We start from the raw sequence: 253,715 nt of genomic DNA on the forward strand, positions 1-253,715 counted from the left end.
CCCACTTTACAGATGAGGAAACTGAGGTTTAATAAATTTAAATAACTTGCCTAAAGTCACACAGCTAGTCAGTGACGGTTCAACCCAGGCAGTCCAACTGCTTGTTATCAACTTGATAATTTTTTAAAGCGTAATTGTTTTAACTTTTTAAAATATTTACTGAGTGACCATTTCCCTCCATATACATACTGGCCATTGCATTTCTTCTTTTTAAGGAGGATATTTTGTACCTTTTCTCTTAGGTGGTCAGCTTTTCCCTATTGCTTTGTAGAAGATATTAACCTTTGGTAAAAAGATATTAACCTTTGGTAAAAAAAAAAAAAAGATTTAAATATTTCCTTAATTGATCCTATGCCCGTTTTGATGCAAAGATATTTGAATTTTTTACATAGAACTACTGGTTTGTTTTTTTTTTTTAAAGGAAACTATACTGATTTTGCTTGAATGAAACTGAAGTAATGAGTTTTCTCACTGTCACCACCATGAATCTCAGGGATGCAGGCTTTAGGGGACACGGTTCTCTCCTTCTGCATATGCTGTATAGTGTCAGTTACTCTAAACAAAGACAGGATCCAGGCTGGGGAACTATTGGTTTGGGACTTGACTTAGGGGAGCATACAGCCTTATGCACTGCAGAGGAAAGGGTGCCTTAGAGGGAGAAAAAGAACAGAGTGTGTGTTGAGAGGTTCATTTCTCTGGGAGGAGGAAATAGAGCTGGGCCCCCTCTACCTGTCAGGGCAGGTGAGATTCAGATGAGAAATAAAAACTGGGCTCCTCTCTCTGGTGGCAGACACTGGCCATGTGGTGGACAGTTATTGGGACCCGGAGTACAGGGTCCTTGTCTCACAGCCCAGTCCTTGAGCAGGTCAAATATGACCCTCAACATCCAAGGTTAGGAGTCCATTAACAATGAAAGAGATCATCTCCCCACATGGTCAGGCAGGTGGCCTTGACAGGAGGCAGTACACCTGGGCGAGGATCTGGGCTTCCCCGACTAGAGGCTGGATTCCAAGTCCTGGTTCCAAAGTCACACGGCACAATTCAAGCCTCTATATTCAAAGTTAAATTTTAGTTTGATTTAGCACCTATCGTCTGGAGAGAGAGGATATAGACCAAACTTGCTTTGACAGCTGGCAACGGACAAGCACTCTTCCTCCAGTATCCAGTCTTCGTATTCATTGTGTGGGAGGATGGCTCAGTCTCTAGCTTTACTGCTCACCAGCTGTGTGACCTCAGCAAATCTCTTCCCTCTCTGGGTTTCAGTTTTCTGGCCTATGTCATGTCAGGGTTGGGCCCAGAGTCTCTACCAACTTCTATGATTCCTAGAGCTTTGGGAAAAATTCTTGCACATGGTGCTTTTCCCTCTATGATGCTAGCCAAGTGCTCCAGTGTTGCTCTGGCCCTGTCTCTGCCACCTCTAACTTGTCTCAGAGTCGGCTGTGCTACTCAGCGCTGGGTCATCTTCAGGGGACACCAGGCACCCTGAACCCGCTGTCCTCACACAGGAACCAGGGGAAATGTCTTCCTCAGAGTCTCCCATTCTTGATTCCTGGGCCCCAAGTTCCGCTTCCTTGAGGCGGATAGAGGTGGACAGTGGATACACATGCATATAATGTGTATTTGTGTGTCACCAAAGTTTGGCTTTGACCTTGCTATTCAGCCCAAAATCTGTGGATTGGCCTTTAGCCTCAGCTTTTGGAAGTTCAACTGTAACAGGGGCGGAGTGCACGCCCGTTAGGGTGAGACGTTAACGCAGTAGTTAGAGGTCCGGCTCCGCCAGCGGTCAGCCTCGCAGGGCTCTCGCGGCAGAGGGTGCAGTGAGAGGTGGATCCCGGCCTTCTCCCTGGGGCCCTCCAGGGCCCCTGGCCTCGGGGCCGGTGGGTGAGCTGGGGTTCCGGGGACAGGCTGAGGGCTGTGTCCCGCAGAGCTCCAGAGCGCTCGCCACGGCCGACCACTGGCCGGGCCCAGGACCCAGCTCTGCGACCTAATGGGGCCGTAGTCCATGGAGGCCTCAGCAACTGGAGTATATGGACACTGCCATTAAGGTAACAGCTTCAACCAGCTTCAGTCTCTCCATTCAAGTTTCAAAAATTGGTACAGCCAAGACCGGTTGTCTACCCCTAGGAGGCGGCCAGAGGTCAGGGTTAGGCTGCAAGGACGTCGCACGTTGTTACTTCAGGTCCGCCTCTGTGGTGGGCTGTTCTCAAAGAAGGGCGACTGTGAGCTGGGAATTCGCCTGATTGGCGAATTCGACACAACATGTACTCCTGATCCTACACAAATGAGTCTCTCCAGTGTAAATGAAAAGCCTGAGGGCCAGCTGGGCCTGGCGGGTGTCCTCAGTGGTGACAGCTGGGCAGGGTCTGGGGACCTGGCCCTGAGGGCGCCACCAGCTGAGATCTGCCTCGTGGGCCGGGCCTGGGCACTGGCGGGTGGACCCAGCCTGGGTGCTGGATGAATGCTCCCAGGGAGGGTAGCCAGCCCCCGCAGGGACCCCCTCCTCTTAGCCAGGACCTGGACCTCGGAGGGTGAAGGTTGAGCCTTGGGACCTTGCCCTTTCTCCTCAGAACAGAGAATAACATTTGTTTTGGTGGAGGTTTACAGGAACATTGTGACCTGACCGTGACCTGACCTCAAGAACAAAGGATATGACACCAAGAAGTTTGCAACAACTAACCACGCCCCTCCCTCACCTTTCCTATAAAAGGGCTTTGCTGAAAGCTTTTGTGGAGTTCTGGATTTTTAAGGCATGAGTCACCGATCTCCTTGCATGGCCCTGCCATAAACCTTTATCTGCTCCAAACTCCAACATTTTGGTGTTGTTTGCCCTCACTGTGCATCAGGCACACAGACTTGCGTTCGGTAACATAAATAGCTGAATGTGTACTTCATCATTTAGAGCACCCTTGAGCTTGTACCTGAGCTACAGCCATGGTTACATAGGTTACTGGTATTTCAATCAGCTCATCAACTCTGGTGACATGCACAGGGCATGCCATTTAGATTTATTGTTAATAGATAACACTCACTATAAATGTCTAGATGAATCTTGAAGTGAAAATCTCTTTATGCTTCATATGTTAAAATTCGATTAGTCAGTTGAACTATATATGCATATTTAGTACTGTAAGAGTAAAATGCCCCAATAATAAACAATGATTGTGAAAGCTGATAATTTTATGTTCAAACACAATTAAGCCCTTTAAAATAGCAAATAAATAGGAAACAAGACTCAGAGTTAAAAAGAATATTGAGAGAGAACGTTAGCTAGATAACTTTAGGAAAACATTACAGTCTTTGTGAGCTAATAAATGTTAATTTAAAATAATACAGGGCAGGGACTTCCCTGGTGGTCCAGTGGTTAAGAACCTGCCTTCCAATGCACAGGACGCGGGTTCGAGCCCTGGTCGGGGAACTAAGATCCCACGTGCTGCGGGGCAACTAAGCCCGCGCTCTGCAACTACTGAGCCTGAGAGCCACTGCAACTAGAGAAGCCCACTCACTGCAACGAAGAGCCCGTGCGCCCCAAGGAAGACCCAGCACAGCCAAAAATTAAAAAAAAAAAAAATACAGGGCACAATAATAGAGATTTGATTAAATCATAATTCTAGTATTTGCCAACTGGCTTGGTGTCTGTCATTCATTATGTTAAACAAAATAACCTTTAACCATTATGTTTAATTTTGGTATTTAATTCCATTTAGGTTATGAGTCTCTCAAGAATAAATTCTATTTGGGAATTCACATCTTATGAAAATGGATTTCTAGAAAAGAATGTCAGTTTTTCTACTTCAACATTTCGTAGGCAGAAAAAATTACCAAATCATGTATAATTTCCATGATAAATCACCTTTAATCTAGACATAATAAAGAACATAAAAGGAATGGAGAAAAGAAAAAAGTCCAGGAAAATGTAGTATCCAAAAAAATGTCTGGCGTCTCTACTGTTCTCAGTGAAGTGAGCATCTACTCAGCACCACAAAACTGCAGCTGACTACGCCAAGCAATTACTTTTCCTGTACTGTAACGTCGTTTAAAATTTAAATATGTAATATTAATTATTTGATTTCATTAATATTAATATAATTTTAATAGCAAAATTATAAGAATATTTACATTCTTTGGGATGAGATTTCAGATTAATTCCTGAATCCCAGATGTTTTGTTCTGAGATGGTGATATCTGGCTTTGGCCTCAGTTTTAACCCAATATTGATCTTAGCATTTGCCCCAGTGTGCATTCCAGGCAACATACAAGGCCATGGGCACACACTGCTCAGCACCAGCCTATCCATTTGCCCATCTTCCTGCAGAGTGCTTTGTGGCTGTCTTCTTTTCCTAAAACTTAAACCACCATTTATTTAACCCAACCCCTAATGATAGACTTTGAGGGTATTTTCAGTCTTTTGTTACAAACAGTGTTGCAAAGACTATCCTTGTATATGTACAACTATAATGGCAGAATGAATTCCTAAAAACAGAATTACTCAATGAGTATACACATTTAAAATTTGATAGATTATCCAACTTATTGCACCTCACTTAACACCTTCTGGTTTTATCTGTCTCTCTGTTTTAGAGGTAGTTCTCCAGTTTTAGTGGTTGGGCTCAATCTGGGGGAAAGAGAATCAATCAAGGTGATTTCATTGTGCCTCCATCTCCAAGGCACTCTCTTCCTTCCTCCCCACCATGGTCCTGGTCCCCCAGGTACCTGGTCAGACCCCTATGAGGGCCCCACCACACCTGTTCTTTTTTTGCCATCAAACCTTGTCTGCTCAATGTCATAGGTTTCCTGGGTCCCTGTTCTCTTAACTGGATAAGCAGAATCCAGCTTCGGTGTGATTGGTTGACACTGCATTATAATTAAGGCTTTCAAGGCCTAACCTCAAAGAAGTAAATGAGGCTGGGACTTTGAGGAACTCTACCTGGCAGGTGAGACAGAGATTTTGGGCAGAGGGATCCCCAAAACCCTCTGCATCAAAGCTGCCTGGGACACCATGACCCTCCTTTCTTCTACCCCTTTCCTTATTTCAGGCGCTGGGAAAAGGTCTGATGCTCCTGGAATTTCTCCGTGGCTCCCACCTGACCCTCCACTGGGCAAGGAGCAGGGTCCCTCCTGCTGCTTAGGGCACCTTTTCCAATTTAGAAAGTTCCTTTGTTCTCTTAATCTTCATTTTAATGTCTGTATAGGACCATGGTCCCTGGGCCATGATTTTTACTTGATTTGTGGGAGGGGCTTGGGACAAGCAAGCATGGGGAAGCCAAGATTTCCATCTCAACCACAGAGAAAGACACTCAAATAAATGAGTCCTGTCGAGTCCATTACTCCCGAATCTCTGAAACAGCCCCACACCCACACCAGCCTTCCTCCCATCAGACGAGCAACGTTAGGCTGGTTTTTACAGGAGGATGGCCACTGATTGGTTGCACCTGCCATAGGGTGGCCTGGCAGGAAGGACTCTGCCTAAAGCCCAGAGGGAAATCGGCTAAACCAATCAGGTTGGCTTCTGTGGGATTTGGGCTGGAGAATGAAAAGATTGGCAGGTAGCAATAGAAGAAAGGAGCAGACAGAGATGGGCAGGCGGAGGCGGGGTGGGGCGAGGATTGCTGCCCCTCCTCTTGGCTCCAGATGGCTGAGGTAACTAGGATTCTCGTAACTGGAGGAGCGCGCTGCCTGGTGGGCCTCGTGGGTGTGGCTCGGAACTTTCTCTCCTGGCCCGTTGTTCTCCTCCACCTCCTGCCTTCTCCCAAGTACCCTGCTGAGGAGATTCTCCAACCACAGGGTGTAAGACTGACTTGATCTACAGCCTTTACCTTTAAATTCCCTTTTAGAGAAAAGAGGAGTTTGAGACATTCATGTCTGACGCCTGGGCCCCATCCAGGAACAGTCTATGTGCCGAGGTAAACGCACTTCCGGAGCGTGGCATCTCCCTGCTCCCAGGAGCACGCCCAGCACTCAGTCAGCACCCGGCATCCACCGCTAGTTCTTTTATGTGAGGTAGAGCGGTGACTATTAGTAGTAGTAGTATTACCTTTTTCTTTTTAAACTACATACTTTCTGAAAGATTTTTGAAAAATTTAGTTACACCCTTACAATTTTTTTTTAAAATTTTATTTATTTATTTATTTATTTATGGCTTCTGTTGAGTCTTCGTTTCTGGGCGAGGGCTCTCTCCAGTTGCGGCAAGCGGGGGCCACTCTTCATCGCGGAGAGCGGGCCTCTCACTATCGCGGCCTCTCTTGTTGCAGAGCACAGGCTCCAGACGCGCAGGCTCAGTAGTTGTGGTTCACGGGCCTAGTCGCTCCGCGGCATGTGGGATCTTCCCAGACCAGGGCTCGAACCCGTGTCCCCTGCATTGGCAGGCAGATTCTCAACCACTGCGCCACCAGGGAAGCCCCACCCTTACAATTTTTACGTTGATATCTAGAATTTTTCATCATAGCTTGAAGAGCTGCAAAGGATGTAATTTCTGGCATATTGCAAATACTGACATTTAAAAATAAAACTGTTCTTTTAAATGTAACTAATAGCATCTAACAAACAGAGCATTTTAAAAAAATATAGGAAGAGCTCTACTTTCACAACTGGAAAATTTACATTGTTCCTTTTTCCCTTCGAATGTGTATATTATATGTTCCCACAGAATTTCATCCTAATGTAATATATTTTTAAGCTTGAAAGTCTTTTATTGTTTGCACTATCATACTTCTCTGCAACTAAAATATATATGTGAATTGAAATGTTAATTTTAAAAAATTTTTATAAGTTAAAAAATTATTTGGGATCAAGATATCATGATTATTATTAACATCAAACATAGAGATACTTGAATTTTGACAATTATTAAATGTAAAGTTATATTTTAGAGAGCAGCAGTTTAGAATAAATGTGATTTATCACTAGAATGAGAAAGATTAACAGCAGAGAGACAGAGAGAGTGAGAGTATTAGGACTTAACAAAGCATGCGTCAATGATTAGTGTCAAGTGCGTTATTTACAGAAGAATCCACAATATATTCCTGGTAGAGTGTGGACATTGAAATCTATGGTAGGAATTTAAAACGATAGAGAAGCTGGCAGTGATAACAAGGAAGCTTGTACCCAAGTAAAGGATGAGTGTGGTTTTATGGTATTTGGTAATCTTTTGACAAAATTTAATAAAAACAATAAAACTTTTCTAAGAAAGAATAGGAGAAAATCTTCATGAGCTTGGGGTAGGCAAGGATTTTATATGACACCCAAAGCACAATCTATAAAAGAAAATATTGATAAATCATACTTCATCAAAATAAAAACTTCTCTTTGAAAGACCCTGTTAAAAGAGTTAAAATATAATTCATTGGGCTGGAAATTCCCTGGTGGTCCAGTGGTTAGGATGCCATGCTTTCACTGCCAAAGGCCCGAGTTCGATCCCTGGTCGAGAAACTAAGACCCACAGCTGTGTGGTGCAGCCAAACGAAAAAAAAGGTAGGTAATCCACTGGTGAGGAGAAAATACTGGCGAATCCAGATATATGAAGAACTATAAAGATGCAGTAATAAGAAAACAGAGAACTCAACATAAGTGGGCAAAAGGTTTGAAGAGACCCTTCACCAGGGAAGATTTATGAATGCCAGATAAACATGTGGAAAGATGCCATTTGCCATTAGAAAAACATGAATTAAAACCACAATGAGGTACCATAACACACTATTAAAATGGCTAAAACTGAAAACGCTGATCATATCAAGTGTGATGAAGATGTGGAATAAGTGGAACTCTCCTACACGCTGATAGAATGTAAAGTGGAACAACCACTTTGAAAAATAGTTTGGCAGCTTCTTAAATAAACATACATTTACTATATAATCCAGTCATTCCACTCATAAGTATTTGCCCAAGAGAAAAGAAAGTATACGTCCACACAAGAGCTAAGACACAAATGTTCACAGCACTTTTATTTGTAAGGGCCCAAAACGGGACACAGTCTAAATATCCATCACCAGGTGAATGGTAAACAAATTGTGGTGTATTCATACAATGGATATACTCAGCAATAAGAAGGAGCAAAATATTGATGCATGGAGCAACATGAATGAGTATCAAAATAATTATGCCAACTATGCCGAGTGAAAGGAGCCAGACAAAAAGAAAGAATATCTACTGTATTGTTCCATTTATATACAATTCTAGAAAACGAAAACTCATCTATAATGGCAGAAGGCAGATCAGTGATTGCCGAGGGATGGGGTATGGTGACGGGGAGGTGGAGGGAGGGATGCTAAAGGGGTGATAAGTTCACTTATCTTGATGGTGGTTGTGGTTTCATGGGTATGTACATGCGTCACAAAGCTTATATTGTATACTTTAAATACCTGAGGCTAACTGCATGTCAATTCTACCTCAATAAAGTTGTTTAAAAGCGTGAATAAATGCCTAAGAAAATATAAAATATTAGCTTAGCTCTTACAATGTTTCCTTTACTTGAAGGTGTACTATTCAGCTGTCTGAAGTACATAGGGAAATCCCTTCCTCCCCCAATTTGAAATGCTCTCGATTTTGCCCACATGGAGGGCTGGGTGAAAAACAAACACTCTCAAAGCTCTTCCTCCAGCTGAGAGTGGGGAAGAGGCAGAGAGGATGAGCTTCCAAAGCAGCGTGCTTCACTGCAATCTTGAACATTCTAAGACAGATACAGTTAGATAAGGCTGCAGTCGTGACTTGCACAGGTCACATGGGAGAAATAGGGTCCTGACACCTTTACCGTCTCTCACTGTTGTTCAGCCTGCTTTGCTTTCTTGGAACTCTCCCTCCGAAGTTTGGAGATCTCTGACAGAAGTTGGGGGATGGAAAAGGTGAGGTTATTAAACAACAATTGTCATCCTTCCTGCTCTCCTGTTCTATACTACATCTGAATTCTATGCATCTCAACATGAGTCAAAGCACCCCACTTGAATGCCACATTGTCTGTAACAGAAATATGTGTAAGAAAGTGACAGATGTGAAGCCCTACCCTAGGTTCATGATAACTCGTCACAGGAGGTGTTGCAGACACATATATTTTTTTCTTCCATTTTTATTGAGATATGACTGACATACAGCACATCAAAATTTAAGGTGTACAGCATAATGACTGAATTATATCATGAAATAATTATCACGATAAGTTTAGTGACCATCCATCATCTCTTATGGTTACAACATTAAAGAAATAGAAAAAATTTTTTTCTTGCAATGAGAACTCAGGATTTACTCTCTTAACTTTCCTATATGACATGCAGCCGTATTAATTATACTGACCATGTTGTACATCACATCCCTAGTACTGATTTATCTTATAACTGGAAGTTTGTACCTTTTGACCACCTTCATCCAGTTCCTCCTCCTCCCTGCCCCCCACCTCTGGTAGCCACAAATCTGATCTCTTTTTCTATGAGTTTGTTTGCTTTTGAAGCATAATTGACCTTCAACACCATGTTGTTCCTGATGCACAACATAGTGATTCGATCTTTCTACACATAACAAAATGATCACCCTGATAAGTCTAGTTACCATCTGTCACCATACAAAGATATTATTACATATTTATTGACTATATATTCCCCACACTGTACACTTCATACCTGTGACATTTATTTTGCAATTGGAAGTTTGTACCTCTTAGTCTCCCTCACCTATTTCTCTCCTCTGCTCACCCCTCCCCTCTGGCAAACACCTTTTTGTTCTCTCTCTGACTCTGTTTCTGTGTGGTATAATACCCTCTAGGTCCATCCATGTTGTTGCAAATGGCAAGATTTCATTCTTTTTTCATGGCTGAATAATATTCCGTTATAATATATATATGTTGGACACATGTATTTTTAATTATCCTTCCTCCTCCCCCCCTTTTCTGGCAGTGGGAAGGCTTTTACACCCCAGGACCTCCATAGTAGTGTTGCTAATTGTGAGAGATACACCTTTTATTTGTAAAGTGAGAAAAGGACAACTATGAAAGGGGAAGTGGGACAGCAGAACCCAGCCCTGACCTCGAGTCAGAAGCAGCTGTCTCAGATGGTTTGAGGAAAGGCAGTACTTGGTTTCCTTAAATCTATCATGCTGTGAACCTCTTGTACTCACATGCCCTGGTCTGAAGGCTCCTGATACAGAGGGATTGTCACTAACCTGGTCCCTTACACTCTTTCTTTAATTAATAGAAATTGGTAAGGGGCCAGATGAGAATTCCATGCAAGGCTTTATTGGGGCTGAAGCTGCAGCACGAAGCAGCAAAAACAAGTAACAGGTGCCCTTGCTCCCTGGGAGAGGAGCTGCTTGGGTCCTTAATGGGGGTAACAACAAGGGTGGGTCTGTGGGCTGGGCAGGAAGCATAGCTTAGGTGGCCCGCCCACCCTCTTGGTGGTGCTGTGTGCAGGGATCATGCACAGGGTACCCTGCTTTTGCTCTAGGCACCTCAGAAATGGTAGTTAGTTTGTGGCCTTTTTGTATCTTGTTCATAATTGCCCCAGCTGCTGCATGAGTGCAGTTATTTTTAGTCCCTTCTAGTTTCTTTGTATTCCATTGCTCGAGGAGATGTTTGTCCAGGTGCAAGCGCTCCCGTAAAGTGTCCCAGGTCCCAGCCTATCCATGACGATCGTGGACTTTTGACTTCTAGACCCACCATTTACCAGCTCTGTGATATGTGAGATGGGAGCAGTGACACTTACCTTGCAGGACTGTTGTGAAGAGTAAAATGATTCTAGAACAGGGCCTTGTACAAAGCCCGGCAGTGCAAATACACTGCCCTTGGGAAAGCTCCTTCACTTGTGTGTTTGTGTGTGTGTGTGTGTGTGTGTGTGTGAGAGACACAGCTTTATCCAGGACCTGCTGCCTCCTGGTGGGGGCCCAGAGCTCTGAAGCCACAGCCTGGGCTCAAATACAACCCCTGGCTCACCACCAATTTGACCTTGGGCAGTTTGTTCTTCTTATGCAAAATGGAGCTAATAATAGAACCTACTCTGGGTTTGCTGTGAGGGCTGAAGCACGGAAACTGCTTGCAACAGTATCAGGCACTTAGCAAGCACCCAAAATTGTTACCATTGTTACTGAGCTAAGCATGGGGGTTAGGTTTGTCTCTGCAATCTGAGTCACTGGGATGTCAAAGTAAATATGTGTGGACTGAAAAAAATGCACAACCTAAAAGTTGAGAATTATGGTTTATTTGGCGAAATTTCCGGAGACTTAACCTGGAAGACGGCCTCTCAGATAGCTCTGAGGGACTGCTCCAAAGAAGTAAGAGAGGAGCCAGGATATATAGTTTTGCAACAAAAACCAGACAGTCGGGGCTTCCCTGGTGGCGCAGTGGTTGAGAGTCTGCCTGCCAATGCGGGGGACACGGGTTCGAGCCCTGGTCTGGGAGGATCCCACATGCCGCGGAGCAACTAAGCTCGTGAGCCACAACTACTGAGCCTGCGCGTCGGAGCCTGTGCTCCGCAACGGGAGAGGCCGCAACAGTGAGAGGCCCGCTCTCCGCGATGAAGAGTGGCCCCCGCTTGCCGCAACTGGAGAAAGCCCTCGCACAGAAACGATGACCCAATACAGCCAAAAATAAATAAATAAATAAATTTATAAAAAACCAGACAGTCGGAACATTAAAGATTACCATTAATTAAAGAAAACCAGACATCTCAAGTTAATGAATTTTGCGCTTTTCTATGTATGAGAAGATGCAAGAGTCTGGGCTCACTGAAATCATTCCTTTGATATGCACCTTAACTATCTAGGGCCAGTATTCCGTTTTTCTCCATCATGAATTCCCTCAAGGTGCACAGTCTGGGGCAGCTGTAGTGGCTGCTTGATGCCCACAACATCCTTTGTTTACTGATATGGCAGGCGAATATGGAAATGTGGAAAACATGGGCTTGAGCTTCATAAAAATTGTTTTGTTGACAAAATTCCAAAATACGCCCTAGCTTCCTTTGGGGAACAAATGATACCAGTCCAGTAAATTATGCATGAAACAGCTCTGAAAGACACCACTTGTGAAAGAAAACAAAGTCTCCCATATAGGGCCTTTCCATCTCCATTTATCTGAACTTGAGAATTTCCCTCCTTCCCTCCATCCCTTCTGTACGATCAGGACACCCAAGATGGCTGTTCTCTTGCTCTCCGTACATCCCCTGCTCGACCAACGCCTACTTCGCCTACACCCTACTCACATGACTGACCTTCCTACATACTTGCCCCCCTGGGCCCAGCTAATGGCTGCTCTAATCTTTAGATCAGAACATCTCCACCTGATAGCTTATCAAAGGGGCAGTGAGGGGGCATGGTCCTCTGCTGGTTTCCCAGGTAACCAATGAGCCCACCTGACATCAATTCACCTTCAACTAGTAATCTCCCACTGCCCTGGGAAAAAAGCCTGCCTCCAGGTCCTGCCTGCTGTCTGCCACACACCGTGGGGTGTTGCTCCAGGACCTTGCTTCAGACATGTAAGCTCCCCCATCCATTAAACCACTAATGTCTCTGTTGCTGACTCTGGGCTCTTTCTTTGGTCTTGAAGCTGGGCAAGTACAGCTTGGGTTTGTAGGCCTGCGGGGTGCAGCCCATCTTCCTGCATTGCCTCCTTTCTGCCTCTTACTTGCTGGAATTCAGAATTGATCAGGCTTTTAAAGATCATCGGGTCCAGTGTTTGTTTTTTTTTTTTAATTAATTTATTGGCTGCATTGGGTCTTTGTTGCTGCACACAGGCTTTTCCTAGTTGAGGCGAGCGGGGGCTACTCTTTGTTGCGGTGCGCGGGCTTCTCATGGCGGTGGCTTCTTTTGTTGCGGAGCACGGGCTCTAGGCGCGCGGGCTTCAGTAGTTGTGGCTCACAGGCTCCAGAGTACAGGCTCAGTAGCTGTGGTGCATGGGCTTAGTTGCTCCGCAGCATGTGGGATCTTCCCGGACCAGGGCTCAAACCCATGTCCCCTGCATTGGCAGGCGGATTCTTAAACACTGTGCCACCAGGGAAGCCAGGTCCAGTGTTTTAATGGAAGAAAGAACTAATAGGTTGTATCAGGGCCCATGCCAAGGTGTGTGGTTTATGAGAAGTGAAGAACAGGAAGGAGGAGCGGCCAGTATGATTCGCCCTCCTGTCACCTCTCCTTGTTATTTTTTCCACCTGAGCAGAATCTCTTAAATTATGAATAACTCATTTGCTGGTGGAACCTAATGGAACTTGTGACACAATGAGAAATAGACTTTTGGTCTCTGCCCCCACTTCCTGGCACACAGGTCCCAAAACCCTTGGGATCTCTGAAGGACATGTCTTCTGTATGGTAATGATGGCCAGGGGCTGGGGGCTCTTGGATAGCCTCTGGATGGGGGCTGGTTGCCAGGGGAACCAACCAGGTGATTAGAGGGTTGGCACTTCAGCCTCAACCTCCAAGCTCCTGGGAGGGTAGAGGGACTGGAGTTTGAGTTAATCACTAAGGGGTAATGATATAATCGATTGTGCCTGTAGTGAAGCCTCCATAAACAACTCTAACTGAAGGGCTTCTTGAGGAGCCAAGCTTCCGGGTTGGTGGACACATGGAGGTGTTGGGAGGATGGCGTGCCTGGAGAGGTCATGGAAGTTCTATGCCCCTTCCCCCATACCCTGGCCCATTCATCTCTTCCACTGGCTGTTCCTGAGTTGTATCCTTTTATAACAAAGTAGTAATCTAGTATAGAAACTGTTTTCCTGAGTTCTGTGAGCCGTTCTAGCAAATTATCAACCTCAAGGAGGGCATCATGGGAACCCCTCATTTTCTTTTTTTATTGAACTATAGTTGATTTACAATATTGTGTTAGTTTCAGGTGTACAGCAAAGTGATTCAGTTTTATTTATATATATATTATATATAATATTTTATATCTATATATATATAATCTTTTTCAGATTATTTTCCATTATAGGTTATTACAAGATATTGAATATAGTTCCTTGTGCTATACAGGAAATCCTTGTTGTTTAGCTATTTTATAGATAGTGGTGTGTATCTGTCAATCCGAAACTCCTAATTTATCCCTGCCCCCCCCTTCCCCTTTGGTAACCAGTTTGTTTTTTACGTCTGTGAGTCTGTTTCTGTTTTGTAAATAAGTTTATTGTATTATTTTTTAGATTCCACATATAAGTGTTATCATATAATATTTATCTTTCTCTGATTACTTCACTTAGGATGATAATCTTTAGGTCCATCCACATTGCTGCAAATGGCAATATTTCATTCTTTTTTATGGCTCAATAATATTGCATTATGTATGTGCATGTGTACACACACACACACACCTCGCATCTTAAACCAATCATTTGTTGATGGACATTAAGGTTGTTTCCATGTCTTGGTTACTGTAAATAGTGCTGCTATGAACATTGGGGGGGTAAGTATCTTTTCAAATAAGAGTTTTAATCTTTTCCAGATATATGCCCAGGAGTGGGATTGCTGAATCTTATGGTAACTCTATTTTTAGTTTTTTTAAAGAAAACTCCATACTGTTTTCCATAGTGGCTGCACTGATTTCTACCAACAGTGTAGGAGGGTTCCCATATCTCTACATCTTTTCCAGCATTTATCATTTGTAGACTTTTTTTTTTAATAATGTGTTTTTTTTTTTTAATTTTTATTTATTTATTTATTTATTTATTTTTGGCTGCGCTGGGTCTTCGCTTCTGCGTGAGGGCTTTCTCCAGTTGCGGCAAGCGGGGGCCACTCCTCATCGCAGCGCACGGGCCTCCCACCGCTGCAGCCTCTCTTGTTGCAGAGCACAGGCTCCAGACGCGCAGGCTCAGCAGCTGTGGCCCATGGGCCCAGCCGCTCCGCGGCATGTGGGATCCTCCCAGACCAAGGGCGCGAACCCGTGTCCCCTGCATTGGCAGGCAGACTCCCAACCACTGCGCCACCAAGGAAGCCCCCATTTGTAGACTTTTTGATGATGGCCATTCTGACCGGTGTGAGTTGATACCTCATGGTAGTTTTGATTTGCGTTTCTCTAATAATTAGTGATATTGAGCATCTTTTCATGTGCCTGTTGGCCATCTGTATGTCTTCTTTGGAGAAATGTCTATTTAGGTCTTCTGCCCATTTTTTGATTAGGGAACCGTGATTTATAGCCTTTCACTGGTCAGAAGCAGAGATGACAACTTGGACTTGCAATTGGAGTCTAAAGAGGAGGGAGGAGAGGGGTACTCCTGTGGGACTGAGCCCTTAACCTGTGGGGTCTACCCTGTTCCAAGCAGTTAGTATCAGTGGTGAGTTCAACTGTTGGTGTCTGCTGAGAATTGGAGAATTGCTTGGTGTGGAGAAACCCACATATTTGGGGTCAGAAGTGAGTACTGAGTGTAGAGAAGAAACAGGTTTTTCCATTGAGGCTGGATAAATAATTAAATTAATATGGGGATACTTGTTAGGAGCTAAAAGTCTTCATACCTGAGCCAAGTAATTCTCCTTCTAGGTATCTTTTCTAAGAAAATAATCAGAGAGTAGAAGGAGGAGAAATATACAACAATGTATTCCGCAGAAACAGCCTTAATGTCCAACAATAAAATTAAATACTTCAAATTATAAAAGTTTCCCTTGTCATGGGAAAATGTCCGTGATATGTTAAGGATATAAAACAAAAATACAGTTTTGATCTGTTCTATACTAAAAACATTTATAGCAAGATGTAAAGAAAGCATTATAGTTTTCTGTATTTCAAAAATGAAGACTTTGGAAACTTCAAGAAGAGAACAGGACTATTTGATAACTAGTCCAGGAAGGTTAAGAAAAACTTTCCTCCAAAAGGTTAACGGATGTTCATGATTCCAAGTTTTTCCAAGAACGGGCTCCCCACTACTTAACCTGGGATGTGCCTGCTTTGAAACTACAAAAATGAGTGTTTTCACATTTTTGTGATGACTCTGGACCTACCTTCAGAGCTTTTGCTCCTTGTTCTTTTGTTTTAAATGCCACAAAGGCAAATCCCTTTGGATCGCCAGTAGACTTATAATGTGGTGTGCTTATACAAACATTGCCACGTTTCCCAAATACTGTCTCAATCCAGCTGTGATCAACATTTTTGGGAATTAACTTCTATGATAAATTAGAAACAGTTATTAATCCTTACATAGTTAATACTATCACCTTACTCAGAAGGTCAATATGTTTTTAAATTGAATATTAATTTTTTTTTTAAATGAAGACTTTGGGAGGGACGTAAGAGGGAAGAAAAGGAAGAAGGCCAATAACACTTATCAGACGACCAAAACGTGCCACGTCTGTCAGGTTCATCACTTTATCCCATCATCACAAAATGTATAAGTATCCCCCTCCTTTATTTTAGCTCTATTTTTTAATGGATGAGAACACAGGATCTCCAGAAGTGCTGAAAGAATTCCCAAGTCTCAGGGCTTGTCGGTGGAGGAGCAGGATTTGGCCCAGCCTGTCCTGCTCCCAAACTCATGTTTTTCTTCCCACCACATCTCGCTGCCCAAATGCTCAAGGAGCTTTGGCTCCACTCCTACTGCCATTTGCAGTTTGATTAGAAACAAAACGCGGACCACGTCATCACAAGTGCTTTCAATACACATTTATTGCAAAACCACAGCACAGTAACTATAATGTCAACATAACCATATTTCCAAGCTGAGCAGGAAATCACCATTCTCATGTGCACCCTCCCAAGAAGCGGGGGCTGACACGGAGGCGCCGTACTGTGAGTAATGACTAGAAGCCCCATTCTGAACTAGGAGTTCTAAACCATTAAACATTTCATTACCACTTTGGCAAAGCAATGCACATTTACCATTTCTAAAATGTAACAGCACAGAGATTTTAAATGCATCTTTATTTTTCAGAATCTTCAGTATTCACAATGTGTAAAATGAAGCAGAGTTTTAAATAAAATGCTATGCCAAAACACATTTCCTTAAAAAGACCCGATGGAAAGGAAGGAAAGCCACATATGAATAATATTTATCAGTGCTTACAGTTGACATTAACTATAGTTTGAAAAGAATAAAAATACTCAAGACTTCAACATTTCCTTACAAAAGTATACTTGGCCATAAAATAAAAATCTATAAAACCCCAAATATTACAAAAGTAAAATGCAAAAAAAAATCTTTTTATTAAAATGTAATATAATATTTACATGGTAAGAATTTTTTAAAAATGCACAGAACACTCAGAAGTTGTGATGAGCGTCGGAGGGGAATTTATCACACACACTCATGTTTTGACAGTTGCATAGACCCACCAGGTCACAGAGCTGGGCCAGCAGATATGCACATCCCCTGGCATCAAGGCTCAGCGTGGGCAGATTTTAAGCCCCCTCCCTGCACCTGTCTATTTTTGCACCATGTCTCCTGCTGGGAGAAGAATGTCTGCCCAGGTACATGGGGTGTCACGGGAGGAGGAGCACCTGCTGTCAGGGAGCCTGTATGTCACCTGGATCTTAGTGTTGCTATTTAAAAGTCAGGTTCTGGAGCTGGGAGGAATCTCAAGAGATCATCTGGTCTATCCTTAGTCCTCTGGGACGGTCCTGGACCCTTCTCTTATTTACAGCCCCAGAGGCAGGGAATCTGCTGCAGCCTGCTGGAGTACTCTTTCACTCTGGCAGTCAGAACTTCTTGTGCTCAACTGCAGCAGTTTCAGCTAAAAACCATCCCCAGAGTGGACCAGATCCCAACAGGCAGGGACTCTGTTCTTCCGCAGACTGAAAAGGAGTCAGGGGCTTCAGTGTAGCCTGGGACTGGGAGGAGGGCACAGGGAGGGCATGAATTGCAGTGAGACTCACCGCCAAGGGGAGGCCCAAGGCTGAGGGAAAGGCCACCTCCAGGAAACCCAGGGAATGGGGTTGCGAGAGCCTGTACGGCACACTAGGACCCCAGCGTGGATCACGGCGGCCATGGGACTATTGCAGGCTCCCGCGTCAGCAGCTGTCTCTGCTCTGCTTCTGCAGCCATCCTGCCTCTACTTCCTTCCACCTGATCCCCCGGCCTCTGCTTGCTTTCCTGCTCTGTCATGTGGTGCAGAGCCATGAAAGCCAGAGAACTATAAATGGAGTAAAATCAGACCAATACACTGTGGCTTGAGAACAGAGGGAGAACAAGAAAGCTCTTGGGCTTTCAGATAGTGATTTTGGTTGCAAGGACTTTCCGGTTTGCTTCTAGGGGTGTGACTGAGAGGGTGAAGGCAGATGGAAAAGTCTGAATGGAGTAAGACATGGTGACTTTACTTGGCTCTAAAATCCACTTGGACTACCCAAGATTTCTTTGCATCCAAGAATTGGTATGAAAAGAAATGACTCGGGCAGAGTGTATGAAATGCAATAGGGTACTGAAGGCATAAGAGGCGGCGGATGTCTAGATTCCCACTGCTTTTGTGGAGCAGAACGGGAACCTCCGCTCCGCCAGACAGGGCTTCCGCGAGGGCGGTTCCCAGATGGCTGGCTCCCCTTCTAGTGTCCCCACCTGCCCTGGGGTGTGAGGTCCCCGTCTCCAAGCAGAGACGGTCCCCATCTCCAAGCTCCATGACAGTTCCTCTGCCCTGATTTGCTGTCTCCCCATTTTTGGACCACCTCTCTCCTGCCTCCATTCTTTAAAAGCAAGAACTTCTAAGTGCAGAGCGGGGTGGCTCTGGAACAGATGACAGGGTAGGTTGTAGAATCTCCATCCCTCGAGAGCTGAAAAAGCAGTTGGCCAGAGACAGCACAGGCAGGATGTGCTTGGAGGCGGGAGGCTGGGCCAGATGACTCTGAGAACAAGCCAGTTTTGGGGTTCTGTTTTCCAGACTCTGCTTCCACCACAACTCCCTGCCTCCAAACCTCCTTCTCCACTTTCACTCAGCAGACATATCAACAAACGCCTGTAGCCTGGCTTCTATCTCGCTAACTCCTTCAGTGGGGTCTCCATGCTTACATGGCCCCAGCTCCCTCTTGCTAGAAGGCTTTTCCCTCTGCCTAATCCCATGTCTGAACACTAGCAGATCTGAACTCTTTGGAAGCTTGTTAGCTTTCCCTAAAACTTTTCCACTTCTTTTCAAGCCATCAAAACAGATTTCTCTGCCTGACACTTCAAAAGCTGTCCAGATGCATTTTTTTTTTACTCTATGAAGGTTACACGTAACTATAAAAACTGATTAGGGGGCTTCCCTGGTGGCGCAGTGGTTAAGAATCCGCCTGCCAATGCAGGGGACACGGGTTCGAGCCCTGGTCTGGGAAGATCCCACATGCCGCGGAGCAGCTGGGCCCGTGAGCCACAATTGCTGAGCCTGCGCGTCTGGAGCCTGTGCTCCGCAACAAGAGAGGCCGCGATAGTGAGAGGCCCGCGCACTGTGATGAAGAGTGGCCCCCGCTTGCCACAACTAGAGAAAGCCCTCGCATAGAAACGAAGACACAACACAGCCATAAAAAAAAAAAAAAAAAAGAATATACATGTCTTGGCCTCAAATTCTTAAAAAAAACAAAAACAAAAACAAAACTGATTAGGGACAAGCATGGATTTCTAATGGCCCAAGAAAGCAGGATTTAGAGCGTATTTTTCCAAACAGAGTACGATCCCATAGACAGTCATAGAAATAAGCTACAAAGCTTCCAACGGTTTTTGGGGGTGTTGCTAGGTTTGAATTACAGTTGTTATGAATGGACTCATCAGAATATGAATCTCTCTGAGGGCCAGGATGCTGTCTTATTTGTTTCTGCATCTTCAGAGCCTAGCCCTGTGCTCAGCATGCAGCAGGAGCCCGAAATATACTGGTTGAATTATGAGATCCAGCTTCCTCCATCCCAGCTCTCCTCTCTTTTTAAAAAAATATGATCTGCCTCTCCCAGCATTTAATAGTGGTTAGGATGAAATCCCTGCCTGGCTTTATTTTATAATGTTCTATTATATTCGAATTGTATTATAAAGTACTCAGAAGCAAAAAGATCACAGTCTGCTATAAGATAAAAGAAGCAATTTTGTAAGAAAAAATTAAAATTTAAAAAAACATGAAATAAATTTTAGGACCTAGATAACAAAGAATTTACTGGTAAAGGAATACTGATAAAAGAGTGAATAGGTAAGGGAATCAGTAGCTGGTTCATTAGAGTAGCCTTTCGCCCAATTAGATGGAAGGACAATCATAGGCAACAGAATGCAGCATGGAGTTGCCAGTGCCTGGGGATCTATATTAACCTTGAGTAAAAAAGACAACAAACGTGAAGGGGCTTCTGTGTTCTGAGATAAAAGAGGGTGAAATGTCAGGGCTAAGCTCTCAATCAATGTCTTTTTCCCTGAAAAGGACAAGGGTAACTGCGTTTCTGTGGGACACGGAACAAGGATTCTGGGGCGCAGACTGAAAGGACAGTGGGGTCATGGAGGGGGACGGCTCCACTGGCGACATTTACATCATTTACTGATTTTCTCAGCAATAAGTTATTGATCAGGAAGAGCAGTGCAATGTGAATTAGTGAGTTCAGGGAAGGACTGAGAGGAAAAGGACCACCCCAGCACAGCCCTCATTTTAGCAGGATTCCAGTGGGCAGCCCTGTTCTGCCTATAGCAGGAGGGGTGGGATCAGACACCTGCCCTGACTTCTTCTAGGCCGCTTCTCCGAGTCACAGACCTTCCTTGAGCTTATATGCATGTAAGTCAAGGAAGTGATTTTGTTTGGGACTTGTAGATGCAATCTAGTAGGATGGGGGCAGAATTTTCCTAATACTTGATTTTCATAAGCCTCCAAAAGATTTACTTCTGGTAAAGAGGGAAGTAAATTTGGAGGTGGGGACACTGGCAGTAAATAAACCCATCTGCAGAACTAAAACCTGCCCTTTTGAGCATCTTTGGGTTTCTGCAAGGGCTTAGAAGGCCAGGACTGCAATAGCGATGCCTCAAGTGTGGCTTAGATTTACAGGTGGACACAGCTGAAGGGCTCCCATAGAGTCTCCTGCCCCCAAAGCAGCCCTTCTCTCTCTGATGAGTTGATGTCCCAAGTTCTATCACTAGAAACCCTTTCTTTTGGTGTTTAGTCTTTGTTCTCTGTTAAAATTCAAATTCCTTTTAGAAAGGAAACGCACAAGGCCTTATGTGTATCTTGGTGTGTTTGTATTTAAGTCTTGTCTTCAGAGGAAGCTGGAGGTGCCAACAATCTTCCCAACTTCCTAAAGGAATAGTAACCCACTCCCCAGCCATGGGATGATGGGAAGGCTTGGGATTCCTCACGTGAAAATTGATTCAGTGATCCCAGACAGATACAGGTTCTGCCTATGGTGGAAATTCCAATGGAACAGAATACCTTCCCTTGAAATCAGTTATGGTTAATGATGGTACAAGAAAAAAAATTTGGGTTCCTGCTATGCATAATTATTTGGGAAACTCTCATTATTCCTTTTTATTGCTAGTTCAGGAGAGTATTTGTTTTTTAAAAAATCTGTCTAAAATGTCCTGAAGGGTAGAAACATCTTTTGTTTTTCTGATTCTCCTTCACAGGCACACACTGCACACATGTAATTACTCTGTATGTAGAATGAATAAAAGCGTGAATGAAGGAATAGTGGATATGTCGATGGCCTGAGAGTTTCCATAACTGCCTGGCACCTATAATGCATGACTAAGGGGGCCTTCCTTGTAGAAGCTCCTTGCTTGTTTGAAAAGATAATGTGTAACTGGAAGGACCGGTGGCAAGGTATTGCACTTGTGTTGTTTTCTACTTTCTGTCTGGTCTGTGTGTGACCAAATAAGTGTATATCAGATGCTATAAAACTCTTCAGCAAAAAGGAACATCCACTTGACCCTTCTATTTTAGAGGAAGCCAGGGTCCAGAGAGAGCAGGTGACTTTTCCAAAGCCCCAAGGTGCTCAGCAGCTGCCCTGGAGAGAGAGACTGAAACCCAGGCCTCCTGACTCTCAGGCTGGACTTTTGGTTCATTTCTCTGACAGCTTTTGTGCCCATGTTACAATTTCAGTGAAGCCTTGTTTCCTAACACCTGGGTACAGATCAGACATGACCTACTAAACCTCTGTTCTCATTCTATAAAAGATATATGCACAGCTCTACTGGCAGAATCTGGCCATTAGAGACGACATTGTTGTAGCGCAACTTACAATTCTTCGGTGCTGTAACTCTAGAAATATCAGTTCGGTGCTGTAACTCTAGAAATATCAGTTCAAGGATCAGCTTTACCATCTGATCCAACAGTTTGATTTCTACAGGTGCCAAGTCACTGCTGACTCACAATGAATCAAACCAAACCAAAGGATGGGTTTCTGGTTTGTCCTGATTCCAGTAAGCAAATGCAGTACTCTGACCTGGCTCCCAGGATGTTATCTCAACAGCAGATGACAGATTTTCTCGTATCACATTTGATAAATTTAATAAACGCTGCATTTCATATATAAGGTCCTTTGGGGAAATAAACAGTACCTATAGCTTATCTTCTAGCACAGGCAATGAAGAAGCCATTTCTTCTTGTTGCTGAATGTGTGTGTGGTGGAAGAGTCTGTGTGTTTACGTGTAGGGACTCACAGGAGGAGGGTTACTGCACAAACAGGTGCATGTACGTCAGTCATTTCCTAATATTTAAAAAGAATGGACCTGAATTTCTGAACTGGAAGAGACCTTAGGGAACATCTTTGTTCACTCCTTCATTTTAGAATTGTGGGTAAATGAGGAATGAAGGGACTTGCTCAGGGTTAAACAGCTGAAGACACCAGGCCTGGCCACGAGCTGGGCCCTGGGGCTCTAGGCTAGGGCTTTTTTCTGTCCTCTCTAGTCTAGTTCATGAAGAAATTGGCCAGCTCTCTTCAATAATATGGGCAACTCAGACAATGTGGGTTTCACACAGCTTGCTTCCAAGCATAGTCAGAAATAAACAGGAAGATACAACCAGAAAGGGGAAAGCCTGATGGGAAAGATGACAGGAAAGAAAGAAGCGACCAAACAAAGCTAAGTTCTTGTCCTACTACAGTTCATCAATTTTACTGGTAGCTTGAAAGTTAGAACAGCTAAGGAAGGTGACCAGGAAAATAGTTAAGGATTACCAGAATCTTCATTAGCTATTATTTTTTTAAAAAATGGGATGGCATAAGCTGTCTTCTCGACTTTCTGCTTTCTACAGTATGGCGTGCCTCTGCTGAAATGGACAGCCAAGAAAACCCTGTCAAGAAAATCCGCTTGGATTTTGGGGGTGGATCATTCATTTTCTTCTCTCATGGGGCATGGACCTTAGTTGGCAGCATTAAAAACTGACTATATTTCCAATAAGAAAACCAATATTGCATATTGAAGTTCACCTTTAAACTTCAGAATATGATAGAGCTTGATGGCACATAACCAGGTCTGTAAAATGTCTCCATTAACCACTGCTACGTTTGATACAGATTTGTCTTGGAGAAAAATAAGGAGCTCAGAAACTCCTGCCCAAGTGTTAATGCCAACATGGTCTTAAGAAATAGTTCCTGAGATGAGTTGATTTTAAATCCTCTCTAAGTTTTTATACTTGGTGTAGGTAAATGCATAGAAAATTTTCTGAAAGGACTCATAGGGATCATCTCTGAAAAGGAGAATGGATCAACCAGCATGTTTGGAGGTAGACTACACTTTATATTTCTGTACTGGTATTTTATAATGGGTATACACTCACGTGTTTTAATTTTCAAAAATTTGAAAGAAATTTTACTTAAATTATTTCTGGTTAACACACTGATCACTTATGGAAGGAATGCTGGTGTAGGAGTCGAGTGATCTGCTAAAACTGAGCTGTCATTTAACCTGAAAGCTTCTCTATTTACTTATTTGTAAAATGGGGTGTTGGATTAAATCCTCGTCTCTGATTCTACGATTCTTCCAGGTAAATGGGAAGTAAGCCAATCTGAACTAGAGGAAGTCTAAATTAAATTGTAGTTTAAAAAAGTATCATTTTCTAACATTAAGGTAAATCAAAAGTGCCTCCAAGTCATTCTTGCCATTTTGATCAAGACTGTAGAAGCCTCGCTTGTAAACTAGAAGAACCTGGGGGAACCCCAAGAGCGCTGTGCTGTAGGGCTGATCTTCTGGCATCCCTTCTGGAGCCCCAAGCCTCGCAATGTACCAAATGTAGCATGTTTAGAGCTAAAATGGTTTGATGTGTTTTTATCATTTTTCCAAGGTTGCTGAAATGAATTTCATGGTTTGTTTCATTTTTTAGCTGTTTTTAAAAAATTAATTCTCCGTTGTTGAATGAACAGAGCAGCTAGGGTGGGGCGGCTTTTTGCTCTCTTTTTGAGTGTTGGCTGAGATGGAAGGCTATTGTCTGAGGCCTACCAGGTTCCAAGACACAAGAGAAAGACTACACAAGGCAAGTTAGTCCACATTTTAAAAGTACAACAGATAGGGACTTCCCTGGTGGTCCAGTGGTTAAGATTCCGCACTTCCAATGTGCAGGGGGCGTAGGTTCGATCCCTGGTCGGGGAACTAAGATCCCGCATGCCGCCTGGCCAAAAAATAAATAAATAAATAAATAAACAAACAAAAGGCATTAAAAAAATAAAAAATAAAAGTATAAGAAATAATAACACGAGAAACTTGTTAGAGACTTTTGTAATTCCCTTCCCATTTCAGGGGAATATTCTAACTTATACGACTTGGCTGTGAGAATAACTGTTAAATCTTTCTGGAGTGCCTGGATTTGTTTATGTTCTGCTCATGCTAGCATCCTGTTCATGAGAGGGCAGCCTGGGTGTATGGTTTTACTACTAGGCGGGAAGGAGACTGTGTTTTCGGCCCTGGAGCTTAGGGAGGGGTTGAGGGTAAAGAAGCCTATGCCAGGAAGTCAGCTCAAGGAAGCGGAGACCAGGATGGAACAGAGGGCAGATTCATGCAGGTGTTCAGAAAGCTGAGGCACAGGGCAGTGAGGACAAGCAAAGAGCCTCAGGAAACTGTCAGGTGAAACAAGGGGCTGATGTTTCAGTCCTGACCAAGAGCAAACTAAAATTATTTATAAAAAGAGAAGTGGTTCAGGGGAGAGATTTAGGGCATGTCATTGCCTGCGCTCTCTACCCACAGCCTCTATCGTTCCCATCCCCTGGCCAGAGGTGACACCCTCAAGAGTCGCTTAAGGGCCTTGGTATTAGTTCCTAGAGGTCATCTCCTATGTTTGAGGTTCCAACTGAACCGGGAGGACACCTGAAAGGAAACGAGTGCTCAGGATGGCCAAGATGTCTGCCTACTGAGCAGACACTCACCACTATTGAGCACTAACTACCCAATGGATGCTGTTAAAAGAGCACCTAAAACTTTCCCTGTCAAGTTTCGTTCTTCTGGGATGGTCCAACACTCTCCCCCCTCAGTACTGTTTCTATTTCCCAACAGATTAGCAAACTGTTGACAGTATGGAAATAAGCTTTATCTCGTTCTTTTCTATATGATTATAATCATACAAATTAAAGTGGAATTCTATTTTTCCTACATTTATGAAATAGGTCTGATGAAATTTCCTCATAGTTTTCTATATATTGCTTTTTTAATAGGACACTTTCTTCATGTCACAGCTTTTGCACTTGCTTGATAATATGGTATAATCACAGTAATTCCTGTACTTATTGTTTCTGGGACAAATGTGGAATTAATGTGATTTTTAACATTAATTTAAAACAAATCTACTAAGCACTTGCATTTGATCTTGAGTTTAAAGTGAAGCTTGTACTTATGCAAACAGCAAGATGAATGCCTAGATTTTAGTAAAAATAGTAAAAAAAAAAAAAAAAAGGAATTAAAAGATGGGTAGATGAGAATTTAATCTCAATTTAAAATCTCTTCGCTTGAATCCCTCATTAGAAAGGCAAGCTGTAAACATTCTCAATAATTAAACATGAATGTATGATCTATGATAAAACGTGGCCCTTAGGCCATATATGCTTAAATATACAAAATGGTGCTTGACTCCCTCTTGTTATTTTATTAGCTCTACCCTCCAGTGAAATGCATTTGTGTATGTAATTATCTGTTCTATATCTCCACCAGGGACCATACTAAAAAATGCTTCTTCCCATAAACTGTGAAATATTCACTGATAAGCCACAGGGAACTTACACTATAACATGTCCTTACCAATTAATAATGCTGTTGACTTGGTTTATGAGGATTGAATTATTCATCAGAAACTTTTCAGATCGCGTCACTCACTGCAAGCTAAGACTTAGAGATGTTAGAGCACCAACAGGATAGCGATGAAGAAAAAAGATGGGTTTTACTTAGAAATCAAGCAATCACCTAATTTTAACAGTATTTTACTCTTAAGCCCCATCGTTTTTGAACATGAGAAGAGTACTCACGAACACCCCAAAATGTCCAAATTAAGCTGCAATTCTCTGAGGCAGAGAAAAGAAGACTGCTTTGGGAGTCAGAAGATGTGGGTTTTAGTTAGCTTTACTTTTGTCATTAACTAGGATTGTGACCTTTGGCAAGATCCTTTACCTCTCTGGGGCTGTTCCTATAAATTCTAAAATGAGTGCTTGGATTAGTAGAGGGTTAAGATTTTTTTCAATTATAAAATTCATCAGGACTCTTTAATGTTTGTTTATAAAGTGCAAAGATTATGGCTGGTCTTTTGATGCGTGTGAGAAATACAAAAGTAAAAAAAAAAATTATGAAATATACAGTAAGTAAATAATGTGTAATCCTCCCCCCCACCCCTAGAAGATTTTGGTTCTCTATCAGGTTTGGTATATGAAATCTTGATCATTTAAAACAGCTGCAGCTTGTGATTAGAACAATTATCTGCTGGAGGAGTTAAGCAGATGTAAATGAGACAGGGACACCTCTCATCTCATCTCATCTCACGTATGCTAAAAACAGTGGTTGGTGCCTGGTACAATGCAAGAATTTAAAATCACTACCCATTTGGTCTGTCTTTGAACTAATCAGTCATTTAGGTAATATTTTTTAATGTTATTTTTCACTTTGTGTTAAAAGTAGAACTAACCATAATTAAAATGCTCTGTATGAGAAGTCTTATAGCAAAATTTTATATAGGAGTGTCCTAAAACACAACAGTTCTGACTAAAACCAAATGCATCATAACTCTTCCCTCATCTTTCTAGATTCATTCTAAACAGGAAGGGGTGGTGGTTGTTTTAGCACCTGGGTCATGGACTATTGACACCTGGACTGGCTGGCTTTCAATTACCCTTAAGAATTCTGCTTTGCTTTCCTTTTATTTTTATTTAAGAAGAATGACAGCGTTAACAGGAACTAAGCCTAGCTTTCACAGGTTTTCTTCTTCTCTTTAGCAAGTTCCTCAGTTCCTTCAGTTCTGGCTGCTAAGTTATTAGCAGGGTGGTTATAAAGGGGGATGGTCTAAAGGTGACTGAAGACAGATGTTAAATTTGAGGGTTTTCTTACTTTCCAGGTTGCACAATTTCGGATCTTACAAGGCCTGACGGTAACAGCATCCTCCTCTAGGACCGAGGTTAGTAAAAGCATAGCCTTCGACTTACCAAGGGGGAAAGGAGGGGTATCTGGGACTGTGTGTGATGGTGTGTGTGAATGTGTGGAGATGAGTCAATTAAGTGCTGACCAGGTTCCCTTAACCATACTTCACCACCTTGGCTAATAGAAGGAGCTGCCTTACACTCTGCTGTCCAGAAGAAGACAAATAAAATAATATATATTTAGCTGACAATGAAGATACAATTTCAAGTGAGTAAAAAAGGAGAGGGGGTTGGAGGAAGCTGAGAACAATGAAGATAAAACATCATTCTTGACTTTTTGACAAAGTGTTTGATTTTCCAGCCTGAGGGGAATTATGTAAATCTGAATAGTGGTAATATCATAACCCCACCAGAGCATATTTTATGTCATAGTGAAATACACGTCTGAGAGCTGTCCAGTGGGTATTATTTTTGAAAAAGCTGTCATCCACAGAAGGAAGGCAGGTACTGGCAAAATACTGCCCTCTCAAATATACTGACTCTATATAGAACTGAATATTTTATAACCTGAATTGAGATACAAGAAAGTAATTCAGAAATCACTCAACAGATCTGAAAGTTTCAATGCTATAAATTGTTATTTTCAAACAAGGGTCATTTAAAAAAATGCAACCCTGGTAAATAACAGCTGGAGCTGGCTTTTCCATCCCATGCCACCACATATATATCTGCCCGAAGACACAGGATGTTCTATGGGATTTGTCATTTCACTTTTAACAAAGTGCTAAATCGGAATGAAATTACATTTTTCATACAGCATTTAATGGGACTGTATTAAACATTTAGTCACATTTAATTTAATCATTTAAGAGCCTAGCAGATGAAATTGTATTTCACAGAAACAAGGATAAGTTAAGATTGAGACACAAAGTATGTGCTCTGCAGTCACTGGAAAGCACTTGATCACCATAATTAAGGTGGCCAAAGGTTTCCGATCTAATTAAAAATAAGGAGTCATATAAGAAATGGCTTTATTAGAAAAAAATGTAGTGTACAGGTGGCTAATATCTATCATTGATACACCTCTTGGCTATTTTATAATTAAAATCTGATATAGGGTTTAAACTTCTTTAGAAGTTAGTGGCATTTCTTCCTATTCTGATATGTGGCTTAGGGAAGGAGTTATCTTCATGTAATAGACACCCTTTATTTCTTTTCATAGTTACAATTAATCAGTAGTTTAGCACTGGCACAAAACATAGAGGGAATTATCTAGGTAGTGCTTTCTGTGTAAGACATCACACTTCTAACCCCAGACTCAGGCACACGTACGCCATTGATACAGTTTTTAAACCCACTATTATCACTCAAGTTCCACATTATTATTACCTAGCAGTAATTAAATTAATGTGATCATCTGTAACCTAACAAAACCTCTGAATGAAGTTTCTCTCTTCTCTTTTTCTTTTTCCTGTTAGATGTGCAATTCCAAGCAAATGTGCAGTATGCAGTATTGATTTCCAGTCTCTTTTTAAAAACTCCTTCAAGTCTGTGCTATTAAACTGAGACAACCACATCAAGATAGAGTCTGTCATAGGATTCCCTGAAGCACAGAATAAGGAGGAGACTGAGCAAACACGACCCGGGAAGGCACCAGTTGAACCAAGACAACTCTGTAAGACAAAAACATGCAGTTGTAAGCATTCATGTGTCACCAGCAGAACACCACCTGTATGCTGGGAGCAACCTGCTTTGCATTCAAGACGGGAATAAAGACACAGACCTACTAGAGAATGGACTTGAGGATATGGGGAGGGGGTGGGGTGAGAGGTGACAGGGTAAGAGAGTGTCATGGACATATATACACTACCAAATGTAAAATAGATAGCTAGTGGGAAGCAGCCGCATAGCACAGGGAGATCAGCTCGGTGCTTTGTGACCACCTAGAGGGGTGGGATGGGGAGGGTGGGAGGGAGGGAGATGCAAGAGGGAAGAGAAATGGGAACATATTGTATATGTATAACTGATTCACTTTGTTATAAAGCAGATGCTAACACACTATTGTAAGGCAATTATACTTCAATAAAGATGTTTGAAAAAAAAAATCTATAGAATAAAAAAAAAAAAAACAAAAAAAAACAAAAGCACTTATAATAAATGCGCCCTGGGAGGCCTGAAAACCGGCTTTCAATAAACAGTGACAAATGCGGAGTCTAAGCGATGCATGTAATATGTTACAGGGCTTTCCTGTGGAATATTTTTAATCAGTATTGTTAATGACTTTTCATCAATTTAACCCAACTTGACTTTGGTGACCAAAAAAAAAAAAAATCTATTATTACTTCAAAGAAAGAAAAATCAATCACCTTTAAATGTTAGTTTAATTGTTTTTAAAGTGCCCCCTTATCACCATCACTCTTGTCCTTGTTTAGAAATATCTGATGGATTAGAAAGACAAACAAGAAAATCACCTGAATTTTGAGATAACACTTTTAAATTTTTTTGGAAAGAAGTATCTAATTCTCAGCAAAAAAATCAAGTAGTAATCACTGTAAAACAAAGTAGAAAATACATATATATATATATATATATATATATATATAAAATAAGTAAAATGTAAAAAATGAATCCTAAATTCTACTCTCAGAGAAACTACTGTGAATACTTTGGTTTCTTTCTAGTCTTTTTTTCCTACTAACATAATGGTTATGTATGATGCCAATTACCAGAAGATTTACAGGAATCATCTAAACAGGCAATTCAAATAATGTTTTTCGATTTAATGGAATTGAGAACGTGCTTCTTCGAAAATGCTCATTCACGAGTTCAGGACTCCCCAACAGGCCAATCCTGGGCCTCTTGCTACCAAAACACACATGCTTGCCCCGCCGACTGTGCTGTCTGTAGCTGCTTCCTCTGGCTCCGGGGGCCTTGGAGCCGGGCATCTGTTCAGCTTCCTTCTATCCCAGCCCACTCTGTCAGTCAGGCTTGAGGCTTTCGTGCAGAAGCGAGCAGCTTCTTGGCATAAAGGGGCTGGCGGGGTGGACAACTTCTCTAGTTTAATATCCATTTAGCAATTTCAATGAAAACATAAAAACACAACCAAAAATGAAGGAAACACATTCCCTGGTACATTTTTTCCTTTGGGCACTGCTATAAGTTTATATTTTCCCTCTGTGCTTCTACAGAATGCTAATACTGCCTTAATCTTCAAAAATCATCCTAAAGATTTCTATGCTGCTGCTTTAGATTAATCCATAATTCATACGTCTAAAAGAGCAATTTATGCTCAGGAATGGACATCAGAAAACCAACCAGTAAGAAAAGGTGCTGAAGTACCTTTTTTTCCTATAATATGATGTTCACAAAAGCAGCCTCCCTAACCTCTCAATTTCTACATTTTAAAAGTCAGACATGCTATTCTATAGCATGGAACAAAGATGTATATTTCAATGGTATTTTCATGCAAAGTTGTTTTCTGTCCTTTACTTGGATTGACTAGAATCTAAATACTCAGAAACGCTGTGATCTCTGGGATCTTGTCTTTATTCTAATATTCCCTGAAATGACGCACCAAGCATTTTCTGCTTTTATATTAACCATATAGCTTCTGGATTTCTGATGATAATTTTAACAAGCAAAAAGAAGCAGTGAAAAAATACAAAAAGAAAAAGTAGTAAAATAGAGGTAATAGCATACTGTTTATACTAAAAGTGAGCGTGTTTTACTTTAAGGTCGCATTTTAAGCAATAGCTAAAAGAAAGTATGGCACTTGAAGTCTACAACAAAGATGTTTCCTAAACTTTAGAGACTATTTCACAGGGACCTAGAGCAACACACATGCAGCAACAATCAACTTGTCCTAGCTCTCCTTAAACCTAGAAATTAGTCAAATATTGCCAAAGCAGACCTTTATTTCATCAGAATTGTAAAACGATTCCTTCTACCTGGGTTCAGATGAAATCTCTAAAAATAACTCAAAATTGCTCTTTAGTGTCATGGTTTGTGGGTTGGTTGGTTTTCACTATTGTGCCTCTCTCTGAGAAGTCAAATCCACCCTTCACTAAGTTCACCTGGCTTAACCAACTACCAGTGTTCTTTGAAATTTTTGCCTTTTTAGAGAGGAAAAAGGTCAGGGATGGAAACCTCTGCATGTCCCCACTGAAAACCATTCCCATAAACCACATCTAAGGGGCTCTAATGTGCAGGAAATGGCTTGCTTAAAAGTTCAGTCTGACTTGGCAGAGCAAAGTTGGCTGTGGTCCTTTGGAGCCCAGTGCCATGACGTAATTAACCCAACAGAGTCCTTACCCATCGAAATTTTCTTTTGTATCTTTTAAAGTGAGCACAGTTTTCCAACATTCCTTCCCTTTGCCTTTCACTAGGGAAACTATAAATCCATACTGCAAGCCCCCATGACTTGCCTCTACATTTCTGCTGGCTCTCTGTCATCTCCTGTGCTGCAGCCTGAGGACTCTGCCAATTTACAGTGAGGCAGGTGCTATAGTTTACTCAGAGCTCTGCACCAAATGGTGAGGCTCTGCTGGGGCTGAACTAATTAGGATGAAGTACCATTCTACTTTTCACCTCATCTTTCCCTGCAATGATGCCACACTTTTGGCTTCAAGTACTTGTCTGGTTCCAGACACTATCTTCCAGAACCAGCCTTCTAGTTTCTTTGGTGATTTAACCAAAATTATGGTAATTTAACAAAATTGTCTCCATTCTCTCTCAAGAGAAGCCAGCTGACACCACAGTCTCACAGTGTGATGCCCTGCTCCCTTCACTCCACGTTAATTATCCGATAGCTTGGACCAGCACATTGCATTATTTTACTTCTTAGATATAAAATTACTTCTCACTAGTCCACATCAGTTGAACCCGTTCTCCTGGTAACCACTAGACAATACCTCCCTCCTCAGTACACAATGCAGCCTCAAATTCATGGTTGGCTACTTCATAATGAAAGGACTGAGGTAAAACCTTTAATGTTTTTAGCCAAAACTTGCTGCAAACCTTCTAGAACAACAACAAAAAAAACAGACAATACAAACTACAAAACAAGCTACAAACTATAAAATAGAACATTAGAATACATTTCAGAGCATATAAAGCATACAACGGCATTTCCAAATTGATTTTGTATGTGAAGTTATTAGAATAAAACATCACTGTGCTGTCTGAAATACTCGCTGAGATTCGCAAAGCAAACATTATAGGAAGCAACTCAGTTTTGCAAATATGCTTATATTAAGGAGCAAGTAACTTTTTTTGAAAGTGACCTTAAAAAACCCAAGTCAGGGCTTCCCTGGTGGCGCAGTGGTTGAGAATCTGCCTGCTAATGCAGGGGACACGGGTTCGAGCCCTGGTCTGGGAAGATTCCACATGCCGCGGAGCGGCTGGGCCCGTGAGCCACAGCTGCTGAGCCTGCGCGTCTGGAGCCTGTGCCCCGCAACGGGAGGGGCCGCGATAGTGAAAGGCCCGCGCACCGCGATGAAGAGTGGCCCCCACTTGCCGCAACTGGAGAAAGCCCTCGCACGAACCGAAGACCCAGCACAGCCAAAAATAAAATAAATAAGTAAATAAATAAATAAATAAAAATTAAAAAAAAAAAAAAAAAAACCCAAGTCAGAAAAACTCCAAGAAATCTTTGACATGGTCCAGGTTCCCAAAGCAGAGTCAACACAGGACATGGGAAACTCTGTGACCCAGGGCTCTAAATAGGCCAGTGGCGTTGGTATAGAAGCCTGTGTGACATTCGCCATCAATGATGGCAATGGCCATAATCAACAAGCAAATCACCAGTGGAGCCTATCTTGCCAGGCAAGGCACTCTAATGTGGTCATTTTGGGGTTAGTACGTACAGCCCTGAAAAGCCATATCTGATGTAGTCATCTACCAGATAGCACATGGTGGGAAACCAAAAACTCTAGTCAGGAAGTTTAGTACTTCCTTGAGAAGTGACCTAAAAAACTGCCGATCTTTATGATTATTAAAAATCAAGCCCTCCAGGGCTTCCCTGGTGGCGCAGTGGTTAAGAATCTGCCTGCCAATGCAGGGGACACGGGTTCGAGCCCTGGTCTGGGAAGATCCCACATGCCACGGAGCAACTAAGCCCGTGAGCCACAACTACTGAGCCTGCGCGTCTGGAGCTTGCGCTCCGCAACGGGAGAGGCCGCGACAGTGAGAGGCCCGCGCACCGCGATGAAGAGTGGCCCCCGCTTGCCGCAACTAGAGAAAGCCCTCACACAGAAACGAAGACCCAACACAGCCAAAAATAAATAAATAAATTAAAAAAAAAAAAATTACAAAAAAAAAAAAAAAAAAAAATCAAGCCCTCCAATCATGTAACTAATAGTTGAATTCTGACATATAATTAACTTCTGGGTGAGTTTTTCAAGTTTAAAATGACTGAATTATGACATTCAAACACTGGCTCTAATGGAAGAAATTCATTATATAAAATGTTTAGCATACCGGGCTGCATAACTAAAAATTTAGGAAATAATATTATACAGTTTTCAGATTTGTAATTTATGTATCATCATACCTCAGCTATAAGGCATGTGGACTTTTGCTGTGGGACTTTTGGGGCGAGATCAACTAATGATAAGTGAAAGAATCTCAACAGAGTTTTCATAGTTCTAGGAACTTTTTAGCCTTAGAGAGTTGTGGGGTATGTTTGTGTGTATTCATTATACGAACTGACAAATAAGCACATAAAAGCATTTCTTTAAAATAGAAGCTTAGATGTTTAAATTCCTATCATCACCAGCTAATTATCCAGAAGGAAACAAAACATTTGGTGAGTGCCAGCTGTACCCTGGTCTAAGCTCTTTCACATTCATCTTCTCATTAACTCTAAAATGTCAAAACATACTGAGTTTTTTTTTTGTCCTGAAAACCATCCTGTTCGATTAAGATTAATTTTTATTTAAAGTTTTATTTTTCACAATACTCACGGAGTTTAGGCAGGAACCTTTAACATCTACATAGATATGTATAAGAACATATGATCAGAAACCAACCCAGAAGAGGGAAGCTTTTTCCCCCCAGCTAGATAAATCCTTGATTGTATCAGTGAGATAGAAATTAGCAGAAATGGTGTTAAGTGTTTCTTCCACTGCCTGTGCCAAAGAACCAAAAATGTCTGCTCGTATCTGGTCACTACAAATCTGCAAAATGAGGAGTGAGCACTGACTGATGTACAGACACCAGTCTCTGTTGAACAAATTGGAAGCTGCACATTCAAGACCCAGGAGAGTGATAGAGACACTCTGCTTGCCAAGCACAATGGTAGGCGTGCACTGGGCTTCTCCACAGTCAGACAGCACAGGGGTAGCTCCTGCTTTAAACTGACCAATAGATACATGTTTGTTATATTCTATAGACCACGTGCAAGAGGTCTATTAGGGGATAACGTGATCTGGCGTCTACTGTTGTTGTTTTTAAATGCTGGGAAGACAAAACAATTTCCATCCAACAGGAGAAACCATGCTCAGCCGGGCTGCAAGGACCATTCAGCCCACCTGTGTCCATGAGCTGGAAAACCATTTCTACCACTCTAAGGGCAACAGCCATCTCTGATACTTTACCAGGCAAAAAAAGAGAGGCACTGAGCCTCCTAGTTTCAACTATGACACAGCTGAAGTGGGTTAAAGCTGATAATGTAATGACTGTTAGGGGATTCTGTTTAGAAAACTAATTGAAGGCAAAGACCCTATACCTGGCGATGGCATTTTCCCTAGTGGAAACACGTTTCCAGGAGGACAGTGAAGAGTGGTCTGACTTTATTAATATCACTTGCCTTCGAAAATATCACTCTCTTTCATAGGATAAACCAAATGTATATCAGGTTTAGCAAACTTGAAACCATCTTTACCTGTATTAGTGATCGACAGAAATGATCTAGTTTGTTGTTAATTATATTAAGAAATTAATATATCCTTTGGATGGTCCTTGCTGTTAGGTGAAAGTGCTATGTCAAAAGCTGTCCAAAACCCAGGGAGATTCTGCTTCATCAGCTTTGAACGTTTCAAAAATTTGTTTTCCAGTCAAGGAGATTCTCATGGCTATTATTTCAATTATAAGCCTGTCAGAATTCCTAGAAACAATTAGGTCTCTTGGCGTGTCACATTTTAGAGCATTTCTTACATTTAAGTCTTATAAATTAGATTCTTCCATGTACAAATTATCCAGATTTACTGTATTTGATGAGTAGTTAAGAAAACAGCAACCAGAAAAAAAAGTAGTAATATTCAATTATTTAAGACAAGGAAATAAAATGGAATATAAACCTAGTAGAAATTAATAAAAGATTTCTATGTAAGACTCACAAGTATAAAATTTAAAAAGTCTAGATGTATAAAATAAGTATAAATCCTTATTTTAACATGCAAAATAGAAGTCTAGATAATTGTGCCCCAATTTTCTAAAATAGCGAGACAGAATTTGGACCACGGAAAAGAAAATATCAGAGAAAACCAAACAACTGCAAAACAGAGCCACTACAAACCCGTGGACCTCAACACCAGTGGGGCCTGCCTTCAATATGCCCAGCAAGCTTTCCAGCTGTCCCTGCAGCATCTCCTCCCACCCCCTCAAAAGCTATTTTAAAGTTTCATTCTCTCCTTAAGCCCCTTCTCCACTACCTTCCCACCAACTCATCATAGATGAACTGGCTTCTAAGCCGAAAGTTGGTGCCATCAAGGAGCTCCCTCAACAACGTGCTCAGCACAGGCCTCTGCTTCTGTGCCACACACGCTGCCTTCTCTCCACCTCCTTTCCTCCAAGGCTAACTCCTCTACTTGGGTTCAGGAACCCAGCCCTTCTTCCTTTGTAAGGACGTCCCCCTTCTTTAAAGGTGTACCCCTGGGTTCTAACTGCAACCTTCTTTTCACTCTATACCTGCACTGACCAATATGGTAGCCACATGTAGCAATTTAAATGTAAACAAATTAATCAAAATGAAATAAAATGAAAAATCCAGTTCCCTAGCTGCATTAGCTTCGTGGGCTAGTGGCTACTGCGCTGGACAGCACAGATAAAGAGCACCTCTGTTATCATAAAATGTTCCATTGGACAGAGCTGTCCTATACAGGCGATCCACTCTTTGGGTGATCTCTCATTCATCTGCAAAGCTTTAAACTACGTATATACCCCTGACCTTAATTTCTACCTTATGTTAAGACAGTAGAGTTGAAGTATTTTTTTAAAAAGCAAGATATCAGTGGTTCTCAATGAGAACCAGCATATTAGAATCAGCTGGTGGGCTTTTAAAAGTAGAAATGCTGCCCCCCCGCCCCCCCAACATCCAAGTTAATTAAATCAGAAACTTTGGTGGGGGGGGCAGTGAGGATGCATTCCATCAGGCTGGGATGCCCTTCAAGAAAAGCAACAGAAGATATTTTCTTCGCATGTGAAAGCTCAAATAAAGTAATTTGCCTTAGTGGGAATTCTCCATATAAATTCCCTGTACATCAGTGCCACAAAACTCTCTCGTAACACATTTAGATAGTAAATAAAAAGTCAGATTTCTTACCTGTGTGATAAAATGTGAGAAAAAACAAAAGTACTCCCATGAACATATTACTTAAAAAAGTGACAACTCCACAAGTAATTCCTTCTGGAACTGGGTAGACAGTTTCCACGAAAAGCTCAAAAAATATAGGTATACTGCTATTCAGGAACACTCCCAGGAGAATACAGGAGGCATACAATGTCACTAAAATAAAAACACAAACATTTTAGTTTCATAAGAGCAGCAGTGAGTCACATCAGATGGATATTCTGGGTGTTCTCCTTCATGAGTATCAACTCTGGAATTTCATCTCTTCTCAGTGGTAGTTGATGAACTTCAGCAAAGCTTCACACATCTGTCAGCTCTTCACACAGGTTTTGTGGAGTAGATAGGAAAAGGTTCTCTTGCTGGATGATTGCCAGTTTATTTGCTTTATCTTTTTGGTGGATTACTCCAAAGCACAGAAACAATTTTTACCATTATAATTTAAAAGATTCTTTCCCCTGAGTCACACTCCTGGCATATTGAGGGATAGGTAAAATACAGCAAATTAATACAAAATCTAGACTCATTCTATAATTTTAAAGAGAAGTTAAAATCTAAGGAAAAAATGTAAGAAACATTAAGTGTAACTAAAAATTACATATTTTAAGACTGGTTAATAACAGCCCTCAAGCATAAAATAAAAGTTATCTGCTATGTAATTCCTGGAGAAACACTTAAAATAGAAATAGTCCTCAATTTTAGAATGAGTTTCATGTCAAGAGTTTTTTTAAAAAAATACATGACTTTTTTGGAACATAGAAAAAAATTTCACCTAGAAATGTATAATTAATAGTGGCTAGGATCCCAGATTAGCCAATAAATAGCCTATTAACACAATCTATAGTGAAATCTTTGAATAAGGACACTATTCTTATTCTTAGAAGAATGTTTAGAGAAATGCACCCCACTCCAAATAATTTTATTAATGCTGTCTGCATACAAACCTTCAATAATTTTAATTTGAAGGTGAAAACAGAATCAATGAGGAAAAAATGATATCCTATTTAGAAACCTAAAACATCTCCCCTTAGACTAATAAGTATATCATGCCCACTGATGATAATGAGTAGCAATTATTCTAACCTTAAAGTTACCAGGAAAGTATTTTTAATAAAAATATTTGTTAAGTAAAAAAATTTCTGTACAGGAACTGCAGAAAGTGAGGGAATTACCCTAAATCTGTTATGTATTATTCATAGAACATATCAAATTACCAGAATTTACCACACCCAATTGCAATCATTAACAATCCCTAACATTGTTGAAGAGGTAAAAACAAAAACTGTATCTACTGTTTTCTAATAGCATTTCTCTAATTAATCTCAACTCACACTTCCTCCTCCAATTACACTAGCCTTTCAGGATTACAAAATATTTAACACATTCTAGTACCACAAATAGCTGGTGATTACTTTGAGTTTCTTTGATTAGAAGACACATGGAAATAGAGAACAAAAGGATGATGGTGAATAAAGAACGCATTGCTGGCTAAAGCAGTGACCAGGCTAGTCACAGGATTAAATGAGAAGCATCTGATGGATATAAACACATGTAAAACATGAAGCACTTTTCAAGAGTTTCTTAAAAACAAAACAAAACCCCACACCTCATGCTCACTGTATATTTGCTGGACATAGATCATGCAAATCAATCAACACTTCTTACACATGACTCATTAGTGGTACATTAAGAAATCTAGGGATGGAATATCACTGGTAGCTTTATAGAGTATTCTATCTACAAAACACTTTATACTAATTTATGGTCAGTCATGGTAATCAGAGCAGAGACCACTACTGACTCCAAAACAGATGAGCCTAGAAATTGAAGATGATAAAACACTGAATATAGCACAGAGAACAATATTCAGTATCCTATGATAAACCATAATGGAAAAGAAGATTAAAAAAAAGAATATATATATGTGTAACTGAATCACTTTGCTGTACAGCAGAAATTAACACAATGTAAATCAACAATACTCCAATTAAAATTATTAATTAATTATTAATTATTAATAAAGGTTATTAATTTTAAGAAGAACTTATTAGTCATTATACGCCCAGCATTTATCCCAAAATACAAAACACACTAGGTTTTTAATGCCAATAAAATAAAGAGAAACACTTTAAAACAAAAGATATGTAAGTGAAAAAGGTACAAAAAAGTGTGTTAAGGGATACACACACACACACACACACACACACACACACACACACATATACACCTGTTTGTAAATGTATAGAATTCTCTGGGAAAACTCAAGAAACTGACATTCAAGGTTGCCTCTAGAGAGGGAAATTGGGGGCCATAGGATGGTAGACATTTTTCATTGTATACCCTTTTCTACTTTTTGAATTTAGTTTTTACTATGTGCATATCTTACCTATTTAACAAAATAAAAAAAGAGAAATGTCATTGTAAACTAATGAACTGGCAGCTAATCCAACTCTACTTCATGCAGGTTTGTTAGCTCCCTGACTCAGAAATGGTTATCATTGGGTGAGCTGCCCCACACACCAGATATCTACACCCAGAAGCCATATAACCCAGCCTTGGTCCAGGATCCTCGACATAAATATTCCCACCTCATTTATTAGAATTCCTATTATATGTAGGATAAGTGGGCTGAGACTGCTGATATAACTTCAGAGGCCAGAAATTAAAAAAACAAGCATCTTCATTCAATTCTCTCATTCTCAGTGTTTGTTTCTTATATTACTATAAAAATGATGACCACAAGGTTGTTTTACACTGGCTGGATATATATGCTGAAATCACTTGTTACTGTAGAAACTAAAGAACCAAAATAATTTACACATAGGGGATTGGTTCAAGATGGTGGAGTAGAAGAACGTGCTCTCACTCCCTCTTGTGAGAACACCAGAATCACAACTAACTGCTGCACAGTCATCAACAGGAAGACACTGAAACTCACCAAAAAAGATACCCCACATCCAAAGACAAAGGAGAAGCCACAATGAAACAGTAGGAGGGGCGCAATCACAATAAAATCAAATCCCATAACTGCTGGGTGGGTGACTCACAAACTGGAGAACACTTATACCACAGAAGTCCACCCACTGGAGTGAAGGTTCTGAGCCCCACATCAGGTTTCCAAACTTGGGGGTCCAGCAACGGGAGAAGGAATTCCTGGAGAATCAGACTTTGAAGGCTAGCGGGATTTGATTGCAGGACTTTGACAGGACTGGGGGAAACAGAGACTCCACTCTTGGAGGGCACACACAAAGTGGTGTGTGCATCAGGACCCAGGGGAAGGAGCAGTGACCCCAGGGGAGACTGAACCAGACCTACCTGCTAGTGTTGGGGGTCTCCTGCTGAGGCAGGGAATGGCTCTGTCTCACTGTGAGGACAAGGACACTGGCAGCAGAAGTTCTGGGAAGTACTCCTTGGCGTGAGCCCTCCCAGAGTCCTCCATTGGCCCCACCAAAGAGCCCAGGTAGGCTCCAGTGTTGGGTCGCCTCAGGCCAAACAAACAACAGGGAGGGAACCCAGCCCCACCCATCAGCAGTCAAGTGGATTAAAGTTTTACTGAGCTCTGCCCACCAGAGCAACAGCCAGCTCTACCCACCAATAGTCCCTCCCATCAGGAAACCTGCACAAGCCTCTTAGATAGCCTCATACACCAGACGGCAGACAGCAGAAGCAAGAAGAACTACAATCCTGCAGCCTGTGGAACAAAAACCACATTCACAGATAGACAGACAAGATGAAAAGGCAAAGGGCTATGTACCAGATGAAGGAACAAGATAAAACCCCAGAAAAACAACTAAATGAAGTGGAGATAGGCAACCTTCCAGAAAAAGAATTCAGAATAATGATAGTGAAGATGTCCAGGACCTCTGAAAAAGAATGGAGGCAAAGATCGAGAAGATGCAAGAAATGTTTAACAAAGACCTAGAAGAATTAAACAACAAACAAACAGAGATGAACAATACAATAACTGAAATGAAAATTACACTAGAAGGAATCAACAGAATAACTGAGGCAGAAGAACGGAAAAGTGACCTGGAAGACAGAATGGTGGAATTCACTGCTGCGGAACAGAATAAAGAAAAAAGAATGAAAAGGAATGAAGACAGACTAAGAGACCTCTGGGACAACATTAAACACAACAACGTTCGCATTATAGGGGTCCCAGAAGGAGAAGAGAGAGAGAAAGGACCAGAGAAAATATTTGAAGAGATTATAGTCGAAAACTTCCCTAACATGGGAAAGGAAATAGCCACCCAAGTCCAGGAAGCGCAGAGAGTCCCATACAGGATAAACCCAAGGAGAAACATGCTGAGACACATAGTAATCAAACTGGCAAAAGTTAAAGACAAAGAAAAATTATTGAAAGCAGCCAGGGAAAAATGACAAATAATATACAAGGAAACTCCCATAAGGTTAACAGCTGATTTCTCAGCAGAAACTCTAAAAGCCAGAAGGGGGTGGCATGATATACTTAAAGTGATGAAAGGGAAGACCGTACAACCAAGATTACTCTACCCGGCAAGTATGTCATTCAGATTCGATGGAGAAATCAAAAGTTTTACAGACAAGCAAAAGCTAAGAGAATTCAGCACCACCAAACCAGCTCTACAACAAATGCTAAAGGAACTTCTCTAAGTGGGAAACACAAGAGAAGAAAAGGACCTACTAAAACAAACCCAAAACAATTAAGAAAATGGTAATAGGAACATACATATCAATAATTACCTTAAACATGAATGGATTAAATGCTCCAACCAAAAGACACAGGCTTGCTGAATGGATACAAAAACAAGACCCATATATATGCTGTCTACAAGAGACCCACTTCAGACCTAGGGACACATACAGACTGAAAGTGAGGGGATGGAAAAAGATATTCCACGCAAATGGAAATCAAAAGAAAGCTGGAGTAGCAATACTCATATCAGATAAAATAGACTTTAAAATAAAGAATGTTACAAAAGATAAGGAAGGACACTCCATAATGATCATGGGATCAATCCAAGAAGATATAACTATTATAAATATATATGCACCCAATATAGGAGCACCTCAATACATAAGACAACTGTTAACAGCTATAAAAGAGGAAGTTGACAGTAACACAATAATAGTGGGGGACTTTAACACCTCACTTACACCAATGGACAGATCATGATAAGGAAACATGAGCTTTAAATGACACAATAGACCACATAGATTTAATTGATATTTATAGGACATTCCATCCAAAAAGAGCAGATTACACTTTCTTCTCAAGTGCGCATGGAACATTCTCCAGGATAGATCACATCTTGGGTCACAAATCAAGCCTCAGTAAATATAAGAAAATTGAAATCATATCAAGCATCTTTTCTGACCACAACGCTATGATATTAGAAATGAATTACAGGGAAAAAACCGTAAAAAACACAAACATAAGGAGGCTAAACAATACGTTACTAAATAACCAAGAGATCACTGAAGAAATCAAGAGGAAATCAAAAAATACCTAGAGACAAATGACAATGAAAACACGATGATCCAAAACCTATGGGATGCAGCAAAAGCAGTTCTAAGAGGGAAGTTTATAGCTATACTCAAGAAACAAGAAACAAGAAAAATCTCAAAAAAACAATCTAACCTTACACATAAAGGAACTAGAGAAAGAAGAACAAACAAAACCCAAAGTTAGCAGAAGGAAAGAAATCATAAAGACCAGAGCAGAAATAAATGAAATAGAAACAAAGAAAACAATAGCAAAGATCAATAAAACTAAAAGCCGGTTCTTTGAGAAGATAAACAAAATTGATAAAGCATTAGCAAGACTCATCAAGAAAAAGAGGGAGAGGACTAAAATCAGTAAAATTTGAAATGAAAAAGGAGAAGTTACAACAGACACCGCAAAAATACAAAGCATCCTAAGAGACTACTACAAGCAACTCTATGCCAATAAAATGGACAACCTGGAAGAAATGGACAAATTCTTAGAAGGTACAACCTTCCAAGACTGAACCAGGAAGAAACAGAAAATATGAACAGATCAATCACAAGTAATGAAATTGAAACTGTGATTAAAAATCTTCCAACAAACAAAAGTCCAGGACCAGATGGCTTCACAGGTGAATTCTATCAAACATTTAGAGAAGAGCTAACACTCATCCTTCTCAAACTCTTCCAAAAAATTGCAGAGGAAGGACCACTCCCAAACTCATTCTATGAGGCCACCATCACCCTGATACCAAAACCAGACAAAGATACTACCAAAAAAGAAAACTACAGACCAATATCACTGATGAATATAGATGCAAAAATCCTCAACAAAATACTAGCAAACAGAATTCAACAACACATTAAAAGGATCATACACCATGATCAAGTCGGATTTATCCCAGGGATGCAAGGATTCTTCAATATATGCAAATCAATCAATGTGATACACCATATTAACAAATTGAAGAATAAAAACCATATGAAAATCTCAATACATGCAGAAAAAGCTTTTGACAAAATTCAACACCCATTTATCATAAAAACTCTCCAGAAAGTGGGCATAGAGGGAACCTACCTCAACATAATAAAGGCCATATACAATAAGCCCACAGCAAACATCATTCTCAATGGTGAAAAACTGAAAGCATTTCCTCTAAGATCAGGAACAAGACAAGGATGTCCACTCTCACCACTATTATTCAACATAGTTTTGGAAGTCCTAGCCATGGCAATCAGAGAAGAAAAAGAAATACAAATTGGAAAAGAAGAAGTCAAACTGTCACTATTTGCAGATGACATGATACTATACACAGAGAATCCTAAAGATGCCACCAGAAAACTACTAGAGCTAATCAATGAATTTGGTAAAGTTGCAGGATACAAAATTAATGCACAGAATTCTCTTGCATTCCTATACACTAATGATGAAAAATCTGAAAGAGAAATTAAGGAAACACTCCCATTTACCACTACAACAAAAAGAATAAAATACCTAGGGATAAACCTACCTAGGGAGACAAAAGACCTGTATGCAGAAAACTATAAGACACTGATGAAAGAAATGAAAGATGATACCAACAGATGGAGATATATACCATGTTCTTGGATTGGAAGAATCAATATTGTAAAAATGACTATACTACCCAAAGCAATCTACAGATTCAATACAACCCCTATCAAATTACCAATGGCAGTTTTTACAGAACTACAACAACAACTCTTAAAATTTGTATGGAGACACAAAAGACCCCAAATAGCCTAAACAGTCTTGAGGGAAATAAGTGGAGCTGGAGGAATCAGACTCCCTGACTTCAGACTATACTACAAAGCTACAGTAATCAAGACAATATGGTACTGGCACAAAAACAGAAATATAGATCAATGGAACAGGATAGAAAGCCCAGAGATAAACCCACACACCTATGGTCACCTAATCTATGACAAAGGAGGCAAGGATATACAGTGGAGAAAAGACAGTCTCTTCAATAAGTGGTGCTGGGAAAACTGGACAGCTACAAGCAAAAGAACGAAATTAGAACACTCCCTAACACCATACACAAAAATAAACTAAAAATGGATTAGAGACCTAAATTTAAGACCCGAAACTATAAAACTCTTAGAGGAAAACATAGGAAGAACACTCTTTGACATAAATCACAGCAAGATCTTTTTTGACCCACCTCCTAGAGTAATGGAAAGAAAAACAAAAATAAACAAATGGGACCTAATGAAACTTAAAAGCTTTTGCATAGCAAAGGAAGCCATAAAAAAGACGAAAAGACAACCCTCAGAATGGGAGAAAATATTTGCAAATGAATAAACGGACAAAGGATTAATCTCCAAAATTTATAAACAGCCCATGCAGCTCAATATTAAAAAAACAAACAACCCAATCCAAAAATGGGCAGAAAACCTAAATAGACATTTCTCCAAAGAAGACATACAGATGGCCAAGAAGCACATGAAAAGCTGCTCAACATCACTAATTATTAGAGAAATGCAAATCAAAACTACAATGAGGTATCACCTCACACCAGTTAAAATGGGCATCATCAGAGAATCTACAAACAACAAATGCTGGAGAGAATGTGGAGAAAAGGGAACCCTCTTGCACTGTGGTGGAAATGTAAATTGATACAGCCACTATGGAGAACAGTATGGAGGTTCCTTAAAAAACTAAAAATAGAATTACCATATATCCCAGCAATCCCACTACTGGGCATATACCCAAAGAAAACCATAATTCAAAAAGACACATGCACCCCAATGTTCATTGCAGCACTAGTTACAATAGCCAGGTCATGGAAGCAACCTAAATGCCCATCGACAGATGAATGGATAAAGAAGATGTGGTACATATATACAATGGAATATTAGTCAGCCATAAAAAGGGACGAAATTGGGTCATTTGTGGAGACGTGGATGGATCTAGAGACTGTCATACAGAGTGAAATAAGCCAGAAAAAGAAAAACAAATATCGTATATTAACGCATATATGTGGAACCTAGAAAAATGGTACAGATGAACCGGTTTGCAGGGCAGAAGTAGAGACACAGATGTAGAGAACAAATGTATGGGCACCAAGGGAGGAAAGCGGCTGGGGGTGGGGGTGGTGGTGGGATGAATTGGGAGATTGGGATTGACATGTACACACTGATGTGTATAAAATGGGTGACTAATAAGAACCTGCTGTATAAAAAAATAAATAAAATAAAATTCAAAAAAAATTTACACAGGAAAGGGTTAAATTAAGATCTTCATAATCAGAATGGGGGAAAGGTAGCTGTGTCATGATTGATTTAATATTTTCCCCAGTGTTGTGGGACATGCATAAAGTAAAAGCTGATTATTATGAGTCTGAATTTGACTTTCATTTGAATTTTCAGTTAAGAGTCTGATACAGTATCTTTACACACTGGTTTGGCAGATCCAGTGGGTGAATGTCATCTATTAAAAGTCAGGCAGACAAGATAATTTCCTGCTCATCAGAGAAGGTTCAATACATGATCATTAAATATTTCCATGACTTTCTATAGTACTGATACTAAAATTAAAATAAACTGCCTTTCAATTAAAAAGTCAAGGTAATTTAGCAGAACAAACACAATGCTGACACAGATTTCTTTTTTCAAAGAAGCTGATAAAATTTCATAGGCTCATAATTTGAATTGCAAAAAACAAAGTCCTCTGTACCACAAAATACACTAACAAAGGCTGTATTTCAAGAATATGACTTGGATCATAACCCTGAAAGAATTCTTCTCTCCACCCCTGCTTCCAGTGACAAACCAAATTACTAAACTTTAGGGAAGTAAAACTATGTATGAATACATTTTTATTAATCAAATCACTCAAACCTTAGGTGATCAGTAGTTATAAAACAAATCACAAAATTTCAGTGAAGATGTATTTCCACTCAGCACTGAATGAGATTCTCAAGATATCAAAAACAATCACAACTTCAAATCTTAGATTTATATAATTTTTTAAACAATTTTTAAAACTGCTTTTAAAAATATTATCGTATTTAACTATCGTATCAACTCTTTGAGGCAGGTAAAGTAAGATGAAGTGCCTGAAATTCTGAAAGTCAAAATGACTTCTATAGAAACAATGTAAATTACCAGTGCTAATAACAATAGTATAATTAAGGCCTACAGAATCTAGCGTGCTTTCCACCAAGCCACTGTATCAGATTGAAAAAAAGCTCTTCTTTTATAATATTTCTTTTATTCAGTGGTATTGACACAAAAGGAATGCTTCTCAAATCTGTATTCCACACAGAAGCTGGAAGTGACTGCTCATAAGACAGATGACAGAATAAAAAACAGAGCACCAAAAGGTTACAGACAAAAAAGATGAAATTTAATCATGATAAATGTAAAATGGGTCCAAAAATGATTGCTTAGGTATATAATAGGGAAGTTAGCTTAAGCCTTTCTTCAAAACCATTAAAAATAAATAAAAAAACATTTATCAAGTGCCTCTTATACAAAAGCAGCTACGCTGGAACAGTAAATAGGACACTATCCTCAAATCATTCCTAATCTAAAGGAATATGATGGACACCTATGGGCTCAGCAGCCATTTATATGCACAGTGTTAACATAATTATACTTCATTCTCTTTAAAAGAAACTAAAAAAAGCTATGAGAAGCCACAGCCTCCTAGCATTAGGTGCCAAGTGCAGCAGGGAAAGTGTGCTAAATTCTAGTAATACTGTTTAAGGAGGAACCTGACAAGCTATGGTAGGTTTAGAAGACAGTGACTATGCTTGTCAGTGGTGTGGAATCTATGTCTGATGAGGAAACGTTATGAAAATTGGGGGATGTTTAGATTAATGGCTAAGTCCAGACATGACTGACATGTTCAAATGTTCTGAGGGCTGTCAACAGAAGAGAGAGGTGGCCGACTTGCTCTGTGGGAGTTGTGCTGCTCCAAATAAGTAATAGCTTGATAGGAGGAAGAATTTCCCAGGACCCAGAGCTGATTAACAAGGGAGGTTTTCATTCAAGTTGTGGTCATATGAACATACATCTGGATTGTAATGGAAGAGACTCATTTATTGAGTAAGTTATATCAGATGATGACTAAGGTTCATTTAAGTAGATCAATAACAAATTTAGATACATGTAAGTAAAGAGCTTAACTAGGATAATAAAAAAAAATCTAAAAGGTGCTTCTTAGGGGGTAAGAATAATAGAAAATTTTTTTACAGTTTTATTAAGAAGCATTATAAATATGAAATAAGGATTAATAAAATAACTACATTTTATCATAAATTATTTTAATGATTAGAATCAAGAAATTTCCCTAAATAGTAGGTTTATAATATTAATACACTTTATTAGATAAATTTTTATTATTGTGCACACTGACTGAATTTTTATTTCATGATAAAAGTTAGGAAAGTTAACTGGGAATTATTAGATTAGACATTTATTTAAAATATTTATAAAAACTAAATTAAACTTGATATTGCAAGTGAAAATACTCCTTTTGGAAATAAAGACATACACATAAAGGCAAATGGTAAACATTCAAAAGTTTGCCAACTACAGAGTTTTTCATACGTTTTGGGCATGTTGAATATATAGAATACATATGTATGTATATACACATACACTGATATACATTTCTATATCACTGAGCTGTGCCTTTCTTCTCAGACTCACATTTTCTTCCTAAAAATGATTACTGTGGCCTTCATGGTCTATCACTAATTAAAATACACAGTACAGGACTTCCCTGATGGTCCAGTGGTGAAGAGTCTGCCTTCCAATGCAGGGGACGCGGGTTTGATCCCTGACTGGGGAACTGGGATCCCACATGCTGCGGATAAACTAATCCCGCGCGCCACAACTACTGAGCTCGCGTTCCTCAACTAGAGAAGAGAAAACCCGCACGCCGCAACTGGAGAGAAGTCTACATACCGCAATGAAAGATCCCGCGTGCCACAACTAAGACCTGACGCAACCATAAAAAAAATAAATAGGGCTTCCCTGGTGGCGCAGTGGTTGAGAGTCTGCCTGCCAATGCAGGGGACACGGGTTCGAGCCCTGGTCTGGGAGGATCCCACATGCTGCGGAGTGACTAGTCCTGTGGGCCACAATTGCTGAGCCTGCGCATCTGGAGCCTGTGCTCCACAACAAGAGAGGCCGCGATAGTGAGAAGGCCCGCGCACCGCGATGAAGAGTGGCCCCCACTTGCCGCAACTAGAGAAAGCCGTCACACAGAAATGAAGACCCAAGACAGCCATAAATAAATAAATAAATAAAATTTAAATAAATAAATAAATAAATAAAATAAAATAAAATAAAAAGTAAAATAAAATATGCAGTAATGAAACTGGGGTTCCAAAAGAGGAGGGGGCATATTTTGCTGCAATATTCATTAATGGTGATGGGTTTTTTTCCACGTGTTATTACTTTGTGGGTGTCCCTTGTTTAGCCCCTTTGGTGGCAAAGTTTAGTCCTATAAAGACAGACAGTTATGTTTAGAGTCCCTTATGGCTGGAAGGCACAGTTACTATCTTGCAGAAATGAAGCACAACTAATAATTCTTTGAAACAGTGGGCTCAGAGTAGAGATTGGTTGGGAAATCAGATATCCTAAGTAGTATAGGTTTATCAGTAACTTTTAAGCTCCCAAAGAATGACATATGGTTCTGCAGAAGGCAATGTACTATTAAATCATGGAACACTGACTGATCACCTGGTCAAACCCTCTACCTTCAAGAAACACAAATTCTATTTGAAGACTTTTTTCTCTTCTTGAAAATCTCCATGGATAAACATTACATGACCTCAGTAAGAAGCGTTTCTCTGAGCATTTCACAAATCCATTCTTGTCTTTTAATCCATGTTCTACTTCTGCTTCTTAATCAGTCATGAACACAAGTAATCACTTTTAGTTCATAAAACTGAAAATAATAATTCACTCCTTAGCCTTCTTTCTTTAAAGCTTAAAATCCCTAATTTCCTTAATAATGTGCATTTCTTTAGTCATGATCATCCTTTTCTGAATTTTCTCATTTCTCCCCATTTTTGGGCAAGCGTATGTTTTTATTTCTTTGCATGCTATTAAAATGGGACATAATTATCTTAACAAAGGTAAAATGCATGAAAATATATTAAGAGGATTACTCTCTAACCTATACATGTCACATGCCTTTCAATACAACCAAATATATTTCCTTTCTTCAATTATCACTTAAAGCCAGCTTGTAGTCGGCTATCACCCTCAAGGGGCTTCTACCTAGCTAATCACCTTCTCTTATTCTCACCACCCATTATCTGTTTCCAACATCACCATCATGGCATCTTAGTAACTTGCATTCGATGAAGAACCTCTCCCAAAGCATCTTCTGTTCAACAGTCAAATTACACTGTTTCAGCAAACTCAACACCAAAGTGCTAACATTTTTCAAAATGCCATTTTCAAAGTATTCATCTATTCGGTGAAAAATGACATATGAATTGTGGCTAGCATGGCTAGACATCTAGTTCTCAGATAAAGTACATAATGTATTTCCATAATTTTGTTTACAGCATAAGCTTCAAGATTTTGAAACTCCTATTATCTAGTCATGAGTTTATTTATTGCCCTATTATAGCTAATTCAATTAATGAAGATATAATACAATATTAAATATTGAGTTTCCCTAAAGAAATAATAAAAGCACACCACTGAGAGCCTCCAAGAGGATGTATATAAGCAAGTACATATACCAAAATAGTACATCTTGAGATAGAATGGAATGATCCAGTTTTTCTTCTATAGAGATGGCAACAGTAATATCAAGATCAGTGGACTACAGAAAGATTGCATTAGAAGGTTCTAGCAGTAGTAGCACTTATAACACAAGGGTTGAACAAAATTAATAGCTTTTAATTTATTATGTCAACAGTTATAATTAATGTGTATATTTTCAAACACTTCATGTAAATTCTTCTGATTTATAAAAAGTAATAATAGAAACACTAAGTTTGATAGAAACTGGAAAAAGACTAGACATTTTCCTGATTAAAAAAAGAATGGGGGGAGGGGCAAGATGGCGGAAGAGTAAGATGCGGAGATCACCTTCCTTCCCACAGATACAGTAGAAACACATCTACACGTGGAACTGCTCCTACAGAACACCTACTGAACACTGGCAGAAGACGTCAGATCTCCCAAAAGGCAAGAAAATCCCCACGTACTAGGGAAGGGCAAAAGAAAAAAGAAATAACAGAGACAAAAGAATAGGGACGGGACCTGCGCCAGTGAGAGGGAGCCGTGAAGGAGGAAAGGTTTCCACACACTAGGAAGCCCCTTTGTGGGCAGAGACTGCAGGTGGCAGAGGGGGGAAGCTTCGGAGCCACGGAGGAGAGCGCAGCCACAGGGGTGCGGAGGGCAAAGCGGAGAGGTTCCCGCACGGAGGATCGGTGCTGAAGCACGGAGGATCGGTGCTGAGTAGCACTCACCAGCCCAAGAGGCTTGTCTGCTCAGCCGCCGGGGCGGGCGGGGCTGGGAGCTGAGGCTCGGGCTTCGGTGCTAGCCGGGAGGGAGTCCGGGAAAAAGCCTGCAGCTGCTGAAGAGGCAAGAGACTTTTTCTTGCCTCTTTGTTTCGCGGTGCACAAGGAGAGGGGATTCAGAACGCCGCCTTAATGAACTCCAGAGACGGGCGCAAGCCGCGGCTATCAGCGCGGATCCCACAGCAACAGGGGCGCAGAGGGAAAAACTGAGAGATTCCCGCACAGAGGCTTGGCGCCGAGCAGCACTCACCAGCCCGAGAGGCTTGTCTGCTCACCCGCTGGGGCGGGCGGGGGCTGGGAGCCGAGGCTCGGGCTTCAGTGGGATCGCAGGGAGAGGACTGGGGCTGGCGGCGTGACACAGCCTGAGGGGGGCTAGTGCGTCACAGCTAGCCGGGAGGGAGCCCAAGAAAAAGTCTGCAGCCGCCGAAGAGGCAAGAGACTTTTTCTTGCCTCTTTGTTTCGCGGCGCGCAAGGAGAGGGGATTCAGAGCGCCGCCTAAACAAACTCCAGAGACTGGCACGAGCCGCCGCTATCAGCGCGGACCCAGAGGCGGGCGCGAGCCGTGGTTATCAGCATGGACCCCAGAGACGGGCAGGAGACGCTAGGGCTGCTGCTGCCGCCATCAAGAAGCCTGTGTGCGAGCACAGGTCATTCTCCACACTGCCCCTCCCAGGAGCCGGTGCAGCTCGCTGCTGCCGGGCTCCCGTGGTCTGGGGACAACTTCCCCGCACGGCGCGCCTCAGGCTGCTGCAACGTCACGCCGGCCTCTGCAGCCGCAGGCTCGCCCCGCCTCCTCCGTACCCCTCCCTCCCCCCGGCCTGAGTGAGCCAGAGCCCCCGAAGCAGCTGCTCCTTTAACCCCGTTCTGTCTGGGCGGGGAACAGACGCCCTCAGGCGACCTACATGCAGAGGCGGGTCCAAATCCAAAGCTGAACCCCGGGAACTGTACGAACAAAGAAGAGAAAGGGAAGTCTCTCCCAGCAGCCTCAGAAGCCCTGGATTAAAGCTCCACAAACAACTTGATGTGCCCTGCATCTGTTGAATACCTGAATAGACAACGAATCATCCCAAATTCAAGAGGTGGACTTTGGGAGCAGGATATATTAATTTTTCCCCTTTTCCTTTTTTTTGAGTGGATATGTGTATGCTTCTCTGTGAGATTTTGTCTGTATAGCTTTGCTTTCACCATTAGTCCTAGGGCTAGGTCCGTCCGTTTTTTTGTTTTTTTTGTGTTTTTTTTTGTTTTCTTTCCTAATAAATGTTTTCTTAATAATTTTTTCCTTATTTTCTATTTTTAGAAATTAAAAAAAAATTTTAATAAGTTTTTTCATATTTATTTTAAAAAAATTAAAAAATTTTTTTCTTAATACATTTTTTCTTAGTAATTTTTTCTTATTATTAATTATAAAAAATTAATAAGTCTATCTTTAAAAATTAAAAAAAAAATTTTTCTGAATACATTTATTCTTAATAATTTTTTTCTTATTTTTTATGATAATAGCTTTATTTTATTTTATTTTATCCTCTTTCTTTCTTTCTTTCTATTTTTTTCTCCCTTATACTCTGAGCTGTGTGGATGAAAGGCTCTTGGTGCTCCAGCCAGGCATCAGGGCTGTGCCTCTGAGGTGGGAGAGCCAACTTCAGGACACTGGTCCACAAGAGACCTCCCAGCTCCATGTAATACCAAACGGCGAAAATCTCTCAGAGATCTCCATCTCAACATCTAGACCCAGCTTCACTCAACGACCAGCAAGCTACAGTGCTGGACACCTTATGCCAAACAACTAGCAAGACAGGAACATAGCCCCATCCATTAGCAGAGAGGCTGCCTAAAATCATAATAAGGCCACAGACACCCCAAAACACACCACCAGACGTGGACGTGCCCACCAGAAAGACAAGATCCAGTCTCATCCAACAGAACACAGGCACTAGTCCCCTCCACCAGGAAGCCTACACAACCCGCTGAACCAACCTTAGCCACTGGGGACAGATACCAAAAACAACGGGAACTACGAACCTGCAGCCTGTGAAAAGGAGACCCCAAACACAGTACGATAAGCAAAATGAGAAGACAAAAAACCACACAGCAGGTGAAGGAGCAGGGTCAAAACACACCAGACCTAACAAATGAAGAGGAAATAGGCAATCTACCTGAAAAAGAATTCAGAATAATGATAGTAAAGATGATCCAAAATCTTGGAAATAGAATAGACAAAATGCAAGAAACATTTAACAAGGATGTAGAAGAACTAAAGAGGAACCAAGCAATGATGAAAAACACAATAAATGAAATTAAAAATACTCTAGACGGGATCAATAGCAGAATAATTGAGGCAGAAGAACGGATAAGTGACCTGGAAGATAAAATAGTGGAAATAACTACTGCAGAGCAGAATAAAGAAAAAAGAATGAAAAGAACTGAGGACAGTCTCAGAGACCTCTGGGACAACATTAAACGCACCAACATTCGAATTATAGGGGTCCCAGAAGAAGAAGAGAAAAAGAAAGGGACTGAGAAAATATTTGAAGAGATTATAGTTGAAAACTTCCCTAATATGGGAAAGGAAATAGTTAATCAAGTCCTGGAAGCACAGAGAGTCCCATACAGGATAAATCCAAGGAGAAACACGCCAAGACACATATTAATCAAACTATCAAAAATTAAATATAAAGAAAACATATTAACAGCAGCAAGGGAAAAACAACAAATAACACACAAGGGAATCCCCATAAGGTTAACAGCTGACCTTTCAGCAGAAACTCTGCAAGCCAGAAGGGAGTGGCAGGATATACTTAAAGTCATGAAGGAGAAAAACCTACAACCAAGGTTACTCTACCCAGCAAGGATCTCATTCAGATTTGATGGAGAAATTAAAAGCTTTACAGACAAGCAAAAGCTGAGAGAGTTCAGCACCACCAAATCAGCTTTACAACAAATGCTAAAGAAACTTCTCTAGGCAAGAAACACAAGAGAAGGAAAACACCTACAACAACAAACCCAAAACATTTAAGAAAATGGGAATAGGAACATACATATCAATAATTACCTTAAATGTAAATGGATTAAATGCTCCCACCAAAAGACACAGACTGGCTGAATGGATACAAAAACAAGACCCATATATATGCTGTCTACAAGAGACCCACTTCAGACCTAGAGACACATACAGACTGAAAGTGAGGGGATGGAAAAAGATATTCCATACAAATGGAAATCAAAAGAAACCTGGAGTAGCAATTCTCATATCAGACAAAATAGACTTTAAAATAAAGACTATTACAAGAGACAAAGAAGGACACTATATAATGATCAAGGGATCGATCCAAGAGGAAGATATAACAATTGTAAATATTTATGTGCCCAACATAGGAGCACCTCAATACATAAGGCAAATACTAACAGCCATAAAAGGGGAAATCGACAGTAACACAATCATAGCAGGGGACTTTAACACCCCACTTTCACCAATGGACAGATCATCCAAAATGAAAATAAATAAGGAAACACAAGCTTTAAATGATACATTAAACAAGATGGACTTAATTGATATTTATAGGACATTCCACGCAAAAACAACAGAATACACATTTTTCTCAAGTGCTCATGGAACATTCTCCAGGATAGATCATATCTTGGGTCACAAATCAAGCCTTGGTAAATTTAAGAAAATTGAAATCGTATCAAGTATCTTTTCCGACCACAACGCTATGAGACTAGATATCAATTACAGGAAAAGATCTGTAAAAAATACAAACACATGGAGGCTACACAATACACTACTTAATAACGAAGTGATCATTGAAGAAATCAAAGGGGAAATCAAAAAATACCTAGAAACAAATGACAATGGAGACACGACGACCCAAAACCTATGGGATGCAGCAAAAGCAGTTCTAAGAGGGAAGTTTATAGCAATACAAGCCTACATCAAGAAACAGGAAACATCTCGAATAAACAACCTAACCTTGCACCTAAAGCAATTAGAGAAAGAAGAGCAAAAAAACCCCAAAGCTAGCAGAAGGAAAGAAATCATAAAGATCAGATCAGAAATAAATGAAAAAGAAATGAAGGAAACAATAGCAAAAATCAATGAAACTAAAAGCTGGTTCTTTGAGAAGATAAACAAAATTGACAAACCATTAGCCAGACTCATCAAGAGAAAAAGGGAGAAGACTCAAATGAATAGAATTAGAAATGAAAAAGGAGAAGTAACCACTGACACTGCAGAAATACAAACGATCATGAGAGATTACTACAAGCAACTCTATGCCAATAAAATGGACAACTTGGAAGAAAAGGACAGATTCTTAGAAATGCACAACCTACCGAGACTGAACCAGGAAGAAATAGAAAATATGAACAGACCAATCACAAGCACTGAAATTGAAACTGTGATTAAAAATCTTCCAACAAACAAAAGCCCAGGACCAGATGGCTTCACTGGCGAATTCTATCAAACATTTAGAGAAGAGCTAACACCTATCGTTCTCAAACTCTTCCAAAATAGAGCAGAGGGAGGAACACTCCCCAACTCATTCTACGAGGTCACCATCACCCTGATACCAAAACCAGACAAAGATGTCACAAAGAAAGAAAACTACAGGCCAATATCACTGATGAACATAGATGCAAAAATCCTCAACAAAATACTAGCAAACAGAATCCAACAGCACATTAAAAGGATTATACACCATGATCAAGTGGGGTTTATTCCAGGAATGCAAGGATTCTTCAATATACGCAAATCAATCAACGTGATACACCATATTAACAAACTGAAGGAGAAAAACCATATGATCATCTCAATAGATGCAGAGAAAGCTTTCGACAAAATACAACACCCATTTATGATAAAAGCCCTGCAGAAAGTAGGCATAGAGGGAACATTCCTCAACATAATAAAGGCCATATATGACAAACCCACAGCCAACATTGTCCTCAATGGTGAAAAACTGAAACCATTTCCACTAAGATCAGGAACAAGACAAGGTTGCCCACTCTCACCACTATTATTCAACATAGTTTTGGAAGTGTTAGCCACAGCAATCAGAAAAGAAAAAGAAATAAAAGGAATCTAAATCGGAAAAGAAGAAGTAAAGCTGTCACTGTTTGCAGATGAGATGATACTATACATAGAGAATCCTAAAACTGCCACTAGAAAACTACTAGAGCTAATCAATGAATTTGGTAAAGTAGCAGGATACAAAATTAATGCACAGAAATCTCTTGCATTCCTATATACTAATGATGAAAAATCTGAAAGTGAAATTAAGAAAACACTCCCGTTTACCATTGCAACAAAAAGAATAAAATATCTAGGAATAAACCTACCTAAGGAGACAACAGACCTGTATGCAGAAAATTATAGGACACTGATGAAAGAAATTAAAGATGATACAAATAGATGGAGAGATATACCATGTTCTTGGATTGGAAGAATCAACATTGTGAAAATGACTCTACTACCCAAAGCAATCTACAGATTCAATGCAATCCCTATCAAACTACCACTGGCATTTTTCACAGAACTAGAACAAAAAATTTCACAATTTGTATGGAGACACAAAAGACCCCGAATAGCCAAAGCAATCTTGAGAACGAAAAATGGAGCTGGAGGAATCAGGCTCCCTGACTTCAGACTATATTGCAAAGCTACAGTAATCAAGACAGTTTGGTACTGGCACAAAAACAGAAATATAGATCAATGGAACAAGACAGAAAGCCCAGAGATAAACCCACACACATATGGTCACCTTATCTTTGATAAAGGAGGCAAGCATATACAGTGGAGAAAAGACAGTCTCTTCAATAAGTGGTGCTGGGAAAATTGGACAGGTACATGTAAAAGTATGAAACTAGAACACTCACTGACACCATACACAAAAATAAACTCAAAAGGGATTAAAGACCTAAATGTTAAGCCAGACACTATCAAACTCTTAGAGGAAAACATAGTCAGAACACGCTATGACATAAATCGCAGCAAGATCCTTTTTGACCCAGCTCCTAGAGAAATGGAAATAAAAACACAAATAAACAAATGGGACCTAATGAAACTTAAAAGCTTTTGCACAGCAAAGGAAACCATAAACAAGACCAAAAGACAACCCTCAGAATGGGAGAAAATATTTGCAAATGAAGCAACTGACAAAGGATTAATCTCCAAGATTTACAAGCAGCTCATGCAGCTCAATAACAAAAAAACAAACAACCCAATCCAAAAATGGGCAGAAGACCTAAACAGACATTTCTCCAAAGAAGATATACAGATGGCCAACAGACACATGAAAGAGTGCTCAACATCCTTAATCATTAGAGAAATGCAAATCAAAACTACAATGAGGTATCATCTCACACTGGTCAGAATGGCCATCATCAAAAAATCTACAAATAATAAATGCTGGAGAGGGTGTGGAGAAAAGGGAACCCTCTTGCACTGTTGGTGGGAATGTAAATTGATACAGCCACTATGGAGAACAGTATGGAGGTTCCTTAAAAAACTAAAAATAGAACTACCATACGACCCAGCAATCCCACTCCTGGGCATATACCCTGAGAAAACCATAATTCAAAAAGAGTCATGTACCAAAATGTTCATTGCAGCTCTATTTACAATAGCCAGGACATGGAAGCAACCAAAGTGTCCATCATCGGATGAATGGATAAAGAAGATGTGGCACATATATACAATGGAATATTACTCAGCCATAAAAAGAAATGAAATGGAGGTATTTGTAATGAGGTGGATGGAGTTAGTCTGTCATACAGAGTGAAGTAAGTCAGAAAGAGAAAAACAAATACAGTATGCTAACACATATATATGGAATCTAAGGAAAAAAAAAAAGGTCATGAAGAACCTAGTGGCAAGACGGGAATAAAGACACAGACCTACTAGAGAATGGACTTGAGGATATGGGGAGGGGGAGGGGTAAGATGTGACAGGATGAGAGAGTGGCATGGACATATATACACTACCAAATGTAAAATAGATAGCTAGTGGGAAGCAGCCGCATAGCACAGGGAGATCAGCTCGGTGCTTTGTGACCACCTAGAGGGGTGGGATAGGGAGGGTGGGAGGGAGGGAGATGCAAGAGGGAAGAGATACGGGGATATATGTATATGTATAACTGATTCACTTTGTTATAAAGCAGAAACTAACACACCATTGTAAAGCAATTATACTTCAATAAAAAAAAAAAAAGAATGACTCTGGTAAAAAAAGAAACATGAATTTGCCATTACTGACTAAATATCAGCCTAAAGGTCTAGATGTGTCTATAATTAGATTTTGTAGTAAGTTCCCTTTCATGAAACCTTTTTTACTTAAAAGGAATTAGGTCAGATTTTTACAAAGGCAGTAAGAGTATCTGTGACAGATTTATTCAAATTCTCTTTTGCTCCATTAAAATATGCCCTTTTGCCTTCTTACAGCTAGTGCTGAATAACAGAGTGGCTAAGTTTCCTGACTATTATTGGCAATAAGTCATATCTACTGAGATTCAAAATGGAGACAAAATATACTTCATTCATTCACTCATTCATTCATTACTCAGGGCTTATGCTAGGTACTGGGGTGGGAGTTGGGGGTCAGAATTTAAAAGGCAAAAGTCCATGCTCCAGATTTTCAGACTGGTAGGGAGATAAGACATATACTCAAGTAACTATTAAGTGGTATCAGGAAAGAGAAAAAAAATACTATGGTAATTCAGAGAAGGTATGTGAACAAATCTAGTCCTTAACCCCGTGTATTTGTAAGTTAAAAATGCATCTTTGTAGAGCAGAAACTAACACAACAATGTAAAGCAATTATACTCCAATAAACATATTTTAAAAAATGCATCTTTCAGGAGTTTCTAAGTGACATTAATAAACAGACTTACATTCAAAAGCAGTAGAATTTATAAATTCAATTGTTAAGATGTCTACCTCAAACTCAACCTCTCAATTCTAGCCTTGATTTAATTTAGAATTCTGCTTTCCTTTCTGTCCAACATAATTATTTTTAAGGACAGAATGGGAAAACAGTCTTGACTGGGGTCAATTACATCAATTTTCTTTAAAGATTTTAAAAGATGCATAGTTTTCACAATAAATGCTGGAGAGGGTATGGAGAAAAGGGAACCCTCTTGCACTGTTGTTGAGAATGTAAATTGATACAGACACTATGGAGAACAGTATGGAGGTTCCTTAAAAAACTAAAAATAGAACTACCATACGACCCAGCAATCCCACTACTGGGCATATACCCTGAGAAAACCATAATTCAAAAAGAGTCATGGACCACAACGTTCATTGCAGCTCTATTTACAATGGCCAGGACATGGAAGCAACCTAAGTGTCCATCAACAGATGAATGGATAAAGAAGATGTGGCACATATATACAATGGAATATTACTCAGCCATAAAAAGAAATGAAACTGAGTTATTTGTAGTGAGGTGGATGGACCTAGAGTCTGTCATACAGAGTGAAGTAAGTCAGGAAGAGAAAAACAAATACCATATGCTAACACATATATATGGAATCTAAAAAAAAAAAAGGTTCTGAAGAACCTAGGGGCAGGACAGGAATAAAGACGCAGATGTAGAGAATGGACTTGAGGACACGGGGAGAGGGAAGGGTAAGCTGGGATGAAGTGAGAGAGTGGCATGGACATATATACACTACCAAATGTAAAATAGATAGCTAGTGGGAAGCAGCCGCATAGCACAGGGAGATCAGCTCAGTGCTTTGTGACCACCTAGAGGGGTGGGATAGGGAGGGTGGGAGGGAGACGCAAGAGGGAGGAGATATGGGGATATGTGTATATGTATAGCTGATTCACTTTGTTATAAAGCAGAAACTAACACACCATTGTAAAGCAATTATATTCCAATAAAGATGTTAAAAAAATAAAATAAAAAGATGCATAGTTTTCAAATATATATATATGTTTTCTGATTATAAAAGTAAAACAAATTCAGTGTTACAAATCCAGACAAAAAAGGAGGTAAAAAACTAAATCTCCTCCATCCAGAGATAAAACTGTTAATTTTATCAGGTTAAATAGCAAATACATGAAATTTAATGAACATACTATCTTATAATGAATATTCTGCACTTAATTCAAGGGAGCAAATCTGTTCATCATGTACTCATGACTACATTCTTGTGAAACCTAACAGATGCATACTTGACATACAGTATCACAAAAAAAATTTGAGTGTAATGCTATGTACAAGAAGAGTTGTAAACTAAAACTGTTCCACCAGAATGTTGTACAGCTGCTAAAGTTGAAACTATACCAGAATAATAAAAAATTCTGGCCCAGGACACTTGCCAAAATTGCTCAAAACCCTAATGAAGGAATGTTAGTATATTAAAAGTGCGAAGTATCCAAAGAAAGATTACTCTGGACAACTGGGATTTATAGGCAAAGCAATAAACACTGAAAAGAGGGAATCCCAGCAGGACGGTACAGAGCAGAGGTTTCCAAACCTTCCTTCTCAGCACCCTTTGTATCTCAGTAATTTTTTAGTGGTGCCTCGAGGCCAAAGGAAATAGCTAACAATTCTGTTAATTACATGGTTAGGTCCAAACAACTTAATAAATATATATATGTCCTAATAATTTAGTGGCCATTAAAAAATACTCATATATTGAAAGAAATAGATTTTTACTTCATTCTTAAATAACCACAATTACTTACTAATGGGATGTGTACATCTGACAGGCACTATACAACTTCTCAAATCTTGTAATCAGAACGACATTGCCACCCTCATTTCCTGTTTTATACTTATTACTGTGCGGAATGATGTCCCCTCCTTCCCCCAAAAGATATTCATGTGTGAATTCCTGGAAACTGTAAATATGTTTTCATACATGGCAAAAAGGATTAAGGCTGCAGATGGAATTAAGGTTGCTAATCAGCTGATTTTAAAATTGGGAGACTATACTGGATTACCTGGGTACACCTAATGTAATCACAAGGATCCTTAAAAGTAGAAGAAGGAGGCAGAATACGAAGTTCAGAGGAAGATGAGACCTTAGAAGGAAGGAACAATGCAATATGAGATGCAATATGAGAAGGACTTGACCTGCTGTTGCCAGCTTTACAGATGGATGAAGGGAGCCATAAGCCAAGGAATGTGGGCAGCCTCTAGAAGTTAGAGAAGGCAAGGAAACAAATTCTTCCCTAGTATCTGCCCACATTTTGATTTTAGCCTCATGAGACTCGAGTTGGACTTCTAACTTACAGAAATATACGATAATAAATTGGTGTTTTTTTAAGCCACTATGTTTGTGGTAACTTATTAACAGCAGCCATAGAAAGACTAATATAGACCCCCAAATGATACTAATAACAAATAAAAACAACTGCAGCTATAAATGTTTCAGGTCAATTGGATGAGCTAATAATAAGTAAACTGCCTATATTATACTCCTTAGCTAGACTCACAAAGAAAAAAAGAGAGCGGACTCAAATAAAGTCAGAAATGAAAGAGATGTTACAACTGATACCACAGAAACACAAAGGACAGGAGACTACTATGATACAATTATATGCCAACAAAATAGACAACCTAGAAGAAATGTATAAATTCCTAGAAATATACAACCTACAAAGCCTGAATTGCCATGAAATAGAAAACTTGAACAGATCAGTTACTAGGAGGAGATTGGCTCAGTAATCAAAAACCTCTCAACAATCAAAGGTCCATGACCAAAAGCCTTCACTGGTGAATTCTACCAAACTTTCAGAGATGAACTAATACCAATCCTTTTCAAACTCTTCCAGAAAACAGAAGAGGGGGAAACTTCCAAATACATTTTACAAGGCCAGCATTACCCTGATACCAAAACCAGATAAGGATGCCACAAAAAAAGAAAATTACAGGCCAATATCCCTGATGAATACAGATGCAAAAATCCTTAACAAAACAGCAAACCAAATTCAACAATACATTAAAAGGGTCATACACCATGATCAAGTGAGATTTATTCCAGGGATGCAAGGCTGGTTCAACATCTGCAAATCAGTCAATGTGATACACCACGTTAACAAAATGAAGGGATAAAAATCATGTGATCATCCCAATAGACAGAGAAAAAGCATTTGACAAAATTCAACACCCATTTATGATAAAAATGCTCAACACAGCAGGTATAAAGGGAATGTATCTCAACAAAATAAAGGCCATATATGACAAGATCACAGTTAACATCATACTCAATGGTAAAAAGCTGAAAGCTTTTCCTCTAAGATCAGGAACAAAACAAGGATAACCACTCTCCCCACTTTTATTCAACGTGGTATTCGGAAGTCCTAGTCACAGCAATTGGGCAAGAAAAAAAAAAAGGCATCCAAACTGGGAAGGAAGAAGCAAAACTGACACTATTTGCAGATGACATATTATATACAGAAAATCCTAAAGATTCCATCAAAAAACTGCTGGAACTAATAAATTCAGTAAAATTGTAGGCTACAAAATCAACAGAAAAATCTTGCATTTCTCTACACTAGGAATGAACTATCTGAAAGAGAAATGAAGAAAAAAAATCCCATTTACAATTATATCAAAATAATAAAATACCTAGGAATAAAATTAACCAAGGAGGTGAAAGATCTGTATATTGAAAACTTAAAGACATTAATTAAAGAAACTGAAGAAGACACAAATAAATGGGAAGATATTCTGTGCTCATATATTGGAAGAATTACTATTGTTAAAATGTCCATACTACCCAAAGCGATCTACAGATTCAAAGCAATCCCTATCAAAATTCCAATGGCATTTTTCACAGAAGTAGAACAAACAATCCCAAAATTTGTGTGGAACCACAAAAGACCCTGGATAGCTAAAGCAACCTTGAGAAAGAAGAACAAAGCCGGAGGCATCACAAGCCCTGATTTCGAACAATATTACAAAGCTATAGTAATTAACATCGTATACTATTGGCATAAAAACTGAGACATAGATCAATGGAACAGAACAGAGAGCCCAGAAATAAACCTACATACTTATGGTCAATTAATTTACAACAAAAAAGCCAGGACTATGCAATGGGGAAAGGACAGCCTCTTCAATAAATGATATTAGGAAAACTGGACAACCACATGCAAAAGAATGAACTTGGACCACTATCTTACACCGTATGCAAAAATTAACACAAAATTGATCAGAGACTTGAATGTAAGACCTGAAACCATAAAACTCCTAGAATAAAATATAGGCAGTAAGTTCCTTGACATAGGTCTTGGCAATAATTTTTTGAACCTGACACCAAAAATGAAAGAACAAAAGTGAAAATGAACAACTGGGACTACATCAAACTAAAGAGCTTCTGCACGGCAAAGGAAACCATCAACAAATGAAAACGCAACCTACTGAATGGGAGAAAATTGCAAACCATATATCTGATAAGGGGTTAATATCCAAAATATACAAAGAATTCATACAATTCAGTACCAAAAAGCAAACAATGCAATTAAAAAATGGGCAGAAGATCTGAATACTCATTTTTCCAAAGAAGACATACAGATGTCCAACAGACAAATAAAAGAAGTTCAATATCATTAATCATCAGGGAAACACAAATCAAAATCACAACGAGATACTACCTCACACCTGTCAGAATGGCTATTATCAATAAGACAAGAAATAACAAGTGTTGGCAAGTATGTGGAGAAAAGGGAACCCTCCTACACTGTTGGTGGGAATGTAAATTGATACAGCCACTATGGAAAACAGTATGGAGGTTCCTCAAAAAACTAAAAATAGAACTACCATATGATCCAGCAATTCCATTTCCTATCTGAAGGAATTGAAATCACTATCTCAAAAAGGTATCTACACACCCCCCTTGTTCACTGCAGCATTATTTACAATAGCTAAGATATGGAAACAACCTAAGTGTCCATCAATGGATGAATGGATAAAGAAATTGTGGAATATATATGCAATAGAATATTACTCAGCCATAAAGAATGAAATCTTGCTATTTGTGACATGTTTAGATCTTGAGGATATTATGCTAAGTGAAGTAAGTCAGACAGAGAAAGACAAATATTGTACGATCTCTCTTATATACGGAATCAAAAACAAACAAAAAAACCCAACAAGCCAAGCTCACAGAAACAGAGAACAGACTGGTTGCAAGAGGTGGGGGGTGGTGGGAGAAATGGTGAACTGTTTGGTTTTTGTTTTTGTTTTTAGTTTAAATAAATTGAATAAAAAATTTTTTTAAAGGCTAAATATAAAATAAACCTATAGGTGCTCATTCAAAGAATTTTACTGGTGTGTACTTGAAACATCATAGCTTTTTGCCTTTGTTCATTTTCCTTCCTGTTTAACAATCATGTAACGGCTATAAAGAAGATAAAAAATACTTGTATTATGCTCTGATATGATTTTTAAAAGAATATAAGCTTTTCCATGCTATATAAGCTTAGGCTAAAGATTATACATTTCCATATGCAAAATCCAATGGAAATGTTTTTAGTTATTTCTTGAGCTCTTTTTAGATAGGATGATGGTCTGATGGCTAGACAAGACAGACCTTTTTGTATATTTAACAATTACTTATGGAAAAAGTCCTACTGTCAGTGTGTATATACTTCTATAAACTGAAACTATTTATTCAAAGTTCAAAACAGTCTGTGCTCACCTGTGGTTAAAGGCAGGTGTGTGATGCTGTTCAAACAGGTCAGGGTGAACCACGTGGATGATAGTGTAGCCCCAGAAAACAGGAGGAGAAGAATTAGTTTCAGCATACCCCTGATAAAATCTGCAAACCTGAAAAGAAACAATGTTCTATGAATGCTAGCTGGATTTTTAAAATACCATTTACATCAATGGCACATTTTCATTAAACAATAATTTCTTGAAAAAATTTCAATGCTTTTAAAAGCAAGTTTTTTGATTTTTTTAAACTGATACATTTTATGTGTTTGTGTGTGTGTGATAAATGTTGCTTTGTGATAAATGCGTTCTTTTTTCTCTTACAAAACACATAAAATGTGATCTCTGTTCTGGATCTGTAAGTTACAGGATGGATTCTGAGTTTTTAATTGCCACTTTACTTTCTTTATATATTTTTCTGTAATTTCCAAACATCCTATAATGAGCACATATTGTCCTAGTTTTAGAAAATAGGCTAACTTGTTGATGTAAGCTTGCAAAGATGGCTCTCCCAAAATTCAAACTCACCTAGAGAACAAATACAAATGGTTACACCAGAGCCTTTGGGGTCCTATACGGTCTGGTCTCTGCCTCCACTTTCCCTTTGCCTTATTATTCTCCAGCTGCACAGCCCTGTTTCTGTTTCTCTTACATGCTAAGGTTGTTTCCCACAGCAACGGTAGCTTTTGCACCTGTCCTGGAATGCTGGTATCCCCAGATCGTCATATGACTTACTCCTGCTTATTCTTCAGGTCATTTGGGTCTCAGTTCAGGAAGGCTCTCCATGCTTGTGGAGGAAGCCCTCCCCATCCCAACTCCACACTCTATTTTCTCCATAGCATTTAACTCTATTGGAATTTCTCTTGTTTTTGCATTTATTGTTTGTCTTCCCTATCAGACTATAAGCTTTGTAACAGCAAAAACATAGCTCTAGAATAGTGAATTTATTCTAAAATTTGTGTATAATATTTCCCAGCATTTTAAGTTCTCAAAAATCCTGCTTTGTCTTGAATTAACATGAAACTCCTGGTTGAGATGCTTATCGTTTAGTCATGACCAAAAAGTTTTCCATTTGCCAACTGTTTTTCCTCATCTACTGATGAACCGTTGATTATATAAGCACAGTCCTCTTGCTGTGCCTGTACACAGCTTACTCTGTCCTTCAGAATTGTTCCTATTGTAGAAAAACTGATGCCATCCCAAATATAACATTTACCATGTTTTCTCTGTTTTTTAAATTGATTTTAATTTCTACTGTAATTATATGACTGGCAATACTATCTTTCATTTTGCACTTATTTGATGTGATGTGGTTAATCATGTTTGTAAAGTGTAATCTAGACTAAAACGACTTCCTATGAGAGCTGATGCCATCTTTTGGTGGGAAAAATGGATGCACCTTTGCCTAGTGACTTTGGTTAGTTCTCTACTATGAAAATTCACAAACAGAAAATTCTTACGTACTCTGAAAAAGGTTCCACAGCTTGATGGAAATGCCCCTCAAGAAAATCCAAATGCTTTGTTATAATTCCATGCTCACCACTTTTCTGATTTATATTTTGCTATGCTGCATAAACTTACTTGTCAGATGGGCAGATAGCCAGGTATGAGAGAATAAAACAGTTTTCTGGTACAATCAGAATTGAGTGAAGTTGAACAGTGAGTAAATTTTCCAGGGCCTGATCCTACAAGAATAAACTGACTACTCTGGTCTACCAATTTTAGATACCTAGTCCTTTCAAATGGGCTAATACCATCAAAGTGTACTGTTAGGACCAAAGTATTACATTTAGTAGTAACCTTTAGTAATATAATCACAAAAAAAACCACCCAAAGCAGGAGATTCTGTTCTAGGGATCCCAAAAAGGCTGTTTTGAATATAATCTAAAAATTGATTTTAGGCTTAGGAGACACCTACAATTGATTTTGGATCCCAGAGTAAGGGCAGTACTTTTTAGAACTTCCATTTCAACAATTTAAAAACAGAAATGTCCTCATTCTAACTTTTCCATATAGTTAAAATTAAGGGTTTGTAGAACAAAATAAAGAGAAAGGAGCATATGAGATGTCACTTCTGATACATAATATGTCCCTCTTTGACCTATGTGGTGCTCAGAAAAGGATTTGGTAAATGATGACTCACTATCATTGGCTTGGAGATTTAATTAGAAAACTTAGATATGATTCTTATCAAATGTGATAGGTCAATGTATTCTAGTATCAGTGTAGTGATTTCCTACAAATAGCTATGCTCCTATTCTTCTTTAGCTTTTTGATTTTATCCTCATATTTTCCTAACTTATAAAAATCTCAGATAAAGTGATTTAGAAATTACAGTGACAATGTATTCTTTCATTAGCCCAGAAACACTAGGCAAACTGTAAGGTTTAGATATAATATTATCCTGTGTCAATTGTGTTTAAATATTTAGATAGCAAGGTGCTTCACGTATCTTATTTGATCTCCCCAAATATGTAATTAGATTCTTCCATTCCTGCTAAAATTGACTGTCCAATTTTGTTTTTGATTAAACAGGGTAAAATGACTTGGAAAGTGAATGAACATTATCTCACTGGAAACACCAAGAGTAGTTTTATAGGTAGTTACCTACATGAGTGACATTTTCATTCTTTCCTTTTTTTAGAATAAATGAGGCTTTTTCCTTCTTCTGTCTCTTTCTAAAAATGTGTTGTCATAATGGTTAAGATCAGAGGGAGTTTGATGAAACTCTAAGTCTTTACGGACATTTTTCATCAAAATGTGGTAACTATAGCGTCATACCTGCCAAAAATGACCAGAAATAAATATCTACTAATCAGGATACTGACTTTTCATGGAAAGTTCTAGAGATGCTCTTATGAATGATTCCTTTCAATTCTTTTCTAATCTCAATAACTATCAATTTGCCTTTATTACTGTATACTCTTTCCTTGGGTCCCATTTGTAGATGTTGTTCTCTAATAATATGGAGAAAGTCAGCTTAATTACACTGGAAGTACATCTCTAGTCTCCAAAAACATTTTAGGATGGACTACTCCTGTGAAGGTTTCTTGTAGCAGCAAATTCTATCTACTGCATGTGAATTTTCTTATAGCCTGAACAAGTGCCCTTATCTGACTTTTGCCTGTTTTACTTTTCCTTCAATTTTAATGTTTATCTAGGGGAGTGGAGTCTCCTTTTGGGCTTTTTTTGGTTCTGCCCACTCACATGCTTAACGTAAAATATTCTCACCTTGCCATAGCTATTCCAACAACACAGCCTCCAACTATGGACCAAAATCCAATCCAGCCAGCATCTACCTGTTAAGAAAGTGGCAGACACATTTAATACAAGATTATCATATTGAAGTTTAGAAGGCATGGAAAAAAAAATCCTCTATTATCAGTATGTTAATAGCTAAATGCAAAATCTAGGAAACACTATTTAAGAAAATGAATCAAATGAAAGGATTCATGTGTGACTAATTAATACAAACTTATCTAAATAAATACATCATTGATTAACTTTTTATTGGAGTATTTAAATCAACAAAATAATCAATGTCACAAACAGATATTTTTCAAATGTGTTCTACATGCCAGGTGTTGTACCAGGAACTCTTAAGAAAACAGGCAAAGGAGAAAAGATGGTCACTGACCTAAAAAGCTTAAATACAGCCAAGATACAGGAAACTACTAGGCAATAATTAAGTGCTAAAATGTCTGGCACAAGTAAAAATATATTAAGAGAAACACAGAAGAGTAGGGAGAGAGGGTTGGGGGGCGGGGAGAGAGTATGGGTGGAGCACCTGGTGAGACTAGACAGAGAAAGAATTTGAGCTGGATTTCAAATGGATAGCTCGCTCCACTCTAGAAGAAAACATTTCCAGCCCTGCCATTTACTAGCTTTGTGACTTTGGGCAAATTATGTCATCTTACCTATAAAATGGACTAAATGAGAGAATCTGCATATAGAACTTAGATCAGCAGTCGACATACAGGAAGTGCTCAATAAAGGTTAGAGCTGTTACTGTTACTTGATGATGTTTCTCCATCATCTAATGTCTTGTCTCTTTCCTACCTTCATGGACAAACTTATTCAGAGCAATCTACAAATGCTGCCTGTACTTCCTAATTACTCATGTATCTTTAACTTTTTTTTTATTATTCAAACAGAAAGTCACAAAAATTATAATCATCCTCATCAGTTCACTCAGTCCCATGTAATTAATTTTTTTTTCATCTTGATCTTTTGTTAGCACTTTTATGAATTCATCAGTTTTCCATTAGAGCTCTGAAAATGCTTATTCATTCAGTTCAGCATTCCAGTCAGTTACCAGAAACCTGTACTTGTCAGAGTCTTTTTCTTTAACTCTTACTATGACTTGGCTTCTATCTCAACTACACCCCAAGTCTCAGTTTCCTCATTAGTAGAATGGGGATAGTAAGGATTTTTCTGAGAATTAAATAAGTTAATAAATGCAAAGTGCTCAAGACCTGTTAGCTGTCAATACCTGACATTCCGTGTGTCCCTAACAATATTGGGAGATTTTGTCTCCTCTTTCCCCTTCCCCCGGCCATCACACTTGCTTATTATCTAATTTCTTACTTCTGGACTCCTGTAATAGCAATATTTTTGCCCACTATTGCCAGAATAATTATTCCAATCATTCCACTTCCCTGCTCAGAAACAGTTACTGGCTTTCCTTGTAGTTATAGGGCAAAGTCCAAACTTGACCTGGCACTTGAGAGCTGCCCAAACTAAATTCTACCTTTTATTATTTTTCTACTCACATTTTTCATTACAGCTGTGATAGAGCTTGTCAGCTGTCCACCAAGATATGTTATATCTTGTTCTACCAGGGCACTTAGCTAGATTACATGTCCTAGCCCCTATTCAGCTACATGTGACCACATAACTAAGTTCTCATTAATGGAAGGGGAAAAAGTGAGGTGTGCTACCTCTAGGCTAGAACCTGGAAGACAGCTCTATACCCCCTCCATGCTTTCTTTCCCTTTCTGCCAGCTGGAATCTGTATGGTCATCCCACTTCACCCATGCATATAATGACAAGGTCCCAGGAGACAGAAGACCTGCAAAGTGGTAGCAACCTAGGTCTTAAATCAGTGTGAGGAAAAGAGCAGTCCAAACTGTGGACAACTGTCCTAGATTATTATGCAAACTGTCCTAGATTGCTATGTGAATGAGAAACGAATTTCTTCATAAGTCTCAGAATTTTGGGATTCTTAGCCTACTCTATGTAATACAATAACTTTATACAAATCTTCTTGCTCTACCAGTGTCTGGCTGCAGAAGCAAAGATAAATGCTCTCTGGAGAAAGATAACACCAGAAACTTAAATTATCTCTACATTTTTTTCATACTACTGGCATGAAGGGCAAGAGAATTCTCTGTTCTTCAGAATGCCCCTCTCCTTACATTTAGCATCAATTAATACTATGGATTAAGGTCCATTAATACTATGAGGCCCCCACAAACATTCTCATCTATCCCCTAGGTCAGTGGGGTCCTGCATCAGGTGAAGAACCACTGTGTATCTGACTGTACTAGCCCTGGTCCTTTCAGGCCATTTTGTGCTTTTCTCCTTCCCCTGTTCATGACATTTGCTTTAGTTAATAACATTCTACCCAATAATTAATTAAAGTTTTTCTTTGCTTGAATTTAATTAATTAATTGGGGGGGGGCAGCACCTTCATTTGTCCACCAACCCAGAAGCTCTGCTTTTAATTTTAAATTCCATTTTATTTAATACCTGGTAGGATTCACGGTCTCTGTATCTCTCAGAGTTTGTACAAAGAGACGTACTTGGAAGGGCTTCTCAGGGTTTATAACATGAATCATAAGATGTGCAAAATCAGCATCATCTAAATGGGTGCTACATTTTCCTTCTTGAAACTGAGCATGCTTGGAATACCTGCTATCCAGAAAAATAGGTTAAGAAACTAAAAGAAGGCTTTCTTCTTATAGTAAAGGTACACTAGGTAATTTGGATTAATATTCTGGTTGAAAAAGCAGAAAATCTGGGGTGGAAAATCTATCTGAAGGTGGCAGAGAGCCAAGAAGGTAATCCAGAATTCTGGAACCATGATATAGGCTGAGAAGGAAGCCCAGAGGAGCAAGCCTGATATGTGGGGACACTTTTCCTTAGGGGTATGTTTGCTGATTTCAGAAAAGGTAGCTAAGGGGCTAAAAAGTTACTGACAGCCTCATGGATCTAGGAAGAAAAAAATATGAGTTCGAGGCCAGCTCTAAGGTGGTTGGCCTTGTAGAAAACCCCAGACTTTAGCTGGGAACTCTGAGAGTTACATCTAAGAGCAGTGTAAATTAGAAATGGAACTGTAGAAGGAAGGAAGGGAGGGAGAGAGGAAGGAAGGAAGGGAGGAAGGAAGGAAGAAATGGAATTGTATTCTCAGGGACTAAAACCCAGTTTTAAATGATCTCAATTCTTGAAACTAGATTAAGTATCCCTAGGCTCCTAAGAAAAAACATAAGTTCTTTCTGGAGGAAAAGAACATCATTTGAAGCTTACGTTATCTCTACAACTTTTAATATACTATGTTGAGCACTCAGTCAAAAATAACTGAACATATAAGGAAATAAGAAAACATGAATGAATATCACAAATATAAAGAGACACACAGGGATCCAGATAAAGGGGTTAGGAGATACAGACTTTAAATAACTATTTTTAATAGTTCAAAAAAATAAAATACAAGATCAAGCATTTCCACAGAAATTTGGAAACTATGAAAAAGCATCAAATAAAAATTTTATAACTTAAGAATATAATAATTGAAATTAATAACTCATAGATGAGTTTAACAGCATATTAGATAGAGCTGAAAACTGAAATAGTGAGTTGGAAGAGAGGCTAGGTAAAATATCCAGTTTGAAGTAGAGAAAGGCAGAAGGATAGAAAATTCAGAACAGAGAGTAAGAGACATAGGACAGACAGTGTGAAAGTATAACATATACGGTTAGAGTTACTGAAGGAGAGAGAAATAGAGAAAACGGAGCATGAGCTTCGAAGGGATATTGGCTAAGAATTTTCTGAAATGGATGAGAGACATCAAGCCACAGATTCAAGAAGTCCTACAAACCTCAAGCAGAATAAATTTATTTATTTTTTTTCCATTTTGAATTACTTTTACTTTATTTTTATTTTTCAAACTGAAGTATAGTTGATTTACAGTATTATATGAGTTTCAGGTATACAGCATAGTGATTCAGTATTTTTACAGATTATATTCCACTAAAAGTTATTACAAAATAATGGCTCTAATTCCCTGTGCTTTAAAATATATCCTTGTTGCTTATCTATTTTATACATAGTAGTTTGTATTTCTTAGTTCCATACCCCTAATTTGGCCTCTCTCCACTTCCCTCTTCCTTTTGGTAACCACTAGTTTGTTTTCTATATCTGTGAGTCTGTTTCTGTTTTGTATATACATTCATTTGTATTATTTTTTAGATTCCACATATAAGTGATATCATACAGTATTTGTCTTTGTCTGACTTATTTCACTAAGCATAATATTCTCTAGGTCTATCCATGTTGCTGCAAATGGCAAAATTTCATTTTCTTTTATGGCTGAGTAATATCCCATTGTGTGTATATATATATATATATATATCACATCTTCTTTATCCATTCAGCATAAAATTTTAAAAACTTGCCACCTAGTTAAGCTGCTGAAACCAAAGACAAAGAGTCAAAGAGAAAATCTTAAATGCAGCAAGCTTTTAAATTTGAGAGCTGACTTCTCGGTTGAAACAATGGAGGCCAGAAGAAGATGGTATTTTCAAATAAACAAAACAAAACAAAAACAAAGGTCAAATGAAGACATTTTCAGACCAAAGTAAAAAAACAAACCCCAAACAAGAGAATTTGTTGTAAGCCGACCTACACAAAACACACACACACACACACACACACATACACACACACACACACAGACACCACACACACACTGACTCTCTCTCTCTCTCTCTCTCAAGGGTACTCTTTAGACAGAAGAAAAAGGATCACAGATGGAAGACTGACGATTAAGGAAAGAATGAAGAGCAACAAAATGGAAATATGAGAGTGAATCTAAATGAATATTGACTGTGTAAAATAACAATAAAAATGTGTCTTGGGCAGTTTAAAATATATGACAATAATAGCACAAAGTATGGTAGAGGCTTAAATGGAGTGAAAGGGTTCTAAGGACCTTGGACAGTCCTGGAAGAGGTAGAAGTTCTAATTTATAATAGATGTTAATAAGTGAAGTGTACATTTTGTACTTTCTAGGGTAACCACTAAATAGTAAAAGAGACTATAACTACCAAGTTAATAAAGGGGGAAAAAAGAGTAGTAAAAAATCCTTAATCCAGAAGAAGGTAAGAAAGAAGAGAAAAAGGATAGACTGGACTGGAAAAAAATAAAAACCAATAGTAAGGTGGTAGATCTAGACTCAAATTTATCAATAATTACATTAACTGCAAATGGACTAAATACTCCAATTAAAACACAAAGATGATCAGACTGAATTAAAGAAAAAATGATATGCTACTTATAAGAGGTGTACCTAAAGAAAGTCTGAAAGTAAAAAAATGCAAAAAGATACCATGCCAACACAAATGAAGAGAAAGCTGGTGCAACTAAGGCTTTAAGGCAAAAAAGCATTACCAGAAAAAAAAAATAATACTTCCTACGGATGAAAGGTTCAATTCATTAGTCGATACTACAATTCTAGATTTATGTGCACCTAATTACACAGTCTTAAAATATATAAAGAAAATATTGACAGAAATAAAAGGGAGAAATAGACAAATTTAAAATAATTGTGTAGGATCTTCACACACCTCTCTCAGTAACTGATAGAAGAAGCTGACAAAAATGAGTAAGGAATAGAAGATGTGAAACACACAATTAACAGAATTGGTCTAGTAGACATATATAAAACACTACACTCAAGAATTATAGAAAACAGTTCACCAAAAATTGGGTCAACAAATTTGAAAATACTGAAATCATAGTATATCCTTATGACCACATTTATGCAATTTAGTTAGGAATTAAAAAAAAAAGAACTAGAGGATCTTCCACAGTTTGTAGATTAAGAAATGTCCTTCTAAATAACTCTGGAAACTAGAAAATATCTTAAATTCAATAATAATGAAAATCCAGAATGTATGGAATGCAGCTAAATCTGTGTTTAAAAGGACATAAATAGCCTTAAAATGTATGTATTAGGGAAGAAAAGCTAAAAATCAAGGATGTAAGCATTCATATTAAAAAGTTAGAAAAATGAAAGCAAAGTGACTTCACTCAAGAAAACAGAATAGAAAAAAATTAAGATAAAATCAAAAATTGATGAAATAAAAAATAAGCATTCATTAAAGAGCTACTGGTGAAATTATTCAAGGAAAAAAATGAGAAAGAAGATACAGAAAATCAGTATCTGGAATGATACAATGACTTACCTTGGAGACCTAATAAAATCATACAATGAAGAACTTATTACCATAAATTTGAAAACTGAGATGGAATGGACAAATTCTAGAAAGGTATAATTTCTTAAACTGACACAATAATAAGTAGAAAATTTGAATAATTTTATAGCTATTAAAGACATTGAATTCATATCACAAAGAAAACTAGATGGCTTCATCAGTGAATTCTACCAAATATTTAGGGAAAAACAAAAGCCCCAAACCACTAAACTTACATAAACTCTTCCAATAATAGAAAAAGAGGAAACACTTCAGAAGTTGCTTTCTGAGACTAGCAAAAGCTTGACACTAAAATTGAAATGGCAGTAAAGATGCTCAACATCACTAATTATTAGAGAAATGCAAATCAAAACTACAATGAGGTATCACCTCATACCGGTCAGAATGGCCATTATCAAAAAATCTAGAAACAATAAATGCTGGAAAGGGTGTGGTGAAAAGGGAAACCTCCTGTACTGTTTGTGGGAACGTAAATTGATACAGCCACTATGGAGAACAGTATGGAGGTTCCTTAAGAAACTAAAAGTAGAACTACCATATGACCCAGCAATCCCACTACTGGGCATATACCCTGAGAAAACCATAATTCAAAAAGAGTCATGTACCACAATGTTCATTGCAGCTCTATTTACAATAGCCAGGACGTGGAAGCAACCTAAGTGTCCATCAACAGATGAATGGATAAAGAAGATGTGGCACATATATACAATGGAAAATTACTCAGCCATAAAAAGAAACAAAATTGAGTTATTTGTAGTGAGGTGGATGGACCTATAGTCTGGCATACAGAGTGAAGTAAGTCAGAAACAGAAAAACAAACACCGTATGCTAACACATATATATGGAGTCTAAAAAAAAAAAAAGGTACTGATGAACCTAGTGGCAGGGCAGGAATAAAGATGTAGACATAGAGAATGGACTTGAGGACATGGGAAGGGAGAGGGGGAGGGGGAAGCTGGGGCAAAGTGAGAGTAGCATCGACATATATACACTACCGGATGTAAAATAGATAGCTAGTGGGAAGGAGCAGCATGGCACAGGGAGATCAGCTAGGTGCTTTGCAATGACCTAGAGAGGTGGGATAGGGAGGGTGGGAGGGAGGCTCAAGAGGGAGGGGATATGGGGATATATGTACGTATATGGCTGATTCACTTTGTTGTACAACAGAAACTAACACAGTATTGTGAAGCAATTATACTCCAATAAAGATTAAAAAAAAATTGAAATGGCAGGACGAGATAAAAAAAAATTATAATCTCATTCATGAACCTAACTGCAAAAAATCCTAAACAAAATGTAAGCAAACTGAATTCAGTGATATATAAAAAGTATAATAAATCTCTGACAAAATGCATTTAGTACAGGAATGCAAGGTAGTTTAACATTTTATAATCAACAAATGTAATTCACCAAATTAGCAGTTTAAAAGAGAAAAACATATGATCATCTCAATGTTGAATTTTATTAAATGTATTTTTCTGCATCTATTTGTCATTAGTTACAACCGATGTGAGATGTATGCAGAGAGGCCAAAGTATCTATGGATAAATAAGTAAGTGAGTTTAATAAGGTTGCTGGATATAAGACAGCTGTATTTCAATCATTTTCAAAAACCAAGTATACTTCCTACATGCCAACCAACAGAAAATAAGCTTTTTAAAGTTACCAATTACAATAGCTTCAGAAAGCATCAAATACCTGGGAATAAATCTAACAAATAAATAGAGGGCGTTTTTGCAGAAAAGAGATTTAGAGAGACATTAGGACCTCAGTAAATGAAGAGAGATATAATAATAATGATTTGGAAGACTCACTATTACAAAAAAAGTTAATTCTTGAACTGATCTATAGATTCATAAAATTCTAATCAAAGTCCCAATAAGGGGAGTATTTATTCTACTAAACACCAAAACTTATTCTAACACTAGAATACTTAAGACAATTTGGTGTTGGCACAGAGATAGACAAATAGACTAGATGAGAAAAATAATTTAGAAACATCCATGCACATAAGGGCACTTCATTATGACAAAGATGACACTAGAGAGCAATGGGGAAAGAACAATCTTTCTAAAAATTGATATTAGGTTAATAGAGAACTATGTGGGAACAAAGAAACTTAACCCCTACCTTATAACAAGCACAAAATTCAATTCTAGGTTTAAATGTGACAGGAATAACAATAAAGTTTCTAGAACAGCACTGTTCAATAGAACTTCCTGTGATGATGGAAATGTTCTATGTCAACACTGTCCGACATGGTACCCATAAGTTGCAAGTGGCTACTGAGCACTTGAAGAGTGGCCAATGCCAATGAGGAAGTGACTTTTTAATTTTAATTTCCTTTCAACTAATTTAAACTTCAAATTAAATAGCCACATGTGACTAGTGGCTACTGTACTGGATAACAGAGTTCTGCAAGATAACATAGGGGAATATATTTATGAACTTGGAGCAAGAAAAGATTTCTCTCATTCTCTCTTTTGCATTATATTCTCTGTCTGCTAAATCCAATATCTAGACTATCTCTAAATTGGTTTCTATTGACTACTTTTTTTTGTTTTGTTTTTTTAAAATATGAACCATATTTTCCTGTTTCTTTGTATGTCTAATTTTTAAAAAACTGTATACTATATGTTGTGTGTGATACAATATCGAGATTCTGGATAATTCTATCTTTCTCTAAAATAGTTCATTTTTGTGTTAGTAGGCCATTCAATTACCTTGAACTTGTGTAAGCTTGATTTTGTGCTTTATTAGGGAAGAATATTAGAAACCAAGTTGTTTCCCAAGCTCCTTTCACCTGGCAGGACTCAATCTCCAAATTATCCCCTCTGCAAATTTTTGTCAGGGCTTGGTTTTAGGCTTTGTTCATGGTGGGTCTAAGTAGAATAGGCCTTACTCTACCTAGGGTATGGTCCTTGATTCTAGAGTTTGTCCTTTCTGGTGTCTCAGCAGAAGCCTAAGACATTAACAAGGTGTTAATGAGGTCATACCACTCTGGCTGGGCCAGAACTCCAAGGATCCTGCACTGCCTGCCCTCTACTATATTTGTTCGGCTTTCCACCCCACAATAGTCTCTCTAATAAGTCTCTGGTAGCTTTGCCCTTTACATGTGCAGTCCATTCCGCAGCCAGGACTTGCTGGGGAGCCCCCTTTCACACAGCTCTCTTCTTTATAAATCAGTAAGAAAAAGGTAGCCCAGTAGTGGGCAAGAAACTTGAACAGGTGTGTCACAAAAAAGGATGTCACTTAAAAAGATGTCATGGAAGTCACGACAATGGCATACAACTGCACAGTCATCAGCACGTCTAAATTTAAAAAGATTAACATTGCCAAGTGCTGGTAACGATGTGCAACAAGGAGAAATTTCATGTACTGCTGGTAGGACTATAAACTAATACAACTACTCTGGGGAAATTTGGCATCATCTATCAAAGCAGGCATACCCTATAACTAGCAATTCCATTCCTAGATAAATATCCAACAGAAATGTATATAGAGGTGCATCAAGAAACATATATGAAAATATCCATACACCACTGTTCATGACAGCCCAAATGTAGACATTCCAAATGTTCATCAAAAGCAGATTAGACAAATTGTTGTTTATTCATATGGAATATCACATCAGTGTGCTGGATTTCTTCCATTTGATCTTCCAAATCTCTCTACCCCTTTCTAGCATGCTATTTGGAAGCAAGGAGAAGGAATGGATGTCATAAGCATACAGATGAAATGGTTATTTTAAAGGAAATGAGATACTGAGATTGAAGAGAAAGTGAGGGATTAGATGTAGGAATAGCCATATATTTAATGATGAGATCTTCATCTTTATAAACCATGAATCAAGGATTCTAAGATTTTCATTCTTTATTTTTCTGTTTATTAGCATCAGTAATCATACCCAAATAAATGTGAAATTCATGGTGGTTAACAAAATCCAGGAAGAAAATCAATATTATTTATAACTATTTCATAAGGATCTTCCTTTTGCAGCAGTGACACAGGATAACGTTTTACCTAGGCCTTGAAGCTAAAAGTAAGAACAAGTAGACAATATTTATTATTTTAGTGAACTAAAAATACCTACAAGATATAAAGAAATAAAATGCTTACTTGGCTGACATGCACTGGTGTTAAAATTAAGTCCAGAACTCCAGACCAGCCAGCAAATACGCCAAGTGGTATGGCATATGCTAAAGCAATCATCAAAAATCTCAAATTGCTGTAAAAGAGGAGTAAAAGAAAACATTATTACAAATTCAAAATCTAGAGTTTAAACTCTTACTCACAGAAAAGTAAGTCATTTTGAAATTGGAACACCAGAATCAGAAATAGAAAATATTTGTCAGTTTGTTAATAAATTCCTTAAATTTTTTATATTTATAAGAATAATCTTTTTGTTCATATTGTTTAAAAATTTCAATGTTTATTATACAGATGAATTACTAACATTATTTCCTAGAATGAGTAGGCAGATTCAGTTTTTTTAAAAAAAGCTCCTATTTGAAAGGATAAATTACTGTTTCTTCTGATGAACAAGGTGGAGGGAAAAAAAGATTAAAGGTGAATGGTTAAACAAACTGTGTACATCCATACCATGGAATACTACTGAGCAGTAAAAAGGAATAACTACCAGTACACAAAACAACCTGGATGACTTTCCAGAGAATTATGGTGGGTGAAAAAAGCTAACTCCAAAATTTTCTTTACTGTATGACGCAATTTATATAACGTTCTTGAGGTGACGTTATAGTAACCGGAAAGAGATTAGTGGTTGCTGGGGGTTAAGGAGTAGAGTGGGAGGGAAGTAGGTGTGGCTATAAAAGGGCAACAGGAGGGAGCCTTGTGATGATGGAAATATTCTATATCTTTACTATATCAATGTCAATTTTCTGGATGTGATATTGCACTGTAGTTTTCTAAGATGGTATCGTTAGAGGAAACTGGGTGAAGGGTCCATGTTATTTCTTCGTATTATTCTTTACAACTGCATGTGAATCTATAATTATCTCAAAATAAAGTTTAATTTAAAAATGTAATAAAAATTAGATACCATTAACAACAATTTTTTTAAAAATTTGAACTATAAAGTATCTAGGCATAAACGAGGAAGACCCAAGACCTCTATGGGTGGGAGGGGGTGAAACACATAAGGGCACAGAAGATGATTTAAATAAATGGAGACAGAGTCTATGCTGTCAATTCACCCCAAATTAATTCACGATTCAACGCAATCACAATTAAAATTCCAGTTGAATTTTTTTAGAAACTTATGAAATTTGCTCCAAAGTTCATATGGGAAAATAAAAGTCCTCAGAAAGCTAACTCATCCTTTAAAAATACGAAAAAGGAAGCCCTTGTCCTGACAGATATTAAGACAAACTGCACATCCAGAGTAATAAAATTAGTATGGTATTGGCTCAAGAACAAAGAGAGCAATGAAGGAAAAAAGGTGGCACTATAAAAATCAAAGGGCTAAGGATTGTTTAGTGAATGGTACTAGTTCACTTTATGGAGGGAAAAAAGAAAACCCTGTATCATTAGTTAACACCATACACTAAGGTGGATTCTAGGTGGGATGAAAACCTAAATGTGAAAGAAAAAACCAGAAAGTTGATAAATAAGGAATTCATTGACAAAATTAGTAGACAGATAACAGAATGCGAATAGAAATTTGACTTTTTAAAATTAACAGGGAACTTATATCTAGAATATGTAGATCATTAAGGAAAAGAAACTACCACTGAGAAATCGGCAGAAGAGGAATTTACAGTAAATGGAAACCTAAATGGCAAACAACCACATGAGTCTCAAATTTATCAATAACCAGAAAATGCAAATTAAACAAAAGATATATTTCTTTATAACCATTAGACTAGTGAAAATTAGAAAGATGGATAATGCCAAGTTTGGTAAGCATATAGGGAAATGGGCACTGTGGATGGAAGTATAGACAAGTGCAGGCATTTTTTTAGAGCAATTTGGCAATACTTGGCAAATTAAGCTTAAAATAGCTTATGACCCAGCAATCTTGTTGTGGGGTCTGTTTTCCAAAGAATTCTTAGGTCTATGGTGATGTGCAGGATGTCACTGCAGTGTTATTTGTGGTGACAATGAGTTGGAGGCAATCTGAGTACACAATGGAAGTGGGTATACAAAACGCAATGGTTTCATACCATGGAGTACAAAGAACTAGGTGTACACATAGCACAGGGATACATCTTGACAACAGAGCACTAATATCACAAAAAGAGCTATCCAGATATCATGTGCCTCCTGATGGAAGAAGGTAGCATCACCCATGAAGTAGTCTTGTAAAATCAAAACCAAAACCTGAATCAGAACATAGCTCTAGCTAACAATTTATAGGAAATACAAAGGGCAGAGGAACTTGGCAAAGTACTACAAAGAGGCAATCAACAAAATCTAGATCTCGGAGACAAGAGAGCTGGTTCCTCAACAAATAAATTACAAGGGAAAGAGAGATGGAAAGGAAACCTACAGATTATAAGGCATTTGAGCCAACTGCAATGCGTGGACCTAATCTAGATTCTGATTCAAACAAATTGTTAAAAAAAAAAACAAAACTTATGACATTTATGAGACAATTGGAAATTGAAACACTGATTTGACAGTAGCAAACTACTGCTAAAACGTTTTTAGTGTGACAATGGTACCATATTTATGTTAAAAAAGAGTCCCTATCTTTTTAACATATACATATTGAAATGTTTATGGGTGAAATGATTTGTCATTTGGGATTTGCTTCATAATACAGGAAGGGGAGAAGTGGGTACAGTACAAATGAAACAATATTGGTCATAAATTGGTAATTGTTGATATTGGGTTATGGGGATACAGATGTTATACTATTCTACCTTTGTACTTCCAAAATGAAAAGTAATTAAAAATACCACATAGTGTTTAGTGAAAAAAAGTCAAACAGAATGAGATACATAATTGCCATCATTTAGATAAATTAAACACAGAGAGGCATACAAAACAATACAAATGTTGCAAAGCACAAAGAGATACACATCAAATGCATTTGAGAGGTATCCTAGGTAGGGGGAAGGTAATGGGAGTGAGAAATATAAATAAAAGAATGAATGAATAAATAAATGAATAAACGTGTTCATGTATCCTGTTCATGTATCCTGAAGTAAGGAACACGTTCAACTCAACTCTCCACTCTTGAAGTCTAAAAGGCAAAAACAACAACCACCATCATCAAACATTAAACTGATACATAAAGGGAGAAAAATGTTTACATTAGGTTACACAGCTTAAACGCATATTAAGTGATGGGAATCATATGGACAGTAAATAAATAATTGTGGTGGAAACTTTGGAGCATAACCACTGATTTTTTTTTCTGCCCAGACAATGGAATTAGAATCTAGAGAAGCAGTTATTCTGATTAATCCAGGAAGTAATGATATCAGGAGTCCTTTGAAGGACCAGGGAAAATTACACAGGTAGGTTAGGGGAATGGAGCGTGGCAGGCCCAAAGAACTCCCCTGGAAAGCCCAAAGTAGAAGCAGGCAATCCTGCACAGTAAACGAATGAATATGGGAAGAGACAAAGGAATGTTAGGCATTAGTGTAAAGGGATTTTAATAGAGAATTAAGATCTTGTACTCTATAGTTTGAACAGAGAATAAAGATCTTGACTCTAGGGTAATCAGAAGCAAACACAGGGTATATTGTGGTCAAAGTGATCATTTTAAGTTGTTTTTTCCTTGTCAGAACAATCTTTTACATAACTCCTTACCTTAAAACCCTACAGTTACTCCTCATTTCCCACAGAACAGTCCAAAATTATTAGTATGGCATAATCTGACCCTAACCTACCTCTCTAGCCTTGCCTATTTCTCTCTAATCTCTAACTCTGCATGGAGAAAAATTTAGTTAAATAGCATCTTAAAAAAAAAAAAAGTATCATTTGAACTCTCATCTTACAAATATGTTCTACTGATCACAATTCAATTGAACTAATATTATTTTTTTGCCTATTATGTGGAAGGCAATTTACTAGCTGCTACAGAGATGTGGTTTTCAAAAACTTTTTACTGTACTCCAGAGTAAGAAATATTCTACCTACCAATATTCAGTATATAAATACTGAAACAAAAGTATCACAAAAATATGTATCATTACTATAGGAGATGCAATAATATTTTCTATTCTTTTTTATTCCATTCTACTTTTTTTAAACAAAAAAGGTGGTCAACCCTCTAAATTGGTTGGCTATGAATCAAAGTTTGAAAAACAATGTTACATAGCTATGCTGTCTAACATGGTAGCCACTAGTCAAATGTGGCTATTGAGCACTTGAAATGTGACTAGTGCAAGTAAAGAACTAATTTTTAATTTTACTTCATTTTAATTAATTAAAATCTAATTTAAAAACAGAAACAGTGAAAAGTATTTTTCCATTAAACACAACTTTTTTTTTTGGCAGAAGTACATTTCACTTTAACTGCTGCATTGGGTAAGATATTACTGTAGTGTGCACGTGGTAGCATATGTTGTTTCTAGTATTATAACCCATCACTGATCTTCTTGGTGTCAATGAACTAACTCAGTTCTAATTATTTTTTACACACTGATATAACATTGTAATTTGCTTATGAATATTTTATGCAGGAAGAAAAATACGAGATGAAGTATGTCGCAAATTTCACAATGAATGGTAGATGCAACTTAATGCAGCAGAGTAAAATTGATGTCTGTTATGGAAAAAAATTTTTAGGATAATTAAGTGGATAATATTAAGGGACATGTTCAACAAATACACAATGAATTGTATAAGAAGTTTCTTCTTAAAGTCAAAAAAGAATCAAGAAGATTATTTGTCTGAAATCTAATTAAATATTCAACAAACATTTTTAAACAATTTTTAACAGATCTGAGCTTATACTTTTGGTCAGCTATAAAATGGTTTGGATTCCTGCACAAGAAGAAAAACATTTTTAGATGGAGAGATGGTAAAATAAATTGTTCTTTTAGCTATGGAAGTTTTGTTTAAAATTATGAAGAGAAAAAAATGTATTTTACAGAAGTGAAAGATCTTCAATTAAGGCCCAAACAATTGCCTATAGAATGTAAGACCTTTTAAATAACATCAAAGATGTATTGATTCAAAATTTGAAAAATTGCAGGTAGTTATTTTTAACTTTAGATAAATAGTGCAATATGGGAGACACTGCTCAATGAAAACTGTTTTAATTGTAAACTTAATGAAATCTAAATGCAGACCAAGTATTTCTAATGCAAATTTAGCATCTAAATTGAGATGTACTGTAAGTATAAAATACACACTGGATTTCAAAGATTTTCTATGAAGAAAAGAATGTAAACTATCTCATTAATAATTCTGAATACTGATTACATGTTGAAATAATACTTGAGATATATTGAGTTAAATAAAATATGCTATTAAAATTAATTTTACCTGTTTCTTTCTACTTTTTTAAAATAAGGCTACTAGAAGATTTAAAATTACACATGTGGCTCCCATTATAATTCTGTCGGACATTATTAATATATAGGATACAAAGATAGTTCTTGACCACAAGGAACTTACCATCTGGTGGGAGAGGATGACTAGAAAAGAAAGAACTAACTAGGGAGAGTTGTTGATGAATCAATAAAAACTCATCACAACTAACTGGAGAAAAAAATCCAAAACATAAGTTCTAGTGGCCCAATTACAAATCATAATCATCAGAAATGGTCTATATATCCAAAGAATCAAATTCAGTACTGGACCTTCAAGTATTTGAAGCCTTCAAGTGTAGAATTTAATCTAATTACCTTTAAGTTGTACCAATAAAATAAAGTAAAATAAGAAATTAAGTTTCTCAAAGTATGATCCCACTGGAGGTTCAAGATGATTTTAGGTGATATGTAAATAAACATTATTTATTTTATTTGCTTTGTATTAAATAGCACTTGTTTATTTTAATGTGTATCAAGAAATACATAATGAATAAAAATAATCTGCATATTAGGAAAAATATAATAAACACATAAAACACATGATTTCACAGATACTATTATGTGATGTTTCCTTATAAAAGAAAATTATTTAAACAAAAGGTTTGATTTTTAAAATATGGGTGGTATATAGAGAAGGCAAAATCTATAAAGGTTTTTGCTTTGGGCAATTTTAATTTTTTTATTTTATTTTTTTTGTTTCTATTTTATTTTATTTTTTTAAACATCTTTATTGGAGTATAATTGCTTTACAATGCTGTGTTAGTTTCTGCTGTATAACAAAGTGAATCAGCTATACATATACATATATCCCCGTATCTCCTCCTTCTTGCATCTCCCTCCCACCCTCCCTATCCCACCCCTCTAGGGGGACACAAAGCACCGAGCTGATCTCCCTGTGCTATGCGGCTGCTTCCCACTAGCTATCTATTTTACATTTGGTACTGTATATATGTTAGTGCCACTCTTTCACTTCGTCCTAGCTTATCCTTCCCCCTCCCCATGTCCTCAAGTACATTCTCTACAACTGCGTCTTTATTCCTGTCCTGGGCAATTTTTAAAGATAGATTTCTGATAGGAAATCTCTCTAAAATATTTAATCAATATTTTATCAATTATTTACAACCTGATTAGTAGGTTGTTGAAAAACTACTATCTTAAATTATCTTAGATAAATGTGGAATTATCTTCAAGGTGCTAGTCAAAACCACTAAGTGATTTTAAGTATATTTACCTTAATAATCTACAAAAGCTCCGCCGATAACTCAGCCGCTGGCTAGCTGCAGCAACACTGGGAGGAAGAGGAGGCCGCGGTGGGAAATAAGCTAGAGTTGCAGAAAATAGTAAGCAGACAACTCCAAACTCTGAAAAAAAAAAAAAAGTAAAATGTTAATCAGACAACACAAAAAGTTCAATATCTCAAGTATCTAACAAATATTTATTGCGCATCAATGAAGCTTTAGATATATAAAGATAAGCAAAATATAGTACTTGCCTAGCTAAAATAGCTCAGTATTGTGAGAAAGACTGATACATAAAAATATAACTTTCAGCAGGTAAGAAGTCATAAGGAAATAAGTATGGTAGACTTATAGTATAGTATACTACACAGAAAGAGGATTGAGGCAGTAAACAAATGTTACTCTGGAGAAAACACATTAAAAACCAACAGTACTATCTATAACAGAAATCTTTAAACAGGTCTAGGATGACTGTCTAATAAGCATGGTCCTAAGAAATAAAGAATATAATAGAAAATTGGTAAGAACAGAATAGGAGAAAGTTTGTTTGATCAATGACAGGATATTCTGATGTACTGTGTAGGACAGACTCAATTTATAGGCTACATGGGAAATCTGAACAAAATAGGAAAGCATCCAAAAAAGAAAAAAAAAAGAAAGAAAGAAACCAGGAGACAGAGAGCAAAATTTAACAAACACAAGACTAGCTAATGTAGGTTATTAAACAATCAGAAGTAAAAAGGACACCTGAACCATCTTAGTTTGGCACCATTACAGAAGGAAAGGTTCCTAGGAGTCCTGATCATTCCCTCCAGAGTTCTCGCACATGGAAACTCCAGCTTTTAACTGTGCCCAATTTAGTAGAAAAGCATGACTCTCGTAGAAAAGTCAGGAAGCCTTGGAGTATAGACCTATCCATGCCATTAATTAACTTATAAATTGAATGAATCTCCTACTCTTTCTGGGCCAATAAAGGAAACTGATTAAGTGATTTCTAGAGATCCTTTCAGTAGGATAATTCTAATTCTAGGGCTATATTCTTAGCAAAAGGTACAATATTTCTATAAGACACTTAACCACAGATAATGTCTTTATTCTTTGACAATCTGAGGAACAACAAGAAGTAAATGAATTGCTTTAATTTACAGTCCTTTTAATTATTAGTAACAATGAATGAGCATCTTCCATATGCTTACTGGCCATTTGTATTTCTTCTGTGATTGCCTTGTTTGTATTCTTTGCCCATCTTACTACTGGCATTTTTGTAAACAGTTTCACTGAGATATAATTCACGTGACATATAATTCACACATTAAAGTGCATATTTCAATGAATTTTACAACCATCATCACAATTAAAAAATTTTTTCATCATCCCCCAAAGAAACTCTGTATCCATTACCCCACAAATTTCCTAGCCCCAGGCAACCATTAATCTGCTTTCAATCTCTATGGATTTGAGTACTATGGACATTTCTAATAAATGGAATCATATACTATGTAGTCTTTTGTGACTGGCTTCTTTCACTTAATGTTTTCAAGATTCACCCATGTTGGAGCAGTACTTTATTTTTTGCCCAATAATATTCCACTGAATGGATATACCACATTTTAAAATCCACTTAGTTAATAGACATTTAGATTGTTTCTACTTTGGGGCTATTATGAATAATGCTACTACAAATATTTGTGTGCAAATTTCTGCATGGATGTATGTTTTCATCTCACTTAGGCATATACCTGGAAATGGAATTGGTGGGTCATATGGTAATTTATGTTTAACATTTTGAGGAACTGCCAACCTGTTTCCAAAGAGGCTGTACCATTTTATATTACTACCAGCAATGTATGAGGGTTCCAATTTCTCCACTTTCTCATCAACACTTGTTATTTTCCATTTTATTGATTATAGTCACCCTACTGGGTTGAAGTTTAACTCATTATGGTTTTGATTTGCATTTCCCTAATGACTAATGACAATGAGCAACTTTTCATATGCTTCTTGGCCATTTGTGTATCTTCTTTGAAGAAATCTCTATTTGAGTCCTTTGCCCATCTTTTAATTGAATTGTTTGTCTTTTTGTTGTTGAATTGTAAGAATTTAAAAAAAATATTCTGGATACAAGTTCCTTACCAGATATATGATTTGCAATTATTTTCTCCCATTCTATGGGTTGTCTTTTCACTTTGTTGATGGTGTATTTTGAAGCACAAGATTTTGAGATAATGAAATCCTATTTTTCTATTTTTTCTTTTGCCATTTGTGCTCTCAGTGTCCTTTATAAAAAGGCTTCGCCTAACCCAAGGTCATGAAGGTTTACTCCTATGTTTTCTTCTAAGAGTTTATATAGTTTTAGTTCTCACATTTAGGTTTATGACCTATTTTGAATTAATTTTTATGTATGGGGTAAGGAAGGGATTCAAATTGATTGTTTTGCATGTGCATATCCAGTTATTCCAATACCACTTGTTGAAAAGACTATTCTTTCCCCATTGAATTGTCTTGTCACTGTTGTCAAAAGTCAATTGACTATAAATGTAATGGTTTATTTTTTGGAATCTCACTTTTGTTGATTTATATGTCTATCATGCCAGTACCATGCTGTCTTGACCAGTGTAGCTTTGTAGTAAGTTTTGAAACTGGAAATTGTGAGTTCTCCAACTTTGTTCCTTTTCAAGATTGTTTTGGTTATTCTGAGTCCCTTGCATTTCCATACAGATTTTAAGATCAGCTTGCCAATTTCTGCAACAAAGGCAGCTGAATATTAATTGAGATTGCACTGAATTTGTAGATAAATGTAGAGAGTATTATCACCTTCACAATATTAAAACTTCTAACACATGAACAGGATGTCTTTCCATGTCTTTAGGTCTTCTTTAGTTTCTTTCAATAGTGCTCTATAGTCTTCAGAGTGCAAGTTTTACACTTATATTGTTAAATTTATTCCTAAATATTTTATTCTTTTTGAGGTTATTGCGAATGAACTGTTTTCCTAATTACATGTTTGGATTGTTCATTGCAAATGTGTAAAATACACTTGATTTTTATATATTAATCTTGCACCCTAAAACTTGTTTTTTTAGATCTAATAGTTTTTTTCTGGCTTACAGAGGATTTTCTGTATTCAAGATCACGTCATTTTCAATTGAGATAGCTTTACTTCCTTCTTTCTGATATAGATGCCTTTTACTTATTTTTCTTACTCAGTCATCCTGGTTAGAATCTCCAGCACAATGTTAAGTAGACATGGCAAGAGTGGACACCCTTGTCTTGTTCCTGATCTCAGGAGGGGATGCATTCAGTATTTCACCATTAAATATTATATTATCTATGGGTTTTTTTGTAGATGCCCTAATATTATTAGGTTGAGGGAGCTCCTGTCTATTTCTAATTTGTTGGGTGTTTTTATCTTGAAAGGGTGCTGGATTTCCCAAATGCTTTTGTTTTTCATCTATTAAGATGATCACATAGTTTTTCTCTTTTATTCTATTGATTTAATATATTACATTAGCTGAATTTTGAATGTTAAACCAAATTGCATTCCAGGAATAAATCCCATTTGCTGGTGGTGTATAAGCCTTATTATGTTACTGGATTTGGTTTGCTAGTATTTTGTTGAGGACCTGTGGGCATGTATATATTGGTCAAAAGTTTACTTATGATGTCTTTGTCTGAAATAATTTTAGTTTAAGAGTCATTAATCTCTTAAGATCATGATTCTAAGCAAAATATTTTTTAATGGAATGAAGGGTCATGGCACATTATCTCACGGAGGCAAACTGGAAAATACAAAAGCACTGAAGCAATAGCTGGAAGCTTTGAGTAGGGGTTTCTGCTTGACTGCATGGGAACCATAAGGCAGAGGATGTAGAGCATTAATACATGACCAATAATGCCTAAAATCCAGTCATTTAAAAGATATAATGATTGCTTAAGCTTTCAATAAAAAGAATGATATAACCAAAATAAAGTTTAAAATTTATGTTTTACCTACTTTCAGTTTTATTTACTTATTTACTTTTACATTTCAACTTCTTTCTTTAAAAGGAGTGAGCTGTCGAGCAGAAGTAAGAAGAACTACAATCCTGCAGCCTGTGGAACAAAAACCACATTCACAGAAAGATAGACAAGATGAAAAGGTAGAGGGCTATGTACGAGATGAAGGAACAAGATAAAACCCCAGAAAAACAACTAAATGAAGTGGAGATAGGCAACCTTCCAGAAAAAGAATTCAGAATAATGATAGTGAAGATGATCCAGGACCTCAGAAGAAGAATTAAAGAACAAACAGAGATGAACAATACAATAACTGAAATGAAAATTACACTAGAAGGAATCCATAGAGTAACTGAGGCAGAAGAACAGATAAGTGACCTGGAAGACAGAATGGTGGAATTCACTGCTGTGGAACAGAATAAAGAAAAAAGAATGAAAAGAAATGAAGACAGCCTAAGAGACATCTGGGACAATGTTAAACGCAACAACATTCGGCTTATAGGGGTCCCAGAAGGAGAAGACAGAGAGAAAGGACCTGAGAAAATACTTGAAGAGATTATAGTCGAAAACTTCCCTAACATGGGAAAGGAAATAGCCACTCAAGTCCAGGAAGCGCAGAGAGTCCCATACAGGATAAACCAAAGGAGATACGCACCGAGACACACAGTAATCAAATTGGCAAAAGTTAAAGACAAAGAAAAATTATTGAAAGCAGCAAGGGAAAAATGACAAATAACATACAAGGGAACTCCCATAGGTTAACAGCTGGTTTCTCAGCAGAAACTCTGCAAGCCAGAAGGGAGTGGCATGATATACTTAAAGTGATGAAAGGGAAGAAACTACAACCAAGATTACTCTACCCGGCAAGGATCTCATTCAGATTCAACAGAGAAATCAAAAGCTTTACAGACAAGCAAAAGCTAAGAGACTTCAGCACCACCAAACCACCTCTAAAACAAATGCTAAAGGAACTTCTCTAAGTGGGAAACACAAGAGAAGAAAAGGATCTACAAAAACAAACCCAAAACAATTAAGAAAATGGTAACAGGAACATATATATCAATAATTACCTTAAACGTGAATGGATTAAATGCTCCAACCAAAAGACACAGGCTTGCCGAATGGATACAAAAACAAGACCCATATATATGCTGTCTACAAGAGACCCACTTCAGACCTAGGGACACATACAGACTGAAAGTGAGGGGATGGAAAAAGATATTCCATGCAAAGGGAAATCAAAAGAAAGCTGGAGTAGCAATACTTATATCAGATAAAATAGACTTTAAAATAAAGAATGTTACAAGAGACAAGGAAGGACACTCCATAATGATCAAGGGATCAATCCAAGAAGAAGATATAACTATTATAAATATGTATGCACCCAACATAGGAGCACCTCAATACATAAGGCAACTGCTAACAGCTATAAAAGAGGAAATCGAAAGTAACACAATAATAGTGGGGGACTTTAACACCTCACTTACACCAATGGACAGATCATCCAAACAGAAAATTAATAAGAAAACACAAGCTTTAAATGACACAGTAGACCAGGTAGATTTAATTGATATTTATAGGACATTCCATCCAAAAACAGCAGATTACACTTTCTTCTCAAGTGTGCATGGAACATTCTCCAGGATAGATCACATCTTGGGTCACAAATAAAGCCTCAGTAAATTTAAGAAAACAGAAATCATATCAAGCATCTTTTCTGACCACAACACTCTGATATTAGAAATGAAACGAAAAAAACACAAAACACATGGAGGCTAAACAATATGTTACTAAATAACCAAGAGATCACTGAAGAAATCAAAGAGGAAATCAAAAAATACCTAGAGACAAATGACAATGAAAACACGACGATCCAAAACCTATGGGATGCAGCAAAAGCAGTTCTAAAAGGAAAGTTTATAGCTATACAAGCCTACCTCAAGAAACAAGAAAAATCTCAAATAAACAATTTAACCTTACACCTAAAGGAACTAGAGAAAGAAGAACAAACAAAACCCAAAGTTAGCAGAAGGAAAGAAATCATAAAGATCAGAGCAGAAATAAATGAAATAGAAACAAAGAAAACAATAGCAAACCTCAATAAAACTAAAAGCCGGTTCTTTGAGAAGATAAACAAAATTGATAAAACATTAGCCAGACTCATCAAGAAAAAGAGGGAGAGGACTCAAATCAATAAAATTAGAAATGAAAAAGAAGTTACAACAGACACCACAGAAATACAAAGCATCCTAAGAGACTACTACAAGCAACTCTATGCCAATAAATGGACAACCTGGAAGAAATGGACAAATTCTTAGAATGGTATAACCTTCCAAGACTGAACAAGGAAGAAATAGAAAATATGAACAGACCAATCACAAGTAATGAAATTGCAACTGTGATTAAAAATCCTCCAACAAACAAAAGTCCAGGACCAGATGGCTTCACAGGTGAATTCTATCAAACATTTAGAGAAGAGCTAACACCCATCCTTCTCAAACTCTTCCAAAAATTTGCAGAGGAAGGACCACTCCCAAACTCATTGCATGAGGCCACCATCACCCTGATACCAAAACCAGACGAAGATACTACAAAAAAAGAAAACTACAGACCAATATCACTGATGAATATAGATGCAAAAATCCTCAACAAAATGCTAGCAAACAGAATCCAACAACACATTAAAAGGATCATACACCATGATCAAGTGGGATTATCCCAGGGATGCAAGGATTCTTCAATATATGCAAATCAATGCAATACACCATATTAACAAATTGAAGAATAAAAACCATATGATCATCTCAATAGATGCAGAAAAAGCTTTTGACAAAATTCAACACCCATTTATGATAAAAAATCTCCAAAAAGTGGGCACAGAGGGAACCTACTTCAACATAGTAAAGGCCATATATGACAAACCCACAGCAAACATCATTCTCAATGGTGAAAAACTGAAAACATTTCCTCTAAGATCAGGAACAAGACAAGGATGTCCACTCTCACCACTATTATTCAACATAGTTTTGGAAGTCCTAGCCACGGCAATCAGAGAAGAAAAAGAAATAAAAGGAATACAAATTGGAAAAGAAGAAGTCAAACTGTCACAGTTTGCAGATGACATGATACTATACACAGAGAATCCTAAAGATGCCACCAGAAAACTACTAGAGCTAATCAATGTATTTGGTAGAGTCGCAGGATACAAAATTAATGCACAGAAAATCTCTTGCATTCCTATACACTAATGATGAAAACTCTGAAAGAGAAATTAAGGAAACACTCCCATTTACTATTGCAGCAAAAAGAATAAAATACCTAGGAATAAACCTATCTAGGGAGACAAAAGACCTGTATGCAGAAAACTATAAGACACTGATGAAAGAAATCAGAGATGATACCAACAGATGGAGAGGTACACCATGTTCTTGGATTGGAAGAATCAATATTGTGAAAATGACTATACTACCCAAAGCAATCTACAGATTCAATGCAATCCCTATCAAATTACCAATGGCATTTTTCGCAGAACTAGAACAACAAATCTTAAAATTTGTATGGAGACACAAAAGACCCCGAATAGCCAAAGCAGTCTTGAGGGAAAAAAACGGAGCTGGAGGAATCAGACTCCCTGACTTCAGACTATACTACAAAGCTACAGTAATCAAGACAATATGGTACTGGCACAAAAACAGAAAAATAGATCAATGGAACAAGATAGAAAGCCCAGAGATAAACCCACGCACCTATGGTCAACTAATTTATGACAAAGGAGGCAAGGATATACAATGGAGAAAAGACAGTCTCTTCAATAAGTGGTGCTGGGAAAACTGGACAGCTACATGTAAAAGAATGAAATTAGAACACTGCCTAACACCATACACAAAAATAAACTAAAAATGGATTAGAGACCTAAATGTAAGACCGGAAACTATAAAACTCTTAGAGGAAAACATAGGAAGAACACTCTTTGACATAAATCACAGCAAGATCTTTTTTGACCCACCTCCTAGAGTAATGGAAATAAAAACAAAAATAAACAAATGGGACCTAATGAAACTTAAAAGCTTTTGCACAGCAAAGGAAACCATAAACAAGACGAACAGACAACCCTCAGAATGGGAGAAAATATTTGCAAACAAATAAATGGACAAAGGATTAATCTCCAAAATTTATAAACAGCTTATGCAGCTCAATATTAAAAAAACAAACAACCCAATCCAAAAATGGGCAGAAGGCCTAAATAGACACTTCTCCAAAGAAGACATACAGATGGCTAAGCGGCACATGAAAAGCTGCTCAACGTTGCTAATTATTAGAGAAATGCAAATCAAAACTACAATGAGGTATCACCTCACACCAGTTAGAATGGGCATCATCAGAGAATCTACAAACAACAAATGCTGGAGAGGGTGTGGAGAAAAGGGAACCCTCTTGCACTGTTGGTGGGAATGTAAATTGATACAGCCACTATGGAGAACAGGATGGAGGTTCCTTAAAAACTAAAAATAGTTTTTAAACCATATGACCCAGCAATCCTACTACTGGGCATATACCCAAAGAAAACCATAATTCAAAAAGACACATGCACCCCAATGTTCCTTGCAGCACTAGTTACAATAGCCAGGTCATGGAAGCAACCTAAATGTCCATCAACAGACGAATGGATAAAGAAGATGTGGTACATATGTACAATGGAATATTGCTCAGCCATAAAAAGGAACAAAATTGGGTGATTTGTAGAGACATGGATGGATCTAGAGACTGTCATACAGAGTGAAGTCAGTCAGAAAGAGAAAAACAAATATCATATATTAACGTATATATGTGGAACCTAGAAAAATGGTACAGAAGAACCGGTTTGCAGGGCAGAAATAGAGACACAGATGTAGAGAACAAACGTATGGACACCAAGGGGGGAAAGCAGCGGGGGGTGGGGGGGTGGTGTGATGAATTGGGCGATTGAGATTGACATGTATACACTGATGTGTATAAAATGGATGACTAATAAGAACCTGCTGTATAAAAAAATAAATAAAATTAAATTAAAAAAAAAAGTCATGCCTTTTACTATATAATAAAGTGGGAGACTGAAGAGTAATGTAAGCAGAAAATACGAAATTTCCTGGGCATTCTGCAATAACATTGGATCCAAAAAAAAAAAAAAAAAGGTGTGAGCTGTCTACAGGGGGGTTAAATGATTTATTTACTGCCACCACCTCTAATTTCACTTTTATTCCCTCTGAATCCTACTGGGTTGGCCAAAATGTTCGTTTGGGTTTCTCCATGTTCCGGAAAAACCCGAACGAACTTTCTGGCCAGCCCAATGTTTTGCGATGTAAATTCCATTATATAACTCTCTAGTGTAAAATTCTCCAGAGTGTGGCCTTTGCCTACAACATGATGAACTTCAAACCCTTTACTTCTGCTTAGAAGGCTTGCGTGGTATGGCTTACCTCTCTGGCTTCATCTCTCACCACTCTCACCAGATCTAAGCCACTCTGGGTTTTCAGTTGCTTGAATGCAGCAGGCTCTCCCCACCGTTACTGGGCTTCTCCTCCATGGTTCTCTCTGTCTTTCTAATGTATTCTTCCTTGTTCCCATTATAGTTAGCTAACTCTCTTTCTTCCGTCAGGTTCCAAATTAGATGCTGCAACTCTAGGAAGCTCTACTTGACCACCAAAATCTGGTTAGGTGCTTCTCCTCTGAGCTCTCAAAGCAACTGTAGGTCTTTGGTTATAGCCCTTACCACCCTGTTTTACAACTGTCTGTCTGTATCCTTTGGGACACTGTAAGTTCTGTCTGGTCAGGAACCATGTTCACTTCAGTGCCTAGCACACTGACAGATACATAGGAGTTCAAAATATATTTGTTAAATTAATAAGTAAATACATGAACTAATACGAAGTTCATCATAATCTGGTCCTTTATCTTTCCAGTCTCATTTTCTGCCACTTGCTACCTATACCCAAACACATATTTACACTACTCTAGTCATAGCAAATTACGTGCAGTTCCCTGGACATACTGAGCTCTCTCACACCTTCTCTGCCTTCTCAGTTGCTGTTCCTTCTATAAGGAATACCTTAACCCGCTTGAACATTCAGTGAACTCCTATGAAATTCTTAGTTTTAATTATCACATTCCTAGTGAAGCCTTCCCTGACTCCTCAACTTCTCCCCAAAGCCAGGTCAATTAGGCCTTCTAAGCTGTGTATATCCTTATTTGTATTATAATGATCTCATCAGTGATCTTACCAAATCCCAGTGCTTAGCTGGGATTGATATATAGTAAACACTTATAAAAAGTTTTCTGAATGCAGAAGGAAATAATAAGCAGGCACATGGGGAGAGGGGATATATTTAAGGAGATCTAAGAGTGGACTAGGGCTTGACACTAGAAATAAAGAGAAAGGACCCAGGAGAGTATTTTGAAAAGATCAACACCCCTTATTAATAGACTAAACATACAGAGAGTAGGAAATGAAAAGGATAAATCATGGGTGATTTAGGTTTATAAGGTTAGAGAACATGGCCAATAACAGGGAAACTGCAAGGGAGAAAATGGGCTTAACACCTACCAACAGATGCTTAACAAATATTTATCATGGATCATGATGTTCAGTTTTTATACTGATATCTAGAAAAGACACCAGACAATGTGTTATACAGTGCTTAACTGTAAATGGACGGGAAGAGCGAAGTTAAGAAATAACCTTACATGTAGCAATAATACATTTTAAACTTAATAACTTCCAAGAAAGGGTAAGTTTTAAATAGGCATCTCCATATTAAATGAAAGGAAAGCACATATATGAATATGTATGGATTAGTCCTCTATTTCATAAGAAGTGATCTGGTATACAAAAAGTAGAGTGAAGATGATGGGGATAAAAGACAAAATATAACAGGAAGAAAATAAACTTTAAAATACCTGCATATAATACAGTCTCTATGCGATCTTTAATGTGGGCCCTGCTATTCTCTGAAGCAAGAAGAGGCGCCGTCCCATTGGGAGCTGGAACAACAAGTGGTCCAACTAAAAATGCACATGCTCCCCCAAGATAACTGAGCATTGATGCAATAGCTGTGGCAGTGGCCCGCTCGTCTGCAGAGAACCACGTTGTGGAGAGGAATGGAGCTGCGTTCATTACAGTCGGACCTGCCAATCCATTTAACAGCTGTCCTGCATGGATTAGTCTGCAATCAAACAAATTAAAAGGCTGTGAGGTAGCTGAGACAGGAATCTTCTAGACAAAAAGAAGTTAGCCACACTGCAGTTAACTATGGCAATAAGAATACATATCTGTAAAGACTATGACACACCTGAAACGTAAAGTATGGTGACTCTGTGAGGGAGATAAAATACAGCAATAGTCACCCCTTATTCATTTCACAAATATTTACCAAAGCCTCTGATTTGTGTGACATTCCAAACTAAATACTTCCAATAACTTGTTTCATTTGTTATCACAACACTATGTGGAAGCTATTATTATCCCCATTTATTGAGATATGAAAGCTTTGGCTTAGAAAGATAAAGAAGCTTGCCCAAGTGCTAACACGCAAGCTAAGATTTAGACCCAGGTCTGACTCCCAAATCCATACTCTATTAGACTGCCACTCACAGAGACCTAGTAAGTGCCGCCAGCCCTACAATAACACAGTTAGTTGAGCTCAACATTTCACACCTACTCTGTGCCAGGTGATGGAAATACAAAAAAGAAAGTAATCATTATAGAATCTTCTAATGGAAGAGGAATCAGAGGATCTTGTCTGCACCTAACTAGTTGAATGGCCCTGGGTAATATGTCTTTGTAGGATTCCATTCCTTCTCCTGTAAAATGATGAGATTAGTTTAAATTGAATATTCATGCCTTGAGCATTTGTTAGGTTAAGGTACTATAATCACAGATCACTGGGTCCCTTCCAGTCCCAATTCTCTGACCATGACTTTAATTGTAAGGGTTAGTAAAAAGTAGTTTCTTGCTTCCATTCCAGTTGTTCTCTTGCTCATCCTTCCTCACTATTCTATTCAGTGCTCTATCCTGTTCCCTGCTGAACACGGAACGTGAAAACCCTTTTCCCACATTTCTTCCTCCATCCCCAAAATATACATTCACATTCAAGAGTAGCCTTGAAGGAGAAAAGAAGCCAGAAGTCCAAAAAGCACAGAGAAGAATGGGAAGCGAGTCAACCTCTTCTGCCTTGAAGGTAGAGGAAAGGGAAGGAACAGTGTATGTGACATACACATGATACTAACTACTTTTTCTTTCTGTTCCTTTTGCTTTTCAGTCACCATGTGGGTGCCAAATCCCCTTTTTAACAAGTACCACCTTAAGCTACTTAGAAAAAGTTTTTCGAATGTAGAAGGAAATAATAAACAGGCATGTGAGGAGACGTAGGGCCCTAATGTAGAAGCATAAGTGAGTGGGAAGTGAAATATGTGAATTACGTCTGCTCAAATCTTTGTAAATGTTGGAAAAGTTATTCGAAGGCAAAATGGCTTCAAGCATCGTTAATGTTACTAAATTAAGAAAACCAAAGACATTTAAAATTTTTCTTGTGTAAGGGGAACTATTTTCTAGATGACAAACACAATTAAACTGCTTATAAACCAAATACCTCCTCCAAATGCCAGAGGGTCCCCAGCTGTCACACAGAAATTTCATCACAGAAATATTCTTGAAACACTGTCATTAAGTGGTTTTAATCATGACTTGCGATGGTACAATAATCAAACGACGCATGATGGCTCATAAAGGTAACTGCTTTGACATTTAACACCTTTAATGAGGTGTTCCTGAAAGACTCATCTCATCTAGAAGGAGAAGGGTTGGAATGAGTAAGTTTTATTATGCCTAAAAATGTTAAGAGTAGGAGAACATGGAAGAAATGACCTATTAAAAAAAACTTGATAAAACAGTATGAATCCTGAAAGCTAAGGTATAAAACTCAAATCACTGTCATGGCTTAACTCTTTGCTACTTCTCAGTGAAATCATGAATAGACTATTTTCCAAGCAGCAAACATAAGAGTCATAGAACATGTGAGCTTAAGATAAGGTAAGGATCATCCAAGTCCAGTTTACTCAATTCTCAGATCAGAATATTTCTCACTATAACATGTATACCTGCTAAAGTAAGTATCCAGAGCACGTATGGCACTAGGGACATTTCAGATGGCTACTAAGTCTAAAAGGTCACCGAACTTGGAAGACCAACCTAAAACATGAATTATCAAAGTGAAAAATCATAGTGAAAAACAAGCTGTTTTGGTGTTTAAAAATTATTCTAATTTAAATAAGTATGTGCTTTTTTGCATTAAAGTCATCATAAATAAATGTACTCCTCATAAATGAGCTCAGTAGAACTGGGACCTACAGGATTTGGGGTTAGCCTCTGAATTCGTGGGAAACCTGGCAGGGAAATCCAGTGCCTGCTCTTCCCAGCATCTTTAAATTTTCCAGAACTTAGTTCTGCTCCTTCTTGCACTTATATCCTAGAGTCCCTCAGGGCCTGGCACTTACTAAGTGGTTATAAGCACTGCCATCCGATAACCAGGGCGTAACACCAATCTGTAATATAAAGATTTTCATGTTTGCCTGACACTGGTTTCTGTCACCTTCCATTAATGTACCCTATTTTTCATCTGGTTTATGTTTTCCTTTGCTGTGCAAAAGCTTTTAAGTTTCATTAGGTCCCATTTGTTTATTTTTGTTTTTATTTCCATTTCTCTAGGAGGTGGGTCATAAAGGATCTTGCTGTGATGTATGTCATAGAGTGTTCTGCCTATGTTTTCCTCTAAGAGTTTTATAGTGTCTGGACTTACATTTAAGTCTTTAATCCATTTTGAGTTTATTTTTGTGTATGGTGTTAGGGAGTGTTCTAATTTCATTCTTTTACATGTAGCTGTCCAGTTTTTGCAGCACCACTTATTGAAGAGGCTGTCTTTTCTCCATTGTATATTCTTGCCTCTTTTATAAAAAATAAGGTGACCATATGGGCGTGGGCTTATCTCTGGGCTTTCTATCCTGTTCCATTGAGCTATATTTGTTTTTGTGCCAGTACCATACTGTCTTGATTACTGTAGCTTTGTAGTATAGTCTGAATGGGAGAAAATATTTGCAAGTGAAGCAACTGACAAAGGATTAATCTCCAAAATTTACAAGCAGCTCATGCAGCTCAATATCAAAAAAACCAAACAACCCAATCCAAAAATGGGCAGAAGACCTAAATAGACATTTCTCCAAAGAAGATATACAGATTGCCAACAAACACATGAAAGGATGCTCAACATCACTAATCATTAGAGAAATGCAAATCAAAACTGCAATGAAGTATCACCTCACACCAGTCAGAATGGCCATCATCAAAAAATCTACAAACAATAAATGCTGGAGAGGGTGTGGAGAAAAGGGAACCCTCTTGCACTGTTGGTGGGAATGTAAATTGATACAACCACTATGGAGAACAGTATGGAGGTTCCTTAAAAAACTAAAAGTAGAGCTACCATATGACCCAGCAATCCCACTACTGGGCATATACCCTGAGAAAACCATAATTCAAAAAGAGTCATGTACCAAAGTGTTCATTGCAGCTCTATTTACAATAGCCAGGACATGGAAGCAACCTAAGTGTCCATCATCGGATGAATGGATAAAGAAGATGTGGCACATATATACAATGGAATATTACTCAGCCATAAAAAGAAATGAAATGGAGGTATTTGTAGTGAGGTGGATGGACCTAGAGACTGTCATACAGAGTGAAGTAAGTCAGAAAGAGAAAAACAAATACAGTATGGTAACACATATATATGGAGTCTAAAAAAAAAAAAAAAAGGTTCTGAAGAACCTAGGGGCAGGACAGGAGTAAAGACGCAGACGTAGAGAATGGACTTGAGGACACAGGAAGGGGGAAGGGTAAGCTGGGACGAAGTGAGAGAGTGGCATGGACATATATACTCTACCAAATGTAAAACAGATAGCTAGTAGGAAGCAGCCGCATAGCACAGGGAGATCAGCTTGGTGCTCTGTGACCACCTAGAGGGGTGGGATAGGGAGGGTGGGAGAGAGGGAGATGCAAGAGGGAAGAGATATGGGGATACATGTATATGTATAGCTGATTCACTTTGTTATAAAGCAGAAACTAACACACCATTGTAAAGCAATTATACTCCAATAAAGATGTTAAAAAAAATAAAAATAAAAAATAAAAAGCCTTGGGATAAAAAACTTACCCTATTTTATGAAATTAACTTGTTTGTAAAAATATATTTAAAAAAATTCAGTTATATATATAAAATTTAGTTTTCCCATTTAATAGTAATGCATAGAGGTTTTTTTTTTTTCTGGAAAAGTGCTGGCCCTAAGACATAATAAAATCATACAAACATTACTGTAAATTCTTTAAAATGACAATTAAGGAGAGGAAATAATTATAAATTGTTCAATACAAGTTGTTTTATTTAATTCATTTAACAAAGATGTACTGAGTATTCACTGTGTATTGGGTAGGCACTGTGATAGCAATGGGTACACGGGAATATAAAATTAAAAAGCTAAACTCTTTAAGTAGAGTAGTTGAAGAGTCACCTACCAGTACTGTATCAGGAATATAAAGAAAAATAAGGCAATAATTAGGCCTAAGCTTCTGGGGCCTGGGACAAGAGTACCAGCAGAGGTCCCTGCACACCCTCCTTCTCCTCTGACCTCCGGTTCTGATCTACAACATCAGGGGCTTCGCATACATGCACATGAACCTTAAGGTCCAACCCCATCCAAGCTCCATCTATCCCCTTCCAAACACCTGCCCCTTAGCTACCCCTTGGGCCTAGGGAGCACACCCCAGGGATGCAGTTCACTCTTGGAAGAACAGACCTGGGGAAGAGGTATGTTGCAGGGATTGCTGGGGTCTTGTGTAGCTTGAAAGTGGTGATGGGCAGGGCAGACACATCTCTTTGACTCTACAGACTCCTCACCCCATAAGGAATGGCAAAACTGAAGTAAAACCAGAGTGGAACACTCTTAGGCATGGAGTCCAGGACAAGGACCCGGTGGCACTACTGGCAACAACAGTGAGGCACAGAGGAGGGATGGTCTGGAGGGCTGTTAAGGTGGTATACTAGATATAGTTAAGTGAATGACTAGATATAAGGGGGGGTACCCATAACTGTAAAAATGTCCAACAAGTGGTTGACTACAGGTTGCAAGCTAAGGAAAGAGGTGTGAGATGAGAGATACATATTAGGTTTGGGGAACAAACTCTGGAGAATACCACCATCTTTTAAATAGTCAGAGGAAGAGGAGTCTAGAAAGACAACTGAGAAGGAGCAATTATAGAGGCAGAAAAAAAAAATAAAACAGGAAAGACTGGTGTCATAGTAACTAAGGAGAGAAGGGTTTAGAGAAGATGAAAGTGAGGTACCAATAATTTCAGATCAAACAGAAAGAGGGTTTAACTGAAATGTAACCACTGGATTCGGCGACAAGGAGGTCTTGCATGACCTGAGCAGAAGCAGTTTCAGGAGACTGTTGAGGATGGAAGTCGGATACGTGAGAAAATGGAAATTTACAATTAGACTATTCATTCTAATTGTTAAAAACAGATGCCAGAACAAAAATTAGGTATATGAACTTGACAGTATGAAAAGGAAAAACACCCAGCTTAAATGAACAGTCTGAACTGAAAAGTCTCTCTGCCTTCACATGCTGAAAGATAAATGCAACTTGTTGTGATTGTCCTAATGCTTTCGAAGCACTCCTGAAAGAAGCTGGCTTTCAGAATCTCATACCGATTGATCTGGGCTGACTGTTAAAAACAACACAGAACAACAAAAGAGGTGTGATTCACAACCTTCCCTTAAGTGAAGTAGATCACATAACTTAATGTTAATTTTTCTGTGTCATGATTACATGCTTCAGTTTTTGTTTTTTTTTAAATTTTTATTTATTTATTTATTTATTTATGGCTGTGTTGGGTCTTCGTTTCTGTGCGAGGGCTTTCTCTAGTTGTAGCAAGTGGGGGCCACTCTTCATCACGGTGCGTGGGCCTCTCACTATCGCGGCCTCTCTTGCTGCGGAGCACAGGCTCCAGAGGCGCAGGCTCAGTAATTGTGGCTCATGGGCCCAGCTGCTCCGCGGCATGTGGGATCTTCCCAGACCAGGGCTCGAACCCGTGTCCCCTGCATTGGTAGGCAGATTCTCAACCACTGCGCCACCGGGAAGCCCCCATGTTTCAGTTTTGTTTTGCAAGTAGCAGTTAAGTTCCTTGTGGGTAAGGACCACGGTTTCTAATCTCCCCAGAGTGCCTCCCAGGGTGCGAAGGCAGTGTGGATGCTCTCCAGGATCCAAGTACAGGGAAGTGGGGTCACCGAAATACACAACTAACCTGTGTTGTACAAACCTCACAAGGTTCCACCACATACATCACATCGGTTCCACTTGTAAATTTTAAAAAGCTTATATTCAGCAATACAAAAAACAAGGTGATTAATATTTGGGAAACAAAACTTTTAGAAAAAGAAAATGAGAGTGGTTAGAGCGAGGCCAAGGCCTTAGCACTGTCTCGAGCACAGTGCACCCGGGGAGGGCAGGCAGAAGTTAGCAGCATGAGGACGTAGTTTCGTCTCCTGGGCAATACGCTCTGTAGCAGAAAGGGAGCTCTCTGGAAGCTGACTAGTTAATTCAAGGGGTCTAACTCTTGCTTCCTTGCCTGAAACTTCATGCCTGATGAAGATGGGTATACTCGTATATTCACAGTTAGGAGACTGCAGGTGTCCTGACCTTTGCAGGTCAAGCCCTGACAGACGTGCCAAGGCGCAGGGGTGCTGCTCTCCTTCATCCCAGTCTCCTCTCACTGGTCCCTTAATTGACTCCCTCTCCTTGTCTCCCCCCCCCCCCACCCAACTTCCTTTTCTTCCCTTCTCCCTTGGGTCTTTTTTCTTTGTCCCTTTTTTATCTCCTTACTTAGCTTCTGCCTACTTCTGAGGCCTAGTTTACACTGTCCCCACAGGCCAGGTGGAAAATAGGGGAATTTCCCTTGTGGGCTGAGAAGATTAGATCAGAGCTTTGGGAGTTTCTCCAGCATCAGCAGAACCAGATGGTAGAGACTAGGAAGTGGGAGCGGCCCACCAGTGTCGGTACTGCTGAGGCTGGCTGGCCCACGGCAGGCATGAGGACACCTAGCATGGCCTGGCCACATCTGCCCCGGCCCTGGGCACCTCAGCCCTCAACTGCTGCCCCTGCCCATGGAGAGGCCAAGGCTCAGGGGCACGTAGTGTGGCATTTCTGCACAGCTGCATTCCTTTTCTTATTATTCAATATACTATAGCTTTTCAAACAAATGCCAATAGCTAAAGTTCAAACTGAAGACCTGTTAAGTTCATGTGTTCTCATGTACTTGACATTTTAGCTTGTATTTAATGATATTCTGGTATCCCAACCTTTTGCTTCCTGACATTCTGGAACAAATACCCATGATTCTTAAATTATTTTCTACTTCGAAAAATACGATGTTTTAGAATTTGAATTTTTATAGTTGGAAGAGACTTCAAACCTCAGCTAGATAACCCACCCTCTTGATTTTACAGAAAAACTGAGTTCCAGAAAAGCTAATAATACATTTAAAATCACACTTATTTTATAACTTATTTATAACTTTCTTTTCTTCAAAAAGTATTCGTGGGGGGAGTTCCAAAGTCATATAACTAGCTAATGGCTAAGCCAGGACTAGAAATCAAAATTAAATCTGATTTCACCAGTCCACAAATCTTTTTTTTTAATTTAATTTTTTTTAATACAGCAGGTTCTTTTTATTTATTTATTTATTTATTTATTTATTTATTTATTTATTTATTTATGGCTGCATTGGGTCTTTGTTGCTGCGCGCGGGCTTTCTCTAGTTGTGGTGAGCGGGGGCTACTCTTTGTGGCGGTGCACGGGCTGTAGGCAGGCGGGCTTCAGTAGTTGTGGTGCACGGGCTTAGTTTCTCAGCGGCATGTGGGATCTTCCCAGACCAGGGCTCGAATCTGTGTCCCCTGCACTGGCAGGCAGATTCTTAACCACTGCACCACCAGGGAAGCCCTAGCTATCTATTTTATACATATTAGTGTATATATGTCAATCCCAATCTCCCAATTCATCCTACCACCACCCCCGCTCCCCGCTTTCCTCCCTTGGTGTCCATACATTTGTTCTCTAAATCAGTCCACAAATCTTTCTACTCTTCCACATGGCCTCCATTCTGAAGGTTCTCTGTAACTAACATTAATGATAAAGATCACTGATTACTGAGATAACCCAAGGTTCTCAGATCCAAAGGCATGCAGTAGCTGGCATATTTTTATTCTATGCAGAGATGTACTTTATAAACCTTTATTATGACTAGCACTGGGGATAACATTAGAGAGCTGGCTTTTTAGAAACAGGTATTTCCTCAGTGTAAATCCAGCATTCTTAACTTAAATTCTATGTATTTTTAATGTGAAATGATTTAGAATCCATAAGAACACTTATCTCTAACACTCCATATGCCAATGGTTCACAAGCTTTCTCCCAATTCCCCATTCCTAATCATCCTGCATGAGAATAAACTCATGTGTTACAGGATTTCCTGGATATTGAAAATGGTCTAAAGTGCTAGAAGTAGTTTGCCTTTATTTAGCCCAAGAAGGCAATAAAAAGGGTCAGAGATGCTATGAATTAATTACAGGAAAAAGGAAGTTAGGAAGGGAGAAATAGAGTGAAATGGTGAAAAGGAATGAGCTTTCTAAAGATTTTTACCATAGCCTCAGTTTTCTTTTATGAAAATCTATTTCCCTTTTGTACCCTTTAATAATTTTGGCCAATTATGATCCAATTAAAAATATCTACTGCATATCTACTATGGTCAAGGCACCTGCAGCAGACACTAAAGGGAATGTAAAGATAAGAACTATAGTCTTGGTCTAAAGCAGCATATAATAATAACATATCAAGTACAGTTACAGAAAGCTCATTAAAAAACACAGTGAAAAGAATATTGGGTTAGATATCAAAAGACTCAGCTTCTAGACTTATCTAAATTTATTAACTGTATAATCTTTGGTGAATCGCTTATACTCTTTCATTTCAATTTCCCCAAAGGTACTTTATCTTACAGGATTTTTATTAAGGCCAAATACGATAAGCTCTCAGCAAAGCACGGGAGAAAAATGGACTTAGTCCTGGTCTGAGAGAGACCTACCTCCCCCCATTTTGTCTCATAACGTTTTTCTTGTCTCATAACTTTTATTTTGCCCTCTTAGTTTAAAAGTATTTTATATGTATACTCGTAGTAGAAAAGAAGTGCATAGAGAAGAAAAAATCCATAAATTCAATGATTCAGTAACTCATATAACCATTCCTAATGTTTTGATTTTTCAGTCTTTTTTTCTTTCAGTTTTTTTTTTCAATGCATCTCTCAATCAAGACAAGCACAGGTAATCATAGATATCAAATTAAATATACAGTTTTATGCACTAAATCATTTTAACTTTATAGTCTATAATAAGCATTTCTCATTTCATTCTTTACATCATATTTGTTAATGGCTCCACTGATAGTCTATCATACAGATGTACAAAAACTCATTTAACATTTTCCTAATGTTTGTTACTTATTTGTTAATATTAATAATGGTGTTGTGATAACCTTTGTATGAAAATATTTGCCATTTCCAAATTATTTCCTTAGGGTCAATAAGTCAAAGGGTATGAACATTTTAGACCTTATGAAATATACTCCAAAGTTGTATTTCAGAAGAGCCTGTAGCAATTTACAGTCCCATCAGTAGTGGTCAACAGTGCCTGCCTCACCAGCATTGAATACCACTATTTAAAAAATACTCACCTAAAAATAAAGAAAAAGGAGGGAGGGGCAAGATGGCGGAAGAGTAAGATGCAGAGATCACCTTCCTTCCCACAGATACAGTAGAAATACATCTACACGTGGAACTGCTCCTACAGAACACCCACTGAACACTGGCAGAAGACGTCAGACCTCCCAAAAGGCAAGAAAATCCCCATGTACTTGGGTAGGGCAAAAGAAAAAAGAAATAACAGAGACAAAAGAATAGGGATGGGACCTGCACCAGTGGGAGGGAGCTGTGGAGCAGGAAAGGTTTCCACACACTAGGAAGCTCCTTCATGGGCAGAGACTGCGGGTGGCAGAGGGGGGAAGCTTTGGAGCCACGGAGGAGAGTGCAGCCACAGGGGTGCGGAGGGCAAAGCGGAGAGATTCCCGCACGGAGGCTCGGCGCCGAGCAGCACTCACCAGCCCGAGAGGCTTGTCTGCTCAGCCGCCAGGGCGGGTGGGGGCTGGGAGCTGAGGCTCGGGCTTCGGTGCTAGCCGCTAGCCGGGAGGGAGTCCGGGAAAAAGTCTGCAGCTGCCTAAGAGGCAAGAGACTTTTTCTTGCCGCTTTGTTTCACGGCGCGCAAGGAGAGGGGATTCAGAGCGCCGCCTAAACGAACTCCAGAGATGGGCACGAGCCGCGGCTATCAGCGCAGACCCCAGAGGCGGGCGCGAGCCGCGGCTATCAGCGTGGATCCCACAGCAACAGGGGCGCAGAGGGAAAAACGGAGAGATTCCCGCACAGAGGCTCGGCGCCGAGCAGCGCTCACCAGCCCGAGAGGCTTGTCTGCTCACCCGCCGGGGTGGGCAGGGGCTGGGAGCTGAGGCTCGGGCTTCGGTGCTAGCCCGGAGGGAGTCTGGGAAAAAGTCTGCAGCTGCCGAAGGGGCAAGAGACTTTTTCTTGCCGCTTTGTTTCACGGCGTGCAAGGAGAGGGGATTCAGAGCGCCGCCTAAACGAACTCCAGAAACGGGCGCGAGCCGCGGCTATCAGCGCAGACCCCAGAGACGGGCAGGAGATGCTAAGGCTGCTGCTGCCGCCACCGAGAAGCCTGTGTGCGAGCACAGGTCACTCTCCACACTGCCCCTCCCGGGAGCCGGTGCAGCCCGCCACTGCCAGGGTCCTGTGATCCAGGGACAACTTCGCCGGGAGAACGCACAGCGCACCTCAGGCTGCTGCAACGTCATGCCGGCCTCTGCCACCGCAGGCTCGCCCCGCCACCTCCGTACCGCTCCCTCCCCCGGGTCTGAGTGAGCCAGAGCCCCCAAAGCAGCTGCTCCTTTAACCCCGTTCTGTCTGGGCGGGGAACGGACGCCCTCAGGCGACCTACATGCAGAGGCGGGTCCAAATCCAAAGCTGAACCCCGGGAGCTGTACGAACAAAGAAGAGAAAGGGAAATCTCTCCCAGCAGCCTCAGAAGCAGCGGATTAAAGCTCCACAAACAACTTCATGTGCCTGCATCTGCTGAATACCTGAATAGACAACGAATCATCCCAAATTCAAGAGGTGGACTTTGGGAGCAGGATATATTAATTTTTCCCCTTTTCCTTTTTTTGTGAGTGTATAGGTGTATGCTTCTGGGTGAGATTTTGTCTGTATAGCTTTGCTTTCACCATTAGTCCTAGGGTTAGGTCCGTCCGTGTTTGTTTTTTTTTTTTTAACTTAAAAAAATTTTTTTCCTAATAAATGTTTTCCTTAATAATTTTTTCCTTATTTTCTATTTTTAGAAATTAAAAAAATTTTTAATAAGTTTTTTCATATTTTTTATTTTAAAAAATTAAAAACTTTTTTTCTTAATAAATTATTTAAAATAAATTTTTTCTTATTTTTTACTATAAAAAATTAATAAATCTATTTTTAAAAATTTAAAAAAAATTTTTTTCTGAATACATTTATTCTTTTTTTTTTTATTTTTTTTTAAATTTATTTATTTATTTATTTATTTATTTATTTATTTATGGCTGTGTTGGGTCTTCGTTTCTGTGCGAGGGCTTTCTCCAGTTGCGGCAAGCGGGGGCCACTCTTCATCGCGGTGCGCGGGCCTCTCACCATCGCGGCCTCTCTTGTTGTGGAGCACAGGCTCCAGACGCGCAGGCTCAGTAATTGTGGCTCACGGGCCTGGTTGCTCCGCGGCATGTGGGATCTTCCCAGACCAGGGCTCGAACCTGTGTCCCCTGCATTGGCAGGCAGATTCTCAACCACTGCGCCACCAGGGAAGCCCCCATTTATTCTTAATAATTTTTTTTCTTATTTTTTATTATAATAGCTTTATTTTATTTTATTTTATCCTCCTTCTTTCTTTCTTTCTATTTTTTTCTCCCTTTTATTCTGAGCCGTGTGGATGAAAGGCTCTTGGTGCTCCAGCCAGGCATCAGGGCTGTGCCTCTGAGGTGGGAGAGCCAACTTCAGGACACTGGTCCACAAGAGACCTCCCAGCTCCACGTAATACCAAACGGCAAAAATCTCTCAGAGATCTCCATCTCAACATCAAGACCCAGCTTCAATCAATGACCAGCAAGCTACAGTGCTGGACACCCTATGCCAAACAACTAGCAAGACAGGAACACAGCCCCATCCATTAGCAGAGAGGCTGCCTAAAATCATAATAAGGCCACAGACACCCCAAAACACACCACCAGACAAGGACGTGCCCACCAGAAAGGCAAGATCCAACCTCATCCACCAGAACACAGGCACTAGTCCCCTACACCAGGAAGCCTACACAACCCACTGAACCAACCTTAGCCATTGGAGACAGATACCAAAAACAACGGGAACTACGAACCTGCAGCCTGTGAAAAGGAGACCCCAAACACAGTACGATAAGCAAAATGAGAAGACAAAAAAACCACACAGCAGCTAAAGGAGCAGGGTCAAAACACACCAGACCTAACAAATGAAGAGGAAATAGGCAATCTACCTGAAAAAGAATTCAGAATAATGATAGTAAAGATGATCCAAAATCTTGGAAATAGAATAGACAAAATGCAAGAAACATTTAACAAGGATGTAGAAGAACTAAAGAGGAACCAAGCAACGATGAAAAACACAATAAATGAAATTAAAAATACTCTAGACGGGATCAATAGCAGAATAATTGAGGCAGAAGAACGGATAAGTGACCTGGAAGATAAAATAGTGGAAATAACTACTGCAGAGCAGAATAAAGAAAAAAGAATGAAAAGAACTGAGGACAGTCTCAGAGACCTCTGGGACAACATTAAACGCACCAACATTCGAATTATAGGGGTCCCAGAAGAAGAAGAGAAAAAGAAAGGGACTGAGAAAATATTTGAAGAGATTATAGTTGAAAACTTCCCTAATATGGGAAAGGAAATAGTTAATCAAGTCCTGGAAGCACAGAGAGTCCCATACAGGATAAATCCAAGGAGAAACACGCCAAGACACATATTAATCAAACTATCAAAAATTAAATATAAAGAAAACATATTAACAGCAGCAAGGGAAAAACAACAAATAACACACAAGGGAATCCCCATAAGGTTAACAGCTGATCTTTCAGCAGAAACTCTGCAAGCCAGAAAGGAGTGGCAGGATATACTTAAAGTCATGAAGGAGAAAAACCTACAACCAAGGTTACTCTACCCAGCAAGGATCTCATTCAGATTTGACAGAGAAATTAAAACCTTTACAGACAAGCAAAAGCTGAGAGAGTTCAGCACCACCAAATCAGCTTTACAACAAATGCTAAAGAAACTTCTCTAGGCAAGAAACACAAGAGAAGGAAAACACCTACGATAACAAACACAAAATATCTAAGAAAATGGGAATAGGAACATACATATCGATAATTACCTTAAATGTAAATGGATTAAATGCTCCCACCAAAAGACACAGACTGGCTGAATGGATACAAAAGCAAGATCCATATATATGTTGTCTACAAGAGACCCACTTCAGACCTAGAGACACATACAGACTGAAAGTGAGGGGATGGAAAAAGATATTCCATGCAAATGGAAATCAAAAGAAAGCTGGAGTAGCAATTCTCATATCAGACAAAATAGACTTTAAAATAAAGACTATTACAAGAGACAAAGAAGGACACTATATAATGATCAAAGGATCGATCCAAGAGGAAAGTATAACAATTGTAAATATTTATGCACCCAACATAGGAGCACCTCAATACATAAGGCAAATACTAACAGCCATGAAAGGGGAAATCGACAGTAACACAATCATAGCAGGGGACTTTAACACCCCACTTTCACCAATGGACAGATCATCCAAAATGAAAATAAATAAGGAAACACAAGCTTTAAATGATACATTAAACAAGATGGACTTAATTGATATTTATAGGACATTCCACGCAAAAACAACAGAATACACATTTTTCTCAAGTGCTCATGGAACATTCTCCAGGATAGATCATATCTTGGGTCACAAATCAAGCCTTGGTAAATTTAAGAAAATTGAAATCGTATCAAGTATCTTTTCCGACCACAACGCTATGAGACTAGATATCAATTACAGGAAAAGATCTGTCAAAAATACAAACACATGGAGGCTACACAATACACTACTTAATAACGAAGTGATCACTGAAGAAATCAAAGGGGAAATCAAAAAATACCTAGAAACAAATGACAATGGAGATAGGACGACCCAAAACCTATGGGATGCAGCAAAAGCAGTGCTAAGAGGGAAGTTTATAGCAATACAAGCCTACATCAAGAAACAGGAAACATCTCGAATAAACAACCTAACCTTGCATCTAAAGCAATTAGAGAAAGAAGAACAAAGAAACCCCAAAGCTAGCAGAAGGAAAGAAATCATAAAGATCAGATCAGAAATAAATGAAAAAGAAATGAAGGAAACAATAGCAAAAATCAATGAAACTAAAAGCTGGTTCTTCAAGAAGATAAACAAAATTGATAAACCATTAGCCAGACTCATCAAGAGAAAACGGGAGAAGACTCAAATCAATAGAATTAGAAATGAAAAAGGAGAAGTAACCACTGACACTGCAGAAATACAAACGATCATGAGAGATTACTACAAGCAACTCTATGCCAATAAAATGGACAACCTGGAAGAAATGGACAGATTCTTAGAGATGCACAACCTACCGAGACTGAACCAGAAAGAAATAGAAAATATGAACAGACCAATCACAAGCACTGAAATTGAAACTGTGATTAAAAATCTTCCAACAAACAAAAGCCCAGGACCAGATGGCTTCACAGGTGAATTCTATCAAACATTTAGAGAAGAGCTAACACCTATCCTTCTCAAACTCTTCCAAAATATTGCAGAGGGAGGAACACTCCCCAACTCATTCTACGAGGCCACCATCACCCTGATACCAAAACCAGACAAAGATGTCACAAAGAAAGAAAACTACAGGCCAATATCACTGATGAACACAGATGCAAAAATCCTCAACAAAATACTAGCAAACAGAATCCAACAGCACATTAAAAGGATTATACACCATGATCAAGTGGGGTTTATTCCAGGAATGCAAGGATTCTTCAATATACGCAAATCAATCAACGTGATACATCATATTAACAAATTGAAGGAGAAAAACCATATGATCATCTCAATAGATGCAGAGAAAGCTTTCGACAAAATTCAACACCCATTTATGATAAAAGCCCTGCAGAAAGTAGGCATAGAGGGAACTTTCCTCAACATAATAAAGGCCATATATGACAAACCCACAGCCAACATTGTCCTCAATGGTGAAAAACTGAAACCATTTCCACTAAGATCAGGAACAAGACAAGGTTGCCCACTCTCACCACTATTATTCAACATAGTTTTGGAAGTGTTAGCCACAGCAATCAGAGAAGAAAAAGAAATAAAAGGAATCCAAATCAGAAAAGAAGAAGTAAAGCTGTCACTGTTTGCAGATGAGATGATACTATACATAGAGAATCCTAAAACTGCCACCAGAAAACTACTAGAGCTAATCAATGAATTTGGTAAAGTAGCAGGATACAAAATTAATGCACAGAAATCTCTTGCATTCCTATATACTAATGATGAAAAATCTGAAAGTGAAATTAAGAAAACACTCCCGTTTACCATTGCAACAAAAAGAATAAAATATCTAGGAATAAACCTACCTAAGGAGACAACAGACCTGTATGCAGAAAATTATAGGACACTGATGAAAGAAATTAAAGATGATACAAATAGATGGAGAGATATACCATGTTCTTGGATTGGAAGAATCAACATTGTGAAAATGACTCTACTACCCAAAGCAATCTACAGATTCAATGCAATCCCTATCAAACTACCATTGGCATTTTTCACAGAACTAGAACAAAAAATTTCACAATTTGTATGGAGACACAAAAGACCCCGAATAGCCAAAGCAATCTTGAGAATGAAAAATGGAGCTGGAGGAATCAGGCTCACTGACTTCAGACTATATTACAAAGCTACAGTAATCAAGACAGTTTGGTACTGGCACAAAAACAGAAATATAGATCAATGGAACAGGATAGAAAGCCCAGAGATAAACCCACGCACATATGGTCACCTTATCTTTGATAAAGGAGGCAAGCATATACAGTGGAGAAAAGACAGCCTCTTCAATAAGTGGTGCTGGGAAAATTGGACAGGTACATGTAAAAGTATGAAATTAGAACACTCCCTAACACCATACACAAAAATAAACTCAAAATGGATTAAAGACCTAAGTGTAAGGGCAGACACTATCAAACTCTTAGAGGAAGACATAGGCAGAACACGCTATGACATAAATCACAGCAAGATCCTTTTTGACCCAGCTCCTAGAGAAATGGAAATAAAAACACAAATAAACAAATGGGACCTAATGAAACTGAAAAGCTTTTGCACAGCAAAGGAAACCATAAACAAGACCAAAAGACAACCCTCAGAATGGGAGAAAATATTTGCAAATGAAGCAACTGACAGAGGATTAATCTCCAAGATTTACAAGCAGCTCATGCAGCTCAATAACAAAAAAACAAACAACCCAATCCAAAAATGGGAAGAAGACCTAAATAGACATTCCTCCAAAGAAGATATACAGATGGCCAACAGACACATGAAAGAATGCTCAACATCATTAATCATTAGAGAAATGCAAATCAAAACTACAATGAGGTATCATCTCACACCGGTCAGAATGGCCATCATCAAAAAATCTACAAACAATAAATGCTGGAGAGGGTGTGGAGAAAAGGGAACCCTCTTGCACTGTTGGTGGGAATGTAAATTGATACAACCACTATGGAGAACAGTATGGAGGTTCCTTAAAAAACTAAAAGTAGAGCTACCATATGACCCAGCAATCCCACTACTGGGCATATACCCTGAGAAAACCATAATTCAAAAAGAGTCATGTACCAAAGTGTTCATTGCAGCTCTATTTACAATAGCCAGGACATGGAAGCAACCTAAGTGTCCATCATCGGATGAATGGATAAAGAAGATGTGGCACATATATACAATGGAATATTACTCAGCCATAAAAAGAAATGAAATGGAGGTATTTGTAGTGAGGTGGATGGACCTAGAGACTGTCATACAGAGTGAAGTAAGTCAGAAAGAGAAAAACAAATACAGTATGGTAACACATATATATTGAATCTAAGGAAAAAAAAAAAAAGGTCATGAAGAACCTAGTGGCAAGATGGGAATAAAGACACAGACCTTCTAGAGAATGGACTTGAGGATATGGGGAGGGGGTGGGGTGAGATGTGACAGGGTGAGAGAGTGGCATGGACATATATACACTACCAAATGTAAAATAGATAGCTAGTGGGAAGCAGCCGCATAGCACAGGGAGATCAGCTCGGTGCTTTGTGACCGCCTGGGGGGGTAGGATGGGGAGGGTGGGAGGGAGGGAGATGCAGGAGGGAGGAGATATGGGAACGTGTGTATATGTGTAGCTGATTCACTTTGTTATAAAGCAGAAACTAACACACCATTGTGAAGCAATTATACTTCAATAAAGATGTTTAAAAAATAAATAATAAATAAAAATTTTTAATATAAAAATAAAAATTACACACATACACACAAAGTTGTTGTGTTAGTTTTCTATTGCTGTTAAAACAAATTACCACAAACTTAGTGGCTTTAAGACAACACTCATTTACTCTCTTACATTTCTGTAAATCAGAAGTCCAACACGGGTCTCACTGAGCTAAAATCAAGGTGTGGCACGGCTATGTTCCTTTCTGGAGGCTCTAGAGAAGGATATGCTTCCTCGTCTTTCCCAGCTTCTAGCAGCCACCTGCATTCCTTGGCTCCTGGCCCCCCTCTTCTGTCTTCAAAGCCAGCAACAGTGGTTTGAGTCCTTCTCACACTGCATCTCTCTGACTTCCTCTTCTATCTCTTCTTTTAGGACTTTTGTGATTACATTGGGCCCACCTGGATAACCCAGGTTAATCTCCCTATTTTAGGGTCAGATGATTAGCAAACTTAATTCCACCTACAATCATAGTTCTCCTTTGCCGTGTAACAGAACACATTCACGGGTTCCGGATATTAGAACATGGACATCTTTGGGGGATGAGGGTGTTATTCTGTCTGTCACACTTGGTAAGGCCAAAAGGCATCGCCTTGTTTTAATTTGCATTTCTTTTTTTGACTACTGGTCTTTTATCCCATTGGTATATTACAATTTTTCTTATTTTGAATGAGTGCTTAATATATTTATTTGTATTATTTACCTGTTCTTGCCCTTATTTTGACAAATATTTTCTCCTGTTGGTCAATTTTGTTTTAAGCTTAACAATTTGTACACTCAACAGTTTGTAAGTGGTCAGATCAATTTTTCTCTTTATAATTTTCCTGTTTTTCATGCTTTAGAAAAAAATTCCTATGTAGAGATCAGATAAATATTCCTATATATTGTTTTCCAACTAAATATTTAACCATTTAATTCATCTGAATTTATTTTGATGCATGGTATAAAACGAGGATCTAAACTGATCTTTTCCTCCTAAATAGCCAGTTTGCCTGTGGTAGAGAAAATAAACTATCCCCCAGTGTCCATTCTCTCTATTTTCCTTTTAATTACAGAGCACCCCAAGTCTGTGCTGGGGTGAGCTACAGTCTGCATTTCCAAGCTCCCCCTGCAGTGAGGTGGGGCCTTGTTACCAAGTTTGGGCCAATGTGATGAGAGTGGGAGGATTTCAAGGTCACCTCCTTGAGGATAAAATGCTCTCCCTGGTCTCCCTCTCCCTCTCCCTCCTCCTGTGGGATGAAATGTGACTACAGTGCGGATAAATCCACTCTGGACTGTCCTGCCAAGGCATCTCCCTAGGGAAGCAACAAGATAGAGGGAACTTAGGTTCCTTTGTAGAACAGAGCTGCCTAGGCCCTGGCCCACCTGCCAACTCTGCACTATCACATAAGAAAGAAATACTATCATGTTTTAGCCATTATATTTTGAGACTCCTCACTATAACCGCTTAACTGTTCCCTGATTGAGAAATTAGCTCCAGAATTAGGATTCTGCATTCAGAAAGGCATAACATATTTGGCACTGACTTAGTGGCTGGGCTGCAGGCTGAAAAGGCAGGTGACTTGTGAGATGCAGCAGAACCACTGCTTGTGATTACCTGGAACTGGCTGGAAAAAAATCAGAACACTACTCTGTTTCCTGCCCCTTGCTGCTCTTAGGATGGCACTACAAGAGAGACGGAGCCAGGCAAGTGGTAGCTGGTTTGCAAGCACAGACGGAAGGGACCAGAGCTCTGCTAAGAGAGTTTCTCTCTGCCCAAGGCCTACTACCCAAATTTAATGAGAATCCAGGGATTTGAAGCCTCAGGTTGCTTCTGTATCCTAAAATGGCAGGAAATAACGTCCTTCAGAGCCTGTCTAGCAGCAAAGATCAAATTAAAGGTGTTATTTTCCTACCCAGGCCTTTTTTCAGATGGCATCCCGGTAGCCACCACGAAATTGAGGGAAAAGGGATGAGCTGAGCAGAGAAGGAGTAAAGGAAAGGAGATTCAGCAGGTGTAAGAAACACAGCCATAAGTAAAAATCTTTGGATGTGGTTACATTTCCATGAACCCACTGGATGTAAAGAGAGAAGCCTACTAAATGTCTGAGGGAAGTGTGTCACCAAAGACACCGCAAAACGGTTCTATGAAGCTTTAAGATTGCTTGATTCCTAAAGTAATCCTGAGGTCCCCAAATCAGCATCAGGCAGAAAGTGAAACACAACAGCTGTGTAGCCCCTAAGAATGGCATAGCCTCCAACTTCAGGTGTATTCACTGAGAAGAATGGACCAAAAAAGAGCCTTCCCAAGGACAAAGCCGAAATCACAAAGAACAATCAAAGGGGTTACTCCCAGAGAACCACAAAGACCTGATAGAAGCCAGAGACTCTGGATTTTGAGTTGGACGCAATAACTGGACAGGACTGTGGGTCTTCTCCTTTGAGGAAGCATGAGTATGTTCTTTGCATGGGAAGAGGGGGCACATGGATGCATGGAGACATTTGATAGCAGAGACTACTAACCGTCTCCTTACATCCATTCTCCCTTTCTTTTGCTATAGCATCCATGCGTTTTTTGTTGTTATTTCTTAAATTTATTTTCAAACCAACTTTGTTACCTGGGACAGAGAACAAATCCTCCCACTTCTACAAAAAGAAATCAAACATGACATTCCATGGCAAAAATGAGACTTCCACAATCTTCCTAACACGAAGAACTTGTTTCCAGTTGAGATTTCCTACCCCGAGGAGTACTGCTTAATTTAGTGCCTTGTACCATTATTTCTGTTTATGCTGTGAGAGCTATATCTTTTTTTTTTTTTTAAGCATCCTTGCATTTTAACTGGGCACATGGCTGCTGAGCTACATTTCCAGCTCCTCTTGCAGATAAGTGTGGCCATGTACTAAGTCTGTACCAATGGGATGTGAGTAGAATTGATACATACAGCTTCCTAGTCATCACCTAAAGAGGTAGTCACTTGCCCTGGATGTCCTATTTCCCCTTCCTGTGGGCTAGAATGAAAGCACTGATGATGAGCCAGCTTTGACCACCTGGACAAGGATATCACCCCAGGGGATGTTAGAACAACAGAAGAGGAACTTGGGTCCCTGGAACAGAGCTGCCTACATGCCTGGAGCAGTCCACTATCTTTTAGACTGTTTCTTGGGAGAAAAATAAACTTCTATTTATTGAGCTTGTGTATTTTTTTATCTCTTTACACAGCTTAGCCTATGCTTTACAAATACACAGACTGTCAATAAATGTTGACGGCCGGGTTATGAATTTAAATAATGAAATCTGAAATCTGCAAACCAACATTTGTTAAGAATGTCTATTATGTTCATTTTCCCATTCTCTTTTCAAAGTGCTTATATTTTTATATTATTTTATAAGTTGGATATCATATTTGCAACACATATTTTTCCTAGTTTGTATTTTAATTTTATGATTCTTTTTGGAAACATGAGGGTTCAAATGTTTATGTAGTCAAATCTACAAATCCTTCCCTTATGATTTCTTTCACTGTTTTAATACTTGGAAAAGCAATCTCTTTAGGGATAAGATTAATTTTCCCTTACACTGTTTCATTTTAAATATGAAGCTCATCAATCCATCAGGAATATATTTTAATGCACGCTGTGTGGTTAAGTATCCACATTTCTTTTTCTAATACGTAACCAATTTGCCCAAACACATAATAGATAAATCTATTTAATAAAATATGCTTTATTTAGTAACCCTACTGATTTATGTGCTTATTATTATATGTTAAATTATTACCAATGCCTACTTCTGGCCTATTTTGTTCCTGTAATCATTCTGTTGCAGATAAAATAATCTTTTACCTGTTTGTGCCTTTCCGTATTAATAGGAAAAAAAAATCTATGGCAAATCTTTATTCAGAAGAATAAACAGACATTTGCAACAGACTTTGAATATATTCTCCATAACTTTCAACTCAGTTTACTCTGAAAATCCTATCAACATTTGTGATTATGATTATGTACAGTAAGGAGAGACAGGGTTATAAATCAGGGAGGGGGGTCTCAGGGGGTTTCTGGATTTCTAACCTGGGTGATGGGTACATAGCTGTCTTTTTCATGATTATTTCACTAAACTGTACATATATGTTTTATGTACTCTTCTATATGTATACTATATTTAACAACAAAAAAAGTAAATTTAAAAATTCATATATGATCTTATAAGTCCTTAGAAGAAATGTCTCAGAAATAATCACATTCCAAAGACAATCAAAGGGGAACAAAAGTATCTTCCAAAAATCTAAAGATCACTTTACATATCTTCTATTGGCTTTTTCCCCTGTTAAATGCTTATTATGAGGAGTTAATCTCCTACCAATCTTTCTTATCTAAATCCCATCTGACCATCATGGAGAAATATATCCATGAAATCTGACCTCTGGAGTTTTAAGAGTCAAATTGCAAATAAAACTATTAAATAGAAGATAAATCTTAATCTGCTTTAAAATAAGACATTAAAAATATTATGCGATTATACTGTAGGATGGGCAAGCACAATGCAGTTACTATTTAAAGTGAGGATGCTACGTACCTAGGGCAGTCAGGTTGTCAAACTTAAAATGAGTATAAAATTAACTAAAGGAGCTTGGTAAGACTAAATGAGTAGGACTGGGGTGGGGCCCAGGGATCTGTATTTTTAATAAGCAGCTTGTCTGTGGACCATACTTTTAGAACACACTGATCAGAATCCTATGTATTTTACAGAGAAGAGTCTTCGTTCTTAAATCTACCAATTGTTCATTTTTATACCAAAGGGTTTATATTTCTATACTGGGGAAATTTACATATAACCCTTCCTGGCCTTTCCTTCTCTTATTCTCATTATTGAAGATCTGATGTGTTCATTTTAGTTTCTCTTAACTAGTGTTTTCAGTCCAAAAGGTGACATATTCACATGGTAAAAATATTCTCAAGCAGAGAAAAGAGTATAAAACAAAAAAGTAAATCTCCTTTCCACCCCAGACTTCCAGGTTCCCAGGCTTCCTCCTCAGAAACAACCAATGGTAATGGTTTCTTTCAGAAACAGTCCTTACCAAATACATCCCTCCCACTTTTTTCTAAGTAGGAATATATTAAACATAACATTAAAAACTTTGTCTTTTATAAAACTCAATGATATATCTTGGAGATATTTCCAAATCAGCACTTACAGAACTTTCACCTCCTTTTCACGGCTACATACTATTCCACTATATACTTCACCATGACTAGTCCTTTGTGGAAGACATTTGGGTTGCATCCAGCCTTTTGCATTACAGGCAAAGCCACACAAATGTGATTTTCCTTACAAACTGGTAGAGCTTTATATGTGGGCTAATTTTCTAGAAGGACACGTATTGGGTTAAAGGACATGTGCATTTTGAATTTGATAAATACTGCAAAAATGCCCTCTAAATAGGATGCCCCAAATTGCTTGCACATCAGCAACGCCTATTTTTCCCTATACCCTGGGCAACACAGCACACTATCATACTTTTTCATCTTTGCCAATAAACAGACATATAATTGCTCTTTTAATTTTCATTTCTTTATTTTTTTAAATGGTTTGCCTCTTTTTTTTCTTAATTAATTAATTTTTTTATTTTGGGCTGCGTTGGGTCTTCGTTGCTGTGCGCAGGCTTTTCTCTAGCTGCGGTGCACAGGCTTCTTGCTGCGGTGGCTTCTCTTGTTGCAGAGCACCGGCTCTAGATGCCCGGGCTTCAGTAGTTGCGGCTCGTGGGCTCTAGAGTGCAGGCTCTAGAGCGCAGGCTCAGTAGTTGTGGCGCATGGGCTTAGTTGCTCGGTGGCATGTGGGATCTTCCTGGACCAGGGTTTGAACCCGTGTCCCCTGCATTGGCAGATGGATTCTTAACCACTGCGCCACCAGGGAAGCCCTCATTTCTTTAATTATGATGAAGTTGTTGAGCATCTTAAGATCTGTATTTCAATTTCTGTAATTACTTGCTCATATCTATTACCCATTTTCCTACTGACTTGCTATTTTTCTTATTGATTTGACAGAGTTCTTTTCAACTAAGGAAATTATCCATTTGTCTTATTGTTGCAAACATTTCACAGTTTTTAACTTGCCTTTTGACTTTGTTTTATAGTGTATTTAATCATGCAGATATTCTAAATTTTTATGTAGTAAAAGTATTAAGCTTTTCTATGGCTTCTGGGATTTGTGTCTTAGTTGGAAGGTCTTCCCCATTTTAAGATTATTAAAAACCAGTCTCATTTTCTAATACTTCTATGGTTCATTTTTTATATTTAAATGCTTGATCCAATTGGAATTTACTTAAATGGTAAGGCAGAGATTTAGGGCTCTTCATTTTTTTTTTCAGATAGCTGAGTAGTTATCATAAAACCATTTACTTAACAATTCGTCTTTTCTGGTATGGTCATTTTAAATGTAATATTGCCAGCTACAAAGCATTTTACAATGGAGTGTATTTCTAGAAAATCTGTGTTTACTAGAACCATACTATTTAACTATCTAACACATGTTAGTAATCTATTGTTAATATTAATGAAAATTACACTGAATTGAAAGATAATATGTTATGAGAATCACTGGATACACCCTATGATTAAAAGCAGATATGACCTACTATAAGTTCACCTTCTAGAAGTTTGTAAATTGTTTACTGGGCATGCTATATTGTATTTCACACTATAAAGTAATGCCATCTGGTGCTATAGAGCAATGCCACCTGCAATTTTTTTGGTATGATTTGCTTCCCAATCATAGAAAACATGCTTTATAGTTCATTATTCTAAGTTCTTTATTTATTTGTGATGTTAATAAAAGTGGCAAAATAATTTTTCTTGAATTTTCATTGGTACTCTGCAGATGAAAGAAATATTGATACTATGAAGAGGTAGACCACTGTTAGGAAGGTGGTAATAATAATTGTATTGAGGAAAGGGCTTGTCAGAAAGCTGCTACTCTCATGTCTTAAGACTCATAGAAGATAAAATACAGGAAGTAAAGGGTGCAGGGACACTGTTCAGAAGGCTGGGTCAGAAACTCAAAAAGCTCCAAGTGGAACAGGGCACAGAAAAAGATCGCTAAATACTTGTTTCAGTGCTAGCCAAATGCATATTAAAGGTCTCTATCCCTTCCTCTTCAGTGTCAGATGGAGACTGAAGCTTAAAAGTGGTGATCTATTGAACCTACTAGTCAAAATACGCATTCTAATTGCAGCATTTTCATTTTAATAGCTGCATATGCATTGTTAATAATACTGCTCCAAAGAAATAATGTATGGACATAAAGTGAAGTCTCATTTCAAGGGGATAATATCCTAACATTCCTTATAGGTGAACACACAAAGACGGAAAATTCAACTTTTACTTTCTTTTTATGAAAGGTTCAATCTCTCGTAACTCTTTATTTTATTTCTCTTTCTTTCCTTTCCTATCTTTGTTTACATTTCTTTATGAGCTCTATTTTTCATACCATTTTCTCTACCAACAGAGTCAACTCTTTATTATTCCTATAATTTTATATCTGAAAAGGATATGAAGGGATATAAGATTAGAGAGAAGCAACAGAATGGATGGCCCAAACAGAAGAAAAGCTAACAAAAATACCAGTAGGCATTTTTAAAGAATGCATTGTTGAATTTAAGCTTACACTGAAATCTGAACTTAAAGACTGTAGATGCTTAAAAAAAACTGGATATTTGAAAAATTACGAACATCTCAAACACGATGAAACTCATCTGTTAAAACCTCACTCAGAAGGGTAGGAAATGAAGACCAATGTTCCACAGGAACCCAAATGATTTTGCTATCTGCCTTTTAAAATATGAAACACATGTACTCTAAATTTTCTGGAAAGATAACGTATTTTGAAAATTTGAAAAGGAACAGCATTTAGTTTGAAGTGAAAAATTCTGTTCCAAATGAAAGTCAACATCTTATACCTAAAATCCATTCCTTCCTCCTCCTGTGCCCCATGTCTCTGTTAATGGAATCAACAATTTCAGAGTCTCCAGAGTGCAACCTCAATCATATCACCTCTGATATCTTTCTCTCATGTTCTCTCTCGCATCTGTGCTATCCTTTCCATTCCTACAACTTCCCAGGGCAAGGGAGTCATTCTGGACTCCTCACTTTCTCTTATTCCCTTTATTCAATCCACTGGCAAATTCTTCAAAATATAATCAGAATTTGACCACTTCTCACCACCACCACTGCCATCACTATGGCTCAAGCCGCCATCATCTCTCACCTGGTTTATTTTACTGGTTCCCTACCTGGTCTCCTCACTCTTGCCCTAGACCTTCAACATCAGTCTATTCTCAATAAAGCAGCCTGTGACCATGGTTCTCCTCAGCTCAAAGCTGCTAATGATTTCCTAGCTCAGAAAAAGGTGAAGTCCTTACGAGGTCTTGAAGGACCTGGTCTCACACTCCCGCCACCACCCATAACTGCGCTGGTCTAATTTCCTACCACTCTTCCCATGAAGTCTCTGGTTCAGCGGCTCCAGCCCTACCAGCCTCCCTGCCAGGCGTGCTCTTTCCTTCCCACCCTTTATACTTGCTCTTCTCTCTGCCTGAAATGCTTGTCCCCTACATAATGCATTGTCCATTCATTCCTTCAAGCTTTCTCCCCAAAAGGTATCTTCCCAGTAAGAGTTTTTTTGCCCATTCTTTCTGAAATTTCACCATCCTTCCACTGACATTTCAAATCCTTCTTTCCTATTTATTTTTCTTTCCATAGCACATACTATATATTTAACTTATTTATCTAGTTTATTGCCAGTCTCCCCAACTGGAATGTAAACTCCACGAGGTACAGATTTTTCTACTGTGTTTTCTGCTATATTCCCCATGTGCAGAAGAGAGCTTGGCACACAGGAGGAGCTCAGTGAATTTTGTTGAATAAATGAACTAATAAATGAATAAAGAAATAAAACAAAACAATGACTCCAGCTTGGGCTCTCACTGCATCTTTCCAGGCCTCCTGCTGGTACTCTCAACCCTCTGTAGTCAATCCTACAGACTTCAAATCAATAGTTTACCTCATATACGTCTGATCCTATTGCTGCTCAGATTAAGAACCTAAGCGGCTCCCAACTGTCCGGCGAGAAACTGCAGTTCTACCGGATGGCGTCAATATCCTTCACATTCAGGATACCCTTTTCTAAACTCATCTCTTTATATTCCATTCTTATGTCTTATTCAGTACACCAGTGTCTCCCAAACTTGAGTAATTTATGCTCCTTTTTAAGGGGAAAAATTTTCTCAATGGCTCTTAAGGTCAAATCCAAGGATGCCAGTTTGATAAACACTAGGAAACTGACATCCTGGTTAATAAAAATGTCTTTTAATTACAGATTATTATTGGTTAAAAAATCTTTTAATATTATAACCAAAAGGAAAACAAAATTTTTTATATCTTCATATACCCTGCACCCCCTGAGAACAAATCCATGGACCCCAGGTACAGAAATGCTGCTGTACAGAAATGAAGCTACCTACCCATCCTGGAAGAGGCCTGTGCTTACCTGCCTCTGTGCCTTTGTTTCTGTTGTTCCTCTACGCTGGAATATCATTCCCCTAACTATAGTTACGAAAATTCTACTTATCCTTCAATGTTTACTTTAATTATCACCTTCTTCATGAGCCCTTCCTTTCGAGATCCTCAGCCAAAACTTATCTTAGTCTTTTGGGGCAATTTTATAAATCTTCTATGGCATTAACTACATTATTCTTCCTTATGTTATACTATTATTTTCCCATGGTTATAGCTCCCAGATAGCATGAAGATTAACTTGTTCTCTATTTATTTACACAACAACTAGTATAGTGTCTTCCACATGACAACTAATAAATGCCCACTGAATTAATCATGTCAGGAAAAAAAATGCTACTATAAATATGACCCTCTACTGATCTTAAAAATGGAACTGTTTACTAACAGCTTATAACCAAACATATATAATATACTCATAACAAAAGAGAAAAATGTGGAGAAAAAATTTTAAGTTATTTATATGATTTACCTTCTTTTAAGCATTAAGTCTGATATAGGTATGCATCTTAGACCAGTTCCCAAAACCATAAGGAAGGATGTCAGAAGCACTGTTATCCGAAGACCTAAAAGGAAACAAAAATATCTGGATTATTTTCTATTTTCTTTTCAAGTAAGTCAATGTTAAGAACAAAGATTTTTTACTCAGTCATACTGGTATTATATTCTAATACAGCTTTTCTCTATAACTCCCAATATGGGGGGGAAAAAAAAACTCTCATGCTGAAAATGAAATGATTCTAACTTTAATAGAAAACTTGAATGATCACATCGAGGATAGAGGAAAAAGTTCTATTAGCTCCGGTTTTTTAAAATGAATGGCTAGAATGCTTTGTTCAGATATAACAATAAAAAATATAGAAAATAATTTTAAAAGACAAGGTATTTTAGTTTTATATCTCAAATATAAAATTTCTAATTTTTGAATGCAAGCTGTTAATAAAAAAATTCTAAACTGCCCCTAAAAAGTTTTTTAAGATGATAGAATGCTTTAAATTTTCTCAAAAAATGACAAGTGGCCAATTACTTCTTTTATCTTATAATGAGGACAAGTTTGTTATAGGGTCTTAGGAGATGGTCCATTAGAACCCTCTGATTATTAATACAATAATAGTCTTTTAATTTTTCTTGATTTATTGGATGGCTTTCAACTTATAGAATGATGCTGTTAAAAAAAAAAGCATGGTTTAGGGTTTTAGATAATGCGGATCAGATAGCTTTTCCCTTTGTATTCCAAATACAATCAATTATTTTGAAAATGTGCACCAATGGTCAGTTACATGGATAACAGGGCAAAAGAGAATATAAAATATAAAAACAAGGTAACCAAATGTAAAATAGATAGCTAGTGGGAAGCAGCCGCATAGCACAGGGAGATCAGCTCCGTGCTTTGCGTCCACCTAGAGGGGTGGGATAGGGAAGTTGGGAGGGAGACACAAGAGGGAGGAGATAGGGGATGTATGTATATGTATAACTGATTCACTTTGTTATACAGCAGAAACTAACACACCATTGTAAAGCAATTATACTCCAATAAAGATGTTAAAAAAATAAAAAAATTAAAAATAGAATGTGAAAAAAACTAAGGTAACCAAAAATAGACACAATAGTCTATCTATGGCAGAATAATATAACAGGACTACATCTTCCTACTGTTGGAATGCTGTACTTTTCTATTACTAAATCAATGCTGCCTTACTGCTTGTAGCAGTCACAGAGGTGGCTTTCACTGAGTATGTGGCAAAGGTGGCAACATTTCTTACAATTTTTCCCAAACTCAGCACCTCCTTGAAACCATTTCACAGTGAATAGACTTAAACTATTTAATGCAAATTTTCTCTTTTTTTTTCCAGATCTTTCTTTTTTTTGGCAGGGGGAGATGGTTAAATGCTTGGTTTTCAAAGGGCTTCTCTGCTTGAAGGAAATTGAAAGTCAACAAAACTATAATTATGCAGATTAAACACAGCAAGAAAATAAACTTGAGATTCAGATCAGGCACACACACGCTACATTGAGGGTAATTTGTGATATGAACTGAGCTTTATATGATCTGAATATGATTAATATAATTTGGCAGAAGTAATCCGGTAGAAAACTGTGCTTCGCAGGAACAAGTAATGCATACATACTGCTCATTTACTGCGTCTACTAACAGAACACAGATTTTAAAACCACATTATAGCCACAGGAAATAGAGTGTAATTAATAAAAAGAACATTCATGGTCATAAATATCCTAAACTTGCAAAATGTTGCTCTTATAAGGTTATACTGGGTGCCCTATGAGATAAAATTTTATAGATTTGGGACTATAAGGCTTACATTCTACATGATGTTTATTTTTTTCTAATATTTGGTTTGTAATTAAGGTAAATAGCCACCAAGTGGGCAGTGGGACATTGTTTATGGCCCTACAGTCCAAATAACTAGGTTTCCTATTACAACTGCTGAAAGCTAACACACTTTTCTACTCAATTATGACTTTTATCAAACATATGACAATGTAACAGCTGATATAAACTTTTAAGAGTAAAGAAGTCGTGAAAAGCTGATTATTATAAAGCAACCTTGCAGGTACAACTTGTGGCTTGCTTATTTTTAATTGTTGCCAAGTATTACTTAATCCACCTCAGCTGCTGCTCAGGTTTGAATAGAATGCTTTCTTGATCTCATTTGAATCTTGACAAGGCAGGACTCTGCAGTTCCATGTAATCAAAAAGATAACAACTGACTTTGGGAAGGAGAGGTATGAGGACCCCAGGAAAATATGCTTATGAGACATCTAGGACCTTCATATAAATAGATCCCAAGTGATTACAGTCCTAGGATGTGAGTGCAAAAACCATCTGATGAAAGGTACGGGAATAATTTCAGAAAACCAAACATGACTGAAAATAAAAATAAATTCTACTCAAAGATGGCATCCAGACTCTGCAGGAAGCCCCCTTCCAATGGATGAGATAACTCCTTATGCCAGGAACCTATTGGGTACAGGACGAGAGTCTCCACAATCGGTGCCTAAAAGCATGATCGCAAAAAAAAAACAAAACCCAAAAGCAAAAAAAAAAAAAAAAAAACCCAAAAGCAAAAAAAAAAAAACAAACCCAAAAGCAAAAAAAACACCCCACCACACAAACCATGTGTAGTAGATGCACGGAAATGAGTTTGATCTGGTAAAACCACCCTTCCCAGGCCCCACACGTCCATCAGCTGGAGTGAAGCTCTGCTTGCTCCTGGCAAGACCACCTGCCCCACCCCCAACAGCTACAGCCTGGCCTGGCCACCCCGATCTGCCTTGGACACCAGGAGGACTAACCACATCATGCCTGCTTTTCCTGTTTACACTGGTCACAAGAGACCCAAGATTCACAGGTCATCCTCATCCCATCAGGGCTTCATGCATACCCAAATCCGACCTCATCTCTGCCAGCGCCTCAACTCCCCAGATCTCTGCACTGTGACTCCTGGAGCGCTCAGAATCAGCGGATCAGTAGAATCCCTATATTTTCAAGCTCTTCACTGTCTTCACCTTTTTGCTACTCTGAAACCTCTTCCCTGAGGACAGTGTTTCTCCAGCCCCTTCCAGGTCATTGTTACTCCCTCTCCCCTAAAGCTCCCAGGCTTCTCTCCATGCTTTGATTTCCTCTGGTTTAAGCACTATGATTACGATGTGCCTTGCTGTAGTGTTATGCACGCTGAGATTTGCTTGGTGTGGTTTTTTTCTTCATGCTGTTTCCTCAAACTGGATTCTTGAATTTCTTAGATTTCTGGGTTTATGGATATCATCAAATGTGGAAATTTTTCTGCCATTATTTCTTCAATTTTTCCTCCCCATTTTATCTCAATCCATGCCCTCTCCCTTTACCAATCTCTTCTCATCTGGGACTCTAATATGTATATTAGGCCACTTAAAACTGTCCTGCTCCCTGATACCTGTGGTTTTTTGTTTTTTTGTTTTCTCTGTGTTCCACTTTGGATAGTATTTATTACTACATCTTAAAGTTTGCTAATCTTTTCTTCTACAATGTGTAATCTGCTCTTAAATCCTGTCCAGTGTATTTTTTTGGTCTCAGACACAGATTACATTTTCATCCCCAGAAATTTAATGTTGGACTTTTTATGTCTTCCATGTCTCTCCTTAACATGCTTTGTTCTGTCTTCTTGAATATATGTAGCATATTTATTCACAGTAGCTGCTTTGATGTCCCTGTCTATTAATTCTATCATCTGTGCCATTTCTTGGTCTGTTCTACTGATTGCTTTTTCTCCTCTTTATGTGTTGTATTTTCCTCCTTCTTTGCACACTTGGTAGTTTCTGATTTAGATGCCAGGCATTCTGAATTTTGTTGGGTGATGGATTTTTTTTTCAACTCCTTTAAATATTTTTGAACAATGTTCTGGGATACAGTTATTTTTAATCTTTTCAAGCAGTACTTTTAAGCTTTATTAGGTGGAACCAGAACAGCCTTTAGTTTAGAGCTCTGTTTGTCTTTACTGCTGAGGCAACACCCTTCTGAGTATTCAACCAAACCTCCTATGTATTATGAGGTTTTCCCATTCTGGCTGTTGGGAATGTGAACAATTCCCAGCCTTGTGTGAACTTTGAGAATTTTTCTGCCTGTTCCTTTTTCGCAGTCCTTTTCTCAGACTTAAGTAGTTTCTTCATGTGTAACTGCTAATCAGTGCTCAGCTGAAGACTCAAGAGGAACTCCCTGCAGATATAGAACTCTCTCTCTGTGAACCCTTTTCCTCTCTGGTACTCCACCCTAAGAATTCTAGCTATGGTGGCCTCTTAAGACTTCTCAACTGTCTCCTCGACTTGGGGGGCTCTGTGGGGCTCTGTTTGAACTACAGACCTCTGTGTGAAGTAATCGTAAGAATCACTGACCTGCTCTACCTTTTGTCCAATGTCTGAAAACCACTGTTTCGTATACTTTGATTTTGTTTTCTGTTTTTAGTTGTTTAAGATGGAAGGATAAATCCAGTTCCTGTTAATCCATCATGGCCAGAACAGCCTTTGATCCAATTCTATCTGACTGTCATACTCACCACTCCCTGCTGCAGTTGTCTGCAGACCACCACATACCTGCCTCCACGTCATTCGCCCTCATGGCTTGAAACTGTTTTGGCTCATTATTACTCCTGAGGACACTACTTCTTTCATGAATCTGGTGATTTCAATACCAGATACGATCCTTTCAATATCCTGCCTTCTCAGTCCCCTGACTTCTTATTCCACAATCATGCCCTCTACCCTACCTCGGTTGTCCACTCTCTTTGTTATACTCTGACCTTATCTTTACCGTAATTGCATCCACGACATAATCCCAATTTCAAGCGTCCCATTCTTCAACCATGACCTCCTCTCCTTCCCACTCATTCCTTCTAGTACTCTAAATTCTTCATCCATTGGGAATGACAATTTTGGAGCCTACTACTTTTTCTCATCTACCTCAGGTGTTTCCTTTTCTTCTTTACCCAGTTTAGATTCCGTGGTCCATTGTTATATCACTCTCTACATAATCCTCTACTCCTGGCCTGCACTTTCTTAGTCCTACACACCTGGCAAACCGCAACTCTGGTGATCTCTCTCTGCCAACTCTGCCCATGCCTGTGCTTGCCCAACAGAACAGGCTGGAGGAAAACAAGCGGCCATGCTGATTGGTCTCACTTGAAATTAATGCCCAGTCACTTAAAGCAGACCCTCTGAGCTGCCCGACAATCCCACTACAATTTTCTAGTCCGTGTGTTCTCTCCTTTCCTAGGAAATAGTACTACAACTTATCGTGTCTCCTCAATCTTCCAAGAATTGTTCTCCTGTCCTCGCTGTCAGGTGGTAATTTTGCTTTCTATTTTCTGAGAACTGTAAACAAAGATAACTCCCACAAGCTCCTACCACCCACCATGTGCATCCGTTATCTATACACTCTACCTTTTCTTCTGTTACTACTGAAGAATTAGCTGTCAACACTTCTATCTAAGGCCAACCTGTCTACTTGTACTCTGGAGGACTGCACCCCATCTTGCTTAGTCAAGGACATGGCTACAGCAATTCTTCCCCTTCCCTCCAGCATTGTCAATTTCTCCCTTTCCACTGGATCCATTAGAATACTGCATTCCAGAGATATGTTTTAGTATTTCTTATCTTTTTATTTCTCTCTTTTCTCTCTTTTTTTTTTTCTCTCTTATCTTTAAAAATACTTTCTCAGTAGCCACATTCCCCCTGGCTACTCCCTCATTTCTCTGCTGCCCTTTACGGTGTGTTTGACATAATGTCTACACTCTTGAACTCACCCCCACCACTCCAGTGAGACTATTCTTTTAAACGATACCAAAGATTTCCATGTTGCTAAACCCAAGGCTCTACTCTCAGTCCTCACTAACTGGTTCTTCCTTATCTTCCCAAGCTCTGAATGTTGGAATGCCCCTGGCTCAGTCTTCTTCTGAAGCAACATCCCTCTCCACAGGTGATCTCACTCAGCTCCAAGACTCTAAACACCATTATAGGTTGACAAATCCCAAATTTATTGCTCAGGGAATAAACTGACAGTTTAGCTTGTCCTATATCTAATAGGCTTTTCAAATTCCTGATCTGCATGCCATCTACCCCCAAACACTCCTTCCACAATCTTCTACATCTCAGTAAACTGCAGCTTGGTTCTCCCAATTACTAATGCTAAAAAAGTTGAGAAACATCTTAAATCTTCCCCTTTCCTCACACTCCACCTCTGCCTATCCATCAACAATACTCAAATCCTTCACTACTATCACCCCAGTTGGAAGTCAGCATCAGCCCCATCTGAGCTGTTCCAACAGCCTCCCAACCGGTCTCCCTGCTCTGGCTCTTGTTCTCAAGACAATAGCAGAGTCATCATTTTACTCTTCTGCTCAAACCTTCCAGTGGAGTGAGCCCTCCTCACTCCTTCATGGCCAGCGTCCTTACAGTGACCTAGGAGGCCCTGCATGATTTCAGCCTCTCACCACCTCTCTGGCCTCACCTTCTACTGTGGTTTCCCTTATGGCTCAACTCAGCCACAGAAGCCTCATTGCTCTTTCTCGGATATGCCAAACAAGTTTAAGACCTTTGTCTTTGTCCAAAACAGTCCTGTCCAGAATTGACAAGGTAGGTTTCCTTTTTCCCTCAGGTCTCTGCTCAAACACACATTATCAGTAAGTCCTTCCCTGACAGTCTAGAGAGAGTATCACCCAATCACATCCCCTTTCTCCCTTGCCTTGCTTCATTTTTCTCTAAAACATTTATCACCATCTGACACACTAAATATTTAATTTTATTGTTGTTTTTGCCTGGATCTCCTCACTAGAATGTAGGCTCCATGAGGGCTATCTCCCTAGAGCTTAGCACAAATTTAGGTGCTATCTCCTTGTTGAAGTTTTCTTCACTAAGCTTCTAGGGCACACTCACTTTTGGTCTCCTATTATCTCACTAGGTAGTCCCCTTTTATCTCCTTGCTGGAAAATGAAAAGGACTGAGAGGGTACAAAACCGATTTCAGAAAGATAACTGGTCCTCTACTAAGTTGGGTGGGACCCATGGCAGCAGGAAGACCAGACCTATCCTCTAGGGAGAAAGATACTTTAGTACCCAGGGATACCAGGAACTTACTTCTATGTATGCAAATAGGACATGTGCAGCAGGACAGCCAACATATGGAAGGAAACTGGCTTTCTCCTACTGAAAAGGAAACCACTTCCTAAGTGAGAGAATTTTAAATTTATTTTTTGTTGCTCTAACCAACAGAAAACATAAAATAGAATTCACCATATAGTCATAGAAACTCTGAAAGAACTCCTAAAGTAACTTATTTTATAAAGAGAATAGGTAGTCCCTAATTTATCTGGCCATGGATAGTAGATATAATTATAATAAAAAGGATAAAATTAACATTTTTCTACCATAAAAACAAAGCTGGCTAAATTTAGGGAATAATATTGAAAAATGCTCCTGATAAAAAGTTAATAAAAAGAAATAATAAAATAGCATTTCCCCTTAAGTTATCCAACCTTGTAAGGAATGACAGAGGAACTGTCACAGATTGAAGGAGATTAACAAGAAATAACAACTAAATGCAATTTGGGACCCTCGACTGAATCTTGGAACAGGAAAAAAAAAAAAAGACACTAGTGGAAAAACTGGTGAAATCCAAATAAAGTCTAAATTTAGTTTAAAAACAAACAAATCCAAATGAAGAAAACCTCCATTCAGTACAAGAAACCCTTCCTCAGCATCTAGCACATATCTCTGCCTAAGTACTTGCTCTACCTGGAAGTTCCACACCTTCCAGGGCTGGACACTTTCATTGTTAGAAGGTTCTTCCCTGTATCCCTTTGAGTTACAGCCCTTTGTAACTTCACTCAGTTTAGTTCTTCCTTCTAGAACTATGAACATTAAGTCTAACTCCTCATTACTTGGTCTTCACATATTTATATTCTGCCTCAAGTTTCTTTTTGAAGCTTGACACACCCAATTCCCTTCATCTGACACATTATGATTTTTACATCCTTTATAGTCTTGTCACACTTTTAAAGCTCTCCAGTTTGCCCATGGCCTTCTAAAAATTAACGCTCAGAATTGAACAGTAGAATAGAGCATTTCAAACTATTTCTCTTGTTTTAGATACTACACTTCTGTGCCTAAAACTGTCCTGCACTTTTTAGCAGCTACATCACATTGATCATGAATCATTTACCCATACTTGTGTGGTGTAATTCAATGCCTAATCATTCAATCCTATGACCTTTTTTTCTCCTCACAGAATCACACTGGCAAGTGGTAAAGTGAGATGTCTGTCCAGAGTATTCTCTATGAAAAGAGAGTCTTCATTCATCTGCAAGCTTCATCTGAGAGTTAAAAATCTCAACTGACCCTTGCACCTAGTCACATACACACACTTTAAAGCTGCTGTGCACCATTTTCCAGAACCATTTTCCAGAAACCAAAGCGTCAGATCCGAGTTCCGCAACAGCTCTTCCTGGGCTTGAGTCATCTATTATGCAAAGCCAGCTCATTACTTCCTTGTATCTGAGCATCATCAGTCTATTTTCTGACCTTTCACCCTCAAAATCCCCAAATCCCTTTGAAGTCAAAGCATCAGTCATTTTTGTCAGGTGTAAAAAACACACATAGCACGTGCACGGGGATGCTCTGATGTCCAAATATGCAAAAACTTGAACATTTAGAGATCACTTAATCCCTGCTGTTGCATAATTGGCCTTGATGAAAACATAGTATCTACAAAGAAGCCTTCCCTCATTTGTCGCTTTGGGGACAGGGTGTTCCTAGTCAGGAATGGGATGCCAGCAACATTCGGTCACCTCACACAACCCCTAAAACGAAGCCGAGGGAGGCGGCTTCCCAGGAGTGACATCGCCGGCCGGCGCTCCCGGGACCCCCTCACCTCTCTTGTCCAGGAGCCACATGAACGCGAAGCAGGGCATGAAGCCGATGGGCCCCCAGAGCACGAGGAGCGCGATGTCCCAGCTAGAGAAGCCGTAGGCCTGGCGCGCCGAGTTCTGGATGGGGCCCCAGGTGTTCCAGACCAGGCCCTGCACGAACCCCAGCAGCGAAAAGAGCAGCAGCACCAGCCAGCGGCGCCCGTACACCCTCCCGGGACTCGGGGCTGCCGCGGGCAGTACCACCGCCGCCGCCGCCGCCTCCCCCCTGCTTCTCCAAGCAGCCCCCGGCGCAGGCCCGAGCCCGGGTCCCAGCAGCGGTTGCCGCTCCTCCTCGCTGCTCCAGCCCGAGCCCATTACGACGCGCGGCCCGCGGGGCCGCTGCCCAGCGCGGATACTGTCAGAGAAGGTGGACGCCGAGGTTGCTTTGGTCGCCCTCGGCCTCGCGGCCGCGTTGCTGCGCCTGCGCCGCGCGAGCCGGCCCCGGTCCGGGAGGCGGGGCAGGTGCGACTGGCGAGGAGGGGGCTGGGGTGCGGGAGCCGGGCTAGCCTCTCGCCGGGTGGTGGAGAGGAAACCTCGGCGAGAGAGGGAGTGGAGCCGGTGTCCCAGAGCGGGGACCGGGAGAAATTGGGAAGGCAGGGAGGAGCGCCGCTGAGCCCGAGGAAAAGGAAACTCCCGGAGGGGCTGTAGTACAGGAGGCTGGGCTAGGAACCCGGGATTGCTGGGGGAAGTGTCCAAGTTTACGTCCTGTGCCTAATAACTCGGAGATCTCCAATCACTTAAGCCATATATTGCTTGCTTATATATTGGGTTTATTCTCATTTCTGTTGGGTTTATAACTTCATAAATTAGAGAGGGAGATAGGATAAGATTTAGGCGTAGTAGGGAACCCAGAGGATTGCCGCATGAAAATCATTTGTTTTTTATGTACAGTAAGTACAGCCTTGTTTAATCAGCCATTTTTTGTGTGCTTTACATACCCAATGAGGAAATTAAAAACGAGTCAATTTCATTCATGTATATATACGATATAGATCTCTTTCTACTCTTTTGCCTGTTATTAATAGAAAAGCAATAAAGATATTTTGATTAAAGCTGGAGGATTTTTGCCCCCAAATGACCTAGATTCATCTCCAGTTATTATGATTTTGACTACACGAAGAGTAAACGGGAAGAGTGGAGGTTGTCGATCTCTTGACCAAGCAACCGGTTATTTTGATACACAAATCCAAAAGCCTGACAGCTGTCGGTTAGTGTCCTTGAAAACCTAAGTCAAGCGATTTGGCTTGTTTTGGTCGGGAAATGAGTCACAGGCAACTCAATTAAAGAACATGTGCCTGAGGTTCACATTGCCCGGTAGCCACGAAAACCAGGTGGAGTCATTTTGCTGCCAGAAGGGCAAGAGAGTCGGGAAGAGAAGGGGAAGAGAAGCGTGAGCTCTCCTGGTATCCAAGGCTAAGAGCGACTGCAGAGTAAGCAAACGCAGAGCCACTTTCCACTGCTCCGAGCCCCACAAAAAAGCAAACCATTCCCTAAAACTCCAATACTGTTGGGAGGAAGAAAGCGCCAAGGCGAAAAGGAATGACTGGAGGAAAACCAGAAAAGAAGCCAAGAAAACTCTACACCGGAAGACGATTACTGTCTGGGGAAAATAAAAACCACCACAACCGCGATCACGTGCTTACATTTCCACCACTCAAGAATCAAAATAAACCGCGTGACCCCGCCCAGTGCCCGTCACGTGACTTTCACGCTCGTGCCGCTTCCGGAAGAGCCTGGTAGCAACCGCTGCGACTCTTTCCTGTGCTGCGGCTTCAGACCCCGGGTTTTGACCTCTCTCTGACCCGGCTCCCGCTCCACTTCACTTTTGGGTTCGGGTGGAGCCCGTGTAGTGATCTCCATGGCAGCAGACTCCGGGGCGATCACTAATGAGGACTCTGAATCTGGAGAGGAAGAAGGTAGGTGCTAGGCAGAACTCAGACCGTGAGTACCACCCTGTACCAACTGACTCTTGGCACCTCTCATGTGGCCCTTTGTCTCTTCGGCCCTGCAGTAAGCTATGAGGAAAACTATTTGCTTTCTAGTGAACGTGGCTTTTTTCAAATTGTAGCACCCAGATTTTTGATCATCGTATAGGTCCAGTATCTCTCCTTCCTGCCAGTGCTGTTTCACACGTGAGGGTGTTGTGACTGTTACAGTGGATTGAACCACCCTTGAGATAAGTGGAGATATCTGGGACTTTTGTGAACAGGAGTATGATTTCAGTGGAATCCTGCTTTAGAGAACGGATGAAGTTTGAAGGCCGGTGAGCCTGAGATCCCTGTTAGCATTTATTGAATGACTGCTCCGTGCCTGGCACTGTTCTGGGTACTGCCGTGGGATCCAGAGACTTTTGATTGTATATAACACTGCCTTTTCCGGGTTGAGTAGAGGGACCTAGAAAGGAAAAAGAATGACTAATGCCTGGTAACGTGAATACTATTAGTAGTGCACACTGAAAAAGTCCTGGGCAAATTGATGACATTATAAAATGAAAATGGTCAACCTCTTGAGTATTCACTCAGTATGGGCCTGAGATCCTTCTGATCCTCTGTTTCTATAGTAACCTTACTTTCTTTCCCCAATGACAATTCCCCAAACTCTTTATATCCTCTCTTCATCTCTTCCTCACTTCCAGCTGATGACTTTGCATGTCAGGTCAACTCTGCATCTAACCTACTTTTTTCCTCCTCTATCACACTTTTGTCCAAATCATCCACATTTCTCACCTAAACCACTATTGTATCTTCAGGCCTTGTGTCCCCATTTCCTTTCTTGTGCCCCTCCAATCTCTTCTCCATTCAGTGGCAAAAAGTGACACTCTCTTACTCAAAATTCTTCAGTGAAATCCATTGCACTAAGAACTTAGGTTAAAATCCAAACTCCTAACCACGGCCTACAAAAATCCTTGGTCTGGTTTCTGCTGATGTCTCCAGGAGCATCTCTTGTCACTCATCACCCCCTCTGCTCTTACCTGCTTTTCAAATAACTGGCTTCTTAGTCTTCAGATTTTAAGGTATGTCACCACCTGAGACCTTACCAGATTAACCTATCTAAAACAGTCATCGTAGTTTTCCCCTGACCCTTAACCCTAGATGTTTTATAATACGGCATCCTGCTTCCTTCATTTCACTTATCACAATCTGTAATTACTTGTTTATTATTGTTTCTTCCCTTAGACCTTAAGTACCTTGAGGGCAGAGCATATATCTGTGTTATTCACAACGTTTGCCCAAGCAGCAAATACAATGTCAGGCTCCTAGGGGGTACTTAATACATATTTGTTGAGTGAATGAATAAGAGAACCCCATGCCAAGTCCAGAGGCAGGAGGAGAAAGAGCATGGCATAGTCCAGGAACTGAAAGAAGTTGGTATAAGGAATGTAAGAGGGATCCTGAAGGGCACCTTATACCAAGTTAAGGAGTCTGACAGTGTGAAGCCTTTGAGAAGCTTTAGGTGGGGGAGTAATGGGGGAGGAACACAATAAGATTTGGTTTTAGGAAGATCACTGCGGCTGAAGGGTGGAGGATAGCTTGGAGGGAGAAAGACTGAAGGACAAGGTACTTAAACCCCCTTAGCCACAGCACCCTCCTCTCTAAAGTGCATAACTATTGTGAAAATTAAAGATACTTGTAGATCATCTAGCATAAACGTCTGGCAGGAATTACATATTCAGTAATGGTAACCATCTTTATTGTTAATAAAAAGTGCTGGCGTTGGTGACTGACTGATGTTGAAACTGAGAGAAAAGAAATTGGAGATATCTCTGAAATTTTTCAGCCTGAAAAACTACATGTAAATTAGGAACCTGAAGAAGAAGGAGGTGGCTGGGTGCACTGTTGAGTTTTAATGTGAATGCATAGCATTTAGGTTTGGGAGGATAATGCAAAGGAGGATGTTAAGCATGTAGCTGGGGAAGAGGAGGTTTTTATTCAAATACCATAAATTCACCCTTTTAAAATGTTTTTTAGTATGTTCACAAAGTTGTGCAGCCATCACTACTATAATTCCAGAACATTTTCATCACACCAAAAAGAAACCTGGTTCCCTTTAGCAGTCACTCCCCATTCACCCTCTCTCCATCCCCTGGCAATCACTAATCTACTCTGTCTCTATGAATTTGCCTGTTCTGGGCAGTTCATATAAATGGAATCATATAATATGTGGCTTTTTGTGTCTGGCTTCTTTCACACAGCATAATGTTTTCAAGGTTCATCTATGTTGTAGCATGTACCAGTACTTCACTACTTTCTGTGGCTGAATAATATTCTGTAGTATGGATATGCCATATTTTGTGTATCCATTCATCAGTGGGCATTGGGTTTCCACTTTGGGGCTGCTATGAATAATGCTGCTATGGACATTTGTTTACAAGTTTCTGTAGGAACATATGTATTCAGCTTCTCTTGGGCATATATCTAAGAGTGGAATTGTTGGGCTATGTGGTAATTCCATATTTAACTTTTTGAGGAAACTGGTGAATCTTAATCTTAAAGTCCTAAGGAGGACTGATGAAAGTATGGATTTGCTCCCCTGAATAGTATAGCATGCGTACACATTTTTGCAGGTGACTTCAAATTTTTGTATTAAAGGATTCTCCGAATCCTATCTGTGGAACTTTCAACCCTATTTTAAACTGTCATCCTCCCCAGAAAAACCACTTTGGGGTGACTGCTTATTACCATTTCAAAGTAAGTTAAATGGGCAAAATCCTACTGGAAGAGAAGACTTTGCTTTAAATCAGATAAGGTTTATGTGAATAAAGGGTAAGAAAAATACATACATTAAATAAATGCATGTGAAAGTTTCACTCTGTTTAGTATAGTAACGAATATTGTAGGGGTCATAGAAAAGGTAATTTTTGAGCAAACTTATTACCACTCCATTATCCAAAAATATTTGAATGTACACTCTGAACAGGAGACTCTTTTGTACAGTGAGGTTGAAGACAGTTCTTGCTCTAAAATAGCCTATAAATATACTTTGTGGGAAAAGAACACAGATTAAAAGACTTGCAGTATAATACATATTCGCACGGCAGGAGGCAGTTAGATGGGCTGTAAATATTACACGCATTACATGCTTTGGGGGTGAGAGAAGAAAGAATGAATACAGATTGGATTGGTCTGTGCTTCTGCGAGTAATTTGAAGGTTTGGCTTACAGTCCTCAGTCTGCACGCGGCCTCAGGTCCCACAGGCCCACTCTAAAGGACTTGAGCGCTCAAGAGTTCTGGTGTCCTCGGGGGTCCTGGAACCAGTCCCCCTCGGATACTGAGGGACAACTGTAGTTTGAATATGGAAATGAATGGAAGAAGTTGTTTCTGGCGAGGAGAGGCCAGGAGTGGAAGTGAGTGGAGAAAAGCCCAAGGCACATAGGGGGCAGAGGGTGGGGAAAAAAGCGAGGAGACAGACTGGTGCTACTGGAGTGGAATGTGCAGGGTACATAGCTGAAAGGAGGAAGATTATGTCCTTGGAGACCAGAGAGGAGCAGGGTGAACCAGAACGTTGAAGTGAAGAAGAAGGAAGTCATGGGTTTCACTTTTCTCAGAAGAATAGGGTAAGGCACCCCCCTGAGTGAGGGAGTGGAGAGAGGTATTGGGGATTTGAGAGTGAAGAAGCTTTGTCAAGTTGCTGTTGGGACAGGGGTGATTAGGAGTCAATTAGTGGTGAATAGAGTGATCGGGAGCTGGAGAGGGAACCCGTGGAGGTGAGCATGAAATCGTGGAACTGATCCCTTTGTTTTGAGACTGCTGTGAGCATGCTCAGTAGTTCATTTTACAAAAGTGGAGAAAACAAATGGTTAATCTTAGTAAAGTTTTATGCATTGTTAAAAATGAGCTGTGAATTCAGAAAACATTCATTTGGTGTTAGTTTATGCCAAGCCCTGGTGAGTAATGTTGATAATGCGGAGGCCATGCATGTATGAGGGGAGGAGGTATATGGAACTTTCTGTACTTCCTCCTAATTTTGTTTTAAACCCAAAACTACTCTTAAAAATATGAACTTAAACAAACAAACATGAAACTACTTACTGTTAAGAATCAACTCGAACTCTGAATGTGAGATGTTACTTCTAGGATCATACATTGGTTGAAGCGTTTCAGTGAAATTAAAAATCAATACTTTGAATCTGTCTTTCAGACTGAGACTGTATTTGTTTCCATTGGGCTCTGATAGTTTAAAATTTTTTTCTGATTAATTTTTTAAATTGAAGTATAGTTGATGTATGATATTATATTAGTTTCCGGTGTGCAACATGATTCAGCATTTTAACAGATTATACTCCATTAAAAGTTATTACAAGATAGAGGTTCCCTGGTGGCACAGGGGTTAAGAATCCACCTGCCAATGCAGAGGACAGGGGTTCAAGCCCTGGTCCAGGAAGATCCCACATTCTGCGGAGCAGCTAAGTCTGTGCGCCACAACTACTGAGCCTGCGTTCTAGAGCCCGCGAGCCAGTACTACTGAGCCCACATGCCACAACTACTGAAGCCCACGCCCCTAGAGCCGTGCTCCGCAACAAGAGAAGCCCGTGCACCCCAACGAAGAGTAGTTCCCGCTCACCGCAACTAGAGAAAGCCTGCGCGCAGCAATGAAGACACAATGCAGGCAAAAAGTAAAAAATAAAAAAAATAAATCTTTTAAAAAAGTTATTACAAAATAATGGCTATAATTCTCTGTGCTGTACAATATATCCTTGTTGCTTATCTATTTTATACATAGCAGTTGTATCTCTTAATCCCCTACCCCTAATCTCATAGTTTTAATTATAGCCAAGTTTATGCCTTGGTGAAGAGAAGGATGCATCCTTTCTAACTGTTGTTCCAGTCCTGCCCAAGGAAATATCTCATTCCAGAGTTACATGGACTTGACTTTCCTATGCAGCTGACACTCCTGCATAACTGGGTTTATTCCTTTTCAGTTAGAGGTGCCATACTCTCCATGTCGTTCTTGTTCTCATTTTTGAAAAGGGCAGGAGGAGGCAGGGAAGTTTGAAGAAAAACACAAGCCTGTGTGATCTTAAAAAGTGAAAAATTCTCATGCTAGAGCACTTGTGTAATTTACATGTAGCTAAGGTACTTCATATTTGGTAACGATAATATTAGAAAAACAGAACTGTTCAGTATTTTTTAAATTGTGACAAGAAAACAACATAAAATTTATCATCTAACCATTTTTAAGAGTACTGTTCAGTAGTAAGTGTATTCATATTAATGTGAAACAGATCTCCAGATCCTTTTTGTCTTGCAAATCTGAAACTCTGTACCCGGAAAATAACTCCCCTTTTCTCTCTCTCCTCAGCCCCAGGTAATTGCCATTCTACTTTCTGTTTGAATTTGACTATTTTAGTATCTCATGTAAGTAGAATAATACCATATTTGTCTTTCTGCAACTGAGTTTTTACACGTAGCAAAATGTTCTCAAGGTTCATCCATGTTGTAGCCTGTGACAGTATTTCCATCCATTTAAAGGCTGAATAATATTCCACTGCATGTATAAACATTTTGTTTATCCCTTCATCTGTCAATGGATGTTTGGGTTGCTTCCACCTTTTAGCTATTATGAATAGTGCTACTATGAATGTGAGTGTCCACATACCTCTTCAAGACTCTTCTGTTGAATTTTTTTTTTTTTAATTTTAAATTGCATTTCTTTTTTTTTAAATTTTTATTTATTATTTATTTATTATGTTTATTTTTGTCTGTGTTGGGTCTTCGTTTCTGTGTGAGGGCTTTCTCCAGTTGCGGCGAGTGGGGGCCACTCTTCATCGCGGTGCGCGGGCCTCTCACTATCGCGGCCTCTCTTGTTGCGGAGCACAGGCTCCAGACGCACAGGCTCCAGACGCGCAGGCTCAGTAGTTGTGGCTCACGGGCCCAGTTGCTCCGCGGCATGTGGGATCTTCCCAGACCAGGGCTCGAACCCGTGTCCCCTGCATTGGCAGGCAGATTCTCAACCACCGCGCCACCAGGGAAGCCCTGTTGAATATTTTTGATGAAAAGAGATGAAATAACCAGTTTATTCTGAATTACGGAAAATTTACTTAGTGGAAGCTGAAGAAATGGAAACATTTTGGTAGAAATTTTGAAGGTACTTTGAAACATTTTAAAGAGCTCCAGTCTTTGAGGCACCAGTCTTTCAAGTATTAACTTCACTTAAAATATAGATTTACTTTTCTTGCTTTAGGTTTAGGAACTTAAAAGCACTATGAGTCATTTTCTGGTTCATAAATGGATTAAAATGAGGAGGAGAAGACAATTTTCTGGGTTAACTGGGCAAGAGTTACAAGTGTAAGAAGATGGGAAGAAGAGGATGGTAAATGTCCAGCATGTAACTGTCTCCGGTCCCCAGCCTGAACCTGGTTGGGTGTTCACTACCACACTGAGCATTGGTATTGGCAAGGTCATGTCAACACAGCCTCAACACTTTGTGGTTTCTTCGTCGGCACCACCTTCTAGATCTTGAAATTCAAAGGGTTTATGACAGTTCAGCAGCAGCAGAATTTTCTTAGTTCGTATTGACATTTTAAAATAGTGACTATAAAATTAAAATCATCTTTGGTGTAAGTTTTACCATTCGGTCTTCAGTCTGAACACAGTCATTTTGTTAAGTAGTACTTGAATAATTCCATCAGCATTTTTCTGACCTGGTCTAAATGTTCATTATTTTTTACCCTGATATCTACCATTCCAGATGGTAGATGACCCTTGTGTGTATATACAGTAGTCATCAGATTGATGAAGCCATCATAGGCTTACCTGTATGTATTTAGAAATAAATTAGCTCCCAATGCTAGGACCCAATTTTTTGTTCATACTGTATCACTGTGGTGAGTCTCTGCATTGTAACTTGAGGCTTACTCTGATGTCACCTTCTGAAAATTTTTTAATAAAATATAAAACTATTAAATTTAAAATTAATAGTTATTAAAATTATACCTGACATGAGGAGTGAGTTAATTTCAATTTCAGGATCTTTGTCTTTGTTGTATTCTATCAATATTAGGAGCGTATTCTGGAAACTTGGTATTTCTTGTCTTAAATTCTAAATCTCAGATACAAATCCAAGCCAGATATTAATTGACTGAAGCCAGATTGCTAGCAAATTCAGAGAAATTAGGTTTCAAATTATCTTGTCCTTTGCATTAATTAAAGAAAAAATTAACTGAGAAAAAAGTAAATTGCTTTTTGATGGTGTTTCACCATCTCCAAAGAATTGTTACCAAAGCTGTAATAAATCGTCTGAATAACATGCTACATTTGGAGGGAGAAGAGACTATTGTGCAACACCTAGATCACTAATCATTTTTCCCAGCAGTTTCTAAGTCATCTAATTAGAAATTGCTACTTGTTGCAAGTTTAGACCTAAATACATTTACTCTTTAAAGGCTTTTGAGGTTGCTTCAGAATTTTTATAGCTCTTTGCAAATATCCCTGGCATGGAATGACTGGGTGCATCCCTAGGCTATTTAATTAATACAGTGTAGATTGTATTCTTCTTTAAAGAAAATTGTAACACTTAAATTTGTTAATTTAATAGCCCAGTTCATTGTTGATTAAACGATCAGAACCCAAATTACTTTTATCTCACAACCAGCTGATTGTTTTATTTCACTGATAGGCCTGAAATCTGCAAGTATGCTAACTTCCTGTTATGGTGAGCATCCTACTGATCTACTCTGCATACGCTTTATAGCACTTTTCCTTCATTTAGCAAATGTTTGAGCATTTAATATATTCCAATCACTGGGCCTGGTACTTTCTCAGCAAACTTTAGTTTTTAGGGTCTCCTATTAAATAACCTTTGGGATGTTTGGCATGTTTTGATCAGATCATTAAATACTTTTTTAGAAAATTTAATGTTATGTTAGAGGAAAAAATATTTATTTACTTCTTTGAAGCTCCTCTGTCAAAACACTACTCATGTGTTAAGAATGCCCAGGTACTTAGGTGTACAAATGTGAGAACTGTTTTGAAAACATTCAAAGCCATGTGATCTACTGGCTCTGATTTAGGATAAGCAGCATAAATAAATCGTCACCCCCAAAGGACTGGTGCTTCTATTTTTCTTTGCCCTTTAAAGTTCTAGAAGCAAAATGTTCAAAGCTTGAACATTTTACAACCGTAGAACTGAAAGAATGTTACAGTGAATCAGCCATGATTCATCCAGCCTAAGCCACAGAGCACTCTCTAGGGAGAATATGGTTGAAAACCATAGCCCCAGAAGGCAAGGTGCTATACCAGTTATGAACTAATAACAGAGTTCTGTCTATGAGTTAGTGTATTTATGTGAAAGGGTTCAGGGGATAGAATTTTGCTGGCTTTGGTTCAGGGGCACAAAGATGGACATCTTTGCATTCTTTCAGCCGGTGTTTGCAATTTCCTGGGCCTTTCTTTTATCTGTCGAGATGGTTAAACATGATGTCTGTTTTCCAGGCAGGATATAGGAGAGGAGGATAAGGGGGAAAGGCTGACTCAGCAACTTCCAGATGTATCTCTGGCCACTCCTATCTGCAAAGGAATCTGGGAAATGTAATTTTTCAGCCGCTCCCATTGCCCAAAGTTCTGTTAGTGAGGAAGAAGGAACTAGTAGTGGGTAAGGTAGGCAACTAGCAATCTCTACTATAGGTATTAACTACTCCCCCCACCACACATACAAACATGTGCACAAACCAGAACATTCCTCTCTCCCCAACAGCACATGTGGATTTATTATCTATGGATCCATCTAAAGCTTCCCTGCACCAGCTTATCTTTTCGGGTTATACTGTCTCTCTGTTTTTAGTGCTAGTGTAAGTCCTACAGTTTTAATTCTCTGGAAGCAGGATTATGCGGTAGAAAGAGCATTGGACTTGGAATCAGGGAACCTGACCTATAGTCCTGTCATCACTGGTGTTTTGACCTTTGATATCTGAACTTCCATTTCTTCATTTGGATAATGGAAATAAAATACCTTCTCTACCTGTATTTTACAGCCTTCTTAGAGGATCCAATGAGCACTTTTATTTTAACAAAAGTGTGTGGCAAATAGTAAAGCCTTATACAAGTAAATATATGGTATTGTTATGATGATGATGATCAAAACCAAACTCTCATCTTCCCAACAGAAGGAGATGTCACTCCTAACCTTTCTCTCGTGGCAAGTCACAAAGTCTGGAAACCTCAGTCTTCCTTACAGCTGCATCTGCCTCCTACCCCACATCTCTTCAGTCATAATAGTCTTTGACGTCGTTCTCCTAGTATTTCTCCATCTCTACCATCTCTGCCTTCCTCACTGCCACCCTTTGTTGTTCAGGGCCTTATTACCACTATTCTCACTTGGCTGTTGCAATAACTCTCTGAGTCAGTTCCAGTCCCTACAGCTCCACACATTTCTACAGAGCCCTCATTTTTATTGTTAATGAATTGAATGTACCAGGGGACTGTACTATGGGAGAAATATTTAGTAAATTATTTTTCTACTTTTGAGACATTTGGTTGTTTATATTTTCAGGTTTTTTATTATGGTAATAGATATTTTATGCATATGTATGTACATATATATAGTATAAATGAATATGTATGTAGCTTATGATTATTTTGTTAAAAGCAAATTCCTCTAACATGAGTTATTAGGTTAATGGGTGGTTCTTTGAGACTTTTGCTTCATTTTCCCAGTTGTTTCCCAAAGGGTAGTACTAATTTATATGTCACAAACAACAGGTATTATTATGAATGTATTGCAGCTTTTCATGGTCTAGCAAAACTTTAAAAATATATAATAAAAAATGTGGCTTGTCCATTTTCATACACAGGGAATCCAGGCACTCCAAGTCCAGGAAGACTTGGTATATTGCAATCTATTGCAAATATTAATCTTTACCCTCCTATCCGGGATTAACATTCTATGATTGAAATTTATTGAAGTCCTCAGTAAGTCACAGTGTTAGTTTGTGCATATTCCCTTGTACAGTTTATAGATGCAGTCAGAATCAATGATTAACACTGATATCCACCCTAGCACATATTTTATCTTTTTAAATCTTGCAATAAAATAATCCCCTCTCCTGCTCCCCATCCACTGCTGTATGAATGCGGTAGTCTTTTTGGCAAGAACATGTGCTATATCAAGTAGAGTTATTGCTGAGTCCAGCAACTCTAGTTGTTCAAGAGTAGGTTCCATCAGCATTTCTTACATAATTCTCTATTTAGGAAATAATATTTTCAAAAAATTGCATCTTTTAAATGTATATAAATACTTGGAAAGCCTTTTTAAAAAAACATTTTTGACATTGAAGATTGTAAATATTTTCCAACATTTACAATTTAATATTTGAGAAAAATCATTGAAGGATTATGGCCCTTTGAGGCCAAATATTTATGTAAACAGTAATAAATGAAGAGTAAATGCAGTGCAATTACACAGAAAGATTTGCCATAATAGAAATGATATTAGCTATTTATTCTTCATATTATATGAAATAACTTTTAAGTTATTTATTTCTCTCCCTAGGTAAACATGTCAAACCTTTTACACCAGAGAAAGCGAAAGAAATTATAATGTCTTTACAACAACCTGCAGTCTTCTGTAACATGGTTTTTGATTGGCCAGCCCAACACTGGACTGCAAAACATCTTTCTGAGGTCCTTCAGGGCAAGCAGATACGATTCAGGATGGGAACGAAACACACAGATACAGGTAGGACTACAAGGAATCATCATCATAATGTCTCTTCAGTAGCATTCCCATATTCTCAACCGTGGTTTCTTTATTTCTAGAGAATCCTTTATTTCGAATCCTCTTTTGGACCATTTTCAGATAGGAAAACTTCATTAGAGATTTTAAAAGGACAGTTTAAGATAATTTTTTAGACTAAACAACCTATAATTTATAACCCCACATAAAATGTATTTGTTCATGTATCATGGTTCATTGATCATAGTAGACACTTAATAATAATAAATATTTGTTAATGTGCTATTATTTATGTGATTGAAAGAGACCAATACTAATCTAACAATCCCTTCTACTTTTGACTCATGTACAATGTGTCCTTTTATTTGTCGCCTCACTCACTATTTATAGTGCTCAGTCTGGGTGTAATTTTATCTCTCTGCTTTATCAGCTGCCTGACCTCTATTGCATTACATAAATGTGAAACATATGTGAAGCTGTTTTTTTCATCCTCTTAAGCAATTTGATTTTGCCAGCTCCCTCTTCTTCCCTGAAGACTTGTAACAGTTTGATTTTTTGCCTTAAGCCAGATAAAGCAATTACTGTTACTCTAAAAACAGTTAGTTTATAGGAAAGAAAGAGTTTACATTAGAAACTGTTTCTAATCTAAAGAAGTCCATGACCACTGTCTGGCTTCAGAATATGTGTTTAACTTCTATTTAAATATGGGTAAACTTGGTAGTCTAGAAATTCATAGTGTTTTAAGCATTGCTGTGAAGTGGCTCTAAGAATATCTATTAATAACTCAGAAGGAACCAGAAAATTACCCAGTTTCTCTTCCAGCTTCTCCAAGCTTAGTTTTCTCATGTTGATCTTCTAGGATATCTCATATAATTATTGGGTTTTTGGTGTCTGGAACCCCTTTGTACTCCAGTGACAGGTAGAGCAGGATTAATAGACCCTAAACTCTTTGGCATCTCATTCTAGTCACAGACCAAAATGTTTATTGTATTTTTAAATTAAATGCTAGACCAGCAGCAGCTATGTAAAAATCAGCTTGTGCTCTTTTCTTCTTGATTTTAGTCAGATAAATTTTCCACTCATTGAAGTGTCTGTTAAACAATAATTTGAAGAAAAATAGAAATTGTAATTTTTTCACCTCCTGGTTAGACTCCAAATACAATACTACTACTAAGAGCTATTGAGAACTGTTGTGTCAGGCACTGTTCTGAGGGCTTTATACATATTACCTCTCTTAATCTTCTTCAAACCCACTTGGAGTGGTACTATTATTATCCTGTTTTATAGCGGAGATACAGTAATTTGACATTTTAAAGTTACTACTCCAGCATAGAAGAAAAAGGGAAGTAGAAAGTCTCTGCAATTGAGAGAAACTGCTCTGAGTTTTTACTAAAGATAATTTGTTCTTTTTTAAAATTCAGATGAAATTCACATAAAATTCACCATTTGAAAGTATACAATTCAGTGGTTTTAGCATCTTCACAATGTTGTGCAACCACAACCACTATCTAATTCCAGAACATTTTCGTCACACTGAAAAATCTGGTTCCCATTAGCAGTCACTCCCCATTCACCCCCTTCTCCAGCCCCTGGCAATCACTAATCTACTTTCTGTTTTTATAGATTTGCCTATTCTGGATATATATAAATGGAATCATACAGTTGTGGCCTTTTGTGTCAAGCTTTTTTCACATATCATGTTTTCAAGATTTACCCATGTTTTAGCATGTATCTGTATTTTCTTTTAATTGCTGAATAATATTCCATCATATTGATAAACAAAATGTTTATCCATTCATCAGTTGATGGACGTTTGGGTTATTTCCACATTTTGGCTATTATGAATAATGCTACTATGAACATTTAGGTACATGTTTTTGTGTGGACATATGTTTTCACTTCTCTTGGGTTAAACCTAGAAGTGTAATTGCCGAGTCATGCAGCAGCTATGTTTAACCTTTTGAGGAACTGCCAAACTGTTGCCCAAAACAGCTGAACCATTTCACATTCCCACCCCAACGTGTGAGGGATCCAGTTTCTCCACATCTGTGCCGATACTTATTCCATTTTTTATTCTGGCCATCCTAGTGGGTGTGAAGTATTATCTCATTATAGTTTTGATGCATTTCCCTAATGACTAATATTGTCAAGCATCTTTTTATGGGCTTATTGACCATTTGTATATCTAATTTGGAGAAATGTCTATTCAAATCCTTTGCTTGTTTTCTAACTGAGATTTTTTGTTTTTATGTGTGTTTCTTTGGGGGTTTTTTGTCTTTTTGTTGTTGAGTGGTAAAAGAGATCTTCATATATTCTGGATATTAACTCTTATCAGATATATGACGTGCAAATATTTTCTCCCATTATGTGGGTTGTCTTAATAATTTGTTCTTTTTAAAGTTATTTCTTTGAGTATAAATACAGTACTTCCACGAGCAGTGTAGGGTAGTGATGTAAGAGATCTGACTCAAGTCAGATTGCGTGGGTTCAAATTTTGACTTACTCTGTGACTTTGAGCAAGTCACTTAACTTTTCTGTATCTTAGAAATGTTTTTAAGATTAAATGGGTTCATATTCATTAAACATTTAGAACAGTGCCTAGCACATAGTAAATGCTCAAAAAATATTATTTAAAAGTAGAAATAATTTAAAAAATTAAAATATACCTTCTCATTTGAGAACACTGGAAAAATGGGAAGACCCAAAGAAATTTAAACACACTTAGTCCTATTACCAAGAGGCAATCACTAATTACATTTTGATATATGTCCATGCAAGCCTTTCTGTATTTTAAACATAAAATTGTGTTAATTTTAACAGCCTGTGTTTTCTCTTTTTTTACTTAACGTATTCTGAGCAGCTTCTCTTGACATTAAATATGACTTTTAAATGGCTACCTAATATTCCATTGTATGGTAGTACCATAATTTATTTTTAAAATTCTTCTATTTTGCTTAGATTGCTTAGAAGTTCTAAATTTATAAATAAGACTGTACTGAGCATGTTTGAAAGTAAATCTTGTCCAAGTTTCTGATTGTTTCCCTAGGATAGATTCCTCGGAGAATGACTGGGTCAAAGGGTGTGAACATTATCACCAGGAGCAGCACTATCCAAGAAGCTTCTTATGCCAGAAACCTCTGAGCCATTCTGGTGGCCTCTCTAAGCGGTGTCTGGTGACTTACACCCGAAGTATCCAGCATCCACCTGCTTCTCTGTCCGAGGCCATCCTCCAGTTGGGGTTACCCTGCTCTCTCACCTCCGTGGTTGCAGTAGCCTCGTCCCTAGTCCCTGTGCACTCCCTGCCCTCCCGCCTCAGCCATTCTTCATCCTGAAACCAGAGACAGTTTTAAAAAAAGAAAAATCTCATCTTCTTTCCCTGTTTAAAACCCTTAGATGGCTTCCCATTACCCTTAGGCTAAAGACCAGCATTTTTGTTATGGTATAGGAAGCTCTGTTTGCCTCCTCAGCTTAATTCCTCTTTCTGAGCTTGGGGCAAAAAAGCATTTTTTCCAGTTTTTGTATTTCCAGAGATTTGCTTTTTCTTACCTCAGGGCCTTTGCATATACAGTCTAGCCGTTCTTCTCTCTTTTCCCACTTCCCCTTACCCTAGCTTTACCTAGTTAATTGCTCTGCTTCCTTCAGATCTTGGCTCAAAGGTCGTTCCCTCATGGTAGTCTTTGTGACCGCATCTCCCTCCCTCACCCCCCAAATCAGGTGTTACTATTAAGTTATCTCAGAGCACCTTGTATTTCTGAGTAACACTTAGCACAATTGTAATCACATGGTTAGTTGTGTAAGTAATTATCTGTTTAAAGTCTCTCTTCCCCTCAAGAGGGCCACCTTGTAAGGGCCAGGGCCATGTCTCATTATTGGCTGAGCACCTAATATCTGGATAGTCAGACATCTATGGAGTGAAAGAATGAAAGACCTTTGATACGTGAGGCCAAGTGCTTTGCAGAAGGGTGGTTTACATTTACTTTCCTTTCAGAACATGCAAGGGTGCCTGTTTGGCCACTCCTTTGCCGAAACTGAAATTTATGTTTTTAAAAAACTATCTTGTTGATAGGTGAGAGATGGGTGTCTCATGACTTTAATTAACATTTCTTTGCTGGTGATGTTGAACATATGTTCGTGTTTATGAATAATTGGTATTTTTGTCTGGTAATTGTTCGTTCACTTACCCTTATTAGGGTTTCAGGGTTTGGCGTTTTTTTAATAAATAAATTCCTTATGTTAATATTAAGAATACTGTGTTTGTTTACTAATGTACTAATGTACTAAACAAATGTTTCCCAGTTTATTGTTTGACTTTTGATTTTTGCTTCATATTTTTTATAGTAAAGTCAAATAATATTTCATTAATATTTTTATTCTTATATATTTTATTTAGAAATTCCTTCTGTATCCTGACAATAGATAAATGTTCTAATATTTTCTTCTAATAGCTTAATGATTTCTTTTTTACATTTTACTCTTTATCCATTCCATATTTATTTTAGTATGTGGCGTTCACTGACTTTTTCCCAAATAGTTAAGTTGGAAATAACATCTTTATTGTAGTACCATTTACTGAATAATCCTTTTTTTCCCTATTGACTTTGAAACCATCTTTATTATATTACTATATTCTTGTATATTCCAGCATCTGTTTTTGGACATTTTATTGAGCTATCAGTTTTGGGGCCAGTAAAACACTTTTTAAAAACTATTTTAGCAACTGGTATATATTTTAATATTTGAAAGAACAGTTCATCCTCCCTAATCACTCTTCTTTCTCAGTATTTTATTAGATACAATTGAATTTTATTCCTCTAAACGAATTTTAGAATTAAACAGTGCGCCCACATTAAACAATGAACGTTGCCTGCCCTCAAGCCATCAGCCACTGCAGCTGCCTCCCCTCCCCCCATAATGGTGCTCCCTGAGGGGCATTCGGAACGGAGAAAAACAGGATCCTGGCCCTAGATAGTTAAGATGCATATCAAAGCAATAATATCAGTGAGCCGAGACTTTTGCATCTTCCCATCCATAGAAAAGCACTAAAATCATTAACTTGAGATGTCTGGTTTTTTTGTAATCAGCAGTAATCGTTTGATGTTCGACTCCTTTTCTTTTTTTCCAGGAAAACTCCTGTATATCCTGGCACCTCCCTTACCTCTTTAGAACAGTTCCTCAGAACATCTGAGAGGCCGTCTCCCAGACTATAGTCCTCACTAAGATACCCGAATAAAACATAACCTGCAACTTTTAGGTCATGTGTTTTTCTTTTTTTCTTTCAGTCAACAGGATTTTAAATGAAAATTCACGAAGTGCTATAAATTACATAATTTGGAAAGAATCTACCTTGTGACAATACTGTATCTTCCTACACAAGAATGTGTAATCTTCACTTACCTAGTTTGTTTCACCTCAGTAAAAAGATTTGGGGGAAAAAAAAAGATTTGGAGTTTTCATATATGTCTACAAATTTCTTAAAATATTATAAAATTTTTATAGCTGTTAGGAAATATTTTTGCCTCTTTTGTTTTTCAAACTGTGATTGATACACAAATAAAAGCCATTTATTTTTTGCATGTTTATTTTTTATCCAGCCAGTTAATAGTGTACATAGTTTTTTAGTTTATTCTTGTGGGCTTTTAAGTAAGACAGGCATATGATCTTACAAGCAATGATAACTTTGTTTCCTTTCTATTGAGCATATTTATTTCTGTTTTAGGTCTTGGTTAGAATTTTTCTAGAATGCTTGAAATAATAGTATTAATAATTAGCATATTTGACTGTAATGTGTCTCTTTGTTTATTTTAGGAAGCAGATAATGACATCACAGTAGCTCTTTGAAACATTTTGGATCAGATTCATTTGCCAACATATATTCTCAGTGACAACACTATACCTCAGCTGGCAGTGATTTGGCAAGCAGATGTAGAAATAATCCTAAACATTTGTTGATAGGGAGTGGAGTAACAAGTCATACTCAGTACCCACATTCCAATTGTTTCTTGCTTGTGAAGTGATGAAGTCTAACAAAATGGAGAAATATTTGTTTCACTGCTGTGCAAAAAATATTTTAGGACTCCCTTTTATGAGAGTCAAAAGCCAACTCAATTTATACACTATTTCCAAATCCTAAACTCAGTTGAGCTTCCTCTTACCTAACATTTTGACAGTAAGTAGGCTGAAAGTTGCAGCTGCCTAGGCTACTTTAATGTTAAACGAAAGAACAATAATAATCAAGTTAGAAAGGAATAATTCCATTGCATAGAATAAACTAAGAAAAACAACTGTACTACCCAGAAAGAAATTGTCATGATAACAGAATGAAAACAGTGCCTTTGGTGCTATTATTACCAGGAACGGGTGAAAAGATTCTATTTTGAAATCACTATGTAAAGGAAAAAGTCTGTCATCTTCATTCATTCCATTCATTGTAATTTTCCCGACAGTAACAGTTCTCACGTGTAGTTTTTTGCATTTTTAGATTTTCATTCTTTTAAGTACAGAACTTGCTGTGACAGAAAATGAAGTCTTCTGATGACGGTGCAGTACAGATGTGCCTGTGAAAACTGGTCATAACTGAAAAGTCCTCAGTCTCCCCTAGGGGCAGGTGGCTCAAGCAATGGCTTTAGTATTCCGTTGGATCAGTTGGATTGAATTCTGTGAAGTGGAAACTTACAGGACAGTAGAATGCGTTCAGGCTCACATTGGAGCTTACTGAAATGATTTAGAAATGATTCCAGCACCAAGCAGCTTTCTTGCTACATGGGTTTTTGTTTGTTAAAAAACCGTGTATTCCAATGCTGTTATGGTAAATTCTTGATGATGATGTTGATAATATTAAGAGCTTTTATATATTGATGGGTCAGTGTGTGCCAGCCACTATTCTAAATGCTTCTCAAAAATTATCAAATGTAAATAGTTCTTAAAGCTGCAGGGTTTTATCTTTTAGATAAATGTAGCCTAGTAAAGTTTTCCTGCTTCTTAAAGTCAGGTGACAAGTTGATGAAGTAAATGAATTAAGGGTGACACACACCCTCCCCTCCATTTATTTCTCTGCCATTATAAGGTTTTAGGATAAAGAGAGGAAGGAGAATCGTGATTGGGATAATCCTAAACAGTTTGGGTAGAAATGGATGGAAAAGATAAAAGATGTTTGAATATCCTTTTCTTCCTACTACCAATTCAGGTAACTTTTAAAGTGCCCCAAGTAAATATATGAATGAATAATAAAAAGTACTAAATAGTGTCTAACTTTTACTGAGCGTCTGCTATGTGTCTAGCATTGTACTAGACTGATTTCCATGTGTTAGATCTACATCTCCTCTTGAAAGGATTTCATGTTTTCCAAAATAGATCATAATCAGGTTTCTTGAATATTAACATCCCAATGTACATTTAAAGTATTCAGCTAATTGTAAAAAAAAAACTCATTTCATCACTATTTAGAAGAATAATTCTGGAATAAATGAGTTCTACCCGTAATAACAAACCACTATGGACGGACAGACTGTTCTTCAAGCTTTCCTGATCAACCCTCATCTCCGTGGTCTTTGCCTTTTCCTAGGTGTCTGTGGCACAAAATTTGGCATCTAGTTATATGATGCCTCAAATTCCCTATTATTCTGGTTGAAGTTTTCTTTTTATCTAAATATAGTCTAAACTCAAGAGTATTATCTATTTCTTTTATGTTCCTGCAAGCCTGAGCACAATGCTAGTTACAAATTAGGTACTTAATAAATGATTCTGAAATAAATGGGTTAATGAATAATTGAACAGACTTTAAATTGCCGTTGTCTACTTAATGACTGAGGAGCTCTGTATGATAAATGTGCAGTATAAAGTTGAAACTTTTCAAAAGACAGTTTTTTTGTTGTTGCCTTTTTTTTTAAAATTATTTGAAGAAGTAGTTCTCAAACTTTTTGGTCTCAGGATTCCTTTAGACTTAAAAACAATTGAGTACCCCAGTGAGTGAGTTTTTTTGTCAATGTGGGTTATATCTAGTGATACTTAGCATTATTAGAAATTGAAACCGAGACATGTCTACTTAAAGAAAAATGCTCAGTGTAAGAACTGTGAGTTTAAGTTTTATTCGGTGTCTTAAAGGACTGTAGCACAGGAGATAGCCTCTCAGGAGCTCTGAGAAAACTTCTCCGAAGGGTAAGGAAGAAGCCTGTATACATATGATTTTTGGCTAGGGAATGTGTGCAGTCAAGCAGACATCTTGGTAAAAGATTACTGCTAGTCACAAATAACAAATATCTACAGTTAATGATTTTAGTGCTTTTCTTTAGGAAGATGCAAGAGTCTGGGGTCATTGAAGTTCTTCCCGAGATATACCTCTCACTATCTACGAGGCTTGCTTGTCCAAAGCACAGAGCATGCTGTTATGGTCTTAATTTCCTCTATCTGAAGCACAGAGTGTTTCATCCTGTTATGTCTTAATTTCCTTTGAGAGTGCACTGGTTGGTCAGTGACTGCAGTGGGTTACGACTTAATCCTTGTAGAACTGTTTGGTGAGCAACGCTCTTTGTTCTTCTTTGTTTACAGACATTTAAAAATATAAGAACATAAGCACATAGTTCACTAGCTGTCGGAGCAGTGACGTCAACACAAGTTGTGTAGCCCCTGGAAAACTCCACCGTACTCTTGTGAGAGAATAAGTGTGAAAAGGGCAAATACTGTCGTAGTATTATTATGAAAATAGTTTAGACCTCACAGACCCCTGAAAAGGTCTTGGAGAAGTGATAAACTAAAGTATTCCACTGGATTACTGCATCAGGCTATAGAAAGGGTAGTCTTTAATCTTAAGGTTAAAATTGTGTTTTTTACTTTTAAATTTAATCATGAGTATTGTTAAGTGTTGTAAATGGTTCTAATTATTTAGCAAGTACATAATTAATTTCTAATTAATGTTAAATAATAGTTAATACTTCTTGGTTGAAACTATCCTCATTTAAGAAAACAACAGTATTTGGAAACTGTGTTCAATGTACTTTTAAAGTTGGGTTCTCTTACATTGCAGCTCCTCAGTTTGAAACCACATGTAGTTACGTAGAAGCTACACTTGAAGAGTTTCTGACCTGGAACTGTGACCGATCTAGTATTTCTGGACCGTTTAGAGACTATGATCATTCCAAATTCTGGGCTTATGCTGACTATAAATATTTTGTCAGTTTATTTGAAGACAAGACAGATATTTTCCAGGTAAGTCAGTACATTTCTTTTAATCATAGTATAACTTGTTCTTGAGAAAAGATCACAAATTAGAATCTCCTTGGTACTTTTTTCCTCACTGTCTTTTTCTCTGAAAAGTAGTCACCGTGAGTCTTGACTATCCTATTGACTCAAGCCCAAAGATTTGTTCAAAGGAAGTATAATGTTTGGCCTACAAAGATGAGCAGCCTTCTTATTATTTTCCTAGTCACCAAACTTCCTGCACACTCTCTCCTTTGCCTTTAAACAGCACCTGAGCCGATTTGGAGTATATCAGAAACATAGACTGTGTGTACAACTTCCTTTCCTCCTGACCTACATCGAAGTCCTTGTTCTGTCAGTGAGGCAGATGGAGGTACAAAGCTGATTACATGAAGAAGCATTCAAGCATTCCTAGAATCCTAGAAGCCTTCTGGGCTGCTGCTGCCATCTCTCTCTGCTCTGGGGTGTTTAGTACAGGTTTATGGCCTGAAGCAGAGAGTGCTGGGCTCCCAGTGTTTGACTGTAGAAGTCCTGCAGAAGGATGGGGGTGCTTGCAGAAGTAAGAATGTGGAAGTTCTCTGCCATGCGTTGACATAACTGACGGCAGTTTGCAGACTACCATATCCTCTTTTCAAAGTGTTTTCTACCTCAAACTGCCAGTTCAGTTTGTGGGGTGATTTTGCAAACTCCCTGCTCTGGTTTCTGTGTGTCTTAGGCATCGGCCAGGAATGGGAGTAGTCCCAGAAAGCTGTTTGAATGACTGCCTTGCCCAGCATCAGGTCAAGGTTCTAGAGTCCTTCATCCTGCCCCTACAGGATATATTTTGCCATCACAGCAGGCTGTTCACCCTCCTGCTCTTCTCCTGCCGGTCACCACCACTCTCCCTCTGGACTTTCCTCTCATACAGGCTGATTGTCCTTGGACTCTTGAGTCATTTTCCATTCAGCTTGTATTTTTTCTTTTTCACTTTGAGTGAAGGTTTGGATGCTGGTGCTTTCATAGTTATAATATTATCATACAGCTATCAATACTTTGTATCTTTCCTTTATTAAATTTTTTAATATTTTACTTAAATTTTGGTTTTTGTAAAAAAAAAGGAAAAACACATCACTTGCCCCATAATTGTTAGTTGAGGATACTTTTTTTTCTCACAACAATAAAAGAAATGCATTGGTTTTGAAAACATTCAGTAGATGTTTTCTGAATCCAAAGTCTATACCAAATCTATTATTTACTCATTTTTATTTATTTATTTGTTTTTTCCACACACACACACACACACACACACACACACACTGTATTTTATTTTTACAAGAGATAAATAAACTGACACCAAGCATTGTAAATGGATGACCACAGCAAAAGCAACAGTGATTGCAATTACCAAACACGAAACACACTCATACTATGTCATAATATTGACATTCAGTCCTATTTACTCATTTTTAAATGATAATTTTGAGGTAATTTTTTTAATAACCTTAATTGTGATTACTCTATGGATCTTTAATCCTAGACCTTTTAGATATCATAGTTAACTTTTAGAGTATCTTATTAATATTTCTCATACCCTAACCCACCCTGTATATTAGACTAGTACTTTATTACTCCATATTTCAGGTAAAACACTGTAATAGTAATATTTATCAAATACTCATACTTGGTGCTTTTCTAAGTGCTTTACCTTTATAATTCTCACAGTAACCCTATGATTTAATAATTATCCCTATTTTAAGAAAAATGAGGGCTTCCCTGGTGGCACAGTGGTTAAGAATCCGCCTGCCAATGCAGGGGACACAGGTTTGAGCCCTGGTCTGGGAAGATCCCACATGCCGCGGAGCAACTAAGCCCGTGCGCCACAACTACTGAGCCTGCGCTCTAGAGCCCGCAAGCCACAACGAGCCACAACTACTGAAGCCCGTGTGCCTAGAGCCCGTGCTCCGCAACAAGAGAAGCCACCGCAATGAGAAGCCTGTGCACCACAACGAAGAGTAACCCCCGCTCGCCGCAGCTAGAGAAAGCCTGCGGGCAGCAAAAAGACCCAACGCAGCCATAAATAAACAAACAAACAAATAAATTTATAAAAAAAAAAGAAAAGTGAGGCACCAAGAGGTTAAGTAAACCTTTTCTGAAATTATACAAGTAAGAAAAGAATAACCTAAGCAGTCTGCCTCCACGAGCCTTAACTACTGTACTATATGCCTGCAGAGGGTCTGGATACATTCAGTCCTGTGAGGACTCCCAGCTAGGATGAAGGACTTCTGTCTGTGCTGAATCTAGGCTCACTCTGCCTTGGGTGAATCTCTAATCTGACCCCATCAGTTGTTCTGTTTCAGGCCAGGCATGGTAGCACTGTGCAGAAACGTGACCTATTGATTAAGTGTGGGTATAAAAGGCAGCCTTTTGATAATGTGCTGGAATTCTAATTGAGCCCTTATAAAATATGATATTTTTAGTTAATGAGTTTTCTTCAGCTCACATTATGGTGATTAATTCTCTGGATTAGAACAGGCAAATCTGCTATGAACAACCAAGTCCATTAAGATTATGTCATTTTTTTATCTCAAAGTTTTCTGAGCATGAAGTGATCTTATATCAAAGGTACCTAAGTTGTTTTACTTTTACCACTATAATTCATTCAGTCACTAAATCTTACTTCTTATTGTTTCAAGCCTTCTTCCATCTGTCTTAAAATGGTGGGTAGTTAAACATTAAAACTGATAAATTTTTTAAATGTTTATTTAAAATAAACTCATTGTATGTGAATTTAAGTGACATTTTTATGAAAGTAATTATATTCCAAATTTCTTTTTAATGTTATGAGAGTAGTGGCATTGTTTTACATTCTTGTCTCTTTAGTGTCTGGCTTAATAGAAGACAGCTGGTTTCTTCTGTCTGCTTCATTCAGTCTTGCGATTTGTTGGTTTGTTTTAAGTATATGAAGAATATCTTGCTTTACACAAATATGCAGCTGAAAAAGAGAGGAGCATTTTGGCAACCTTTTTAGATAATTGTGAATTTTTTTAATACCCCACCAAATTTGGGTTGTTTCTACCACTAATGAGTAGTCTCTTAAAGGTTCGTTTGTTGCAATCAAGAATCTGAACCCATGATCAATGAACCCTTCGTAGTCTTTCAGTAAAATCCATTGGTCTATCTTGCATGGAATGGATCTTTTGTAATACTTTTCATTGGCCATTTGGAAAATATTGGTTTACTAAGTTATATAGATCTTCCAAATGTTGATGCATCTTTGTATACTTTATTATAAAAAAAGTGACATTTGTTAATAGCATCACCATTCTCATCAGAAAAGTCTTTTAAGTTTTAGGAAGCTTTCTAGCTGATGAGTTTCAAGATACAAGTTTCCAAGATAATTTTTATTCTGTTCAAAATATTTTCTAATTTCCCTTGTGATTTTTTCGTTGACTTATGGTCTACTTAGAAGTATAATGTTTAGTTTGCACATATTTGGGGATTTTCCAGCTGTCTTTCTGTTATTGATTTCTAATTTAATTCTGTTGTGTTCAGAGAACATACTTTGTATGATTTCAGTCCTTTTAAATTTATTGTTTTATAGCCCAGAATATAGTCAATCTTGATAACTTGTACACTTGAAAGTAATGTGTATTCTGCTGTTTCTGTCTTTTATAAATGTCAATTAAGTTGACTGTTCATGTCTCCTGTATCCTTACTGATTTTCCGTACACTTGTTTTACCCATTATATAGAGACAGGTATTGAAATTTCTCAACTATAATTGCATATTTATTTCTTTTTCAGTTTAGGTTGGTCAGTTTTTGTCTTGCAGCTAGTAACAGTTTAGGTTCATGCACATTTAGTATGTCCTCTTAATGGATTGATATTTTATTGAGATGTGATGATCCTCTCTTTCCTGAGTTCTTCCTTGTTCTGATGTCTACTTTGTCCGAAGTCTGCTTTGTTTAGTTTGCCTTTGGTTAGTGTTAGCATGAAGAAGGAGTACTTGCTATGTGCTTCCATTTATATAAAATTGTAGAACTTGCAAACAAATTTATAGTGACAGAAAATAGATCAGTGGTTATGTAAGAATGAGGGGGTAGAGAGAGGTTACAAAAGGTTATGGGAAAGCTTTTGGACATGATCAAAATGTTTGTCATCTTGATTGTAGTGATGGTTTCTCAGGTGTATACGTATGTAAAAATTCATCAAATTGTACACTTTAAATATACACTGTTTATTGTACATCAGTTATGCCTCATAAGGCTGTTTAAAAAAAAAAAAAAAAGAATGCAATGCTATTAGTACACTTTGGTTCCACAGCTTGACAACAGCAGTTTTATTCACCATTGTTTTTGTGCCATCAGTGCAAATATCAACACAGTGAAATAGGAAAATAACATCTTAGTAGTAGTATGAAAATAGTTTCAACCTCACAGATCCTCTGAAAGGGTCGCAGGGACCCCCCAAGAGGTCTGTGCACCACTTCGAGAACCTCTGGTCTACATCATCCTCTCTGAAATTACTCTCCTCTAGTTCTGACTCCTCCTCTAATTATTTCTAAAACAGTTTCTTATGAAGATATTGAAATATGTTAATTATATTCACAAACATTTCATGCCTTTAAATTGTGTAAGGATAGTAGCATTTAAGACTCTCCCCGGTATGACTGACATGACCTGTCTCCTCTGCATATGTCCCTGAGTAGTATCCTTGCAGAGTGCTGGACCACCGTGTTTTCTCATCTTCTGGCCTTTGCTCATGCTCTTCTCAATTTCTGCCTATTAAAATTCAACTTCTTCGGGCCCGGCTCAGATTCATCCGTGGCTATGAAGCCTTCTCAACCACTCGTACCTACATCCATCCATTCCTTGCCTTCATTCCTGTACTTTTTATTTGGATTGTTATTTAAATGGCACGTGACATAGAATGCCTGTGACTTGTTTCTCTAACAGCATTGTAAGCTCTTTGGGAACAGGGACTATGTTGTATAATTTTTTATTCCCCCAAACTGCTAACATAGTGCTGAATCCATAATGGGTATTTGAATGATTACATAAGTGTATTTTTTTCCTCTAGTCTTACCATTTCTTGTTTTGCTATTTCTTTGGTCTTTAGGGCCCTTCAGAGGGTGTTTTAACTTAAACCTCACCTTCACCCTTGTCCAGTTTTCTGTGGCTTCTAGTTAATCAATTGTAGCATTTGTCAATCTTGACAAGAAATTCTTGGCTCTCTTCAGCCTTCTAACGAGTTTTATAAGTTTTTACTTAACAGCTTCTACTTAAATTCATTCAGTGATAAATATGTAATATTTATATATACTGATAAATACACTGGTAAATATAGTAGTATTGTTGGAAAATATCCTGTAGCCTTAAAGGTGGCCAAAAATTATGATTTTGACACTTAACTGACTTTCATATATTTCAAATGAAATTGGCCTCGTTATTTTTTTTAGCTATACATTATATCATTGATCTAAGTAAAGCATCTATTTGGAGCATTTTGTTCTCTGCTTCGTGAGGAAGGTAGGGAATTTGTGACAGTACCATAAAATTTCTTTATCTCTGACTTATTAGGTAAGAACGACAGGTGTTACATTTTATAATCATCTGTAAGTATCATCGTAATTGAAGCTATTAAGAATCAACATATAGCAAAAGGGATTTGCCCCAAGAACATTTCCCAGGTAGATTCCATTTTATGTTGTGATTCAGGTTGGCTGCTGAGAGACAGGAGCCTTGTTAAGTCACCAGGACACAGAATCTCAAAATGCAGCACATGGAAGGTTAGTTCTAGCCTGTCTTGGGCTTTATAACATACTTATGAGAGTATGTTGAAATGAGCCAGGTGGTTTAGTAATGTTTAAAGGGGTTTGATGGCCCATGATGCTTTCTGATGAGGCAAATTGGAATGTAAGAATTTGGGTATTTATCCAAGCCTATCTGTGGGTAGAGTTAACTACCTCTTTTCTGTTTGTTCCCTGAGGTAATTTTTTCAAGGAGAAAAGGGCCTTAAGTACTTGCTGATTTATAATGTTCATTTAAGGGGCTGTTTGAAGTATTTATCCTTTATAAGTTTTACGTAGTAATTATAGTTAATTATACTGTTTTAAAGTTCCATTTTTGTCGGGTTTTTTTTCTTTTTTTATTCAGATGTAAGTTCATTACAGTGTTATGTATATTCAGTTTTCCTGTGTGTATGATCTAGGCATGGAGAATAAATAGAATGAGACAACTTTTAACGTGATAGACTCCAATTAACCATGACCACAAGTCACCCAAACAGCCCGGTAAAAGAACAAATAGTTTCGAATTGGGGTATTCTCAGAGCCTAGAGCTTACACTAGCTCACACCAAATCTAGGCTCTGAGAACACTCCAACTCAAAATATACCATTTTTTAGTGGTGAACAAATTAAGAATGAATTATTTTCTGGTAATGGTAGGCTTAAAAAAAAAGCCACTATTCTGTATTATCAGTATCTTACCAGTTTTTCTTAAGTTCTTTGGTTAAAACCGTAAAATTGGGCTTCCCTGGTGGCGCAGTGGTTTAGAATCCACCTGCCAATGCAAGGGACATGGGTTCGAGCCCTGGTCCGGGAAGATCCCACATGCCGCGGAGCAACTAAGCCCGTGTGCCACAACTGCTGAGCCTGCGCTCTAGAGCCTGCGAGCCACAACTACTGAGCCCACGTGCCACAACTACTGAAGCCTGTGCGCCTAGAGCCCGTGCTCTGAGACAAGAGAAGCCACTGCAATGAGAAGCCCGTGCACCTCAAGGAAGAGTGGCCCCCACTCGCCGCAACTAGAGAAAGCCCACACGCAGCAACGAAGATCCAATGCAGCCAAAAATAAATTAAAAAAAAAAAACCTGTAAAATTATGGAAGATTTGGTTGCTTGTACAGCATTTTTTAAATGGTGTTTGAGTCTGCAACAATTATTTAACTTGTTAATTGGAACAGGTTTAGGAGCAACTCAGTTTCAGCATAAAATTAGATCTAGTCACCTAGATCAGTAACTCAGCAACTTTTGAACATTCGTTGTGCTGTGTTAGGTACCGGGGATGCCAACTTGAATAAAAGACTTGGCTCCCGTGGGAGTTTAAAGATGAATGTGGAGCCAAGCCTTAAGACAGAAAAGTGTAAAATGTGCTATTACACTTTAGTACTTTTTCTGACATTATTTTATCATTTAAATGATTGTAATAGTTTTAGAATATTATGTATAATCAAGAAGATTGAAGCATATACATTTTCTTGAACTTTTAAAATTACAACCAGATTTTTAGATTCTCTTATTTAAAATGTTGGAGACAATTTTATTAAGCAATTTTAAAATTTATTTATTTATTTATTTTTGCTGTGTTGGGTCTTCGTTTCTGTGCTAGGGCTTTCTCTAGTTGTGGCAAGCGGGGGCCACTCTTCATTGCGGTGCGCGGGCCTTTCACTATCGCGGGCCTCTCACTATCGCGGCCTCTCTTGTTGCGGAGCACAGGCTCCAGACGCGCAGGCTCAGTAATCGTGGCTCATGGGCCCAGTTGCTCCGCGGCATGTGGGATCTTCCCAGACCAGGGCTCGAACCCGTGTCCCCTGCATTGGCAGGCAGATTCTCAACCACTGCGCCACCAGGGAAGCCCAAGCAATTTTTAAAACTCATCCTCATTGCTGTTATGTGTACTTAAAGGAATCCAGTTTCAAAATATTGGGATAACAGAAAGTAGATCGGTGGTTGCTTGGGGCTGAGAGTAGAGGCAGGCAGATTGAAAGCACAGGAGTAAGAGGGAACTTTTTGGGGTAGTAGAAGTATTCTATATTTTGATCATGGTGGTGATTATTCCAATATATACATTTGTCAAAACTTGTTGAACTGTAGTCTAAAATGGGTACGTTTTATTGTATATAAATTTTACCTCAGTGAAATTAATTTAAAAAGAAAACTAGGCAGTGGAAAAAATATTGTTTCTAAATATTTCCTTATTTTGGTATTCAAGCAGTTTCTCCCCAACTGTTATCTTCACAGGTAGCAAAATGTGCGTTGTCATCCTTTATGTCCTGGTTTTTTTTTTATTGGGAAATATGATCATTCTATGTACACAAGAAATAAAACCATTATTATTTATAAATTACATATTATGTTCAGGACATCATGACAAGGCAGAACCATCCAAAGGAAAGAGGAGAATAAAGTATCTGTACTACTTTTTTGTTATAAACCAAGTTCATATTCTTTGGCCAGCCAGTTTTCAGCTATGAGTAAATGATGAATTTTGCTTATAACTCTCACTCTGTACAGAAACTGTGCCATATTTGGTCTTGAAACGCTGTAGTGTGTTATTTCCCTCCCTCTTCTCTTAGGTGTCTCTCTTTTTTTTTTAATAGTTTTTTAAAAATTAACTTGGTTGCGCTGGGTCTTAGTTGCGGCAGGCGAGCTCCTTAGTTGCAGCTCGAGGGCTCCTTAGTTGTGGCTCGCTGGCTCCTTAGTTGTAGGATGCAAACTCTTAGTTGCGGCATGCATGTGGGATCTAGTTCCCTGACCAGGGATTGAACCCGCGCCCCCTGCGTTGAGAGCGTGGAGTCTTAATCACTGCGCCATTAAGGAAGTCCCTCTCTTAGGTGTATTTAAACTGCAGATAAATTTCCCAGAATACGTCTGGGAAGAGGCCAGGAATTGGGGCTGATAGGAAACCATTGGGGTTGGATGTGGGGGAGGATGAAAAAACAGGACTGAATTCCTGGTTAATTCCTTTAAGTACTGGGGTAACATGTGATATTGTCTTCTTCTAGAATTACCCCTAACCACTAGAGTATCTAATGGACTACTAAATTACAGTACCGCAGCCCTACATTAGCACTTCCATAATAACGGTGGTCTTATTTTTTAATTAAAGAGTTGATTATCAAGACCTTTTGGTTCTTTTTACTCTTTTGCTGTCTTTTATAATTTTCATTGCTTGTGTTCTACACATTTTATTTGTATATCAATTGTTTGGACTCAGAACTTTTTTTTTTTTTTTTCCTGGAGGAACAGTGCAGATCTTGGTGGTTAGTTCTCCAGGCTAGCCTGGGGAAGCCTACTATATTTATAATATGCTCAAAGAATAGTACCATGAAACTCTCCCTACTTCCACCCCAAAGTGTCTACAGGCGTATTTCTTCAAGGATATGTTTCTCTGATACAGGGTTTAGGACTAGCATAACTGCAAACCCAAGATAAAGGCTCTGACAGAATGAGATTATTGGGGAAAGACAAGGTTCCATGGGTTAACCTCCTGAATCAATTTGGGTTAGGCTTAGTTGCTTGTAACAGAAATCCCAGAATGGAAATTGCCTAACTAAACGCATAATGGTGAATTTTTTCCTCACCTAAGGAAAGTTTGGAGGTACGCTGGCTGGGGCTGGAATGGAGGCTTTGTCATCCCAAAGAACCCAGCTTCTTCCTGTCTTTCTACTCTGTCTTTAGCATGTGGCTTTCATCCTCAAAGCCATCTTGTATTCCAAGAGAGCCATCACACTGTATTTCAGAAAGGAGGAAGGAAGGACAAAAATGTACTCCCAGCTCTCTGCCTGTCTTTTTTTTTTTTTTTTAAAGGATTTTCTTATTTATTTATTTATTTATTTATTTATTTATTTATTTATTTTTGGCTGTGTTGGGTCTTCGGTTCGTGCGAGGGCTTTCTCCAGTTGCGGCAAGCGGGGGCCACTCTTCATCGCGGTGCGGGGACCGCTCTTCATCGCGGTGCGCGGGCCTTTCTCTATCGCGGCCCCTCTCGTCGCGGGGCACAGGCTCCAGACGCGCAGGCTCAGCAATTGTGGCTCACGGGCCCAGCTGCTCCGTGGCATGTGGGATCTTCCCAGACCAGGGCTCGAACCCGTGTCCCCTGCATTAGCAGGCAGATTCTCAACCACTGCACCACCAGGGAAGCCCTCTCTGCCTGTCTTTTAAGGAACTCTCCCAGAAGTCCCATCCAACAACTTCTGCTTAATGGTTAGAATTTAGTTTCATGGCCCCACTGAACTGCAAGGCAGGCTGGAAAACGGATGTGTCTTAGCTGGGCACGTTATCTCTCTGAATAAAATTCAGAATGAGATATTAAAAAAGGTAGGCAGTTTATGGTACACTCTGTTCATGGAAGGACGTGAAAAATTGAAGCAAGATTTACAGTTTCTACAAAAAGTACAGTTATTCCAGAGCCTCTGCAGGCAGCAAGTATAGGGACCAGAGAGAATTGCAGCATTAAAGGGAGGGTTCCAAGAATGAGTCTGTACAGCCATCCTTAGTGCATAGCTAAGAATGCCCTTGTCAGCTGGGGAAAGAGGATTTTGAAGCCAGAGGGATTTCTTAGGCAGCCATAGGGCTGGCAGTTTCAAGGGGGGGGCTCCTATAGCCAAATCCCTGGGGCAGGATGATTGATGGTCGTTTTATTTAGTGGTTAAGTTGATAGGTTAGCAATCTGCTATACGTCTCACTGAAGAGAGGAAGGGAAAAGAACAAAGTTCATATCTCATTGTTGGTCTCCAACCTCTGGGTGGGCGTTTTTGTCTATTTTGTGCATTGATTCATCACATGCTCTAGAAGAGTGCCAGGCATGTTATAGGCAGACAGTAAATATTTGTTGAATAACTACTATTAGTGGGGTTATTCAGATATGTTATTGGTTAAAAAGACTTCTTGAATTGCTCTGGAAACCTAACCTCTTCCATCTATAGCGATTTCTGTAAGAGAGTGTTCCAAGTGCCCAAAACCAGATGTGTAAGTGAAAATGTGTAACACTCCTATACAACAGAGTTGGTTGGTTCTTGATGGTCTGTGACTTTATTTTCAAAACAGGATGTGATATGGTCTGACTTTGGGTTTCCTGGAAGAAATGGACAGGAAAGTACGTTGTGGATCGGCTCCACGGGGGCCCATACACCCTGTCATCTGGACACCTATGGTTGCAACCTAGTATTCCAGGTACAAGGAAGGTAATGCACATGTGCATGCACATGCATGAGGGAGAGAGAAAGAGAGTGTGTGTGTGTGTGTGTGTGTGTCTTTGTGTGTTGCACAGGAAGAGGAATGAGTGTCGGGTAGAGGGCAGGACTCGCTGCTCCATCCTATCAGCCTGCCTCATGACCAGGGCAGATCTCTTAACCTCTGGTTCAGTCTCCTCCTTTGTGAAATAAGGGGAACAGTATAGATGGTGGTTTCTGTGTGTTGTGTCTCTCAGCCATGGTCAGGATTACTGTCAGAAAGCTGATCCTAGAACTCTAGGAGTACACTCCCAGTTCAGCTAGACAGTTGTCTGCTTAGCTCTATAATGTAAGCGTCTGCATTAGTAGCTGTAGAGTGTAGGGGGTGGGACTTGCTCTCTTGTTTTAGGAGAGCAGTGGGAAAACGATGACCGCTCGCGCCCGCAGGCTTCGGCAGTGCAGCATGAGATTGCCTTGTCCGTGCACGTGTGCTGGCTTTTCAGGAGCAGGAGAACGCTGTGACTACTCATGCTCACCAGCCCCAGCCACGGGGCAGGGGTGTGTTGCAGCCTCCCACACTCACAGACTTTAGCTAGGGAGCAGGAGAATGCTGGGACCATTTGTGCCCACCTGCCTGCGCCAGGGCTGGGGAAGTGCTCTGGTCACCGGAGCGCTCTGGCTTCAGCATTGTGGCAGGGTAGAGCCACAGTTGCTCGCCCCTGCATCCGAGCTTGCCCACCTGTGCCCGCAGGTTAGGTGGGGAGCACAACAGTGGCGTCTGCCGGTGCTTCCATCCCGGGGGAGCATTTCCATCATTTCCCACCCCTTCGGTGAGTACTCTCAGATTCTAAATGACTTTCCTTCACGTACAGTCTCAACACTTTTCAAACTGCTGTTGTTTTGCTAGGGTTTGGGGCAAGTGAGATGTATGTGAACCCTTTACGAGGGGAGTCTCAGTTTCGTGTAGCACTTGGGGACCCTTAGACATCTGTCCTGTTGGTTTCCTAAGCCAGCTGTTAGGGGGGCTCATCTCTGTGGTATAGATCCCAGGGGCCGGGGCTCCTGACGTGGGCTGCCAGCCCCTCACTTCCCGGGAGAAGCCCTTGTCTGGTGAGGTCCCTTCCTGTTGTGTGCCACTGCGCCAGGGCTGGGGGTTTTGACAGGAGCGTCTCTCTGCCTCTCCTGCCCATCTCGATGTAGTTAGTCCTTTTTATTCTTTATTGTGGAGCAGGTGTTCATCTAGTTCTCAGGTTCTTTTCAGAGGGAACTGGTCTATATGTACATGTGTATTTTTTTGTGTCTGTGGGAGGAGGTAAGTTCAGGGTCTTCCTCTGCTGCCATCTTGAACTGCTCCCCCCACGTGTGAAGTACTTTGAAAACTATAAAACTGTATGAGATAGTTCCTCCTGGATTCCTCAGGTCTTTATTAAGCAGCCTAGAACGTCTAGGTGCATTATTAATGCACTATGGTTGCAGCAGTGAATCAAGTGTGCCTGGTCCCTGCCCTTATGGAGTTAATAGTCTGAACCTTAAACTTGGTTAGAGAGGACATCATTTCAAGCAGCTGCTTTCCGTGTGTTCTGAGTGGAGAAATAAGCCAAAGAAATTCAGCTGGAAAAACATTACCAAAAAATACCTGGGTTCCTTCTGTGATATAAAATTAATATAGCTTTACTTTAACTTTGTCGTAGACCATATTTTCTGGCCTCATATAGCTCTGGAGTAATAAAATAACTAACTATTCAGTAAGTATTTATTGAGTATCCTGCCGTGCAGATACCACGTGTTACAGTAGCAACAGAGGTGAACAAGTAAGACACTTCTCTGCCCTAAGAGAGTGTATGTACAGTTAGGGTGCAGGGAAGCCCACGGATTGCTGTGATATATCTAGGCAGAATGAACACGCCCTTGAGGAAGGTTTCGTAGAGCCATGGAACTGAGAAGTAGAAGAGAAAATGTTCCTGTTGGAAAGATTAGGGAAGATTTCAGAGGGGAGCTGCCATTTGGGATGGGTTTCGAAGGGTGGGTGAATGTTCAAAAGACACAGGTGGGAGGAGCAAAGGGACCCGCATGAGCAGAGCCCCAGGAAAGCGTGGGGTATATAGAGGGCCCAGTGAGTTGTCCGTGTAAGTTGTGCATTAGAGACAGAGGGATTAGTAGGAAAGGCAAGGTGGAGCCTGAGGGTCTTAATGCCCAGGCAAATACTGCTTATTCTCTGTTCTTTCAGCATCAGAACCAAGAGGGTTTTGAGCCAGGGATGACATGATGATTGACTACCTTTTCTGATTAAGAACACAAGGATGCATATATATTACATTTTAAACCTAGCAGAGCAAATTGTATGGGATGGTTATCATCGTGGCTGTTCCTTTGGGAAACACAGCTGTAGTGCAGGGGTCTGGAGATCTGTGACCTAGTACTGGGTCCACCACTCACACCAGCCCAGTGAATGACACTGAGCAAACCCTGGCTCCCTCTTCCACTTCTTTGAATGTAAGATTAGACTGATGGGGCTTCCCTGGTGGCGCAGTGGTTGAGAGTCTGCCTGCTAATGCAGGGAACACGGGTTCGAGCCCTGGTCTGGGAAGATCCCACATGCCGCGGAGCAACTAGGCCCGTGAGCCACAACTACTGAGCCTGCGCGTCTGGAGCCTGTGCTCCGCAACAAGAGAGGCCGCGACAGTGAGAGGCCCGCGCACCGTGATGAAGAGTGGTCCCCGCTCGCCACAACTGGAGAAAGCCCTCGCACAGAAACGAAGACCCAACATAGCAATCAATCAATCAATCAATCAATCAATCTTTAAAAAAAAAAAAAAAAAGATTAGACTGATGATCTCTTAAGGGTCCTTCCAGCTCTAACATTCTAAACATCCTAAATGCCAAAAATTCTCCCAAACTAGTCATAGGTCCAGTGGGAGGGAGCAGCTTTATCATCTCTAAGGCAAAATAAGACTTTATATTTCCTAGTTTGAGAAGAGCAGGCAGCTCTTTTGAAAGGACATGATAGCCCCTCTGTAACTGCCAGGGGTCACTAGAGGGCTTTAGGGCTTGTCTCAGAACTAGGTTCTTTTCCCTCTCTCTTTGCTTCCCCATCTGTATTTCTGTCTGTGTCTCTTCCTTTTTCACACTTCTCCCTCCTTTGCTTCAGATGTCCTCCCTCTGTTGGCTCAAAGTATTGGTGTGTCTAGTGTTTTATGAGTTAAGGTTTATCACTTTCATTTTTCAAAAAATTTTAAAGTGACTGAAACATTTTACAGTTTTCTTTTTGAAAATTCCTATATTATACTACTTTTTAGTTGTGTGGCATCATTCGTGCATTTCTCTTCCTTAATGGATCAACTTAACAAATGTTTAGGTTAAGGAATTTACAACCCCAATAGGGAGAAGTCTGGAAACTATTTGGTGGGTAGTTACTCTGGATGAATGGTTACTCTGTATAAGAGAAGAATACAGAGATTTCAAAGGGTAGAGATTATTCTGGGGAGCTCTAGACTCAGGGATGGAAACAGTTTATGAGGAGGCTGACTTTGGTTTGAGATAAGAAAGAATGATCTTACAAAGTAGCTCCTGTCCCTGCAAATAGGCTGCTCAGGGCATCATGAGATACCCACTGGTTGCTGCCCTTCCTTTACCAGGTGTCTGCAGAGGAGATTCCAGCCCCGAGTGAGAGATGGGCCAGGTGACCCCTGAGGTGGCTCCTGTATTCCTTTATGGATTGAATGAAAATGAGTGAAAATGAGCACTTAGCTGCTGCCTTCTTACATGTTTTGTCTCAAGTTTAGAGTACTAACTTGTATCTTATTTTTTTAACTAGGAAAAGATGGCATCTCTTTCCTCCTGAAGATACTCCTTTCCTTTATCCAACTAGAATCCCTTATGAAGAATCTAGTGTGTTCAGTAAAATCAATGTTGTCAATCCTGATTTAAAACGTTTTCCTCAGTTCTGGAAGGCTCGAAGACACATGGTTACCCTGAGCCCCGGACAGGTAATGGGAGCTTTAAAACATTGGTGACCTGTCAGTGGACACCCCAGCTATAACTTCTTTCAAGTCTTTATGCCACGTGCCTCCCTACCAATACAAATGACAATGGTTCCTTCCCTGCTGCTCTGCTATTGGAACGTAGCTTCCCCAGCTGTAGGCTTCACGCACAATCCCTGCTTCACAGGTCATGGGAGGGAGATGGGAGGAGGGAACACAGCTCCTCCTGCTGGTGAAGAGGAGAATGGCCTGTGGAGGAAGATCCAAAAGCTCAGTTATTTTTATTCAGGTTAAGAGAAGGTGTCAAGGCATGAGTACTTGAACATTTCTGGAACATTTATTCACAATTAATATCTGTTCAACCACGATAAAATCCAGACATACAAACACAGGTTCGAATGCATCCAGTTAGTGGGCCAACAAAGGCAGATTGAACTAAGAACGATTTAGGGATTTTTGTTTGTTTGTTTTAATTGAAGTATAGTTGATTTACAATATTGTGTTAGTTTTTGGTGTACAGCAAAATGATTCAGTTATATATATTTTTTCAGATTATTTTCCATTATAATTTATTGCAAGATATTGAATATAGTTCCCTGTGCTATACAGTAAATCCTTGTTGCATATCTATTTTATGTATAGTACTTTGTGTCTGTTAATCCCCCACTCCTAAGTTACCCCTTTCTCCATAACCAAACATGATAATCGTAAGTTTGTTTTCTATGTATGTGAGTCTGTTTCTGTTCTGTATATAGATTCATTTGTATCACTTTTTAGATTCCACATATAAGTGATACCATATAATATTTGTTGAGAATGATTTGCTTTTAAGCAAGAATGGATGTTACTTTTGTAACTGACTGTCTCTGAAACATTTCCAAAGGTTTAGTACTTAGTGCTGCTACCCAGTGGGGAATATCACCTTTACAACACTGGCATTTGCTGTCTGATATTTTATTAACATTTGCGAGGTTTTCTTAGTCTCTTAAGGAGATTTTATTCCCTTGATTATCCCTCTGACCTGCCTGTGTTCCTTCTTGTGCTCCCTTCTCACTGGCTCTTCCTGCTGCCTTTACACGCGAGTGCTCCAGCTCGAACGATTTGACTAAGTTTCCTCAACCCATCAGCAGTCATTCCCCATTCACTTATCCCCCCCAGCCCTTGACAACCACTTCTCTGTTTTCTTTCTGTATAGATTTACCTATTCTGGACATTTCACATAAGTGCAGTTGTACAGTCTGTGGACTTTCGTGTCCGGCTTTTTTCACGTCGCATAATATCCTCAAGGTTCATCCAGGCTGTAGAATGTTAACAGCACTTCATTCTTTTTTATGGCTGAATATATTCCATTATGTGGATATACATTTTATTTATCTGTTAAACAGCTGATGGATATTTGGGTTGTTTCCACTTTTTGGTTATTATGAATAATGCTGCTATAAACATTTGAGTACAAGTTTTTGTATGAGCATATGTTTTCAGTTCTCTTGGGTATATACGTAAGGGTGGAATTGCTGAGTCATATGATAACTCTGTGTTTTTTAACTTTTGGGGGAATTGCCAAACTTCTGCACAGCAGCTGCACCATTTTACATTCCCACCAGCAATTTATGAGGGTTCTAATTTCTTGACATCCTCACCAACACTTGTTATTTTCCTTTATTATTATTATATTACTACAACTATAGCCATTCTAGTGGGTGTGAAGTGGCTGCTAATTCTTTTTTTCTTCTATTTTAATAGCCAAATTCGAATGAGTATTTCTGTCTATTGTATCAGTTTTCCTTACATCATGCTGTTTCCTGAATCCACCGTAAACTGGCTCTCTTACCACTTTACTTGAAAGTATACTCTATGATAGGACATTCATGACCTCCTAATGACTAAATCCAGTGGCTGAAGTGGACGTTTTTAGTGCCCAGTTCTCTTAAAAGGAGCTCTCTTCCCATCTCCACCTTGTCCATAGCAAGTGCCACCATTTTCCTAAATCCGAAGCCCAGAAGCTTCAGATCATCTCCATCTGCTGTACTCAACCTTCCACAGACTCTTGTAATGACTCTGGATAAATGCAGTCCTTCTTGACTCTGCCCATTGCTTTCGTTTGCTATATCTTCCTATTTAAATCTTAACACTTAATTTAATAATTGGACCATTGCAAGAATCTCCTGTCCTTCCCAGACTCTCCCACAATGTCACTGTTTTAACCATCCCCCTACTCAGAACTTCTCAGCAACTCAAAATGCCTACAGGACAAAATCCAGATTCTTTATTCTGAACTCAGGGCCCTCCACGGGCCCTAACCTGATTCCCCACTTTATTCCCCTATACTCCTTCTGCAGTAGTAAGACAGGCCTACTTGCTGTCCCTCGACAGTCCCACCTCCCTTGCCCACTTCTCCCTCCTGGCATGTCCTCATTCTCTCTTAGTCCTGGTTCAAATCACACTTCCTCCATCCAGGTTGCCCCTAACCTCCCTAGTTCATGCCTGCTTCTCTCACCTCTGAAGGTCTCTAGCACCGGTGTCCACTCCTCCGATTTACCACTTTTCTATATATTATTTTTTCATTGGCTAGACTTTAGACTGTGAGAAGGCAGAAACTATGTCCTATGTGTTTACCTCTGCCCTTTCTCAGAACTCATACAACCATTATGTGATGGAAAGGAGGAAAAGTTACAATCTCAGAATCCTTTACTAAGATTTGGATGCAGACAGAGAAGGTCCAGGATAAAGGAGAGTAGAGACTGGAGAAGCTAGTAATATCCTTTGTAAGAACATGCAAACTTGTTAATTTAAGAAAAGGAATAAAAGGATTGTGGGTTTTTTTTTCTTGTTTCCCTTTCCTATTACAATATTAGTATAAATTCATTTGAATTCATTTTTTTTCCTTAGCAACTTCATTTAAGATCTGATTCTGACATAAAAATAAAATGTTCTGTTCTTGTGCTAACCATTTTTTGTTTGGTTTTCAGGTTCTGTTTGTCCCCAGACACTGGTGGCATTATGTGGAATCCATTGATCCTGTCACTGTCAGTATAAACTCATGGATTGAGCTGGTATTTTTTTTTTCTAACAAATGTAATCTCCCTGCTTTTAAGATATACAGTTGCCTGTCTATAGAACTTGGTGATTAATTTTCACCAACACTCCAGTGTTACTTTGTTTTGCCGTGCCATAATTTATGTATTCTGCGCTCTGTTGATGGATAGTGAGGTTGGAAATAGGATTTTTGTGACACACCATTCTCTTTCTTTTAAGGGCACAAAATGGGCCCTGATGTTGGTGTGCCGGGTCTTCTCCCTTGACCGGTGTTATTAGGAGAATCATGTTGGGCCTGGCTGGATCTGCCACGTGTGTCCCATGTTGCCAGTCCCATCCCACACCATCTGGGCTGGAAATACCTGCTTCTTGGTTCAGGGTCCTCATTAATAATTGCAGAATTCTCAGTCCTGACTTACACATTTTCTCAGAGCAGTCTTTCAGTGCTAGGTGTTATCATTTTATTTCTCCCAAAGGCTTTTCCCCTCAAATATGCTGTGCTTAATCCTGGTGGTTGCCTTGCTCTACTTGGCAATTAGAATGGCTACTCTTATGGCTCAAGTCTGTCTCTTCCACCTGAGGTGTCATTGCATCTTTGTATGCTTTAACCAGAGGCTTTGACTGCACCTGTGCCCTCGTTAACCTGAGGCCTTGAATGCATCTCTGCTCTCCTGTACCCAAAACCTTGATTGCATCTCTCTCCTCTCTTTGGCTGCTGCATCCTCCCCTCACTCAGACTTTTCTTGTCCTTAGATAATGGGAAGGGCTTTGGCACAGGGGGAGCATAAGGAATACTGTAACAGGAAGCTCTACTGTGTGGCTTAGAAAAGAGTTGTAACCCTTGGATGAGAAGTATAATGGGAGATCAATAGACTTACAGTTAGAAATTCTGCTTAACTGATTGCCTTGCTTGGTATCCCCCTTTCTGCTCCAGTGTTCAGAATGTCCCTCTGAAAAGAAGTTGGTCAATTATAGTACTTAAGTCATTTATTTTCTTTTTCTCAGAGATCACATTTTTATGTTGCCTGTAGTCCAATTTCTGAAATCTTTTAATAATATGTATTTGTCTAGTTTTCCAGTTGTTTATGGTAGGAAAGTAATGAAGTTACTGTTACTCTATCACAGCCAGAAGTGGACATCTCAGCTGAATCATTTTTGTGCCCATTATCTGAAATATGTTATTAATGTTTACATTTTTTTAAAGATAAGATTTCTTTGTCTCTAAGGGTAGTCAACATACTGTTCTTTAGCGCATGGTCTTATACATATTAAATAAAAAATACTAGGTGCAGCGCAGAAGGAGAGCCACTGCAGGCCAGCTTCTCCAACTCTGAAGGCACTCCAGGGATTGGAAACCATGAAATCCAAGCATCAAAGTGAATGGCTTAATTTGCTATACCTCAAACCATCTTCAAGTGTTAATTAAAATTATCCACAGAACACTGAATCAAAATTAAAATTAAACACATATATAGAGAAGCAAGAAGAGCTACAATCCTGCAGCCTGTGGAATGAAAACCACATTCACAGAAAGACAAAATGAAAAGGCAGAGGGCTATGTACCAGATGAAGGAACAAGATAAAACCCCAGAAAAACAACTAAATGAAGTGGAGATAGGCAACCTTCCAGAAAAAGAATTCAGAATAATGATAGTGAAGATGATCCAGTACCTTGGAAAAAGAATGGAGGCAAAGATTGAGATGATGCAAGAAATGTTTAACAAAGACCTAGAAGAATTAAAGAACAAACAAACAGAGATGAACAATACAATAACTGAAATGAAGAATACACTAGAAGGAATCAATAGCAGAATAACTGAGGCAGAAGAACAGATAAGTGACCTGGAAGACAGATTGGTGGAATTCACAGCCGGGAACAGAATAAAGAAAAAAAGAATGAAAAGAAATGAAGACAGCCTAAGAGACCTCTGGGACAACATTAAATGCAACAACATTTGCATTATAGGGGTCCCAGAAGGTGAAGAGAGAGAGAAAGGACCCGAGAAAATATTTGAAGGGATTATAGTCAAAAACTTCCCTAACATGGGAAAGGAAATAGCCACCCAAATCCAGGAAGCGCAGAGAGTCCCAGGTAGGAGAAACCCAAGGAGAAACACACCGAGACACATAGTAATCAAATTGGCAAAAATTAAAGACAAAGAAAAATTACTGAAAGCAGCAAGGGAAAATCGACAAATAACACATAAGAGAACTCCCATCAGGTTAACAGCTGATTTCTCAGCAGAAACTCTACAAGCCAGAAGGGAGTAGCACGATATATTTAAAGTGATGAAAGGAAAGAACCTACAACCATATTGTAGATTATTCTACCCAGCAAGGATCTCATTCAGATTCGACGGAGAAAGGAAAAGCTTTGCAGACAAGCAAAAGCTAAGAGAATTCAGCACCACCAAACCAGCTCTACAACAAATGCTAAAGGAACTTCTCTAAGTGGGAAACACAAGAGAAGAAAAGAACCCATAAAAACAAACCCAAAACAATTAAGAAAATGGTAATAGGAACATACATATTGATAATTACCTTAAACGTGAACAGATTAAATGCTCCAACCAAAAGACACAGGCTTGCTGAATGGATACAAAAACAAGACCTGTGTATATGCTGTCTACAAGAGACCCACTTCAGATCTAGGGACACATACAGACTGAAAGTGAGGGGATGGAAAAAGATATTCCATTCAAATGGAAATCAAAAGAAAGCGGGAGTAGCAATACTCATATCAGATAAAATAGACTTTAAAATAAAGAATGTTACAAGAGACAGGGAAGGACACTCCATAATGATCAAGGGGTCAATCCAAGAAGAAGACATAACAATTATAAATATATATGCACCCAACGTAGGAGCGCCTCAATACATAAGGCAAATGCTAACAGCTATAACAGAGGAAATTGACAGCAACACAATAATAGTGGAGGACTTTAACACCTCACTTACAACAATGGACAGATCATACAGACAGAAAATTAATAAGGAAACAAAAGCTTTAAATGACACAATAGACCAGATAGATTTAATTGATATTTATAGGACATTCTATCCAAAAACAGCAGATTACACTTTCTTCTCAAGTGTGCATGGAACATTCTCCAGGATAGATCACATCTTGGGTCACAAATCAAGCCTCAGTAAATTTAAGAAAATTGAAATCATATCAAGCATCTTTTCTGATCACAGCGCTATGAGATTAGAAATAAATTATAGGGAAAAAAACATAAAAAACACAAACACATGGAGGCTATACAATACATTACTAAATAACCAAGAGATCACTGAAGAAATCAAAAAATACCTAGAGACAAATGACAATGAAAACATGGCAATCCAAAACCTATGGGATGCAGCAAAAGCAGTTCTAAGAGGGAAGTTTATAGCAATACAGTCCTACCTCAAGAAACAAGAAAAATCTCAAATAAACAATCTAACCTTACACCTTAAAGAACTAGAGAAAGAACTACAAACAAAACCCAAAGTTAGTACAAGGGAAGAAATATAAAGATCAGAGCAGAAATAAATGAAATAGAAACAAAGAAAACAATAGCAAAGATCAATAAAACTAAAAGCTGGTTCTTGGAGAAGATAAACAAAATTGATAAACCTTTAGCCAGACTCATCAAGAAAAAGAGGGAGAGGACTCAAATCAATAAAATTAGGAATGAAAAAGGGGAAGTTACAACGGACACCGCAGAAATACAAAGCATCCTAAGAGACTACTACAAGCAACTCTATGCCAATAATATGGACAACCTGGAAGAAATGGACAAATTCTTAGAAAGGTGTAACCTTCCAAGACTGAACCAGGAAGAAATAGAAACTATGAACAGACCAATCACAAGTAATGAAATTGAAACTGTGATTAAAAATCTTCCAACAAACAAAAGTCCAGGACCAGATGGCTTCACAGGTGAATTCTATCAAACATTTAGAGAAGCGCTAACACCCATCCTTCTCAAACTCTTCCAAAAAATTGCAGAGGAAGGAACTCTCCCAAACTCATTCTATGAGGCCACCATCACCCTGATACCAAAACCAGACAAAGATACTACAAAAAAAGAAAATTACAGACCAATATCACTGATGAATATAGATGCAAAAATCCTCAACAAAATACTAGCAAACAGAATCCAACAACACATTAAAAGGCTCATACACCACAATCAAGTGAGATTTATCCCAGGGATGCAAGGATTCTTCAATATATGCAAATCAATCAATGTGATACACCATATTAACAGATTGAAGAATTAAAACCATATGATCATCTCAACAGATGCAGAAAAAGCTTTTGACAAAATTCAACACCCATTTATGATAAAAACTCTCCAGGAAGTGGGCATAGGAGGGAACCTACCTCAACATAATAAAGGCCATATACGACAAACCCACAGCAAACATCATTCTCAATGGTGAAAAACTGAAAGCATTTCTTCTAAGATCAGGAACAAGACAAGGATGTCCACTCTCACCACTAGTATTCAACACAGTTTTGGAAGTCCTAGCCATGGCAATCAGAGAAGAAAAAGAAATAACAGGAATACAAATTGGAATAGAAGAAGTCAAACTGTCACTGTTTGCAGATGACATGATACTATACATAGACAATCCTAAAGATGCCACCAGAAAACTACTAGAGCTAATCAATGAACTTGGTAAAGTCGCAGGATACAAAATTAATGCACAGAAATCTCTTGCATTCCTATACACTAACAATGCAAGATCAGAAAGAGAAATTAAGGAAACAATCCCATTCACCATTGCAACAAAAAGAATAAAATACCTAGGAATAAACCTACCTAAGGAGGTAAAAGACCTATACTCAGAAAACTGTAAGACACTGATGAAAGAAATCAAAGATGACACAGACAGATGGAGAGATACACCATGTTCTTGGATTGGAAGAATCAATATCGTGAAAATGACTATACTACCCAAAGCAATCTACAGATTCAATGCAATCCCTATCAAATTACCAATGGCATTTTTTACAGAACTAGAACAACAAATCTTAAAATTTGTATGGAGACACAAAAGACCCCGAATAGCCAAAACAGTCTTGAGGGAAAAAAGCAGAGCTGGAGGAATCAGACTCCCTGACTTCAGACTATACTACAAATCTATAGTAATCAAGACAATATGGTACTGGCCTGAAAACAGAAATATAGATCAATGGAACAAGATAGAAAGCCCAGAGATAAACCCACATATCTATGGTCAACTAATCTATGACAAAGGAGGCAAGGATAAACAATGGAGAAAAGACAGTCTCTTCAATAAGTAATGCTGGGAAAACTGGACAGCTACATGTAAAAGAATGAAATTAGAATACTCCCTGACACCATACACAGAAATAAACTCCAAATGGATTAAAGACCTAATTTAAGACCAGACACTATGGAACTCTTAGAGGAAAACAGAAGCAGAACACTCTTTGACATAAATCACAGCAAGATCTTTTTTGACCCACCTCCTAGAGTAATGGAAAGAAAAACAAAAATAAACAAATGGGAACTAATGAAACTTAAAAGCTTTGCACAGCAAAGGAAACTATAAACAAGACAAAAAGACAACCCTCAGAATGGGAGAAAATAGTTGCAAACGAATCAACGGACAAAGGATTAATCTCCAAAATATATAACAGCTCATGCAGCTCAATAGTGAAAAAACAAACAACCTAATCCAAAAATGGGCAGAAGACCTAAATAGACTTTTCTCCAAAGAAGACATACAGATGGCCAAGAGGCACATGAAAAGATGCTCAACATCACTAATTATTAGAGAAATGCAAATCAAAACTACAATGAGGTATCACCTCACACCGGTTAGAATGGGCTTCATCAGGATATCTACAAACAACAAATGCTGGAGAGGGTGTGGAGAAAAGGGAACCCTCTTGCACTGTTGGTGGGAATGTAAATTGATACAGCCACTATGGAGAACAGTATGGAGGTTCCTTAAAAAAGTAAAAATAGAACTACCATATGACCCAGCAATCCCACTACAGGGCATATACCCAGAGAAAAACATAATTCAAAAAGACACATGCACCCCAATGTTCATTGCAGCACTATTTACAATAGCCAGATCATGGAATCAACCTAAATGCCCATCAACTGACAAATGGATAAAGAAGATGTGGTACATATATACAATAGAATATTACTCAGCCATAAAACAGAATGAAATTGGGTCAGTTGTAGAGACGTGGATGGATCTAGAGACTGTCATACAGAGTGAAGTAAATCAGAAAGAGAAAAACAAATATTGTATATTCATGCATATATGTGAAATCTAGAAACATGGTACAGCTGAACCGGTTTGCAAGGCAGAAATAGAGACACAGATATAGAGAACAAACATATGGACACCAAGAGGGGAAAGCAGGCGGGTGGGGAGTGGGGGGATGAATTGGGAGATTGGGATTGACATATATACACTAATATGTTTAAAATAGATAACTAATAAGAAACTGCTGTATAAAATAAACTTTTAAAAATACTATACATGAAAAAAAAGAAAGAAAGAAATTCTGCTTGCAGCACGCTGTATTGGAATCAGAGCAAATATCAAGGTAGAGTGCATGGAGTTCACTTCCACTCCCAGTGCCAAAGTCACGTCTACAATAGCTTTACAGATGCTTTGCCTCCCAAGATAGCTCATTCCATTGTGGAGCTGTCATCTGCCTGCTTGTAACCATACCCATTACTTCTAAAACTATACAGAATTTTTTTTTCTGTTTTAACTGTTTGAAGGGGACACCTTTTATGGCTGGCGTCTTTCATTCAGCATAATGTTTTCAAGAATCATCCATGTAGTAGCATGTATCAGTACTTCATTCCTTTTTTTTAATGGCTAAAAAATTTTTTATTGTACAGATATACCACATTTTGTTTATCCACTAATCAATTGATGGACGTCTGGGTTGTGTCTACTTTTGGTTATTATGAATAATGCTACTGTTAACATTCATGTACAAGTTTTTGTGTGGATGTATGCTTTCATTTCTCTTGGTATGTACCTAGGAGTGTAGTTGCTGGGTCATATGGTACATCAGCCAAGGCAGGCCAACAGGCTGGTAATTCAGACAAGAGTTAAAATTGCAGTCTGGAGTCCAAAATCTGTAGAACAGGTTGGCAGGCTGGAAGCTCACTCAGGATTTCTGTTGCAATCTTGAGGCAGAATCTCTTCTCCAGAAAACCTTAAATTTTACTCCTATGGCCTTCAACTGATTGGATGAGGTCCACCCACGTTATTGAGGATAATCTCCTTTTACCTAAAGTCAGCTGATTATAAATGTTAATCGCATCTATGAAATATTTTGACAGTGACAAACTTCACAGTGACAAACACTAGACTAGTGTTTGACTAGACAGTTGGTCGCCATAGCCTAGCCAAGTTAACTTATAAAATTAACCGTCTGGTAACTCTACATTTAACCTTTGGGGAATTGCCAGGCTGTTTTCCAAAGCAGCTGTACTATTTACATTCCCACCAGCAATTTGTGAAGATTCTGATTTCTCCATATCTTCACCAACACTTGTCGTTATCTGGCTTATTATAGCCTTCCTAGTGTGAAGTGGTATCTCATCCTGGGGATTTGCTTTCTTTTTTTTAATTTAATATTATGTTTCTAAGATTCATCTGTGTTGTCACACGTAGCTGGTCATTCATTTTCACCATGATATAATATCCTCTTGTGTTAATGTACTACAATTTGATTCATTTTTCTGTTGATGGATATTAGGGTTGTTTCCAATTTCTTTTGCTTTTATAAATAGAATATTCTTGTACACATGTGCAAGAGTTTCTCTAGAGAATATGTATATATGTATATATCTAGGAGTGGAGTTGCTGGTCTGTAGGGTACACAGTACTCGAGTTTATAAAATAACGCCTGTATGTTTTCCCACCATCAGCAAGATTTCTGTCAAGCACATTTCTCCACCATCTGGAATTATCAGACCCTCTTTTGCCAGTTTCATGGGTTTCTTGATTTGCATTTCCCTGATTATGAATGAAGCTAAGCCTATTTTCTTGTGTTTTTAACCTTATAATTGTTCTTTTTTTGACATGTTTGTCTTCATGCCTTTTGCCCATTTAAAAAAAATTAGGTCATTTGTCTTATTGATGTGTGCAGATTCTTTATATATTCTGCATATTCATCTCCTATCACTTATATACGTTACAGACATCTGGCTTGTTTTTTCCTTTATGGTATCTTTTGATGAACAAAATTATTGATTTTAATGTAATTTATGACTAGGAATTCCCTGGCAGTCCAGTGGTTAGGACTCTTTGCTTTCATTGCTGAGGGCCTGGGTTCAGTCCCTGGTTGGGGAGCTAATATCCCACAAGCCACACAGCGTGGCCAAGATAAAAAAAAAAGATTGCCAAAAAAAGAAAATTTTACATATATATACACACATATATATATAATGTAATTTATCATTAATGCCATAGTTTATACTTATTGTCTCTTTAAAAAAACTTATTTAGATATTTGGTCATCTCATTCTTGTGGCCAAGAATGTTTATTATAATTATTTCCCGTTCCTCAAGAAATTAGCTTATCAAAATGATCCTCTATAGCAGGGGTCCCCAACCCCTGGGCTGCGGACCGATACTGGTCCACGCCCTGTTAGGAACCGGGCCGCACAGCAGAAGGTGAGCAGCGGACAAGTGAGCAAAACTTCATCTGCCGCTCCCCATCGCTCCCCATCGCTCACATTACCGCCTGAACCATTGCTCATGTTACTGCCTGAACCAATCCACCCCCCACATCCCATGGAAAAACTGTCTTCCATGAAACCAGTCCTGGTGCCAAAAAGGTTGGGGACCACTGCTCTACAGGGATTATTCCTTTGTATGTAATACTTTTTTTTTTTAACTTTAAACATGTCAGAGAATGGAAAATATTGGGGAAAAAATCGCAAGGTGGTTCATACTTAAGGTCTATGTCTTATAGACAGGATACACACTTATATTTGGTTGGTGAAATATTCTAAAACTCTTCTAGATGGCAGAGGAGAGTGAATACATAAAAATTGTGGTCTGCCAACAACATATTCCTTCAGTAACAAAACTTATGTTAATGAGAGAACAGAACACAATTAAGAGACTCTACTCTGTTTTAAGCAATGAGACACAGAGACAAATGAAAAAATGTGTCTTTTTTTTAACCTTGATTTAGGAAGAGGACCACCAAGCCCGGGTAGAAGAGGCAATCACCCGCATGCTTGTGTGTGCCCTGAAAACTGCAGAGAATCCACATGATACCAGAGCTTGGTTAAACCCAACTGAGGTAGGTCCCTTCTGGTTTTCATCATGGCAGTTAGTATCCTGTGATAAACCAATCCCAGCTGGAAAATTTGTTTTCCAGTTTATGTAAGTGCATATAACCATTTTAAAGAGTTTTTCTTTTTCCTTAGGTTGAGGAAACATCCCATGAAGTCAATTGTCGCTACTTAAATGGAGCCGTTTCTGCTTTTTTTGATCATTATGGAACATCTAAGGTAGTAGAAACCCAAGCGCTGAGCACAAACGGAGAGTACGTGATAAAGGAAGAATTAAATGTGCACAACCACGTGGAGGTAGAACAAACTAGTAGCCACAGCTTAACCTTGGGAACAGTAAAGCAGGAGGCAGCAAGTCCCTTTGGTCCTGATCTGGTTCCTGTGATACCAGGTTCCCAAGAACCACCCTCAGAAAGAGGAGGCATGTTTGAAAGTGATGGTGAAGACTTTGTTGGCAAAAATGGAAAACGCTTTGGAAAATTGCATTATACCAAGAGACAACGAATGATGAGTGAAAGTGAGAATGCAGTAGTGGAACAAATTGCTTCAAATAGTACTGTGGCCCCTTCCCAGACATTCATTTCTACAGATGACTTGCTGGATTGCTTGGTGAATCCACAGGTAACCAGGATAGTGGCACAACTTTTGATTCAAGGAAGAAGTTTGCGACTCTAATAGAAAATGACTTTTTCAATAATATTTTAAGAATATTTTAAAAATAATATAGTTTTAAAATAAAAGATGAAATGGCAAAAGGTCAATTTGCATATGCTTATAAATGTCCTGTTCTCACCTAATTAACATTTTAGTCTCTTGCCACCTTCTTGCATACACATTGCTCTTTGGACAACCTGGCTCTTTGTTATTGGTAGGCCTCTTTCTTCAGTGCCTTTGCCTTTCCTTACCTATCTCATCAGCCTATCTCAAATGTAAGCCCCTAGTGTTCTCACCAAGAAATAGTCTCTCCATCATCAGGGGTCACCTGCTGCTTGTTTTTGTAAATAAGGTTGTATTAGAACACAGCCATGCCATTCATTTACATATTGTCTGTGGTGGCTTTAGGGTTACGGTGGCAGAGTTGAGTAGTGACAGAGGCAGTATGGCTCGCAAAGCTGAAAATATTTTAAAAGTTTGCTAACTCCTGATCTAATGCATCCATTGGGTGAATTCTAGCTTTTTGGGGGGGAGGGGTGCAGTTGTTAATTTCAGTAGCTATCATGGACTCTTTGTCATAAGATGGTGTGGGAAGATTTATGATTGTTTTAAGTTCTTGACTTCTTAATTCAAATGCAGGTTGAAGTCTAGCCTTGATCTGAAGTGATCACATTTCTCACATCTGTGGCATTCTCACTGGGTAACCCCTGTAATCCAGAGCAGAATACCAACCAGGAGAAAAGTAGGTGGGGGCCCAATAAGAGGCCTCCTTGTGGAAGGAACTGGGACATCTAGGAACACCAGCCCTGGAATAAAAAGGACCAAATGCTGCTGACTTCTGAAACTAACTAAAAGCTTGGCTTAGTGAACTTGATCCCACTCTCATTACATTTGCAATATGTGGGGATAATTATTATCATTACCGTCTAAGTAAGAATTTAAAAATTATAAAAACATATTGAACTCAGTAACCATTCAAAACAGAAAAGACACACAAAGTCACCTTTTAAGAAGAACTGACTACTGGCCCCATTCTTCTCAGGTCAAACTGACGGTATCAGTAAATCCCAAGAGAGTACATACTTTCTGGGAGAAAGGAGGAAGGGAAGTGAACATGCCCAGGAAAAGAAGGGTCTGAAAAAAGACCCTTCTGTAGCACTCACCACCATCTGACCACTATATATTTGCCTATTTATTTGATTACTGTCTATCTATCTCCCCCAACGAGAATGTCACTGCATGAGGGTTTGGACTTTGATTATTGTATATTTGCAGAGTCTTGATCAGTGCCCAGCACATGGTAGGTGCTCCTTAAATATTTGAGTGGATTTTTTAAAAAGGAGACCTTGTTGGGCGATACTCCTTCAGAAACACTGGGGCAGAGGATGTTGTGGCTAAGGGTGAGATGTCTGTTACCTGTAGTAGGTATATCCCTATCGCAGAAATAGACATTTGTCTTCAGCTATATATTTTTTTTACACCTGCCCTCACTGAGAGCTCCCCCATACCCTCCTTCACACAGAATTCCCTCACCCCCTCCCTCCCCCAGGGTTCCCTCACACCCTCCCTCCCAGATATTTTATTATATTTGCTACTACTTGGACCAGTGTTTTTCAAGTTGTAGATTGTGACCCATTAGCAAGTCATAAGATCAATTTAGTGGGTGAGACCAGCATTTTTTTTTTTTAGTGGAGCAGAATATGTAATTTCAGTGAATTCAATAGTAAATATAAGTATTATTTTGTGAAACTGTCCAGGAAAATTTTTTTTCAGCGTAAATATACCTCATAAAACTTTTCAGTTATATCTGTGTGTGTACTGGGCCTGATATAAAATGTATTTCTTAGTGTATGTTGGGGTCAGAAAGGTTTGAAAGCTGTTCTGAAGGCAAAGTATTGATTTCAGTTAGAGGTAATAGTTTCTGGCATGCAGAGACCTGGGTAGAGAGTTAAGACATTGATATGAATGCATTCGAAATGTAAATGGGTGTTGGGAGATAATTTCCTCATTTTATAGAGATAGAGATTATGACACAGCAAGAGATCCTGGCTGTCTGCAACCGGGGAGTGTGGGAAGGAGAAAAGACAGTCAAAGGGGGAGATGATCAGCCACCAAGTAGGGTCCCATTTCATCCTGCATTTCTCAGATGAGCAGGACCGAATGAGTGAACTCAATTATTAAATAAATATTAATATTTTGACCCTCCAGAGGTTAGAGGGATTGAAGTGTTACACATAAAGTTACAGTATCCACGTACAAGCAGGGTGATCTATCCGGTAGGCAAAGTAGCTAGGGCCCCTGAGCTTTTAGGGTCTACAGAAATGTTTTAGTTTCTTTAAAAATAAAAAAAAGAATATAATCTAGTTTCGATTACATTCATGTTTATACCAATGCAGTAGCGAAGTATCATGTTTAATACTTTTCATGGAGTAAGGGGCCTACAAAGGCAAAATTGCCTGGGGCCCATGAAAGTCTTAAGCAGCTCTGGGTATCAGGGATATCAGAATCATTTGAGGGGCTTGCTGAAGATGCAGATGTCTGGGCACCACTCTAGAGCTATAGAATTTGCCTCCTTTGGGATGGGCCAGAATTTGCAGTCTCAGCAAGCACCTGAGGTGCTTCAAATAGCAAAAAAGTTTAAGAATCTCTGGCCCTGGAGTAGACCACCAAGACCTAACACAGGCTCAAAGTGGGCTTGTTTTAGCAGGGGCTACTTGTTGGGGTCAATCTGCCCTTCAGATTTACTGAACTAAAGCTGTACTGTGCCCTTCGTGTAATTTTCAGCTGAATGCTATTGATAACTGTGAGGATCCCTTGATGCTGTCATGTTTAGTTGTGATCTTTTATCTGCAGTTGCCTGCGTTTATCATCAAGCTCTCCTGTATTTGCCCTAAAGGATAAAGATGTTTAACCACCAAATAACATTTTCCAAGCACTTTATTCAAAAAGGAGGAAATATTTATTTTAAAAAATTTTTATTGAAGTATAGTTGATGTACAATATTATGTGTTGCATGTGTACAGTACAGTGATTCACAATTTTTAAAGGTTATACTCCATTTATAGTTATTATAAAATATTGGCCATGTTCCCTGTGTTGTATGACATATTTCCTTAGATTGAGGGTAACTATAACATTTACGGACTGAATCATCATACTTGGTGCAATACACCCTGATATTCAGCCTTGCCTAAGTTAACCAAACCACTGGAGAACAAGAACAAATTAGAGAGCGGGTCTCTCCTTTTTTATTTCTTACATTCATTGTCAAGCCCAAGTTCAGATGCCAGTGGCTGGGAAGCTACTCCTAAGCAATAAGAAGTCTTTGCCAATCCAATTAAAAAACAGCAACAGCAAGAAAAATTTCAAGACGTCTGTGTTTAATGAAGCAGCAACTGTGGCCCCCTCAACCTCCTTTACTTGAAGTGCAGGCATTGTTCCCTGGGGCCAAGAAAGAGTGCCTTTATCCTCCTGGTGACCCCTAGCATCCAAGTTCACCATCTGTCCTGGCTGCCCATGGGCATAGCTCTGGCCTCTTGGCCTACAGAGCTTCAAATGAAGAGACTCTACAATGAAAACCAAAGCCGGAAGGGACAAGGCCAAGGAAATATGAGGATAATTCACAGATTGAGATATTCCTGAATCAGTAACATTAATCTAGAAGCCATGTTCTACAGTGGGAAGAGCAAGGGGCTTGATGACACAGAGACCCAGATTCAGTTGCTGGCTCTGAGGCCTGTTACCCAGGTGACTTAAGGCAAGGAAGCTTCTTGTGTTCTGAGGCATCAGTTTCCTCAGCTTTAAAATGGGGATGTAATTCTTACCTCACAAGACTGTTTCGGGGAAGAAAGCACCTATTATAGTACCTGGTTAATCTAGGCACTCAATAAACAGTGTTAGAATCTGAAATTCACCTGAGGAAGTTAAAAAAGAAACTTTCCATTACTATCCTATAGCTACTGAGTTAGCAAATTAGTAATATGACTGCTTAATTCCTTTAGTTTATTTATGCACAAGGCTTTAAAATCATCAAAAGCTAGGCTGCCAAGGAAAATGTGCTATTTAATACCCTTAGATTCATTTAATCTTAACATAGTAGAAGGGGTTCATACTGAAAATACAGCAGGCATTATCCCTTTCTTCCACTGGGCAGAACTAAGACTATGAATAAAAGTTATAAAAAGGCAGATTTGGGTTCAACATTAGAAAGGACCGATTGGAAACAGGGCTGCTGCACTGCCCAGCTCCATGGGATACAGCTCACCTAGTCCCCAAGCTAGACCACAGCCCCCTGGACTGTGCAGGACACGGCTGCACTGCAGTACCCCAGAGCCCTGACCGGAGCTGTCCCACATGTCCATAGGCTGCTTTGTGAAAAAGCTCCCTGCCATGGAATCTCATCGATTTGAGGCAAAGTGACAATAAGTCACGGGTGTTGATGAGATGGTTCCCACTTTGGTTAGGAGTCTGACAGGGCTTCTTCATTCTTAATTGGTTTATGAAACACTTATGGAGCATCTATTGTACATCAGGCACAGACCTCAGCCCAGGGATAAAGAAGATTAGACACCATCCCTGCACCCAGGGAAGACAGCAGCCCCACCCACTTAGTAATACTGTGCTCCCCACAGCAGTATGGAGTCCTGACATGATACCAGCTGTCTCTCAGTGGCAGATGAAATTGCATCACTGTGTCCTCTGCCTTTAAGATTAATGTTATTCTTATATGTGGAATCTAGAAAAATGATACAGATGAACCTATTTGCAGGGCAGGAATAGAGATAAAGACGTAAAGAACGGACATGTGGACGTGGAGGGGGAAGTGGGGGTGGGATGAACTGGGAGATTGGGATTGACATGTATACATTACCAGTGTAAAACAGATGGCTAGTGGGAACCTGCTGTATAGCACAGGGAGATCAGCTCAGTGCTCTGTGGTGACCTAGATGGGTGGGATGGCGGTGGGGGGAGAGATCCAAGAGGGAGGGGGATATATGTATACACATGACTGATTCACTTGGTTGTACAGCAGAAACGAACACAACATTGTAAAGCAACTATACCCCAATTTAAAAAAACAGATTAATGTTATACTCTCCCCTCTGGAAATAAACACCTGTACGTCTACAGATTTGATATCCATGGTTGAGGATGCACAGTTGTAACTCTAAGTTATCCAATTAAATTCTCGAATTTATTGCTCTCAAGATAGGTTCATTCCAGTTTTGAAAGAGAGGCTAGAGAAAGTCTGATTTCAGTGACAAGGGTCCTCTGATCTTAGAAAAAGCTGTTAAGAGAAAAAAAAACTACAGCTTGCTTTACAGTTAGCTATGTATAGATGAATAATATCTTCTGCAAAAGATACCAAAATGTTAACATCTAAAAGTAATGAGGTACTCTGGGTAAGCCTGGTAGTCATAAAATACCACAAATAAATTTGGATTTTGCACACAATCTGTGACAGTGTCATACGAGTCAGTAGGATTTTGGGGGTCCTTTAGAGGAGGCACAATTAATGACTTGTTTCCAACTGTGTACGATCCAGTGAGTACTCGCACATAATACATACGTTTCTTCCCATTTATGTCCGGTCTAGAGTATGTATCATTGGCAGAATAATGGGCACTGACAGCAAAATAGGTTCCCTTTCCAAATGCCGTAGCTGTGAAGAGAAAAACAAAACATCTTTAAGGATTTCAATTTAGTCTATAATTTGACATGTTGACCCAATATGTCAAATAATGTTAAAATAATGTTCAGTACTCTCTTAAGCTTCTTTTAAATTTTTGTGTGTGTGTGGTTTTTTTTTTTTTTTTTGGTTACGTTTGGTCTTTGTTGCTGCACGCGGGCTTTCTCTAGTTGCAGCGAGCGGGGGCTACTCTTCGTTGCGGTGCGCGGGCTTCTCATTGCCGTGGCTTCTCTTGTTGCAGAGCACGGGCTCTTGGCACACAGGCTTCAGTAGTTGTGGCTCGTGGGCTCTAGAGCGCAGGCTCAGTAGTTGTGGCACACGGGCTTAGTTGCTCCGCAGCATGTGGGATCTTCCTGGACCAGGGCTCGAATCCGTGTCCCCTGCATTGGCAGGCGGATTCTTAACCACTGCGCCACCAGGGAAGTCCCTGGTTTTTTATTCTTAAAAATCATTCTCCCACCCTGGAGGGCCAGTCAGTCCCTTCGGGATGAAATATAGTGAGTCTAACCTAAAACTTTGGCTGTAACATGGCCCCCAACAATGAGAGAACACAACACCATCCACACTGTCCCCAGCCAGCTTGGGTTCTCATGGCTGACACCTCATTTGAAGCAGCCAGATTACTTGCGTCCTTACCATTTTTTCCAGCGTAACTGCGGTTAAAGCCTTTTCCGTTGACAAGTGTCACTGAGTCAGCATCTGTCCCATGGAAGAGCAGCTTCTCATTTATTAATTGGCCATTTTTGGCATCCATGTTGTTTTTCTTTGTCTGGTAGTGTTTCCAGAGCTCTGGATTCTGGATCCTCTCAATCTGCAAATCAATAAGGAAAAATTTTCTGTCAATGCCAAGAGCCCTTGGCAAGATATAACAGATGAAACATGACCATTATTTTTCATAAGTATATACAAATTACAATAAACAGCAAATTCAATGCCAGATGGCAGCTTTCTACATTCAGAAGTCTTTTTAGATCCAGAGTTTCACAGAAACAGGCCTTGGTAAGAATGTTAATTTAATTTTAAACATCTTTTATGTACCACATGAGAGCAGACAATGTTTAGGATCTTAAGTCCTCATTATATGAACTTGGCTGACCAAAGCCTCTTCAACTCCTAACTGCTCCTGTTGCCGTCTACCTCACTATGTCACTTTGTCTCTCTCCTCCCGCGAGAGAGTATTCTAATAGTGGGAGAACCACTAGTGTCTAGGCAAGAAGGAAATTAATTAGTGAAAATTAATCTCTGGTCCAGTTGGAAGAGTGGGGCATGAATCCTGGTGGGAGGGGATCTGGTTATAGACCAAAGTGGCCATGCTTTGACCATACTCTTTGGCCTCCAGGGCTGTGGTAGAAACTCCTTGGGTCTTGGATTGCAGATCAGTTTCTACACTCCCCTAATCACCAGGTGGTGGCAGTTTCATAAGGTTGACTTGGGAAAGAGTGAAGGGTGGGTAAGGGAGGCAAGGACCCCCATGGACAGGCACAAGGTGAAGGTTCCATGTGGTCAGAATCTTCCAGTCCAGGGAACTCTCGAGTCTGACACTATTATTACCTGCCTTTATTGGGTTCTTCTTCTTTTTTTTTTTTTTTTTTTTCAGTTTTGGGTTTCCCGTTTTTAATTAAGATACAGTTTGCGGGCTTCTCTGGTGGCACAGTGGTTAAGAATCCACCTGCCAATTCAGGGGATGCGGGTTCGAGCCCTGGTCAGGGAAGATCCCACATGCCGCATGCACCACAACTACTGAGCCTGCACTCTAGAGCCCGTAAGCCACAACTACTGAGCCCTTGTGCCACAACTACTGAAGCCTGGGCACCTAGAGCCCGTGCTCCGCAACAGGAGAAGCCACCACAATGAGAAGCCCATGCACCGCAACAAAGAGTAGCCCCCACTCGCCACAACTAGAGAAAGCCCACGTGCAGCAACGAAGACCCCATGCAGCCAAAAATAAAAATAAATAAAATAATTAATTTTAAAAAAAGATACAGTTTGCCCTCTAGTTCCAAGTCTCAGCATTATCATGTATTTTGTTGATCCAATTTATAATCTTAAATTTTATTTTTCCTTTTACCTACAACTAAGTTTCTAATCTTCAAACTACTTCCAATTTATTTCTATTTACTTTAAATCTTATTTATTTTACTCATTTTTAAAAGCCTTAAAATTTTATTCATACCGAGTTTTGAAACCATTCTTAATTTCTTAGTCCTTTTATTCTTGTTTCTCACCCTTTTTTAGTATATATGCTGCTGAAGTGAGCACAAACCCTTTTAAAATTTAATAACCACACAAAGAAAATTATTTCAAGTAATTTTGAACACAGTAATCTGAGTCTGTATTCCTAGTAGGATAAATTCTAAGCTTTACTTAGTAGGCTTATTTTAGCAGCAGGCTTCTGGCTATGATAGACTACTTGTATCAGACCAAACTTCTTGCCAACAACTACTAGAAGAGCTAGTGGGAAAAAAGTCTGTTTGAAGGCAACAAGGATTTTAGCCAAGTTCCTGGAGAGAAGGGAAGTGCAGAGTGAAACAAAGTCAGAAGATAATAGAATAACTTCTTCAAAGTGCTTAAAGAAAATAACTACCAATTCAGAATTTTGTACCCAGCAAAAATATCCTTCAAAGAATGAGGGTGAAATAAATTTTCAGACAAACTGAGAGAATTCATCACTACCAGACCTGCACTAGAAGAAATACTAAAGCCAGAGGAAAATGACCCCAGATGAGGCACAGAAATACAAGAAGGACTGAAAAGCAGTGGGATGAAAGGGTAAATATGTATATAAAATTATATACATATTATATATACACACACACACATCTGAGTCACTTTGCTGTATACCAGAAACTAACACAGTATTGTAAATCAACAATAGTTCAATAAAAGTAAATAAATAAATAAATAAATAAAAAGAAGCTTCTTTGATGCCTCACCTACAAAATATATTCTTGCAAAAAATATTCATCTGAATTTACCCAAGCCTTTCAACCTAACTCCAAGTTTACCAGAAATAAAGCGGATAGAGGAATAAATTAAATGACACCATGCGCAATCAGACAAATCTAGAATCTATAAGAAAACTGCTTGGATTCTTAAAAAATCTAGGCGAGGCAGAGCCAGAATGTGGAACATTCTACAACACAACTAGCTTAAACTCTTCTAAAATTTCAATATCATGAAAAATAATGTTTAAAAATGCAGGAGTACTGTTCTATATCAGAAGAGATGAAGGAGACACAATGACAAAATGCAATGTGTGAGTCCAGATTGGGGGCAGGGGTTGGGAGGAAGTTATAAGAAAGCTGTTTTGAGCAACAGGGGTGATTTGAATATTGACCTTCTATTGGATATTATTATAAGGGATAATGATATTTGTGTTATTTAAGAGAATGTTTTTATTCTTAGGATACATATGCTATAATATTTAGGAGTGTCATGATATCTGCAACTTACTTTCAATTGTTTCAGGAAAAACAGAGAGAGTGAGGGAAAAAAGGCAAATGTTACAAAATTGTTGAATCTAGGTGGAAGTTCATGGGTGTTAAAAAATCTTAGTCACAAGACATGACAGTCATGGAGGATGACAGACCACCCATTTTTCATGTTAGCGCTTTTGCACTACTAGACACCTCCACAGAGGTGCCTTAAGTACAACCTAGCTCTGCTTTTACTGGGGTCATAGACTGGGATTTCACATAAGATTTTATTTGAAAAAAGGGTTTCACTACAAAAGGGTAGTGAAGTCATTTCTCTGGTGAAGGTCTGCCAACACACAGTAAGACTCCAGGGCCCACTGCAGACATTTCTGGTCAACTGGGTGGTCCTGCTCAATTTGGACTTGGCATCTCATCACAATGTGCCAGTCAGCCACTCCCAGAGGACTGTAATTGGTATCTTTAATGAAACTTATTGTCTCAGAACCAGACCATGAAAGAGCTGCGTACTTGAATTACATTTTCTTGGTACCACATATAATTGTTTTGCTCAACATACAGGGATCTATCTATTTGGCAAGGTTATTTATTCTTCCAGTTTTATTAAGATATAGTTTACATTCATATAGCACTGTATAAGTTTAAGATGTACAGCACAGTGGTTTGACTTACATATATCATGAAAAGATCATCATAAGTCCAGTGAACATCCGTCATCTCATATAGATACAAAATTAAAGAAATAGAAAAAAAATTTTTTCCTTGTGATGAGAACTCCCAGGATCCACTCTCCCAACAACTTTCACACATAATATAGTGTATGAAAGCACTGTTGATTATATTTATCATGTTGTACATTACATCCCCAGTACTCATCTTAAACTGCAAGTTTGTACCTTTTGCCTACCTTTCATCCAGTTCCCTCTCCCTATACCCCCTGTCTCTGGTAACCACAAATCTGATCTCTTTTTCTATGAGTTTGTTTGTTTATTTTTGAAGTATAACTGACCTACAACACTATGCTAGTTCCTGTTACACAGCATAGCGATTCCATACTTCCATATATTTCAAAATGATCACCAAGATAAGTCCAGCCATGATCAGTCACCATACAAAGATATAATTATTGACTATATTACCCACACTGCACATTTCATACCTGTGACTCAGCTACTGTGCAACTCTAAGTTTGTACCTCTTAATCTCTCTAACCTATTCCTCTCCTTCCTACATTGAGGGATTAAAAAAAAATGGTATAAAATTTGATATTGAATTTATTGTGAGGATGATTTTGAAGATATTCTCTAGTACTTATTCACAGGCAAACTCTTTCAGGAGTCAGTCTCAGTATTGTGAAAAACTGTTGAGTCTCCTGATCAAATGCTTTGCTCTTTGATTTATGGACATTATGAATCTTATAGCTGAGTGTTTACTTCTTTGCTTTGTCTACTAGGAAGATCAAGGACAAATTTGAGGGCCTCCTCTAGTAACTGTCTAGGACTTCATGTTATGTATTTTTGTGAACTAACAGTACCTCTGTAATTATCTTAATTTCCCTGCCCTACTTTTCTTTTTGTCCATATTTATGTTATCTGAAGGTATATCTTTGTAGGACACTTCAAATATTTTTTGAATTATTATGTAATAATAATAATATTATATGTATTATTAAGTACATGAATAAACAGGGTGGTGGCAGTGCAAATAGAGAATAAGAGAAAATTTGCAAAGAAAGACAATGCAGGCCTTACTGGCAGACTTGTTATTACCGATGAAGGGAAGGTACTCAAAGATCTCTAGCTTTACTCAGAAAGTGGTGGAACCAAGGACAGAAAGCAGGAAGGAAGGGGAAATGATGAGATGAGTTAGATTTTAGGGAAATTGATTTAGCAGACAGATATTCAGGTGGAGACTTTTTTAGGCCACTTGGGAACTCAAGTTCTAGAGCTTGAGTCAAAGATCCAGGTTGGGGCTTCCCTGGTGGCGCAGTGGTTGAGAATCTGCCTGCCAATGCAGGGGACACGGGTTCGAGCCCTGGTCTGGGAGGATCCCACATGCCGTGGAGCAACTGGGCCCATGAGCCACAGTTGCTGAGCCTGCACATCTGGAGCCTGTGCTCCGCAACAAGAGAGGCCGCGATAGTGAGAGGCCCGCGCACCGCGATGAAGAGTGGCCCCCGCTTGCCGCAGCTAGAGAAAGCCCTCGCACAGAAACGAAGACCCAACACAGCCATAAATAAATAAATAAATAAATAAATAAATAAATAAATAAATAAATCCCATTAAAAAAAAAAAAAAAAAGATCCAGGTTGGTGATGTTGATTTGAGAGCTATCAACACTGAAATAATAGCTGCAGCCAAGAAGAGTAAAAACATTCCCTGGTGAACTGCAGAGACAGAATACCAAAATATAAATCCTGTGGGTTACCTAGGATTAGGGGTTTAGAGGAGGAACAGATGCCAGTGAAAATGAAAGGAGCATTAGTTAAAGAAGGAGAAGAAAGCATCAAAATAATACTGTCCTAGAAGTCAAGGGAGAAAAATAATTTCAAAAAGGAAACTTTCTAAACTAATGTTTAAAAGCAGAAGATGCCAAAATAAGGGAAATGAATAGGGAAAGGACCGCTGGATTATCAAGGAAGCAAGGACTGTTGATCTGTGAATAGTGGGGCAGAAGCACATAATCCTGATCTAATTTGCTAGTTATCAACTCCAACTTTGCTAGTTATCAACTCCAACTTTGGAGCCATATCTAGGAATTATTAGCTTGCTTCACAAAGTAAATATATATCTTTATTATTCTAATATATTACAATCTAATATTATATTGTAATAACTGACACAAGAATTTCAATGTCTCAGTAATCATAGTGACATGAGTAGAATCTAGAATTTAAAACCTAATTGCCATAAAATATTCTAATTCTGGGTAAAAAATGTGATAGGAAGTGAATGAAAATGTATTTATCCAGGACGATGATACCTCTATTTCCACCGTGTAGAAACTCCATGTCAGCGGAAGGCTTACCTTCTCTATGATGAAGTCTGCACAGGTCTCATTAAACTTGCTTGCCACAGTTTTGTATTCTGAATTATCAGGCTGTAGCTCAACCACACAGACTTTCTGCTGCTTCATATCGCTCCAGTATAAGGGGATCTCAACTGCAAAGTAGACATTTGAAAACACCCTCGCACCTAGAAAGGCTCATCCGCATAGTCCACATTCCTGGTATGCTTTGAAAAACTGAGTATCATTTGTGCTCTTGTTTTACAATCTCCTAATTCAAGGTGTTCAAGAAGCCCCTTATCTTTCTAGAAGAATGTTTTCAAAAGGTGGACCACAGATAACCCACCTCAGAACCAACTATAACGCTTGCTTAAAAAAAACCTCACAGATCTACCGAATCAAAATCTCTGAGGGTGGAACCTGGGTACCTGCATCTTAACAAGTTTGATCATGCTCAGATTTGAGAAATGTTGGTGTAATATAACTCAGCTGCATATTCTCTTCAGTCTCTAATCTGTCATAATTTAATAATTTTACATATAATATAAATGATTTTTCTACAGTGTTTTCAATATATAGTCATTAATGTTTTGCTTACAAATGCATGGCTTTTTGCCAGAACTCACCACAACCACCAGGCCCTCCACATCTATTCTTTCATTATTCTTCACAGCATCCTTAAGAGTTGGGTGGGTGGGAGATTTTGCTACATGGCAGGTTGTGGTGGCAGCTCTGTCTCCCCGTCTGCTAAACAGAATACTGTATTTGACTTGTCATTTCCCCAGGGTTGCTCAGAGTCTGAGGAATTCGTTCACATTGATCTCTCAATGTACTGAAAGCCAATTTAGTAGTTTTCAGTGGGGGATTTATGTGTCAAAGGCAGGAATAGCTGACTACACAAGACAAGCATTCCCTTCTCAGGAATCTTGAAGACTGCTTCCTGATGTGTGTGTCAAAGAATCTTATCCTCAGGGCAGAGGAGCTAGTGACTTCTGGGAGAAGATCCTTCAGGCTCCCCATCCACTCTGGGTCATCAGTCACAGACACAGACTGCCCACTCTCTGACTAGGCTGTCTTCAGTCTTTTGTTCTAGAAAGACTTGGGCTACTTTACAGCCCATGGCTTTCCCTTTCCTGACAGAAGCAGCCATTACCTCCCCAGCAAAACTGGCTCCGGGAAGCTTGTAAACTGTAGAGATGAGAACAAATGCAACATTTGACTATTGTTACCATTAAGATAATAATGAGCAGCTGTTGGGTGCACCCGTGCTGTATTTTCATGGCCAAAGTGTAAGGTCCTTCAGCTGAGACCAAGTTTTCTATTTTCTTCCATAAGGGTACTTGGATTTTATCTACTTGAACAACATTTTGATGTATGTACAACACACATCACAGGCATAAAGTAATGGACAACAAGCATGATAGTTTGATTCACCTTCAGGTTTTGTACGGCGCCCAACAGGTAAACTCTTTCCGTTTGCATCTGTAGCAATGTATGTTTCCAAGTCCACTGTGTAGCTCTGATGATTAATTTTAACATCAATTGTCTTTCTCTTTTGTTTCTTTGCATCCTCCAGTTGCATATTGGTAATTTTGTCAAAACTATGAAACTTGTTATCGTCCTTATATTGCCATTCCACAAAATCACTGGTACGATCTGCCAGGTATTCCTGTTCTTTGGACAATCTAACTCTCTTAATCATGTCCTCAATTGCATTTCTAACCTGTATCACATCTTTGGTAATTCCAGAAACCTCAATCAAAGGTCTTTCACGGTCCAAGGAAATGGAAATATTTAACTTCTTCTGAAGCTCATTCAATTCCTGATATTCCTTTACATCAAAGTTTTTGATACATTCATCTTCACTGGTGTAGGGACACTGTTCCTTTTGAATGAGATCCTGTATCCAGAAGAAGACTTTTTCTACACTTTTTACATTTTCACCACACACCTGAAAAACTGCTGATTCTGTTTTCTTTTCTAAAACCAAAGGAGTCTGTTTTGGGGGAGATTTACTTGAGAAGCCCAAGAATGCTAAAAAAGAAAAGAAAGGAAGATTAGCTCTTTCTTTCTTTCTTTCCTTCTTCCTTCCTCCCTCCCTCTTCCCTCCCTCCTCCCTCCCTCCCTCCTTCCTCTCTTCCTCTCTCTCTCTCTTTCCTTCTTTCTTTGTCACCATGCTGTACATTACAACCCTAGGACTTGTTTATCTTATAACTGGATGCTTTTACCCTTTTGACCAACTTCACCCATTTCACCCAACTCCCACCCCTCTGCACCCACCGGCAATCACCAATCTGTCCTCTGTATAAGTGCTATCATACAGTATTTGTCTTTCTCTGTCTTATTTCATTGAGCATAATGCCCTCAAGGTCCACACATGTTGTTGCATGTAGCAGGATTTCCTTCTTTTTTATGCCTGAGTAATATTCCATATACACCACATCTTCTTTATAATTCATCTTTCAATGTTTCCATGTTGTGGCTATTGAAAATGCTGCTGCAGTGAACATGGATGCCAGAGAGTGATTTCATTTCCTTCAGATAAATACCCAGAAGTGGAATTGCTGGATCCTATGGTAGTTCTATTTCTAGACTTTTGAGGAACCTCCATGCTGTTTTCCACAGTAGCTGCACCAATTTACATTCCCACCAACAGTGCATGAGGGTTCCCTTTTCTCCACATCCTCACCAACACTTGTTATTTCTTGTCTTTTTTTTTTTTTAATCATTTATTTTCCCCTATGTTTTCTTCTAGGAGTTTTATGGTCAGGTCTTAACATTTGAGTCTTTAATACTTCTTTTTTTGCTGTGACACATGGCATGTGGGATCTTAGTTCCCTGACCAGGGATCAAACCCATGCACCGTGCAGTGGAAGCATGGAGTCTTAACCACTGGACCACCAGGAAAGTCCCTTGTCTTTTTTTTTTTTTAATATATATTTTAATTATTTATTTATTTATTTATTTGGTTGCACTGGGTCTTAGTTGCAGCAGGCGGGCTCCTTAGTTGCAGCTCACCTGCTCTTAGTTGTGGCATGTGAGCTCTTAGTTGCAGCATGCATGTGGGCTCTAGTTCCCTGACCAGGGATCAAACCTGGGCCCCCTGCATTGGGAGCACAGAGACTTAACCACTGTGCCACCAGGGAAGTCCCTCCCTTGTCTTTTTTTTTTTTTTTTTTAATTAATTAATTAATTTATTTATTTATGGCTGTGTTGGGTCTTTGTTTCTGTGTGAGGGCTTTCTCTAGTTGTGGCAAGTGGGGGCCACTCTTCATCGCGTTGCGCAGGCCTCTCACTATCGCAGGCTCTCCTGTTGCGGAGCACAGGCTGCAGACACGCAGGCTCAGTAATTGTGGCTCACGGGCCCAGCCGCTCCGCAGCATGTGGGATCTTCCCAGACCAGGGCTCGAACCCGTGTCCCCTGCATTGGCAGGCAGATTCTCAACCACTGCGCCACCAGGGAAGCCCCCCTTGTCTTTTTGATAATAGCTGTTCTATCATGTGAGGTGATCACTCATTATGATTTTGATTTCCATTTCCCTGATGATTAATGATGTTGAGCACCTTTTCATGTACCTATAGGCCAGTTGTATATCTTTTTTGGAAAAATGACTATTCAGATACTCTATTTTAAAATCAAATTGTTTGGGGTTTTTTCTATTGTTGTATGAGTTCTTTATATATTTTGGATTTAACCCCTTATCAGATATATGATTTACAAATATTTTCTCCCATTCAGTGGGTTCTCTTTTCATTTTGTTTATGACTTCCTTTGCTGTGCAGAAGCTTTTCAGTTTGATGTAGTCCCACTTATTCATTTTGCTTTTGTAATTTTAGTGTCAAATCTAAAAAGTCATTGCTAAGACCAGTGTTGAGGAGCTTACCCATATGTTTTCTTGTAGGAGTTTTACGGTTTCAAGTCTGTTTGTTCTACTTCAGTGAGAAGTGCCACTGGAATTTTGATAGGGATTGCATTGAATCTGTAGATTGCTTTAAGTAGTATGGATATTTTAACAATATTAATCCTTCCAATCCATGAGCATGAACTATCTTTCCATTTATTTGTATCTTCTTCAGTTTCTTTCATCAATGTTGTATATTTTCATGATACAGGTCTTTCACCTCCTTGGTTAAATTTATTCCTGGGTATTTTATTCTTTTTGATGCAATTATAAATGGGATTGTTTTATTAATTTCTCTGTGATAGTTCATTAAAGATTAGCTATTTCAAGTCAGATGGAGAAAGACAAATACTGTATGACCTCACTGATACGCAGAATCTGAAAAAAAAAAAACTCATAGAAAAAGAGATCAGATTTATGGTTACTAGGAGGTTGCAGGGTGAGGGTGGGAGGAGATTGGAGAAAGGCGGTCAAAAGATACAAACTTCCAATCACAAGATAAATAAGTACTAGGGATGTAATGTACAGAATGATGACTGTAATACTGTGATTTATAAGAAAAAATATATTTGGTCAGAATGACCAAATATTTTTCTCATATATACAGTATTTGGCTTGTGATTGGTATCTGAAGCGGAGGGCAGTCTTGTGGCACTGAGCCCTTTACCTGTGGAATCTGATTCCATCTCTGGGTAGATGATGGTCAGAATTGAGTTGAATCCTCAGACACCCTGCTGGCATCTGAGAATTGCTTGTAGGTACAGGGAAGCCTCCATACACACATTGGAACTGGGTCCAGAAACATTCTTTAGTGACTGTAGTTAACACTACTATATGATAGATATGAAAGTTGTTAAGAGAGTTCTTGTCACAAGGAAAAATGTTCTTCTTTTCTTTTTTTACTTTCTCTTTTTATTGTATCTATGTGAGATGATGGATACTAACTAAGCTTATTGTGGTATTCATTTCACAATATATGTAAGTCAAACCATTACGCTGTATACGTCAAACTTATACAGTGATGTATGTCAACTATATCTCCATAAAGCTGGAACAAAGCTAATAAACTACCAGAAAAAAGAATAGCTATTTCTCATGTGACATCAATATTAGGAACATGTATTTCATAAAAATAAACAACTCACATGAAATTTTAGACATCATAGGCTGCTGGGGAGAAGGCTGAGATCCTTCTCTTTTCTTCATGTTGGCATAAAACACGTCCAGTACTTGAGGCAGAAAGATAACAACTTTAACTTTTTTCATAGACTGGACCAATCCTTTCTGAATAAAGTCTTCAATGGCATCAATTATGGCTGCTGCAACCTTATCTGGATCTTGTTTGGCACTTCCTAGAAAGGTAAATAATAAAAATGATTGGGAAAAAAAGAGATCCAACTGGATTTGAAAAAGAAGACCCAACTGGAAAAGGCCGAGGAATAAATTAGGGATTCTGATTCTCAGAATACATTCCCACTCCCCAACTCTTTCATCACCATGGACTTTTCTAAAATGCATCAGCAGACACCCTTGAAGTCCTAGATGCAATGGGGAGTTTTTGTTCCAGGATGTCAGGAACAGCCCAACAATGAACAAAGGACCCAGAAACATAACTTGGTGTCTGATATCTGTTATTTGCTCTATTCAGCTGATCCCAGCTCACTATGTTCCTCTGTGTTACAGAGCACAGTTAACCTTTCTTGGCTCACTGGTGTCCTCAAAAGATCCACAAAAGCAAAAGAAGCTAATGTATGTTGAAATATCATGCTCTTTAAAGAGAACAGGTCTTCCCTGGTGGTACAGTTGGTTAAGAATCCGCCTGCCAATGCAGGGGACACAGGTTCGAGCCCTGGTCCGGGAAGATCCCACATGCTGCGGAGCAACTAAGCCCATGTGCCACAACTACTGAGCCTGTGCTCTAGAGCCCGCGTGCCACAACTATTGAAGCCCGTGCTCTGTAACAAGAGAAGCCACCGCAAAGAGAAGCCTACGCACCGCAACGAAGAGTAGCCCCTGCTCGCTGCAACTAGAGAAAGTCCATACACAGCAACGACGACCCAACGCAGGCAAAAAGTAAATAAATAAAAGAGAACTAATTATAAATAAATGAATTAATTTAAAAAATAAAGAGAACAGCATTATTTTTTGTTCAGTCATTTCTTAACTATTACGTATATATCCTTATTCTCTCAGAAGTCTTTGGGGACCTGATTTAAACTGAGCTAATTTCGTAAGACACCTAGAGCCATAAGCTATTTGTTATAATCTATAATTCTTTGCATACAAGTTATCCATGAGCCTCCAAGAAGTTTTTCGTCCCACGGTCACTGTGATTTTAGCTGACTTTCAGGGTTCAAGGGTGCCACCTGAGCAAGGTCTTTTCCTATTTTAAGCATGCTCCATATCTTGTTTCTCAAGCCTACTGGCTAGGTAAGATCATGAAAAGTTCCTTGAAAAGGCTCACGAAAAGCCATGGAAGCAGTTCCATATGAATAGCAGCTGTCACATTGCGGGGTGGGGAGTGGGCAATGTGAAAGTCCTCTGGCCAACTTGGTGTGATAGACAAAGGGCCTACTTGGGTTATCCCTGTTGACAGTGCCCGCTATTACTGCAGAAAGGAGAGCAGACCTCTTTGACTTGGCTATGGAGACAACTGTAGGAATGTAGACAATCCCCATATAAAACTAACCTAGAGGGTTTGTGCAGGTTTTTTTTTTTTATTAGATGATCAGGGAAAGAGGGAAATTCTCCATTGCAATGCTGTAGTTATTCCATGCTATTTGGAAGAATTTAAATGGGAATGTTCAGATATATTCATTCACTCTCAATAATCTAAGCACTTGGGACACAGAGGATGTGATATGTGGGGATGAACAGGTGTTCAACAGGTGAAGTATGGAAACCTGAGGGAAAGGCTACGCCAGACAGAACTGTGTAAAAAGTGTGATATGTTGAACCTGGTGTGTTCAGGGGAACAGGTTTGTTTTTGAGAAAGAAAAACGGGGGAGGTAGGGGGGTAGGTGGAGGAGGCACTGGAGCAGGGAGCCAGGTCTAAACAGGATAATTTAAATAAAGGTTTAGGCAAAAGACAAGATCTGAACAGAGGAGGCCAGAATGAAGAGCTGGGTGTAGGGATTGAGGAGATATTTAGAAAGTAAAGTCAGCAGGACCAAGTGGCCAACTGGCTTTATACTTCCCCTTTGTTCCCCGTCTTTTGCCACCTACAACCTTCACGTGTATTTCATAAGTCCCGTTGCACTGCAGTTGTTTGTTGACATGTCTGTGTCTCACAGAAGGCCAGGTGCCCCTTGTGGACTGGACCCTTTTCTTAGTCATCTTTCTATCCCCGCTGCCGCAGCTCAGTGTCCGGCACATAGCAGACACTCAGTAAATATTTAATCAAACTAATTAATAAACTAATACACATAGGAGTCATGAAGAAGGTAGAGTCAAGGATTCTAGATAGAAAGTGATGTTTTTAACATGCTCAGGGATATAAGAGGAAGGGCAGGTGTGGGGGAGAAGACAATGAACTGGAGTTTGGAGTTTGCTTTGAGCTTGAGGTACTTGCAGGTACCAGTGAGTACCCATTCTCTCCCCTCAAGCCTGTGAGGAACAGGGAGAGGGCTTCCTTTACTGCCAGCAACTGTCTCAATCACAGTCTCAATTCAACTCATAATCACCACTAAGGGAAAAAGCTCCCCATCTGTTAGTCTAAGGGCCTGCTCAGGTGGTGATAGAGACAGGTAAAGAAGATGAGGAAGGAGAATTTGCTAACTTTGATTTATTTGTGCAGACCAGCAATACAACCAGGTCAGTGGAAAAAACAACAGGTTTGCAGTAACCCAGAAATAATTATACAAAACTAAAACTGCCTCATTTCCTTATTTCTTCTTTGACTCCACCCAGGGACTCCCTTGGGAAGGTCTGTACCACCCTTAGGCTGCCTGCTTTCCTGGCACAAATAAAGTTAAGATGGAAACACAAGACAAGAGCTCAGAGGAAAAAGCAGATGGAGATAGAGACTGGGGAATCATTAGTGGGTGTCCATAGAAAATGATAGATGATAGATAGATAGATGATACATAGATGATAGACAGATAATACATTGGTTAATCTGCTAGGATTGAATGATACTACAAGGGGAATGAAAGCATAAAGGGAACATAAATTATACTTTCAGAAACAGAGAACTAAGGTGACATAACATTCTATGTGGGAACATTAAGAGGAATGAAAAATAAGAGAAATCAAAGTATGGGAAAGAGAATTAGAAGAAGGCCCAGAAAGTGACAAGGATGGTTAGGTTTATTAAGGCTAAACTTTTGGAGGGCCTAGAATGCCAGTGTGAGACACTCAAACTTAGATTCCTGAGCAATGGAATGATTAATCCAGTGCTGAGCCTTCTCTTTCTGGGACCAGTCAGCTCCATTCCACTTCAAGCCTGAGAGTATTTGCCTCCCCTGAGCAGCTCTCTTAAAGGAGACCGAGCAAGAATCCCTGATTAATGCACATGACTCAGATTGCTGGGGAAAGAGCTCAAGGAGCACCACCTTACAAATGATATGCCCAAAGCACCATCCTTATAAATGAAGACTCATACAATCATTATGTAGTTTCAGGAAAACAAGAAACTTCAAAGAGGCAGGCAGGCTGAAAGGAGGAAGGTGGAGAGTTTCTGACCCATGAGAACCCACTGGATTCTGGCGACTGAGAGGTCACGATGCCCCATGGCCAGCCCACTGTCGAGGAGGCAAGAGAAGACGGACAGCCATGCTGTTTGAGAGTCGGGCATGGGGAGGCAAAAGTCCGTGCACTGATGTTTCCATGGAGAGGGGATGGAGGGGAAGTCAAAGACTAAATAATGGGGGATGTGTAGAGGATGGAAAAGAGAAAGGAGCTGATGAAAGCAATGAGAGATGGACTTTCTTTCCTTTCCCCTCCCTTCCTCTCCCTTCCCTTCCACATTAGAAAGCACATGTCTACTATCCCAATACTCTCTTCAGTTTTCTTCATTTTTCCCTTTTTTACTTAAACTACCCACAGACTTTGCTCCTTCCCTCGGGGGCTGCCCTGGCTTGAGGAAGCTGCCCTGATGTAGACTCAGCAGTAAGTACATTAGCCATCAGCACCAATCCAAGGGAAACTAGTCATCTTGGGATTTAGCCTTGACAGCCAAAGGCTACAAACCTGTCCCGATGGCTGGGAGGCAAACGGACGAGTAATTCTGCTTTTCACACTCTTGCAAAACACAAGAAACCGATCTCTTGACATCATTTCCACCAATGACGTGAATAATATTCTTGCACTTCAATAATCCACCTTCGGTAATTATATAATCTCTGTGGCCCCCTTGAGCTGGGAAACACAAGACAAAAAGATGCAAAATTAGATGCTGAACCCACTCTTTTTAATACATCTTTATTGGACTATAATTGCTTCACAATGCTGTGTTAGTTTCTGTTGTACAACAAAGTGAATCAGCCATATACATACATATATCCCCATATCCCCTCCCTCTTGAGCCTCCCTCCCACCCTCCCTATCCTACCCCTCTAGGTGGTCACAAAGTACCGAGCTGATCTCCCTGTGCTATGCTGCTGCTTCCCACTAGCTATCCATTTTACATTTGGTAGTGTGTATATGTCAATGCTACTTCACCCCAGCTTCCCTCTCCCCCTCCCCATGTCCTCAAGTCCATTCTCTATGTCTGCGTCTTCATTCCTGCCCTGCCACTAGGTTCATCAGTACCTTTTTTTTTTCTTTTTAGATTCCATATACATGCATTAGCATATGGTATTTGTTTTTCTCTTTCTGACTTACTTCACTCTGTACGACAGACTCTAGGTTCATCCACCTCACTACAAATAACTCAATTACGTTTCTTTTTATGGCTGAGTAATATTCCATTGTATGTATGTGCCACATCTTCTTTATCCATTCATCTATCAATGGACATTTAGTTGCTTCCACATCCTGGCTATTGTAAATAGTGCTGCGATGAACATTGTGGTACATGTCTCTTTTTTAATTATGTTTTTCTCAGGGTCTATGCCCAGTAGTGGGATTGCTGGGTTGTATGTAGTTCTATTTTTAGTTTTTTTTTTTTTATAAATTTATTTATTTATTTATCTACTTTTGGCTGTGTTGGGTCTTCGTTTCTGTGCGAGGGCTTTCTCCAGTTGCGGCGAGCGGGGGCCACTCTTCATCGCTGTGCGTGGGCCTCTCACTGTCGCGGCCTCTCCCGTTGCGGAGCACAGGCTCCAGACGCGCAGGTTCAGTAGTTGTGGCTCACGGGCTTAGTTGCTCCACGGCATGTGGGATCTTCCCAGACCAGGGCTCAAACCCGTGTCCCCTGCATTGGCAGGCAGACTCCTAACCACTGCGCCACCAGGGAAGCCCCACTATTTTTAGTTTTTTAAGGAACCTCCATACTGTTCTCCATAGTGGCTGTATCAATTTACATTCCCACCAACAATGCAAGAGGGTTCCCTTTTCTCCACACCCTCTCCAGCATTTATTGTTTGTAGATTTTGGGATGATGGCCATTCTGACTGGTGTGAGGTGATACCTCATTGTAGTTTTGATTTGCATTTCTCTAATAATTAGTGATGTTGAGCATCTTTTCATGTGCCTCTTGGCCATCTGCATGTCTTCTTTGGTGAAATGTCTATTTAGTCTTTGAACACACTCTTTGATTGTTTAAAAAACAAAATGTCTGAATTGGCAGATAAAGCATTTTATGTGAATAAGAAACTCCTGAAATACTACCTTTGATGAATCTTTCTTGCTTCTCTTTTTAACTGTGAGATTACTTTTCACTTCTAATTCTCTACAACTGGAATTCTTTAGTGAAAGGTATGATTTTAAGATCAATATGTTGTCTCCCCAATCCCAGGACTTTCCTCATCCTCCACAGCCTCCCATGTTCAGTCTTCTACTTAAAACTTAGAACCAAAAAGATAGCATTGTGCCTTACCTTGACGAGAACATTCCATTTCCACACTTTTCCCAGCATGTTCTAAAATTGCTTTGGAGACCCCTGCATGAGAAAAGCAAGATGTTTACACACATGAATAAAAAAAATTACAGGACATTTGGATCAGAATGATTGCCTAATTATCTAAATGCTTTCCCCATCCTCAAAGGAATCCTATAACTTGGGTATTTCTGATAACAAAGAAGAAAAACTCATAAAAGAGCTGTTCCCAATTATGAGAAACAATGTCAAAATAATTTTTAAATTACTAATTAATATCAATAAGCCAAAGTTGTAGAAACCAGTTTGGCTATAGGAACTCTCCTTCACAGGCTCTACTGTGACTATTACACTAGTCAAAATTCTATAAGTCAAGTACCTGCTTTGAGATTAAATGCCTTTGATGTTGAATTTACAATCACATCTGCCTCTTCTTTGACGATATCTCCAGAGGCTACCTGGAAAATGATGGGCCCAATCTTCATTTCATGCACTCCTGAATCAGGGTTAGAAACAGTCCCATATAAACCTGACAAGAAAAAAAAAAATAGACTCAGTAACAAGTCGACAACAGCAAGAATGACTTAGGTCTCATGGTTCTCACCTGTGCCCCTCTCATCTCTCTCTCTCTCTCTCTCTCTCTCTCCGTCTCTCTCTCTCTCTCTCTCTCTGTCTCTCTCTGATTTCTGGCATTTAACCTGGCCCTGGCCTTGAGCCCCTGATGGTCTATTTCTGGAAAAGGATTATAAAATATAATACATATCAAACATGTCCTTCTGCTGCTGGCTGAGGTGAATTAGCCCACTTGAGCCTTTCTTTCCCACTGACTACAAGTAACAACATGGGACAAATACAAAAAGCCACTCTGAGAACTGAGACGTGCACAACAGCAGGCAGACTGGGGAAGGGAGTCAAAACTTGAAGAGGCAGCCTGTGCTGCTTCCCATTTTGTTTTGTTTTGAAATTTTTCCTCTTTTCTCTCCCAGCTTTGACCCAAGCATGGCCCTAGGTACAGAACTACACGATGAGAACAGGCAGCAAAACTCTCAGAGAATCTCTGTCTTTGTGGCCAGAGGATTGAGAATATGGGTCCCTGTGAGCTGAAGAGTATGGCAGAGAAGCCTCATAATATTCCATATTTTTCCTTTTTAAATCCAGGCCCTGTACCAAGGTGCCCCGGTTGCAGAACTCCACAGCGGCACTGCAGGGAGCTAACACTCTGAGAGACATTCTGTATTTCTGTCCAGAAGAATCAGGAAAAAGGGCCTTGTGGTCTGAAAAGTGTATATGTGGTGTATGGGAAATCCCTGTGTTTTTGTTTATTTGGTTCCCTCCCCCCACCCCCCAGCCCCTCTGCTTTGCCCAAGGGCACCCCTGATCACGCAGAATAATGAGGCAACAGAACAGGCAGCTTCACCTCTGAGAGAACCTTGTCCTTCTGGCCAGAAGACCTGGAAAATGGGCTCCTGCAAGTCAGAGAATGTAAGGGGAACACTGGAGTGGTGACCCCCTGTTCTGTGTATGACTGGAGTCAACCCTGAGCTCACCCCAGAGCTGTGTACATGGGGCAGACCCAAGCTGCACAGCAAAGGCCTTGAAAATGGAATTGACCTTGGAACCACTGCCCACACAGGAAGTGAGGCAGAACTTGTAGAATGACGTTAACTGATTGGCTACCTGCTCAAACAAACAAACAAACAAAACAATCACCATTTTCCAGAGGATTTTAACAGGACCCAAGTCTTACAACACAATGTTTAAAATGCCCATTCTATAATCCAAAATTGCTTGTCATACAAAGAACCAGGAAAATGTGACCAATTCTCAAGGATAAAGACACTCAATATAGATGCTAATCCCAAGATGGTTCAGATGTTGGAATGATCAGACAAAGACTTCAAAGCATCTACTATAACTACGCTCCCTAAGGTCAAAGTAAACACACTTGAACGCATGGAAATGATTTGGAATGAATGGAAAAACAGGGGTCTCTGCAGAGAAATATAAACTATAAAATAAGAATCAAATGGACATTTTAGAACTTAAAAATACAATATTTGAAATCAAAAATTCACTGGATAGGCTCAATAGTATAGTACAGAGAAAAGAATCAGTGAATTTGGAGGTAGATTAATAAATATTATCCAATCTGAAGAACAGAGAGAAAAAAGACTGGAAAAAAAAAAAAAGAACAGACCCTCAGAGACATTATCAGAAGGCTTACCATTCATGTTATTGGAGCACCAGAAGGAGAGGAGAGAGAGATCAGTGCAGAAAAATATATCTGAAGAAATGACTGAAAAATCCCCAGATCTGATGGAAGACATACATATTCAGATTTAAGAAGCTTCAGCGAACTCCAAATAGGATAAACTCAAATATACAACAGTAACTTTGACAGAGGAGAAGCATTTGGTTGGTATCATCTCTTTAAATGTGTCTATTTCTGAAAACACTTCAGAAATCACATCATCCTTAGAAAATAGTAGCCTCATCACCACTGAAAACCCCTTGTACAGATTATATAACCTGGCCTGCCTACTCTTTCACCCCAGATCACATAAACATGGCCAGTGTCTTGCATGCTCAGGTGTATAGAGTATAATTTATTATCTTCTTTATCACAAATTGTTTTTTTCATAAAAATTATCCTATCATTTTTCACTTAACACTGAGTACTTATTTAGCAACTAAAAATAATTTCTCTATTTAAAAGCTTTATTGAACCTTGTGTATCTTCAGCCTTGGGAATTTTGTCACTGATGAAATTTCCATTAGCCCTTCTGGCAAATTCATCTGAGAATGCCTAGAAATACAAAGACAGTTTTAATCACTACAATTCTCTGTAGATGAATGAATTTGATTCATCAGACCTTTTGATCCTACATGCACAAATATTTAGGAGAGAACAATTCTCAGAGTATCATTTATTTTCATTATGGATTTTTAAGTTATGAAAAATTCATAAATTCTATTTCTGTAAATACAAACTATGAAAATTATCAAAGATGTGAACAAAAATATAACTACAATGCTATTTGTAATTGAGAAAAAATTAAACAGTTTAAAAATCCAACAGGAAAATGGTTAAATAAATTTTAGTATGTCCATATGTTGGAGTATTTATCAGCCATTAAAAATTATGTTTTCAAAGAATAGTTAATGGACTAGGGAAATCCTTATTTCATACTATTAAATGAAAAAAGAATGATACTAAATTACATTATATAATACACCACATTTAAAAGTCCACATATATAAAAGAAGACTAAGATGAAATACAACTAAAAGAATTTATGCATTTTTTATTGTTCAAAGTTTCTACAATGAGCATGTATTACTTTCATAATCAGTAAAACAAATACTTTGTTGTTGTTAAAACTACAGTGTTAAAAGAAAGACAATCACAAGGACCCAGACACTTCAGTTTTTAACTTCTTATTTGTACCAGGAGAGAAACAGCTAGGGGAGTAGTGCTTTTGGAGCAAGAGGCTGGAATTCCATTTCTTTGCCTGGTTAGTGACACCCCAAAATCACCACTTTCTTCCTCCTTGTAAACAAGCAACAGGAAATTTTGTTGGAAAAAAAACAAGTAACATCTTGGCTAAAAGGCTGATACAATAATGGGAGAAGGACCAGGAGAGACTACAGAGCCAGGGTTCTCCAGGCACCAGGAACGTGAGCTACAGTTGTAAAGGTGGACTGGTTTGACTCTGGAGAACTAGAGAGCGGCTGCCATTCGGCCACAGCGAACTGTTCAGGCAGAAATCCATGTCCAAGGTGCCAGAACTTTTGAATTTTTAGGTCACAGTGGACATCTGGAGTTTTATGTGACAAGTTTGGTTCTTAAATGCCAGCAACTGATTCAAATTTTTTAAAAATAGCCCAAATAAAGCACATCTAAAGGCTATGTTCCGACCACAGGCTGCTGTGTGCAACCTCTGTTAGTCTCCACCTATAAATATTTCAATAAGTTTTGCTGATTTTTGTGAAAATATGACCAAAGCTTAACTGTCTTTAAAAGTCTTAAGAGAAAAATTGTCACAGCCATGTATGGAGAATCAATACTATTTCCAATGGCAATAAAGGTGTCTGTATAGACTAATCCCTTTATAAAATACTTGCAGAATTCGAATCTTTAGGAAAGATAACAAAGGCTGAGGTTGCACAGAAAGAGTGAGATTCGAGGGTTCAGATCCATGTCACAGGACTCACTTCCCTACAATGAATTCAGCCATTCATTCAAAAACTCTCAGCACTTCATGTCTCTAGTTCATTTTATGTGTATAAATCTTAGCTCCCAAAGTAATTATGATTTATAGGAGGGCGAGTACATGCAACATACCCATTCTGTAATCCACATCACTTTGTACAATGCAAGTCATAGGGAGGTTGTTCACAAAGCATTTATTGACTAGAAATGACTGTAGTTATGCAGGCCAACTAAATGGACCACATATTTTGCCCGGGTGGTTTAGCTGTCTGGTTAGAATTTAGATTTGTTTGCTTCCAAAGTATTTAAAGGTAGTGTCTAGATCCAGAAAAAAAAATAAGTATGACCTAAAAATTCAGTTAGTCCAATGATCTATGGACATCTCTTGGGTTGCTAGCCTTATTCTGTTTAATTCTTGCATTATCATGGAACTTTTCAAACAATTAATATCATCTACTCTCCTGGACTCTAAGGACTTGCAGGGCAGGAATAATGGCCTCTTATTAAATGCCTCTTGTTCCCCCATAATGCTGAGCCCAGAGGCTTACTCACAGCTGGTGTTCAGCAAATGTGAGCTGGTTGATGGACTCTATGACCAAAGATGGTTCTGGTATTTCTGGTCCCAACCGTCTTACTCCTATGGGGACGTGCTGAGCCTTCAGTTGTATCTTATTCTGACATTCTCCTATGTGTAGGACCACAACTGTGCTTTTATATTATGTATTAAAATGTCTATGTTCATATGGAAGGAAATTCTATAGATTAGAAGAGGCGTAAGGGATATGTCAACTCCATTGCAATATTTGGGCCTCATTTGGATTCTGATTCAAACCAATAAGCTATAAAAACAAAATAAAATATTTATGAAACAGTTGGAAATGTGAACATTGACATGATAATTGATGAAATAAAGGAATGATTGCCAATTTCTTTTAGGTGTGAAATAGTATTGTACTTAGATTACTTTTGAAAAAGAATCCTAATGTCTAAAACAAATACTGAATTGTTTATGGGTAAAAGGTATATATGGGATCTGCTTCAAAAACAATATGGGAGGAAGGGAAATAAATGGAGATAGAGATGAAACATACTGGCCATAGGTTGATAACTATGAAGATGAACGATGGGTACAAGGGATTTCATTATACTATTTTGTTTACTTTTGCATATGTTTCAAATTTTTCTTAATAAGAAGTCAAATTTTTTTCTATATCCATAAATGTGCTTGAAATTTGCCATGCTGCAACTAGTCCACACTACTCTTTTACTTTCCTGTATGAAGATACATGAAAGAAGCAACCTATCAGACCAAGAAGACACTTGAACGTGTTAGGGCTCAGTTGCCAAAATAACGAGTAATGAGTAAGACTGTACCTGAATATTTCCATGATCACTTGGGTGCAACAGAAAGCAAACCTCTTGTAAAGTTGTGGGTTGATTCTTGCTACTGAATTTGAACACTTCTGAGGTGATTAATTCAGCAAAAATGTTTTTAGGAAACCCCAGATTTCCTGTTCCTATTGCTGGAAATGCAATTGAGTTTAAGGACAAACTCTCAGTGATTTCCAAACATTCTCTGATTATGTTTTCCATGATCTGAAAAGCACAAAGCACATTCTTATACATTTTTCCTGGAAATTGGAGTTCGAACAAAAAGAACAAGAATTTAGCAACTCTGTGATCTCTGTCTACTCCTTTTTGCTTTCAACAAAAGGCAGGCTAAGGGCAGTCAGAAGGGGAAAGGAAAACAGAGGAGTAAACAAGGAAAAGGAAAGAAGAATGTGTGAGACCCTCCAAAAAGATTCAAACTCACTCAGAAATGAAGGAAAGAAGCAAAGCAGCTACTGTTCTGTTCCTTCAGTCTCTTCCACTCTTCATGCCCTCACCTTTCCTTCCTCACTAAAGAGTGCTATCTTCAGTAATTCTTCCCTGAGTCCCAACAATGGTTGAGAACTGTAATCAATTTCTATTATTAACTGGTCCTCGGGAGAAGTCAGCTACAGCTGAAAGAAATGGCTATGAGAATGTGCTGTTATTACAGAACAGACACAGCCAGGGTTCAATCTACATGCCACTGAAAGGAGAGTCCAAAGGGCTACTTAATTTCCTGGAGAATTTAAAACCAGGTCCCACCTTGCGTGATGTTTTGTCATTTGTCCAGTCCGGAGCCACCACGTGAAGCACACGGTGGCAGTGCAGATTGCAACCGCTGGTTTGGATAACTGTGCCCACCTCAACAGCCACCCCTTGTCCAGCCGTCTTCAGCTCCTCCTGGAGCTTCTGTCCCGCTTTTTGCAAGAGGGCCTTGGAAAGGGGCCCTCTATTGAGCTCAAGATCCGACGAAATGGAGTTGACAACCACATCGGTCTTAAAGACAAAACCAACAATTTGTTTCAAATTGTAAGAAAAAGCATTCATCAAGGATTACTGTATCTGAGCCACCGGGCTTGGCACAATGGGGGACAACTAAGATGATTAAGTTTTCAGAGATTGAAATACCACCCCAAAAGAGAGTGTTATTAGATACTTATTTAAATAACACTCCAGGACAAAAGAGAGCTGTCAAAGAGCAATACATAAATGGTATGGGATCACCAAAGGAGTCCAGAGGAAGTGCCTTCAGAGGCTAGTAAAGACACTGTGGGCGATGTGGTGTCTGAGAAATGGGAATAGTTGCAGCAGGCAGAGAGAGATGGGGAAGTCATTCGGGAGGGGCAACAGCATGGACAGAAGCATGGTAGGTTGTGAGCGGCAAGTAGGTGAGTTTGACCTGATAGACAGCTTCTGCAGCAAAATGGTGCCAGCCAGGCTAGAAATGTTACGCTGAGCACAGACTACAGAAGGCCTCAAGTGCCAAGCCAACTGGACTTCCCAGCAGCAGTGAAGAGCCATGGGAGCTTTTTCAGCAGGACAGTTAACGTGAGCAGATTAATCAGGCTTGACTAAGACACCAAGAGAAGACGGGAGAGGGAGTGTGACCAAGTGATCGTCAAAGCTGCCCCACGTGGGTCACTGAGGAGTAATGCAGAGCAGGTCTTGGCTTCAGAGGGCACACACCTATGGGAGTGAAAGGCATGGAAGGAATGTCTTACTACTCAGGGTTCAAGGTGAATGAGGATTGGAACTCACTCCAATTACTGACCCTTGGCCAAAAGAGATTTTTGTTTATTTGCTTGTTTTTTTTCAATGAGAAACAAAATTATTTTTAATATTTTGAAATAGAGCAATGCACATTCCAACCCTAGCTCGATCATTTGTTAAATGTGGGATTTGGGCAAATTATTTAACCCCTCTAAATCTCATTCCTTCCTCTGTGAAATGAGAATAATAATAATCCTGGAATCTGCCTCATGGCACTGAATGAGAAAATGCATGTCAAGCACTTAGTAGAGTGCCTGGCTCAGAGTAAATAGTCAGTGTTAGCTATTATTCTTGTAATTATGATTTAAGCCTACTGTAAGTAGAAATCTAATTTTTTACAATCTCTTTCCATATTTTAAACTAAACGAAAAATATTTTAAAGCAAGTAACAACTTGAACAAAACAGGAGGATGACCCACAGGATGGGAGAAGATATTTGCAAATCATATATCTGTTAAAGGACCTGTATCCAGAATATATAAAGAACTCTTAAAATTCAATAATAAAAAGGTAACTCAATTTAAAAGTGAGCAAAGGATGTGAATAGACTTTTCTCCAAATAAGATATGCAAATGGCCTTCCCTAAGCATCCCTGCCCCAGGACTGCCCACATTCGCCCAGCTCAGGAAGGTAACACCTGACACAGTAGGGGGCTTCCAGGACTGTTTGGATTAGTTAGAGCCTGTGTTGAAAAGGTTGCTAAGTACATTTTTAAAAAACATGTCACCCCGTGGCAGAGCTATAAGAATTGTCCCCACATAATACCCAGACCTTCCCCAGGTCCCTTTCTACCTTCCTCCCTACATTTTCTTACTGCTGTTGGGAGCTCAGACTCAGAACCCTCTGGTTCAGTTCCGCTGATAAGATTACTGTCTTCCGTCCCCATGTTATGCTCTAATTTTTCTGTATCTGCTATCAGTGAATTTGACAGGAAATTAACCTTAGATGTGCCAAAATATGACAGGTGTAAGAGCACTGAAAAAGTATAGAGAGCCTCGTAAATGTTAGGTATTATTGTGGATGTGCACATTTACTGGAAACTAGTGATCTGAATATGCTATCAGCTCCCCCAGGTAATTGGCCAATCTCAATCAGTGAATGCCTTGGTGAAGTAGCCCAATTTTCTAAGGAAACCTGTTTCAAGGCAGGGATGGAGGGCATGGGATTCTCCCCTTGATCCTAATCTCCCTTTAGCAACAGGCTAACTGGAGTCCCAGCACGCTGGTGGGTGTTCTGAAAACAGGGGCACTCACTGTAGCACTCTGCACGTCTCCTTTCACCAACAGGATCCTCAGGCCTTCTGGGGACAACAGACTTGCTCCTTTTCCATGATCTTTTCTCAAGTTGGGCTGGACTGCTGCTGGTAAACTGGGCAGGGAAGCAACATCAGGCAGGGTGTCTTTAAATATAATTTTTGCACTTTCAGCAAAGGCCTCCACAGTCTTCTCAGCTATATCCACAAGGTAGATCTCTTTCAAGCTGCATCCATTCTGTTCACACTGGAACCATTCCTTGATGGCCAAAATAATGGTCTGCACACACTGGGGTAGGGGAAAGAGGAAGGCTCTGGAACTAATAGCAGGGATGGCTATGGATCGGTACTTGTGTTTTACAGCCAAATGGAGACTTTCTTTCACAGCAGTCTTTAAGTGCCACACACATTTCTGGGCCTCATCGCTCCTCCACTGGGGCCCTACTGCGTGGATCACATGGTGGTACGGGAGCTTTCCTGCTTTCGAGATGACGGCACAGGCTGGTAAGATCCTGACCTTTCTTGTCTTCATTATCTGGTCACAGTCTTCTTGGAGCTCAGGGCCAGCTGCTTTTAAAAGAGCAGCAGCTAAGCCCCCCGTGAGCTTGAGTTCCTCATTGGCCGCGTTCACCACCACCTCGACGGGAAACTGTGTCAAGTCTCCTTGCTGCACAATCAGCGAGACTCCAGGGGCTAAATCCGTCCGAAACAAGCACCTCTGCCCACCAGTGCGGCCTCCCTCCTTTTCTTCATCCTTCTGTAGTTCAATAAAACAACCAAATAACCTTCTGACCTCACTTTTATAATACCGTGCTTTATCCTGGAAGAACTGACTGGCTCCTGGCTTATCAATATGGAAGCTTTTAACACAGATCAAATCCCAGGCTTGCGTGACAATGTTCATTCCCTCCAGGACTTTGGTCTTTGGGCCAGTTAGTAAAATGCCTTTTTGCTTGTTCTCAGGATTAAAAATTACCTGAACATTCATCTTCTTTATCTTTTGCCACAATAGCTTTTCTGCCCTTAAGTAATTAATAACTAAGGAAGGCTTTACTTCAATCAGTTTCTCTATTTTTGTGTGTTTTTCCATGAAGTCAAAAAGCAAGTCATAGATTTCATTTACTTCTCTCACACAGCCTGTGATGATGACCTGGGCTGTGGTTTCTGAAGTTACCTCATGGATTATTACAGTCTTTGAGGAGGAATTGTGTTTCTTATGCAAACTGCAAGTGAGCTCTTTCCATTTCTTACTGTTAAGAACTTGCCTGTCTTCAATGTCAATGCACTTATAATTTAAGGCACTGACCATTTGCTTTTCAGCTTCTAACAGGACTTCAGAAAAAGCACCAGTTAAGAGAACAGTTGTGCCCTCTAGCTCATAAACTGCAAGAATGTTCTGGGCTATAAAGAGAGACTTAGAGAATTCTGCGCAGTCAACCTGTTGCAGAAACTGAAAAACCTCCCGGGGAACCTGAATGTTTCTCTGAGCCATGGTGTATACCTTTTCCTGGATTTCACACTTTACTTTATACACATCTGCAGGGAGTCCTTTGAAGCACATGTGTTGAGAGGCTTCATCATAAAAAATCTCCACCTCTGGGCACTCCATGTGGAGATGCTTCTGTATACCGCTGTGCAACAGAAGTGAATACCTTCCTGGAGAAACGGCCAGTTTTTGCTTCAGACTTTGCTCTTCTCTTCTAATTTCTTGAATGGTGTCTTCTAAGTCCTTGATCTGTGGCTCAAAGTTCTGTACATCCTCTGATTTCCCCACTAAGGTTGCAATCCCTGTTCGTGCATCAAACTCAGTCAAAATCCTATCATCTTCTAAATTGTCTTTTATGATGTCCCATACTGTTGGATCCAGTTTAAATGAGGTCACTGTATACTTAGACCTGATACCAGAGAATACTGTAGAAGCATCTTTCTGCCAGGTCTTGATTCTTTGTCTTCCTTGACTGACTAAGGTGGCTGCAGGTCTGATGATCACTTCACTGCTGAGTTGGCACAATGATAGCTCACAGTGACAATGTCTCATTTCATCATTTATCTTGTCAATCAGGTGATTCTTTTTCTGCAAGAACTTCCATAAGGAAAGATCCAGTGATTCCCTGAATGGTGCTGGAAGCTTGATCAGAGGCTTCTCCTGTCCATACAAGGCTGTGCCCAAAGAAGTATAGTACGGGAACACAGAGAGCGGCATATTATGGAGGTCAAGTTTCTTGGTCATGATGGTGTCTAACACTTAAAGGAAAGAAAGAAAGTAATCTCAGTGTAATATGTTTCAGATGAAAAAACAAGCAAACAAGCTTTCCTATTCTAGAGAAAAGAAAATCCTAATGTTTGTAGAACTTTGATGTTACAACATGCTATTAAAAAGAAGCACTACTCCCAGAGTGCTCAAATATAAATTGATATGTATTAACACTGCACAGGTATTCCTTATTTCATGTAATAATTACTTTCCAGCCAAGAACACTCTATGTTGAAATTTTGTTAAGTAAATTCTATTTTTCTGTTTTTCTGATAACACTGATATATCACCACCAGGTTAAGAAAGAGAGAAGAGGGACTTCTCTGGTGGCACAGTGGTTAAGAATCCGCCTGCCAATGCAGGGGACACGGGTTCGAGCCCTGGTCCAGGAAGATCCCGCATGCGGCGGAGCAACTAAGCCCGTGCACCACAACTACTGAGCCTGCGCTCTAGAGCCCGTGAGCCACAACTACTGAGCCCTTGTGCCACAACTGCTGAAGCCCATGCGCCTAGAGCCCATGCTCCGCGACAAGAGAAGCCACCTCAATGAGAAGACCATGCACGGCAACGAAGAGTAGCCCCTGCTCGCCGCAACTAGAGAAAGCCCACGCGCAGCAACAAAGACCCAATGCAGCCTAAAATAAATAAATAAATAAATAAATAAATGTATTTAAACAAAAAAAGGGAGAGAAGAGTTTGGTCACCAGCAAGGGGATAATGTTTGCTCCACTGTGAAGAATATTTTCCCGCTCAAAGCAAAGCTAATCTAAGAATCATGCTATTTATTTCTTCTTGTACGGACGCACAATTTTAGATTTCACAGATGACTTAGATTCCGTTAATACTTCTAAGAGGAGGAGCATAATAATAATTATAATAGCTTTTCCTACGTGTCAGACAATATTCTAAGTGGTTTACATATATTTAATGCTCACAACAAACCTTTGAGGTGGAGACACTATTATTATCATCCCTATTTACAACTGATAAAACTGAAGCTAGGAAATGTTAGGTAACTCAAATAGGGTCACACAGACTGTACAGATTTGAGCTAAGGTTCAAGCCCGTGTCCGTCTAACGCCAAAGCCCGTGCTCTTGCCGCTCTTCCAAGGGTTCCAAACCAAGACGATCCTCACAGTCATCAGAGAGCCCAGCCCCAGAGACTCTGATTCAGTAAGTCCTGCACATCCCTTGTCCCTGCTCTAATCCCCTTCCTGCCACTTTTACTGGGACAGTCCCTGTGTGTATGTGTGTGTGTAGGGGTACTCTTCTCCCCCAAACCCCTCCTCACTTTGTGTTAGTTATTAGACAGGTACAAGGGGTCTAAGCAGGAAGGGAATTAGAATGAACTCCAGGAACAACTTGGATTAAAATAGCATCTTGTGAAAAGATGTTAAAAATAACTTCACCTTGTGCACCATTGGCTCCTAGGCCTGGAGCCAGACCTAATGAAAAAAACGTGGCCTTCAGAGGCCCAGACTCATGGCTTCAACTTCCCACCAAGGCCTGGAACAGACTCTGAGTACCAGTGAGTACCACCATGTGCCAAGCACTCTGCAGGTACAATTGAATTTGATCCTCACAACATTCCTCTGAGCTAAGTAGTAATGTGAGCCCTCTATTACAGATGGAAAACAGAGGCTTTGGTGGGTTAAAGTAACTTCCCCAAGATCACAAAGCTAGTAAGCACCAAAGCCAGGCATTTGAACTCAGGTCTGTCTGACCCAAGAACCATCACAGATATCACCTTAAAGTGGCTTAAGCTCTCCATCCTGTTTTCCTCCTCTGTAAAAAAAAAAAACCAAAAAACAAAAAACTATATAACTGTGCAGGTTCTTGTGAGGATTCAGTGATGAGATACTGTGGCAGAAAACACAGCAAAAGATCTCATGTAGGGACTTCCCTGGTGGCCTAGTGGACAGGACACTGCGCTCCCAATGCTCCCTGGTCAGGGAACTAGATCCCACATGCGTGCCACAACTAAGAGTTCTCATGCCGCAACTAAAGATCCCGCATGATGCAACTAAGACCCAGCACAGCCAAATAAATAAATAAATAAAATATTTTTTTAAAAAAAGATCTCATGTACAACAAGCATTCAATAAGAGTTCCCTTCCTTAAGATTTTGTGAATTGGATTCTGTGAAGTTGAACAAAAAAATTTCAGATTAAAGTGCCTAACTTATTCCTCTCAAATGATCTATATAAAATACAATATTGCTAAATAAATTCTGTTTTTAATTCAGCTTTATCCACAGTTTGCCTCATTATTAACTCATTGTAAGTGGTGAAATATCCTACAAGAAAAATTAATGTCATAGATGTACAGGAGATTGGGGGAAAGTGGAGAAGTTAAGAGCACAGATTACGGGGCCAGACTACCCAGCTTCAAATCCTGGCTCTGTCACTTACTAGCTGTGTAACCTTGGTCAAGTTATTTGACCTTCTTGTGCCTCAGTTTCTTCATTTGTAAAATAGGGATTACAATAATAATAGCAACGCCCATAAAGCAGTGTCTGTGAATGCACTTGGTAGCACCCTGCAGAGCTGTGCAAATGTAAGTCGTATTCAGAAGAAGACACAGCCAGAGAGAGAAAGGGAAAATCAGTGGATCTCAGACACAGAGAACAGGGAATGAGTGAGTTTTGAGGAGAAGGTGTGGTCAGCATAGTCAGATGGTGTAGAGGTCAGGGCAAAGAGCAACTTTTGAGAGTGCCCTACGAGTGTGGCTCTAGCGTAAAATAAACCTGAATAAACTAGTTCCTATTGGGCTTCCCTGGTGGCGCAGTGGTTGAGAATCTGCCTGCCAATGCAGGGGACACGGGTTCAAGCCCTGGTCTGGGAAGATCCCACATGCCACGGAGCAACTAAGCCCGTGAGCCACACCTACTGAGCCTGCGCGTCTGGAGCCTGTGCTCCGCAGCAAGAGAGGCCGCGATAGTGAGAGGTCCGCGCACCGTGATGAAGAGTGGCCCCCGCTTGCCACAACTAGAGAAAGCCCTCGCACAGAAACGAAGACCCAACACAGCCATAAATAAATAAATAAATAAAATTAAAAAAAAAAAAATAGTTCCTATTATTATTCATACACATGCAACATAGACATTCTGAGGACACACCCAACTGCCCCATGCCCTCAAGATGTTCGAAAGCCCCATAGTTGTCAACTCCCACCATAAGCTGAGAGGTTAACTTCTAGAGTAACAGCTCTATGTAGCTCTCTCCCTGGGCCCAAGGCCAGGCTGAGAGAGATTTACAGAACATGCAACAGAAGCTCATCTTTCATCCCTTTGTCCAAGGAACACTAGGTCTTTCATTCCATTTTAATCCAAACCATACCTTCACCACAATTTCCCCAACTCATAACAGCTGAAAGGAGGTTCCTCCAAGTACCCCCATGAAACAGTTTACTTTAAGTGAGTGGCATTCCACATGATCCTGTCTCATTCTCCCTCAGTTGATCCCAAGCACAACGTTCCTTCTTTCCCTAAGAAGTCTGGCTCCCTAATTCCTACTCCTCAGCCTTGGCCTCTGAACATCAGTGGAATCTCCAAGCTGACCTTGTGCATGCCTCAGAGAACGGGCAATCTATGTCTACGAATCCCTCAGAAACGTTTTCCTAAGGTTCAGCTGGACAAGGTTTTCACAGGGTCACTGCAAAGAACAATCCAGCAGGCATCCACTGATCATGTGAAACCATCCCTATTAATTTCTGAATGATGACACTGACAAGTGAAGCGGGAAGTTAAGATACTTCATAGGAACTGTGTGTTTCTGAGTATTTCTTTACCTAATCTTGTTGAAGTTAACTTGAGAATTTCTACCAAATGTATAGCTAAAACACAGATCACCTCTTTAAATACGGTATCTCAAAGACTCTAAGAATTATATATTTTTCAGTCTGTCGTAAGTAGAGACCCATGAGAGAATCTCCTCGTATCTTTCAAAAACTTGACATTGCTTCTCTAAAGTTTGAATCACTGGATTCACTTAACATGATATACCAGGTGTACAGGATTGCTACTTGGATTTCCAAAAATATATATGGAGGGACTTCCCTGGTGGTCCAGTGGTTAAGAATCTGCCTTCCAGTGCAGGGGACACGGGTTTGATCCCTGGTCGGGGAACTAAGATCCCACATGCCACAGGGCAACTAAGCCCACGTGCTGCAACTACTGAGCACACGAGCCACAACTAGAGAGACTGTGTGCCGCAACTACAGAGCCCACACACTCTGGAGCCCACTCGCCACAACTAGAGAGAAGCCCACACGCCTCAACTACTGAGCCAGCGCACCGTAACAAAGGTCCCGCGTGCTGCAACTAAGACCCGACGCAGCCAAAAATAAAATAAACAAATGAATAAATAAATTTTAAAAAACAAAAAAACAAAAATATATACAGATAAAAATAAAATACATCAGAATTCAACTGTTAACTGTTAAGATCTATTAAAATGGTTTTAATTATGCCAGGTAAAGTTTACAAAATTAGGCTAATAGGTATTACCTTTTCTGTCAAAAAATTCAATCAGTGCTGAACTCTCGTCAGGAAAACATTCAATGCTGGCAACTCTTCCCCCTCCGTTACGAGGATTTTCAAATAAACATTTCAAATCATGGTCATCAACACCAGGTGGCAGGTTTTCAACTCGGACCGTTTTTGTCACTTCCAGAAGTCTTGCAGAAAGCTGAAGTTCTTTCACTGAATGGTGCTTGACACATTTATCAACAAATTTCAGCGCATCTACAAACCATAATCAATTAATCAAATCAATCAAAAATTATGATTATATCTTTATATTATATAGAAGAAACTGAATATTAATTGAGATAAAGGAGGGAGGTTAAGCACTCAATTTTTAAATGCAAGATTTTAATTCCCACATGAGAATCTACATGCCTAAAGCTTCCAGCCTCTGAACAGCAATGCACATAGGAATGTCTTACCTGGATTGCTGACACTGAGTCGTGTGCCTGCCTCTAGCCACAGCCCCTTCCACCCCTCCTTGACATCACCACCTGAATGCACTCTCTACAATACAAGTCTCCTCATTTCACTCCTTCCTCGAATCCTGCAACGGCTCCCCATTACCTGCAGGCATGAGTTCAAGCTCCTTGGCTAGGCTTACAATGCCCTTGGCTATCTGACTTCGAACTAATTTCTAAATATCACCTCTTGTTATTACCGACCATTCATTTTATTTTCCACACTGCCACAAAACCCAATGATTATTTTGAAAACTACACTCTCTTTTGCCTTTGTATATACAATTTCCTCTGTCTAAAGTGCCCTTCTCCAATTTTTTTACCCTGGTCCTGTTCCTCCTTCCAGACTCAGCCCCATTATCTCTTTCAAATTAATAAATATTGACGGTGAGCCCATGATGTAACAGGCTCCGGGCTAGGATCCGGGGATAGAGGGGATGACTATAACAGCTCCTTGAAAGTTCACCATCCAGGAGGGAGGAAGTCTTGAAAGCAAACAAATGGCCTATTTGGGGATCAAATGAGGTGGGAAGATTAATACTGGGAATCAGACAAGGATTCCCAGAGTAAGTAGTCACTGATCCGAGTTTTGAAGGATGAAGAAGAGTTTACCGGGTATTTAAGAGGAGGAAACATTTCAGGCAGAGGGACCAGCAGGGGCGTGTAGCAACATAGCATATCTGAGACCTGATAGCCTGGTACTGCTGGAGTATAAACTTCAAAGATAACCAAGCCACCATGCTTGTGTCCTCTTTCCTCCCATTCCCCACAGCCTGCTGTTCACAGCTGAGGGAAGCAGCTTCTTCTCTTGCATCTTCATTGTTCACTTATGAATGGATTTCCTCCCTGCTCCACACGAGTTCCTCAAGAGTAGGAACCGAGAATTATTCACCTGTGTACCTACAGCGAGACAAGTACCTGGCACATAGTAGGTATCAAGATTTTTGATCAATGAACAAAAGCAAGTCAACTTAGTTTTACCTTTATAAGAAATAATCATAAATTTGAAGTAAGAATAGCTCCCTTTATTGAGTCCTTATCATGTCTCAGGTACTATGTTAAGAGCAAACACCATCTCATTTGATCCTCACAGAAACTGTAGTAGGTATTATTGTCCCCATTTTATAGATGAGGAAAGTAAAGCACACAGAGGGTAGTAACGTGGTCAACCTCAGATAATTAGTTAAATGGTGGAACTAGAATTTTGACTTCATGACCTGTGCTGGTTGATTAAGATCAACCATTCCACTGCCATGGCCATGGAATAGTGAGGGCTTGGAATTGGAAAATTTCCTTGACTTCCAGAGATGGCTCTTCCAGTCTCAGAAACTGTCCACAGACTCCTCACACAGACCTTAAAGAGCACTCATATTCTGCGTCACATGCACTTACTCATCCCTGCATATGTGACAACCATGAAAGTATTTCCATAAAATGTTACAAAAAACCCAAACGAACTTTTTGGCCAACCCCACTAAGGAAATATATGGTAAAGGGGTAAGAGAACAGGCTCTACAGAGGTGGGCTGCTTCAGTTCAAATCTAGTTCTTCCAGTTATTAGCATCTCTGTGTCTCTGATTAGCATCTCTGTGTCTCTGTCTCCTCAACTGTAAGATGAGGAATAATAATAATCTCAAAAGGTTGTTGGAAGGAACAAATAAATTAATACGTGGAACAAACTTAGCATAGTACCTGACTTATAGTAACATTATATGAGTATTTGCTGTTATTATTACTGCCCAACAAGTCCAGTTTAGTAACACAGATCAATATTTACTCCTCCCAATGAGATAACACATGGGAAAACATTGAGTCCTTTGCTTGGAATCTCTTTAATAACCTGACTTTAGATTTCTGTTTCGGTGTGTTATTTCTGTCTCTCTGTCTGTCTGTCTCTCTCTCTCACACACACAGAAACTCATACAATAAAGTTTGATTTATTAAACATATCAGAGGGACTTCCCTGGTGGTGCAGTGGTTAAGAGTCTGCCTGCCAATGCAGGGGACATGGGTTCGAGCCATGGTCCGGGAAGATCCCACATGCCACGGAGCAACTAAGCCCGTGCGCCACAACTACTGAGCCTGCGCTCTAGAGCCTGCGAGCCACAACTGCCGAGCCCTTGTGCCACAACTACTGAAGCCCGCACGCCTAGAGCCCGTGCTCTGCAACAAGAGAAGCCACCACAATGAGAAGACCACGCACGGCAACAGAGTAGCCCCCGCTCGCTGCAACTAGAGAAAGTCTGCGCACAGCAACGAAGACCCAACGTAGCCAAAAATAAATAAATAAAATAAATAAACTTATTAAAAAAAAATCAGAATTTGATTTCAGAACGAATTTGCTTCTCTTTCAAAATAAGAAAGCATCTGTATTAACTTGGAGTCCTCTCTTACTAGCTATTAGAAAGAGTGAAGCTTTCAGAAACGTTCCGTAATCTAGGTGTCCCAAATCCCAAAGTGTAGTGCAAAGTAGGCTGACAAATGGAGCATCCTTTGATCTTACCGGTATATTTTTGAAAGGTAACTACAGCAACATTAAAATCTTGTATTAATTCCACTTTAAAGTCATCATTGGTCAGGCCACTTATGTTCTCCACTAACAAGATTAGCATCTTATCAGTCACATTTGCCTTGAGATTTTCAAATGCAACCAAAGAGGAAATATTTTCACAATCTTTTGGGGTGTCTTCTTTTTTTTCTGATCTTCTATTGAGAGAGATATTTGCATCTAGTTCTTCTGATGCATCTGATTTTAGGGAGACAAAAAGGGTACAAGATGTTATATTTATCTACCATGTTCTTAGCAAGTAAATTATCATAAGCTAATTACACTGCCCTCTTCCCTTCCTGATCTCTTGGCTAACTCAAATAAAACAGATCTTAGGGGACTTCCCTGGTGGTCCAGTGGTTAAGAATCCCCCTTCCAATGCAGGGGACATGGGTTCGATCCCTGGGCAGGGAAATAAGATCCCACATGCCGCAGGGGCCGTAACCAGAGTGAAGACCCAACGCAGCCAAATAAATAAATATTTTTTTTTAAAACAGATTGCAGATGACTTTTAGCTTAATTTAATTAAAATAAAAAATAGTATTTAATTGTCTATTCATATGATGTTGATGATGATTATGTTCAATTTTATTACACTCTTTTCTGCCTTGTTTCTCTAAGGAACCTGCCTTGTTTTTCATAGCACTTGACATATATTTCTATCACTGCACCAAATTACAGTTATTGAACCAAGCTACTCCAAAGCAAGGGACATATTTATTCATCTTTGTATTGATGGCATATGGTATATAGTTGAGGCTCAATAAATGTTTGCTGAATTGGAGAATTACTGCTTAGGTCACTGGAGAAAAGCAAGACTATCCCATGCCCATATTTGGGCATCACCTAACACATTATGCTCTGAAAAGCAATAATTTCCTATCACTGGAGAGAAAAAGGATACTTACAGTGAATGACTAAGGAATGCACATGGAAGATAAAATGGCCCAGAGAATTATGTGTATACCTCAAACTTACAGAATAGCAACCACCCAGCCAGCTTGTTCCACTCCATCTTTGGCCATAAGTGAGTTACATATACAGTTGACCCTTGAACAACACGGGGAATAGGAGCATCAACCCCCTGCACAGCCAAGTAACTGCGTATAACTTTGACTTCTCAAAATCTTAACTACTAATAACCCACTGTTGACCGGAAGCCTTACTGATAACATGAACAGTCGATTAACACATATTTTGTATGTTATATGTACATCTACATATATTTTATGCATTCATGACATAGCTAATTTTTTCTTAATTTGTTCAATGTTTCTAAGCTATGCAGTTCATCTGTGAGTTTTTTCAAATTGTCACAAATTTCCAGAAATTTTTCAAATACATTTATTGAAAAAAATCCACGTATAAGTGGAGCCACGCAGTTCAAACCTGTGTTGTTCAAGGGTTAACTGTATACAGAAGGTCCGTCTCACTCTATGATTGTGCAATGAAGCACAATGAGTATGTTATGATCTTTAGACATTCTGTGAGCAACTATTCAATTAGCACCCTTATGTTCAAGGCACTGGTTGTGTGGAGATGGGTGTGTACAAAAAACGCTAGAAAAGGAAATTACCAGTTTTCTAATGGATGTATACAAAAATAAATAAATAAATAAGAAATGGAACTGACATTTGTAAATGTTTATCATGGCAGAGTAAAATGCTATGTGCTCAACAAATCCATATTGTTTTCTTCCTAGGCAACATTTCCCAGACTTCCTACAGTTGAGTTCCTACAGTAGAGTTCATGTGGCTAATGGAATATGGGTGGAACTGGTGAATTCCATTTCCAGACCTGGCCAATCAAATCTCCTTTATGTGAATCTCCTTCTCCCTTGCAGTGACCTTGGAGCTACATATCACAGATAATGATGTCAAAAAGATGGAAGGAGCCTGGATTCCTGAATAATTGTGTGAAGCAGTCTAGACTCCCCCCACCACTCTAGCTGCCGACTACACTGAACTGTGATTTGGGGGGTTGTTTGTTACAGCAGTTAGATGACCCTGACAAACACTCCTGTTATGTGCTGGATGTGACACCACACAAACACACACTCATGCCAAATAAAAAATAGCTTAAGGATTCAATAACAACATAAATTAGCATTCAGTGAGACAGGCATGACAAACCAGAACAACTACTGGAGTCGGGGTGAGCTATATGAGTTCAACCTTTGACTCGGCCACTCCTTAGCCATGTGACTTTGGGCACATCTCTTAATTATAAAATGAGATTATTGGATTTAAGTGAATGGAAAGAGCCTTTCCAGCAATATAGTTTATAACCCCATGACTATTAGAAGCTTCATCACAAGAGTGGCTTGGTTGACTGCCAAATAAAGAGTGTCAACAATCAAGCCAGGAATCCAAACAAGAGAGATGAAGGAATTGGGCTGGCTTGGAATGGCTTCAGAGAAGAGGAAGGACCTGCGTAGATCTTGAAGGCTATCCTAGAATTTAGGTAGAGAAAAGTGGAGTAGAATGTATTGTGAGCAACAGAAGTATAGACAGAGTGCCGAGATTGCACCAAAACCATTTAGGAAATGGCAATTTGACAAATGAAGCTTAAGGAGCACTTGTGCAGAGGTGTAAGAAATGAGGCCTCATATAAGTGATATCATATGGTATTTGTCTTTCTATGTGGAATCTAAAATACCACACAAATGAACATATCTACAAAACAGAAACAGACTCACAGACATAGCGAACAGATTGGTGGTTAGCAAGGGGGAGGAGGGGTAAGGGAAGGAAGGATTGGGAGTTTGGGATTAGCAGATGCAAACTATTATATATAGGATGGATAAACAACAAGGTCCTACTGTATAGCTACTAGGTTGCTAGCTGTTTCCTACAGCAGATGGGACGAGAAGAGCTGCCGCTGGTCTGGAGGGCTACACCCACATCCGGCACCCAGAGCTCAGAAAGCAGCACTAACTGACTTAGCCACACAGAGCGCCCACTGTCACATCATGTCCTTGCTTCACAATGGCCAGTTGGGCACAGGTAGACTCTAATAAAAGTCAGTTCATCCACCTCTCGGGTACCTCTTTATCCTCCCATCAATTGCAAGGTGTCTCCCAGCCCCCACAGAGAGAGCTGTTCCCATCCTTCTGACCTGAACCCTTAGAGCTCAAGAGGCAACCCTTGCACAGCTGGCTGAGAGGATGGAGATGATGCAGCCCAAAGCATCTCTCAGTTAACAAACCCTGACTTGTGAAGTTAAGAAGAGAAGGATGACCTCTGCAACACAAAGTGTTTAATATTGAAAGCAAAACTGCCTGGTGAATGAGAAGTTACCTGATTCTTTCACACGTTCTTTGGTCTTGGATTCCTAAAACCCAAACAATAAAGTAGCATTAATAAATTACTAATAATCTCTTTACATTAAGAAAATGTCCCTAGGACCAGCCTGGAGATGTAGGGTCTACAGAAATTATAACTAAAAGCTCAGGCAATGATGCTGTTGAATATACAGCACACAAATCACTGGTAAAAACGAGTCACAAATAAAAGAAACCCCAAAGGAGCACCAAGTGTTTGAGGTAAGACCTAAATCAGAGCAATAATTTAGCTCATGTTCTTTTTCCCATTTAACATTTATTGAGTGCGTACTATTAACAAGCACTAGGCCATGTGCTTTACTAAGGCTGTCTCATTTAATCCTCACAACAATCCAATAATCCAAAGAGGTCAATACTATTACTATCCCATTTTACAATTGAGGAAATACTTAGAACCTGCAGTATAGATCGCTGGCCCCTCTAAACCATGTGAAAATGAAACAAATATAGCAAGTTCCAGGTTATTAAGTACCTGGGACAAACAGACCCAAGATTTTACATCTCAAACCACCATTATGGTAACCCCCAATCTTGAATTTTCAAAAGTGTCAAAAATCAAACAAAAAGTGCTTCTTCTTCCATTATTTCATACCTACCCTATCACCACTCTCACTCCCTCCACATCTGTAAGTTGCTTTCCTCACCCCAGTTTGAGTTGTACTTCTCATTCCACTATATTTCCTCATCGTGGTTCCCATCCCACACACCTTGGGAGAACACCCTACTTCCCTTGTAAGCACCCCTTTACTTACCATTGTTGGAATTTTCCCCTCCTGGACTTCATCCGTGGCTCTGGGCAACAGGACAGTTAACTTGAACGTTCCTTTTCCTGGCCATACTAACTCGTGGTTCTCTCTCGCCAGAACTTGCTGCCGAACTGAAATTTTTTTAAAAAGCCAACTGTTAAGCAATCTTTATTCACAAAATTATTCTATGATTTCCATAGGCTTCATCATCATCAATCAACGGTTTGGTCAGCTTCTCAAGAGAGGCTGTGTGTGGTGAAAAGGGGGAAAGTTTAGCAAGCAGACACAGATTTGAATTCTATCTTTAAACTTACTTTTTTAACCCTGAGCATGTTCCTTAATAAGCCTTATTTACAAAATCTGTCTTCTTGTCTATTAATTAATGAAGACTGTCTTGTGTGGGTGTTACATGGATTAGATTCAAGAAACATTATAAAGAACTTAGTACAGTACGTGATGCCCAGTAGGCACTCAGAAAGGTAGCAATATTTATTCTACAGTGAAGGGAAATAATTAAATCATCCCTCACTGTGAGCCAGGGATGCTAGGACATGACATTATGAAAGCCATGTTTTAGGAAAGTGACTCAGGTTAACATGAACAGAATGGTGAGGAGCCTCATTAAAAAGGTATTTCAATCAATTCTTTAACCTGTGATGATAAGATGGGAGAGATTCTTACCAAAAAAAAAATTAACACATTTGGCAGCTGGGCTGCAGTGGAAGAAAAAATGAACAGTGGACATGAGTCCAAAGACCTGGATTCAAATTCCAACTTTGCCACCAACTAGCTGTGTCACTGAGAAAATATCTTAACTTCTTGCGTCTCAGTTTCCATACTTGAAGCAGCGTCTGTGAGTGAATTTTGTGACACCCATAAGAGCTGTGTAACTGTAAGTTATTGTACAATTATAAGGAGGAGCAGTCAGAGAGAGAAAAGGAAAATCGGTGTATCTGAGACAGTGGAGAACAGGGAATGAGTGAATTTAGAGGAGGAGGCCTGGCCAAAGTAGTCAGGGGGTACAAAGAGGTCAGGGCGAAGGAGAACCTTGGAGAGTGCCCTGCATTCACAGATGTGGCTCTGCTACGGATGTTGGGCTACCATGTTGTATTCTGATATGGTTGCCTGCTGAGGCTGAAGATACGGGTAGAATCTTTCATCAAGAGGGACTTGAATAGCTTTCCCACCTCAACCATCCATGAAGAGGATGAGGGAGGTGATGACTTAATTGGATGCCATCTCAAAAACAGGCCTCAAAAACAATATGAGAAGGAATGCCAGACTCTAATTTCATTCTTTGTGAGCAGGGTGGGTGTTTTTGCATGGACTCTGATAGGCTGACCTAAGCTGGAGTGAGGACTAAGGACTGGATAGGACTCCTGAGCCCAGAGAGCAGGCTAAGTTTTATAAGCCAAGCTATCTAGAGTCATGGACCTCTGTGTTACATTCCTTTTATTATTCCCTATATTTTGGTAGAGTCCTGTCCAGGTATCTAAATGTGCCAGCTTGTTCTGAGATTGTGTGTAATATGTATGGGCACAACTATTTTAAGAGAGTAAGTGGTAGCAGTAACAGTAAGTGATCCGCAACAAGGAGAAAGTGAATCTGGGAGGAAGAAGAGCTGAAATGCTGCCCTCTAAACACCCTTACCCATGTGGACAGGCTCTCTCCTGCACCAATCTCAGACCATCCATATTTAATTTTATTTAAGGAGAAGCTGACAATAATCAGGAGCAAAATTATGACCAGAAAAGATGATAAATGTACACATCTGAAACAGGATTTAAAATCTTTTTTTTTTTATAAATTTTGTTTGTTTGTTTGTTTTTGTTTTTTGGCTGAGTTGGGTCTTCGTTGCTGCGCGAGGGCTTTCTCTAGTTGCAGCGAGCGGGGGCTACTCTTCGTTGCAGTGAGCGGGGTCTACTCTTCATTGCAGTGTGCGGGTTTCTCATTGCGGTAGCTTCTCTTGTTGCGGAGCATGGGCTCTAGGTGCGCAGGCTTCAGTAGTTGTGGCACGCGGGCTTCAGTAGTTGTGGATCACAGGCTCCAGAGCTCAGGCTCCGTAGTTGTGGCGCATGCGCTTAGTTGCTCCGCAGCATGTGGGATCTTCCCAGACCAGGGCTTGAACCCATGTCGCCTGCATTGGCAGGCGGATTCTTAACCACTGTGCCACCAGGGAAGCCCAGGATTTAAAATCTTACAAGGCAATTTACACTCGACTTTTCGGAAATTCAGCCAATTATACAGAAGTATACAGCTTCCAAATAGTTTCTGTTTGCTATCCACTCATTTCTACACAGGAGTGCTTTTGGGCTCATTCTTATTATGTGAATGATAAGAGTCAAGTTGTGTTACACTATGGGCCTGCACCTGTTGGGGCCACTTCCTTCCCTGGAGGGCAGAGGGTGTTCCTGTGGGAGAAGAGCTTTGCCCGAGGGACAGTGCTGGGGTAGGTAATTTGATGTTAGCAAACTCCTGACCACTTGCTTCTGAGAAAGCCATTCCTCTGCGAGGAAACCAAAACTGAACAGGGACTTTCCACCCCTAAGAACTTTGACCATACAAAGAGCTGAACTAAGCTTTGAGTGTGTATGCTGGGCGGGTACTACTGCAAGAAGGACATTAGAGCAGTCTAGATGTGGGTGAAGGGAGGAAGTGGGCTGGGAGATGGGAAGGAAGAAACCTGGCAGGGAGACTGAAATCACTTCTGCTTTGAGGACTAGAACAGAATGATGTTATCATCACACAATTATATTTTTGCTGTTTGTATTTTTACGAGGTTTGTATTTTCTACAATTATTTCCCTTTTTGTTCATTCAGGGTCATCAACAAACAACAGGGATTCTCAGACTTTAGCAAATCAGCATCACCTGGGGTGTGGTTAAACATGCAGATTCCCACCCATCCCACACTCAGGGTATCTAAGTCTCTAGGACAGAGCTGGGAATGTGCCTGTTTAACCTGTTGTGATTTGGATGCAGGGGGTCTGTTGCCTCAATGTGAGGACTACTCTTGAAAATAACGGGATTTTAAAGAAGAAAGAAGTGTCCCTAAGGGCCAGGCCCATGGTGATGTTGACAATTGGAATCAAAATGGTAAAGTCCTGGGAGGAAAAGTGAAGCCTCAGGGAAATGGCTTACATTGCACAGATGCCCTTTTGAGCATTGCTTGGTGAAATTAACCCTTGGAAAATTTTTTGACATTGTTTTAAGGGCTCTGAGCCAGGCAGGTCTCCTGACCCCTGCCCACCTCGCTTCCTTCACACTGGTCTGTGCACCCCTCTCTTCTCTGGGTTTCATTCTTTCCTTTTTGCATCCCTGCCCTAGAGCATTCTAATTGCTCTGATGGCCTCGTAGGCCTCCTTGCTTCTCCTCTGACCCAAATGCTTCTCCAAATCCAGCAACGGGAAGGCAGGGTCAGGGGTTGTCCACATCCTTGCCTTTGAGATTCTGATGGGAAAAAGTGTGCACTGGGAGAACAGCAGGTCACGTGCTTCCCAGTGCAGACCTGGTAGGTGTCTCGAGCAAGCAGATAACTGGTGGGTACTTGTCCTCCGGCTTCCCTAATAGCAACAGCATGAGGAGGGGTTAACTCAGCTGCTCAATTGCCTATGGGGAGGGAACTTCCCCCTCAAAGCTCAAAACTCCCAACCCTCAATCAACTCAGAATGCCACCCGTGCTCCAAGCCTGAGGACCACCCTGAAACTGACTGGAGAGGTTCCAGCAAGATACTGTGCATTGATCAACAGTACCTGCCTTTCTCCTCCAATAAGCCTCTATATTTACATGCAGACAATGAGATTCTAGGCAATGCTTCTGCCCCTCTCCCAAGTGATCCCAGAATCACTGGGAATCTCCATGACCCATGGGGAAATCCCTGTGACTCCTCACATTGCTTAGCTCCTTCCTTCCCCATCTAAAAAATAAGAGAAAGCACAGGGGCTCTCCCTCTCTCTCAAGTGGAGCATCCTGTAGAATCAGTTACCAAATCCAGACAGTACGCAAACATGCATCTTCCATCCCCATGATGACTTTCCTTGTTCAAGGCCTCACTGGTCCTCACTTGGACATTGCATGACACTCTTCAAAGGTCTGATGTCCATGGTCTCTCCCAACAGAAATCACTGTACTTATTTGCAACCAAATTTATCTCCCAAAAGTGTATTTGGACATGGCTCTCCCCTGCCTACCTGTGGGGGAAAGTTCATACTCCTTAGCATGTCATGCAAGGTCCTCTTTTATCTCAACGCAATATTCTATTAGCCTTAATTTCCACCCCACTTCTTTTTAAAAAGGAAGTTTAATAAGAGAAGGCCTAAGATTTTTTAAAATACAAGCACCCTCTTTGTAATCTTATAAAATTTCCCAGATCCTACCTGTTCTTTTTAGTGCCAGTCTCCAGACCTCGCTTGTGCACAGAGATAAGGAGGGGGCTCATTCCTCAAACCAAAGCTACCCAAGGGCGCCCAGCACTTCCCTGGAGACGCCTTTGCTCTCCTGTCCCCAGCACTGCAGCCAGCACCCATCTGAAGAGCCCTCCCCAGTGTCTCGCCTATCAAGAACTGAATTCACCCTCAGGAGTCAGTTTAGATGTGACTTTCCTGGAAACCTTCTCTTCCCTTCAAATTGTGTTCCCATAAACCTCTGGAGTTCCAGAACTGCGGCTTTCAGAGGAAGAAGACAAAAATTGCAATGGCATTGCAACTCTGCCCCTAACACACGATGCCACTACACGATGTAGCCTCGTAAAATGAGGTAGGTGTACCAGCTCTCCGGCAGCTCCCTTCAGTCACACGGTTCTAAATGTTTATTTAACCCACCTGGGCTGTCTGCCGCCAGCTCCGGGCGCGCCTGGAAGCGCCGCGCAGGGGGCACCGCAGCGCCCCCGACGCGCCTTGTCTATTCTGCGCCCCCCACGCTCTTTCCTACACCTGCTGCCGGAGCCGGACGAATTCTCCCGCCGCGCGCCCCAGCCCCAGGCTTCCCTGGAAGGAGAGCCCGGAGGTCCCCTCTCCCCCGCACCCCTTGCCCCCTCACCGTCGTCGGGGTAGAAGAGCACAAGGAAACGAGGCGGGCTCCCCGGCGCCTGGCGGACCTCACACTCCCCGCCTCCTGATCTCTTCTGGCTCTGGAAGTACATCTGCAACTTGGTGCTCAAGTTCTTCGGGGGCTGGGGACCCCAGGACCCTTCGACCAGCAGCGGGAAGGAGCCGGACGCAGCCATCCTCTCCTCCGCTGGTCCGGCTCCGACTGCAGGTCCCACCCAAATCCCAGTGGTTAAGCCTCTTTCGCTTTCGTTTCCCAGAACACTCCTCCCACCCTTAGTTCCTGCCTTTGGCTGTAAACAGCTGCCCCCAGTTGGACTAGAAACCACCGTCCTCCCGACGCCCCCTCCCCAATTCTTCACCTTCATCTCTGGACCACGGCAGAAGGTGGTATCGCCTTCGTGGCCTCCCTGCATCTGTATACGCGGGACCCTAAGCTCAGGGCACTATCTGCCACTCACCCAAGCCACAGGTGAAATCAGCAGCTCTGGTCACTAGGCCTTGCGGAAACACGAAGAAAGCTTCATTTCTGCCGCAGGCCGCCGTTTTACAAACTCTGATTCTTTAGAATGTCTGGGGCCCATTTTCAGACTTCTTTCAACAGTCAACTAATGATCAGAATTTTACCTTGCTTCCCTCCTGACCTGTTAAATATTCTGTGTCTAGAGATGTGGGGGACACAGCACATTCACAGCCGGCTTTTTATGGACTATTGGCTAGGTGCCATGCAAGCTGAATGGGTTCAGCAGACACCGTCTGTGCCCTCACTGAGCTCATGAAGCTGTGGGGATGCAGAGCAGTTAGGACACAGTGGAATAAGTGTTTTTGGAAGGAATATACAGGTGTTCCTGCAACAAATTAGGAGGGGCTCCTAGCCCAGGTGTGGGAGCTCAGGGAGGGTTTATGGGGAGGCAACTTGGAACCTGAAGCCAAGGGTGATTGCGGATAACCTTGGCGGGTGGGGAAGAGGGGAGTGCCGTGTGATTTACTTGTATGGGATCCCTTGAGCTGCTGGGCGGTAGCCAGAGTAGAGGCAGGAGGCCAGCCGAGTGGCTACTGTAGTGTCTCAGGGGAGAGATGAGGGTGGCTGAGACCAGGGTGCTGACCTAGGAGGACAGAGAAGGGGTGGGGTTCCGAATTGATATCGGACTTGCGGAAGGATGCGGGCAGCGAGAGCAGACACTCAAGCGTGATTCCTTGGTCGTCCATGCATGGCCTGAGCAGCTGGCTAGATAAAAGTGGCATCTACCCGATGGGAGCACTGAAGTGGGAGAGAGGCTAGGAATGTGTGTATCCTTGACCATCGTAAGGTAGTGTTTCAAGTGAGAAGGAGGGATCATCGTTCAAATACAACCAATACATCAGGTGAGAGAAATGTCTCTTGGATTCGGAGGACCTGGCAAGCACTGTCTTCTGGTGAGGAGGGAGTAGAGGGCGGTGGTCAGAGATCCGAAAGGAAGGGAAGGGAGGCAGCAAGCGTTGTCAGCTCTTTCCAGAAGTGTGACTGTGAAAGGGAAGAAGTTAGGTAGCAGCTTCTGGGGTTATAGGATCGGGGAGGTGTTGTTCTTTTTGTTTTTTGGCTTTTAAAATATGTTTAAGCTGGAAGGAGCTTAGAAATGTTTAAATAGTGTTAGAAAAGTAAAAGGAAGGTTGAGGACACAGGTTGTGGGAGAAGGTGGGAGGGGATCCTGGGGGCATTGGCCCAAGGAAGGGACGCTTTTCCCACTGCACCGGGAAGGAGGAGCTGGAGTACAGAAGTAGGTGATTTTGAATGACTGCCGATGGGAAGGTCTGTAAATTCTCTCCTGATAGTTTTTCTCTGTGAAGAAGGTGATGAGGCCTCTTAGACACTGCCAAAATTAGAGCTGCTTCTCCCTGCAGGGCTGGACCTTATGTATTGTCTCTTAATCACAATGAAACAAAATTTCAGGAGGAAGAGAACCAGAGATGGGCCAAAGAGAGGTTACAGGGCTTTAATTTCTGATGCATAATAATGCTAAACAGTATTCAGCTATTTTCTCCTACCTCCAGGTGGCGCTCATCATCCAGTCCAAACCACCCTGGGCCCCTGCAGGGGGAAGTGGGGAGGATACAGAACAGCCAGCCAGGGCTCTCAGCCTCAGTGGTGACTGTTTCTCTTCAGGGCATTGTCACCCTTTCCCTTCAAACCACAACTAAAATCAGCACCCTCCTTTAACCAGTTTGGGAGTCCAGAACTGGGCAAACAGTTTATCTTTTTCCTCACACCATCGTTTTACAAAAAATAAAATCAGAGAGAAATAAACTATAGTAGAAGTTGTGGCAGGCCATTTCTGGATTTCTTTCAAGGATTTATTTAATTACTAACAGTGTATTTTGTCGCACATGGTCTGCTCATTATTCCTGGGTTGACTGGGAAGAATCTATCAGAGGATCAGGATGTCAGGTCTTGAAAGCCAAGGGAAAAAAAAAAATTCTAGAAGGAGCAAATTGTTAACCATCATTAGGCCCTGAAGTACTTTGTCTTCTCTCCTCAGTTGTTTTGACCCTTTTCATTTGTTGAACCCATACCCTTCGCCCTCCCCCAGTGTGCTTATCCTCTCTCAATTCTCTGTCTCCATAGGGTGTTTGCCTCCTGAAACTCATTTCCTTCCAAGGAAGCAAGCATCCTCTCAGGGCCTGGGGGAGAGCAGATTCCAGCAGAGAGGTGGCCATGTTTACGTGGCTGTTCCCTGTTTCTCTTTCCACCAAAAAGTCACAGCTGATCTTAACAGAACAACCCACATCCGCATTTTGGGGCTGAACTTCCCTTTCTCTGCTTCATCTAAATTTCCCCTTTCAGCTTCTCTACGAACTTCTATAACCTACCATCAGACTCCTTTCAAGTTCTCCACAAGCCAGCATCAGGCCCCCCATTTCTCCCGCTGAAGTATATATTGGGGAAAGGTTTGGTTTTCCCATCTGTCCTGAATCAGTGAGTTGTGAGCACCTCATGCCGAACTCTCAAAGCCCATCTTTGCTCCTGCAACTGCTGGCCTGGTCCCCCAAAACAGGATGTGACCTCAGAACTGAGGCAAGCTCCACTGCCCGTTACCACTCCAAGTTCAGTCCTCAGATGGAGTCACCTGATGGGCACGCACCAGTTTGTGGACTTATTCCCTGTGCTCCAATCCCTTTTAGGAGTTTCATCGTCTTCACTCATCCACAAGGAATGTCTCTGATGCCCCCACTCTCTAGTATGGTAATCCCTAATGGTATATTTTCCCAAATAAGAGTCATTTAGGGGCTCCCCTGGTGGCGCAGTGGTTAAGAATCCTCCTGCCAACGCAGGGGACACGGGTTTGACCCCTGGCCCGGGAAGATCCCACATGCTGCAGAGCAACTAAGCCCGTGAGCCACAACTACGGAGCCCGCATGCCACAACTACTGAAGCCCGTGTGCCTAAAGCCCATGCTCTGCAACAAGAGAAGCCACGACAATGAGAAGCCCACACACCGCAACAAAGAGTAGCCTCCGCTCGCCTCAACTAGAGAAAGCTCATGCACAGCAACGAAGACCCAACAGAGCCAAAAATAAAAACAAATAAATAAATGAATTTATTTTTAAAAAAATAGGGGTGTTTCCAAGTGAAAAAAGGTCATTTAGGTTCATTAATACTATAGTTGGCTGGGAAGTGGAGGGAGACTTCTGCAGAAGAGTCCAGAGCCGACTTGATCTTTCCAAGTTCATGTGATGGGAAGAGTAAAGCAGAGTAAAGATCCTTCTTGGCCATTCAGTAGGTACTGAATCAGACACACATGCACATGTCTCAAGACAGGCATTAACTCTCAGAGAGAGTACAACCTAGATCATACTAAAAAAGAAAAGCATACAATATTTTATTCCTACACCATACCATGCGTGATCACCAGTGATGTGCTGTTAAATATTGAACAACTTGCTCTCTGGGAAATAAAAATGTTTACATGTATGTATATGTGATTATAAATTTTACTGACATAAAGGTTGTATAGCACATAGTTTACAAATAACAATAAAATGTATAATATTCTTTATTGTAAATTTCAAATAGTCAGTTGATTCTCACTGACTGTTTCAAAGATGTTTGCCCAACTCTCAATGGTTGCCAATCTATGGTTGCAATTGATGAATGAGGGTAGTTCTGATATAAACGTTGGTCGATACTTTTGTTTAAAAAGGGAGATGAAGGGCTTCCCTGGTGGCGCAGTGGTTGAGAGTCTGCCTGCTAATGCAGGGGACACGGGTTCGAGCCCTGGTCTGGGAAGATCCCACATGCCGCGGAGCGGCTGGGCCCGTGAGCCACAGCTGCTGAGCCTGCGCATCTGGAGCCTGTGCCCCGCAACAGGAGGGGCCGCGATAGTGAAAGGCCCGCGCACCGCGATGAAGAGTGGCCCCCGCTTGCCGCAACTGGAGAAAGCCCTCGCACGAACCGAAGACCCAACACAGCCAAAAATAAATAAATAAATAAAATAAATAAAGTAGCTATAAAAAAAAAAAAAAGGAGATGAAGATGAAACAATGAATACATGTGTCAGAATTTCTGTTATTTGTCAATGACATGGACTCCTTCTTTGCTGAATGGGATAATAGTTTTCAACTACCAGAAGAATAATTCCTGTACAAGGTTATGGCTACAGACATGACATACTTTTAAATTTAGTCTGCCTTATTAACATATTCTCCACTACTTTCTTAAGTCTTAATCAACAAAACAATAAATTAAGCCCTGATTTGTAGTGTTTTTCAATTCCATGGTGTAAATATTCTTACCATGGCTGATTTTAAGCTCCCAGTGTGATAGCACTGAATGCAGAGTTGGGAAGAGATGAACAGTAGCATACCATTGTATAATACTTCTACCATACAGTAGACATAAATAACTCAAGAGTACAGATAATAGTAAAGTGTAGTGAAATAATTAGAGAGTGATGACTCTTTTAAAAATATAATCCATTTTATTATGAGTTTATACAATGGTTTTTAATAACTGGCTCACAAAAATTTTGAAAATTGAACAATCAGTTCTGGTGAGCCAGTATGACCTACCTCTAGCACAAAACCGTACTCTTTTCGCATCAGAGGTAGTATTATCAGATAGAGCAGTTGGTACGCTCTCCCCCCTCCCAACTCCTCCCACACACACCTTAGTACAATTGTTATACTAATATTCTCCTAGTCAAATAGGCTTTAAAGCTGATTGCTTCCTTTCATTACTATGGACAATTAGTCACCAAGGCATTCATTAATCTGTTCATTACTTTTGAGAATTCTACCCTGGAAGAAATAAAAGCGTAATGAGAATCATAAAACAAGGACAAATGTAGTTTAAAATATTAAACTGTAATAATTAATACAACAAACTTATGAGAAAATTAATATTACCTCCATTTTATTAAGAGGAAACTGAGGCACAAAAAAGGTTAAATATCTTGCCCCAATGTCACCCAGCTAGTTAAATGTCAAGCTGAGATACAAACCTAGGCAAACCAGACTCAACATTATGATACCCTTGCACAGTGATGTTCTGCTCAGATCCCTTCTACAGGGTAATAAACCCACTCCGCAGCTGCTGGTCATATCAGTTGTTGACAGTTCACAGCAGGATCTCTCACTGGCCTTACCTTTGCTTCATCTCTCCCATCAACAGTTTCCTCATGGCAGAGAATATTTATATCTCCTACATTTGAGTCCAGTTCTACCCGCAGGCTAGGTTAACCATATCATACTTATGTGGCCCAAATAGCAAAGCTGTGGTAGTGAGGGTGTGGGGAAATGGGGTCTCTCATGTGGTGGGTGATTTGTTAATTTCCCCTTGTAATTTTGCCACTTTTTGCTTATCTGCTTTTGCTTAATTTAAGGCTGTATTCCTTCAAGATTTTTATATCATCCAAGTGAATTGTTTCTTTTTGTCATTAGTGAGTGCTGTTCTTTCTCTTTTATTAATTCACTGTCTTAAAGTCCATTTTGTCTTATATTATAACCACTTTAATTTGGTTAGTCCTTGCTAAGTGTTACAGATATCTTGAGTAGGTTGGCCGCTTACTCAAAGGCAGTCTCTCCTTCCTTGTTAGGAGCAAAGTGCTGAGGTAAAGGAAATGCCCCTTCAGACACACACTTGACTCACGGTTCCCTTCTCATGGAAATGGTTTAGGTACGACCTGTGATCCAGTTCTAGACAAAGAGATATAAAGGGAAGTCTGCCATCCATTCCTTATGTAGAGACACTTAATGAGAAATCTCTTTTCCCTCCTTTTTTTGGGATGTTATCAGGTGGGATATGCTGATGAGAGATACTGCAGCCAGAAACACTGAGAATGGCAAATTGAAGAGAGAGAAAGAGCCCAGGTCCTTGAGGGCATAACTGAGGTACAGAATCAGCTCTAAAACCACCTACCTCCAGATTTCTTATTGAGTCAGTAAACATCCTTGTTGTTGAAGCTACCTTTAGTTTTATATTCAGTTGCCTACAGCTGAAAACATCAGCCAGTCTTGGGGGAGGCAGTTCTCTGCAGGCTCAGATGAACTTCCAGTGAGGGATGAAGCTGTGACCTGTCAGCAGCAGATGTTTCTAGCAACTGAGAGAAGCGCTAGTCATTCCTAAAATGGGGATCTGGATAGACACCCTTGTATCCTCTTCAAGGTATTAAGAGTTAGGGTAATATGATAGTTAAGGTCTGGGTCAGACAGACTTGGGTTCAAGACTTATTCTGGATTTTACCAGCTATGTGACCGTGGGCAAATTAATCAAAATCTATAAATCTTGGTTTTCTCATCTTTAAAAAATAAGTTTAATAGTACTCGCCAGGAAAAGTTTTTTTCAGGATTATATAAGACAAAAAGATAAGTATATAAAGAGTATCATATACTGTCTGACTTCACATGTTTCAATTATGCTGTTTTTTTCCTCTACTCTTTCTCTATTTTTGATTGCATTGATTTCTGCTTTTATCTCTACTGTTGTCTTTCTTTGGTTTGTTTTGGGTTTAACTTGCTCTTCTTTTTCTAGTTTCTTAAGATAGAAATTTGTATCATTGACTTGAGAACTTTCTCTTTTTTTTGTAAGCATTAATGTTATAATTTTTCCACTAAGTACTGCTTGAGCGGCATCCCATCCTTTGTTTGAGGGGGAAGGTAGGGAGAGGGTGATGAGGAGTGATGAGGTGACAGCTTCCTTCTGGGGCTCCTTAGAAAATGCACGGGGGAGGGAATCCCCTGGTGGTCCAGTGGTTGGGAGTCGGTGCTTTCGCCGCAGGGGCCCATGTTCGATCCCTGGTCAGGGAACTAAGATCCCGCAAGCTGCAAGACATGGCCAAAAGAAAGAAAGAAAGAAAGAAAGAAAAGAAGAAGAAGAAGAAAATGCTGCACTGGAAATCTTGGTTACCAGCTCTGGCTCCCAGATCGTATCAGTTCTATGGAAATGGCTAATAGTGGATTTTAGCCCTTAAAATCTATCCTTTGTCTTCTATATAAACCACAAAGTTTTCATTCACTTAACTTTATGAGTAAATATGACTACTTCTGGCTTTAATTAAGGAAAAATTGTAATTGAGAACTACAATTTACAGGTGTAGACCATCAGAGAGAAAAATATGATTTAATTACATGTACGATAATAACATTGTGTTGGGCGTCCCTATACCACCCCTTGGGTTCAGTAATTCTCTAGGAGGACTCAAAAGATTCAGAGTACAGAAACACTCAACAGTTGCGATTCATTATAGTGAAAGGCTACAAAGCAAAGTTAGCAGTGGGGAACAGAGCGTGAGGAGAGTCTGGAGGAGAGATGGTCTTCTCCCAATGGGGTCACATAAGATGCACTGAATTCCTCAGGCACTGAACTGTGACCACGCATGTGAAATGTCTACTAGGGGGCCCATTGCAGACTCAGTGCCCCAGGTTTTTATTTGGGGCTGATCATGCAGGCAGCCTCTACCTAGCACATAACAAAATTCCCGACTCCTTAAAGGAAAGCAGATATTCAGCACAAATCCTGCTGTTTGTACAGACAGGAACTCTGTGAGTGACTCTTTTCATCAGTTAGGGAATTGGGAGACCCCCTCCCCAAATCAAAGATCAGACGCCAGCCAGGACCAACCTTACAAGCAGGCCTTTCCAAGGAAAACTGTGTTAATTAACTCTTTTCTGCACAAGCATGTTCCTGTCAAATCAATTGGATTAAACCATATTCTTCAAAGTAGTAACTTGAAATATAATGTGGTCACCTGGAATTACAAGCTTTTTATAACTAAATAAGCCATAGGGTACAGGAAAAGTGACTTTTAACAATGCATTATCCAAATCTGTTTTTATTAAATCCTGTGTCTTTACTAATTTTACTTAAAAAATTTTCCTCAAGTCCAGTAAGCAGTGGTCAAATCCAAACTCAGCCAAAAAGAGAGTCATAAAAATGCAGTTCACAGCCAGAAACTAAAATATTCAATTCACAGACTTGAGTTGACACAACTTTGCCCACAATTTGGCCACATAGCCAGAAATTTCAGAATAATTCAGAGGTTCATAAAAATCATTCCCCAAACTCCAGGGAGACTGTGTCATGTTCTTGAGTCTCCTTTCTTATAGCTCAGTCAGTTCCACTTGAAACTCATTGCCCTGATGGGAACCCTGAGGTTTGCAGTCCAAAGTCATACTCAGAAACAGAATGGATGATCCACACTCAGCCACAGTTTTAATCTCTTTTGAGGCGGTCACAGTGATGCACCACCCAGGGTCCACTTTAAGGAGGGACTTGTTGACTCAGCTGCAGGAAGTGCTATCAGCCGACAGCCTTCAGCTTTCGGCCCATTAGGGATTACAGCAGCGGCAGAGCTACCTTGCCCAGGGTCATGCCCTTCCTGGGGCAGCCCCCATCCAATGACTGATTCAAGCGGGAGTATAAAGACCCAGCCTTCCCAGCCAAACCTGGGACAACTCTGATGGGCCATTTTAATGCTCAAGCACCCCTTGGGGTCAACTGAGCCTGTCTTCAGGCCTGCATTGCAGCTTGACCTCTTTGCCCAATCCAGCTTTCTCTATCTCCCTTCTACAGGTGCTGACCCCAACGGCATTCCCTAGTAAACATCCTGTATATTACATTTCATGTCAGCAACTGACCCCTGGAGAAGCCAGCCCATAACGTAATTGGGTGGGACATTTTAAAGCATCTTTTCATTCCATTGAATGAAGGCAGATCAGCAATTGGGAACAAGGGCCATCTGCTCAATCCACGTGTCTTTCCCAGCCCAACCAGAGCACCTTCTGAAGACATCAGCAGTGTCCTTCCTCCTCGCAGTCTCAAATTCAAGGTATTTGGATGTTATATTATCATCGGTCTGAAAGTACAATCTTGTGAGCTATTTTACATACAAGAAGGTTCATATCTTACAACCCTTACATTCTAGAGGTCTTTGTTCTATGGAAGAGGTTTGGTAATTTTTTCTGTTTCCATAGGTCAGTCTTATGCCTGAATTAAAAGAAATAAAATATCTATCCTACATATCAGCTTCTTCCCTAATTGCCATAATCTGTCAGTGAAATCAAGGCATGAACGTAAAGAAATTTCAGTATAAATTACTCTCTTTCTATATCCGGCAATGAACCTAACTTTTTTTTTTTTTTTTTGAACCTAACTTTTAAAAATTCTTGGCACACAGCAGGAGCTGAGTACATTATTCCAGTTATCTTTTGCTGTTTAACAACCCTCCCCCAAATATAGTGATATTAAACAATGACAATCACTAGTTACTATTATTTCTCCAGATTCTGGGCTCACATAGGCAATCTCCCTCAAGGTCTCTCGTGTGCCTGTGGTCAAACAGTGCATGAGGCTTGAGTCGACTCAAAGGCTGTTTTAGCCTCACACGTGTCTGGTGCCAAGACTGGGACAACTCAGACAGCTGGGGGCGGAGCAGCTGGGGCTCCTCTGGCACCGCCATCAATATGTGGGCTCGTCACGTGGCCCCTCCAGCATGGCAGCTTCAGGGTAGTTGGACTTCTAACATGGCAGCTCAGCTCCTAAGGCATGTCGAGAGGGACAGGGAGGGAAGGAGAAAGAGAGAAGAGAGAGACCAATGCTGTATCATTTTTTATGACTTAGCCCTCAAAAGTTACGCAGTGTCACTTCTTAGCATTCTGTTCATTAGAAGTGAGTCACTAAGGCCAGCTCATATTCAAGGAGAGAGAAATAGACTCCACTTCCTCACAGGAGGAGTATTTATAAGTTTGCTGACATGTTTTAAAGCCACTGCATATGCCAAACCTTCTCCTTTTGAGCAGAAAAGCAGTTGAGCCTCCTTTGTTTCTTTCTTAGCTGGTGTTGCATTCTGGCCAAGTGATCCTGTTTCTGTGTACATTCCAGAAAACTTACAAGAAAAATGACAAGAGCCAACATTTATTTAGAGCTTATTTTGTGCTGGTAATCTAAGTTCCCAAGTTCTCGATCCTGTTTTGAATTATTCTTCACTTACTATCCAAATAAAATATCTCAAGTCCCCATCCACTGCACTGCGGGACAGTCCCTCCCCAGTATAGCTCTTTTCAGGGGACTACATTTTCCAGGGAAAGTCCACATTGAAATCTGCTTCTTGGCTCCTGTTTCCACACTGCTCCTGTGCTAGAGACACCATCCCCTCTTTTCCCCCCAAATCATCACTACCACACTCACTGAAGGTTTCGACTAATTACATCTTAGTGCAGGAATCAACTTCCAGGTCAACGTCACTCATAAGTATTTCCAGGAATTCATCAGCCATTTCCTATCTAACCATCTCCTCACTCAGTGTTAACATGGAGAGGTCCTTTCCCACTCTCTAGATCAGCGACCAGCAGTTAAATGTTGGTAGCCACCCAACTGAAGCCTGCCCTGAGACCTGCTTTCGAAATTTGAATTAGATGCTAACATTGTAACAGTGTGAGTTTCCATTAAACCTCAGATTTCCAGCTTCTCTCGGGAAAAGGCAGGACAGGTTACCAATGTTCGGTTTACCTCCTCGCATGTCAGCAATCAAGTAAGTGTAGCCAGTATCAGCCGATCCCTGGCTTCTGTTCATTGAAAGTTCCTTTGGCCCACTTCATTCATTACAGTAACCTCCAGCTCCTCTAGACATTTGGGTTTGCAACCCCTTGCCCTAAGATCCACTTCCTCCTCCACCCCTTCCCCATGTTCCCAGGTCCCTACCGCTCCTCTTTAGAACCCACACAAACCCAAAATTCCACTCACTTTATGATACTAAATAACTCAGCTTTTTCATTATCTTGCTCATACACCTAGTCAATTAGACCAGGGGTCAACAACCTTTTTCTATTAAGAGCCAGATAGTAAATATTTTAGGCTTTGCAGGCCATATGGTCTCTGCTACAACTATACAGTTCTTCTGTCATGGACCAAAAGCAACCATTGGGGAAATATCATTAAAAAACATATCTTCTGCCAACCCAGAAGACCTCTCCACAAAGTAGAAGAGAAAGCAAATAGTTTTATTATTGATTAAGTATTAAACCAGAGTGTGGTACTCATCACAGGCAATCCACTAAAGGAATTTAGAAGACAGACAACAATCTCACCTTTATATATAGCCAGGCAGATACAGCCCGTTAACACGCATGGCCTCAAGAAAAATAACTAGTCCTCAAGTAAGAGGCCTTGACAACACCATTTGTTACACACAATTCATCCTAAATTCACCTGGTAATTGCGGTGTCCATCTGTGTTAGCTAATTGCCTTTATCCAAAAGAATAATACAACTTCTCACATCTCTATGACCAGTATGTAGTTACAACTGGGAGCCAGTTGCTGGTGAAGTTAGGCTCCTACTCTCCCAGGGAAATTGGGAGATGGAGTTCCACGTTCCTTGATGACTACATTTCAAAGAGATGGTTCCCATATCTTTGAGAAAACACTCTCAGGTTGTAAAACTGACCAGAGGCTTTTTTTAGCTTTCAAAAAGTTTTATGTACATCTCAAAGGGACAGAGAAAGCATTAACAATTGCAAGTTTTCTAAAGCTGAAATGGAAAGTGGAGGGGAGATTTCTTCCCTTTTCAACACCTGAGCAAGTTAATTGTTAATTTTTAAATTCATCTTTGCTCTTATGCCGCCATAGAATGTATGTAAACAAAGGAGTATGGCTGTGTTTCAATGAAACTGCTGTGGACACAGAAACTTGAATTTCATTTAATTTTCACATGCCATGAAATATTATTCCTCTTTTGATTTTTTTTTCTGAAACCATTTAACAATGTAAAAACCACTCTTGGCCTGCAAGCCGTGGGGTGGATTTGGTCTGCAGACCACAGTTTACCAACCCCTGACCTAGACTATGACAGTGATGGGGATTCCACATAAGGTGCTTTCCTAAAAACAGCGAACCACGGATTTTGCCACTGCCTTGGAAGCCAGTAGTCAGCTGCTGTCAGTTTTTTGTTTTAATTAGTATTTCTACTAGACCATACACATTTAGTCCCTGTATTAATTTCCTAGGGCCGCTGTAACAAAGTATCACAAACTGGGTAGCTTAAAACGAACGAAATGTATTCTCTTACAGTTCTAGAGCCAGAAGGCTGAAATCAAGGTGTCAGCAGGGTTGGTTCCTACTGCAGGCTCTGAGGAAGAAGGCTTCTCATGACTCTCCCCTAGCTTCTCGTGGTTGCCCCCAGTCCTTGGCATTCTCTGGCTGGCAGCCTCACCACTCCATTCTCTGGCTCCATTGTCACATAGTGCCTTCCTGGCATCTGCCTGTGTCCAAACGCCCATCTTCTTGTAAGGACACGAGTCATCAGATTAGGCTTTACCTTAATGCAGTATGAGCTCCTTTCAGCTTGATTACCTCTGCAAAGACCCTGTTTCCAAATGTTACAATTATGGGGTTGGGGTTAGGACTTCAACATATCTTTTGGGGGCAAAGTTCTACCCACTGCCATCCCACTTCTCAGATTACTTTGTGGCATGTGGCTAGGACCTAATAGTTCCTCTCTGCTCATTTACTAGGAAACATTTTTTTGCTAACAGTCTTAGTTGAACTGAAGGGCAGCAGAATATGCCACCCCAAAATATGACTGTAGGAGTTCAAGGCGTGCCACCCCTAAAATATCCTGCTTTGGTATCTTGATTTTTTTGAGCTGTAGGCACATATAAAACAGCGAATGCAGGGAGAGGCTTTCTCTGATTCCCCTTATCTGCCTAAAGACAGATCCTCCAAAAGGAACTCGGTTGTCATAAGTCTGCCCACACCCAACCCCACACCCCCCAGAAGTTTCATCAGCCAAGGATGATCAACTCTTTTTGCAGGAGAGGGTACTGGAAGTTAACACCTCACCTAGACACACTTTGTCACAAACTATGATACCATTCACCTATCCTTCTAAGAGCCCTTCATTTTTCCTAAAATTCATTTACTCTCCCCTAAGAGATCTACATCCCCCTCCTCTTTCCCTATTAAGATGGTATTTAAGTCTGGATTCTAAACCACCTCGGGTAGTTATTCATTCTCCCTGGGTATCTCCCACATATACATGAGGTATACATGCAATAAACTTCTGTTTGTCTGTCTGTTGTTAATCTGTCTTTTATTACATGGGTCTCAGCCAAGAACTCAGAAGTGTAGAAGGAAAGTTATTTCTCTTCCCCTGGACTGGGGTGAGCCACTCAATCATCATTTACCTATGACCTTTAGCTGCAGTAAAGTTCACATAACCAAATGGAAACAACACCATCTTTCCATCTATCCAATCAAGAAGGCAGCAAATAACTGTATTTCTATAAGCCAGTTCAATGTCCTGCAAAGAAAATCTTGCTCTCATTAGAGCAATATTAAATTCTTCTGAAATGTAATTTTAGCAACTTTACAGAATAATTCACTCCAAGTCTGTTGATCTTAACCCGACTAGAAACATTCCCTCTATCTGTCCTTTTGCCTCCTTTACCTCTACATATTCATTTTTCTTTTACCATTATAATGGGTGTGTATACACAATTTGGTATTCTTCCTCTTATGTAACGTGATTTAACCAAATGTTTTCCATTTCCTGCATCATATTTATATTTATGTTTTTAGTATATCACTAGAGTATATCATTTTGATATACCACAGTTAGCTTCTATATTTTGGCATTGTTAGGATCTTAGCTTTCTTTCAGTGTTTCAATATCATAAAATAAACATTGTTTATGTAGACTTTTGGTTTTTATTAAACATTATTTCCTCAGGATAAATTCTATTACTTAGTGGGGGGTTAGGCATATTTATGATTCCTTCAATAAAGTACCATTTTGCCCTTCAGAAAGACTGGCTCCATTTGCATTGCTATCATTAATGCATGATATCTGCTGTCCTCAAGACTTGCAGGCTTTGGGTTTTATCACTTTTCAACAGTTTTTCTAATTGTATTTTTAGGTACAAAATGAAACTTCACAGTAGGTGAAGTATTACCAACAAGGTTGACTGAATGTTTTAAAAATCATGTTTCTCTCATGGGACTATCTTTTAATCACTTGTTTAAGGGACAGTTGGTATTTTTGCCCATTTATATGAGCTCTTTATACTTTTCAGTTATTGAACTTTTGTGTTTATGTGCAATTTCTCCATTCTTCTGAATTTTTAAAATCTTAGCTTTACTGATGTTCTTTCCATCAAAGCTAAAACTATCTAAGTAATGAACCTGTCCAACTTTTTTCATTTCTATTCCATCAAAAGTCAAAAAGTGATTTCCTCTAGTGCTAGTCTGTTCACATACATGAGAGTGTATTTGTTTTGATTTTTAAGCATTTAACTTTCAATCCACCTGGAATTTTTTGGAGAGTATGGTGGAGGGTGTGGGTCTTTTTAATATTCTCATTATTGATATTATTATATACCAAGGGTCTCAAATTGGTTACCAACAGATTTCAATGTCGCCTTTCTCGCCCCCTGGCCATCTTGGCGGCTGCTCTTGGTTGGGGGTGTCCCGCACCTAAGGCAGGGAGATGGTGGCCGCAAAGAAGAAGAAAAAGTCACTGGAGTCGATCAACTCTGGGCTCCAACTCGTTATGAAAAGTGGAAAGTATGTGCTGGGGTACAAGCTGACTTTGAAAATGATCAGACAAGGCACAGCGAAACTGGTCATCCTCGCCAACTGCCCAGCCTTGAAGAAATCTGAAATAGAGTATTATGCCATGTTGGCCAAAACTGGTGTCCATCACTACAGTGGCAATAATATTGAATTGGGCAGAGTGTGTGGAAAATACTGCAGAGTATACACACTGGCCATCATTGATCCAGGTGATTCTGATATTATTAAAAGCATGCCCGCACAGACTGGTGAAAGGTAAATCATGCACAATTTTTCTTTAATAAAACTGGCCAGAGCTTGTTTTTAAACAAACAAACAAACAAAAGATTTTAATGTCTGCTAAGACAAATTCTTCTCTTGACTCCTTTTGAATCTAGAATACTCTTTGATGTTCATGCCCATTTATTTTTCCACATAAAATAAAAATTACGTGAATTCTATGAAGCATTTTATTTCTAATCAGTGGCTGGTCACCTGAATCCAATAATGTCATGTCCTGTTCTGAGTTGAGGCTGAGTTGCAGCCCTGGTAAGGCTCAGTCTACCTCAGTTTTACTCTTGTCTCTTCAGGATTTTCGGCAGAAATCCCCCTGATGAGTCCAGAATTCTTATCCTTGTCTCACAAGATTTTGGAAGGCTCTGTTCTGCTTGCAGAAGTTTTCTGCTTCTGTTTTTAGAACTCTAGACTCGTGCATCCCCAGAATTTAACAGATGTTCTGAAGGGACCTCCCAAATCTCCTGCCATAGCTCTGCTGATCTGTCTCCCAGCTCTGCTGATCTGGTCTTCCCTGGGTGCGAGCCCTGGGATCATCCGCCTCGGGCCCATGCCCAGAATCAGCAACTAACACCTGGGTGAAGTGGCTGCAGAAGTCAGCCCTCCCTCTCCAAGATTCTCCCTTTCTGGAGTCTCAGCCCCTCTGGTTCTCTCTCGTTGACTCAGCAGCTCTCCTCTGCCTGAAAATAGATGATTTCTCTATTTTGTTTCAATTTTCTGGCTGTTTTAGGTATGAGGGTTGGTCTGTTACAGTCTAATCCAACTCAGTTAGAAATAAGTTCATTTCACCTTAAACATTTTCATTGTATCTTCTTATATTTTAAAACCAAAAAAGTTTTTAATTGAGATACATTAAAAGAAAAAAAAAAACCCACCATGCCACTTCACACCTACCAGGATAACTAAATCAAAAAAGGCAGACAATAATAAGTGTTATCTAGGATGTAGAGAAAGTGCAACACTCATACGTTGCTGATGAGATATTAAATGATACAACCACTTAGTAAAACAGTTTTGCAGTCCCTCAGAAAGTTAGAGTTTACTACATGATCCACAAATTTCACTCCCAAGTAGGTACATATTCAAGAGTGAAACATATGTCCACACAAAAGCTTGTACACATATGATATAGACAAAATCTTTGTGTCCCTCCAAAATTCATAAAGCCCTAATCTTCAATGTGATGGTATTTGAAGTTGGGGTCAGATGGGAGGTAATTAGGTTTAGATGACATAATGAGGATAGAGCCCCTGATGGGATTAGTGCCCTTATATGAAGATGAAGAGAACAGATCTCTCTGTCTCTCTCTTTCTCTCTCTCCACCATGTGAGGAAATAGCAAGAAGGGGTCATCTACAAATCAGGGAAAGGGCCCTCATGAAGAACCCAATCAGGCTGGCCTCCTGACCTCAGATTTCCAGCCTCCAGAACTGTAAGAAATTAATGTTTGTTTTTTAAACCACTCAGTCCATGGTATTTGTCGTAGCAGCCCAAGCTGACTGAGACAACAAATATTCATAAAGCTTTATTCACAACAGTCAAAAATTAAACAATCCATAATCTCCAAAATATACAAATAGCTCATGCAGCTTAATATCAAAAAAAACAAACAACCCAATCAAAAAATGGGTGGAAGACCTGAATAGACATTTCTCCAAAGAAGACATATAGATGGGCAAGAGGCACATGAAAAGATGCTCAACATCACTAATTATTAGAGAAATGCAAATCAAAACTACAATGAGGTATCACCTCACACCAGTTAGAATGGGCATCATCAGAAAATCTACAAACAACAAATGCTGGAGAGAATGTGGAGAAAAGGGAACCCTCTTGCACTGTTGGTGGGAATGTAAATTGATACAGCCACTATGGAGAACAGTATGGAGGTTCCTTAAAAAACTAAAAATAGAACTACCATACGACCCAGCAATCCCACTACTGGGCATATACCCAGAGAAAACCATAATTCAAAAAGACGTATGTACCCCAATATTCATTGCAGCACTATTTACAATAGCCAGGTCATAGAAGCAAACTAAATGCCCATCGACAGACGAATGGATAAAGAAGATGTGGTACATATATACAATGGAATATTACTCAGCCATAAAAAGGAACGAAATTGGGTCATTTGTTGAGACGTGTATGGATTTAGAGACTGTCATACAGAGTGAAGTAAGTCAGAAAGAGAAAAACAAATATTGTATATTAACACATATATGTGGAACCTAGAAAAATGGTACAGATGAACCTGTTTACAAGGCAGAAATAGAGACACAGACATAGCGAACAAATATATGGACACCAAGGGGGGAAAGGGGAGGTGGGATGAAATGGGAGATTGGGATTGACATATATATGTATACATGTATATATGTATAAAATAGATAACTAATGAGAACCTGCTGTATAGCACAGGGAACTCCACTTCACTGCACAGTAGAAACTAACACAACATTGTAAAACTACTATACCCCAACAATTAAAAAAATTAAACAATCCAAATGTCCATCATAAATGAATGGATAAATAAACTGTGGTATATCCATACAATAGAGTATTATTTGGCAATAAAAAGTAACAAAGTTCTGATACATTCTACAACATGAATGAACCTTATTTGATCACTGTGGTTCTACTTATATGACACTCTGAAACTATAGGGACCAAAATCTGACCAGTGTTTGCCAGGGGCTCATCTGGAGTGAAGAGGTTGATTACAAAGGGACTGGCGGGAATTTGGGGGAATGTTGAAGTTCTTTTATATCTTTGTATCTTGTGGTTGTTACACAATTGTATACACTTCTCAAAAGTCACAGAACTGTAAACAGTATGAATCTGCTGTATGTAAATTATACCTTAATTTTTAGAAATACAGGAAAAGTCAATAGCATTCATATACACAAATAATTAGTTAAAAGATATAGTGAATGAGAAAAGCTCATTTACAACAGCAAGAAAAAAGATAAAATATATAGAAACAAACTTAAGAAATTTCTATGTAAAAAAGCATAAACACTCTTTAAAGACACAAAAGTAGATCTGAACAAACGAAATGGTGAGAACACCTCAACACCATCTCAAGATAGCTCTCTGCAATTTAATTTACAAGTTTAATGCAATTCAAATAAGAATCCCAGCGAGCTTTTTTTTTTGACATTGGTCATAAATCAGAAGCCTATCCTAAAGTTCATAAGGAAAGAAAAGTACACAAGAATATGGAGGAAAACATTGAGATGGAAGAGCTCTGTAAGGGGACTAGCCCTGACTTTAACATATACTACAAAGCGTCTCTAAAACGGATGAATAAACAGGTCAATGGAGTAGTCAATGGAACAGAAGTTCCAGAATAGCCAAACTACACCTAAAAATCTAGTATATGATAAATGAAGGTGGTATCTCAAGTTAATGAGGCAGTGATAATCTTTTTAATAAATGCTGTTTGGATTTAAGTATTACCAGAGATAAAAATATGGATACCCATTCAGAAGAAAAGATAAAATTAGCTCCATTTCTCAAAACATACACAGGAATACACAGGAAACATACACAGGAAGTTTATTAAGGAATAAAATTCAAATGGATCAGAGATCTAAATGTAAGAAATAAAGCATTACGAATAGAAAAAAAAGTATGGGGAGACTATAACCTACACGTGATGTAGGGGAAAGCTTTTAAAATGTGACTAAAGGTCCAGATGCAATAAAATGAAAGATTGGTAAATTTTACTATATAAAAATAAAAAACGTTTGCATGGCAAAAAAAAAAAAAAAAAAAAAAAGCCACAATAAGCAAACTCAAAAGACAAATGACAAAATGAGAGGAAATATTCATAAGATACATCACAATAAATGACTAATATCCCTAACTTATAAGGAAAGTTTAAAATTTGGGGGGAAAGAGACCAAAAATGCTATGGAAGAGACTATGCACAACTCTCCTCTCCCAGGGCAAGCCAGGGTGGTGAGCGCCTACCCCAAGACAGGTGTAGAAGGACCGAGATCTCTGCACCGCTTTGCCCCTGCGAGGCAGAGCGTCGCGCGTGCGCAGGACGCCTGGTGGGACAGCTGGATCTCCCTTTCCTCTCCGCCCCCGGGGTGCCCCTCACCAAACAACCCGAGGAAAAGCGCCAGGAAGAGGACGGGCTCCCTGGCTCCTGGCGGAACTCTGGCTCATGGCTTTCAGTCTCTTTGGGCTCAGGAAGTACAACTTGGAGGTCAGTTCTTCAAAGGGTTGGGGGCCCCAGCACCCCTGGACGGTTAGACCAGCAGCGGCGGGGGCGCAGGCGCAGCCCTCCTCAGCTCCGCTCATCTGCCCCCACTGTCGGGCCCTGCCCCACCCAGCAGGCTGTGCCTTGATCTTCTTTCGATTTCTTTTCTATGAAAATCGCTTATAGCTGTTTTAGGATTATGTCACCCTTTTGGGACAGACGTTGCTGTTAGACAAATTCTGGGGTCAAAATCCCGGACTTTATAATTCATTAGTTGTGTAGACTCAGTCAACTGTATCTGTACAATGGGCAGAGCTGTAACTACTTCATGATGTTGTCATGAGGCTTAAATGAGATAATGTCTGCAGAGTGCCTGGCGTATTTTATTTTTAAAAATCAGTATTAGTTCCCATTTCTGCTGGGCAACCCATTTCTACCCCACCCCACTTTCCCTACACACTCATCCTCAGAAAAATACACTGGGTCCTTTTCATGCCCCCTAAGGCAGGGATAGAATCAGGCGTCCCTCCGGCCTGACATTATTTAATGTCATTCAGCCAACATGTAGTGAAGGCCCTGGCATCGTGTTAAGATTATAAAGATGATTTAGACACGGATCCCTTCTCTCTGGGGTAAGTGTAGTCGTAAGGGGAAAGAAAAGCTAAAAGAAAGAATACATATTTACTTGCTGTATCTTGAAAGGTCCTGGCAGGATATAGATGGTATACTCAAAATGGGTAAGTGGATTTTGATATCACATCTGCATTAATAGAGATATGTATAATATATTAGGAAACCAGAGAAAAGGTGGTTCATAATTTGGAGACAAATTAGAAAGAAAGTTTCTATACTAGTGGCATTTGAGTAAGAACTTGAGTGATGAGGAGGAGATTTGTAAGAGGAGAATGAGGTGCTAGGCCATGAGAGGGAGAGAGAGCGAGAGAGAGTGAGAGCACGAGAGAGTGAGAGCACACCCTTGTGCGCAGAGCAAAGGCCAGAAGAATAAAAGTATAGACTGTGGTTTGGAAGAGTTGGTGGTCTGGTGTGAGTGGACCATTAGTGGCTTGGCAGGGAGGAAGGGACATGAGGTAAGCAAAGTAGAATGAAAAATACTTGACGGCCATGCTGTGGAGTTTGAACTTGATTTTCTAGGTCAGTGTCCTCAAAATGTGGTTCCCAGACCAGCAGCATCAGCATCACCTGGGACCTTGTTAGGAATGAAGATTTGGG

The 253,715-nt window shown here is 39.6% G+C and overlaps 4 protein-coding genes across 13 annotated transcripts; 2 read left to right on the forward strand and 2 right to left on the reverse strand.

Annotated features, from left to right (window-relative positions):
* Positions 1-7,911: 7,911 nt before the first annotated feature.
* Positions 7,912-133,238, reverse strand: SLC49A4 (solute carrier family 49 member 4). 5 transcript variants are annotated; one of them, XM_007175648.2, is made up of 9 exons: positions 132,611-133,238; positions 123,669-123,762; positions 95,733-95,998; positions 84,797-84,926; positions 78,176-78,284; positions 67,791-67,858; positions 64,546-64,673; positions 36,885-37,067; positions 7,912-8,808 (listed from the first exon to the last, which is right to left on the reverse strand). In XM_007175648.2, the coding sequence occupies exons 1-9, from the start codon at positions 132,960-132,962 to the stop codon at positions 8,750-8,752; spliced, it is 1,389 nt and encodes a 462-aa protein (XP_007175710.2). In that variant the 5' UTR covers positions 132,963-133,238; the 3' UTR covers positions 7,912-8,749. The 5 variants fall into 5 exon arrangements, with proteins under 5 accessions (XP_007175710.2, XP_057401403.1, XP_057401404.1 ...); XM_057545420.1 differs by lacking the exon at positions 7,912-8,808 and adding an exon at positions 16,524-24,405; XM_057545421.1 differs by lacking the exon at positions 7,912-8,808 and adding an exon at positions 24,412-29,016 and having other exon boundaries at positions 132,611-133,237.
* Positions 133,140-185,349, forward strand: HSPBAP1 (HSPB1 associated protein 1). Of its 6 annotated transcripts, none has more exons than XM_057545418.1 (9): positions 133,140-134,563; positions 145,134-145,319; positions 154,336-154,517; positions 154,777-154,881; positions 165,316-165,452; positions 169,255-169,426; positions 172,390-172,446; positions 181,665-181,775; positions 181,903-185,347. In XM_057545418.1, the coding sequence occupies exons 1-9, from the start codon at positions 134,506-134,508 to the stop codon at positions 182,440-182,442; spliced, it is 1,548 nt and encodes a 515-aa protein (XP_057401401.1). In that variant the 5' UTR covers positions 133,140-134,505; the 3' UTR covers positions 182,443-185,347. The 6 variants fall into 6 exon arrangements, with proteins under 6 accessions (XP_057401401.1, XP_007175689.1, XP_007175691.1 ...); XM_007175626.3 differs by having other exon boundaries at positions 133,142-134,563; positions 172,390-172,473; positions 181,903-182,947; XM_007175627.3 differs by lacking the exon at positions 172,390-172,446 and having other exon boundaries at positions 181,903-185,348.
* A 30-nt stretch (positions 185,350-185,379) lies between these two features.
* Positions 185,380-233,165, reverse strand: PARP14 (poly(ADP-ribose) polymerase family member 14). Its single transcript, XM_007175624.2, has 17 exons — positions 232,952-233,165; positions 227,921-228,045; positions 227,125-227,158; positions 223,781-224,023; positions 220,799-221,035; positions 214,039-216,281; positions 211,778-212,011; positions 211,019-211,240; positions 208,159-208,237; positions 205,811-205,960; positions 205,432-205,494; positions 203,643-203,810; positions 199,598-199,804; positions 195,985-196,584; positions 194,572-194,705; positions 188,747-188,921; positions 185,380-188,083 (listed from the first exon to the last, which is right to left on the reverse strand). The coding sequence occupies exons 1-17, from the start codon at positions 233,136-233,138 to the stop codon at positions 187,794-187,796; spliced, it is 5,391 nt and encodes a 1,796-aa protein (XP_007175686.2). The 5' UTR covers positions 233,139-233,165; the 3' UTR covers positions 185,380-187,793.
* Positions 233,166-247,914: 14,749 nt separating this feature from the next.
* On the forward strand, positions 247,915-248,259 carry LOC103003851 (60S ribosomal protein L30-like). Its single transcript, XM_028164885.2, has one exon. The coding sequence runs from the start codon at positions 247,915-247,917 to the stop codon at positions 248,257-248,259; it is 345 nt and encodes a 114-aa protein (XP_028020686.1).
* The last annotated feature ends 5,456 nt before the right edge of the window (positions 248,260-253,715 follow it).

Source organism: Balaenoptera acutorostrata, chromosome 4, assembly GCF_949987535.1.
Source record: "Balaenoptera acutorostrata chromosome 4, mBalAcu1.1, whole genome shotgun sequence".
Taxonomy (NCBI): Eukaryota; Metazoa; Chordata; class Mammalia; order Artiodactyla; family Balaenopteridae; genus Balaenoptera; species Balaenoptera acutorostrata.

What these genes read in the sequence shown, in the direction of transcription:
- LOC103003851 (XM_028164885.2), top strand. Translation starts at nt 247,915, where the DNA reads ATGGTGGCCGCAAAGAAGAAGAAAAAGTCACTGGAGTCGATCAACTCT.
- SLC49A4 (XM_057545420.1), bottom strand. Translation starts at nt 132,962, where the DNA reads ATGGGCTCGGGCTGGAGCAGCGAGGAGGAGCGGCAACCGCTGCTGGGA. An exon ending in GTGGCTCCTGGACAAGAGAG is followed by an intron (nt 123,763 to 132,610) that starts GTGAGGGGGTCC and finishes GTTTCCTTTTAG; the next exon opens with GTCTTCGGATAACAGTGCTT. An exon ending in AGAGACTGTATTATATGCAG is followed by an intron (nt 84,927 to 95,732) that starts GTATTTTAAAGT and finishes TTTTTTTTTCAG; the next exon opens with AGTTTGGAGTTGTCTGCTTA.
- PARP14 (XM_007175624.2), bottom strand. Translation starts at nt 233,138, where the DNA reads ATGGCTGCGTCCGGCTCCTTCCCGCTGCTGGTCGAAGGGTCCTGGGGT. An exon ending in GCTCTTCTACCCCGACGACG is followed by an intron (nt 228,046 to 232,951) that starts GTGAGGGGGCAA and finishes AAAAAATTTCAG; the next exon opens with TTCGGCAGCAAGTTCTGGCG. An exon ending in GGCATTTAATCTCAAAGCAG is followed by an intron (nt 205,495 to 205,810) that starts GTACTTGACTTA and finishes TTTCTCATGCAG; the next exon opens with GGGTCTCCAAAGCAATTTTA.
- HSPBAP1 (XM_007175626.3), top strand. Translation starts at nt 134,506, where the DNA reads ATGGCAGCAGACTCCGGGGCGATCACTAATGAGGACTCTGAATCTGGA. An exon ending in AACGAAACACACAGATACAG is followed by an intron (nt 145,320 to 154,335) that starts GTAGGACTACAA and finishes CTTACATTGCAG; the next exon opens with CTCCTCAGTTTGAAACCACA. An exon ending in TTACCCTGAGCCCCGGACAG is followed by an intron (nt 169,427 to 172,389) that starts GTAATGGGAGCT and finishes TTTGGTTTTCAG; the next exon opens with GTTCTGTTTGTCCCCAGACA.